This window comes from Microtus oregoni, unplaced genomic scaffold, assembly GCF_018167655.1.
Source record: "Microtus oregoni isolate MIOR12 unplaced genomic scaffold, Mior012 000042F_ref0000377, whole genome shotgun sequence".
Taxonomy (NCBI): Eukaryota; Metazoa; Chordata; class Mammalia; order Rodentia; family Cricetidae; genus Microtus; species Microtus oregoni.
In genome coordinates, this window is record NW_024543209.1 from 429,527 (window position 1) to 684,255 (window position 254,729).

The following is a 254,729-nucleotide window of genomic DNA, read 5'->3' on the forward strand; positions in this document are numbered from 1 at the left end:
CATGACCACGGCAACTCTTACTTAAAAAAAAAAAAGCATTTAATTGGAGTGGTGGCTTACAGTTCAGAGGTTCAGCCCCTTATCATCATGGTGCGGCATGGTGGTGTGCAGGCAGACATGGTGCTCAAGACGGAGCTGTGGGTCCTACATCTTGTAGGCAACAGGAAGTGGTCTGTGACACTGGGAGTAGCTCCCTTTGGTGGCCATTTTCGGATAATTTGGTGACTGATCCCACAGCCAGTCCTCCCATCTTTACTGAGACCCAGCAGCAGAGCAAGGGCAGACTCAAAGGAAAGCTGTCATCTATTGCTGTCAGAGGCTTACTCCCAACTCCCAGCAACCAGAAATTCACCACAAAACTCCAAATATCATCTATATTTCACACCAACACCCAAGCACTATTGAATCTGCCAGAGCTGGCAGCCCAAGTCTCCAAGTCACCTGCACAACAGCCTGGACCTATTGCAATGGAATCCAATTCCAGAGCACACTGAAGGCCTGCCACTTTTGGGTCACTCAGTCAGTAGGTAAGAGTTATGTCTCCTAGGTATGAAGAAGCCCACCAAGCCTCAGGCCTCTTTCTTGACTTTGTGAGTGGTCAGATGCAAGTTTATACTTCACCGTTTATGTGATGTTAGCTCTGATCGCCAACAAGTTTATACTTCACCTGTGTGATGTTAGCACTGATCACCAACAAGACAGGATGTAGAATCACCTGGGGACAAACCTCTGCATATGTCACACCTGTGAGGGGATTTTTAGATTATAATAATTAAGGTAAAAAGACCCACCTACTAACCGGGCGGTGGTGGCGCACGCCTTTAATCCCAGCACTCGGAAGGCAGTGGCAGGCGGATCTCTGTGAGTTTGAGGCCAGCCTGGTCTAGAAGAGCTAGTTCCAGGACAGGAACCAAAAAAAAGCTACGGAGAAACCCTGTCTCGAAAAATCAAAAAAAAAAAAAAAAAAAAAAAAAAAAAAAAAAAAAAAAAAGACCCACCTAAATGTGGGTAGTAATGTGAGCCACTGCCTCATGCTCTGGTCACCATGCGTTCCCCACAACGATGACTGTACCTTTAGAGTGTGAGCCAAGACATGCTGTTCCTTCCTGAAGTTGCTTTGCCAGGCCTTTTGTCACAGCAACAACATGTCCTATCTAGCAGACCCGGAGAAACTTTGCCAAGATGGAAATCCTTGGACTTCTAACACATGTCACATTTCCATTCTGTGGCATGTCCACGTCTCACCCGTCAGTCTAGACTTGGTGCCATCATCACAATACTGTCCATTCCATAGACCAACATGATGTCCTGTGTGTGGGAAAGCTGAGGAAGATTCCTGTGAGCTAGAGAGTTGAAATGCCTCTGAGCAAGGGCAGTGGGTAAGGGTGTACTGCTGGCCTCGTTGGTTAAAAGCAAGCCACTTCTGGTGGTGTCCATTGTGGAAAGTCCTTCTGTATATGTTGTTTTTATTGCTTAATGAATATAGAAGCTGCTTTGACGTGTGATAGGGTAGAATAGAGCTAGCCAGAAAAACTAAACTGAATGCTGGGAGAAAGTAGGTGGAGTCAGGAAGAAGCCACTGGAGACCTACGCACCATAGGAGGCAGACACACCAGTACCTTGCCGATAAGCCACGACCACATGGTCACACAGATTAATAGAAATGGGAATTTAAGATAAGAGCTAGCTAACAATATGCTTAAGCTATTGGCCAAACAGATTGCAAATAATATAGTTTCTGAGTGATTCTTTCAGGTCTAACCAGCCGGGAACGAACCAACAGTCTTCCCCCAATAGTCCGCGGACAGGGACATTGGAGAAGTATTTGTTGCACCTGTGTTACACATCAGGTCCCAGAGCATGAGTTCATGTATCCAAGTAATAAAACAGCATCTGGCATGGCTCCTGCATGTGGAGTCCCCGCTTGGCTGAGATTAGGTTAATCTACACACTTCTGATTATGTATCTCTTCTTGAATGCAGATAGATTTGAATGGCTGGAGGTTGAGCCACCACCCCTGCACTTACTCTGTGAGGAGGTTATATTCCCCACATCACGTTGTCTTTGTGTTAAAGGAAAAGCATCAAGAGAAAGGAATGGAAGCCTTCAAGTTACACTTGATAGGGGTTGAGGAGACAACCTGAATCCCATTGTATTTTCCTGGCTTCCCAAATAATTAGACTCAGTTGACTGCGTTAGCGGTGGAGGTGGCTTTTCATATCATCATGGAAAACAAATGTGGGATTCTACCAGGTCCAGATTCTTGAGGACTCCAGCGCATTCATAGGCTGAATACCTTGAGGTTCTCACTCCTATATGATTTATGATATTGGTTCGTATGTCTGTCAGTCAACTAACACGCCCGCATTCCCACTATAGCAGTAAGCCCAGAATGTCTGCCCAGTGGACACAGACCAACAACCTCCTCCTGCCTGACATTGTGCCCCCCACCATTGTTTTACATCCTGCCTATCTGCTCATTCTCACATGCATCCCCCCAAATTTCTGTCTGAACTGGAGCACAGGAAATGGGTGGTTTGGGGTTGAAGCAAATTTCCTTGTGGATCATGCATGCCTTGCCTTGAGTGGTGCTGGGTTTTACATCCAGTTTCAGCCAGTGGCTAGCTTTTTCTTCTCTCCTCTTTTCCCGACACCACAGATCAAACCCAGGGCCTCACATGTGCTAGGCAAGTGCTGTACCCCTGAGCTACACCCCCAGCTCCAAGGCTAGTTACAAACCTCAAACCAAAAACACACGATGGAGGAAAGTCATGTGGAGAGCAGACAGCACCCTGTGAAACAGCTGTCTGGGCTGGGGAGGGGCCTCTAGGCTCACAGCTAAAGATATGTTTTCCCAGGCAGGGAGAAAAATGGAGAAGCCTTTCAGACACGACAGGCAGAGGTCTACCTTCCCAGGCAGGCAAGGAGAACTGTTTCAATCATCCAGAAAATACAATGGAATTTCAAATGTGGTGTCCCTAGCTTCACTCAGGTTGGCTCCTCAATCCCTATCGACTGTAACTTGAAGGCTCCCATTCCTTTCTCTTGATGCTTTTCCTTTAACACAAAGACAACGTGATGTGGGGAATATAACCTCCTCACAGCATGGGCTACCATGAGCAGTGACCCAGCCATCCCCAGAACAGGCTTCTGGGCTTGCTTTGCAGAACTCTCAGTCCCGTGGCTGTCAGGGACAAGGACATTAGGGCAGGCAGAGACTCTTGTACCAGTGACGCAGAACTTGAGTAAGAACTGGATTCCTGAATCCCTGTTTTCTTGCAGTCCCCCATCAATTAGGAAAAACCACTCAGTACCATCTTTGTTCTTATTTTAGCACAAATGTTCTAATGCAGCAAATATTTGGCTACACAGACACTCTCTGTTTGATTATAAATGTCCAACAGGAATAATCTCAACATTTCACCACGTCTTCACCCAGACTAGCTGTTTCTTTCATTGTTGCTTGCAACGCTGGGGTTTGAACCCAGGGCCTTTTGCGTGCTAGGCAAATGTTCTATCACTGAGCAAGAAAAGTACATCCAGAGCCCTGGCACTGTCTTCCCTACCATGGAAAACAGGGCTATTTTTGAACCTTTAAATCTTTAATTAAGACTAGATAACCAGTTCCAGAAACCTCCAACCGATTAGGAGAATGTAACTATGTGATTCCACTTCTGTGGCACCAACATCTGTATCAGGCAAGGCTCACACGGGGGCGGAGCTCTGGCAGCACACGGACCGTGTCCCCGCGCTTGTGAATTGGGTCTGCAATGAAATGATTACCAGGCTCTGCCTGTTGATCTGGTGCCAGAAGAAGCCTCGCTAGAAATTCCGGCGTCAACGCAGATGGCGAGGAGACAAACGTGTTAACAGAGTGAGCTGCAGTGTGGCACATGGTGGCAGATTACAGCCTCTGTTTTAACACAGACCTAAGCCAGCTGCGGGGGCACACACCTGACACCCCAGAGCTCAGGAGGCTGAGGAAGGAGGATCACAATTCCAAGACCAGCCTGGGCTGCACTGGAAGTTCCAGAACTGGCTCCATAGTGAGACCCCGCCTCAAAGTAATTGATCAGCTAATTAATTTAAAATAGACACCTAATAGAAACTCCTCTAGGGCAAAGACTGCTGTTGACAATCGTCCTCTATCAGGAAGAGATTTTGTTATAAAATACAATATGCTATCATTTATAAACAACTGCTGCAGTTTTAAATTTTTCTAAATATTTGAATATTTATAATTTTTTCTATTTGGGTAAAATGTCATTTATGATTTTGGCCTTCTCGTCAAAATTCTCCAGATATTTTGTTATTTTTCTTCCTAAAGTTTTTGTGAGATTTTATTTATTTTTTGCTTTGTGTGTGAGTCTTTGCCTGAATGTTTATCTATGTACAGAGTGTGTGCAGTGCCCATAGAGGCCAGAAGAGAGCATCAGATCCCTGAGACTACAGTCACAGAAGGTTGTGAGCCGCTATGTGGGTGCTGGGACCTGAACCCTGGAAGAGCAGCCACTGCTCTTAACCACAGAGTCATCTCTCCAGTTCTTTATCATTTTTCAACTGAATATTTTATCATGATCATTACAAATTCATCCAAGCAGTTACAAAAATTTTCTCTAGACAGATTCTGTGGGCATTTTGCTTTCTTCTGTTTCCCCCGAAGTAACATTGTGTAAATTCACAGTACAACGTTATATGTGTATTGATACTGGGGTGGTAAACCAGACACGCTCTAATTTCCGCAGCGCCTGTGAGCCTGTGCGTCTATTTAGTGCTATGCAATGTCGAGTGTAGGTTCGTGGCTCTACCAACCTGGTGAAGATGGAGACCCTCCGTCAGCTCGGCCTTCCTGCTGAGCTCTTATAGCTCCCCTTATCTCCCTCCCCTCATCCGTCCCTTAAGCTGTGCTAACTACTGATTTGTCTTCCAGTTCTGTAATTGTACCATCTCTAGAACGTAATATGCAAACTTCAGGGACTGGTGTTTTTGCTCAATGGAATGTCCTAGAGATTCGTCCAGGTTGTTAGGGCTGTAATCGTTCATTTCCTTTTACTCTGTGGCACAATACACGTGCCAGCATGTTTAGCCACTTATTGAGGAACTAAATTTTTAAACATTTATTACTGATATTATGTGCATGTGTGCTGTAGGGCTTGTGTTTAGGAGGCCATTTCTCTCCTTCTACCATGTGGGTCCCACAAGGTCAGACTCAGGTTCTCGGGCTGGGGCAGCACCTCTATCAGCAGAGTCGTCTCCCCAGTCTCATTTTATAATTTTGAGACAAAATTAAATCTTACTAGTTTGCCTAGATTGGACTTGAACTCATGCTGTAGCCTAGGCAAGCCTCAAACTTTCAATTCCCCTGCCTCAGTCTCGCAGCCAGCCAGATGACAGGTCTGTTCCATCAGGTCATCTAACATGGCTGTCCTCTGGATGCTCCTGCCCAGAGAGCATGGCATGCAGCCTTGAGTCACACAAATCCCCAGTCTTGCTAGCAGAGGCACCAGATAGCTCAGAATAGAGACAAGTTGTCACCATAGTGTCTTGCCTGTCTCTGACTCCCAGAACCTATGAGGATGTCATTACTGCTATTTTGAGCAACAAAGATTGGAGGTCGTATGCTACGCAGGAAAAGATAATCAGAATCTAGGGCCGCGGTCCAAGATCCAGCATTACTGCAGGCCGGTTCAGTGGATCTGAGTTCAGCCTCCCACCCACAGGGCTTAAATGACAAATAGAGAGCCTGCTCATTTTCCGTCCTGGGCAGACATTACTAGTTGAGTACTATATTGTTTTTCACCCTCACTCTGGGTCCTCTAGGGACCAACCCCAGTCTGCTTAGGCATTGCCTGGACATGCTTTCAGTGACAAGGCTCCCACCTTCTAGAGTCTTCTAGTGATTGAGGACACCCACTCAAGGCCTGCTTGACACTGGTATCCAGTTGCAACCCACATGGCCACAGTGCCGTAGCTCTAGGCAGGAGAGAATCAGGAGAGGGTGCTTAGGAATGATGGACTGGGGGTTCCGAGCTCCTGTTTCCAGACAGAAAGACAGAAGCAAAATAAACAAACAACAGCTACCACAATCCACTTCATCAGAACTCTGAGAGGCAGGCAAGGACTTACAGCACCTCTGGAAATGCTCCAGAAGGAAATGGCACTTTGTTCCCTTTCGTCCCCTCCATTATCAATGGTGACCTTGATTGTGAAGTGGTGACTGTGGACCCAGACCAAGACTGGACCCTCAGATAAATCAGGGGCAATCTTGTTAGCAAACTGTTGTATGGATATGTTCTCTGAGCCCTTGGACAGAGCAGGGACAATCTCGTTGACAAACTGCTATGTGTATATGTTCTCACAGTCAAGCAGAGACCTGTAGGACTGGGCAGACACTGGCATTGCTCCCCTGACTTAGGCAGGAACGTGGTAGATACCACTTTGTAAAAGCTACACTGCAGACCCAAGACCCACAGGGGCCTGGGGTGAGAGGCCATGGGTCAAGACACAAAGAGAAGCTCAGGTGAGAGTGTTTTGAAAAAGTAATCATGGGACCAGTGGGTAAAAGCACTTACCACCAAGCCTGACATCGTGAGTTCAATCTCCAGGATCCATATAATAGAAGGAATAAAAAGAAAGAAACTTCCAATGAAGATAAATTCAAGGGAAAACATAAATGCCAGGTCATTTTTAAAATTCTGTTTTTTATTTGCTCTTTGATCAGAAAGACCAATGAATAAAACAGTGTGCCCCTACATCACTGAGCGCACAATGTAAAACGATGTGGCTTGTGACGTCAGTTCCCTCCAGGAGTGGACAGAACTGTGCAGACTATAGCATTGCACACTGTCAAAACCATTTCAGCGTCCATTTGAATTAGATTGCTATAACTCGGGGCTGGAGAGATGGTTCAGTGGTCAAGAGTACTTGCTGCTCTTGCAGGGGACCCAGGTTCCTGTTCTCAGCACCCACATGGCTGCTTGTCTTAGTTAGGGTTTCTTTTGCTGTGAAGAGACACCATGGCAACGGCTACTCTCATAAACAAACAGACAAACAGAAAAACATTTCATTGGGATGGCTCGCTTACAGTTCAGAGGTTCTGTCCATCATCATCATGGCAGTGAACATGGCAGCATGCGGGCAGACATGGTGTGGAGCCAAGAGAGCTACTGCATCTTGCGGGCAGCAGGAAGTCAACTATCAGTCACACTGAGGCAAGCTTAAGTAAAAGAGACCTCAAAGCCCGCCCCCACAGTGACACACTTCCTCCAACAAAACCACACCTCCTAATAGTGTCATTCCCTTTGGGGGCCATTTTTCTTTCAAACCACCACAGTCACTCAGGACTGCCTTTAATCCTAGCTCTGCGGGATTCAGTGCTTTCTTTTGACCTCTATGAGCACCTTCATTCGTGTGCACAATACACTATACAGAGACACAAAGCACATAATTAAAAATAATCAAAACAAATCTTTAGAAAGGAATAATGCCCACTTTCACCATTTCTGTTCCTCACATTAGAATTCCTAGCCTGACCTAGACATGGTGGCCCATAGTGTAATCCCAGCACTCAATAGCCTAAGGCAAGGAGATTACTGTGAGTCTGAAGCCAGCCTGGGCTACACAGCATATACCAGGCTAGCCAGGGCTATGTATCAAGACCCTGTCTCAAAAATAGAAAATTTAAAAGTTTAAACCAGAACAATTAAGCAGGAAAAAGAAATAAAAGACTTTCAAATTCAAAAGAAGTAAAATTATCTTTATTCAACAGCATGACCTTATAGAACATATAGTATACAATGTATAGGTGATATGCATAGAAATGTCATATATATGACATGCGTATATATACATATACATATGTATATGTGTGTATGTATGTATGTGTGTGTGTGTATGTATGTATGTATGTTTGTATGTATGTATGTATGTGTGTGTGTTTGTATGTATATAATAGACACTAGAGAAAGAGAAATGCCAGAAAATTATACCTGGGGGAAAAAGTGAAACAAAAAACTATCAAAACCAAGAAATGAATTATCAAAAGTTCGGGGCACAAAAACAACATGCTAGAATGTGTTGTGTTTCTAGAGACTAAAAACAAAAACGAAATCATGAAAATTACTTGATTAACATGAAAAAGTGTTGAAGTACTGATTCCCGTAGTGAAGGGCGCAGGTGACCTGCGCATGCGCTAAAGCACTGCGGGAAGGAAATCAGAGCCGGTAAGCAGACACCGCCTGGTTCCCTACTCCTGCCGGTGTTCCCTGCACCCCGTGAAAGGCTGCCCGCTGTCAGCATCACCAACAGCCTCAAATGCTTCCAAAGTCTCGACGGCATTTTTTATAGAAATGAAAACCCCACGCTTAAACTCATGTGGAACCTCAGAAGAATCCAGAGAAACAAAATAATCTCTAAAAAGGATAGACTGGGAGGACCCATGCTTGCAAACTTCAGAGCTTACCACGAAGCTATGGGCACCAGAAGCTGTGGTCTGGCAGGATGACAGACACACGGACTAGTGGGATGGAACCCAGAAGGAGAGACAGGCTTCCTATGCACGGGGAGGGATTCTCTATTTTGTTGCCAAGACCACTCACTGGGAAAAGCATCCTTCAACTAAAAATGTTGGGGGAAACTCGATATCCTCTTCACAAGAAAGACCAGCACTGGGCCCTTATCTCGAACCATTATACAAATTAACTCCAAATGAATCAAAAACCTAAACTTTAGAACCAACACTAAAAACACCCGGAAGGAAGCACAGGTGATGAAAAGACATCATGCAAATCAAACCACCGAGGCGCATACCAACGACACACGGGAAGATCTACTGCTAGGGGCTGGTGACATTGACCTCCGGGATTGACCTTTGGGACTCACCCGGTGGAAGGAGAGAAAAGACTTTTGCAAGTTGTCCTCTGACTTCAGCACGCGTGCTGTGGAACCCATGCATGTGTGCACTTTCACACACAATGCGCGCACACACATACATACAATAATACATGTCAAGAAAATGTTTAATCTACTACCATACAAGGAACAGAAATCACAACAGAATTCACAATGGGCAAAGGTCTGAACAGTCGTTTGGCCAAAGACGACATCGAAACAGTCAATGAACTCACGGAAAGGTTTTCAACATTGTTAATTACGGAGGAAACATGCTCAGAATGTAGGGAGAAGGCACTTCCTAACCCCTGGCACAGCTGCTGCTGTTAGAACTGAAAAGAACAAATGCTGGCCAGATGTAGAGGAACCGGCACCTCTGTGCTCGGCTGATGGGACTGGAGAGTGGCATGTTGCCCGGCAACAGCCTGGTGGTTCTTCAGGAAGTCAAATGATGAGTGAGCATGTGACTCAGCAATCCCACTTCATCAGGACTTGAAGAAAATACAGCCACATCCGTAACAATGCCATTCCAACAGTCTGGAGCCAAGGCAACACAAGTGTCCCCTGAGGGATCTATGGAGCAATAAAAGGTGACTTGGATATAGGATGGAATAGTCTCCAGCCATGAAAAGGATGGGGATGCTGACACACTGTGAAATAGATGAAGATGCTGCGCTAAGTGAAACAAGCCAGGCACTGAAAGATGCCCACGGCATGACTCTCCTGACATGACCTACATGGAGGAGATAAATTAAGAGACAACAATTGCACAGTGGTTGCCAGGGTCCAGGAGTAACTGCAAATGGGGTCAGAGGTCAACTGGGGATGCTGAGAAAGCTATGGAGAAGGATGGAGGGGATGGCAAACAATACTATAATATGGTCTTTTTTTCTTTGTGTGTACGTGTGTGTGTGTGTGATGTGTGCACGTGTGAAGCACCCATGCTGCAGTGTGCACGTAGGGATCAGAAGGCAGCACTGGATGTCTGTCCTCCCCTTGTATGTCCCAACAAGGTCTCTTTGTTGTTCTTAGCTGTGTATAGCAGGCTAACTGGCTCCTAAGCTCCTGGGGAGTCTCCTGTCTCCACCTCCTGTCTCCTAGTAGGAGCTCTGGAATGACACAGGCATGTTACTGCAAGTGGCTGTACATGGAGTCTTGGGATTTGAACTCAGGTCCTCATGCTTATGTGGCAAGGGCTTTTTGTTTGTTTTTGTTTTGGAGACAGGGTTTCTCTCTGTAACAGTTCTGGATATCCTGAAATTTGCCCTGTAGACCAGGCTGGCCTCAAACTCACACAGATCCACCTGCCTCTGCCTCCCGAGTGCTGGGATTAAAGGCATGTGCCACCACTGCCTGGAAGCCATTGTGATATTCTTAATCCTGCTCAATTATATAATTAAAAATGTAAAGACCAACTAATTTATGTTGTGCATAGTTTGTCACAATTGAAACACAAACAGGGGTAGGAAACAAAGGCAGCTGGACAGTGTCAGCTGTGTCGGGGTGTCAGATGGGTTCCGTGCCAAGCTAGTTTTCCCCTAGCCCCTCACAAGAGGAAACATCCATCTTTATGAACAGTGTGGCCTGTGAGTAAGCGGTCATCCAGTGCTGGGTGACTTAAGTCTCTGTAGGCTCAGCTACTACCAGGCCACGACCAGGTTGCTTGCCCACACCACCAGGCTGTGATCCTTCCTGATGTCCTGGGAAGCCTGCTCTGCCACTGTAATCAGTCCCTCTGATTGTCCCAGTCTTCCTCATCCCAGTCCGAACACTGCATCCAGAGAGGACCCACCGCTTCTGCCCTCCTAGTCTGTCACTGAGACGATTAAGTCCTCATCTGAGTACCCACTCTCAATTCTTCAGCTTAAACCTCAGCAGCAGACCGGCTGGGTCACATGTCAATTCTATGCTTAATCTCTTCAGGGAGATAAGAAAATATTAGGCCCACAGTCTTCTTAGTTATTCATATTTACTAGAGAAGTGGAAAACAATAAAAACAGGCTACACTTCCCTTCACCTGCTACCAGGTTTGCCCGGCCAAGTTGGTCATAGAAGCTTGTGACTGCAATGGGCGGTGGTTAACTGAAGGCTGTTAGGGGCTGAGAACAATGGGAATGCTAGCTGCAGAGGAAACATTGTAGCAATCACTTCCTCAGGGCTCAGGGAACATGGCGGAAGAGGGGCACCGAGAATGTCAGTGCTGGAAGATGGGGAGGATTGTACAATGATGTCTCCCAGGCACGTTGCACACATGATCTCACGGCAGCATTGGTTACTGCCTCAAGGTTTGCACAAGATCAACCAGTTACAAATTCTAGCATGGAGGGGGGAGGGGGACCCCAAGGTCCCACCCTTGGATGATGGCTGCTGAGGGAGGGAAAGTCATTTTTCCTTAAGAGTGTGAACTTGGGGGCTGGAGAGATGGCTCAGCGGTTAAGAGTATTGACAGCTCTTCCAGAGGACCTGGGTTCAATTCCCAGCACCCACATGGCTCACAACTATCTGTAATTTCAGTTCCAGGGAACCCCAGCACCATCACACAGACATACATGCACACAAAACACCAATGCACATAAAATAAAAATAAACAAAATTTAAAAAAAAAGTGTGTACACTGGTAGGTTCCCATGTCCCAATGAGTGACCTCGTGCCCATGAGTGTCTAGACAGCACAAATTGTACTCAGGAGGCTAAAATAGATGAATGAATGAATGAATGAATGAATGAATGAGGAAAGGAAGAGGAAGAAGAAGAAACACTTATGAAAGGAGCAAACAAAATGGGGGAATGTTTCGGGTGGAAATGATCAAATTACATTGTATACATGTATGAAATTTTCAACGAATACATAGTAATTTATATTTTTGTTGCTGTTTTTGCTTTTCAAGACAGGGCTTCTCTGTATAGCCTTGACTGTCCTGCAATTTGCTCTGTAGACCAGGCTGCCCTCGAACTCACAGAGATCCGCCTGCCTCTGCCTCCCAAGTGCTGGGATTAAAGGCGTGTGTCACATGCCCAGCTAAAAATTTGTATTTTTAAGAAGAAAGCATATAGAGGCTGGGAACATAGCTCAGGTCGCAGAATGCCTAATCTACACGAAGCTATGGGTTCCATCTCCAGCACCCAGTAAACCAGGCATGGTAGTGTGATGGAGGAAGGTCATTGGCTAATAAAGGAACTGCCTTGGCCCACTTTATTGGTTAGAAGATAGGTGGGAGGAGTAAACAGAACCGAACGCTGGGAGGAAGAGGAAGTGAGCTCAGACTCCACAGCTTTCCTCTCGGGAGCAGACGCCTGAGAGAGACACCATGCCCCGCTCCTGGGCAGACGCACGCGATGAAGCAAGCCGCCAGGTTAGACATACTGAACCTTTCCCAGTAAGACCTGTGCTCACAGATTATTAGAGATGGGTTGATCGGGATGTGAGAATTAGCCTGTAAGGGCTAGAGCTAAAGGGCCAAGCAGTGTTTAAATGAATACAGTTTGTGTGTTGTTATTTCAGAGCATAAGCTAGCCAGGCTGCCGGGGTGCAGGGGACGCAGCCCCGCCGCCGCTCCTATTACTACAGTAGTGCATGGTTGTAACCCCAGTGCTCAGCAGGTGGAGACAGGAGGATCAGAAGTTCAAAGTCATCTTCATCTACACAGAGTCCGAGAACAGCTTTAGCTACATAAGACCCTGCGAGGATGAGGAGGAGGAGGAAGAAGAGGCGGAGCAGGAGGAGGATAAGAAAGAAAAAATGCTGTCTTTTCCTCCTATCTCCCGGAAACAAACCCTGTTGCTGCAGAGGGCCCTTCTCGCGTTGTCCATTTTCCCTCCAGCTTCCCAGCTGCCCCTGTATTCGGACCCAGCCCCTCAGATGTCTGAGGTCTCTTCTTGGAGACAAAGTGCCCCCACGGGGTCTTCCCTGTGTATCACTGGGACCCCTGAGCCCCCACATGCCACCCCAGTTAGCCTTGCAGGTGCTGGGGCCCACTGCCTGTCCTGCAGTGGCTACAAAGAGCCAACTGCAGAATACATTTGAGCTGTGGTGGGGAGTTGAGTTTCTTTTGGCAGACTAGAGACTGACAAAAATATTCACGTCAAAACATTTCTACTGCAGAATTCATGAAAGCATTTAGATTTGGCCCGGGCATTTTCTCCTTCTCCCTCTCCCAGCCCCCTCCCTGTCCTGACTTAGGGGCAGGAACAGAGATAGAGTCCAGATGGTGCTAAGAATTACTCCTCGTTCAGCTCCCTCCCTGCCCCTCTCGCCAGAGACTAGGAATCAATGGCTGCTGTGTACCACAAGGCACAAAGGCCCTGGGCCTGCTCAGGTCTGGGTGAGCCCCGGGAAGTGTCCCCTGCCTGGAGTCTGCCCCCTAACCCCAGGGTCTGGTGTAATTGTCTACAGAGGCGGCCTGGGGCTGAGCTGGCCATAATGATTTAGGCAGGATCGATTTCACTTCAAGCCTTTTCTACTCCGAAGAGGCCTAATCGAAAGTAATCTGAAAATTAGGGAAAATAAAAACCATGCCCGCAGCTACATAAATACCCATTTCCTCACATAGGCTGCTCGAAATCACCTCATTCCAGTGCCACGTGATGTTTTCCTGATGGGCAAGGCCAGGCCCTGGGGTGCGGGGGCGTTTGATCAGCCGCCTGCTTTGCCTGACAGCCACCAGCACCCAGGCAGAGGTGGGATAGTGAGGGGGGATCCGAGGCTGGTCTTGGCACTGACCGGCCTGAACGAAGTCTCTGTGGAGGCCAGCGTTCCTGGCAGACCTCAGTATGTGGTCTGGGGTAGGAAGAAAGGGCACACACAGGCTGGGTTTTAAGGGGCCTCAGTGAGTCCCTCATTTACCCAGAACTCTCGGCCCCAGGGGACATGGCTACTCACACCTCTCTTGACTTCATTATTTTGACCCACAGATCCTTCCAGCTTGGTGACACCCCGCGGCCTTTGGCCCCCCGGGACCTTTCTGTGGGTTATCGCTATTTCAGTTTCCTGGAGGGTCCCTCCGTAGGTCTGAGCCCCTCTCCAGATGGTGTCCTTTCGAAGGACCCTTCCTCCCTTCAGCTCCCATCCCATCCTGCCTGCCTAGAGCTGGCGTGTTCCAGTTGGTTTCTTGTCTCTCAAACCACTGGGATCTCCGGGACACAGAAGCCTCGTCCAGCTTGGCCACTGGGAGTGGCACACGATGGACATCAGTGGACAGAATGAAGCTTTTCATGGGACTTTCATCTGCCATGGTTGCTGGAGCAGGGACAGACCCCAGGGCCAACCCTTGCGTGCACTGCATGACTGCTTCCTCAGAGGGTCCTCACCGATAGAAGCATCCACTCATAGGGTCTAGTGCACAAGCAGGGTCCAGGGGCACAGGCCAGGATGAAGTCCAGGTCCAACCCTAGGAAAGGCCATGTCATTCTTGCTCTTTGTTGATGGGACATTTGGCTGCAACTAGCTGCAGATTTTGACATGTCTTCCATTACAAAGTAGGGAAGTGGAGTTCACGTCCCTCCCCTGGAATGTGTCTGGGCTTGTGAAGTCTTTGACCAGCTAAGTGGGGGGCGCTGGCTCTGTGACAGCCTTTCTAGCTACAGATGCCACTAACCTTGCCTAGGCTCCCTGGAAGTTCTACAGAGCCCTGAGCCTCCTGAGAGCACCTACCTAAATAAAGAAAGGCCACCATGCCACCAGGAAGCCCAAGTATCACAGAGTCACCCCACCCCCAGCTCGATGTGTGAGCAAGGAAGCCTCTAGATGATGCAAAGGTAGCCAGTTGCCTGCATCTTTCAAGGCAATAGCTAACTACGGTATCCTCACTCACCATGGAGATATGGGGAGAGAGAGATTCTGAGGTGTCCATGGTTACCAAGAGAGTTGAAGAAGCAGAGTGCAGAATGGGAGGAGCACCCATCTAAGGTGCTGCTGTGGGTGCCAGAACATTCCCGTCAGCAAGATCTGGGCTTTGGTTCCCTAAGGTTGCTATAACAAAACGCCAGAGGCTGGGATATTGATAAAGAACAGAGATTGAGTTCTCATGATGAGGCTGGGGAGGGAGGGGTGAGGATTCCTGCGCCTATAAGAGTTGGTCTCTGTTCCCAAGATGGTGCCCAGTGCTTCATCCTCCTGAGGTGGGGGCTCCCTGGAGCCTCTAATGACAGGGCAGAAAGGCCAGTGAGCTGAAGACTGCCTGGAGCCCTTAAACAAAAAAAAAAAAAAAAAAAAACCTCAACCTCATCTGAAGAGGGAGCGGGCATTCTGGGACACCCATCTCTTCATCTCTCTGTCTCTCGGTATGTGTGGGTGGGGGTACAGTCTGAGAATGCGTATGTTCATGTATGTGGATGCATGTGTGAGCGCTTGTGGGGTTCAGAGGTTGTCATCAGGTGCCCTAAATCAATTACCCTCCACCTTACATATTAAGGCAGGGTCTCTCCCAGAGCTTCAGAATTTGGCTAGCCTAGCAAGTCAGGTTGCTGGAGGCCCCTCCCATCTCTTCCTCCTAAGTGCTAGCGCCGCAGGTGGGCGGCTACAGCCACTCAGCGTTTACGTGGGGGCTGAGGACCCAACTCCAGTCTGAACACCGCTGCTGGGCCAGCGCATCTCAGTCTCAGATCTGTATCTCCATCCAGCTCGGCCCTGAGGGATGGTCCAGCTGAGCTTGACAAGAGTCTGGAAGCTAGGAAGCAAGAATCCCGCCTTCAGATTTGATGTGAGGCACAACCCTGAAGGCCAGACCCACCGATAGTCCCCACGTCCACCAAAAGTCAGAGCCAGCAGGCGTCCTGTGAACTGAGGGCTGTGGGGTAGAACGGAGGAAGTGGACAGGGCAAAGGGGTCCAGAGACCAAAAAGCCTCTCTGCTCAAGCCAAGTCTCCCTGTCTTGGAAGGAAGGACTTGGTATTGGAGCCCAGAGCCGTAGACAGCTGCAGATCGCACCCAGCGGGGTGGCTGGTAGGAGGCAAAGGCCTAAGGCCAGGAAGCTACCAGCTCCTTCTAGCCAGGAGGAAGTCGTTCTAAAGCCCAGCCTCTGTCTGGGTGCAAGCTGGGCTGGCTCTTGTTAAACCTTGAAGCTTGGGGGCGGAGCCGCGGACTGCAGGCCACGGCAGTAGTCGGGAGGGGTGGCTCGCGGAGGCTGTAGGGCGGAGCCGGGTTCTGTTGCAATTACCCGTAAGCCTGGTGTTTACACGGGGTTTACAGGGTATTCAAAGCATATCTTCCTGTTGCTCTGGCAGCCGAGGCATATCAAGTGTGTTCAAAAGGGCCGAGCCGCGTTCGCCAAAATAAGAACCAAATGGCTGAGTAATTTCCACCAGAGAAGAACTTATTCTCGCAATTGCACGGTCTATTTAGCATGCTTTCATAAAACCTTTTAACGAATCAGCTCAGAACCCTCCCCAACTGCAGGGCCCGCCCCACCTGTCAAGGCTTGAATTTCCAAACACAGGTAGGCCTAGGAGATTGGATGCAGGCCTCCTGCCCAGCGCAGGCGGAGGAACCAAGTGAAGATCCTTGCCTCGAAGGAGATCCTAGCGGAGTGGGGAGCAGAGCGTGGCTTTCTAGGAAAAAAAAAATATCAAACAACACCAAACAATAGGTCATTCCCAAGACACCATGGGCTGGGAGAAACCCACAGGGAAACAGGCTCATCCTGGAGCATCCTGGAAGGCTTCCTGGAGGAGGCAATCTTGCCACGGACACCAGGGAGAAAAAAGGATCCAAGATGGAAGGGGAGGGCCTTGGAGATCAAGCCCCAGAAAGGTGCTGGGGGTGAGCCAGTGAGTAGGGTCCGCCTACAGGAACAAGAGGGGGCATGCTGTCATGTCGGAACATGCATGGTGTCATGTCAGATTTTGGCTGGCCCAGACCACGGTCCTTCCCTGTTGGAAGTGACTTTCAGGATGAGCTTCTTCAGACCTGATCAGAAAAGGGGACAAGGACACATGGGATGATGTTAAAATCAACTTTTTTGGGCTAAGAGAACTATGATTCAGGGATAGAACACTTTCCTAAGAAGGCACAGGCAACCGGGCAGTGGTGGCGCACACCTTTAATCCCAGCACTCAGGAGGCAGAGGCAGGCGGATCTCTGTGAGTTCTAGGCCAGCCTGGTCCACAGAGCTAGTGCCAGGACAGGCACCAAACCTCCAGAGAAACCCTGTCTCGAAAAGCAAAAACAACAACAAAAACAAACAAAGAAGATATGGGCAAAGTCTTGAATCCCATGTCTATCACTGACAAAAAACAAAAGAAGCCATTGAGGTGTGAATTTGGTTGCCTCAAAATTCACTCTGAAGAGTTGCAAAGGTGGGAACTCTTTGATCTCCCTAGAATGTTCCCTGAAGCCTGAGCTGCCCTGCTGGCCTCTCTGGTGTTGCTCTGAGGCCCTCTTACCCCTTCATAGCTCCAAACCCACACAGCTGAAATGCCTGACTTCTGTGACCCCGTGGGAAGCCATCAGCTGCTCATCTGTTCAGGACTGAGCAGACTCGCTGCTGAGAGACCAGTTTTCTCACCCACTCTTCTACCCCTGCATGCTTGGGCATCTCCATTCACAAACCCAACTACTCTGGGGAAAATGCCCGCCCCCAAAAATCTTGGATGATGCTGTTAAGTATTTAACTTAACAGGCAACCAGCACAACGTCTCACACAGTGGGCCTGCATCCTCCCCAGCCTGAACTGTCTCACACAGTGGGCCTGCGTCCTCTCCAGCCTGAGCTTCTCACACAGTGGGCCTGCATCTTCCCCCAGCCTGAGCATCTCACACAGTGGGCCTGCATCCTCCCCAGCCTGTCTCACACAGTGGGCCTGCATCTTCCCCAACCTGAGCATGAAGTAGTAAGGGCAGCGGGGCTGCGTTCCCAGCACCCCAGCCGCCTGCCCGGCTAGCTTATGCCCCAAAATAATTACACAGACACTGTATTCTTTTAATCACTGCTTGGCCCATTCTCTTCTAGGCTAATTCTCATATATTAATTTAACCCATTTCTAATCATCTGTGTATGGCACCCCAAGGTGCGCTTACCGGGGAGATTCTAGCCTAGTCCATCCTGGGTCGGAGCTTCATCCCGGGAGCGGAGCTGGGCATGGCGTCTCTCTCGGGCCTGCATCTTCCCCCAGCCTGAGCATCTCACACAGTGGGCCTGCATCCTCCCCAGCCTGTCTCACACAGTGGGCCTGCATCTTCCCCAGCCTGAGCATCTCACACAGTGGGCCTGCATCCTCCCCAGCCTGGACTGCCCAAGGGTCATTTCCATGTTGATCTCTCTAGTGCATGCCTAATGGGTGGAACCTTAGCATAGTTTTCATTTGCATATTCCTAAGGAATGATTTTAAGTACTTTTCCATATGCTAATTTTTATTTGCATACTTTCTTACCACGTCTTTCATCAATGTGACTGTGTTGTCTTGCTATTAATCCATAAGAGTTCTTTGTCAATTTTGGGGTCTATACATCCTAGTTAGATTATTTTTTCTTCTACAATGTGGTTTTTACATTTTCTTATTTGGATACTGATTGAGAGCAATTTTCAGAAAAGTGTACAGGAGAAATCCTACAGACACTTCCTTCCCTCAGTGAGAGTGGATCATAGCACAAGAGCAGAGTATTAAAATGAGGATGCTGGCATCAGCAAATGCTAAACGTGAGCGTGTGTTTGCATGTGCGCATGCTCTGGGCTCTGCCATTTTATCTCGCATAGGTTAAAGCGACTGTCCCTAGATTCAGCGCTTTCATCGATACTGTCTTATAAAGGCTGGCCCTTCACAGCCTCGCATAATCATCAACCCCTGACCCCCAGCGACCTCTAATCTGCCTCCATCTCTATAATTATGTTACTTAATGAATGTTCTAGAAAAAGAATCATGCCAGACATATCCTGTTGAAACTGGCTTTTATGGCTCAAAATAGTCCACCTGAGTCACATTTCTCAGACATCAATCAGTAGGAACTCCTGGCCTGACCTGGTAGTCCGGGCCCCCAATCCCAACAATTTAGAAAGCTGAGGCAGGAGGATTACAAATTCAAAACCTATTGGGCTGCAGAGCAAGGTAAAGACCACTTTGGTCAACTTAGTTAGACCTGTCTCAAAATATAAAAAGTACAAAGATTGAGTATCTAGCCCAGAGGCAGAGTGCTTGCCTAGGGCATGCAAGATCCTGCTCAAGGCTTTTCAGCTAGGCTGGCTGGCCAGAGAGCCCTCAGGATCTTGTCTCTATCTCCCAACGCTGGGGTTACAGGCATGCATAGTCAAGCTTGACTATTTACATGGGTGCTGAGGATTCGAACTCAAGACTCCATGCTTGCACACCAAGCACTCTTACCCATTGAGCCATCACTTAGCCCCATTGTCCAGACTATCCATGCTGGGCAGGGGTGGGGAGGAAGGTGGATGCACCACCGTGGATGTCAATGTTCATCCTTGAGGGTCATCTAGGCTGTTTTCAGACTTCATTGCAGAGAAAACTGATATAAATATTCCAGTGACAACAATGTTCATTTCTCCCATCGATGCCCCAGAATGTAAGCTGTGTGTTTCCTGACAACTCCACTCTTCTGCTTTAAAGAACTGGGGGAGCTTCCTGGAGTGACCCCACCATTTCCCATTCCTCCAGGAAGATCCTGAGAGGCACAGTTCCCCAGGTTCTTACAGCCTTGAGTGTGCTCCACTTTTCAGACCAGCTGCTGTGATAGGTGTGGAGGGATACACTTGGTGCTTTCCTCTGTGTTCCCTGATGGCTGCTGATGCCAGGCCATGCATTCCTTTAGCATTGCCATGTACTTAGCGGCTCTAAGAAAATGCCTCCTGGGGCTGAGAGGGTAGGGTACTTGCCTAGCTCCAAGGAATTTAGAGGCCTTGGCTTCCATCTCCAACAACAACAGAATCCCCTATTGCCCTGATCCAGGGTCCCAAAGGGATGGCTTGGTTTTACAATTCATTTTGAAAGACATTTCTGTGTTCCAGAGCTTGCCCTTGGGAGCTCTGCACCTGTGTACCTTCTCTTGGCCCTGCAGCCTTTGAACAGTGGCTTTTCTGGAGGAGTGGAGGCATTTTGTTTTCACCCATTTTCCTTTTGTGGATAGGTTTGGTGTTGAGTATAAAGACCCTTTGTCGAGTCTAAAAACCGTCAGTTTATTCTCTCCCCCCCGCCCCTTTCTGTCTTTCTCTCTTTTTTTCCCTAAAAGTCACATAGGAGTGTGTGTTTCATTTGAATTGGGAACCAAACCCAAGGCCTTGGGCTTGCTAGGTGTAAAAGCCGTTGGGTTTTATACTTTACATTTATTTACACTTGTGACCTGTTTTGAGTTCATTTGAGTGCATGCGTGTGCTTGCACATGTGGAGGTCAGAGAAGACTTGCAGAGAGGCGTCTAGTCTCTCCTCTTACCACATAGGTTCCAGGGACCGAAACCAGGTGGTCAGGCATGGCAGTGGATGTCTTTTTCCCCCTGACCCATCTTACCAATCTAGACTTAATTTTTAATAAGATGTGAGAGTTAGGTTCCTTGAGAGAGGCCTCAGCAGTTGAGAGCGCTTGCTGATCTTGCAGATGTCCTGAATTCAGTTCTCAGCACCTATGTCGTGTGGCAACTCCACCTGCAAGGGATCCAACACCCCGGTCTGGCCTCTCAGTCAACCAACTTCACATGTGTACATGCAGACACACATAAACACATACATGAATTTAAAAAGCAAATCTTTTTTTAAGGTGTGAGAATCATTTCGGCTCATTGTTTCGCCCGTGAGTACCAACACTGGTCGGAAATGCTACCCTTCCTCCCTGGAGATATTTTTGCATTTCTGTCAGAAGCCGTTCCGTATGCTTATGAGGGTTGTGCTCTGGACCTTCTCTTCTGTCTCGCCAGTCACATGTCTTGACCCCTGGAGCTGTGCAGAAATTCTGAAGTTGATCATAGGTAACTCCTCCCACTCTGTTCCCCTTGTCCTACACTGCTGTGGCCGACTGTCTTGTTTGCTGGCCCTGGCATAGCCCAGCACCACAACACAGGCGGCTTAAGAAACAGAAATGTTTCCACAACTCTAGAGGCTTAACGTTCAAATCGTGTTTCCTTCTAGAAGGGTTGGCTCCTTCTCACAGCAGAGGGAAGGATCGCTCCAGGCTTCTCCCCGTGACATGTGCAGATGGCCTTTTCTGTGCTCACCTGGCACTCTGTGTGTGTGCACGTGTGTGTGTCAGGACCTGTCCTAATAACCTCATTTGAATTTCCTTTCTCTGTAAAGCTGTCTCTAAATAAGATCACACCCTGAGGTCCTGAAAGTTAAGAAATCAGTGAGAGGCTTTAGGTAAGACAATCCCACACATAACAATGCTCGATGGCCTATGCTTTTGTGTCTAAATTTAAATGGATTGCCTTGAGATTTTAATGGAAATTCTGCTATGTCTATATATCAAGTTGCTATCATTGTCCCCAGGGTTCTGCACTCCATGGACGTGAGATGCCTCGCCGTTTGTTCAAAGTGTCTTTGATTTGTTCTCTCAGCTTTCTGTGACTACTGCCTTTTTGGAGTCCCAACCCATCTTACACTGGGACTCTAGAGTTCCTGCTTCCTTTTCTTTGGGTGTGAACAGAGCCATTGGTTCTTTTTCGATCACCAAGCACTCATCAACTTTTCTGGGTTGACTTTTTTTAGTCTCTAAGTTTGCTTTGAGATTTGTTTTTATTTGTTTCCTTAGATTTTCTATACATTCTCTGTATTCATCTGTAAACAAGGACAGTTTTTATTTCTTCCTTTGTAATTTGTGTGTGTGCAAGAGTCTAGTCTTTTACCATCAAGCACGCCATTAACTGTAGGCTCTCTCTATATAACCTGTAGCCAATTGATGGTGTTCTCTCTGCTCCTAATTTGTGAGTGTTTTCTTTCCCATGAATGGGAGCTGGATTTCTTCAAAAACCTTTTATCACCAGTTGATAAATTCATAGGACTTTTCTCTATTAACTGATCAAAAAATGAATTGTATTGATTGGCTTTTAAACAATTGTGCTAATTACTCATTGTTTGCCACATTTTTCCAGCGATAGTAGATTGGGATGGAAGGACAAACATTCTCTTCATCATGAGCTTGTAGAATTAATTTGCAAGTCTTTTCCCATTTCTTCTGTAGGACTTTCTGGCTGAAGATGTAATTCATGGTCCAGTGACTGCCTGGAATGTAAGAGGCTCTGTGTTTAAACTCTAGTGCTATAAAAAAGAGTCAATATAAATGTTCAATGATTTAAATTCCCTCAGCATGCGTTTAACTAAGTCTCAAATCTTTTAATATGCTTTTATTTTTTATTTATTTCCATTTATTATTGAATTTTCTTTTTCTTTCTTTCTTTTTTTCTTTTCTTTTTTTTTTTTTTTAAGATAGAGTCTCAGTGTGTAGTCCTGGCTGTCCTGGAACTCTCTGTGTAGACCAGATTGGCCTCGAACTCACAGAGATCTATCTGCTTCTGCCTCTGCCTCCTACGCACCAGGATCAATGGTGTGAATCACCATACCCAGCTATTATTGAATTTTTATGGTGAGTTGGTTTCTTTTTGCAGAAATGTCATTTTCCATACATTTGGAAATTTTCTTTTGACTTTGCTTTATAATTTCTAAATTGAATCAATTTAGTCAGAGAACACTTTCCGAGTGGTTTCTATTCTAATTTGTTAAGATGTGTTTTATGGCCCACAATATAGTCAATCTTGTTTAATGTTACATGGCTATTTAAGGGAAAAACTGTATTCTGTGATTATTTGACGGGCGGCCTGTGTTCCATCACTTGCTAGGGGTCTAGTGTCGAGGTCCCAAACACTTGTGAATCTGTCTGTTCTTCCTGCTTTATCAGAGTTTTCTCTGCGTGCTTTGAAGCTGTGCTGCTTAGCACTTAAAGTCTTAGGTTTGTTGAACCCTCCCAGTAGAGTGAGGCTTGTCGTAGTCAGTCTGCCAAGGGCATCTTCATCCTCTTTTCAGTCATAACATAGAGGTTCCCTGCACACAGTCCGTGCTTTTCTTGAAAGACGAGACATGGTTGGGCCACTTCTACCTGAATGCTCTGGTTTACTATGAGAAGTCTGCCCTCCCTTGAGAACTAATGCTTCCTTGCTAGTAACAGCCAATTGAAATCTGAGGGGTTTTGAGATCTTTATCTTAAGTTCTCCAAAGCTGCTTCTGGTGTTCCTTGTTGATGTCAATTTCTTCAGTTGTTCTGTAAGAGACTTCCCTGGTCTCCCTAGTCTTCAGGTTTATGCCCTTTGTGGATTTGCTTTGAGACTTTCTTGTTGGGATTTGGCAAAGGGGTTTTCTATTCATTTTGATGAAGCACAGTTTGCCAGTTTTTAATTTATGTTTTGTTTTTGTTTGGTGTGTATGTATGTAACTTAACATTTAACCCACACACGGAGATTTTCTACTGTCTCTTTGAGAAAATACATTATTTTAACATTTCACTTCGTTTTCTGGTATCATTGGCCTTAATTCTTGAAGGAAGCATGAGTTAAGATCAAAGTTAGGGGCTGGAGAGATAGCTCAGCAGTTAAGAGCACTGGCTGCTCTTGCAGAGAACCCAGGTTTGGTTCCCAGCACCTATGTGGAAGCTCACAACCATCTCTAACTCCAGTTCTAGGGGTTCTAGAACCCTCTTCTGTTGGGCAACAAACACACAGATGGTGCACATACATACAGACATACCGGAAAAACAGACACTTAGATGAGTCTTGATTTTTTTTTTTAAGAATCAAAGTTAATTCTCCTCCCCACCCCCAGTCAAATATCTTATTTGTAAAAAGCCTCTCGTTTTTCATATCACATTCCCAGGGTCCTCTTTGGAAAAATCCGTGCAGATTGATTTCTAGATGTCCTCTTCAGTCTGTCTGTCGGCAGCTACTGCTTGGTTCTGTTCACTTAGTTTACATCACATCCAGTCTTGAAAATCAACCACTGCACAGTGCTTCTATTTTGTTTAAAAAAAAAAACTCTTTTGAATGTTCTAGATCCTTTGTATTTCCCACACCAATGAATCATAACAAATGTATGAGATTGGTTTGGGGGAAATAGACATCTTAAAAGCGTTGGCTCTTCCGATCAGTGCATGTGTTTTATCTCTTGGCATGCTTAAATTCTTTGCAATCTCCTCTCATTGCTTATGATAGTTTTACCTTATAGGTTTGCAAATATTCTTGATGAATTGATTCATAAGCATGTTTTGTATTCCTAATAATATTTGTGGAAATATATGTATCATTTTAGTGTCCAGACACCTGCTGCTCCCATGGAGAAATATGGTCAATCGATTGGTACTGATATTACATCCTGCAACCTCAACATGCTGGTCTTTGCCGTATCTTCCATCTTAGCAAACACTTGCACGAGAGCACAAGCATGCACTTGCACACACACGTGCACACACACAGCCAATTTATGCTCTGTATTTTTTGCTCAGAGTTGTTCCAGAAGATCTTTTGTAGAATTAAGAAGAAAAGTCTTTGAACATGATGACGCCATCTGTGGATGTCATGACTTCTGTATGCCTTTGATTTATTTTTCTTGTCTTATTGCACTGGCAAAATACAACACTGAATAAAAATGTTGAGAGTGGAATCCTTACCTCAATTCTGTTCTTAGGGGAAAAGATTTATTTCCTTGTCATGAAACAGCATGCATAGATGGCCTCAATCAAGACAAACACATCCCCTTCTATTTTTATGCTTGAGAAACCACTGAGCTGCATGGCTATATACTTTATCAAGCAGTTTCGATCATATGTTTTTCTTCTTTGTTCTTCCAATATGGAGAAATGAATTGATTTGATGGTTATATCAGCGTTGCCTTCTAGAGATTAGCTCTTTTGAAATATAACATACTGACGTTTACACATGGTTGGATTTTATTTTCTATTATTTTATGAGAGTCTGTATACACAAAGAATGGTTTTCATTGTTTTAATTAAATTTATTTTTTTGAGGGGAGAGGTACATGTGCCCTGACACATGTGTGGAGCTCAGAGGACAACCTAACTTGTAGATGGAAGTTTCTTTCTGTCCTGCCCAGTTCCGCAGCAGTTCAGTCCCAAATAAACACATAGAGGCTTATATTAATTATAAACTGTTTGACCTATTAGCTCAGGCTTATTATTAACTAGCTTTTACAAGTTAAATTCACCCAGAATTCTTGTCTATGTTTAGCTTGGAACCTTTTTTCAGTAAGGCATTCTCATCTTGCTTCCTCCGTATCTGGCTGGTGACTGCATCTCTCTCTGCCTTTTCTCTTCCCAGAATTCTCCTAGTCTGGTTGCCCCACCTATACTTTCCTGCCTGGCTTTTATTTAACCAATGTTTTATTAAACCAAGGCAAGTAACAAATCTTTACAGTGCACCAGTGCATTCTCCCATAGCACTAACTCTTTCTACTTGTGGGTCCCTGGAATTAAACTCAGGTGGTCAAGCTTGCAGCAAACTCCCTGATAAGACATCTCCTCAGTCTAATTCTACCTCTGAGACCAGAATAACCCCAGCCATGTAGAACACAGTGAGAAGCATTGCTCCACCTCTATTTTCAGAAAAAGATTTAGAATATATCCTCATAAAATGTTCACCGCACTTCACCAATGATGCCATCTGAGGCTAGACTTCTTTGTTAGATAGCTTTTTTTAACTATGAGTGCAAATTTCTTATATGCAGAGACATGACTGAATTTTCTGGTTTTTTGGTTTGGTTTTTTAAAATTTTTTTTCATCATTTTCATTTTTTTAAGGAGTTTCCCAAGTCATCTAAGTTGACAAGTGGTCAAATTCAGTTTATCATAATGTTTCACTGTTGCTATTTTTAGTTCTTTAATTTTTTACTTTATTCACGTGTCTGTGAGCATATGTTAGTATACAGGCACATGTGCAGGCCCATCCACCCATTGTGCGTGGAGACGAGAGGAAGGCATCGTGTATCCTGTTCTATCACTATTCTCTTGAGACAGAACCTCTCTCTAAACCTAGAGCTAAGCTAGAAGTCAGCAAGTTCCAGCGGTCCTCCTGCCTCCACTTCCCACAGCCTTGGAGTTGAAGGTGTGGGTGGCTACACCCAGATTTGTAGTGGGTGCTGGGGATGAACTTAGGTCCTCACGTTTGCACAGCAAGTGCTCTTACCAGCTAAACCATCCCAAGCCCTGCATTTGTTGCTATTTTCATTTTTAAAGTACTTTGTTCATTTTTTTGTGTGTGTATGCATGTGTGCCTCGTGTGTGTGTGTGTGTGTGTGTGTGTGTGTGTGTGTGTGTGTGTGAATAGGTGGCCATGAAGGCCAGAAAAGAGCATCAGATCCCCCACAGAGCTTGAGTAACAGGGGGTTGTGAGCCACCTGACATGGGAGCTGGGGACTGACCTGAGGTCCTCCGCAAGAAGGGCTCTTAACCACTGAGCCGTCCTTCCGATCCTGTTGCTATTTCCAGCCTCATTAAACCTGCTGAGTCAACAACCCCTACAGCCAAGCTTCAGTCTGAGGCATTTGTCATGTGCATCCTCTCTGGGTTTTTTGTTTTGTCTTGTTTGTGTTGTCTTTGTTTGTTTGTTTTGTCTTTTCTAGGGAGTGGTATACTGATGTTATTGATCTTAAAATATCAATTTTTGGTTTCACGGATTTTTTTCCCCTATTGTTTTTCTATCTTCTATTTCACTGAATCTTATTCTGCCGTTTAAATTTAAAGCAAAGTAATTAAAATTAAGTAAAAATTTTCAACTTCTACATTCAGTCCCGTTAGCTACATCTTTGGTACCAACTGCACTGGTTTGAGCATCTCCACCCTTGGGCCTGGAGTGATGACCTTGCAGAAAGGTGGGGTTCACTTTCCAAGCACCCACTTCTCTAGCTCAGCATCTTTCCTAAGTTCTCAGAGGTTTCTAGGAGGACTCCTCAAATCTATCCTGTCCTCTCCATGGCCCGACCTTGGACACAACTTTGGACCTGTGGCCACCTCCCTCCTCCCTGATCTTTGGAGCTTTCTCTCCATCCTAGTTTCTACTTCTAGAGGCACGCACTCCTCAGAGAGCCACATGTTTCAGTCTCCCAGGACCTGAGCTCCATGGGCTCTTCTTATCCAGAAGAGACATTACGCTCCCACAGGCCCCAGACATGATTGCTGTTAGGATGGATGGGAAGGGCCGTGAACAGATTCATGTCACTTTTGACCCCTGTATGACCAGTGGGGTAGGAACTAGGGACAGAAGCTGACAGAACATCCCACCCTGGGAAAAGACGACTCCATCTCACTGAGCCCAGCCAAGTTCAGGGTGAGGCAGACTATTCAGGAGGTAATGGGTGACACCTTGGGCCGAGTGTGGAACGACAGAGTACTGGTGAGACATAGGTGCTCTGGCCACGCCAGACTTTGGCCTCTCCCTTCTGGGCTTCTGGGAGGCCCTGGTTTGCTTAACAAAGGTGCAAGCAACTTGACCTGCCTTCCGACCAGACCCCTGACCACCTGTCCGGTGCTCAATGCCCATGAATCACCCGGCCCTCACAGGAGGAAGCAGTGATAACCCCAGACCCCAGCAGGGCCACCCGGATGCTGTCTGTCTTAATCTGGCTGGTTGGGCTCAGCACAGCCTACTCTTCCCTGCCCCAGAACCTATTCAGGCTCCCAGTGTCACTAATGCTGGCTTACATACCCGCCCATTGTCCCTCCACGTTCCCACTTCTCCCCTGTCTGTATACCATAGTCTCTTGCTTGCAATTGCTTTCCTTCCCAAAGCAGGCCACCATCTCTCTTTGTAACACCCACTCAGAGAGTCCTCTTCTGAAAACCACTACTATTTCACTCGTTCTCCTCCAGGGGCCTGATCACTCAGACCTCCATAAACTAATTGTCCCCAGCATGGCTCCCAACCATCAGATAGAGGTCAAGTATTCAGACTGTCTTCTGAGACAAATGGGCCATGGGGAGGCTTGCTTGACTGTAGCAGGCTTTCCTGGACCACCAGCCCTCAAATGACACAAAGACTTATTGTTAATTATGGATGCTTGGCTTTATCTTAGGCTTGTTTCTAGCCAGCTCCTTTTTAACTTAAATTAACCCATTTCTGTTAATCCATGTGCTGCCCTGAGGCTCGTTTACCTCATCTCTACACTATCCATTCTGCTTTCCTGCCTGCTTCCCCCATGGCTGGCTGGCTGTGGCTTCCTTTTCCTCTCTGCCCATCAGCCCCACCTGTCTCTCCTCTGCCTAGCTGTTGGCTGTTCAGCTTTTTTAGTAGATCAATCACGCAACGTGAAACAGCAATGCATCTTTATATAGTTAAACAATTATTCTGTAACACAAACAAATGCAACCCATCTTTTCATAGTTAAACAAATATTCTATTCCATAACGCTTGATCACCCCAAGGTTGTCATTCCCTGCTTGGCTGTGGGAGTTGAGAAGGTCGGGGAGCAAAACATTAGGACCCTGTTAATAGGTTGAGCTGAAGGTGGCCAGAAGAGACTGTGTTTTGAAGCTGAACATAGGGATGACGAGGTAGTGCGACCCAGACAGAAGAGGATCCTTGCTGGGGGTGCGGTCTCTGCACAGGGCCCCTTCTCTCTGAATCAGGAGGACACGGCCTGAAGTCCTGGACAGCTTTCAGAATTATCTCACAGTCTGCCCATCCAAGGAAAGGGCAAAGGATTTCATCACGCGGAGCCATGGAGACAACTAAATGATACAGAGTTTACTACAAAAATAAACAAACAAACCCAGAGGGAAAATACAAAAGAATAAAGCCCAGAAATGTCACCTGCCTATGCACCCCAGCCCTAGCTGCTCCCTCTGAACAGGAGCTAGCCACCTGCCCTGGCAGGTTGCTATCACAGACAACCCTAACCCCCTAGACAGTTATGATGACAATTCCATGGCAGGAGCCGCTCGCCCATTGGGCTACCAGGCCCCCTGTGATACTGGTATGACACACAACATAGATCCCAAATGTGGATGGGGCATGCCAACACTCAGCCGTGAACTGCACTGTGTCCAGAAGGTAGATCCGGGCAGCTTAGAGCAAGGAAGCAAAGTTTGTCTCCCCAACTTTTGGGTGAAATGGATGGCTGCTGACCAGCGTAAGGACCCAGGCCGCTCCGTACGACCTTTCCAGGAGCTGGCATAGAGAAGACGCAGTTTATCGCTGTAATCCGGGTGGTGTCCCGGGGAAACATGACTGTTCCCAGGTCACAGTCAGTAGGAACTCCTCCCAAGTGGTCAGAGATCCTGAGGGGCTCTAGAAAAAAAGGGGGCATGCTGTTCTCCTCAACTGACAAAGGAGGAAGGAAACTCTGACGCTCCCCAAGCCAGGGCCAGCTGCACCCTGGAACCAATCCCACTGCCCAGGGGACTCTAAATGTTTGCATAAGAGTCCCCGGGTGTGCATGAGGCTCAGCGGGGAGGGTGCTTGCCCATCATACACAGCACCCCGGGTACCACATTAAAGCAGTGTGGTGGCACATGCCTGTAAACCCAGCACGCAGGAGATGGGTACAGGAAAATCAAGGCTAGCCTCAGTTACATAGAGAGTTTGAAGCCAGCCTGGGCTATCAGAGACTCTGTCTCATAAGAAAAGACACGCATAAAAGAGAAAATATTGGTCTATTACTACTGGACACTGCACAGAAAGAACTGTCTCTCTGTGACAAAAAGAAAAATAAAATAAAGACAGTTGGAACCGTATCTAGGTGGCCTGTATGCTTATTAAATCAACCAACATGGAAGAAAGTGCCTCTGGTCTCCTGTGTGACACAGCCTGTCTTCTCCCACTCAAGGCTAGGTAGCCCCAGAATTTGGCCGTGGAGGGCACTAACACTCAGACCCTATTGCGCTTGGCTCAAATTCAGTCACGTTGGGAGAATGGCACAATTGCCCCATTTTTACAAAGAGAAAACTAAGGTCCCCAGTCACTGGGTTAGGGAAGGCAAAGAAGGACCCCACCCTGACATCAGTACCAGAAGTGGGACTCACCCCCTCTTTCTGCTCCTTCCTGCCACCCCCAGTACATCCGCTGTTTGGTAAACACCACGCACAGGGGCAGGGCCGGATTCTGATTTGGAAACTACTCAGGCTGCATCAAGGGGCCTAGTGTGGCCCGGCCAACGGAGGACAATTAATTACTGGGATCATGTAGAGGCCGGGCTAGGGCCCAGCGCCGGGTGTTTACACCGCACTCGTCTGTTTGGGGCCGGCAAATCCGTGTCAGATGTTAATGGAACTGCATCATTTTTCTGCCGAGGTGGCATCCTGGGTTGGGGCGGGGGGTTGGATGAGGAGGAGGCCGACTGGACCCAGACTGGGCGGTGGGCGGCTCAGGAGAGAGGCTACCATCTGTTAGGCTGCAGACAGACTGGCCTACTCTCCTCCCATGGCCTTCCCTCCCTCCACAGTGGACAACACTGCCCAGCATGTCCAACCTCGCAATAGAGCCTGTGGCGGGGGCGGGGAGGGCGGTTCTGGGCACAGAAAGAGTGTGAATTGCAAAATGTGACAAAGTCTATATTATAAGGATGCCAAGACCGGGGAACACTAAGTGTTAAGCATCGAGTCAAGAGAACATTCCAGGAGGCTCTGGTCACAGGGGTTCAAGGTTGCCTGACATTGCCAGGCAGCCTCCACCTGCCCTTCCGTCTCAGGACCAGCAAGCAAGGCTTGCGAGGTAGGCCTAGCCACAGGAAGGAAGGAGCACATTGCTTCCTTCTCTTGCAACTGGCAATGCCCTTCCATCAGGAAAGCAATGCAAGAATCAGCCAGGAGAGGGAAATGGCCCTGCCCAGAGTTCCCCAGGAAGCCAGGTCCTCTGGGCAGAATTACTTCCTCCAGGAGTTTGGAGGGGAGAAGTTAGCCTAGAGTTCCTCTGAGGGATGCGAGAGTCACTCTCCCCACTCTGCAGATGACAGAGCTGAGCCTCCATAGCCAGAGTGGGTGAGGGCTTGCCAAGGGCTGGGAAAGATGGCACTTCCCTCTGTCTGTCATCCTTACCTCCCAGCTCCTCTTCAACCAACTTGATCCTCCCCCAGGACCTGTGGGTAGTCTGTCCCCTTAGACCAGCAGTCTCTCCCTGGGATCTCAGTGCTCTGTGTGCTCAAGCCACCTCCTCAGGAAGACCTTCAAGTCCAGACAGCCTGGCACGTTCCCAGCTGCCCCTTCCATGGGCCTAGGCTTAAGAGCCAAGTAAGTCACAAGAAAGTATGGGGGCCCTGTCTAGTACACAGCAGACACATGGGAAACATGACCACACCAGCTACCGGGCCGCTTTGGAAAGGTATGGCCTTCAGTCCCGATACCCTGTGACTTACTCCAAGTTCCTGTGCCACCTTCTCAGAGGGTTATAGTAACCCTTGACAGTGGGCCTCTCAACTCTCCTATGGAACCAGTGTCCAGTGCCATGAACCCTTAATGGCCATCTATCCCAGTCCTGCCCTGCCTTAGTGTCCCCATCTGTGAAGTGGAACCATTGTTTAGGGCACAGCAGTCTAGGGTGGATGCAGACCCAGGTCAGCCTGGGGACAGAAAAGGACCCAGAGGGGAGGGAGTAGTGGAGGGTGGTGGCCGAGACCCTTGCAGGGGCCTAGGCCTCAGGGAAACTTTGAGAGCTGCCCCCCTGGGCACCATCTGCAGCAGAGTAGAAGCCCAAGAGTCGCGAAACTGATTAGGCTTCACTTTTAACGTCTGTGCTAGCAGCTGTGAGACACTGTGCCTCAGTTTCCCCTTTTTTCAGAGTGGTTGTGTCGTGTGTATAAGAGATGGTCTTGACACTTGTGCTTAAGACAGCTACTAATCGAATCGATGTCATTTTTCTTGTCCCCTTCCCCAGCTCGGGTAACTTTGTTTTATGCCCTAGGGGAGAAGTAACTGCCAGTCACTGGCCTGTTCCCAGCCCTGCCCTGCCCCCTGGTGTTTATTCTGAGCATTACCCCCACGGGCTCCCAATTAGATCTATTTCTGCCAACAGGTTCAGGACAAAGGACCTAGGTATCAAAATAAGCAGGGCACACAGGGGTAAACCGGGTCACCGTCTTGCTGATCTCCCGGCCATGCATAGAGAAGATGAGAACACGCCAGGGGCAGGGCTGAGAAAGCGGCTCTCCTATGCTCCCTCTGCTTACTTGGGGCCAACTCCAAAATCCTCAATGTGGGCTCCCTGGGGCCTGCTCAGAACTAGCTATGGTCCCTCATTTTGGTCCATGGTTCTGTCTGAGCAGCCTGAGGTCTGGTTGACAGGGAAGTGTCATCTCCAACGGAGCTGCACTGGGACTCTTCCTGGCAACTCACAAAAGCCAGTGATTCAGAGTGAAGGAGCTGGGCCTCGTGGGTCCTTCCCGTGTTCTTTGGCCACAGACATACAGCCTGCCTGGCACACAGCAAAAGCCAGCTGGCTGGAAGGGGGCATGGATTGCAGCCAGGCCCTGGGAAACACTGGATGGCATTGGGAAGTTCTTCCCAGACCCAGGATCCTCAGCTCCCTGACAGCCCTCACGGCCACCTGCTGCGGGAATCCTGGGCTCCAAGCTTGTCAACTTGAGGGTGGTGTGAGGCCCAAATGTTGGCCATGGGGTGTGGCTGCACGGAGACACCAGGGCTGAGTGCTGACTCCTATCTTCAGGGATGAGGTGGGGGCAATCTCTGGGGTGAAGGGTCATCAGACCACCCCACGGCTCACTGGGGTTGAGGGCATGAGAGGTGCCTGAAGCTTGTAGCTCAGCACGAGCCCGAGGTGCCACCTAGTGGCAACACTGAGACCCACCCCCATGGAAAGGGTTGCGTAGCACCCTACCCCACCCAGGGACAAAAAGGTTGTGTGGCCCCTCCCACCCCACCCGGGACTGACGCAGCCACAGCTCAGGTTGGAGCCTCTCTTCTGAGCATCCAGCAGGCACCAGAGAACACAAGGATTAAAGAAAAGGGGCCCACCCAAGGTCACATGATATGTTACATGTCAATAGGCACAAGGAATCCCAGCCACCAGTCCACATCCATCCCCTGGGCAAGTGTTTCCAGGCTGGCTTAGGGCACTGATAAGAGTCTCGCGCTATCTCCTTGTATCTGGATGACTTTGGCTACACACTGGCCTCCAGTTCCTTATGAAGAAAATAGAAACCCAGGAGCACATGGGGTTGGTAGGGCACAGGGTCTTGCTCAGAGGGCAGAGTCACTTCCTGTCACTGGACCTTCTTTCTCACACAGTTGAGGTGTGGTCTGAGAGACTCACACCTGTTCTTGTTCACCTGCTGCCATCAGTGTCCTCCCCAAACAGAACGAGCCTCATCTCTCAGTCACCTGGCCTCCACGATGGCCACTCTGTGATGACATTGCAGAGAATGGGAAAGGCAGCTACTGTTGGCTGGCTGCAAATAACATCAATGGGGGCCAAAAGATGCACCCCAGGGATGCACCTAGCCAGAGCCCACGGGAGTCGAGGCGCCTCACATACTGGGAGGATTGGAGGCCTTCGCACTGGGCCCTGGCTGAGCTATAGGACTAGGGCCTCAGGCTGCCACCCTTGGGACCCCAGGAGCTCTTCTGAATGGATACTCCTGCTTGACATTTGAGTGGCATGGTGGCTTTGGAGTCCAGCCTGAGGCTCTCCCTGGGGAGTGCTGCACCCACAGCACAGGCAGGGGAGCTGGCTCCATCCCCACAAGTCCCACGGGTGACAGAAGGGTATGGGAAGGAAGCAAGTATGACAAAGACATGGTTCTGTACAAAACCTGAAATATTTTTACTTTTTTAAAACTTTGGTCTAAGTTGACTTAGACCTCATGGACTCGATACAAGAGTAATATGAACTGGGAAATAGAACACTTTAATAGCCACGATAAACTTTGTTAGAAATGTACATGTCGCCAAAATAATAATAAAATTAAAAAGAGAAGGGGAGAGAACAGCTTGATGCCCGGGTTAAGATTATAGAAATGTTCACAAGGACGGAGTCAAGGAAACTTTAAAAACACCAGTTCTGAGTAAGCCTGGGGCCCGCGAGATGCCCCTCTCCCAGCCCCGGGCCCTGGGGACAGCGTCCCTCCAAACAGGTCAAGTGGGAGTGGATAAGGCCTCCGCCAAGCTGCATCTCCTCATGGACAACACATCCAGGTAACGGGTGTAGAAACAAACCTCTTAAGAAATGTACAAATATAAAAAGCTACAAACATTAATAAATTACAGCATCACGAAACACAAATACTTCACAAGGTGCTAGTAAAAGAACTGCATCCCCGACCCCCATCACACACGAAGGAGAGCGAAGAGCTGGTGTAAGACTGGAGACGCGGCTGCAGGGCGTGTGGGAAGGGATCTGTACTATCCGCTCTGAGAGACAGAGTGTAAGGCTGGGCAGGCGCCGTTGTTTTTCAGGCAATACCTTAGTTCCTAAGAGGAAAACAAGAAGAGTAACAAAAGGAAAGAAAGAAAGAAAAGGGGGTGGAGTCAGAACCCAGCCGTCCATCAAAGCCGGGGTGGGGGAGCAAAAACTCGTATAAAGGTTAATGAAGGACTCTATAGAAAGAAATTCCTAGAGATACTTTTGCTCTTATAAAAAAGAAGTCATTTAAAAAGCTATTTACACGCTACATTCTATGAAAAATATGCTTCCGGAAATACATCTAAAATGAAAATACAGGATTGCCTGAGAAACAAACCCAGCCCCTCTGTGTCGATGGGTGGACACGCCACCTGGGATGGCCCATGCTCATGATGCCACCCAGGGGTTCAGACAAGCGCTGCCATGCTGGCTCCAGCCCTGTGGCCCTGCCCACCTGTCTGCCCACTTAGGGCAGGGTGCCTCGGCCTAGAAGTGCTGTTCCAGAGTGAGGCCCCTCCACGTGGCTTAGCCTGGGTCCCCTGGACCCTAAGACGTGGCTGAGCTGTCACCCTTCCCCTGTGACCCCACAGTGGCTCCTCCACCCACTAACACACCAACCTAACTGTGGGTCCTGACAACCCCACATGTCTGCAGGCATCTGGGGTGCGATACCCGCTATCTAGCCTGCTACCTGCCAGCCAGAGAGCTGAGGTCTCTCCTCACTGGCCAAGTGCTGTAAGACTCACTCAGGAAGAGGAGGGAGGAAACATTCGCTACCCCACAGCTCTTCTCTTTCTCTGTGTCCTTTGCCTTGTTTTATGCCTTTGGAGGCTGCCAGCCTGGGGCCAGCTCGGACTCGGGCTGGTGAGCGTGGCTCACTGCACCTTCCTTGAAGGCCTCATGCTCCCAAGCAGAACCATAGAGGTCACCAGTCTCTGGTGGGGTGCCTGGAGGCTGTCCTGAAACCGGAATGGTCCTTAAGTTGGCAGGGCCACCTTCAGGAACTGGTCACTCTAAGCAACTTGAGAAAGGATGTCCGTGTTCACAACAAGGGACGGCCATGCTCCGCTCGCTCCACCTGCTCAAGGGACAGATGCTCGTGTTGGGGAGAGGTGGCTGGGAGGAGGCAAGGCCCTCCCTGGGCCAGGCAGCACAGCCACCCTCCTGGGAGGGGCTGATGTAGCGGGGCTCCGGGGGTCCTGAGCAGAGCAGAAGGATCCTGGCTTTCCAAGCCTTAGAGGAGTAGTTTCCCATTCCGATGGATCTTCAAGATCTTTCCAAGCCTTTGCTTGGCGGTGGCCATGCCCTTTTTTGTACGTTTTCCTACAGAGGTGAGGAGAGATTTTTTTTTTTTTTGAAAGAAGAGTGACAGGTAGAGCAGGATGGGCTCCCACAGGCCCCCTAAGCCCCACCCACCTCTATAAAATCAGTCAGCTAGGCTGAGCCCTGGGCTCAGAAGTCCCTCATGGAGCCAAACACTAGGAGGTACAGACAGCACCCTAGACTTGGTTCAGGATGGCATGATTAGGACGTGAGGCCGCCCTGGCCCCACCCTCGGCAACAGGGCCATCTCAAGAGCCACCAAACTGTGGCCACTAGACCCAGGCTGGAGTGTGAGTAAGCAGGATGAGGGAGACTACAGGGTGCCACAAGGCCTGGCTGTATGACACTAAGCCATAGAGGGGCTCAACCCACCAGCCTGGCTTATATCGCACCCAGCTTCACCTGTGGCAAACGCTGATCACATGCCTGTCAGAGCCCTGAGCTGAGGTCGACTCCTGAAGTTTGCAATCAATAAGCCCTGTTCAGGCCTTATCTCCTGACTTCAGACTATCTGTGTCACATGACTGAGCAGCAAACAATCGTGTGAAGGGCGGGGGCCATGCAGATGCATGGACACAACTGTCTCAGATGCCCAGGACCTGCCGCCTGGAGGGCAGAATCCCCCTTGCAGTGTGCTTCCTAAGGGCAGGGGCAGACAGGGCAAAAGGGGTACCTTTGGCAGCAGTGTTGTTAGGGGATGATGCAGAAGGCCGCCTCTGTGTGAGAAAGACTCCAGGGGCCATGGGCTGGGAGGCACGGCCAGCCTGGGCCCCTGCGAATGTGCCGGCTGCTGTGTATTCGTGATCAGCCAGGCTACTGCTGTGTGATTCAGGTAGGGGCTCAGGTGAGCTGCCCTCCTGTGAGGCCTGGCTGCTGGCTGTGCTGGTGGAGGCCGGGGTGGTGGAGGCTGGGGTGGTCGAGGCCGGAGTGGTGGAGGCTGGGGTGGTGGAGGCCGAGGTGGTACCCGTGGAGGCGGAGGCGGAGGTGGAGATGGAGGGGGAGGCAGTGTTAGGAGTCGGCTTCCTTTTGCTGTTCTTCTTCTTCCTGTTTTTCTGCTCCTCCTAAGAATAAAGTGTGGAGGTGTGCTACCCATCATCTGCCCCAGACACATCACGATGGGGCACAGTCAGCTCAGCTTCCACCCAGATGCAGGCTTCAAGGGGCTCAGAGCTCCGCCAGGCAGGGAGCACAGAAGAGTGGCTAGGGGGGCTCTCCCACCGAGCCTACGGCAGAAAGACTGGCCCATGTGAACCCACTGTGAGTTCTGCCAACAGATGACCCATCAGAGTAGATGAGAGGAGCAGGTGGAGGTGCCCCAGCTCCTGCCTGTGTGCACCACTTAAGTGCCAGGACCCTTGAGATGGGAAGAGTCCCCAGAGGTACTCAGTGAGGGCATCCTGGGCACCGAGAGTAATCATGCTGTTAATGAGAAGTGCCTGTCTGGGGTAAGGAGCACGGGGCTGTTTTCCTGGCTCCCCTGTACCTCCTTGGAATCTGGAGCCACTCTCCTGCCTGCCAGTCCCTAGCCCTGGCAGTCTGCACAAGCGGGCAGTGGTTGAGGTGTCTGGAGGTAGGCCTAACTTCACACAATGGAGACTTACTCTTGTAGGGAAAGTCAGTCTCCTCACCTGCTGGGACAGCTTGGCTGCAGCAGCTGCTAGTCCAGTCTCTATAGAGGCCACTCTGGTCCCCTCACGCACAGGCCTGTCCTGTCTTGGCACTGATGGGCCGACTCTGGCTGTGGAAGACATGGAAAATGCAAACCAGTTAGTCAGGTGCTGGAAGTGGTGGTCATTCACCCCAGACCATCTCTGAGTCTGGGGGACCACAAATATCTAATTGTCTGCATGGGAAGCCAGATCTCATCTGCTCTCCCCAGGTTGGGCCATGCTGAGGAAATCTATGAGGCAGTATGGAAGGCCCAGCAAACCGGGCAGGGGAAGCTAGGTAGGCAGGGAACCTTGAAAGGTGGAGATGCCTGATCCCACCCACCACCCCAGCATGTGTCTGGTGCCCCTCCTAGATCTTCTAACCCAGCACTCTGGAAAGGAGGGGACCAAGTGAGAAGGATCTAAAGTAAGGTCTATGCTCAGAGGTCCCAATACACAAAGCAGAGCCCCAGTTGGGGCCCTATGGGGAGCTGATCCATCTCCTCTGGGCATGTCTAGAGCCACACCTACGTCCACATATCAGGCCCCAGCCCAGCTCTACCTGTGGGGCTGTAGGGGGCATCGTCTGAACCTTTCCTCTTCTTTGACCGGGACTTGAAGACAGGATTATCTTCGTCAGACTCCAGTGACGGGTAAACTGAAGGAGGCAATGGGAAAGCAGGCCCCTGAGTGGTTGGGTACAGCCAGGGCTGGGGGGGGGGGGGGGGGATGCTGCAGTGGCTCAGGGACCTTCCTGAGTGGTTGGGTACAGCCAGGGCTGGGGGGGGGGGTGCTGCAGTGGCTCAGGGACCTTCCTGAGTGGTGGCCCCAGATCTGTCCTTAGGTTCTCAGACTTGCTGTACAATTGGAACTGCACAGCAAGGGCACCTACACTTGGCAGGAGTGTGTGTGTACAGGCTGCCAGCCACACCCACCCCAGGCTGGCCTGGTGCCTGAAAGCCTCAGTCACTTGGATCACTCTCCTCAGCTCCCTCAGGAGCCCGAGACACGCAGTCCTTCTGGAGGCTGCTACAGTGGGGAGTGAGAAACGGAGGCAACTGGGCTAATTCCACTGTCTGAAGCCCTGAGACCCTCCTAGCAAACTGGAAGAAGGTGTCTGCCTAGTAGCGTACATGGTCATTGGAGCATCCCTGGCTCAGGGACCTCCCCCCCCCCCCAATAGTGACCCCTGCACTGTGGGTCCACCAGAATGACACTGGACTAAACCCATGTTAGCCCTGTAGATGAGGAGCCTGGACCAGCAACACTGATGGAATGTTCCCTGAGGTGGGGTGAAGAAGAAATCAGGTGCCTAAGTCAGGCAGATTATGCTGGTAGGCAGCCTGGTGACTGTCCACGGCAGAAGGCCAGAGCCTTGCTGGTTTCTGCAGGGTCATCCTTGGGCCTAAGTTTTTCCATCTTACAGGCAGGGTGGGTACAATGACCCCAAAGCTCTGTCACTGCAAAATGTTCAGTTGAATGGACACTTGTCAGCCGAGACCTCAGAGAGCTAAATACACAGTGACCTATGACCCAACAGGGCCCTCTCAAAAACACGGCAAAGGAACCGAGGAACCTGTACATGTTCCCAGCAGCCAAAAGAAGAGGCAAAGGGCCCAGGGATGAATGCATGCAAGGACTTACGGTACGATTCATACACACAGGAAAGAATATTACTATGCCTGAAAAAGGAAGGAAATTCTGGCACATGCCACAGTATGGACAGACCCACAAAAGGTCACATGTTATATGACTCATTTAGATAATGTATCTTGAACAAATCCTCAAAGACCTGAAGAACACGACAAGCGGTCAGGGCTGGGGGAGGGGTGAACTGTGAATGGGGACAGAGTTTCCTCATGGGAAGACATTCTGAAATGGGCCATGGCTTTAGTTACCCAGGCCACCAAAGGATCGTGTTTTGTTTTGAGACAGGGTCTTACTGTGTAGCCTTGGTTAGCCTTGGAATTCACTTTATAGACCAGGGTGGCCCAGAACACAGAGATCCTCCTTGTCTGTGTCTCCAGAGTGCTAGTATTAAAGGCATGCACCACCACACTCCAGTCCAAGATGAATTTTACAGTCTGGACTATATGTACCATGAACCTCCTTGATCTGTTCCTGGCCAGTGCTGCTCCCTACAGGCAGAGGCCCCGTCCTGCAGCCACACTCACCATAGTCTGAGTCCTTGAAGCAGGCATCCAGGTGGTCCTGCTCCTCGTAGTCCTCCAGATCCACACTGTTCTTGGCAGTCCTCTTCAGCAGGCGCTTGCTTGTGCCTTTGCTGCCACCACCATTCTTCCGGGCACCATGGGCTGCCAGTGAACCACCCTTGGCCTGGCCAGTGCCCCATGTGGTCTGCAGGCAGGAGTCAGAGGCCTGCAGGTTGGCCATGGACAGCATTCCCTGAATGGCTTCCTGTGTGCTGGGGGAGGCAGGGGGCTGGCTGGGGACACAGAGAGACAACAGGCACTCAGCCATGGCCCTTGGCCCACAGCCCAGGACATTTGGATCATAGACTAGAGCTCATAGCCCACAATCCACAATTTGTAGTTCAAGGTGCTGTAACTGCAGCCCAAAGCCCAGGGCTGCACACACACCTGGCCTGGACAACCAACAGATGACAGAGAGCGGTGTACACGGATTGGTGACTTAGCAGTGGGAAGGCCTGGCCGGCCCTTCTGTACTCTCAGCCACACTCTGGGAAAGGAATAGACGTGGGTCACAAGAAAACGCATAGAGTGCAGATGGATTGGATCAGATCTCACACCGTCACCCAATGGTTCTTACAACTTGAGTTGGCCAGAGGCTCAGCTGCCTATGTCTTTTCATCTACACCTGTACCCTCATCTACACCTGCATACACATCCCTCTAAACCTACACCTACACCTCCATCTACACCTGCACACACCCATCTACACCTGCACCCTCATCTACACCTGCACACACATCCATCTACACCTGCAACACCCATCTACACCTGCACCCTCATCTACACCTGCACACAACCCTCTACACCTGCACCCTCATCTACACCTGCACACACAACCATCTACACCTGCACCCTCATCTATACCTGCACACACATCCATCTACACCTGCACACACCCATCTACACCTGCACCCTCATCTACACCTGCACACAACCATCTACACCTGCACCCTCATCTACACCTGCACACACCCATCTACACCTGCACCCTCATCTACACCTGCACACACCCATCTACACCTGCACACACATCTACACCTGCACACAACCATCTACACCTGCAGTTTCATCTACACCTGCACCCTCATCTACACCTGCACACAACCATCTACACCTGCACCCTCATCTACACCTGCACAAAACCCTCTACACCTGCACACATCCATCTACACCTGCACCCTCATCTACACCTGCACAAAACCCTCTACACCTGCACCCTCATCTACACCTGCACACAACCATCTACACCTGCACCCTCATCTACACCTGCACACACATCCATCTACACCTGCACACACCCATCTACACCTGCACACACATCTACACCTGCACACAACCATCTACACCTGCACCCTCATCTACACCTGCACACACAACCATCTACACCTGCACACACATCTACACCTGCACCCTCATCTACACCTGCACACACATCCATCTACACCTGCACACACCCATCTACACCCACACCTATACCTCCATCTACACCTGCACACAATCATCTACACCTGCACCCTCATCTACACCTACACACACATCCATCTACACCTGCACCCTCATCTACACCTGCACACAACCATCTACACCTGCACCCTCATCTACACCTGCACACACATCCATCTACACCTGCACACAATCATCTACACCTGCACCCTCATCTACACCTGCACACACATCCATCTACACCTGCACCCTCATCTACACCTGCACCCTCATCTACACCTGCACCCTCATCTACACCTGCACACAACCATCTACACCTGCACCCTCATCTACACCTGCACACACATCCATCTACACCTGCACCCTCATCTACACCTGCACACAACCATCTACACCTGCACCCTCATCTACACCTGCACACATCCATCTACACCTGCACCCTCATCTACACCTGCACCCTCATCTACACCTGCACCTACACCTCCATCAACACCTGCATGTATACTCTCATCTACACCTGTACTCAGCCCCGCACTCCCGCCATGCACACCTATATGCATACCATATCTCTATCTGTAACAACGCGTCTCTTGTTAGGCACAGCCATGCCTCGACTCAGCCAGGCTCCCCTCTCTGGGTCCCTCCATACTGCAAGCTTTCTCTTGACCCCCAGACTTCCTCTCTTCCACCTCCATGCAGACTGCCCACAGGGTTCCATCCACACTCTTCTGCAGTCCTTGTTGCTATGCCCTTTTTGTGCTCTTCTAGCAATGCCCTTATCTACTGTCCCATGCCCTCATCTCTGCTTGGCTGCACTGGTACCTTGCCTTCCAGAAAGAGCATCCCAAACTAGGTTCAGGGAGTAATGCTCACCACTATCCCTGGACCTGAGGCCTGGCCGCTGCTGGACTGCAGAGACCCTTAGGGCTAGGTTTTGGGTAGTCTTCAGTCTCCACCAGACCCTCCAACAGGATCTAGCTCCTGCCTCCTTAGCACCCTGTGCTGGCCCAGCCTGCTCACCTCCTCCAGTATAGACTTCCCACCTGTCTAAGCTATAGCCTCCTGGACAGCTTTAAGAATGCCCACACCTAGGCCCCCCCCAGGAGATTCCGAGTCATGGTCTAGCAGAGGATCCAAATGTCCATGTGATGCACAGGCAGAGAGAGCACATGGCTCCATGATAAACTGGCCCAGTGAGAGCTCTCTCTGGGGACTTTAGACACTTACTCTAGCTCAGCAGCCCTGTAGCTAAGCCCAGCCTAGAAAAGAATGGCTTACTCTAGCTGGTGAAGAAAAGCTCTAGCAGCACAGGGTACAGCTCCAGCAGGGTCCGGACTGGAGGCCCATAGGCTCCCACTGTCCCCACCCTGCACTCTTTGGTCCCTTTTCTTCTGAGACTCTTGCATCAAAGCCCTCTTGTCTCCAGCTTATACCTTGCTATATCCTGAATATCTGAGAATGACATCCCAGTATTTGGACACCTTAAGAAAGACTTTTGCAGGAAAAGGCAGCCCAGGCTCTGAGAAGAGGGTGTGTGAGACAATTTCATGGCAACCCCAGGCCCAGAATGGTGATGAATGGCGGTGAGAGCACACAGCACTGTGCAGACCAGGTGTCCCCTCCATGCTTCCCTCTACTGCTCAAGATGGCACATCGCCTTGTGTACAGGCTGAGGGACCCAGGCAGAGCTCCAACAGGGACCTGGAAAAGCTGCTGCACAAGGATTCTAGAGACAAAGGTCCTGGGGGGGGGGTGTCAAAGAGATGGAACAGCCCCGCTGGGGCTGGATAGGTAAGATTGGACAAAAGCTATCTCCTAGGCCAATGCCCCATGGACCAAGGGACATTTCCTGAGCCTGAGGAGAGGGAAGCAACTGTCCCGACCGCCCTCTGTATAAGCTGCCTCCTGGGCTGAAGTCATAATGGAAGGCCAAGTCACACAGCCCTGAGTTCTGCAGAAAGCAATGCTGAAGCCACCCTCATAATGCCTGCTCTGCCCCATGCACAATGCCTGGACTATGTTTTGCAGGCCAGCAGCTGCCCTGGCACTGTCGAGCTATGCCAGTCTCATGGACTTCTCAGAGCAGGGGCAGATCACTGTCAAGAACAAATAGCTCACTTATACTCTCTAGGTACAAAGCTCTAGTACAAAGCAGATCACAGGGAAATCGGCCATGAGGATCCTAAACACTGATGACAGGACCCCCAAGAGAGCCCACTTGAGCATGAGCTCTGCCCACCCATGCCATCTGGGTGACCCCAGACCCAGCTGGCCCATCTATCTACAAGGTTGCTGGAGAATCAATGAGCAGAGTTTAACCAGTCAGCATGGAAAATAATACTTTAATCCTCCAATTACCATACCCAAATCCCCTTCTTCTCCCACAGCGGTAAACACCAAGCAAACCAGCCTCAAGAAATTAACATATTTTCCTCCCTTTTCTTCAGCTATTTTTTTTCCAAACAGTCAGTACTTAAAACAGAGCAAATGGACCATCAAAAAATGACCTATGCTCCAAATGGGAGACTTTGGGAGAGGAACTGCCTGCGGCAGGCTGAGGGGCTGGCTGGTCTCCGAGACTCCGGCAGGCACAGCAGGCACGTGTGTGAGGATGGAGGCAGTGTCTGCAGAGCGCTCTCCCCAGACTTGGGGCACAAGGCCATGGCAGCTCTGGTTTCTCGTTAGCAGACAGCCCCCTCCTGGCCTCACAGATAAGGGCTCAAATGGCCCCATCTGTGTTCCATCTCCACGCCACCCAGAGTTCCCTCTCCACAGCACCCATAACAAGGTACCTGATGGCTAAGACCAAGGTCCCTTCTGCCCTCATCCCCTCATCCTGGGTGGTGCCAGGTTCACCCCATGTTCCAACTTCCCATGCCTTTCCATTGAGGTCACGGGGAATCCAGGGTGTTGGGGGAGAGGGTCTCTCAGACCCCGAGATCAGTCATCAAAGTGTTAGCTAACACATACTTCCTCCCAAAAGCCAGGCATTGCCACCACCATAGACTGTGTAGAGTCCTGCACAGGTCCACAGTCTGGAATGTGGAGGGGCTCACTTCCAATGGGGAAGAGGCCACAGCCAGGCTTCGCCATGTGGCCACCAAGACTTTCACTGCATCATGTCAGGCTGAGCCAGGATCCTGTGCCCAAAGCCATGCACACCCCTCCCATCATGCTTCACTCCCACCAGGAAAGTGCCTGAGGCTGGCTGACTGTGAACACGATATTGCGCTCAAAACAGCAATCTATGAAATAAAATATGGCCAACTAATTTAGGAAAAGCTTGCTTCAATCAAGTCCTTAATCCACCTTACCGGAATCTTCATATCATCTACCAGCAGACCTGACCCAGGCCTCCACCTGCTGGAGCAGCCTTGGGAGAGTTGGTGTGAGCTGTTGCCCAAGGCAGTCATCTGCATCCAAGAGAGGCCTATGAGACTTGCCTTCCTGAATATGAGGGATCATGAGGGACTGGCACTCACAAGTAAACATAGCTCAGTACCCAACAACTCCTTAGCAGCCCTGAGCCCAAGTTGGGCTCCTGAGTCAGGTCAATCCAGTGTTGTGGAATATTAGTTTACGATGTGTTACATTTGTTTACACTCTGGAGTATTTGTTTAATGATGCAAAGGTGTGTTACAATCTTTTATGTTACATTTGCTTAACCCAAAGAGTAAAAAAATACCAACTACAATCCAGAGCCTGGGCCTGCCTCTGCTACCTCCAAGTTGTGGGGCCGCGAGAAGGCTAAGTTCCCTGAACCTCAGTTTCCTCACCTATACAGCTGGAGTCCTAAGATATCACAAAACTAGAGAGTTGGGAGGGAACTACTGTCCCCGATGTGTTAGGAAGTGTAGGCTGTGCCCCTCAGTCAGCTGTCAGTGCACACCTGGAAATGCCACTAAAGTTTCGATGAGAAATAAACAATGGAAGTGCTTAAAACCCGAGCCAGCAATGTGTGAATCGAAGGATGAAAGGAGGCCTATCCTGGCTGCTCCCCAAGCCCAGCTCTCTGCAATCAGAGGCTGGTCCCTGTCTGCATCACTGTGTGACCAGTCCCGGGCTATCCTGAGCTCTAAGCGCTGCAGATGCAGTCAGAGCCCACCTGTTGGGGTTGTACTCGAGTGCCCCGACCTCCTCGCTGGCCTGCAGCAGGTCCAGGATGCCTGCGGCTGAGCTCCCACTCTCCTTCTTGACTTTGGCATTGCGGCCTGGCTTGGTGTCCGTGTCAATGTGCAGAGAGCCCTCATCAGAGGAGTCGTCACTCTGAGGAGCCAGATAGAGAGAGCAGCTGGTCAGGGTAGGACACTGGGGGAAGGGGGAGGGGGAGTCCTTCAAGAGGAAATGAGCTTTAAGGAGGTCTGGCCTAATGAATGCTACAGGATAGACTCAGGCTCATGCAATGGGCGAGGCTCTTATGAGACAGATATGGGTGCCAAGTCTTTCCTAGGGCTCTTGAAACCACAAAGGTTAAAGTGGTCTTTATACCCTCTGCCTCTTTTCTAAGAGGAAGCCCCAAATTCCATCAGGACGCTGTGACTTAAAACCTCTGGTCTAGATAAGCTTATCCCAGCAGGTGGTTCATGTTCTTCCTGGGCTCCCCAGAAAACATGGAACCTCAGCAATGACCCTTTTCCCCAAGAGAGTCAGTCAAGGAGGTCATCTTAGTGTAAGAATCTGATGGCAGGGAACCACTCCGTCACTCCTCTACCTGGGGACAAGCTTTGCTGCATTTATCTCCCATGGAGCAGGCCCAGAGGAACAACTAATCCCCGTGCCAAGGACTGAGCAAGACTTTGTCCTTCCTACACGGAGCCCAGTCCATGGCAGGTGAGGGTGGATGTCCCTGCACATCCAGCAGAAGCATGCTGCAGAGGCCGAGGGCAGAGCTGGGTGGCTCACCTTGTATACTGCAGAGTCCAGCTTCGGTTTCGGGGTGGGCATGAGGAGCGCCTCCTTCTTGTCCAACAAGACTGAAAGCACAACAGACAGGAGTCAAGTGGAGGCCTCCGGGGTGTTGGCCAAGACCACCTGGAACCTCCTGCCCACGCCCACCACACTCACAGGACAAGTCCCTTTTGGGGGCGTTCTTCTTCCTCCTGATGGGAAACTCGTCTATCTTCAGCTCCCCATCATCGGAAACATACTCATACTCATCGCGCACGGGCTTGGCCTTGTCCTCTTTGAAGCTCTGCAAGGTCCCGAACACACCAGGGCTGCTCGGAGGCCTGAGGGCCTTGGAGCTAGAGTAGAAGGGATAGGTCAGTGGGTGACCCCAGGGCCCTGAGGCTAGCAGACAACAGAACCTTACGGGGACCTGGAAGAAAACATCCACCTGGAAGGCAAGCAGCTGGCCAGGGACTATGCAACCCTTAGTTTCAACTGGGGGAGTCTGCTCATGGGAAGGGACATGGCCCAATCCTATAGCTCCCTCCTTCCCTCCATGTCACCTGGTATGAGGCCCAGTCAAGCACTGTGGAGAAAAACCTAAACAACCTAAGTTCTGGAATGATCTACCCACTTTGGTTCTGACAAGCACAGCCTCCACCCTCCTTGCCAGCCTGCCAGAGTTTAAATCAAATCCAACTTTCATGTCTTTTGATGCATACTTATTTTTACAAAACAAACAAACAAAAACCAATAACACCTCAGGGCTGAGCCACAGGGCACCTCCACTGGGCTATAAAATATTGTGTGTCTCTCTTCTTGCTATGGCAAGGCAGGGATGCTGTTTTCCCCATGAGTAGATCAGGCTTAGGCCTCTCTGGACCTTCAGGACAGACTTTCTCAATAGGAAGGACAACAAGCTGAACAGAATGTTGGCCACATTGACAGAGAGCACACCAGGCCATAGTAGCCTCCAGCATCCTCGGAAAAGGCTGTGGTCCTGCTGTCTTGTTAAAGCACAGACCACCACACCCGTGCACATGCGTGTGCGTAAGGCTCGAGAGGCTCATCTATTTTGTCTGCATATTCTGAACACATGGCCCTGTCATAGAACTGATGTCTCTGGAAAGCTTCTTTGAGACCCATAAATGACACTTCTAATGAAATGGCAGAAGCAGACTCATCCAATCAGGGTAGCAAGGCCAGGCCCGTGTGGGTTCCACTCCACCAAGTAACCACAAGTGCATCCACTTGGCCCCAGCCCTGTTCTCCATCTCACAGGACACATCTGTCACCCCACACCACGTGGGGATTATGGATGTGGCACAGGTGCCTGTGTGGTATCTTCCTGCCCACAACTGAAACCGAGGCCGCAGTGGCCATGCTGAGACTAACCTAGGTCTGAAGCTGGCACCTCCCCTTTCAGTTCAGCATCCCCGAGGCCCTCCACACCCAAATCTGCACCCTTCCCCATGGCATCCATCACAGCCATAAGTTTATGTGGACTCTTGCATTTACTGAGATTGTATCGTCCTGCCCTACTGGCCACTGGGCTCAGAGACCTGTACCCTAATCCCTATTTGATCCTCAGCATTAGTTCACGCCAGCTACTCTGCCTCACTGGCCCTCACTATAGCTGTATTCCTCATGTACCCTGCAGACTGTTCTGGAAGCAGAAACAAAGGTGTTCCATGCAACAGAGTGGCAGTGAGCAAGTCAGTGACTCTGGAAAGAGCCACTGAAGGGTGTCAACCAAATGTACTGTGTGTGTGTGTGTGTGTGTGTGTGTGTGTGTGCGCGCGCGCGCGCGCGCACACGCGCACGCGCACACACACATGCAATGAGGGTATATAAATGTCTGTATATGTATGGTATGTGAGGTGTATGTCTGGTATGGACAGTGTTGGTAGAGGTTATGATGAAATGTATGTTTGTGTGTATGATGTCATACATACATGAAGTACAATTTGGACTATCTACTGGTGTGTGCATGTGACAGATATGTCTGTGAGTACAGTATGATGCACAGTATTTGTTACGTGTAGTGTAGATTGCATGAACATTATGGGAACATGTATGTGATATGGGACATCTATAGGTCCACCCTCACCCCTGCCCAGGCTCTCACATACCCCAGAAGTTTTCTGTTGGAGAAAGAAAAGGAGAACTTGTCCTTGTTCCCAGTCAGGGGTGACTTCTCCAACCTCTGCTCCTCCTCCATTTTCAGTAAAGAGTCAGGTTTGCTGTTCTGAAAGCAAGACCAAGGTTGTCCCTGAGCCCACTGGAATGAGGGGCTAGTATTCCAATCCATGTTAGTGGGTATAACTGGGGACTAGAACATGCCCAGGAAAGCTGGTCATAGATGCTAATGCTGGTCTAGTCATCAGCATGCAGGACCCACCCTGGAGTGCTGCGCAGCCTCAGGGAATGGGAACCCAGACCATGAAGAAGGTGAAAGGACGGAGGAAGACAGGAGAAGATGACACATTCGGGTTTGTTCCCACACTCTCCACAGAGAGTGGCTTATGGGAGGTAACGTGCACTCCAGATTCACACAGACTTTCCTAAGGCCCCACCTCCTGGGGACAGAACATACGCAACCACAGGTCTACACCCCACGCTCACCTTGTACTTCCACTTGGCCTCTGATTTGCTCTTCGTTTGCTCTCGGATTTCCAGCCTCTCCACGTCATTCTGTGTGTGGACTGTGTCCTTATTGGGAACACTCAGGACACTCTTTGGGGTCTGCAAACAGAACAGTCATGACCCAAAGGTGGACAGAGAAGGTAAATAGGCTGGGGTTACAATGGCACAGAAGCCCAGTGGCTCACTCCTGTTGGTCCACACATCTATCCATTCATCCACTTGTTCATTCATCTATCCGTTCCTTCATCTGCCCATTTATCTATCTGTTCATTTAGCCTTCATTTCTCATTCAACCATCCACCACCTATCTGTTCTTCATCCACCTGTTTATCCATTTACCCACCTATCCGCCTGTCCATCTATCCATCCGTTGTCCTTCAACTGACCAACCCACCCATCCACCTAACCTACTCATACATATATACATCCTTCTCTCCCTCCCTCCTTGCCCCAGAAAAACAGCACCAATGTAATATTACAAGGCATGGGCATGGCCCCCAAGATGTAGGAGAGAAGTGTACTCATCCTGGAAGGAGTTCACAACCAATAGTCCTTAATCTCATGGTTCAGTATGACCCTCAGTGAGCCCATCTCTCTCTGTCCACCAGGGCTCAGGCCCTCATAACAACCCCTTCTCCTAACCCTCTGCCTTCCCCCAGTGTCCTCCTCAAACTGATGCCTTGTATATCTTCAGGGCCTTAGTCCAAAGGTGGGTTCTAGTACTTAAGAAAACTAAGCAGGGTGGCCTCTGCCTAAACACCACCACCCTGCACCAATCCAGTGGACCTCCTGGGTGCTACCCCGCACACATAAACATGCTGTGCTAGCTCTCTCCAGGGGCCTCACTGCTCTGCGGATCTGTCTGGGGTCTTGGCCTGATGTGCAGGCCTAGTGGCTGGCAGACAGGGAAGTATTTTGTTCAGATTTATCAATAGGCACACCCTGGACCCCTGTACTCTCTGGAGACAATACTCCACAGCTGGTCTCCCCTCCCCACCCAGTAACAAAGGAAAGCAAAAACATGTCAGTCCTTGCTGTTCCCTCTGGTGTGACCTCAGCACATTAGGGGGAGAAGCTCAAGGGCCCCACCTTTCCTTTCTTGGGTGGCTCCATCTTGGTCAGTGCCTCCTTTGTGTGGGCCTCAAGCAGATCCAGGTTGGGGATGGTGGGTGAGGCTGACTCCTTGCACTTCTTCCCTTTCTTCTTGCTGCCATCCTTGAGCTTCAGGGTTTTGGGGGGTTTGGGGGGCTTGGATGGCTTGGGGATTTTGGATGGCTTGGGCATCTTCACAGTCTTGGGTGTCTTTTTTTTGGACACTTTCTCCAGAAGGGATCGAGGTGGGGTAGCCTCAATAGGAGATGGCGGTTCCTCCTTCTCCCGGTCCCCATCACAGACCTCATCTGAGGAGGCGACAGCATTTACTTCAGGTCGGACAGTTTTGGAGGTGTTCTGGTGTGGGAAAAGGAGAGGATCATTTGTGTTCCCTCTAGACCATGACAGGACTCGGGGGACCCTTATAGTCAGAAAGGAGCACACAGCCCACACCATATGACATCCATATTTGCTCCACATTGTCAAGGGGCATGCTGCATGCTCACACGCTATCCAATAACACAAGACATGTCCACAGAACCCTAGAGCCCCATGTGTGACACAGGCTCAGGTCCTCCAGACTCAGGAGAACAGGGACTCAGACTGGACTCAGGGTTCCCCACTCTTCTCTCCCTTTGCCTTTATCCCCAAGCACTCTCCACACACTGGGCACAACACTAACGCAGAGAAAGTTCCCTGGCAGGCTCGTCCCAGGGGTCTGTCACCCCGGCACGGCTTACCTCGCTGAGCCTGATCTCTTTGGCCAGGTCCTTGATGAGCTGCGAGGGCCGGAAGTGCTCGGGGAGCTCGTCCTCGTGCTCTGCCAAAGCCTGTGGAACAGTGGGGTCAGTGCCAACCTGGCCACCGCAGTACCTCAGTCATTCCCATGGGGTGAGAGGCTGCCATGGAGCCCTTAAGGCCTGGTGCCCAAGATCCTGGGCCCTGTCTCTGTGAGCTGCTTCTGTTAGTGGAAAAGACTGGGTCTTGCCTGATGCCACCACCAGCTAGCTGACTATGGAGTGAATGTGGCCAGCTTTCTCTTCCTGACTATGTAGTTAAGGTGAGGTGGGAGGGACCCCTGGACTGTCCCAGCTCTGGGTCTCAAGAAGATGGCAGCCATTGAATGGTCCCAGGAGAACACTGGCAGCCCTCTCCACCAGGCCCACACATGGGTAGAAACAGGCCATGGACATGGTTCCCTACCTGGCCTCTGCTAAGGCTCTCTGAGACCTCCCACTTTTCTCTGTGACCTAGAAGTGGCCCCTTGTCCCTCAAGTAGCAGGTGAACAGGCACTCTGAATAGCAAGAGCCCCTAGCAGGAGACAATATCACAAGGTTACCCTAGGCTAGGCCAGACTAATTTCTCCTTCTGTAGAAACAATCCAGGCAAGAGGAGAAAGTCAGTGGAACACTTTCATCCCCGTGACCTCTGAGAAACAGTTCCCAGGGGCTGGAGGAAACCAGTGCACAGGGGAGGATAAGGAGGAGATAAAGGTACCCCCAGGTCACAAAGCAAGTTAGCTGGGAGGCTACATCCACAGACTGTGTGGATGCTGAGTAACAGGAGCCACGAGTGCATCCCTAGCACTTCCTGTCCAGATCCAGATGTGTGGTCAATGCACCAGCCCTTCCTGGGGCCCTTCCTGCCCTCTCCAGGTTATCAGAAACTTGTCCTAGCCAAAACTCCTGAGGGAATCTAGCCCTGGGGCCAATAACCCCAGGCTGGCCCAGACGACCTACATCTGTCCAACACACCCCTCAGGGGATCATGGTTAGTGTCAGCAGGCCAGCTTAGGCCAGCCTGGGGAAGACAGTGCCTACACTTGCTCTGTAGGACACAGGCTTGCTCTCTTCCCCACCCACTCCCTGTTCCCTCAGACAAGAACACAAGTGAGCGCTCCCTACCTGCTTCTTCGTCCATGACCTAAAAGCACCATTGAGAATTTTAGCTCCTTGGACTAAATGTGGGGGCAGCTGTTTCCCAGACTTGTGAGAACCTGGGAAGGACACGACAGGTTAGTGTGGTGGCTGCTTAGCCTGCCCCAGCAAGAGGCCTTCCAGAGGCCACTGCTCCAGGGCACCAGTCCAACTGCCAACGGTTCTCCTTGGAATCTGGGGGACCCGACCACCTGGCACCTGCCCTGCAGGGAAATGACTGACCTTCCATCTCTTCCCATCCCACATGAAGCTTACCAAACAGGGCCTTGGACAGGCCTTGTCTATTTCCCCTCTCTGCCCAGGATCCCCAGCCCTGTCTAGGTGGGTCAGAGCTTACACCAAGACCCCAGGGACCCTCTTATCCTGTGTCCTAAGGAGGCATGACCAGGGCTCACAAAGGGCCAAGATGTCCCTTAGACCAGGACTGCAGGCTCAAGTCACCCAACCTGGAGTGACAGGTACCTTTGAATGCTTCCAATAGGTGCTTCCCCATGTACCAGCAGGCAGTTTCAAAGTTGGGAAACTGAGTCAGGCTGCCTAGTTTTAACCTTCTTTCCACCTCATACGCCCTGGAAGCCACAGAAAAGAAAGAATCAGTGCAGGGAGCATCAAGTAGGCCACACCAAAGGGAGCCAGCTCAGCCTCCCCTGGACCTGAAGAGATCCAAAGTGATGGTCACTCTGAGTTGAAGCAGTGGGTTATGGTTACTAGAGAGGTTGGCCATAGTCCAAGAAAGATGACAGCAGCCTTCCTGATCCCAAACCACCACTAGGCTTGCCCTAGCCCAGACCATGGAACTCATTCCTCCTTCCCTCAACACAGAGATGTCAGCATAGCAACCCATAGCTGAGTCCAGCCAGGAGTCTGGCTATGGTGCCCGTTGGGCAGCCTGGTCCAAGGGGAGACAGCACTGCAGGAGTTCCTACCTCATCTGCATCTCCACACTAAGGCTGTGGAGGAAATGTCCAGCGAAGGCCAGGCAGTCCACGGGCGTGAGTGTGGCATATATCCAGCCTGAGGGAGACATACAGAGCTGTGGCTAGCTTCTACCTTCTTCCCATAACTGCTTTCACCTTCCCCACTCACCATGGACTACAGCTCCTACCATCCCAGGCCTTGCCTCATTGTTCCTCCCTGCTTGGGCCAGGTAGGAACCTCTGAGAAAGACGGAGAGTGGAGTGTGTCTGAGGTAACACCCCAGTACCAGACAAATAGAGAAACTGAGGCTTCGGAGCCAACCAGACATAGTCAGGACACCCCCGGGCAGCCCAGCATCAGGAGAGGGAGCCCAATCTCAGACCTGCCCACACAGGGGTGAGAAGAGGCAGGGCTGGAATTGTCACTCTTCCTAGAGGCTGAGATTTGTCTCTAAGTTATTCCAGGGGGATGAGGCTTGGGCCAGAATCCAGAGAACTAAAAGGCCTTCCAAAGTAAGTGTGAGGATGGCTTCAGGGAAGGAAGATCCTAGAGCCAGAGGCAGAGGCTGAGTTCAGTCAGGTTCTGGGGCCTCATTTGGATACTGATTTTAAACAAAAAGCCATATACATAATCATAAGGAAAGGTCCCAGCTCCTGCATGGGACAGTGGGGCCTGCGCCCCACTCTCAAGATGTGGTCAAATTACTTTAGAGGGAAGGAGTCTTTCAGAGTGGACTCTTCAGCTCTGGGATTCACCCTCCCAGGAGAACGTGGCAACCTCAGCTGCTCAGGGCATACTTTATTATATTAGTTTAAGCGTTCCTTAGAAACACTTCTAATACCTACCCTCCTCATCCAGAGCTACTGACTGAGCCAGGTCTCCCACGCCAAAACCAGCTGCCACACAGTCCTGAGGAAACCTGGTGCTGGCTACGGCAGGTCCACCACCCAGGCCTCCTGCTGTGAAAGGCCCACTGCTGGTCCTTCCATAAGGGCTGGGCCAGTCAGGGACAGCAAGGCACTCCAGCATGAAGAATAGGCAGTGAGTATGACAGCCATCAGCCTGGGTCCTGCATACTCACCTGAGGGGATGAAGAGGGTCTGTCCCTGCTTGACAGTGCACTTATAGCACTTGTCCACCTGGTCGGCAAAGAACATCTCACTGTGGTTGGAGGCTGACCGCCAGCGCTCATACAGGGAGATGTTGGCTGAAGCTGGCCGGATGAGATAGAAGATCTTCTCCCCCTGCAAAAAGAGCTCACTGGTAGAGCCGCAAGACCAGGGATGTGGGGCAGAGGCCACCTGGTGCTGGGCTGCTGAGGTGGAAGCTAATCTGCTGGGTGTTAAGGATGTTGGGTGGGGGCAGAGCCCATCGGGTGCTGAGGATGCTGGGGTGGGGGCAGAGTACACTGGGTGCTGAGAATGCTGAGTGGGGCAGAAGTCATAGGGAGTTGGGGAACACTGGGATAGATGGAGACCCCCAGGGTTCTGGTAACATTACAAATGGGGTAGAGTCTATAGGTGCTAGAGACTTTTTCCCAGGGAATATAGCCTACTAGAAGCTGGGCACAGAGGCAGGCAGCAGGGTCCACCAGTGCTAGGGACAATGGGTGCCCTTCTCAGCCTGCCGGGGTCAGGTGATGGGTTCTGATCTGAAAAGCATCCTTACAGGCTCGCCACTCCCACCTGCAATACTGTTTTAATTTTGGAAGTCTGCCTGTTAGGGAGGTTCTAGGTGTGTGAGCCTGATATGGTCAGGAGCAGTACACACATTATTCCATGGCACCACAAATCCCATGTGTGCCCAGGGGTAATAAAAAACGCAAACTGCTGGGGGCTGGAGAGATGGCTCAGCAGTTAAGAACACTGCCTGCTCTTCCAAAGGTCCTGAGTTCAATTCCCAGCAACCACATGGTGGCTCACAACCATCTGTAATGAAATCTGGTGCCCTCTTCTGGCCTGTAGACAGAATACTGAGAATACTGTATACATAATAAATAAATAAATCTTAAAAAAAAAAAAAAAAACGCAACTGCCACGCAGCAAGTCTTTAACAGCTCTGCTCTCGAGAGCTTCAGGGCTTCCAGACTGGACTAATGATAGACATCATTTCCGGGGTGGTCATGTGCGAGCCCGGCCAGGCTCTGCACCCAGAGCAGAAAGAGCCTCATCCTCATGCTCTGGGAATAGACACCATGATGACTTCTTAGAGTCTCACAGAGCCAGAAAGGGTGTGAGTCCAGCACCCTGGGTCCAGCACAGCTAGTCTGCAGATGTATAGTTTCTGCCGGCAGAGCCCAAGCTCAGGGTTTCTGTTGTTCTATACATCTTGTTCTCTTAAGTCCTCCTTTGCCTCCATGATAAGCCCCTCAACCCTCCCTACTGGCTCAGGTACCCACCATCTTGCCTGCAGATGTCAGTGTAGTTGCTGAGAGGTCTTCCCAGCACCTCTGCACTCTACTTGGGGCATTAGGTGACCCAGTGGCCTCCCATAATTGTTAATGAGCCCTAAGGACATTAGAAAAGGGAAATACATATATGTCACTAGTACCTCTACCCATACACATCTAGTGGGTTTCCTGCCCCAGAACCGGCCATCCCAGTATTCCCCCTACACTGGAAATGGGTAACTTCCTGGCCACTGACAGGGCTTGGAGGGGCTGTAATCTTGAGGACAGAGAATAGGAGGCAAAGGGTGAGCTATGTTTTGAGAGATGTGGCTCACCTTGAGGACATGGTACCAGGCCGAGGCACCCCCAGAGTCTATGTGGAAGTCGGTGTAGCTGTCCTTCACACAGATCAGGCAATACTTGGTCACCTTGGGCTTGGCCAGCAAGGCGTCATCAGGCCAGTAGTTTTCCACCCACGACAGTTTCTTCACAATGTCAGGTGGCTCCACAAAGCTAGACATTCTGGGGCCATAAAAGGAAGCAGTCAAGGAATGGGGCCCAGAGCTTCCATTTTTAATGCATTCTAAGGTAGGAACAGTACAAGGCTCCTTCCACATGCTACCTCGTAAATCTGCAGGCCCTGGGCAGCCATCTCACTTTATAGGGGAGTAAACCAAGAGCTCCAGAGGGTGGAAGGAGTCCAGTCACTGTGTGGGGCTGCGGAGGCCACAGAGGATATTGTCTCTACCCCAGGAAGAGGGGTGAGCCTTTAAAGTGGCCCACTGGAGTTGGTATCACAAGATTCTCTGAAGAAATGTTTCTCACATGGCCCAGTGCCTCCTGTACCATTTGAAGAAAAGTCACCTCTCTCTGGGGCAAACATAGGCGGACCAGAGACTCCCTGTCACATTTAGTTGTTGTCAAATCAGCTATGTCACTTTCAGAGAAGGTAGGAAAAGGCAGAGGTGACCTAGTGTGTTTGTTAGTTTCTTTCAACTTTACACAAGCCAGAGTCATCTGACAAGAGGGAACCTCATTTGAGAAAATGCCTTCATCAGACTGGCCTATAGGCAAGCCCCACAGCGTTCTTCCATGGCCTCTGCTGCAGTCCCTGTCGCCAGGCTCCCTCTCTGACGTCCCTGCATGATGGACCATAGCTATAAAATGAAATAAACCCTTTCCTCCCCAACTTACTTTTGGTCATGGTGTCTTTCACAGCAATAGAAGATAATCTAATACACCTGGGGTTTATTGAAATGTCAGCCCCCATGTGCAGTGACAGAGAAGCAGATTTGAATGTTCTTGCTGCCTCAGGCCACACAGGGTCTGTCATGCCTCTACACCTAGCCCACAAATCTCTACTTTGCCTCTGCTGAAGTCTACGTACACCCTAACCAGGCTGTCTGGAGTAGTTCCGTATAACCTGATCCTCTATGTCCATCTTACATATGAGACAGCCTTTCCCATACCTAGGTAGGACTCCAGCACCCCTGACAACCCCTAGTCCCTAACCTCCTTCCACACTCTTAATATGACCCATGCAAGTTCTGCAGTTGGGGACTACCTCTCTGTGGGACAGGCACTGTATGTGTCCAACTCTGCTGACCCCCACACTCAGTGTGCATGAACAATCCCTCCCAGGGACCCCAGGGAACTCATGCCTCCTTCTGTAGCAGATCAATAAAAACCCTCATTCGGATGAAGCCTAGGACCCATAAAGGCCATCAGCCCCCAGGCTCCTCTCCCTGTCTGTGCTCTCTGATCTTCATGTGTGTGACCTCTAGGCTTGCTATGTCTCTCCTGGCTAGTGTACGGGAGCTCCCCACCTCCATGAAAATGCCACCAAGAATCCAGCCTGGTCCTGCTGCCCCAGCCTCAAGCAAGGGCAGAGACTATACATAACTGACCCACAGACACCCCATCCCACAGGGATCATGCTAATAATAACACCCAGGACTCTTGGGACACCTGTGAGTGGCCTCATAAGTCGAGGCAAGTAGTAGGCCTAGGGGAGAAACAGAGCAGCCACCATGTAGGTGTGCACACAAAGGTTTTGGTACATGTGGCGAGGTGTATATGATGCAAGTGTTGAGTGTGGTGCCAGTGAGAGTCACAGTGTGTTGAGAGTTTCAGTCAGGAGGGAGCTGTGTGTTCATATAATGAATATGTTGCAGATATCCTGACCATGTCAGTGCTGTGTCTCAGAGTGTTCATGAGTGTGAATGTCTAAGTATGTCTGTCTTGAGTGTGCCTATATCTTGTTCTATGAGTATGTCATGATAATAGGTGTGTCAGTGTGACATGAGAGTATGTCCTTGTGCTGTGCCTTAGTGTGTCCCTAGGCATGCATGAGTGTATTACGATGTGAACAGGTGTGTGCAGTGTTATGAGTGTATGTCACAGATTGTGCTTCTGTGTGTGCGTGTCATCTCAGCACACCATCGCTGTGTGTGAGGAGCATGTGCCTCTGGAAGGGCCTCATTCATACTGCCGCAGAGGCTTTCTCTGGGAGGGGGGTGGTTTCCTTTTTGCTTCTATTTCATCTGAGTTGTTGCAGTGCGCTTTAAGAGAAAGGAGAACCAAGCCTTCATGGTGATTTCTGGGCAACTCACAGGACAGCAGTAGGCCACTCAGAGTAGGACACCAAGTCAGGCCTTGCAGCCTCTACCCAGGGCAGAACCCCAAGCAAGGCCTCACAGTCCCCACACCAGGGTAGAACATTGAACCAGGTTTCACAACCCCAGAACCCCATGCAAGACCTAGAGTCAGCCCTTAGAGTCCTGACAGCATCCTGAGAACTGGAGACTGGGGACACTGACCCTGAGCCAGCCCACCAAAGCCCACCCCAGAGCAGCCTGTCACCTGGTGTCTGAGAATTCGAGGTTGGTCACATTGAGGACACGCTTGCGGTTGGTGCTATAGTAATAGTCCACAAATTCTTTCAACTTCATTTTGCAGTCTTTCTGCTTTGTGACGTCTGTCACATCCACGCTTCTCTCTGGCCCTGGGGAGGAAGTGGGAAGACATGAGCATGCCAGGAAAGTACTATGGCCTCCCTAGAGGATGTGATGAGGGTGGACACTTACATGTCCTCGGTTGCCCTTGTACACTCTCCTGTGGGCAGTGCCCCCACAGAATAGATAAGGGCTGACCTTATCTCCTCTACCTACAATTGCTGTGGATCCAAGTAACCGATGCTCCTTTCTTAGACCTAGTAACATAACACTGTGAAGTAGTGAATCTCTTCTCAGTTAGAAAGACCATGTCAGCAAATAAATATACCGGTGCATAGTCAACATAAGTTGAAGATAACAACAGACATTTTGAAGATAACATCCAGAATAATATTAAAATCCAGGAGCCCTGCATTTCAAAGGCATTTGTTTGGTATGGCTACACAAAGGCGTGGTCCCACCCTGTGCTGCTATTTGGAGGTAGAGAAACATTTAGGAAGTAGGGAGGATGCTAGATCACAGGGAAATTCTGTGGAATGATCCTCTTGGACACTGTAAAGATTTATCACTCAAATTGGTTCAATAAAACACTGACTGGTCAGTAGCCAAGCAGGAAGTATAGGCCTGATGACCAGACTATGATGGGAAGGGGAAGGTCAGAATCAGAGGAGTCACCAGCAGATGCAGAGGGAGCAGGAGATACATGGCAGAGCATAAATAAGAAACAAGGGTTAACCTAAAATGTAAGAGCTAGCTAGTAACAAGCCTGAGCTATTGACCAAGCATTTACAATTAATATAAGCCTCTGTGTAGTAATTTGGAAAGCAGCTGCTAGGTATTTGGGAACAGGTAGATGGGAGAGAAACGCCCAATTACAGGGAAGTCCCTGGAGAGAATTGTAGGACCCTTGTTCCTTCTTCCTTTGCTTTCTCATCTCATGGGTATAATATATGATCAGTTTGCACCATCACACACAATCTTATTAGGGATGCAAAACTTTGGGACCCATGATTATGGACTTGTAGCTATAGAACCGTAAGTTCAAATAACCTTTCCCCCTTTGTAAAATGTTTGTCTCAAATATTTCATTACAGTGGTAGAATTCTAATACAGAACTAATATAGGCACCAACTTGCTGTTCTGATTAATCGATAACTAGAGGAGAGAACACTTATTTTGCCCTTTCTGTAGCTGATGAGGAAAAGCCGAAGCTCTTCAAACAACCAAGGATAGAAAAGTCATGAGAGAGAGAGGAAGAAACAATACAGAATGGACAGGCAAATATGCCCTTTGTACAGGTCAACAGTGGCTGCTCAAACACAAGGTGGAAGCTTCTGGGACATCTGTGGACAAGAAGCCTGGACACCAGGCCCCATTGACCATGGCAGCATCATTACAGGTGTGTGTTTGGCACTGTAGGTGTCCTCAAAGATGGAGGAGCACCCACTGGGAAGGGAGAGACACAAATCCTTGAGTGAGAATGCAAGGCCTGTAAGCCAGAGCTCATGGGAAAACACCCAGGACACAGAGAGCTGCTGGATGCCACAGCAGGGGCTCTGACAACCAATGACATCCTGAAGATGAGAAATTCTGTAGGGCCCACAAAATTGACAAAATGGCAGGGGTGTGAGTCTGTCACAAAAGAATATGTAAGGGACATGAAAACTCATGGGTCCTGTTTAATTCTGAGTCAAATGACCCAACGTAAAGAGTCTTTTGTATTTCTGGAGATAAAACCCAGAACTTTGCACATGTAAATGGGTGCATTGTGCATATCATGTATGTGAATACAGGTGTGCATGTGGAGGTCAAAAGACAACTCTCGGGAGTTGGTCTCCACTCCTACTCTTTGATCTTTGTTGCTACATACTCTAGACTAGCTGGCTGTGAGCTTCTGGGTAAGTCCTGTCCCAGGCTTCCATCTCACAGGAGGGGTGCTGGGATTATAGATGCACACTACCACATTAGCTTGTCACGTAGGTTCTAGGAATGTGAAACTCAGGTCATTATTACATGGCAAGCCTTCTCAGCAACTCTAAACAGGAATTCTCTGAGGAAACTGGGGAGAATTAGGTCAAAGTATAAGCGTATCCAACCTGCAGCCCACAGTCACATGTATCCCAGGATAGCCAAGAATGTGACCCAACACATTTGTAGATGATAACATCATGTCACAGTGTTAGAAGATACCCCTGTGACTCCATCATGGAATTATCAATGTGGAGCAGTGACTGAATTGCAAGTATATTTAAAACCATATTCAATTAGCATTGGAGTTCATGTGCAAAACGATATAGTCAAACGTAGGTCTTCAAACACTTTAAGGGAAAAAAGTTAGGGGACGAGAAAATCAACCCACAACTGGTGGGAGGGTGTGGCCAACAGCCAGGTGCACACGCTTGCTGTTTGTCTCTTTCTTTTGTGTATTTAAAGTATTCCACGTGCCAGGTGTGGTAGCAGAGACAGGCAGAGCTCTGTGAGTTCAAGGCCAGTTTGGTCTACATAAAGAGTTCCAGACCATCTAGAGCTACACAGTGAAGCCCTGTCTCAAACAAACAAACAAATCTTCATGAAAGTCTTGGAGATGGGTCATTGGGTAAAGCAAAGTATTTACATCATCTGAGCTCAGATTCTTAGCACTCATTTATAGTGGAGAGTGTGGCCTGTGATGCTGCACTGGGAAAGAGAAGCGGGGACAGCCACAGAAGGATCACTGGGGCTCCAGGCTCAGTGGTAGATCCTGGCTCAGGAGCCTTAAGCCTTACCTACTCTCATCAGACAAGGAGAAGGCCAGGGTGCTTATACACAGCACAGTTCCTCATTCCAACACCTTCCTACCCCAGGCTCCTATAAGATACACAAAGGACAGTACTCACCCACATAGTTCTCCACGTCACTCACATAGAATGTCGGCGCAGGAACAGATAGGCCCAGTCCATCTTTCTTGGGGACAAGGATGGGCTCGGTGAAGCCATGCTCCTCCATGTAGCTCACAGTGAGCTGGCTGCCTGGTACACGGGACACCACATCTTCAGCACTGTGGAGAAAGGGTGGGTCCGGCACCTCAGGATACCTGGCTATGTGCCGCCCATGCTCCAGGAGGTTGGCCTGCCACAGCACCCTGAAAACTACTAAGATAGCTGTAGGCAAGTTTGTGGTGCTGATTCCAGCCACCCACCACTGAGAGCAAGGCACACAGGTCCACTGGTAACTGTGATGGAACATGGAAGGCAGGTACCACAATGATGAGAGACAGAAAAACTCTACTATGTTCCTGTATGCTGGCCACCCTTTCCACAGAGAGACACCATCACCTAGATGAATCAATCTCTCTCTCTCTCTCTCTCTCTCTCTCTCTCTCTCTCTCTCTCTCTCCTTTCTCTCTCTTGCACCCCTACATGGCAAAAAGAAAGCAAAACAAATCCTTCTACTTCATCTTGTAGAATCTGTCAAAACTCACAAGCTGATCTAAAAGTCCATGGACCTCATGAGGGATCCAGAATAACAAACACAATCTTGAAAACATAGAGCAAAGGTTCAGGACCCACAGCTCTTTACTCCACAACTTACTACAGGAGTCAAGTGTGCTCCTGGCACAAGAACAAACATGGACAGTACCTCGAATTTTGTTCAGACATAAATGAGGACACTTACGAGCAAATGATTTCAACAAAGATGGCAAGACCGTCTAATAGCAAAAGGTAGTCTTTCCAACAAGTGATATTGGGGGGAGGGGGAAGAAAGTTAGATTTTACTCCATTCTATATGCAAAAATTAACTCAACATGTATCAAAATACATACTAAATGCTAGAACTACAAACCCTTTAGGAGAAGACAGGAAGATAAATCTTCATGATCTTGGATTTTGCGAAGGCTTTAGATCGCAACAAGAGCACAAGAAACAATTGGAAGATTAGATAAAACCAACAACATCAAAAGTACTTTCTGCTTCAAAGGCCACCATCAAGAAAGCAAAAAGACAAACTATGGGGCAGGAAGTCTCTGCCAGTCATGCGCAAGGAGTATGCATCGAGAATATGGAAAGAGGAGCTGGAGAGAGAATACTGCCAGGTGGTAACTCCAGCTCCTGGGGATCCAATGCCCTCTTCTAGACTCTACAAGCTCCTCTACTTATGAATATACAGACACAAATACATACACAGAATTCTTAAAAGGCATTACAATGTGCAAAGAACCTTTACAGGTCAACGACACAAATATTATTTTAAAAGGTGTGAGGGGGTGGTGCTGGAGAGATAGCTCAGTGGTTAAAAGCACTCATTGCTCTTGCTGACGACCCGTGTTTGGTTCCTAGTACCTACATGACAGCTCAAACCCACTCATAATTCCGGGTTCAGGAGATTTGCTGCCTTCTTCTGACCTCCATGGGCACTGAAAATGCACGTGGTGCGCGCGCGCACGCACACACACGCACACACACACACACACACACACACACAGAGGCAAAACACTCATAAAGTAAATTTTAAAAACTTTGAATATGAGGCAAGATCAGTGAGATGGCTCAGCAGATAAAAGTCCAGGCCTGTTCATGCACATGAATGCATTTACACACATATGCAAATAAATATATAAATATAATAAACAATTTTAAAGTGTGAGGCAAAGGGCTGGGGGGATTCCATAGAGAGAGAGAGAGAGAGAGAGAGAGAGAGAGAGAGAGAGAGAGAGAATGAGAATGAATGAATCATGCCAGTCAAACAACACCTAAGATTATACTCTGGCCTCCAAACGCAGGTGCACACGTGTGTGTACACACACAGTGTATGAGGCAAAGGATCTCAGTAGACTCCCTAAGAAGAGAAAAGCCCACATGTAAATTAAAAATTGTTCAACATCTCTAGTCATAAAAGGCATGCAAGTCAAAATATAAGAGACCACTTCACACACACAGGACGGCTGGCTAGATCCAAAAGCTAGACAGGAAGGGGAGCTGGAGAACTCCCTCCTGTAGGCTGGCGGGAATGTCACATGATGCCACCGCCTTGCAAAGCATCCTGGTGGTTCTCAGACTATTACACACAGACCATCTGACCCAGTGGCTGCACGCTAACAAATGGAAACATGACCACACAAAACGTGGATCTAAATATTTAGACCACAATTATTCACAGTAGTCAGAAAGCAAAAATATGAAAACAAAAACAGAAACAGCCCAAATGGCCATCAGCTGAATGATATAAACAGCAAGTGGTCCAGCCAGCCAGACAATGGGATATTATTCAACCAAAAAGAGAATGAAGTCCTGACAAATGCTACAATGTGGATGAGCCTTGAAAATAATCAGATTAAAAGAAGGCACCCAAATACTGGGTGATTCTATTTCTAGAAAATGTCTCAGATTTACACATGAGAAAATGGGCTCAGAAGGTAAAGGTGCTTGTGGATTCTCAAGGCCATAGGGAACGAGAAGTTGGCAGGATTTTTTTGTGGAGATGAAAGGCTCTGAAGTTGACTAATAAAGATGCACACACCTGTGAGGATGCAGACACCTGTGAGGATGCGCACACCTGTGAGGATGCGCACACCTGTGAGGATGCACACACCTGTGAGAATGTACACATCTGTGAGGATACAGACACCAGTGAGAATACGCACACCTGTATGGATGCACACACCTGTGAGGAGGCACACGCATGTCAAGAGCTCCTGACTTTAAATGAATGTGTTATAGTTAGTGAACTACATCTCAGTGAAGGTTGGGGAGCTGGGGGAGTAGCACTCAGCTCAGAGGAGCCAGGGTAAACCATAGATCAGTTAATCATGTGACATCACATAATAAGCATCAAAAGAAACCCAGCAATTGAAAACTCTCTATGCAATGATACTAGTAAGAGAGAAATAAAGATTTCTATCAGACAAACAGTACCAGCCTCACAACTGTGGGTGACCCAGAACAGCTTCCTGAGACTGCTCTTTGCCTACTTTTTGCCAGAACTCAGACAGAACAAGTGTATAGGCAGTAGAAGGAAGGAAAGGCCTCTACCATGTGGCAAGGGCAGAGGCAGGTGGCCAGAAAACAGGATGGAGAGTGGTACTTCCCACCCAGAGCAGCGCCAATGTATGCCCTCAAGAGGTACACACACAAGAGAGAAGCGACCTGTCTATGGAAGGCCTGACGCTCCTGCCTCCCCTAGAAGGGGAATCCCCAATAACAGTAATGTGTACTGAGAGGGACAGTACACACAGCCTTGTGTGCAGTGATCAGAAGATGGGGAAGGAGGTAGGGTTTCAGTGGATGGGTCCACCCCGTAGATAGCACTGCCTGGACCCCACCACCTATGGAAGATCTGCCCAGCTGAGAAAAGCCAATCATCCGTAGAAAACACTTCACCTGGAAAGGCCCAACCACCCAATGAAGGACCACCACCTGGGTAAGAATGGCTGGTCCACCCGCCTGAGAAAGATCACCTACCTGGGGAACGTTCGACTCCGCAGCTCCTTGATGAAGAGCTGGCTGCCATTCTGCACTGGTTTCATGTCTGGCATCTGCCCAGGGCCATGTTTGTGCCAGGTCCGCTTTTTCTTGACTGTAGAGGAGACACAAGATGGGTCTGTTCCAAACACAGCTGCCACCCAACTTTGGAGGCCCCTACACTATAAGAAGACATCCCCCTGGGCACCGCAGGGGGCAAAAAGGTAGCTAGGGAGCTTACCAACACAGCAAACTCAAAACCTCTCCCACAGACCCTGCCAGCCCACATTCACACCTCCTTATCTTCATCCCTGTTCTCATAATGGAGGTCAGGCTTCCACGCTAGCCCTGACCTTCCTCACTCAGGCGACTCTTAGAAGGTGCTCGCCATCCCACAATGGGGGACACATTCTGCTTGTCCTCCACAAAGAGCTGTCACCTTTCTGCCAGGGCCTTTCCTTTCCAATACCTCTTTCCCCACCTTACAGCCAGTGTGCCATGAAGATGGCCCGAGGCACAGGGATGTCATGCAGGCCCTGGTACTGAAGTTGTCATGCAGTCCTTTGAGCAACAGAGGGCAGTGCTGGGAACACCCGGGCTCCCACCGACATCACGGGGCCGTGACGCCTGAGTTAGGATGGGGACTGGGTCCCATCACCCAGCTGAGTATGTTCTGCCACAGCGCTGTGGTGGCAGAGCAGCATTGTTCCTTTGGCCTCTGTCACATCAGGCACCTTGCCAGGCTCATGTCCAGGAGCCTGAGACTCCTGTACTAGATTTTTCTTGGTCAAATAAACTTGTCTGATGCCTTAACCAAGACCCACTGGCCAAAATCACCTCAGAGAACACACAGACTATGTGGGGTTGAACCTTAAAACCCACACCCCTGTTGCTTAATGAAGAAAAAGCAGCATGGGAGGCCCTGGCTCCTGCTCTTCACGGTACCCACCATTGCAGGCCCTGCCTCAAGCCAGGGTAGAAGGAACAAGAAGCAGGAGGAAGGTTTTCAAGTCAGCTCCTAGTACCAGCTCCAGGCTGGAGCTCTCCAGAAGCATGGGAGGCCTTTTGTCACCGAGGCTTCGGAGATGGAAGTGTGACTAAAATCAGCGTCACAGACAGCACTACTCACAGTGTTCATAGGCACTCAGCTCAAAACCAAGACTAGTAGAGACTCACAGAGAAAGGACTAGGACTTTGGACCGTGGTGTTTGAAGGAGTACAAGCCTCTCAATAATAGCAGGAGTCTAACCCCAGTGTTTACACAGCCGCCTCTGAGCACACACAAATGGACATATGTGCACACACATCTCAGCACACTCTGACTGGTCTGTGCCCCAGAGCCTTATGTTGAAATCTTTAGTCCTCAAGGTGATTAGGAAGTGGGGCACCTGAGAGGAGACTGAGTCATGGAATTGACATCCAGGTGATGGAGACAGAAAGCACAGGAGGCTCCCTCACCCGCTACCCTGTGAGAAGATGCTAGAGGGGCTAGCACCTTGATTTTGGTCTTTTCTGTCACCAGAATGGCACAAAATGAATCTCCTGCTATTTAAGCAACCCAGCCTGTGGCAAAAAGTGACAAACAAACATGCAGGTAGGCATGCAGGTAAAACTGCAGACACCTTATGTGCATGTCACTCCTGGGAGCTGGTGGTAGGGATGGGAACTGGAGCTGGTACCTGGGCCATGGTTGACTGTGGAGCCTCTGCTCAAACTCCAGTCAAGCCCAGGGACTGAGTCTTGGTGAGGCGGTGCACATGCCTTTCTCAGTGGGTAGGTGGTTGACACCATGAGGATGCCTGACAGCACTAAAAGAATCAAGCTGTTCGTCACTGATGCAACACTCATCAACACTCAGTCCTACACCACACCTACGTTCTACCCTGAGCAGACTCAGCAAGAGCCCCCATGTCAGGACCCCTTCAAACATTCATGACTGCTGAAAGAGGCTCAACCCCATTTTCCAACTTCTTCCTCTCCACAATCTAGAGTCTCTTAGAAATGACTCCCCGAGACACCATGAACCATTCAGGGAGACCCTAACATCTTCCAGATCACCTTCACTAGGGACTCTGGGATGAGCGCACACAGCCTTACCCCACCCCTCCTTAAGAACATGCCTGCTAGTATCTTTTGATCCAACCCTGCTCTGCAGTGACCCCACCTCCCAGGCCCCACAGGACAGCTCTGGGTCCCAGTGGAAGCTCTCCATATCTGTCTCATTTCTTATATAAAGGTAAATAAGACCCTGAGTTTAACAAGGTGCCAGGAGAGTGAGAACACTCCTTCCTGTCCTTATTGTCAGTGACTTAGAGACACTCGGAGCACAAGTGTGTCTGGGGAGGTCTGGAAGGTGCCTTAGGAGTCCTGAACTGGCAGATGCTGAGTACAACCAGAAACCAGAGCAGCCCCATTATCCAGCAATGTGCACTCTAGAGCCAGGCCCTAGAAGAGCCAAGAGACAGCAGACAGAGCCCAGGAACAGGGAGATCCCACCCACCTAGCACCAGCCTCACCAGGAGTTAGGCCAGGCTCCAATGTTCCCAGAGTCTCAGATAGGCCTTGGCTCACTGAACAGGAGTGTGAACCCTCCATTTCCCCGTCCCCATTGCCTGTATTCCACGGTTAGCTGAGTACTCTGGTACTGGAGTCCCTTCCCACTTCCTGAGTTGCCTGTGTCTTTCCCATTGACTGTATCCCCACCTCACTGCCCCTACCCCACTGTCTGCATCTCTCTCTTCATCTCTCTGTGTTTACAGCACTTATCTCACAGAGGCAGGGATATGGTCTCTCGGCTTGCACTGAGTACCTGGGTGAGGGTCTCCTGAAAAGGGAGCGATGCAGTGACTATGAAGGGAGTTGGACACAGTCCCCTGTGACCCATTCTAATTCCCCAACTCAACCAATCCAGCCTTGGGCATGGCATGTGAGCAGTGAAACAGCCAGAGTGTCTACCTGCAGTGTATGTGAGTATTTCTAACACCAACATAGGCAGAAGCCCTGAGGACAGAGGTAAGGTAGATACTCACTACACACACACACACACACACACACACACACACACACACAGACACTCGTCAGTCCCTGTGTTTCTACAGGCCACAGGTCCACTCCCTACTTATAACTAGGGCTCAGCCTTGGAGTTCAAAGCCTACTTGGATGAAATTGCACAATATGAGCTGAGCCTACATCTTGGGTATTCCCTTAGCACCTGCTGCACAGCAGGGCTCAGAGAACAAGGGTAGAAAGGAGAAACATCGGATACACAGCAACAGGCACTGTGGGATGCTGGGTGGGGTAAGCTGAGCTCTTAGAGGATGGATAGCAGAGCCATTCACAAACATACACATGTGTCTGGCTTGGCGAGGCTGGGCGCCCTGAATACGTCTTTTATCACCTGAGCCTCAAGCCCACACTTAACATGGGGTAGTCTATAGGTGCTAGGTGTGGCCCTTGCAAGGCCTTGGTGATGGTGGAGTCTGTGTGGCTGCCTCTGAGAGCAAGAATCAATCAGAAAGCAGTCAGCTAAGCTGGAGGGGTCCCCAGCACCAGAGCCACTGGGCTGTGACCTTGATAGGCTGAGGTACTTACGTGTGGACTTGCCATGGGTTTTCTCGCAGTTCGGACAATGATAAATGTCGATATCTGGTGCCTCCTCCTCTTCCACCCCAACACAGCTGAAACAGGAGGAGACAGATCATTATTCCTCTCACGGTCAGTCTCCCTCAGCCTTCCATCCATAAGCTCAGGGGTAGCCCCTGCTCACTGCTGGGGACTGAGGTCAGTGGAGCTTTGTGCAACAGTTGTCCTTAGATGGGGAGGGGCGGAAGGGCTGCAGAGCAGCCCTCCTCAAACACGAATCTGCTGTGGGATCCACACGCAGCTGCAGGTGCTCACTATGAGGACCCAGCACTATGCCTCAGTGAGGACCACCTCCATCATCACCCTGGGAAGGCGAGGGGATGTTAGGAACCAGTGGCACAGCCCCTTATGGAAGCTAGGAAACAGAACACATCTGGGAAGACAGGAGAACCTTGAGCTACACCTCAACAATTTGCCCCACTCAGCTTCAGGAGGTCAGGGCAAGGTTGAGGGACAGTGACCAGTGTGTCCCTTCTTCTTCCCTCCCAGTTCTTCCAGGGCCTGAAACCTGCTCAGGAGGCAGCTACTGGCACTGATCAGTTGGCGCCCAAAAGCCCCTTAGAATGAGGACAGAATCAGAGGATGCAAACCACAAGGCCAACAGGCTTCTACCATCACAAGCAGCAAAATGAAAACATGCTGCTCTGTTCTGACACCTTCTACTCTTTGGTTACAGGTAAAGAGAGGCCAGTAGAAGACAGTGAGAATCCAGTTGTGTGGCCAGACTGTTGGGACAGATGAATCCCCCAAATGGAAAAGTCACTGAGTTGGAAAACACACCAACACACCCTTCCTGCGAGCAGACGCACAAACAGAGCCACCTGATGTATTTTAAAGAAGCATTTCCTGAGGGCAGCCACGGAGTCTCCACCCAGGAAGGGCTAAGGAAATGGACTATCTGGAAGTCACCAGGGTACTCTAGGAAGATGTTTTTACATGGGGCAAACTCCACAGGTCATCAAAAGTCCAATACAGTTGCAGCTGTATTCAGTATGACTTTTAATTAAAATATGCTCTTTTGTCTTTTTTTTAAAGTATTGCCTCATGATGTCTTGACTCATAGGGAACCACTGTAAATTTTATACCTATTAAAAATATGTAAGGTGAGCTGAGGAGATGGCTTAGTCAGGAAAGGGTTTGGCTGTGCAAGCACCAAGTTCTGAGTTCAGATTCCCAGAACTGATGCAAGAAAAGTGGGATGTGGTGGCATATGCTTACAATCCCGCATCACAGAGATGCAGATGGGCATCTCCAGGGGACTCACTGGCTAGATAACCCACCCTAATCAGTGAGCTCCAGTCCCAATTAGGGACCCTATTTCCAAAAACAAGGCGAACAGCTTCTGGGAAATGATAACAAGGTTGACCTTCGTCAATCCTTTTCCTGACTTTTTGTGTCCCTCCAACACCACCGAGGGGCAGCATATCTCTGAATCTGAGCTTGTTTTCCCAAATGAGAACCTTTGTTGTTGTTGTTGTTTTTCCAAGACGGCTTCTCTGTGTGGCCCTAGCTGTCCTAGACTCGCTCTACAGACCAGGCTGGCCTGGAACTCAGAGATTTGCTTGTCTTTGCCTCTAGTACTGGGATTAAAGGCATACGCCACCACACCCGGCATTAAATATGGACTTGGGGAGGGAGTAACAGCAGAAAGAGTCAATCAGACCAAAGTTTACAAGCTTTCACCTAGACTGACCAGACAAAATGAAGAAAGGTTACTGAAACCAGACTTATTTATAGAGCAACAATTAGGTAGCCGAGGTGAAGTGGACAAATTCCTAGGAACACATAAACTACAAACAAGCAATTCAAAAACAGCAGAGTGAGTTGTAACTCAGCAGCAGAGCACATGATGAGCACATCTGAAGCTGGGATTGATTCCCGCCACCCAACAACACATATGTACACACAGTGATGAAACAGAGAAAATGAACAGATCTGAATAAGACATTGTGTCATTCCTGAAAAACTTCCCTCAGAAAACTCCAGAGACCAGCACGATGGCTCCGGGGGTAAAGGTGCTCACCACTAAGCCTGATAACATTATTTCAATTCCCTGGACCCAAAGGGTGGAAGGAGGAAACAGACACCTGCCAGTTGTCCCCCAACCTTCACATGTGTGCCTGATACACACCTGTGTACAAGCATGGGCATACACAGACACACACACACACAGACACACACACACACACAGACACAAACACACACAGACACACACACACAAAATGAATAAAGTAATAAAAAGGAAAAGCCCAGAAGCACCGCTAGTGAATTCTATAAAAAATAATAGCAATCCTTCTCAGAAACAAATTGAAAAGAAATATTTCTGACCCACCCCCTCTTTTCATGCTAGGAATGAATATAGGGCCTCAAATATGTTAGACAAGGATTCTGTCATTTATCCCCAGCCCTCCTGATTCCTTTTATGAGAACAATAATATCTTGATTCCAAAGCCAGACAAAGGCATAAAAAAAAACCAGACCAACATCTCTTATTAATAGCAGTATAAAAACCCTCCATCAACTACATTGTAAAGTCCAGCAGCCCATTAAGAGGCTGTATATAGTTCACAGTCAGGCAAGACTTATCACGGGAGTGTAAAGATAGTTCAACACATGAAATAAAGGAACACTTCAATTGCTGGAACATCACATCTGACTACAAAAAAAGGGTGTGCCCTGAGGCCCCACCCTGGAGGTTACACAGCAGCAGGGATTGTGCAAGTCTCAGCCACAGTTCACATGGCCCTTTCTCTCTCACATTCCTATTCTGGTCTTTCCCAGTCCTTCCCCAACCCCCATCTTCCCTAATGTGTTCTCACCTCTTATGACACAAGGAAGAACTATGTGAGTACCTCAACTGATGCAGAAAAAGATAGACCTATTCATAATTTCATTTATTTTTATTTGGGGGAGGGAGACAGTTTCTCTGCATAGCCCTGGCTGTCCTGACTGTCCTAGAACTGGCTTTGTAGGCTAGGCTAGCCGTGAACTCAGAGATCTGCCTGCCTCTGCCTCTTAAGTAGTAGGATTAAAGACATGTGCCACAACACCCGGCTCTTCGTGTGTGTGTGTGTGTGTGTGTGTGTGTGTGTGTGTGTGTGTGTAGAAGGAGAGAGAGAGAGAGAGAGAGAGAGAGAGAGACTAAGAATAGAAAGGAACTTCCTCTTCCTCGGCAAGATAAAGATATAATATAAAAAACTCACAGCTAATATTACACAGAATGATGAAAAACCAAAAGCCTTTCCCTAGAAGACCTGAAATGAGGCAGGTGTCTGTAGCTGCCACTTCTACTCAACGCAATGTTAGAAGTGCTGCTAGTCAAAATAATTAGGGGATAAAATTAAATAAAAAGCCTTCTAACTAACTAAAAGAAGTAAAATGATCTTTATTTGCAAATGACATGCTTAAATATACAGAAAATCACATGGAAACCCTCTATATAAGACATGCTAGCACTAATAAATAAAAGGGAAAGTTGTAGGGTGCAAGATTAACACACAGCACAGTGTTTCTGGACACTGGCAATAGATAATCAAAAAGAAAATGTAGAAATCAATTATATGAGCATCAAGAAGGATAAACCATTTGGGGGAAATGTCCCTCAAACACAGGCACGATTTGTACACTGATGAAACAAGGGTAAAAGCTGACTTTATACTCATATGGTATTGCAAAGGATCCCAAATAACCAAAGCAATCTTTAAAAACAAAAATGAAATTTCAGTCCTGTGCTCCAATGTGGGTCTCTGTCTCTGGAACTCACCAAGACCAGCTGGCCTGGGTCTGGAAAAGCCTGGGATAAAACCGGACTCTCTGAACATAGCGGACAATGTGGACTACTGAGAACTCAAGAACAATGGCAATGGGTTTTTGATCCTACTGCACGCACTGGCTTTGTGGGAGCCTAGGCAATTTGGATGCTCAACTTACTAGACCTGGATGGAGGTGGGGGTTCCTTGGACTTCCCACAGGACAGGGAACCCTGATTGCTTTTCAGGCTGAGTGGGGGGGACTTAATTGGGGGAGGGGGAGGGAAATGGGAGGCAGTGGCGGGGAAGAGACAGAAATCTTTAATAAATAAATAAATTAATTTAAAAAAAATGAAGAGAACATACAGTTCACAACTTCAAAACTCACAACAAAGCCATAGTAACCAAATAATATGCCACTGTCATCTAGCTAGAAACAGAGGAGCAGAATAGAATTAGACCCAGAAATAAACCCACATATCAGAGGTCAATTTATTTTTGACAAGGGTTGTAAGATATAAGGAAAGTCTATTCTCTCTCTCTCTCTCTCTCTCTCTCTCTCTCTCTCTCTCTGTGTGTGTGTGTGTGTGTGTATGCGTCGTGCATGCGTGCGTGTATAGTGGGTATTCATTTTGCCCATGACCTTGGACTATCTGGTCCAATAGAGGCAGTGCTTCTTGTCTGCCTATATGACCTCTTATAAGGAAGAAGAGAGGGTGGTAAAGACCAGGTTAGGTCGTGTGAAACAGCATGTGAATGGTCCCCAGCTTTCTAAGGACTCTGCACCTGGATTTACCATATCCTGTTCATGAGTACATGTTCCCTCTTTCAAATCTTAATAATTCTAGATACCCCTTAAACAGACACACATGGATTCTCTTAGTGTGTGTGTGTGTGTGTGTGTGTGTGTTGTACTGCGTGCACATGGGTTTGCAGATGCACCCATATGAGCTCATGCATGGAGAGGCCAGAGCAAGGACACTGGATGTCTTCTTCCATTACCCTCTGCTTTACTGTCTCCACTGAACCTGAAGCTCACCATTTTTATCTAGACTGGCTGGCCAGTGAGTTCTCAGGGTCTGCCTGTCTCGACCCCTTAATGCCCACCTGACACTCTACACAAAAACTAACTGAAAACAAATTGATCGACCAAATATAAGGTCTAAAATGATAAAATTATTAGAAGAAAACATGAATGAAATCTTCATACCTTTGGATCCAGCAATGGATGACTAGAAATAACAGCAAAGGGGTAAGTGGCAGCAGCAACTACAAATGATAAACTGGGCTTTATCAAAACTAAAAACTTCTGTGCATCTAAGACTGGGCCAGGCAACATTTCATCATGGGGGAGGTGCTCATGAAGTCCTGCCCCTTCCTGAGGGATTCACTGACTGCTAATGGTTACTAGGTAGGGAAGGGAGGACCATTTTCTTCAGTACTGTACCTTTGGTAAGTTGTCTGTGCCCCTGTAAAGAACCCCTTCACCTATGCTTGTGTAAGAAATTCCAGTTAAACTCAGTGAGCCAAAAAAGGAGGAAGAGGAGAGGGCTTGAAACTGGCAAGGACTTGTTGGAAATGAGAAGAGCTTAGATGGGAGAGGGAAAGGAAATGGAATATAAGAGGGCGTGTGTGAAAAAGATCAAAGTTCATTATATGCATGTATGAGGCTGTCAAAGAATTTTTTTCAATTCAATTATAAAACACTTTTGTACATTAAAATACACTGTTGAGAAAGAAAAGGCCACTTACAGGATGAGAGAAAATATTTTAAAATTACATATCAGGTAAGGGTCTAGCATCCAAATCCATAAAGAACTCTTATAGCTCAATAATAAAATAATCTAATTTTAAAATGAGCCAATGACTCAAACAGGCATTTCCCCAGAGACGATGAATACACAGCCATAGGCACACGAAACGACACTGATCGTTCAAGTCATTAGCAAAGTGCAAATCAAAACTCCAGTGAGATGCAACTTCACATCGTGGGCTGTGGAGAGATTGTGACCCCTCCATAATTTCCTCACTTAAGAAAAACGTAAAACAGTGCAGACACAGAAAAAAAACATTGATTCCTCATAAAATAAAGTGACACATGAGCCTGCAGTTCTACTCAGCTACATATCTAAGATCTAAGAACTGGCATTCCATCAATGCCCTATTCACAAAAAATAGCGGCATGTAGGTAACCAAAGTGGGTAAGGCATCCAAAATCCAAGGACAGGTAGATGGATCAACAACATGTGATCACACACAAAACACATTATTCGACTAAAGTTTACATATTCAGTAACACATATGGATAGAAAAAACTAGATTACTGGCGGGGGGGAAGCCCAATACATAGTGTTAATACTTAATAGCAACCCCCAACTAGAATGTCTATAACAGGTAAGTCAAGAGAGACACATGGCAAGTGAGATGCCAGAGGATGGGAAAGAAGGGATTTGGAGGTACAACTTGATGGGAAGTGATTTATGACCAAGGAACATTGGCATGGTGCCATAGAATATTCAAACCTACTGTGGAGCATCCCCACTGGCTACAGAGTATTCACACCAACTGCAGAATAGTCACACTGGCTATAGAGTATTCACACCAACTGCAGAATAGTCACACTGGCCAGAGTGTTCACACTAGCCATGGAGAATTCACACCAGCTATGGAACATTTTACACTGTCCAGAAAATTCATACCAGTCATGGAACATTCACACCAGCCATGAAAAATTCACATCAGCTATGGAGCATTTTACACTGGCTATGAAGAATTCACACCAGCCATAGAACAATCATACCAGTCATGGAGCACTCACCAGCCACAGAGCATCATACTGGTCATGAGCATTCACACCAGCCACGGAGCATTCAGATTGACCAGGAAGTCTTCATACTACCACAGGGCCTGTGCAAAGGGTCTGTCTCTGCCTTGCTTATCAGGGAATTCTATTCTGTAGGCCTATTTGTAGAATGAATTTGCTTAAAGAAAACCCAAGCATGACAGGGAGAAACCATACTGCCCTAAGAATGAGGTGGATCACTTATCGTTACTCAGCACTAAAGCCATGTGTTTTGCTGGGTACATCTCAAACATCCCTGATGACAATGCTCTGTGACCTTCCTAGGGAACTCAAGGTTGGCTGTGTTTTTTCCAGAGGTAGCTGTACCGCTGTGAGAGGAAGGGAGAAGCCTTGGGTCCCTCCAATTTCATTGCCACCATCACTTCACTTACAGGACACAGCAGAGATGTCACCAGGCTTTGAAGCAAACTGGAGCTGGGAGAATGAGTGGACGTGGTGCTAAGCCAGGATGCCCATGAAACTGAACTGACAGGCATTTCAAGGGCTGTGTCTGGGAAATCTGACTTCTGACCCATTTAAAAGTATAAAGTCACATTTACAGGTTTATTTAAAACAGCATTTGTTGGAGAGAAGTCAGCAAGGCCCACACTTGGTATTCTAATTAAAGCCAGGTCGAGAGCTGGGTGTGGTGTACACCTGCCAGCCTGGCACTCTGAAGGCAGAAGCAAGGGAATCACCATAAGTTCAAGGCCAGCCTAGTTTATAGAGTGGGTTTTGGGAAAACCCAGAGCTACCTGGTTAGACCCTACCTCAAAACAGAATGATAAGGCCAGGTGAGGGCTGGCTGCACGTGTTCCTGAAAGTGCACCGGCCACTCCCACCCACACAGACACAGAGATGACATGCCTCCCAAAGCCCAATGGGGTCACCGCATCCCTCTTGGGCACAGTAATAAAGACAATTCAGGATAATAGAACAGCTTCCTATTGCACCGAAAAACATCAGGAACCAAAATAAATGATCACTAGCAGATGAGTCACAAGCCTCTGGCCTAGTGCGGAACTGTGTGTTGAGGGTGTAGCTGCGAAAAGACCATTTTCTGTATGAAAATCAGGTGAGGAAATGGTATCCGGCTGACTAGTGACTAAGCTGTCATTTACACAGTGATAGAAAAGGACACACTGCAGTAAGAAACGCCCACTGGAACTTGCAGTGAAAAGGGTGTCGCTGACTGTGTTCCTCAGCTGTCTGCCACTGTGACGAACACCTGAGAGCATCAACTGTAAAGGCAGAAGATTTGTTCAGGCTCCGAGTTTGAGTGGCCTTGGTCCAGAGTCACTCGCCCACCTCTTTGGGCCTGTGGTACAGAGCATTACAGTGGGAACGGGTCACAGGAGAAACCTGAGAGAGTTGTGGGGAAGAATGGGTATGCCCGTCCAGTACAGTACCCCAGAGACCTTTCTTCCTTCCACTGGTTTTCACTTCCTCAAGATTCTGTCACCTCCCAACCGCACAACAGGCTGGGACCAAGCACCCAACACACAAGCCTTTGGGGAGTGTAAGTATCCAAATGTTAACACTGATGGTGAAAAACAAGCACCCACATCTGTCTTAGCAGGAGCCCCTGCCAGCATGAGTTCATGGGTGAGACAGTTGGCATTTTATTTGTTTGTGTATGCACGAGGAATATATGTATGCACATGTTCAAGTGTATGCAAGCATATGTGGGTGTGAATGCATGTGTGTAAGTAAGCATGATTGCTCTCCACCTTCCTTTCTGAGATAGGGTCACTCACTGACTTGGTAGGCTGGCATGCCAGCCCACTCCAGAGAACCACCTATCACTCCACCCCAAGGTGGGGTTTCAGGTAGACACCTAGCTTTTAAGTGGATGCTGAAGACTCAACTTGAGACCCGCATGCTCACACAGCACACACTTTACCAACTGAGCCACCTCCCTATCCCCCAAGGTTAGTATTTGTTAGCATCTGCACCGTGAAATGGAAAACCTTAGCGTTTATGGAGCTAGGGCTTGAACCAGGACCTCACACGCTCTCAGCAGGTACTTTATTACTGAGTTATACCCGTAGCCCTTGTAAGATTTGTAATCATGAAAATCTGATTTTGTTTCAATCAAAGCTATCTGAATTTATAAGCATATATATCTATTTTAAAATATATTCTCTGTTTGAGTGTGGTGACACACACCTTTAATTCCAGCACTAGCGAGGCAGAGGCAGGGGATCTCTGAGTTTGAGGCCCCTGTCTTAAAAATATACTGACACTCACAAATGAATCTTTACAGAATGCAAGCCAAAGCAACTGCTGGTACGTACAGACCTTTCAAAGAAGGTGGCTCAAGGCAGCAAGGACAGGATGCTCTTGAGCAGCAGAAGGAAGTGACTGTCACTCATCCAGCCCAAACCTCTGGCTGGTGACTCAAGTTCATAAAACCTAAGCAAGAGACTTGGTTGGCCAGGACACTTTGACTCCTTTGACCAGCCACCATCGGCACCACGTGAGGGGACAAGTGTGAAGAAAGGTACTTCCCAAGGTACAACTCTGAAGAAATACAGCGTCAGTAACAGAGACCATGGAGCTCCAGGTGGAACACACTGAACCACGTGAGCTCAGCTTCCAGAAGAGACAGAGAAGAGGCATCGCAGGTATGTATGAAACACCAACCCTTCTGTGTGGCAGGGTGTAAGTAAACAGAATGCTTATTTTCAAAACTATATTTGCAAGAGAAAATATAAAGCACACCAAAAGCAAACACAGACATAAGCAAAATCCCAGACAGCAGAGGGCAAGGCTGCTCAGCGGATAGGGCACTTGCTGCTGAGCCTGATGACCTCAGCTCAATACCTAAGATCCACAAGGTAGAAAGGGAGAGCCTACTTCCAAAAGCTGTCCCCTAACCTCTACATGTGTGAGCATGTATGCACATGTGCATATTCATACACGTGTGCATGCATGCACACTCAAACACAACGAGAAGACCTTGAGAAAAACCCATGGGCAGGAGGAAAGCTCCTTACCTACAAGAAACAAGATTTACATCCAATTTCTCAAAAACCATGGGACAACAAGAGTATGTGGCAAACTATTTAAAGGGCTTGAAGAATTGGGGAACATATGAGAATTTGGAGTCTAGCAATCTTTAAAATTTTCATGTGCATATGGTGGTCAGAGAGAGGCTTGCAGGAGTAGTTCTTTCCTTCCTCTGTGGGTTCTGAGAATGAACAAAGATCACTAATGAGGCCTGTGTGCAATGTCTCCTACTGGCTTAGCCAGCTCACCAGCTCCCTTGTCAATTGTAGTGGCATTTCAATTATATTTTAATAAATAAAGACTGCCTGAAGATCTGAAAATAAAGCAGTCCCACTGGTCAGCCTTACAGACCAGATTATGGTAACACACACAGTAGCCACAGTGACACACACCTTTAATCTCAGTAGCCACACTAGTTTGCCATAGAAAGTGGATGGTGAATACCTTTAATGACAGTGGTGCAAGCCTTTAATCCCAGCCCTAGAGAGGGATATAAGACGGGGGAAGACAGCTCTCAGACAGTCTCCTGAGATTCCTGGAGGTAGGATCGCCATTTTCAGACTAAGGTCAAGGTAAGACCCAGTGGTTGGCTGTTTTGGTTTTAGGATCTTCAGGTTGAACACCAATTTCTAACTCTGAGTTTTCATTATCACGCATCAGTCAATTTAATTAATTAGTTTTTCTTTTTGAGATAGGAACTTAAACAGCCCATGTTGGCCTCAGTATATATCCAAGTATGACCTTGAACTTTTGATTTTTCTGCCTTCAACTTTCAAGGGCTGGGTTCGAGGTATATAGCACCATGTCCAGCAAAACTACCCTTCAAAGATGAAGGAAAATAATCTCTATTTTATACAAAATTTGTGAGGACTAGTCACCAGTGTACCATATTTCCAAGAAACGGTTTTTTTTCTTTTTCTTTTTCCAAGAAATGTTAAAGTCCTTTAGAAAAAAGAAAGATTATAAAGATTGAAAACTCAAATTATATAATGAAAGGATGCCATTAAAGTAACAAGTCAAAAGTTTTAATTCTCATATTATTTAAATACTCATAACATTTATTTAGTGTGTGTGTATGTTGGCAAGATGCACATGCATGTGTTGCCATGGCACCTATGTGGCTCCCACCGGAGGAAGGAAGGGAGGAAGGAGAGAGAGAGGCAAGCATATCTGTCCCTGCTGCTTTCCAGTTATCCCATGTGAAAGCCCTGACTGGTGCAATAAGACAAGAAGACGAACATCATCTGGGAAGAGGAAAGCGATGGTCACTCCTCACAAGTGGCACGATGGTCTTCTGGGGCTAAAGCATGTGACAGAGATACAAGACAGGAAGGCTGATACACAAAATCAATTTCCCTTTGGATGCCAGCAAAGAACACTGAAAATTAAGAAATGGAACATCATTTATACAGTCTTACCATCAAAATGAAATGAGAAAAGTGTAAATTTCCACAGAAAGTCAATATAAGGGAAACTATAAAACCCTAATGAAAGAAATCCCAGAACTAAAAACATGGAAAGATAATCCATGTTCATGGACAGGAAGGCTGTCAGATGCCAGCTACTCCTAACTTGATCTCTAGGATCTAGATGATACTGGAGAAATATCAACACATCATTCTATGGAAATTAACACACTGATTCCAAGGTTTATATGGAGAGACAACAGGCCCAGAGCACACCACAACAGAACAAAGGACAGGCACCAGCTAGCTCTAGTTCTGCTGTAAGGTAGCCATGATGGAAAACATGTGGCTATAAGGGTTCAGGCCCATGGAATGAAATACTGGGCCAGAGGCAGATCCTATGGATACAGTTATCCAGCCTGTGACACAGAAGAGAGTATTGGTAAACAACTGGATATTCACGTGCAAAAGAGTAAAAAAGAATCAGGCAGAGATATAATATACTTCCTAGAAAAAGGAATCATGGATTACATATAAAATGTAAAACTATGAAATTCCTATAACACATGAGAGAATCGAGATGAGCCTGGATTTAGAGATGACTTTAAAATTTAGTATTATTAATATGTACAAGAGGAGAGGTGTGCATGCATATGAGAGCAAATGTATACCACTGCGCACATACGGAGGGTAGAGGACCAGCTTTGCACACTCAGTCTCTCCTTCTGCCTTCTCATGGCCTCCCTGGACCAGCCCCAGGAAGCCAGACTTTGCAGTGAACACCTTCACCTGCTGAACCATTTCTCCAGCCCTGTTGATGACTTAGATGCAAACCCAAAGCCATGATATATGAAAGAGTGGATAAGTGGGGTTTTATTAAAATCTAAAATTTCTGCTCTGAAAAGAATGCTGTTGTGCGGTTAAAAGAGATGATCCACAGAGACATATTTGCAAAACATATCTGTTAAAAGACTGGTATCTGGGCTGGAGAGATGGCTCAGGGGTTAAGAGCATTGCCTGCTCTTCCAAAGGTCCTGAGTTCAATTCCCAGCAACCACATGGTGGCTCACAACCATCTGTAAAGAGATCTGGTGCCCTCTTCTGGCCTCCAGGCATACACACAGACAGAATATTGTATACATAACAAATAAATAAATATTTAAAAAAACAATAAAAAAAGACTGGTATCAGCCGGGCGATGGTGGCACACGCCTTTAATTCCAGCACTCGGGAGGCAGAGGCAGGCGGATCTCTGTGAGTTCGAGACCAGCCTGGTCTACAGAGCTAGTTCCAGGACAGGCTCCAAAGCCACAGCAAAACCCTGTCTCAAAAAACCAAAAAAAAAAAAAAAAAAAAAAAGGACTGGTATCCAAAATTTGCAAGAATTCTTAAAACTCAACAAGAAAAATGCCCCATTTTAAAGTGGGCCCTAGACCTCGACAAGCTCCTCACCAGGAAGATCTCTAGATGGCCACTGCAAGAGCACATGGCAGGCTGTCAACATCATGTCACCAGGAGATGCAAATTAAAGCAAGGTCCCACAGCATGTCCACGAGGATGACCGAAGTCCAGGACACTGACAACAGCAAACATTGGTGGGGAAAGGCAGCGACTGGACACTCACCTATCAACATGTCACAGCCAGAGTGTTGCAGCTTTGCCATTTCTTGGAAGATTAACTCACTCTTATCATGTGATTCCGCAGTTGCTCTCCCTGGTACCTACCTGAAGGAGCTGAAAACTTGTGTTGCCATTAAAACCTGTGCACAGTCATAAACACTAAAATGTAGAAACAATCCCCAGTCCCAGGGGATTCAACATTCTTTTCTGGCCTCTGCAAGTTCCAGGAACACATGTGGTGCACAGACATACATGCAGGTGAAACATCCATACACATGAAATAATGTTAAACAAAGAATGCCTTGCTTCTAAAACAACTGTCACAAATACACCACATAAATGTAAAAGATTCTGATAAGGAAATAGGGTGTTGTGTAGGGTAGGGGAGGTATACAGGGACTTTGTTCTTCTTGCTTGGTCATTCTACAAATTTAAAATCAGTCTAAAACTTGTCTATTAAAAATCAGGCTGGGTCTGGCAGCACAGACCTCTAACCTCAGCTGCATAAGAGGCTGAAGCAAGAGGGTGGCAGATTTAGGTTCAAGATCCACCTGCATAACTCTTGAGGTTTTTGTCTCAAAAGTACAACTGTGCAAAGAGTGCTGGGTACAGCTCAATACAAAAGCCCTACCTAGTGTGTGCAGGGCCCATCACTCCACTCCCAGAAAAGTAATGAAGGAAGGGAACAGAGTGAAGGGAAGGGAAGAAAGAATTTCTGTGTGTGCCCACCTGCAGAGCTCTCGGCTGGGATGTGGGAGATGCAGGGCAAAGCTACTCGGAGGGAAAACTTTCCTGAAAGAGAAGCAAGTCCATGATGGGGCAGGAAGGGGGTCAGGAGAAGGGAGGCTGGACCCTGAGTCCTGGGTGCCGTCATGAGCAGACTTTGTTGGAAACCAAGGCTTACCACCGGGTGCCCTGAAAAGCTGCACCGAATCACACAGAACTGAGTAGCAGGTAGCAGCACTAGGATGGCTTCCCAAGCCCAGAGGCACTCTAAATGCAGTGTGCAGAGAGACATGGGCAGGTAGCAAACACCCCACATAAACACCCTGTTCTCAGAAAGTATGGGAAGTCCCCAGGAAGAAACAAGGGGGTGGAAATGTAAGCAACAGGCAGGAAATCTGGGTTCAGTGGCAAGGAGGCAGGAGAGTCTGGCTAGTCTCAAGGGCCAAAGCCCGGAGTCCTTTAGTGCGTGCTTGTTACACTTACTTATTTAGGGTATATGCCTATGTTTGAAGAAAGTAATTCATTTTTCTTTGCCTCGCTGGCCTGTCAGCTTCCACAAAAGGAGCCCTGTCACTGCTCTGAGGACCACACCTCTTCAGAAGCACAACCAGGGCACACAGCTGCAAGTTAGCTGCTCTTCGAAGGTACTGGATAAATGCCTAGAGCAGAGGCTCAGCTTTCCATGGAGCTTGCAAAGGGTTCTGAGAATGTTCACTCTTTGGGCCCAGCTGCCTGGACCATCAGATAGAACTAAGCCCTGTCCTTGCGGCTCAAAAGGGTGCTAGGATGTGAACCCAGAATGTCTGCTGCTTGCCTGATTCTAAAAACATGCAAACCTTTGATATACAAGACCTCATGCAGGGTGTCACATTCATCTTGGGGGTGGAGGGGCATCCTCTCAGACCCCAGCTGAGGTGGCTGAGCAGGGCAGCCCACACTATAGGAAAGGGCTATGTAGGGCTCCGCAAGATCAGCTGCAGGTGGCCACAGTAGAGCTGTCACAGGTGAAAATCACAGAAGTGCTCTCTAGAAAGCTCTGTCCACCCCTCAAATCCTGTAACTTTCTTCTCAAAGGAAATGCCTGGTGCCAAGACCTACAGATGACAGCCACCTCCTCAGAATCTCAGAGAACCAGACAAGGCTGGTAAGGTCCTACCACATCCATCACCTGGCCACTGCAAGACATAGACACATACACACCATATGTATAATACACACCAAGCAAATATACACTCCAAACATATCACACACAAACATCACACACACACACATATAAATACCACACTTCTACGTAAAAACATACTACACAAAATATGCTCATACACCAACCAAATACCTTCTACATACTGCATACACCACACTCACACAAACATATCACATACTATTAGCAGAATAGAACACATATGATATATACAACATATACATAAACACTATATGCACAGACATCACATGCACACATAACCAGGCCAAGTGTGGGGAATCCACAGGACTGACCCCCTATGGAGCAGAACAAGGTGCTGAGTTTCTGGCTTCGAGGTCATCCCTAACCATGATAAAGAGGTGGCCTGTACCTGGTGACCAGAGTTAGCAGCTGAATTTCTGTGTCAGATAAGCAGGGGAGCATGGGAACTGGGTGACCCAGTGACATGCAGCACCTGAACTGAAATCAGCGTCTAGTATACAACCAATCTCCAAACCTGACCATTGGAGAGCAAGTACCTGACACTAAAGGTCAGGCATGGCAGAGACTGGGGACAGTGGGCAAGCAATGGCTGCTGTGGACATGAGAATTCAAGTGAGAGTAGCTATTAAATCTGAACTACCATGATATCTTCTGCACTGTAGACAGGCACAGACAGATATTGGTACAAGGCTATAACCGAGTCTGCCCTGATGGAGTACAGAAACTGGATTTACACTAGGATGCTGGCTATTTTGCTTCATGAGCTCCACCTCAAAAGACCCAGATCCAGTATTCTTTAAGCACTTTAAGTACTAGGCTTCTGTAGCTACATGAGCCTGCAGCTGAACGCCAGACACACACACACACACACACACACACACACACACCTGTAAAGAACACACACAGAGTGGACACATGCCAGCTGCATTCAACCTGTTCACAAAGGATGTGCCTCTGGAGATATGGCCCAGTAGGTGAAGTGCCTGTCATGTAAGCATGACAGCCTGAGTTTGGATCCCCAGTACAAACATAAAAGCCAGGCATGGAAGTGGTGCATCTGTGACTTCAGTATTGGGAAGCAAAGAAATCCTAGGTTCGCTGGTCAGCCAGGCTAGCACAATGGTGTGTTCCATATCAGTGAGAGACAGTCTCAAACACTAAGATGACAAGTGAAGATACCTCCTCCTCCTCTCTCTCTCTCTCTCTCTCTCTCTCTCTCTCTCACACACACACACACACACACACACACACACACACACAGAATGGGCCCCTCCTGCATGGCACTGTATGCCTGACACACTCAGAAAGGCCCATATTTGGGTGTTATGTTAACTTAATGCACGTGGACAGAAAATATTCCCTTTGGCTCAAAATCCTCAATTTCACAAAGCTCATAAAAATTCAGAAGTTCTCACTGGGTGGCAGTGGCACACACTTTTAATCCCAATACTCAGGAGGAAGAGGCAGGCGGATCTCTGAGTTCAAGCTAGCCTGGTCTACAGAGTGATTTCCAGGGCAGTCAGAACTACACAGAGAAACCCTATCTCAAAAAACAAAGCAAACAAATCAGAAGTTCTATATGGCAATTTCTGGAGGAGAATGATCCTACTGACATGGCTCCTCATATTTCAGCCTTGGGCCACCTTGCTTCCAGGCAGAGCAGCTGCCCAAAACATTTTGGCATGTGCGAGCAATGACTTAGCCTCATTAAGAATTCAAATACCTGTTCATAATTGTTTAGAGCCACCGAGACCTGAATACCTAGAAGTTTGCACTGTTCAGTGTCTGCAAGCAGCCAAATGCCAGGGAGTAACTGGGTGGTACTTGCAAGAGCCAATATCTGTGAGCAGTCATTGACATCTGTCAGTATTCAGGAACTTGCTTGCCAGCGACCATTTAGTGTCTCTAAGTACCCTAGCATCTCTAAGGAATCATGTCATTTTGACCAAGTGTGGATTCCCTACTGGAAGTCATCCTAGCACCTAGAGTCCTACAGAAGCTTAAGCTTTTCTTCAGAGCCACACAGAGCCATCACTGGGTAAAGAAGGGGTACTTAGCATGTCCAGAACTGACCCATACACTACCCTCAGCTTGTGATAAAGCTGAACACTGGGGTCAAGGATTACACCTGGTGACAGGATGGCCCCACTGTTCTACACAATGGTCTCTGCTCTTAGGAGGATCTATTGGACCCAGGAGTGTGAGAAAGGAGCCCCACTCACCCCACTCCCTGCCCCGCCAAGGCTGGGCTGAGCCTTTAGCTCCCAGGCCCTCCAGGGGCTGAGGACAAGGCAGGCAGTAGGCTAAAGTACTGTAGGGGTGAGGTCACAGTGGAAAAGGGGCAGGGTGTACCAAAAGAGTAGGGCTATCCCCCCTCAGTCTTCAGTATCAAGAGGCCTGTGGGACAATGAGACTCCCTCCCACACCGGTGTCTAAAAACTTCTCTAGAAGAAGCCAGACAGTGCACACCCACAGCTGATTTCCTTGCCTACTTTGCTTCTCTTTGTGTGTGTGTGTGTGTTTGTTTGTTTTGTTTTTAATTTTGTGAGACAGAGTCTCATTGTGTAGTCCAGGGTTACCACAAATTTATGTCAATCTTCCTGTCTCTGCCTCTTGAGCAGGTGTGCACTACCACACCGAGCTTACTTCATTTCTAACTATAAAAGTGTTAGGTCTCATACTCGGGACAAATAGCTGACTGAGGTGACACTGGCAGTTTCAGCCTCTCCCAGCATCCCCATGAACAGTTACAGAGACATCCTGGCAGGCATATGCCACCCCCTACCCTAAACTCACCAGCCCAGGGCCAGGCCCTCCTTCCTCCAGCTTCTCTGATTCCTAATAACTCAGCCATTTTGGCTATGCCAGTCTCTTTGTCTCTTGGCCTCTGGGTCTCTGGGTTCCCAGGTATTCTTTCTTCTCTTCCTCTCTAGCTCCCCCACCCTCTTCTTAGGGCCTGGTACAATCTAGACCCTTCCAGATGCCTCCGGCTGTGGTCTCCCTCATATCTACAACAAACCTTCTCCTCATCATGTCCTGAATTCATTTTTTTTTCACTGAAAAAGTAACACGACTGATCTGGAAAACCCACTGGAAAGTATAAACGTGCTTGAGAGAAAGTATCATAACCTTTTAAACCCTTCATTTTCAAAAATAAAACTTTAGTGCTAAAATATTAAATTTAAATATTTTAAAACTGGAGCTTGTTTTAACTAATTAATAGCAGCTGTCACCCTACTAATAAATACAGCAAGTCATTTAATGTTACATTATAAACATTTCCCCCAATCATTAAAGCCGCTGTAAACACATTGTTGGCAACTGGATAATTTCCCACTGTGTGTGCACACAGCCATTTATTTAATCACCCCTCAGTTCTATCATTCCTCAGCCTAGGAGTCTTGATTTATTAAATGAATATTCACATGTCTTTGCATGTACTATATAACTACTCTGGGTTTTTAGATCGTCCAGATACAGGGCAGGGTCTCTTTAAAAATCTGAAGCAGGCTCCAGAGCATCTATTCCAGTGGTTTCTAAGGAAACCAATTGTATGCAGATGTAGAGCAAATATCTCTTCCCAGAAGCCTTGGGAATTAAAGCCTTCTCCCTGGATAAAACCGTCAGAGACAGCAAACAACCCTGACTGGAGAGCAAATGCAGTCCAAGGTCCTATGAGCAGAGATAAGGACTCTAGACCAAAGGAGGTGAGCTTACTCTACTGAGCCCTGGAGACAGCTGTGTCTTGTGGCTCTCGCAGTCAGAAGACCTCTGACAGCCCCAGGAGATCCCTGCTGCTAGAGGGTGAGCTCTATGACTCATCTTGCTGGAATTTTCTACCACTTATTCTTTGACCCTTTTCAAAGCCATGAATGATAAGAAACACAAAGATTCTTAGAGACCTGGCTCATGAGACCCCTCTCCAGATGGGCTTTGCCCCTGACTACAAGAGGTACAGCTTCCAGACTGGAGCAAGTGGTACTGGGGGAGGGCAGTGCCTCCTGGTGGCACATTCCGTGAGAAGGTGATTGGTCAGGAGTCTAGAACTGGCAGGACTGGGGTGGGCTCTCTGGGATAATAGCCAGGAAACAGAGAGCTATGGCACACAGGATGGGCCAGAGCTCTGCAACCTTCTGACACCGTAAAAGATCTCACCATTTACAGTCTTCACAACTGTGGCATGGTGGGGACATGGCTCACTCATAGGGCCAGGAGCAGGTGGCTGACAGCAGGTGAGACACCTAGCCACATCTCAGGTAATTAACACCAAGGGACATATGATGAGCAGACACAGACACACACACATAGCAGATGGTTCCTGAGTCCTGGCCATCAGAGGGGTATTCAGGGACTAAGGGGTACTGTGTGAGGGGTCAAGCAGTGGACAGTGTTTCCAGATGGGCTCATGATGACACTGAATCCCAAGTGTGAACAGACCACTCGGGCTGGTCAGTCACTGCCACCATCACAAACCTCCCCCAGGAATGAGAAAAGCAAAGCCATGAAATCCCGGAATCCTGAGGCCAAGAGCAGAGCAGCTGGGACTGGAGAAATGACTTGGTGGTTAAGAGCAGAGAACCTTGGTTAGATTTCCAGCACCCACAAAGCAGTTCACAATCATAACTCCTTTTACAGGGGATCTGACATCTTCTTCTGACCTCTGTGAATACCAGACATACATGTGCATAAGCACACAGACAGGCAAACATTCACACATAGAAAATAATAAATAAATTTAAATTTAAAGAAGAAAATCAGAGGAGCTGCTCCAAGTGGGAAAGCAACCTGAGGTATCCACAGAGCCCCCTCCTGTCACCCATTCCAAGGTGACAGGACTGGGGATTTCCCAGAACAAGAACACTCTGAGGTGATCCTGATGAGGAACGAAGACAAGGTTTTGACACACAGACTTCTGGGTAAAGAACCAAATGTTCCAAAGTAGAGATGCCAGGGCCATTTGGAGGTAGGGGGGATCCAGAACAGACTAAGGAGTTCCAGTGGTTCCTGGGTCCCCACGCCCAGAACCCCAACATCACTGCAGACAAGGAACAAACCTGGGACCCAGGTTACTTGCAAGGTCCCCAGGGAGGAGCCGGACTGAAGGCAGGAGGCACACCACAATCTAATGGCTGTAGCTTAGCAGACTGTGGCAGCCAACCAACACTGCCTGTCTTATGTCTGGGGTGTTCTCAGATGGAAGGTGACTTCTATTACAGTGATCTCCTTCAGAAAAGCATCTCAAGGGAAAGAATATTGGGCCACAAGAGGTGGCAAAGCTCCCGGTCCTCACAGCCACTGCCTACCGCACAGTGCCGGTTTCCCACTTGTTAAAAGTGGAGCTTGAGCCAAATGCTCCCAAGATGGCTGCTTTATGACATGGTAAACCAGCACCCAACAGAGAGAGGTAAACCTATACCCAATGGAGAGTCACAGCCAAATCAAGCTGTCTCAGAGTCCTGCTTTTACCAGATGAGACTCCACAGACTCACAGAGTCAATTCTCTCCTTCCTAGAAGGTGAGATGCAGAAGAAACTGTGAAGAGGAAATGCACCAGGCTCACAAATTGTTGTCTGGCCACTGTCAGGACCAGATGGTCACAGAATGGGTTCATGACCCATATCTCAGCAGACCAAAGGTGTGTGTTGATGTCACCATGATACCTGCCAAGTGACACTGGATCCTTCCCCTGACTGGCCCTGAGAGCTGTCAAGGTGTCACACGGGTGTGTTGACATACCTAGGGAGAAGCAGCCCCTCAAAGGCAAAGGGATCCTCAGATCCAGCCTATGCTGCTGTCTCACCTTTCACAGTCACAGGACAGAGTCAGGGAGGTCACCATGACAGCTGGAGGGGCAGAGAGTACAAGCGCAATTACGCCTCCAGGGTGGTGTTAGCAGAGGGCCTGTGAAGAGGGCTGCAGAGTCAGTCAGCCCAGGCCATGGGCAGCAATGATGGATGCTGGTTTCTATTCTAACAGTGAAGAATGTGAACACTCAGGGAAACTGAGTGCCATGTATACACCTTTCTGCAAACCAACCTTAAACGTGTACAGAAGGGCTGGGCTGCAGCTCAGCTGGTTGAGCACTTGTTTAGCAAGCACAAGTCATGGCTTCCATCCTTAGTATCATTTACACAGGGCTTGATGGCTCATGCCTGTAATCTCAGCTCTTGGGAGTTAGAGGCAGAAGCACCAGGAAAAACATTTCAGGTCATCTTCAGCTATACAGCAAGTTCAAGGCCAGCCTGGGCTGATTTGAGACCTAGGCTTAGAGGGAAAGGTGGAAAGTGGATAGAATTTGAAAAAACAAAAGTGAGTTTAGACCTTGGGGCAGACATGGCTCAAATAAAGAAGAAACAAACAGGTGGGAAGCAGCCAGCCCAGACACCTCACGTTGAACCTGTTAGCTCTGTTGCCAATGGAAAACATCAGGACTGTGGGTAGAAGAACTTAAATGTGAATGAATGGCAGCACTAGGTAATTACAAAATAAAACTATAGCAACAGACATCAAAAGTTCAGCTCCTAGGGTGTAGCAAAATCAGTATGACCTGTGGTCATCTGACACCCTTTGATTCTACACCCTTAGTTCTTGCTATTTACGTGGCAGACACAGCTACTAACATGCACTGAAGTGGACAAACCCAGGTCTCTACTTGGCAGCACTGCAGGCGCTCAAGATGAGAAAAAATATTTTGGGGTGGGGCCTGTCCTGTCCCTGGGTGCCACTGTGTCTGCCTCAGAGCAAGTGGTAAAGGCTGAAGATACTTTATCACAACTTGGGGTGCTCCCAGCACCTGCATGAGACCAGAACTATAGACACTACAGGACATAGCTCAGGCCCTACTCCAGATCATCCTCTAGTCCAGAATGTCAACAGCACAAAACTGAGCATCCCTGGTCTACCATGGACCTCATTTCCCCAGATGGTATCCCCTGGGGCACAGTTTCAATGATTAGAAAGTTTCTCCACTTGAACACAAATTCTCCTGTTTAAAGCTGCTATCTCCACACCTGAACCTGTTCTCAGAGCCTTCCCAGTTCTGCAGATGAGATGCCTCTGTGTGGGAGGAACTGAAAGAAGATCCAAGAGACATGGGTACAAAGCAGGAGTCACAGCCCTGGCGTCCAGGGCTCCTGGAAGAAGCTTCACTCACTACCCTAGAAGATCCACAAGTTGCCAGGGATAGCCCTGCACATAAATCCCATTAGGCCACTCCCAGAACTGCCTTCAGGGCCTCATTAAGCATTAAAGTTCAAGAGGTAAGAGGGGGGGCTGGAGAGATGGCTCAGTGGTTAAGAGCATTGCCTGCTCTTCCAAAGGTCCTGAGTTCAATTCCCAGCAACCACATAGTGGCTCACAACCATCTGTAAAGAGGTCTGGCGCCCTCTTCTGGCCTTCAGGCATACAGACAAAATATTGTATACATAATAAATAAATAAATTTAAAAAAAATAAAGAGGTAAGAGGGGAAAGACATCAGCCAAGCTCGTTCTGTTCTCACAACACTCTGAGTTATTCTCAAATCTGCCTGCATCCGGCCCAGGCAGTCCACATACCCTCACTTCTGCCCACCCTTCCTCCTTGCTCTTCCTTTCTTTCTAGATTCTTATTTTATTTTTTAAATGACATGTATATGTGTCTGGGTCTGTGGATGAGAATGGACATGTGGTACAGATTTTCCCACGGAGCCTAGGAGATGATGTTGGATCCCCAGGACTGGGGTTATGGGGAGCTGTGAATCAGCCACATGGGTGCTGGGTGGTGATCCTGGAGTCATCTGCCAGCGCATCCAAGTACCAGAGCTGACACCAGGCACATCCAGAGCTGACTCCAGGCACATCCAGAGCTGACCACTTCTAGCCTGCAGCTCTAGAGTGTTTCAGAGCCCTGAAGCTCTGACTCTGGGACCCACCCCAGCTGTGACTCAGAAGTGGAAGAGACAAGGCTCAAATACAAGATTGCTACCCAGGCCATGAGGAGCCACCCAGGAGACTGCTCAGCAGCTGGATTTCCTCCAATCCACACAGCACAATTCCAAGGCCTGATCAAGATCCCCAGCAGGCAGGGAACAGACCAGGGAGGCCAGCAGGCATGTCATAGAAGAGCGCTGGGAGACTAAGGGTCAGCTAAACACAGACTGGGGTAAGTGGGTCACATGGTAACACTGTACCATGAGAACCTCAATGCCAAAGGCAGCTACTGTCTCCACTCTCCAAATAACAGTAGTGGGCTCGAAGCCAGAACAGAGCCTGGCAGATCTTCCCAGAGGCAAGCAGGATGGCCGGAGGAGACACCTTCTTAGTTAATCTTTCTACTACAGAGGAGCTCAGGGTGAGCTCCTCCGCCATTCATCCTTCACCCTGGGAGTTCTTCATCTCTCACCCCAGGAAAAGCAGCTATCTAGATGGACAGACTCCAAGCATGGCCAATTCAGGATGTCAGTGCCCAGCTGAGATTCAGGGACCACCGTGCATAAATGTGTAGTCACCAGGCATTGCCAAGGGTGACTGACAGGTCTCACAGACTGCCCTCCAGTCCTGGCTTTTGCCAGCGCAAGTAGTGAGGCCATGATTCAGGGGACCTGGTTGGCTGGTTTCTTCTGAACAACCTCATACCCAAGGCCCACTGGGAGTTGCCACAAGGTTAGGGTGGCATCAGAGGTGCCCAGAGCCATATGCAAAGCATGGGCAGGAAAAGCTGCTCCCAGGGGGCAGTCCTACAACACCTGTCACAGGCAGCTGGGCAGAGGGTGGCAGAATTCTGTCTCCGTTTAGGCAGAGACACCACAGGCGCTCATGGTGACAAGCCCTCACACTAAAGGGGAAGGGTCTTGGTGGGGACCCTTGTGCTACTTGACCTGTAGCTTGTGAGAACACAGGGTCATCTCCACTCACCAAGCTTACCACATCCCTTCCTCGGTGTTCATCTACAAGACTGCCTGGCTTAAAACACAAATTCTGGATAGTTTCTGGATCTCAGGGGTCTCAGAGTTCCAGTTCACAGTCTTTCCCATAGGGAAATGGGGCCTAAATGGGAGAGGCGACATCATAGAGTCACAGAGACCTTCAGCCTGAATGTTTGTCTGCTCCCAAGGTCACCACCACACTTCTGGAGTATTGGGCCAGGGTCTCTGCTACAGTCTGGCAACCCAGGTAGGGCACATCAGTCCTCACTAAAACACTGACAGTTGCCCAAATGTTGGCTTGTGCCCAGCCCCATGTGATGTATAAGAATAAATGGTGCACACTGAATACCACACACTAATAGTGGGAGACTTGAACACTCCACTCTCACCACTGGACAGGTCTGTCAGACAAAAAATTAGCAGAGAAATAGGGGAACTAACAAATGTTATGACTTAAATGGACTTAACAGACATCTATAGAACATTCCATCCAAACATAACAGAATATATCTTCTTCTCAGCACCTCATGGAACATTCTCAAAAATTGACCATATACTAGGTAACAAAGCAAAGCTCAACAGGTACAAAAAAATTTGAGTAACTCCATGTATCTTATCAGATCACCATGGCTTAAAATTAGAATTCAACAGCAACACTAATTCCAGAAAGCCCACAAACACATGGAAATTAAACAATGCTCACCTGAAGCATCAGTGGGTCAAGGAAGAAATAAAGGGAGAAACTAAAGAACCAAATTTATGGGACACAATGAAAGCAGTGTTAAAATGAAAGTTCATAGCACTAAATGCCTACATAAAGAAGTTGGAAAAATTCCACACTAGTGAATTAACAGAACATTTGAAAACTTTAGAACAAAAATAAACAAACTCAGCCAGGAGAACAAGACGACAGGAAATAATCAAATTGAGAGCTGAAATCAACAAAACAGAAACAAAGAAAACAATACAAAAAAAATCAATGAGATAAAAAGTTGGTTCTTCAAGAAAATCAACAAAAGGCAGAGAGGGAATATCCAAATTAACAAAATCAGAAATGAAAAGGGGAACATAATGGACAGGAGGAAATACAGAGAATCATTAGGTCATATTTCGAAAACCTGCACTTCACAAAATTGGAAAACATAAAGGAAATGGACAACTTTCTGGATAAAAAAATCACTTACTAAAATTAAATCAAGACCAGATAAGCAAATTAAATAGACCTATAACTACTAAAGAAAATAGAAACAGTCATCAAAAGTCTCCCAACCAAAAAAGCCCAGGATCAGATGGTTTCAGCTCAGAATTCTACAAGATTTCCAAAGAACTAATACTAATACTCCTCAAATTGTTCTACACAATGGAAACAGAAGGAACATTGCCAAACTCTTTTTATGAGGCTACAACTACCCTGATACTAAAACTACATAAAGACCTAACTAAGAAAGAGAATTACAGACCAATCTCACTCATGAACATTAACTCAAAATACTCAATACTGGCAAATCGAATCCAAGAACACATCAGAAACATCATCCACCATGATCAAGTTGGCTTCATCCCAGAGATGCAGGGATGGTTCAACATACAAAAATCTGTCAACGTAATCCACCATACACACACACACACACACACACAGACACACACAAACTGAAAAATAAAAACCCACAAAAAGCTTTCGATAAAATACAACATTCCTTCATGGTAAAAGTCTTGGAGAGAGCAGGGATACAAAGAACATACCTAAACATAATTAAGGCAATATACAGCAAGCCAACATCAAACTAAATGGAGAAAAACTCACAGAGATAGCACTGAAATCAGAAACAAGACAAGGTTGCCCACCCTCTCCATATTTATTCAATATAGTTCTTGAGGCCCCAGCTAGAACAATAAGACAACTAAAGGAGATCAAGGGATTACAAATCAAAAAAGAAGTCAAACTCTCACTATTTGCTGACGATATGATAGTTTACATAAGCAACCCCAAAAATTCTACCAAGGAACTTCTACAACTCATAAACACTTTCAGTAATGTAGCAGGTTACAGAATTAACTAAAAAAAAATCAAGTAGCCCTCCTTTACACAGACGATAAAAGGACTAGGGAAAAAATCAGAGAATCAACGCCTTTCACAATAGCCACAAATAGCATAAACTGTCTCAGAGTAACTCTAACCAAACAAGTGGAAGACTTGTATGACAAGAACTTTAAATCTTTGAAGAAAGAAATTGAAGAAGACACCAGAAAGCGGAAAGCTCTCCTGTGCTCTTAGATATGTAGAACTAACAAAGTAAAAATGGCAATCTTACCAAAAACAATCTACAGATTAAATGCAATGCCCATCAAAATCTCAGCAAAATTTTTATAAACCTTGAAAGAACAGTACTCAACTTCATATGGAAATGCAAAAATCCCAGGATAGCCAAAACAATCCTGTACAATAAAGGAACTTCTGGAGGTATCACAATCCCTCACTTCAAACTCTACTATAGAGCTACAATACTGAGAACAGCCTGGTATTGGCATTAAAATCAGACAGGAGGACCAATGGAACTGAACCAAAGACCCAGATATAAATCCACAAACCTACTAACATCTGATTCTTTTTTTTTTAAGATTTATTTATTTATTACATATACATTGTTCTGTCTGTCTGTATGCTTGCTGGCCAGAAGAGGACACTAGATCTCACTACAGATGGCTGTGAGCCACCATGTGGTTGCCGGGAATTGAACTCAGGACCTCTGGAAGAGCAGTCAGTGCTCCCAACCTCTGAGCCATCTCTCCAGCCCTAACACCTGATTCTTGACAAAGAAGCAAACAATAGAAAATGGAAAAAAGAAAGTATATTTAACAAATAGTTCTGGCATAACTGGATATCAACATATAGAAGAATGAAAATAGATCCATATCTATCACCATGCACATAACTCAAGTCTAAATGGATCAAAGACCTCAACATAGAGCCAGCCACACTGAACCTTATAGAAGAGAAAGTGGGAAGTACACTTGAATGCACTGGCATAGAAGACTACTTCCTAAATATAACCCCAGTAGTACAGACACTGAGTGAAACAATTAATAAATGGGACCTCCTGAAACTGAAAAGCTTCTGTAAAGCAAAGGACATGGTCAACAAGACAAAATGGCAGTCTACAGAATGGGAAAAGATCTTCACCACCCCACATCAGACGGAGGTTTGATCTCCAAAATATATAAACTCAAGAAATTGGTCATCAAAAGAACAAATAATTCAATAAAAAAAATTGAGTACAGATCTAAACAGAGAACTCTCAACACTTAAGGAAATTCTCAACATCCTAAGGCATCAGAGAAATGCAAATCAAAACAACTCCGAGATTCCATCTTACACCTTAAGAATAGCCAAGATAAAAAACACTGATGACAACTTATGCTGGAGAGAATGAGGTGTAAAGGAAGCACTCCTGCATTGCTGGTGGGAGTGCAAGCTGGTACAACCCCTTTGGATGTCAGTGTGGTGATTTCTCAGAAAATTAGGAAACAACCTTCCTCAAGACCCAGTAATACCACTTTTGGGTATATATCCAAAAGATGCTCAATCGTACCATAAGGACATGTGCTCATCTATGTTCACAGCAGCATTGTTTGTCATAGCCAGAACCTGGAAACAACCTAAATGCCCCTCGACTGAAGAATGGATAAGGAAAATGTGGTACATTTACACAATGGAGTACTACACAGAAGAGAAAAATAATGAAATCTTGAAATTTGCAGACAAATGGATGAAGCTAGAAAACATATTGAGTGAGGTAACCCAGACTCAGAAAGACAATTATCACATGTACTCAGTCATAAGTGGTTTTTAGACTTAAAGCAAAAAAAAAAAAAAACAACCCAGCCTACAAATCATAATCCCAGAGAACCTAGACAACAATGAGGACCCTAAGAGAGACATACATGGATCTAATCTACATGGGAAGTAGAAAAAGACAAGATCTCCTGAGTAAATTGGGAGCATGGGGACCCTGGGAGAGGATTGAAGGGAGGGGAGGGAAGAGGAAAGGAAGGGATCAGAGAAAAATGTGTAGCTCAATAAAATCAATTAAAAAAATAACCAAGTGGGGGGAGAAAAAAATAAGTGGTGGCCTTATATTCTCTCTAGGGGCTACCCATCCTGCATACCACATGGGCCACTTGTGGGACCAGCTCCACACGCACACAGCCAGAGAACATGTCCCAGGGCTCCTAAGGACACAGCCCTACCCAGCACACAAGCCAGCCACTGTCTTTCTTCAGGCTGCTCTTGTGAGGGCAGGGAGACCTGTACCTCAGACAGACAGACAACAGACGGCAGTTTTTCCTTGTCCTGCCCCAGCCACCACAGTAGCACCTGCACTTTGTCTCTCTAGCTCTCCGTCCCCAGGCCGGGGACCTGGGCACTATGCAGCTGGACTGTTCCTCCTGCCCTGTTCCTCACAGGGTCATGGAGGAACATCAGAAGAGATGAGAAAGAATAGAGACTCACTCTAGCCCAGGGCTTGGAATGGCTTCACTTTCCTAGACTCCCTGAAAGGTCTTTGGGTTCCTGAACTGCTCCCTACTTCCAACCACCCCCAATCATGTCTAGGCCTGCCCCTGTAGAAACTCTACAGCCTATCTGGCCTATACACTCAGTGGGTCTGCCTCATTCTGACTCCACACATTTCCCCCTAAAACATTCCTAGTGTGCTATTCTTTGCCTGATAGGATCCTGCACTCAACCTGGGGTTTCCTGTCACTGTGGAGGGGAACTATTGCAGAGACCTGGGACAGACATTCCAGCTGTATATGGTACTCTGCTGTATTGAACAGGGCAATCTTAACCCGCTAAACTTTAGTTGGCTTGTCCACCTGGCGAGAGTAACCCACCAAGCTCTCAGGGCAGCCTGCATACTGGTAAGGTCACACGCTGCCTGGATGGGGCATCTGTCACAGCTCAAAAACACCACCAGCCGGGGGCTGGAGAGATGGCTCAGAGGTTAAGAGCACTGCCTGCTCTTCCAAAGGTCCTGAGTTCAATTCCCAGCAACCACATGGTGGCTCACAACCATCTGTAATGAGGTCTGGTGCCCTCTTCTGGGCTGCAGGAATACATACAGACAGAATATTGTATAAATAATAAGTAAATAAATAAATATTTAAAAAAAAAAAACACCACCAGCCTAAGTCTTGGGAGTCCCCAATACTGCTTCAACCATATAGACCATATAGGCACGGTGTAAGGGAAGGAGAAGGAGACTTGCACAAGAGGACCATATGCATGATACAAAAGGAGTCCCACACATTCAAAAATGCCTAGACTCCACATCTGGCACAGAGGCCCAGCAAAGCTTATGGTTACAAAAGAAGATGGTAACCCTATTTCAAAAGTATGAATTAGGGCATGCATTGTGCACCCAGGATCTGGGTGTGCCATGCCAGCATGGGCATAAAACTCAAAATGGGTTGGGGCACACATGTGATTCTGAAAACCCAGTTAGATGTTACAAGGGAACTATGAAAACAAGTGAAAGGGCCGAAATGGTGCTGGGTATATCTCAGTGGTAGAGTATTTGTCTAGTATACACAGGCCCCTAGACTCCATGTCCAACACTAAAGAAAAACAAAAACCAAAAACCAAAAGGCACCTAGGGGCAAGAGGGATGGCTCAGCAGTTAAGAGCACTGCCAGCTCTTCCAAAGATCCTGAGTTCAATTCCCAGCAACCACATGGTGGCTTACAACCATCTGTAGTGAGACCCGATGTACATGCAGGCAGAACACTCTATGTATAATTAATAAACAAATTAAAATAAGAAAAAGAAAAAAAGTCAGGCACCATCAGTAAATGGTTGTGAGATATTTTGTACACTATGTAAAAACATATTGCTGTGGTTGGTGTAATAAAAAGCTAAATTCCAATAGCTAGGCAGGAAGTATAGGTGGGACTTCCGGGCAGAGAAAGAGAACTCTGGAAAGAAGGGGCAGAGTAGCCAGACTGGCAGGGAGGAAACAGAAGGTGCGAGATGGAAGAGAGGTAACTCCAAGGGAATGAACGTAGATTAATATAAATGGTTTAATTTAAGTTATATGAACTAGTTAGGAATAAGTTTAAGTTATAGGTCAAGTTTTCATAATTAATAAGAAATCTCTATGTCATTATTTGGGAGCTGGCTGGCGGGACAGAGAAAGACTTGTAAGACTGAATGACTTACAGAAGCACTGCTCTCAAAATATCTAGGAACAAGGCAAGGAAGTCAGAGACAAGGATATCACAAAGCACTGGTGGAAATGACAGAAGCAGATAGAGATGCTGTGCTCAGGATTTTAAGTCCAGACAGCCTTAAGTCTGTGAAGAGAGCAATGTGCAAACCTATAAACACCACAATCCTTGTCAAAACCCAGCTGCCTTTCTTTTCTTTATTTTTATTTCTGCAGAAACATAGCACTCAAATTAACATGAAATTGCAAGGGGCTAAATACTGGATCCAAACAACAAAATAATTCTGTGGGTGGATAGGAATAAAGCATAACGCTCACACTTCTTATTTCAAAACACATTACAAACCCACAGTACTCAGAACCACGAGGCACTAGCCTAAGGATAGACAGAAATAGTTAGGGGATAGAATTGAGAGATCAGAAATAAACTCCATTTATACACATGGTTTTCAACAATGGAGGACAATAGAGCAAAAGTTATTTTCAAGAAACACTATGGGAAGCTGAGTGATGACGCACACCTATAATCCCAGCACTTCAGAAGATGAGTCAGAAGGACCATGAGTTTGAGAGAGACTGGGCTACACAGGAAAACTGTCTCAAAAAAACAAGGATCTGGGGCTGAGGAGATGGTGCGTTCATCAAAGTGCTTGCCACAGGGACCTAAGTTCTAATCCCCAGGGCCCATGTTAAAACAACAAACAAACAAACAGACCCCATGATGCGGTATTTCACCCTGTGCTTGGTAAGAAGGGAATGGGAGCATCCTTGGGGCTTGCTAGCCAGACCGTCTTGCTAAATGAGGGAGTTCCAGGCCATGAGGGAGGGAGAAAGGGAGGGAGGGAGGGAGGGAGGGAGGGAGGGAGGGAGGAAGGGAGGGAGAGAGGGAGGGAGGGAGGGAGGAAGGGAGGGAAAGAATGAATAATAAGGTAGAGAGTGACAGAAGTGGCTCAACATTGATCTCTGACCTCCATATTCACATTTGCACACGTGTGTGCACACACATAAACATGTAGAAAACATGAATCTTACAAGCCTAAAGCAATGTGACCAAGTAACTATGTCACCAAACTCGAAAACCAGGAACTAAAAACTTTTCTTCCTTTAGGCATCAACCTTAAAAACATCACGAGCAGTGAAGACAGCCTGTAAATAAGGCCTAACCCAAGATCTACGTCACACAATGGATCAAATGCCTAAAGGGGCTGGCCGCCACAGCTGGCGATCTGAGTTCCACACGGTGAAGAAGAGAACTGACTCCTGCAAACTGTACTCTCACCTACACACACACACACACACACACACACACACACACACTGTGCCATGTGCCCCCTGCCACAAAAATAAATAAATGAAAATTTTAAAACACTTAGAAGCCAAGTCTGTGGTACATGCCTTTGATTCCAGTACTCAGGAGGCAGAGACAGGTGGATCTCTGTGATTCAAAGCCAGCCTTGTCTACAGGGCAAATTCCAGGCCAGTCGGGGCCACACAGTGAGACCCTGTCTCTAAAACAAACAAAAAGTAACAACAAATAAAAGATTTTTTAAAACCTAAGTCTAAGAGTTGAGGGCCAGGCAGATTGCTTGCTGCCAAGTTTGAAAACTGAGTTAGATTCCTGGAATCCACATGATAGGAAAAATAGCACCAATTCTCACAAGTTTTCCTCTGACTTTCACATGTAGGTGATGGTGCGCATGCACATGTGCGCACACATGACATACATGGTGGTGTGAATGTACTCATGTGCATATGCACACACAAAATAACTATTTTTTTAAATAAAGAGTTGAGAGTATGAAACTTAAAAAAATCACTAGAGCAAACCTTACAACAATTGATTTGATAAGAGATTTTAGGACACTAAAACCATGAAGAAGAAATATAAATAAATAAGCAAGCTGGATTTCATTAAAGCTAAAAACTTTTGTAAATCAATGGATGGTATCAAAAACATGAAAAGTAGCCTGGGCACTGGTGGCACATGCCCTTAATTCTAGCACTTGGGAGTTAGTTCAATGACAGCCAGGGCAGGGCTACTCAGAGAAAGAGCATCTCAAAAAAACCCAAAAAGGAGGGAGGAAAGAACATGAAAAGTTAACTCAGAGAAATAGAAAAATAAACAAAAAGCCACTTGCAAATCATGTACCTGATAAAGGTGCAATTGCTAGAATGCTAGAATACATAAAGCAGCTCTAAAGCTCAGAAATGAAGACAAACAATCCAATTTTAAAAACAAAGAAAGAAAGAAGAGAGAGAAAGGAAGGAAGGAAGGAAGGAAAGAAAGAGAAAGAAAGAAAGAAAGAAAGAAAGAAAGAAAGGGAGAGAGAGGCAGACAAGATGGCTTGCCAGGTAAAAGTGCTTGCTGCCAAGCCTGGCAACTTCAGGCTGATGCCCAAGATCCAATCAATAGAAGGAGGAAACTAACTCCTGCAAGCTGTCCTCTGCCCACACACATGCTACGGTGGCAAACAAACATGCACACAGAGCCCAGCACACATAATAAATAATAAAATAAAGTGTGCAATGGGGCTGGTGAGTGAGTGTGGCTCAGTGGTGGAACACTTGCCTACCAAGTGCAAAGCTCTAGATTCCATCTCCAGCATACGGGGACAGGGGTCTTAGGTAGATGTCTCTCAAAGCCAAAGACCAAAACACCAGGCAGCAGAGGCAAGATGCCCAACACCATCAGTTATCAGGGACAAGCCAAAGCCACCACCGAACACTACTTGACACCCACACCGTGAGGATGATTATAATACAAAGACTGGGAAACAGCAATCGCTGGCGAGAATGGGGGCACGGGGCAGGCCCTGTGGCAAATGCCCTGCTGGTTACTCACAAAGTTAAATATAGGGCTGGGGGTGCAGTTCAGCAGTAACATGTGCGGTTAGTATACCCAGAAAAACTGGAAACAGGTGTTCAACCAAACGTTGGTGCACAAATGTGCACAGCAACACTATTTACAACAGCCACATGAGGAGATAACCCAAGCCCAACCCAACTGACAAGGGAGAGCTGTGGTCTAGACACCCAGGCAGTAGAATATTATTCAGCCATAAAAAGAAAGAAAGAGAGAGAGAAAGGAAGGGAGGGAGGGAGGGAGGGAGAGAGGGAGGGAAGGAGAGAGAAAGAAGACAACTCAGAGCTGAGCGTAATGATGCACGCCTTTAATCCCAGCAGTCAGGAGGCAGAGGCAGGCAGATCTCTGTGAGTTACAGGTAAACCTGTTCTAAAAAGCTAGTTCTAGGACAACACAGAAGAACCCTGTCTCAAAAGACAGCAACAAAAAATAATAAAATAATAACACCAACACATGAACCTCAAATATATTAGCCTCAGAAATAGAAACAGATGTCAGATTCATAATGTTTAATATTGTGTGATTCTGTTTACATAAAATATTCTGAATAGGTAAATCCATGGTCCTGAAGATGCCCCGTCAGTAGGGGATGGGGACAGGCAGAGAAAGAGGCATGGCTGTTTGATGGACAGAGGGAGGGTCATACAGCACATATCCACTGAATGTCTCTGAACTCTTCCTGGTGTGGTGCCGAGGTAAACTGTCTACTTTAAAATGGCCAACTTCACACTAACTGCATTTCGCCCCTATCTTTTCAGAAAGGCAAGAGACTGGTTGCTCTGCTTGCCTGAAAAAAGACCTCCAGGTCTCAGGGCTTGAGATGACAGCCAAGCAAGTTGGAGTTCCAGATACATTATTCTGTATTTTAAACTCAAGGCTTTGATATGAGCAGGGTATGACTAGAGAAGTCCAGTGCCACCAAACCACAAAACTAAGAGTAGAAAGTGGCCAGAAAAATGGGAACTAAAGATGATCAGCAGGGAAGGAAGGAAACAAAGACGGGAATCCTGAGAGGTGGGGATACACTGAGACCCAGCAGGGACTATTCAGGTAGCTGCTTAGTCAGGGACCACTCCACACCCAGCACTGCCTGTGGACCTCCCGATGAGCTCACGCCACACCATACAGCCACATCCATGAACTCATCCGTGGCTATCAGCACCCAGTGTCTGTTCAAACCTTGAACAAGAAAAGCACAAGCAAGGCACCTCCTTCTTGCCATACCATCTTAGAGGTGAACATATCTACCTGCTGGGGTCAGGAAAACCATAAATGACAGACTTGGCTACTTCCGGGTCAGCGCTGAGAAGGAAGTTGACATTGTGATCTACTAGACTAGACTTCCACTCACAGTTTATACGAAGACCAGAAAGGACGAGGCTTGCATAGTCCCACAGACATTCAGCATGGCCTAAATATGGTAAGCACCTGCAGCCCTACTGTCACCATCATGGTCTCAGGACCCAGCCAGTAGACTTGTTTTACCCACAATGGAGCTTGAGAACTTGAGAAGTTGGTGGGCTCTTGCAGGGCACTCCACGCAGCATTAGATGGTGGCCCAGTTCCAACAGTAATTTCTTTATTCTTTCTAAATAAAAGCCTGGCAAGTGTGAGGTACTATGAGGAAGTTGTAGGAAAAAAGGTGGCCTGGGATAGAGGAGTTGGCACTGGACATCCCAGATCTTGGGCCATCTGTAGTTATGCCTGGTGCCCAAATGGCCCCAAACAAATATGGGCTGCAATCCTGTGCTTGTACTGTGCCTGTTGTCAGCCAAATTATTTCCAGTAGGGGAAAAAAAAAAAAAAGCATACATCATGGAGATTAGGACGAGGCTCACACCAAGCTACTTCCTTCCAGACATCTGCATCCCTCTCTAGAAACACCGTCAGGATTCCTAGTCTCCTCTGATACTGAATGGACATTCTTCCCACTTTTTCCAGAACTTTGCAAACTCACATAAGGAGAATTCCTTCTCTTAAAATGATGGGTTAGGGGTTGGAGAGATGGCTCAGAGGTTAAGAACACATGTGGCTCTTGCAGAGAACTAGGTTTCAAATCCCAATACCTACATGGCAGTTCATAATCACCCATACTTCCAGTTCTAGGGAATATGAGATCCTATTCTGACCTCCATAGGTATCAGACATGTACATGGTACATATACATAATATATACATGCAAAAATTTCATACATACAAAATAAATATAGTTTATTTATTTAAAATGATGGATTGTTATTCCTAAATACATCTCTAGGCTGTCTCAGTGGAGGGCCTCTTCCCCATATGCAGTATCAGAGTCTATGATAGCTCAGACACCTCTTGGCCATGTCTCCTTCCTGTGAGACATGAACTCTGCTGGCCAGCAGCAGAGCTGGCATGCTGAGCACTGCCACAAGTCCCCATGTCCCCAGGTACCCCAGATGCGGTTCTGCTCCAAGGACCTTAAGGCTAAGTTGATATAATGAAAGCCCACACAGGCCACCTCAGTCTAAGGGAGTTGGACATAGCAATAGAACCCCAGGAAGAGGGTAGGTAGAGCCCAGGGGGACAGACAGACACGATGTCCCAAGGAGCCCTACTTTTGCACTTACATGGTGGCCCCCCATCCCTGCCTTCCATCTGTCCTAAGAACAAGCCACTGGGTAGCCACTGTTCAAAACAGGTAGGGTGGTACAAGTCTTTTTTTAATGGCAGTGCCCAGGAGATTGAGGCAGGAGGATAAAGACTTAAAAGCTGGCCTAGGGTTAGTGAGACCCTGACTCAAAAAGAAAAAAAATGTAGGAGGAAAGAAAGGAGGAGGGGGAGAGAGAGGAGAAGAGGGTAAAGAAAGACAGAAAAAAAAGACAAAGCAACAAAAACAACCCTGAGAGCCTGCTCTTGCCACACTTGGCCCAGATCCCCGTCCCATCCCACAGTGTACTTTCTGCCTATACCTAAGTCCCCTCTCCCTTGACCTCCTTGCCTTCCTTCCTATTTCTCTGCTCCCACAGATCTCACTTGTCACTCTGAGACCAGACACCCCCACCTCCCAGAGCGAAAAAGAAGTCCATCTGTTAAGTCTAAACCATACACAAGAAGAACCCAGTAACAGACAGGCAAGAGGTCTACCTGCCATCTCTGAGCTCCTCCTAGAACACACAGCAAATATTTACTGAGAAATGAGTGAAACTTTTGTCGGTAAGTCACCTGCACATCTTTTAAGCTTTCTGAAGTCGATTTTATTGGCAACCCCTCCAAGGAACCTTCTGATGGAATGAGCATCCATAAGAGGGTCAGAGGGTCAGGCTTAAAGATGTTGGATGAATTAATGCAGTCATTCCTGCCTCCCAGTGGTCAAAATTCTTTCAAGCAAGTCAGTGACAAGTGAGAGGCCAGGTCTTCCAAAGCTGGAGGCAGGCAGGAGTGCTGCTCATGTGGGCTCTGCTCCCATCCACCCAATGGATGAAACAGGCGCAAGGAAAGACTAAGGTTTCTGACCCAAGAGATTCTGTACAAGAGTAAGATTCCAAAGAGGCCTGTAGGGCTCCAGGTCCCTACCTAGTGAACCATGTGTGACACTTTCAGGAGCAACTGGCCTCCAGCTGCTTTCTACAAAGTCCTGCCTTTGAATCATTCCCTTCTATATCCAAGTCCCAACTCTAAGGCACCACAGGGATCCCAGAAAAGCAAGGGAGTATCGGTCACGACCAAGCAGGATTGAGTGAAGAATCTTGCAGGGGCCTAAGGAGAGGACGCCAAAAAACCTATTCATGCCATGGACTTAACAGTGAGGCTCCTTCCCCATGCTCCCCACACCCCACCATCCTCTCCAAGAAATACATATAAACAATCTTCAGTGTGCCACACACCTCATCCCATTGCACCAGGGCTGTCCCCAAAGAGATCACCTGCCAGGGTGCTGTGATTTCAAATCCCAATACCTACATGGCAGTTCATAATCACCCATACTTCCAGTTCTAGGGAATATGAGATCCTATTCTGACCTCCATAGGTCACTAAGCATGACTCAAGCTGGGCTTTAGAAAGTGGCCATCCCAAGCAAGTTCTAGGTCACAGAAGCAGGCAAGAACCAACAACCCATCGCTGTAAGCATAGGTGACTTAAGAGATCCTCATTCCAATCGCCACCAAAGCCTTGCTGGAAATGTGTAATGTGACCCCAGGTAGGACAAACTGAGGCTTTCTGGTTACTGTGGGGTTTTTTGTTTTGCTTTGTTTTGTTTTTGTTTTCAAGACAGGAGTTCTCTGTATAGTCCTGGCTGTCCTGGAATTGGCTCTGTAGATCAGGCTGGCCTCCAACTCAGAGATCCACCTGCCTCTGCCTCCCAAGTGCTGGTATTAAAGGCATGTGAGACCATCGCCTGGCTACTGTGTTTATTTTTACGGTTACTGTGTATGAAGTTACAATAATGCTCCATTTTAGAGAATGATACAAAGTTTCCTTTTAAGAGACATTTGCCAGGGTAAAGAATCCAACTCTGTGTGGGATCTGGAAACAGGAAAAGTACTTAAAGGAGGGAAACCTGGCTAAAGAAGTTGGAATAAAGTGTGGCGTTCAGTCCCTAGCATTGAGCCAAAGTTCTCGCCTTAATTTCAAAGCTGGCATAGTCCACTAAGTCACTTAGAAGAAGTGAATTGGAGGCTATGTGTAGCAAAATTCCTTCTGTTGTTATTGGTGTTTGGGTGCATTTGTTACTACTGTTCAAGTTTATTTTGGACGGGAGTTCATGTCATGGGTCAGATGTGGAGATCAGAGGACAGCCTGCATCTCCCATGTGGGTCCTGGGACTAGAACTGGGGTCAATGGCCTTGTCAGCAAGAGCCTTTCTCTGCTGAGACATCCCATTAGCCCTTGCTGCTACTTTCCAGACAGCATCTCATACACCTGAGGCTGGCCTCAAACAGGATGTATAACACCAAGGATAGCCTTGAACTCTTGATGTTCCTGCCTCCTCCACCTTGTTGGTGCTGGGATTATAGGTATGCTCTACCACTCCTGGGGAAACCATGCTAACAATTTCTTCGGTAAGTCTTGTTTCCTCAAGATCAAAAGTGTAAAGGAATACAGGCTGTTCAAAGGGGAGGTAAAATGTAAACTGAGGGTATTAACAACCCAGGTGCGGCTACCCAGGTCTGAAGAGAGCCATCTGGGGTCTTAGTTCAAGACTCTCTGGAGGGAGAGACAACACACGAAGCTGAGCACATGCCTTCCACTCCCACTCTTGAATAAGAGAGACTTGAGAGGGGCTCAGGGATCTGTCCCAGGCTACCGGAGCAGGAAGAGGCCCAGGCCTTTCCCACCTTGCCTCACTTAGGCCCCAACCCTTGACCCTACACAGAGCTAGTCAGAGGTCTAAACCCACAAACAGGCACCACTCAGGGTGCACTTGAGCATAAGAAAACACCTGCCATGACTGAGCCCTGTTACAACCCAGAGCCCTGAACAGGTGCAAACGCATCTGGGCTAATCAACTGCCTGTCTCAGATCAAACTGAAATCCTCGGAGAAGTAGTAAGGTGACTAGGCCTCCAGAAACAAAACAAAAACAGATAACAAATGTCGTCTAGTATCAAGACTGCTCACTGAGCTCATCTCCCCTTTCTCTGCTTGGGCAAAAGCTCAGCTGACAAGTACCCAGGGGTGCTGCAGGCCCTGGATTAAGACAGGAAGAGGGGGTTCCACCACTCTTAGAGCTACTGAGGACCAGATTTCCAGCGTTTCTGGATTGGGGGAGGCCTCCACCGTGATCTGGCCACAGACCCCTTGGAGATGGATACCAGTTAGTTAACTGTTTACAGTGGCACTATTTGGAGCAGAGTCCAGGGGTCACACAGCTCTGAGGGCTCTCTATAGCCCTAGATATTTGGGGGAGGCAGCACAGGATATTCCAGAGTTTTTAGAGAGCCATAAAAGACCACTCTTCCTAAGGCTAGTCAGGTTACCCCACGAGAGTCGGATAAGCCTCTGTCCTAGGGCCTACAGATGTGAGCCAGCCCATCACATCCCTGCTCCTTAGCTCCCCAGCTCTTTAAGATTCCTAAAGATTCTGGATGTGAGCAAACAGGAGGGTCTTCTCTTTGGAAGGAAGGTCAGGGACCATCCAGAACTACACACCCTGCTACTACCTACTAAAAACTCACACCCAGGGGGACAGACAGATCCGTCCAGCTTTGGGTCAGCCTTCTTGAGGCCCAAGCACACCCCACAGGCAAAGTCAGACACAAGAGAACCTGTTGGAGCAGTTTAAGCAGGATGATCACCTCTTTCTCCTCCTCTTCTGAGTAGGAAGGGACTTAGGCTCTCGAAAAGTAGGCACAAGGCCAGGTCATGGCCACCGTCAAGGGCCAAGAGGGCGGGTTTAGGATCTCCGGGCTTACCTCCTTCCCCCTCCCCATCTTCCTTAAAGAGCATAAGGTCACGTCAAAACTGGGGTGTCTCTGCCTGGGGCAGGGAGGAGGGAAATGGGGAACCGAACAGGCCAGGAAGGAGGTGGCCAAGCCACAACACCCCCACCCCAACACAAGACAGACACTCACATCGGTCTGTCACTGCACTCCCGCCTAGGCCCGCAGGCCGGCCCGGGCCATAGGCGCGCAGGGTCCCCAGAGGGTTCCGGCCCGCCAGGACAAGGTCCTGGGGAGGTTTCCCGGTTCCGGCAAGGGCTGGGGGCACCGGCCACCACCTCGCTACCGTCCTCGGGTCTGCCCTAGCCTTGCCAGGTCCGGAGCCCACCAGTCGCGCCTCTCGGGGGAACCGCGCCGGGCCGCGCGCCCGCCTCTCCCGGCCCGGCCGCCCCGAGCCCGCGCGGGGAAAGTTCCTGCAACTTCGCAGGGGGCTGGCGGCGGGGGCCCCAGGCCTGGGCCTCGTCCGGCTCCGGGCCTCCGCGGCCACTGCGGCCCCGCTGTCAGACGGCCGGGTCCCAGCCCCATAGCGGCCGGAGCCCCAACTTCCCCGCGCCCCTCGCCCGCCCCCGGCCGAGGGCCTCGCTTTGTGCGCCGCGGCCGTACGCCCCCGCCCTGGGCACAAAAGGGCGCGCGGCCCGGCGGCCGAACGCGGCTGCGGTGCCCAGCGGGGCCCGGGGCGCGCGGCCCGGGCGCGGGGCTCGGTGGGCCGGGCGGGCCGCGGCGCGCTCACCTGCCGTGGAACCAGTCCTTGCAGGCGTCGCACTCGATCATGAAGCGGGTAACGTCGTAGGGCAGCCGGCAGACGCAGTACACGGGCACCGTCGCCATGTTGCCGCGCCGCCGCTCGCCCCGCCGCTGCGCTGCCCGGGTCGGGCCGGGCCGGGCCGGGGGCCGCGCGGCGAGGGCGGCGGGGGCGGCGGGCGCGGGCGCCGCGGCCGGAGCGGACGGGGCCGGGGGCGCTCGGCAGGGCCCGCGCGCGCGCTCGCGGCCGGGCGCGTCCACACAATGCCGGCGCGGGCTGCTGGGGCCGCGCCGGGAGCCGCCCGCCGGGCCGCGGGGCGCAAGGCTGAGAGTGCGCGGGGGTCCCGGCCGCGCGCGGGACACAAAGCGAATGGACGCGCGGGGGGCGGCGGGCGGGGAGCCGCGGCCCCACCGAAGGGACCCCCGGCCGCCGAGCGGCCGCTACGTCAGCGCCCCGGGTGGCGCCGCCTCCGCCCGCCGGCCTGGGCCCCGCTCCCGCCGCCGGGAAGGCGGGCCGCGGTAGAAGGTGGGCCGCGGGCCCGGGGGAGCCAGCAGCCAGTCCGGGAAGACCCGGCGAGGAGAGGGTGGCCCCGGGACGACAGGGGAGGCGAGTCGCGGAGCCCCCTGTCTCCGACTGCGTGAGCACAGTCCGCCCAGCCCTGCCTCAGCCAGAAGCAACTCCTTGGCCTTAACTTTCTTCTGACCCCGAAGTGGGATGGACAGGGGGATTTTCCTCTTCCTGGGCCCGGCAGCTTCCCTCCCATCCCGAACTGCGTATGAGTTTACTGACTCTTGAACAACCTCCCCTTCCCCTTCTTCCTAACTGGGGACTGCCTGGCTCCTTCGCGCGATCCGGTGAACTTTCCTGATGCTCCGGCTCCCAGAGGTGGAGGACAAAAGTCAGGGGACCCGAGAGCGAGCTACTATGAGACACAGCTCACCTGGCAGTGGGCCGTCCAGGAGCCCGCATTACAACCCTAGACCCCCAGACCTTAGGGGCGGAGGACAGTCCAGGACTCGCATCTGAGCCACAGGATTGGGAAGAAGAAAAGGGGTTGTGTTGTCGCTCTCGCCCCTGCAGCCTTGCCCTGAACTGGCTCCCTAGTCTCACCTGTCCTGCTTAGAACTTATTTGTTCATTTGCTGGTGGGATACGAGTGAGGGGTCCTCTATCCCCTACCCAGGTCGCTTCTGCGGAGCAGGGACACATGCCCAGTAAGAAACCTGTCTGCTAGATTTGCCTTCTCTCTGCTTGTCCCCACATAACACGTGGAGATGCTAGTCTCTGCAGGTGAGCTCGAGTCTCAGGCCTCTCTTACCTTGTCAAGGCAGAGTCCTCAACATCCCTGCCCAGACTGCTGCTGCCAATCAACCATTTGCTCCCATTGCAGGTGACTCACGGAGATCCTCTCATTGAGCTAGAATCTGCCCTCAGCCACCCCCTTCCCGCCCCAAATTTGTGAACCCAGGAACACAACTCAGAATCTGGCCCAGGGCAAACAGTGCTTTAGCTAAGAGCACACATGTGGAAGGGGAGGTAGGAAAAATAACGTGGGAAATTGGGAGCAGGTAAAGTACCCTCCAAACTGTACAGGACGAGCTCAGTTCAAGTCACCTGCCTGGATTCCGGCTGTCACCTTTGGTCTGCTTTGTCCTGGTGCTTCTTCTCATGAGAAGTCAACGAATAACTGTTAAGGCACGGTCCCTAGATAGCATCAGCACCAGGTGTGAACTCCTGCAACTAAAGGGTGGAGCCTATGGGAGACCCAGAGTGAGTCCTGTAGGGGGCAAACTTTATCTCCATTACCTAAAGGACCCTCCATTTCCCCAAGAGGTGGTGCTGATGCCATTTAGCAGAAGTGAAAACCGAAGCTGGGAGCAGTGAAATGCAGAAGAGGAGTGGCCTGCCAAGGGTTGGGGCAGAGGGAGCAAGGGAAGAGCACTCCCTACACACATTAGTCCTGAACCTGTGCCTATCCCCTCACCCTTCTCCCTGAAAGTCTGTCCTCCTTCTGGTGGGGTACTAACCACTGGGTGCCTCCATCTACTCTCCACCTTCTGATGTTCTCTCTGGCAGGCGGCTGTGCCCACCACAAGCTGTCCCTGTGCGTGGGAACCAGATACTTTCCTGATTCTCAGAGCTCTCCTGGGGTTGCTGCACTGTGCCCGGCTCTAACTTCTGTTCTTTTCCCCCACCTTCTATCTTTAGTTGTTTATTGAGCACCTACTGTATGCTGACAGCCGTGCACCATAGCTCAGAAGAGTCTCCGCTTTCCTATTCACCCTGAAGTAGAGAGCCAGGGATGGACTAAGATTTGAGTAGAGGAAAACAGGGAAAGGCTGAACAGGTGAGCCATGCTCTGAGAACATGACCCAGGAGAGGGGACAAGGAGGTGATAGTGAGATGTTCCTGTTGGCCATAAGAGGTGCTCCAGAGCAGGGCAGTGTGGTCTGGTGGCCCCCTCTACTGGCGCTTCTGCCCCCTCCGCTGCTTAGGGCTCAGCTTCAGTTCTGCACACCACCATTCATCCCCACTGCCTGGCCTGTGGCCCTCTAAGGGGAACTGGCTCACAGCTATATGATCTCCACACCAGCCTTATCTCTGGGCACTGCAGTGGCACCATGACCTTGGTACTGCACAGCAACTCAATTTCTAGGCATTAACAAGGTTCCCTACACTGTGGTACACTGAGCAACTCCATTGGCTTCCTGGTAAATACCAGGGTTTCCCAGAACCACTCCTGAAGAAATGGACCTTTTCTCCTGGAGGCAGGGTTTTCCCCCAACCCCATTTATTTATTCAGTGTATTGTGTGACCACGCATGTGCCACAGTGCGTGTGTGGAGGTCAGAGAACAACTAACTATGCAGTAGTCAGTTCTCTCTCCCATGTGGGCCCCAGGGACTAAACTCAAGTTGTCAGGCTGGGTGGTGAGCACTTTACTGGCTGAGCCGTCTTGCCGGCCCCTCCCTTATTGTGAATTCTGACATAGGTGGGTTGTTTCTGGGCTCTTTGTTGAATCCAGGTTGTCAATGTATCTTTTTATGCTGAGGTTACACAGTCTCGATGACTCTACTTCGTAGTAAGCTTTGTCATCAGGAAGTGTGAGTCTTCTAATTCTTTTTTTTTTTTTATAAGACTTCTAAGGCTATTTGGGCAGTGGTGGTGAACACCTTTAATCCCAGCATTTGAGAGACAGATGCAGGTGGATCTCTATGAGTTCAAGGTCAGACTGGTCTACAGAGCGAGGTCCAGGACAGTCAGAGCTACACAGAAAAAACCCAGTCTCAAAAATCAAAAACAAACAAAACCCCCCCAAAAAATTTAAACAAAATGAATTTTAGCATTTTTTTCTTCTTAAATTGTTCTTGGGGCCAGGTAGAGGTATTTGTCATGCAAACCTGGCAACCTGAGTTTAATAGGTTCTCCAGAACCTGCATTAAGGCCAATGAGAAAACTAACTCCACAACATTACCTTCTGACCACCACATGGGTGCCATGCCATGTACACGCACACACACACACACTCAGAATTTGTAAAGATTTATTTTTCAAAAAGATGACATTTTCTATGGATTTTAGGAAAATCTATAGGTTTTAATTTTTTATTACTATATATTTATTTATTTATTTGCTTCGGAGAGGATCAAACTCAGGTTGTCAGGCTTAGCAGCAAGTGCCTTTACCTGCTGAGGCATCTCGTCAGCCCTATACAGTGCTGTTAAGTGGTTACGTATAAAGTTTTCTAATCTGTGAACACAGTCTGTCTTTCCATTTAATTACTCTGAGCAAAATCTGGTCATTTGCCTCGCTCCCTTGGTTTATTCTTTTTGTTGTTTGATTTATTTTGTTTTGCTTTTCGAGACAGGGTTTCTCTGTGTTGCTTTGGAGCCTGTCCTGGAATTAGCTCTTGTAGACCAGGCTGGCCTCAAACTCACAGAGATCTGCTGGGATTAAGGGTGTGTGCTACCACTGCCCACTTATTTATTCTTGAGTAGTTTTTTTTTTGTTAACTATTTCTTTATTTCTAACATTTATTTAATGTGTGTTTGTAAATATTTGTATGTGTATATGGGGGTACAGAGGACAACTTGGAGGAGTCTTTCTCACCGACTATGTGGATCCCAGTGTTCAAATTCAATCAAGCTTCAGAGGCGGGCATCTTTATCTACTGAGTCATTACACTGGTTCGTTGACTGTAATATAAAACATTCCTCTTTAGTCTATTTTTTTTTTACTTTTTATTCTGTGTGTATGGGTGTTTTGCCTACATGTATGTCTGTACATCTGCTGTGTGCCTGGTGCCCATGGAGGCCAGAAGAGGGTATCAGATCTCCTTAGACTGGAGTTACAGGCTATTGTTATCTACCAAGTGGGTGCTGGGACCTCTGGAAGAGTAGCCAATGCTTTTAACCACTGAACCATCTCGTTGGCAACCCACCCCTTTAAATACAGTCTGTTGTGATGTAGGCTAACCACTAGCTTTGGTAGCTGAACATGACCTTGAATCCTGTATCCTCCCATCTCTTCAGTGTATAGTTTATAGTCATGAACCAACCTTTCGGGGTGCTGGAACTGGAATCCAGAACTTCATGCAGCTAGGAAACACTTCACCAATGAACTACATCTTTAGCATTAGAATTCTCATGTATTTGTTTATTTTAGGCTATTCATTCTTAGAGTTTGGAAACAAAACTGACTTTCCATGTTGATCTTGTATATTGCTCTTTACCAAAGCCATGTATTTTAACAAAAGGTGTCGTGTGAGGGTGCACACACATGCATGTATACTGTTCAGAGCTATCCTGGATGCATGTGCCCTGCCTCATCCTACCTGTCCTCCAAGTCATCCCCTAGTACGGCTTCCCTGGTACCTGGGAAGTTTTCACTCACTCTGCTGTTTTTCCTGGAAGCTTCCACCCCTTCTAGCTCATGTTTTTACATGGATTCCTTTTAAATTGTGTGTTTATATAACTGTGCTGCTCTCCCCACTCAGGTGGTGTCTCACAGCCCCAGAGAACTGTGCCTTCTGCAGCAGGCTCAGTGCCAGTCCCTGTAACTCTCCTGGAGTGAGCAGACAGGGCATCAAAGACTGGATGGGCCTCCCTCTACCCAGGGAAAATCAGGTCTTTTGATCCAGATGCATGGGTTTTGGGGTACTTTGTGCAAGACTCACTGTGGTACTTGGTTCAGACCTTCAGTCTGAAATCCCATCTACAAAAGCGTGACCCACTTCGGTTCTGGCTCCTTAGTTGTATTTGTTGTCCATGGAACCACAACCATTCACATTCTACCCTGGGCCATTTCCAATTCCAGAAGCCAGGGACAGGGGAGTAAGTTTAGGCCCTGGATGAGTAGAAGTGACCCTGCTATGGGCTCAGAAACTTCTACTTACCAGGCATGAAAATCCCGGACTAGAGACTGGGTGCCCTGGAGAGCAGACATTTACCATCTCTCTGGTTCTGGAACCCAAAGGTCCCCAATCAAGGGTCTGCAGGGCTGCAGTCCTTTAGAGGTACCGGAAAAGGATCTATGTCTGGCCTCTGTCCATCTTCTCATAGCTTCCTGGCCTAGGACATTGTCATTCCTGTCTTCCCATGGCCTTGGCCCTGTGTTCCTGTGCCCAAGTTCCCTTTTTATAAGAACACCAGTCATACGGGATAAGGGCCCATCCTACTCCAACATGACTTTGTCCCAACTCCTCAGCTAACTACATCTACTGAGGCCTTATTTCCAAATAAGATCACATTCTGAGATCCTAGGAGTCATGCCTTTGTCCAATGAGTTGGGAGAGGGGGGCATGGTTCAGCCCCTAATAAAGGGTGCTACGTCTTTACAAAAAGCTTCCACATGGCTTCACCTGAGGGCCTCCAGGTCACCTCAGTCTGAGCCATATCCATAACTTTCTGGAAGAGCTCATAAGGTGATGACAAGGGCCTGAGCACCCTAATGTGGTTCAGGAGATGGCAGAGCATCACTCAGGGAGCCATGTGTGGAGGATATAGGCAGGGTTGGCAGACCCACTAGGGACAGGCCCATGACAAAAAGACCTCTTCCCTTTCTACTCCACCACATGAAGGGCTAAATAGCAGAAAACATGTTTCTAAGATATCATGGGGAAAGGTAGGCAGAGAGGGAACAATAAATTATCACATTCTCAGAGCTGGTCACTAGGGCTTGCAAGGAGAGTTGGGATAGCCAGGCTTTGTTTTTTGGTTTTTGTTTTTTTGGTTTTTAAAATCTGTTTCTTTTCCTTTTCTGAGACAGGGTTTTCTGTGTAGCCCTGGCTGTCCTGGAACTCACTCTGTAGACTAGGCTGGCCTTGAACTGAGTGATCCAGGGACAGGCTGACTTTTGTCCATCTAAGTAATGTGTGGCTGAAGATATAGACAGGAATTATCCAACATTCTCTATCACAAGAATGAGGCTACATTAACCATAACCATCAAGATGTTTACCCTCCTGAGGATCAAGGTCATATAAATGAAGGCCGATTTTTGCTTGTCAAAATTGGCAAGTTGCCATCAGACTGGCGTTGCTAGGCAGCTAAGCCTGTTCATACAAACAGCTCTAAGAAACAACAAGGACTCACCTACCGAGTTGCATATCCACCCCTCACTCCATCTCCTGTCCTCGTAGTTGGCTTATTAAATGTGAACACTTGTGTTGCTCCCCCATTTTAGTGGAAATGCTTCAAGGTGCAGGCCTTCTGCCTTGTCCCTTGTAGGGGGGAGCAAAGCCTGGTAAAGGTGCCACACAAGAACCTTAAACTCATAAGCAGAATGTCCCCTCTGTGCTGAAGAGAAAAAGAAAATACATATGACAACAAAAAAGAAGACCCAGTGTTCACAATAGTTGTTTCAAGATGACAGAGTTACAGCAAAAATCATGAAAGTTTCTTTCTAAAAGATGCTACCAAGAGCATCAGGTCAAGCACAATCTGCCATCCGACCAGGAACAACACCAGACTGAGTTCATGTTTGGTGTGTACAGCCTCAGATTTGTTCCTGAGTTCTGGCCAGCGCCACATATGAATAAAGTCCCCTGAAATTCCGGTGGTGTGTGAGGAACAGTGAGTATGTCTCCAGCAAAGCGAGGGTCCAGTACCATATCCAGAACACTCTCCCTCATGCTCAAGCCTAAACTTCTAGTCGTTAAGGTGGAAGCCTACCCTGGAGCCAAGAATGGTATCTTAGGCTCTAAACACATGCAATCCAAATAATATGAAAGCAGGGGAAAGGATGCCACAGAGGGGAAATCCCTGAGATCCTGTCGTTGGGACTTTATGGTGCACAAATCTATCCACCCCTCAGTTTAAGCCAGGCCATTCTGGTCAGTTAGCTCTCCCCATGCCAGGAGGATCCAGAAGAGAGAGGTTTGTGACTAAGACTGCGAGGGTGCATATTCAGAGTTAGCAATCTTCCCCTACTTGTGCTGCTGGGCTGTTCTATTGGAATCCAGAGTGGAGTGGACTTGCTTCCCACTGGCCACGGAGACCTTGAATTTTGTATAGGCCCGGCTACCAAACACAGCCAAAGGATATGGGCAACAGGTACCGAGGTTCACTGTCCCCGAAACCCTGGAGACCAAATTAATAGAATCGGACAGAAGTATTCTCCCCCGTGATTTGGAGGCCACGGTAAAAGACGCCGACTGGTCGGGATCCCAGCGGCTGTGTCTCGGGTCCTTCCTGAGGCCTACGGACGCCGCGAATAGCGGTACCCAGAGGGTGTAAGGCCGTAGACGCGGCTCTTTAAGTATCAGGGCCCGACCAACCGAGCAGGCGCAGTCTCAGGCCTCGTCACGCGATTCCGCCCTGGTGCAGCAGCGTGAGGGGCCAGGGCCTTGGGCACGGCTCGGCCCCGCCCCTAGATGCGCGCGCATCTGCTGCGCAAGGCCCGCTCCACCCACCAAGCCAGAGGCTGGGCTGGGAGCGCGCGCTGCAGGCAGTTCCTGGCCACTAAACCAGGCACACCTAAATCAGGCTGGGGGAGATTGAGGTAAAAAGACTCACAAAAAGCAGCCACACTTGTAACTCCAACTTTAAGAAAGATTTAGTCCAGATCTTACCCTCTTAGGCCTTTATAAAACTCACTTTTGACTTAGCCTTATTGGTCGGAGATTGTCTTTAATAGCGCTCAAAACATTGTGCTCAGAATAATCTTCGTATTAATCCCTTCTTATGTCCCTCTAGAATTACTCTGACAGGGCATGGTATTTCTGAACTTTTTGTTATCTGACCGAGCTCTTCATGAGCTACTGCAATTTGAATTAAACCTCTGTTAAATTTATGCTTTCGCCAGTGAATTTAAAAGCCACACCATACTTTATACTAAAAGAATAAAGATTTTTATTAAGCATTGTAAGTTGCATTCAATAGCCTCCGGATACACCACACCACAATCCATCGACAGTCAATCAGACCCAACAGCAGTTCATTCTTCACAATCCATGAGTTAGGGCGGAACTCCCTTCAACTTACAGTAAGATCCTACTTAGCTCTTGCGGGCAGGGGCTGGGGAGTTACACCTCATTTCTGATCACTAATGTGATGAAGAGCATCGGAAGTATATGAAACGTAAGAAGTGATTCTGATTCAAAGTACATTGTTTGGAAACAGTAACAAAACATCAAAATGATAGAAGTATACCTGCTTCTACTAAATTCCTGATGGGAAACTTCTCAAGAACAAGCAATCTGTTTCCTGCTACAGAAGGGGAGGGGTGTTTTGTTTTTTAAGATCAAAGGGGGTTTTTCTTCACAGAATTTCATATTTGCTAATATGAAGGCATAAAACAGCAACAGAGAACAGTAATGCGCACAGCAGTGAGTACACCAGGGTAATGTCGATATTCCAAACAGCTAGATAATTTGGGGGGTTTAGAATAAATGCAACAGAGGTCAATAATCACAAAATTTTAAGGTTAGAGCAAGATCAGTCAATGACTAAACAGAGTTAACATCTTTTATAGGACTATTACTGATTATTAGCGTTTTTGTTTTGCAAATGGGCACATACTGGTAAGAATGGAAGAAAGGACAATAACATGCATAATAGTAACTACACACTTTAAAAATTATGGACCATGCAGAAGTTTAGCTCAAGTAGTAGCACTAATGGTCTACATCCGATCAAAACCACATAGCTCATTGATCACAGATGCATGGTGTATTAGTCACGAAGTTTCAGAACATATTGTGTTGATTTTGAAAGGTCATTTGCATCTTCTATGATTTCAACTTCATCTCCATTGAACTTGCTTGTAAAGTACGTATGATGTATTGTGTATTCAAAATCAGCACAACAGCAGTTTACTCTGTAATTTTTTTAGTTTTGATAGTTGCACTTTTTTTTAACACAAAAGAACCACATCAACAGTGATGAAATTTAAGTAAGAAAGAAAAACTGTGGTTGTGCCTTATTTCTTTCATAATCATAAAAATCAAAGCCTTAAAACAAAGCTTCATTGTGAAACAGTAATGCAAAAATCAAATATAATGGCATACATATGGTGCCAAATGCTAAAAATTATATTTTAAGCTATATATACTTAAAGACTGCCAAAATTTGTTTTCTTTATAGTTCAAGAAACACAACTCTAGGCTTTTGTCATAACCAGTTAAAACTTTGTGTACTTCATTTTAAGTGCGGGAGTCAAATGCTCTTCATTTTCTTTCTCCTTTTTTGTTTTATTGTAGCATTTTGACTACAACTGGTTAAAACTAAAAAAATGTGTTGTTTTAAATCTCTGATATCAAAGAGGGATCTGAATTTCCAAAGTCCTCATTTTTCTCTTACGGAAAGGACAAAATGTACATAACTGCAGGCTCTCTTTCTCTCCAGGTATTCCTAAATCCTTACCCTTCCAGCATCCTTCACCCTCTATAAAAAATAAGTTTACTCTTCTTTATTTAAGACAGCTGCCTCCAGAGCAGCCTCCCTGCGGCAGGCGCTGTCTGTACTTAGTGCATTTAAGTGAGGATTTGTATTGCACGTTTTAGAGTCATTGTTCAAGGCACTTTCAGAGTGGCTGGGGGCCCTGGTGTCGCCTGTGCTCCCATTAAGTTGGGGCACTGGCTTCTCCTCGGCCATCACTCCGTTTTCAGCCAGGGATCCTTCTGAGGACACAGCAGAGGACTTGGATTCCCCAGATTTCGACTTCAGTTCTTTGGCCACTTCTTCTGCTGAAGCAGCATAAGGAGGCCGGCCCTGTTGAGAAGGAGAGGTGATAAGAGCTTTAGGTATGGAAGAGGCAGGGCTAGACTGGGGACAACATGGACGGGCAGGGACATGGCTTGGCCATAATGCCTCAGCCAGAGAATTCAAAAAGGAAAATATGAGAGGCTAGGCCCTCTGCCTCTGTTCTGCTCGGCCTTCAACCATCTTGGCTAATTCCTTCTGTAGCCCCTTGCTTGCCTCAACATCTCTGCTGGTAATGTTTGTTTTAAAATGATAAAGTCCCACTTGGAGTGCTCTAACAATTTTACATAGTACCTAATTATTTAAAGTTATAAGCACCTTTTAGTGAGTCTTCTTTGAAATGGAGGCTGTCCTCATACTTTCCAAAATGCATAGGTCTCAGAATGCACATGCCCCATCTTTACAGAGTAAACAAGAACACTGCCAGGCACCCTCAACACGAAGCAAGGCTATATGAACAACAGCACAAGGATTGGGAATGACCTCTTCTGGAGTGCGCCTCCTTCTCTAAGCAGGTTGACAAATAATTTCCCTTGAAAACAATGGACCTTGAGTCTGACACATTTCCCAACATAAGGCTCTCTGAGATGGTGATGCCTTCACCCTGATTGTGACAGAGACTGTGGCCTGGCAGTTTTCTGCTGTGAGCCTTCTTTCTCCCCTTAGAAATCAAGTTTCTAAGTCAACAAGTTATGACAATCAGGATTATAAACGTCCCTTAACACAAATGAGACTGAATGGCAAATGGAAGCTGAAGGAAAGGTCACAGGGTGGGGAGTGACTGTCAATACGGTTCTTTGGGAGCAAGAAGGATGATGGGGCTGAATGCTCAAGCTGCCTCAAAAATAAATAAATAAATAAATAAAAAATTAATGCCACAAAGTTGAGCTTTTACTGCTACGTGACCATTGTGATTCATGAATGCATAAAACATACATTATACACACACAAGAATGAATGAACGAATGAATGAATACATAAGGTGTGGCATAGTGTTCCATATGGCACAATGATCCATAACTTTAATCCTAGTACCCAGGAGACAGTAGCAGGGAATCTCTATGAATTTGAGATCAACCCGGCCTACATAGCAAGTTCCAGATCATCCAGGGCTATGGTAGAGAGAGTGTCTCAGAAGAGTAACAACCAAACAAGGAAAACAAAAAAAACCCATAAAGGTAAATTGTAACCTGAGTTATAAACCAAAAAAGAAGAGAGGAGACAAGCAATGAAGAGCCTCCAAAAATCAAAGGTAGGCATAGAAGAGCCAGCAAGAAGGCCACTGGAACACTGAAGACGAAAACAACAAAGACAGGCTGGAAAGATGGCTCAGAGGTTAAGAGCATTGGCTGCTCTTCCAGAGGTCCTGAGTTCAATTCCCAGCAACCAGATGGTAGTTCACAGCCATCTGTAATGAGACTGATGCCCTCTTCTGCCCTGTAGGCATACATGTGGACAGAACACTGTGCACATAATAAATAAATAAATAAATAAATCTTTTAAAAAAGAAAGAAGCGGCAAAGAAAAGGAACTGAGCCAGAGCCAAGCAGCACTGCCAGCCCACTGGAGACAAGCTCCTGAAGAGCAAGGTCTAAGCTCACTGTTCTGAGTGTGTGGTCAGTTAGTGCCAGGGGCTTTAGGAAAGGCAGCAAGGCTTCATGGGAAACCAAAACCAATAGGGGAACATAGGTCTAGCACACAGGTAAGTTCAATATGAATAACATTGGGTGAGCTGAAGAAAATAAAGGAATCAAGAAAATGGTGGAAAGTCTGCAAGCCAGTGTCCTGATTAGGAAAACACCTTCACATCGAACAGTTTCCTTCAGCCCTTCCTGAGGGGCAATTCTTTAAGAACCCACCAAGGAAAGGGCCTCAGAGACCAGAACAGACCTGGAGCCTAAAGGGGACATGGGACAAAAAGGTATTTATAGAATCAAGACAAATGAGGCAAAATCATGGCTCCCCGGGGGCCAGGGAAACAGGTACTTTTAAAAGAGGTGGTGTAAGAACGCAGGGGCACACAGACATGCCCTCCGCCCCCAGCTGTGCCGTGAATGTGTGACAAAGCACTGACTAACTATGGGATGAATTATTTAATCACCTCCTCCTGAAGCAAGATTCTCCAAGATGGGTAAGAGTACATTTAGACACTAGAAATAGAGTATTAGTAAATACTTGGTGTTTGAACTCAATAAGTATTTTACTGGAACAGGAAGTAAAAGCACACTGTCTCTACATGGCATGCACAAGGTACAGGTATCCATAAGAAGGCTACAGGAAACCCTGTCTCAAGAAAAAAAAAAAGAAAGGATACAGGAAGTTCAATCAGGGAAAAGGATATGTGAGACAGAGATCAAAAAAAGCATAGCTACAACAGGTATACATGAGAATCTTACCTTAAAAATTAAAAAAAAAAAAAAAAGTGGGGCAGAACGTTAAAAGCAGTGGTTTTAAGAGTTTTAAGAGGACCTGGGCTGGGTTCCCAGCACCTGCATGGAATTTCTCTAACTCTAATCCCAGGGACTCCAACATCTTATTCTGAGGCTCATGGTGCCCAGACATACATGAAGGCAAAACATCCACACACACACAAAATAAAATAAGCAAGTCTTTTTGTTTGTTTGTTAGTTTTGAGACAAGGTTCTAGAACTTGTTTTGTGGACCACACTAGCCTCATACTTGAGATCTGTTTGTATCTGTGCTGGGATTAAAGGCATGCACCATCATGACCCCACTGAAAAATAAGCAAGTCTTAATACACACACATAAACCATCATCCCATATATCATATGTACATGTTTAACCTGTAGACTGAATAACTTGGTATCAGGTCTATAGTCTCAAATCTCATTTCAATTGGATAGTGGTGCATGCCTTTAATTGCAGCAATACTCAGAAGTCAGAGGCAGGTAGATCTCTGAGTTTGAGGCCAGCCTGGTCTACACAACAAGTTCCAGGTCAGCCAGGGTTACACAGTGAGACCCTGACTTTTTTTTTTTTTAATTCATTTTCCATTTAAGAAGTTGCAAACTAAGAAGATAGATAGCCAGGGGAGCGCCTGGGTCCTCATTTGGTCTAAACAAGAGGTCCAACACCAAAGGTATTACACAGATGAAGTTCCTGGATGAAAGGAAATGACTTGGGCTCACAGGAAGTTTTATGTAAACATGGAAAGCACCTATGGGCCAGGTATCAAGTCAGAGGACTAAAAACTGCCCGACAGTCACAACACAGCAGGAGAAACTCAGCCTAGGGAGACATGCAGGAGTGACAGGAACCCTGTGCTGAATTACCTGAATTGCTCCCTGGCTTTTGTAGCCTCTGCCATAGTACCTTCCACCTCTTCCAAATGTTCTAATCACTGGAGTGGAAATAACTCCCCTTGGACGCCTGTGTCAATATAAAAAGACAAGACCAAACAGACTTAAATCTATCAAAGATTATGCTGAAAATACTCTCAAATAGATCTTACACTGAGTGAGACAGCGAGTATTGGGTATTAAGTATTAAGCATGGTCACATCAAACTCAAGGAATCATTTTTCTGGTTCACATTCAAGACTAAAACTTTAAGTACTTTTAAAAAGACAGTTCATTAATTGAATAATGCATGGTTAATTATTTGATAATAGTCAATTAAACAATTATAGAATGTTATATAACAGGGTTCCATGTAACACTAAGACCTTTGCTAGGTGGTGGTGGCACACACCTTTGATCCCAGAACTTGGGAGGCAGAGGTCAGCCTGGTCTACAGAGTGAGTTCTAAGACAACCAAGGCTACCCAGAGAAACTGTCTCAAAAAAAAAGAAAAAAAGCCAGGGTGGGGGGGAAGGGTAGGAGTAGGGAATAGGGGGTGGAGTGAGATGGAACAACTCCTGCTCAGGAGGAGGAACCAGTCAAAGACTGTTTTTACCATCCAGGTCCAGAGCTTACCCTCTCGGTCCTCCTACAGACACCACCTGCAGAGGGAAGGGCCCTCGGCCCCCACGACCCCGTCTGCTTCCAGCCCAGTGGCCGACCACGGTACCAGCTATTTCTAGCTTCCCTCCCTGAGAAGGAATAGGTTGAACTCCTGCACAAAAAATAAATACACGAGAAGACAAGATCTTTACAATTGCATCATTAGGACCAACAAAGAGAAAGCAAGAAAAGCAACTCTTGGTTGTTGCCAACTTAGTAAGAAGCTATTTACCTTGCTTTGTGAAGATTATATTACAGAAGACCCTCTGTACACACCATGCAATTTTTTTTATTATTGTTGTTATTATTATTTTGTCTCTCTATGTACACTGTCTGTCTTGGAACTCTCCAGATTAGAACTCAGGCTGGTATCAAACTCACCTGCCTCTGCCTTCTGAGTGTTGAGATTATAGACATGCCCAGCCCTGCACCATGTGATTTCAAGCTATAGTTAAGAACCCACAACAGAGCTAGGTATGGTAGTGTAAGCATTTGTGATTAAAACACTTGAGAAACTGAGGCAGGAGGATTGTGGATTTGAGGCCCAACTGGAATACAGATGGAGACCCTGTATAAATTGGGGGGAGGGCCTGGTGTGATGGCTCATCCACCCAATAATGGTGCTTGCCACCAAGTCTGATAGATGATCTATCATTGAGATCCATGTTTAAAAGAGAGAACCAACTCCTGCAAGCTGCCCTCTGACCTCCATAATTACCCTGTAGCATGTTCATACACACAAAATAGATGTTTAAAATATAAAACAAACAAATGGATTTGCAACTGAGCTGGATTCCAACTGCCAATGTGAAACTCCTATTTAGGGAAATTCACAGTGAAATATAGCTGCATGCAGCTGGCCTGCCTTCACCACCAGATGGGCTTGTGCAACCTCAGTACACTTTCCTCTAGGTAAACACTCCCATTTCTACAGCATTATCTAAACATTAGAGAAATTAGTAAGTCTAGAAACAGCCCTTCCTCTCTCACTCTTAAAGTACAAGGAATTGAACCCAAGGCCATGCAGGGCTAGGCAAGCACGCTACATCTGGACTATATAAGACCTCACGAAACAGGGTCTCGATTGTGCAATCCAGGCCTGCCATGACCTCTTAGCCCTCTAGCTCTGTATGTCGGGTGGAATCACAGGTGGACTACACACATTTCATATTACTGACAATGTGAATATTCTAGCTTTCTAACCTAAGACATTTCTTAAACTATTAAGTACAGGAAAACTGTTCAAACAAATGAGCGTGAACACCTTACTTCTAAGCATATGTTCCCTGCCATCCTGGTGTCAAAACGTGCCTATGACTGACCTACACAGTTGAAGAAGTACTGGAAACAAGTCTGCCTACCCAGTTTCACCCTCTTAGGAGAGGCCTCTGTTTCCTGTAGCCACATGAGAAAAGTATAAAGGAACAGACAAGACAGTTCTTGTTTTCTTGACACAGGGTCTTAGCTGGCCTTGGGCTTGCTCTGTAGACCAGGCTGGGTTCAAATCTGCCTCTGCTTCCAGATTGCTAAGATTAAAGGAGTGTGCCACCACACCCAGCCAGATAATATGTTTTAATAATAGCTTATTTTACGTCAAAAATATTATTTTACCAGGTAATTAAGATAAATAACTTTTCTAAGACACAATCTCATCATATAGTATTAGCTGATCTAAGACTTTCCATGAACACCAGCCTAGCATTGAACTTGTGGAAATTTTCCTGCCCCATCTTCTTTTTACTTTATTTTTTTCCTTTTATTAAAAATAGATTTTTTTTTCCTCACATAATATATCCTGATTAATTTCTCCTCCCTCTACTCCTCCCAGTTCCTCCCCACTTCCCCTCCTATCTGGATCTACTTCTTTTCTGTCTCTTAGAAAACAACAGGCTTCTAAGGGACAATAATAAAATACAATAAAACAAAAACTGACACATTGGAATTAAACAAAACAAACAAAAGGAGAAGAGCTAAAGAGAAGACACAAGAAACAGAGATCCACTTATTCACACATTCAGGAATCCCATAAAAACAATTAAACAGAAGTCATAATATATACTCAAAGGGGTACAGACCTGTACAGACCCTGTACATGCTGCCTCAGTCTCTGAGTTCCTATGAGCTTTGATCATGCTGATTTAGAGGGCCTTGTGTTCTTGGTGTTCTCCATCCCCTCTGGATCTTACACTCTTTCTGCCTCCTTTTCCTCAGGGTGCCCTGAGCCCTGAGGGGAGGGATTTGATGGAGATGTCCCATTTAGGGACTGCCCCTGTCTTCTAAGGGCTGGGATCACCACAACCCTACCAAGATTGAAAATTTACTGAGCCAGTTTACATCTACTTTCTGTCTTGAACACCTTGCATGTACTTGTACTCCAGGCGTGCACAAGTGTGAACAGCAGGACAGCTAGGAAGCAAGGTAAGCTTCTTGTACTTTCTCTTCCCCACACTGTCCCAGACAGCACCCCTCTCCCCTCGTTGTCCCCACCCACAGGACAGACAGCATCAGAGTCCAGCTCCAGAGGGAGCTGGAACACCTCAGGGTCAAGAATTACAGGAGCAGCCACAAGGCACAGAAGTCCTTGAGAGGCTGAGGAACAGGAATGTCAGGGCCCACTGGGGCTGCAGACAACCAATCCTTAGCCACATCTTCCCATATACTATGCCTCTTGTTGGCCACTCTAAGTGCTGGAGCGACTGTGCTGGCAAACACTACCATCCCGAAAGGAATGCCTATCCTTAAAGTAATTAGTTATGTATCAGATGGATCCTGCAACATCGTGGCTTCAAGTGACAGCAGAATTACAATAAACTATTTCCAAAACTCTTTCCTTTTATAATACAAACACAAATGAAGAGAGATGTAAGCAAAATTTACAATAAATAACTTTATATTAAAATTTTCTTTAAAAACATTTCTATAAAACAAACTAACAGAAGCTTTTGTGTACTAGGAATTCTGCACCCGCTGGCGTCTTCTACACAAGTACAAGCACCTTTACCAAAGAATGGCTGCATGAGATATACCACTATGCAAAGCTGGCAGCCCAGCCCATGAGCACAAGGTGTTGGCCAGGTCATACTGGTACACAGACAAGTTCTCTTCTAGGTGGACACTTAGTGGCCTACCCTGGAAGGAGAGAAAGGACAGCTACAACAGGGCCACTGCACAGACAAACGGTCAGTCAGGGACCCAGGAGAAAAGGCACTACATTAGAGATGGCTTCCAAGGACAGCCAAGGAAGAACGGTGCCAAATGCTGGAGCAGAAGAAATGCTGGCAGGTGGAAGTCTGGGAGGGGTGTGGGTAATAATTACCGCCCTGGGACTTGCTAGTCCTGCTGCTGTCACTGCCTGAGAAGGCTCCACAGTGTCCCGATGCTGCTGCCACCCGGAAGGCACGGTAAGGGCCTGTTGCTACTGTTTCCCCATAGTGGCCTCCAAAGCCACAGACTCCTGTGGGACCCGGAGTAGAAACAGGAAAAGCATGAGAGAAGGAATTCAAAAGGACCTCCCATTCATAAAAGTAGGCAGGAGAATCCATATCTCTTTCTACTTCTGGGAGGGGGTCTCCCAGGCCCTCTTGCTATTTCAGTATTCCACTCTATCACAGCCAGAGGCCAGCACTACAGGCCAGCCTCCCTCAGTAGTCATTTAATAGGGTACTGGCTGTGGGCTCCTAAAGACCCTGGAGGTGTAATTCCAGAAGAGAGTTCCCTCTGACCCAGAGGGATGTACTTTCCCTGTACATATGAAAGATAACTAAAATCAAGGTGACTCCCTTTTTCTTTCTCCCCATCTCCGTCAGGATCTTACTCTCTCATTCATACTCGGAAGAATTACTACCATAATGCTGACTCCTTAAAACCTATTTTTACAGGGTCTCCATACGGCAAGCTACAATGCCACGAGAAGGACCACACACTCTGCCCCCACCTAACAGATTCCCAAAATATGACTCACCTGCAAAGCCCCTGCCCCTGCCCTGTGAGGGTGGGACTGGCCCAAAGTGCCGAGGGTACATAGATGCTGGATAGAAGGGCAGAGCAGGAGGTGGTGGGAAGGGGAGTGGGTGGTTCTGCCGGGAGAAGTTGAGCCCCTCTAGAATGCTCTGGCGCATCTTTTCCACCTTGGCCGCCTGCTCAGTCTGAAAGTTAAGGGGTAGGCAGGTAAAAACACCATCCTCATTTTAATACATCTGAGCAGTCACTAACAAAACAGAACTACTATGGTACCAAGTCCATACCTGCACATTCTCCTAATTATTTTTTATTTTTAATATTTATTTAACTGTCTCCATGTGGGCACATGCTTATGTGTGAAGTGCCTGTGGAGTGGTAGTCTGAGCCTCCCTCCCTGGTGCTAGTGGTTGTGAGTTGCCTTATGAGGGTGCTGGGAGCTGAACTTGGGTTCTCTGCAAAAACAATATATACTCTTAACTGCTGAACCATTTCTCCAGCTTCTCACCTACTCCTGATGCTTACTTCTTCTTAACAAATCAACAGTCAGGTGTGTCTCTGGTCACTCTAAGACCTAGAGATACAAGATGTAGGACACGACAAACTGATCCTAACTGAGCACCAATGGGACAACACTGCTACTTAGTGCAGCTCATACTGAAAATGGGGCTTTCTGCTGGCCTAGTGTTGTTGCATTTTTGCCCCTTTTGATGGTTGCACTGGTTGAGATAGTCCCACAGTGCTGAAGCGTTCTGTAGGGCTTAGAAAAGCATACCAGGCTCTGATGTCCCACAAGCATGTCCCATTGGCCATAGGATAATAATAATCACAATCAAAAAAACATATATTAAGTGAAATACCTATGAAGAGAAGCCACAGAGTACAGGCTATGCAAATGAAAATGTGAACAGTACCTCATGGGAACCTAGCCCTTACTTCCAGCTGCAGCAGTTCACACTTGCTGACTCGGTGTGCAAGGAGCTTTCTAGGACCTAACTCTCTTAAGCAATGAGAATCAAAGATCTATTAAGGATACTCAGTTAAGAAGATGGCAGGTGTACTGAATAGTTCTATGTCAACATGACACAGGCTAAAGCTATCTGAGAGGAGGAAGCCTCAAGTAAGAAAATGCCTCCATGAGACCGGGTTGCAGGCAAGCCTCTAAGGCATTTTTCTTAATTAGCAACTGATGGGGGAGAGGGCCCAGTCTATTGTGGGTGGGGCCATCCCTGCACTGGTGGTTCTGGGTTTTATAAGAAAGTAGACTAAGCAAGCCAGCGGGAGGAAGCCAGTAAGCAGCACTTCTCCACGGCCTCTGCATCAGCTCCTGCCTCCAGGTTCCTACCTACCCTGTTTAAGTTCCTGTCCTGACTTCCGTCAATAACAAATGGTAACATGAAAGTGGAAGTCTGAAAAACCCTTTCACCCCAAGTTGCTTTGGTCATGGTGTTTCATTACAGCAATAGTAACCCTGGCTAAGATAGTAGATTTAGCTTATACACTGCATTCCACTATAGTCCAACATGGCCACCCTGTCCCCAACATACCTGACCATCACAGAGGTCGATGAGTGGGGTCTTTTCCCGGCTGGCTTTGAGAAGTTTGGACTGGAAGAGCTTCCCATCAAAATACATCCAAGGACAACAGTGTTCCCAGGGGATGGGCTGCCCACATGCGTCATTGGCAAACAATGCCATGTCTACTCCGCTCATGAAGAGAGCTGACAGCTGAATTCCTCGAGGGTCTAGGTTTTCAATCTTTAAATCGAAAGAGTAATTTTTATGGAGGAGGAGGAGTACAGTATCACCCTTGCACTAAAACTTCCCAAAGTTAACAGAGCACAATCCTCACAAGAGTACCAGCAGACCCGTTCTTACTCAAAGAAAACATTTTTTGTTACTAGAATAGTAGGGAGCATGTTTTTATGAATACACTGTGTTTGCGTCTGTAGATTATCACACAGCATGGATAAAATGGTGCTAAGAGTCGACATGATAAAGGGACTGATGAGGTTCAGTCTCCTTCATGGCTCAGAGCCTACATCTGAACACCGGCCATGGTCTAATAGAGGGTGTCCAAAAGAAACATTTTAAGATCCTACATTTTTCAAGCACCTGAATTAAGAAATTACTTGGCATAATTTCATTTTTAAGTAAATTTGCACTATATGTTTGTTGCTTTATATGTTGTTTCAAAGACACTTAATTGAACTGTCAGCACATTTTAGTCCATAAACAAAAGAATGCAAAATGAGAAACAGCGCACTTGAACTGTGCTTTACTGGTATTTCCAAAAGTTGTGTCTTCCTAGGCTGAGCACTGGCACCTGCCTGGCAAGAACTCTCCTCTCATAGACAACAGGCAGGGTAAGACACCTGACAGTCCAATTGACTCTTGATCATCTGTGTGCAAAGGGCCTAGTTTGTGGATTATCTAGGACACAGGTTTAATTCTGTTCTGGTTTCTATCTTCTCACCTCAATGGTTTTTCAAGAATGGAGTCTTTAGGGGGTATGAGTCCAGGTAAGGCTGCACTGTGGCAGGGAAAATGACTTTTGGAAAATTGCATTGTATGAAACATTAAAAAAAGAACATTTCAGTGCCAAATGCTAAAATGAATTTAGGATTATGTTATTTATTTCCCACTGTAACAATATATCACATCATCAACTAACATTCTTGCCCATCTTTTCTAAAGTTTGTAAGTCTATGCAATTAAACTTGCAAGGCCTAGAGGAGTCAGGTCATAAATTTACAAATACTGTCTCTACAGCTCTAGATCCTAGTGTGCATCACTAGTCATATACTTGTGAGAAACATGAGGGACTAGGGTGATAGAATTAAATGCATTTTCATATTTGTGTGCAATAAAGAGAAAGAGGGTCAGTCTGAAACAAATGAATGCATATGCTTTATTGAGATCCCATCTGTGAGCTTCAGAAAGAAGAAGAATCCTCACCATAGAGTGAGCTGAACTGCTGGAGAGCAGCCAGGCAAAAGTGGTGGGCTGTAAACAGGCAGAGCCAGCCCTGCACAAAGGTCAATCCCCATCCCTCCCACCCCCAAATTGGGATAGTGGCTATGAATCCCTCATCTGGATCTGGACCACTGCTTCCAGCTCATGTCCTCTGTGCCCTATATCAGAGAATAGAAAATCAGGATCACAGCTTAGGGAGAGATATAGTGGCACTTTAAAGGTTTCTACCTGTATGAAAATGTCTTCCTGAAATACCATACCGCCTGTCTGTGGACACAACTGTGGCAACTCTTGAGGTTATGGGTTACTACTGGTCATGCCCAGATACAAAGTCCCACTGATTAAAATCCTGGCCATAACACAATAAGTGAAGTTTAACAGAGTATAACAGAGATTTACAAGACAGAATCACCCTTGTTAGAATTACTTATTTCTGAGTTTGTTGGGAGGAATGGAGCAAGACCCCGTGTGCATTCATGCATCTATGAGTTTCACTGGCCACTGAGGGACTGCAGCTGTGGATTTCAAACATGATGTTAGGTCTGAGGATATAGATCAATGGTATAGAACTTGCTTAGTTTAGATGCATGAAGTCCTGAGTTCAATCCTTAGCAATGAAGATAAAAAGTATACTTTCAAGATAATTTTCAATTTTAGTAATGACAACTACTGTTAATTTAAAAGGCAAATTTTCTTGAAATAAAAGCTACATAAGTATGTGAACAAGATTTCTATTACTGTGTATACTTGACTTCCTTCAAAATGTTTTTTATTGTTTTAGAGATAACAGCTTAGTATATACCCCAGATGGCTTTAAACTCTTGCTTCTCCTGTCTCTGGCTCCTAAGCATGTACCAAAATGTCTGCCCAAAAGCTCCCTAAAATTCACACTGTAGTGTTTTTATATCCTTAAATGTTAATTTTAAAAAAGTTATTTATGTGTATGTACACTATGTAAATGCCCAGTGTCCACAGAGGCCAGAAGAGGGTGTTGGATTCCCAGGAACAGGAGTTATAGTTATAAGCCGCCATGTGGGTATTAGAAACTAAATCCATGTCCTCTGGAAGAGAAGCAAGTGCTCTTGACTGCTAAGCCATCTCTCCAGTCTCTTTAAATGCTAATTAGAACCCTGAACTGTACAGATATCTGTACTGACTGTCTTATGCCAATGGAGATAAAATATTCAACATTATCCAAAGTTCCTCAAGTAGAGAAACAGACAGAAAAATTCTGGCTTCACAAGAAATACAGCTGCAGAATTTATTATCTGCCCAATCAGTTCAAGAACCAATTTGAGTGAGGTGACTTTATTTGACTCTACTTATGGGGCTACAGACTCTTACTTTATGTCATATTTACCTATATGCAAAACAATTCTTACAGGTATCACAGACATGTTGCACGCCCCTAATACTGTCTTTAAAGCTCTTCATTTTCCATCTTTTATATTCTGCACTTGGCATGTGAAACTGTTAAAAGAATTATAGGGATGTCAAGAACAAGGGAGAAGAAACTAGACAAATATCACAATGGTAAAAGTTCCTTCTCCTCGTCCTTCACCCACCCACTTTGAATCCCAGGCTCAGTGCTAATTTTACCTTAACAATTACACTCATGCTCAAAACCTAGAAGAATAGCTCAGAAAATATAACAGGGAAGAAAATGAGGGTCATCAGTCACTGTCACAGGTACTCAGGGAACCACACAGAACATGCTCAATTATTCATGGACATGGTGGACAGAGAAAGCATGGATGAGATGAATTCTTAAAAACTCATTTTAGCTCATGGTGCAGTGTCTTTTCCCACTAACCCTCCCTTCAGAAAAGCTAGTAGCAAGAGTCCAAACTGGCAGAAGTAGGACCTGCCTTTCTATTTTCCTCCTCTGACGGCAAAGCGTGTACTAGACACTGACAGGGAGAAGAGTGACAGGTCCAGGCAATCCACAAACTGTGATAGCCCCAGCACAGCAACAGTGACAGTCAAGAGGCATCTTACAGAAAAGCACCGTCGTTGCTTTTGACATGTCAAAAACCTTAATGATTAAATGAAAAGCAATTTTAAAAATTTTCTACCACTGAATTCTGGAACCCTGAACTCTAATGGGAATTTTGGGTAGCCTGAAATAAGAATATTTCTATTAATTCTCAATTCAATAACTGAGACGATGCTTAATCTTGAAAAAAAAATCAAAAACAAAACAAAACAAACAAACAAAAAAAAAATACCAAGCTGCCTTCCCCTCAATCACATGCTCTTTTTCCTCACAGCTCTTTTGAAATGTGCACTAATCTGGACAATGAATAGTGTGAACTGTGCTCGTGAAACAGGACCACCAGCTTCGACACAAGAAGACCCGGGCTGCAACGAGTCAGACAGAAGGCCCCTGTTCGTGGAATGTATCTCACTGATACATCTTTAGAAATGTCTCTCCTTAGATGAAGAACCAGGAGAAAACCATGAAAGCACTAAGGCCTCAAAAGAACCAAAATGAAAGTATTCAAAAGGTACATCCTGCATGTGGATCCGAAAATGAAAAGGATATGGGAGAGAAGATGGACTTTGGTTAAAGTAACTTGATGGTGAATAAGGCTTGGTGGGCATACCTGGTCCCTGGCGGTCTGATTTTCAGAACTGGGATGTCAATACTGAAGGAATAATCTACACAAGAGAAACAGGAGGAGAGGTAGAGGGTGGCACCACACTCTAGGGCAGTGATTCCACCCCCTGAAGCACAGCCTGCGGCGAGGACGGTGGTGACGGGCACCCAGGGAACACGCGGGAGGACCTGACTGGGTCCGCCACACTGCCTGACACCGAAAACAAAAGTGTTAAAGACAGTAACAATTTCTGCCTAACAAACAGAAAAGCTTGATCCACAAAGTAAAGAACACAGTTTGAGGGGGATTCTGCTGAGGTTTGGTTTTGTATACAGCTTGCTTCAAAGTCATCAGAAGCCTCAAGGGAGTTCTAGTTAACACCAAAATATGCAATTTAACACCATAATTTAGGGAAAACCCAGAAATTTATTGAGAACCACCTGTCAAATACTAAAAAAAAAATAGTTAAAAACAAATACAGAGCTAAACTGTTTGCCATAAGATGCGTTCATAAAGAACAGCAAAAAGATCTAAAAGCGAAGGCAATTTTATCAAAAGAGATTAGCTGATTTTAAATCAAATGGTAAAAAATTAAATAACTGAAGGCAAAGAAAAACAAAACCCTAACCTTGAAAAGAAAAGGCAGAGCTGTGAGTTCAGCTAAACTGGAGGTCTTGAACTTTGTAACATTTAATACAGAAATCAGAAAGCAATTATAAACATGAACATAGCAACTAATGAGTGCAGTGAAAAGGAGGTCACTACAAACCAGGGCCAACTTAGGAGAAATAAACACTGCCAACACAAAGAACAAAGGAGTGCTAGAAGGCAAAATCAAAAGGAACACGAAAAGGGGTATTGGGATGATGTCTAACACCGTTCTTCAAGTGGTTCTTTTAAAAGGGACTGTGCAACACTAGAAGGGCAAAGATTATGCTTTAGAGAAAACTAAAGTTGCAGCTAGGAACAATGGAATGAAATAAGAAAAAGAATCCTGGCTAGATGTTAGAAAATTCCTAAGATTGAGCCCACCCAGGGCTTGGAATCCCCTGGTAAAATAAAAAAGAGAAGTTTATTTCCTGATGTGAAAAACAAGACTAAACATCCATTGATAAACAGGTAAAATCTGATAAATATGGAATCGACTGTTTTCTTGCTTACAAACCCTGATGGCACAGCCATACCTAGACAGGATATCCCCTCTGCCTTGAAGGCTTTGACACCTATGACATTAGTATCATTAGTTTGGTGCCCAAACAACTGTCTGGTGAGGGTTAGCAAAGTTATACCAAAATCCAAAGCAAGATTTCCCAGGAAAGGGAAACAAGGCTGATTGGTACCTTGAGTTCCTGCAGCTGGTCCGGCTCATAGAGTTTGGGGGACAATGCCTGAGCCAGGAAGGCATCCAGCTCCTGACGCCGCAGAATGCGAGCTCCGGGCCACTGCACCATATACCTGGTGAGGAATAAAATGAGAGTGGAATGACTGAAGCTGTCAGGCAGTGCTTGGAAAAACTGAGTTCTCAGTAAATCCAAAATGGTAAATTCAGGAAGCTGCCTTTGTACTCTCTCTCAGCCACTGTTTCCACGAGAGAACATCAGCTGAAAAGTGCACCCGATCAACATTTAGCATGCTAGAATGCTGTATTGTGTATAGCCACTAAAAATAAGGTGCTTTACCAGACCTGCCTGGTGGCACATGCTTTATTCTCACTAATTATGAGGCAGAGGCAGGTGGTTCTCCATGAGCTCAAGACCAGCCTTGTTTGCACAGAGAGTTCCAGGCCACCCAGGGCCAGAGTGAGATCTGTCTCATTTGATTGAGGGCTCCTCAGCAGCAGATGAACATGGGAATGGTGCAAGAAGTGTCCATGAGGAGGAGCATGTAACTCAATGCACTGAGGGCACCTTCACATTTGGAACATCCTGGTATGGATGGTTGAAGAGAATCAAATTGCACTAGGATAGATCTGACAAGCAATCAACAGCTTGCATCACTACACAGAGTACAACCCCCAGTAGCTTACATGTATGGGAATGGGAATGGCTAACTGCAATAGCCATAAACCCTCAAGTCCATTAGTACTGATTCTTTATACTCAACAAACCTTACAGAGGACTAGATCAGGTTTCTAGCTACCATTTAAAAAACAAAACAAAACCCTCCTGAAGACAGACTGCTTTGTCAGCGCTGGAGAACAACTCAAAGGAGTACAGGGAGTCATGACATGCAAAACAATACTTATTCTACTTTTGCCTGCTGAATAGGCTTCACCAGGCTTAAAACCAGGACCAGAGCTAGCATTCACCCATGGGGATGTACACTAAGAAAAGGCACGGGTAGATTCTAAGGAGATCAATAAGCAAAGTGGAATTTCATATGCTCACTAAGAGGCAGACAGTGGTCTACATATTTTAAAGACAGGATCTTATCTAGCAATTCTGAAGCAAGAGTAAGTATCCTGTATCAAAGATGAGGAAACCAAGAATGAGACATACACTTTACAGTACAATTATGTAGCATAAGTAGATGGACAATCAAATATCCTTGGGAATGAATATGAAATATTTCTACTGCACTTAAAATAAACGTAAATTAAACTATCAATATTTGCACTGACAAGAATTATATCCTTTGGCTGGGAATGGTGGTGCACGCCTTTAATCCCAACACTGAGGCAGAGGCAGGTAGATCTCTGTGAGTTGAGGCTAGCCTGGTCTACATGAGGAGTTCCAGTTCAGTCAAGGCTACATGGTAAGATTCTGTCTCAAATAAATAAGCAGATTAGTGCATATTTTGCAACTAAGTGCCAGAAGTCATACACAGTGGTCCCACTGAGGTACAATCAGCTTGGTAGAAAAAACAAGTGACAGCAGCCCCAAATATTGACTGAAAAATTATCATTGTGGAGATTATGATCAATATACAATGTTCTTTTCCTTAAATAACCATGGTTTATATTCCTCCTTTTATTCATGTTATTATTTATAAATATTTATATTCTTTTATTAGTAACTATATATTTATTTGTAGCATACATATACTTACAGCAAAGACTTCCCTATACTAAGTGTCCATTTGTGAAGCTGCTGGCTCCAGTGGCATTGATCCACTCCCACTGTCCTACAGCCTAACTCCCCTACTGGACTCCTTTCATCTCTTACATGGAAACTATGACCCATGAGCACCAACTTTTCAGGTTCTACACTGTCTGTCTCTAGGTTCCCTTTAATTGTGGATCAGAAAAAGATCATAGCCATAATTCTAAATTTGTTTCTGTTTTTCTGGAAGGAGACTCAGAACTCAATACAGCTGCAGGAATTCATAACCCTGCTGGTCAACGTCTGCATTTCCTGCCCTTACCCTTCTATTTAGTTACCTTTTCTCAGATAGAGAAAGATGAAGAAAACATGTTCGTGAAGACAAGGATCAGAGCTCACAGATAATGGAAACAGCAACTCACTATCTCATTTATTCAGTAAGTCTTCTCTGCACATTTAGAATGCTTTCAGATACTATTTGCATTACCAATTCACCTAAGAAATTTTTTGAAGATTTTTTTTCTGGTTAAGTGTTCTTTTCCATGCAATTAACTGAGCAGAGAATGAAAGTAATACTTGAGCCAGGCAGTAGTGATGCAGAGCTTTAATTCCAGCACTTGGGAGGCATAGGTAGGCAAATCTCTGTGAGGTTGAGGCCAGTCTGGTCTACAGAGTGAGTTCCAGAACAGCCAAGGCTACACAGACAAACCCTGTCTCAAAAAACAAAAACAAACAAACAAAAAGTACTACTCTAAAGCTGGACATGGAAGCCTATGCTTTTATTCCCAGCACTCAAAAGGTAGAGGCTTGAGATCTCTATGTCCATGAGTTCCAGGACTACACAGCAAGTTACAGGCCAGACAGAGTTATATACTAAGATTCTGTCTCAAAAAACAAATAACAAACAAAAATATACTTGGTGTATTTGCAGCAACAGACTTGGAAGAGCTGTTTACATCCCCCTCTGTTCTACCACAGAGGCTAAGAGGTAGTCTAAACTGTTCTAGCGCCCTCAGAGGCTTGTCTGCCCTTTACTAACATGGAAATTGGGGAAAAGGTAGTTTTGACAACATCCTGAGAACATTCCTGGCACAGCCCAAAGTATCTCTAAACACAGACAGCTGGAGCCTTGAGATGGGACCTTGGCCCCTTTCTCCTTGAAAAATATTCCTGTATATGTGATTGATTGTTTGGATTTTTCAAATAAGATCTTACTTTATAGACCACCTTGGTCTTGAACTGTTCACCCTCCTCCTCTAGGCTCTCCTAGTGCTGGGACAGAGGTGGGCACCAACCCATGCAGCCTCCTTCCTGATATTTCATATTGACTTAAGCCCAAGTCATACTCATTTGCTTGAGGTCTTGTCTCTTCACTTTCAAAGAAGAGAGTCTGTATGACATGACAATAAACCTTCTGGTCTTCTCACACCTCAGAACATCAACTTCTGCTCACACTCCTTCTCATCTCTGTGGCCCTGGATTCCAGAGAATGGACCAATAATGCTCCCTATTCATTCTACCTACCTGTCCTTTTATGACATTCATAACATGGCAATGCCCAATGTGACCTTCCCCAAAGACAGAAACTGAGTACACTGGCAAAAGCTGTCTCTGGAGAATGGGAGAATGCCACACCCTCTGTGGTTCTCTGCCTAAGTAGATGAAGGTGTCAGGGATAAATGAAGATCTACATGGAGAGGCAGAGGCCAGAGAGATACTTGTGTTCCTCCACCTCACCATGTCCTAGGTACTGGCAAAGAATAAGTCTCTCGTTCTTCTTTGAGGGGCCAAGAGAATAAACAGACAAGATATAAGACTATCATCAGTCCAGAAAGCATGAAGTTGTCCATAAAGCAGACAAAAATGTGAATGTCACCCCTCATCCATAACCAATAAATGTGTCTGTGTGCTGTCCAGAAGTGATCACAAATTATATATCATATGTGGTCCAGTGTGCCACCTAATACAAGTGTTGACAGTGGACAAGTCAAATGTTATACATCATTTTACACGTGAAACAAAGACTATACATTGACTGTACTTGACACAAACCTAGACATACCTGGGAGAGAGAATCTCAACTGAGGAACAGTACCCATCAGACTGGCCTGTGAAGATGTGTGTGTATTGGGAGTGAGAGGGTTGACTGCTAATTAACTTAAGTCCTAGGACACTATGGGTTGTACCATTTCTGAAGAAGTGAGCATAGGCTGTTTAAGAAATGTAGCTGAGCAAGCCAGTAAGCCGAGCCCCTCCAATAATCTCTGCTTTAGTTCCTGCCTCAAGTTCTTGCTGTAGTTGCCTTTGATGGACTATAATCTACAAACCAGAAAACCTTCCTACCCCAAATTGCTGCTCTAAGTATTGGTGTTTATCATAGCAACAAAGAAATGACCAAAACAATAGCCAAATTTACTTTTGCTCATGATCACCAAGTGTACAGATTTTACTTCCTGTGTATGTGTACGCAACAGAGAGGTTGTGTATGTACACACACATTCACATAATCACATATTTACAAGCTATGTGTTTTTTTCAAATATATCTATTCTATTAGATGCACTCTGTAGTATAATTAGTTGCTGCATTTATGTGACCTACATCCCTATATTATACATACACAGATCTAAGACAAATCTCAACAGAAAGCACAATTCCTACACAGTAAGCTTGTTATTCTAGAAGACTTTGAACATGGTGACTGCCCTGCCCTCCATCACTCCTAATCCCATGAGTGGTCACGCACCGTAAGACGCAGCAGAGCACCATGAGGTGAGTGGGCACATTGGCGGGGTTGAGCATGGCTGGGGTATCAGACCTCATGCAGGCCAGGAAGGCCCTCATCCGGCGGTTCTTGTCTTCCACCGCCTTGCCCAGCCAAAGCCTCTTCAGGTTGGGGCAGGTCCACTCCCGGAAGGCCAGAGCTTCCACTAGTTCCGGGGTCTGAGGAGACTTCCCCTTGTAAGCTGCCCATTCCTTAATGATCACTGGTGAGACTGTAGAGAAAAAACACAAAGAGGCTCATTACAGCTTGCTCATTGGCCCTCCAGCCTGCACAAAAACAACCTGCTCTAGCACCGGGCCTCCCTCACAGAGAATGAGGCATTCTTTCCTTAGCAAGCTTCTAAGCATAGGGCCTGTATCTGTCTGACCCTCTATTATGTGATTAACAGCTCACTTAAGATCTTCAGTCAGGCCACACATAAACTTCCCAGACAGATCAAGACTTGATTTCTTCACTTGCTGAATGTATATATCACAGATGTTAGACTTGTTGCTACTTTAAATCTATTAAGAATTTTAATGCTATCAATGGGTATAATATACAGAAATATGGGATTCTCTGTTATGTCAACATTTTAACCCAAATTATACACTCTCTTTTTCTCTAGAAATACTTCCACAAGTCAGACTAGAGAAGCCATTTACATTTTGTAACAGCTTTACTTAAGGATTTCCTATTTGAACAGGTAGTAAGCACTACAAGGTAGCCAGTATGACCATGTAGAAGTAACATTCCAACTTCCAAATCCCAGACGGTAGCAGAATATAGCAATTATCTTCAGCAGGGCTTAGGACTGTACAAAATTCTCCAAACTTTCATTTTGAAAGAGGCAAATTGTTCTACATACACGTAACAGATTATAACCTCACATCCAGGGTTTCATCCCTGCTGGAGTCCATTCTTACACACACAGAAACATGGCATAGTCCACAGTCTTCAAAGACATCAAGGGAAAGCTACAAGAGTGGCAAAAGAAAGACAATCCAACCTGCAGTTGGAAGCTGTAAATCCTCAGCTCCACTGAGATAACAATCTGATGATGAGATCTGGGTGTGTGTTTCACAAGCAATAAGCAGCGAAAAACAGAAACAGAGCAGGCCTGTACGCAAGACTCCATCTGGCATGAAAACCAGGATGGGGCTAAGAATAGCCTATCCAAATGACCTTTACCAAGATTCATTTTCCCTAATGAAATACCTAAGCTGTGGAGATTCACAAGACTCCAAAATGGTGGGAGAATCACTCAAGTAACTGGCTGAACTCCAGTTCCACTCTAAATATAGTTGGGTGATATAATAATCTCTTCAAATATAATGAAAACTGCCAAGGATTAGGTACTGGGAGACACAATATATCAGTAACAGAAAAAAAAATATGCTTTAACACATTTCAATGACAACACATAACAGTGTCACATACAGGGAATGTCAGAGGCACACTTTTAGTGAGAGTTCCAGGCATCCCCCCCACCCCCCCACCCCGCGGTATGCAGGCCAGCGGGTCAAGCAGGAATACAAGTGCAGACAGTCATTGAAAATTTCCCTTTTACAACAAGTACTGCTGTCATGAGGCAAATTCCTTCATTCACATTTCTTGGATTCTTAGATGGAAATATAAGTATTAACACATTTAAGAATATCTAATACTGAATAGTGTGAGGACAGCTGAGACAACTTAAAATAACAGTTTAACAACTCAGAACGGACACTCGTGTATATATCAACATATACTTTTTGTTTTTATTGAGTATTTTAGGAGTCAAGAGAACCAGTAAAACTGCCATCAGCAAGTAGGACCTGTCCGTGGACGCACAATCTAAGGCAGCACCATATCCCACCTGGTTCCCACTGAGCTCCAGCACAGCTTGGCTTCCAGAAGCTTCCCCAGCTGTGCCAGTACCAGAACATGTACCTCCACCCCCACAAACAGCCATCCTAGAAGTCCACTCCTCTCCCTGTCTCCTCCCCCGTGTCCACCACAAAGGATACCCAGTACTGAGAGGAAAAGACAGGCAAGGGCCTTTCAAACTGAGCTTCTGGCCTAATTCCTGTGACCATGTTCATTTGTTCATTCGTGTGCACTCTCTTCTCCCACTCAGCCCCCCATCCATACACACACCACACAAAATCCACAAACACACCCTGCTCACAGTATGCATTCCAGTGCATCATAAAAGACAGATCTCCTGTGTTTAGTCTTTCGGGGTTTTCACAAGAGAGGCATTCTAATTCACCTATCTTTGCCATATTCTCTCCCTTTCCCTCAGCTGTTTTTAGACCATCTTTAATCGTTTTTTAGCACACACTGTGTTTTATTTGTTTTGGGGACCAGATCTCAGTAGGTACATGTCTTAGTAACAAGCAATTTATTCGACGGGGTTGTCTATGCATTCTAGGCACTGCCTGCTTGGTGCCCAAAGAAACAGTTCCTCCAACCTCAGAACCAACGGCTTTCTGCCCTAGTGCTTGGAGGGCAAGGAGTGTCCTGAATTTGCCTCATCTAATGCTTTATTATGGACCCTATACTTTGGGGATCCCATGGGTACAGCTGCAGAAAGGATGGGTGAGGCTTATGCACCCCCATAGCACTAAGTATTTGGTCGTCCACCTGTAATGCTAATGATAAGCACAGTTCAAACTTAACAGGTGTAATAAACATACAAAAGGCCGCAGTGCTCAGCATTTCTTTTATTTTCCCCAGATGCTCAGCTGTTTTTAAACGATTTAGTATTTGGAGACCTTTTGAGTACATCACAACTCAATAGCTGTGCAATTGCTGGCCAATCACTAAACACATCTAGTAGGTACTGAATATGGGAGGCAGAGGTGGGACAAAAGACAGTTGTGGCAACAAGTGCAGTTGCGTATGCCTTTGCTTTTCAGTCCTGGCCTGATTCCAGGGCTAAGAAAAAGGGCTGAAACCCTGCTATGCAACAATTTTTAACATAAAATACACCTAGGATTCTCATCATGAAGGGAAAACTGTATATCATAGCTTATAATATTTGTTCAATTTATGATTATACTTACATTAATTGATTAGAATTAAATTTGTAAATTTTAACATAACCTTTTATTATTCTTTTGAGAATTACATACAACGTATTTTTAGGAAATTTACCCACTACTACTCCTACATCTACCTCTCTTCATAAATTCACTTAAAATAGCAGATTAAAGAGAGTGACAGGAGCAGGGTCGCCAAGGTGGCACTGTCTGGCCTGGAGTGTGGCTTAGAGGTAGGAGCAGGGTCGCCAGGGTGGCACTGTCTGGCCTGGAGTGTGGCTTAGAGGCAGGAGCAGGGTCGCCAGGGTGGCACTGTCTGGCCTGGAGTGTGGCTTAGAGGCAGGAGCAGGGCTGCCAGGGTGGCACTGTCTGGCCTGGATGTGGCTTAGAGGTAGGAGCAGGGTCGCCAGGGTGGCACTGTCTGGCCTGGATGTGGATTAGAGGTAGGAGCAGGGTCGCCAGGGTGGCACTGTCTGGCCTGGAGTGTGGATTAGAGGCAGGAGCAGGGTCGCCAGGGTGGCACTGTCTGGCCTGGATGTGGCTTAGAGGCAGGAGCAGGGTCGCCAGGGTGGCACTGTCTGGCCTGGAGTGTGGATTAGAGGTAGGAGCAGGGTCGCCAGGGTGGCACTGTCTGGCCTGGATGTGGCTTAGAGGTAGGAGCAGGGTCGCCAGGGTGGCACTGTCTGGCCTGGAGTGTGGATTAGAGGTAGGAGCAGGGTCGCCAGGGTGGCACTGTCTGGCCTGGATGTGGATTAGAGGTAGGAGCAGGGCTGCCAGGGTGGCACTGTCTGGCCTGGAGTGTGGATTAGAGGCAGGAGCAGGGTCGCCAGGGTGGCACTGTCTGGCCTGGAGTGTGGCTTAGAGGCAGGAGCAGGGTCGCCAGGGTGGCACTGTCTGGCCTGGAGTGTGGCTTAGAGGTAGGAGCAGGGTCGCCAGGGTGGCACTGTCTGGCCTGGATGTGGCTTAGAGGTAGGAGCAGGGTCGCCAGGGTGGCACTGTCTGGCCTGGAGTGTGGATTAGAGGCAGGAGCAGGGTCGCCAGGGTGGCACTGTCTGGCCTGGAGTGTGGATTAGAGGCAGGAGCAGGGTCGCCAGGGTGGCACTGTCTGGCCTGGATGTGGCTTAGAGGTAGGAGCAGGGTCGCCAGGGTGGCACTGTCTGGCCTGGAGTGTGGCTTAGAGGTAGGAGCAGGGTCGCCAGGGTGGCACTGTCTGGCCTGGAGTGTGGCTTAGAGGTAGGAGCAGGGTCGCCAGGGTGGCACTGTCTGGCCTGGAGTGTGGCTTAGAGGTAGGAGCAGGGTCGCCAGGGTGGCACTGTCTGGCCTGGAGTGTGGCTTAGAGGCAGGAGCAGGGTCGCCAGGGTGGCACTGTCTGGCCTGGAGTGTGGCTTAGAGGCAGGAGCAGGGCCGCCAGGGTGGCACTGTCTGGCCTGGAGTGTGGCTTAGAGGCAGGACCGTGCAGGAAATCATGCTCATGCTGTTCTTTCATGACAGAGGGACAGTACCCAAGAGACCACGCAGCTGAAGAACTATCATCTGTCATCTCAACAGACATTAATGTCATCTTTCCTACTCTAAACCCATGCTTTACCTTAGCACAAACCAGTTCTAGGACACCAAGTGTTTATGGGATTAGAAGCTCAATTATAATACACTTACCTTACAGAAAGCATACCCTCAAATACAATTTGGGGCCATAAAACACTGCCCTACTCAAGCTGTCAATAAAAATCCAGTGTTTGCCATCAGACATTAATCATGTCCTTATATCATGCCGACTATGCAACACCTAAAGACTTTGGGCATCTACCACCAAGCCAAGAACAGTAAGCACGGTTCATTTCATACAGGAGTTTCTACTGGCTGGTAATGTCACAGAAGTACCATTTCAGGGGCAGGGGCAGCATGCCACACCACCTTTACAAGGGAGAGAAAGAAGCAACAAAAGGAGCAGTTTCCTAAACTTGTGACCTGTGCATATGCGCATGTGCCCTGGGGAGAAGCTGCCCAGGGGACTTGATGTAAACAACTTCAGCTCAGGACAGAAAGAAAAACTGGACACTATGACATCTGTTCTTTCCTCCTCATGGATGCTGCCCAGGACCAGTGAGTGGAAGGCAGAGAGGAGCAGGGCACTCTAGCTCCTTCCTCTGAGCACCGCCACAATCCTCACGGGGGTAGAAACTAAGAGACTTTTCTTCAAACTGATTTCTGGAGCTGGCACTACCCACAGAGAGAAGATGCTCAGTGGGCTACAGCACACCGGCAGGCACACTAGCAAAGACAAGTAGACGAGTGCTGCCCATTTCTTCTCCTTGGGTATGCAGCACCTGGCATTTTAGAAACTCAAAAAGTCAAGGACTAGGAAATAAGAATCAATTCAAAAGAGTCATACCACAGACTGGTGGTGGTGCTGGTCATGTGCTGGTTAATCTAAATCTGTGGGCTAGCACTAGAAAGCAGTACGGAATAAAGAGACTCAGAGGGATCTGTAAACAGCCTTCACAGAAGCCACGGGAATGACTGGGTGATGGGGCACGCAGGCCTATAATCTCATACTTGGGGCTGAGGCAGGAAAATGATTAAGTTCAAGGCCAGCTTGGGCTACACAGCAGGATTCTTTCTCAGTAAAAACAAAACAAATAAAACTAGATGGACACAAAAACTATCTCTAATTCTGAAATGTATCAAAATATTTTCATGTTTTCCGGCCCCAGCATTTAACCTCCTGGATACTAGGATTACAGGTATGCACTTAATGTCCCCACATCCTCCTCCAGAATCTTTCTTTTTTTCCTTTCTGCTTGGTAGTTCTGGGGCTGAAACCTGGGTTTGGGCACATTGGGCAAGTGTTCTATCACTACTGCTAAGCTACACTGTCCCTGCCTCCACATTTATCCTTTAATAAGCCTAGTTCCTTTATGTCATTTGGAGATATTAGGGAAGATTTCATATTTCAGGAAACATGAAGAAGAAATCAATGGTCAATTGTATAAAATGGAATGTGGTTTCTGCTCTGTCTTATTTGAGTCAAGGTCTCATTATATAGCCCAGGCTGGCCAGGAATTTACTAAGGAAGCCCCACTTTATGACTCAGTTCCTGCTGCTACTTAGGCAACAGAAACAGGCTCCACAGGGGCACTGTGTCTATCCTCAGTGCGGAGGACACACACACACACACACACACACACACGGGTTACTGTCTACATAAAAGAACACTTTCTTTAACTTCTTCCACCAACAGGGAACAGAAGCTCATTGAAAAACTTGCAATCAGCAAAGGTTCTTAAGTTTGTTAAAGAATGAACTAAGTCACCCCAAACTCGATGAATGCACCACTTTTGGGTTACAACCCCAGACCTCCCTGGAGAATTTCTCTTTTTGTTTTTAAATTTTAAAAAGTGTGTTGTGTGTGTCCCCATCCAAACAAGTAATGGTCAGAGAGCAAACCTTCAGGAGACAATTGTGTGTGTGTGTGTCCCCGTCCGTCCCCATCTATCTGTCCATCCCATTCATCCAAACACGTAATGGTCAGAGAACAACTCTCAGGCATCAATTCTCTCCTTCCACTGTGTGGACTCCAGGAATCAGACTTCAAGCTTCCTTACCTGTGAACATTTCACTGGCTTGCTTTCTGGTCAATTTCTTAAAAGCTACATTACAGAGTTGAGGCATAAATGGAAACAAACAGGAAGAAACTAACAGGACAAAGCAATGACTTTTAAAAGGCTGGTGTGATTTTTTTCTTCTTTCATCTTCATTTTTTGCAGTGCTAGGATTAAACTCAGGGCCTCACACATGCTAGGCAAGTGTTCTTCCACTCAGTCACACTCAAGTCAAGGCTGAGATGTATAAAGTGACTGATTATCCCAGTTTAAGTTAATTTTAGGTAAGTGAACCTTAAGCAAAACACTCAAAGACTAAGAATAAATTATGAACATGTCTGCATGCCTTAATCACGGGACTATATTTATAAATAGGTATATGGGTATAGTTCTAAATCTAATGAGAACGTTTTAAATAAGGCATAGGATTTATTTATATACTTTGGATAGTTCTCTCTGCTACTAAGGCCATTTGCAAATTTTTATTGTCATGGTGACCACTGACAGGAATTTATCCCTGTACATTCCTGAGGGTACATTGCACCAGCTGGAGTCCACCCACAAGGGTCGTACCATGGAAAGAACCATGCTACAAGGACTTGCTCTTATGGGACACTTTCTGTGATATGGCTCTCCTTCCACTTATCAGTAATATCATGTACCCCACAGGTCATTCATGAGTGGAAACAAGTTAGAGTGTCATGCCAACAAGACTGAAACGCAGTCATGGTTTCACTACATAAGCAAATAAGCACTCCTGAGTAGCCTTGCTAGGTGCTTCCTGACAGCACAATGCCTTACTGTCCTGGCTCCTTCAGAGCCCTGGGAAGTGGCAGCAGTCACCAGACACTAAAATATACAGCCAGCAATTAGCTATTACAGATAATGAAGTCCCAGCTGATGCTCAGGGCAGAGTCGGTACTCAGTTGAGTGAAACTTAACAGACAGGCTGTAAAAGAGACACTTCCAAGCACAGTGGGAGACTGTGCCAGCCAGGCACACACTAAGTTCTCATGCAGTTTGAACAAGAAGATTCAGACTCAAAGTGTTCAGGTGATAAGGACAAAAATGTCTCTGTTGAGGCCTGGGAATCCAATTAGACTACTCTTTGGTGGGAAGGAATTGCTGCCATAGACAGTGTTTTCTTTTACTTTGGGTTTTAGAGAAAGGGCTTCACTATATACTACTAGTTGGTCTAAAACTTAGATAGGCCAGGTTGGCTGCATACTTGAGGACTCTTCCTACTTCTGCCCAAGTGCTAGGATTATAGATAGGTGTCACCACACTGGGCCTATAAAAATATTTTTTTAAAGACTTGTTTTTTAAAAAAAAAATGCAATTAGAGCTTTTGGGGAGAGGCTGGAGAGATGGCTCAGCAGTTAGGAGCACTGGCTGCTCTTCCAGAGAGAATCCTGGTTCAATTCCCAGCAACCACATGGCAGCTTATGGCTGTCTATAACTCCAATTCCAGGAGAGCTGGCCTCCTCACACAGCCATATATCGTAGGCAAAGCACCAATGAACATAAAAATAAATAAATCTTTAAAAATAAGATTTGTCCACCTACCCTCTTCCCCTCTCTTCTCCTGTGAATTAACTGACAGATGAAAATATGAAATCTTTTCCATTTTATGAGTTCCCCATAGAAGTCTAGATTCCAAACTGGTGGCTCATAAAAAACTCACCTCATATTTATAATACTAAAAAAATCCTTCAATATTAAACCCTAAAGATCAAAGTAACTATCATTTCCACTCAGAAAGTCTATTTATGTTTGCACAGAAATAATACATTTCTCCAAACATCTGAAATTCTAGAGGTTTCATTAGCTAATTGCAGAGACCCTTTCTTTACCATACGCAGGCCTCATCTGACTTGGTAGGATACACACAGCTATCCCACATCATAACTTTCTACACAGCAGCAGCACTGACCCCAAACCTTGAAGGACCGACCCTCTTACTCCTACACAAAGGTTAAAAACAAAGAGCACAAACATGAGGAGGGGGTGCCCCACTACTGAGCCTTCAAAGAACCTCAGTAATTATACGCTCTCTTACCCAGGGATTTTAATTTCCTAATAGACTAAAAGACTCGTATATTCACCTCAATAAATCTTAACCATGCATTGGTATCATTCATTCATTCTCTCTTTTTTTTTTTAAGACGAGGTTTCTCTGTGTAGCCCTGTGTACCTCTGCCTTTGCTGGAATTAAAGACACACGCACCACTACCACACGGCAATCATTCACCTGTCAGACACTTCTGCAGAAGTCACACACTCAGCAGCAATGAAACATGCTTATGCAACTGATCTCAAACACCTGCCACCTAAGGACAGGGGCACAGCTGACAAGAGGCTGTCTCACTGCTGTGTGAGAAAGGCCCTTCGCTCCAAGGCCTACCTGGCTGGGCCTACTCTTTGGCAAACTGGTTCTTGGTTCCTTTTCCCAAACCAAGCCCAGACACCTTGCCATTCCCAGCTCCTCCTATCCGTTCCATGAACACTGGCTCCACATTTACACTTCCGTCTCTACTCTCTAGAGATCCTTCCTAGTAGGGAAAAACGTCAAAGTATTTAATTTTCCATCTTCGTAAAGGAAGAAGGGAAAAGGCAGCCTCAGTCATGTCCTAAGTCAGGGCCTTTCTGCCATCTTAGTTGTGTCTGAAGAGAAGATATTAGGAATAGTTTGCCACCTCCATCCGTGTACATTCTCCCATGTTCCTTTCTCTCTCAAATAGGCCAGCAGCCTGCACATCTGAGGTACCTGCATGAGTCACTTCATATTTTCTTACCCAATCTTTTTTTCCTTGATGGCTCATGCCATGGGGTTTCCAAGACTGCTTGGAGCAAGGTTAGAGGCAGATAGATAGGCATCTCTAAGGAAAAGGCTTGTGTGGCACTAACACCCCCATTCTCATGTACTTTGCACATCAGCTCTGCAAAAACTTGTCCTTGCTGCCTGCAGACATGCAGCAGGGCATAAGAGGTCAACATTTCTCCCTGAGTGCCTCTGGCATGGCAGCACACATGACAGTAAGGGGAAGAAGTCAGTTACACCAGTTTTCTGGGATGGCATAATGATTACTGGAAACTCTTCAAAGAGTAGCCTTGTTTTTAAAAACATAAGCAAATAAACAAAAGAACATCTACTGAGAAAGCAATCCAGACCTTTGGAGCTGATGACAAAGGGCTGCACACAGACCCTAGCCTTTTGGCACATAAGGGTAGAGAGTAGAAGGGCTGGCATCACATCCGCCAGCTACAAGAAAGGTTTAAGAAAGCACTTTAAAAATATTACTGATCATAACTTTGGCACAAGAACAACAAAAGAAAAATTTAAGAATCTACTGAATTTAAATCAGGTGTTTTGGTGCATAACCTATCATCCCAGACCTCAGGAGGCTGAGGCAGGAGGGCAGCCTGTGAACTTAGGCCAGATTCTGTAGATTGAGCTTAAAGTTCCCATGCTCAGAACTAGTTAGTCAGGAAGTGACAGCTATACATCACCACCTAGTGAGGCTAACATTTGCTCACCACAGTCAGAGTTACAACCAAAGATCCTTGCTTGAGAGAATAGTCCAGGAATTTATGAATTCACAACATTCTGATTTTAGACTTCATGTTTTAAAGATCATTCTGTACTTCCTAGCACATAGTGAATCTTGTTTTACTGTTTTTTGTTTTTGTTTTCCCAAAACAGGGTTTCTCGGTGTAGCCCTGGCTATCCTGGAACCCACTTTGTAGACCAGGATGTCCTTGAACTTAGAGATCCGCCTGTCTCTGTCCCCCAAGTGCTGGGATTAAAGGAGTGCGCTACCTCTACCCAGCCCATACAGTGGGTTTTGCATTCTTAAATTAGCAAATAAAAATGTTGGAAAGAAAAGGTGGCTTTCCCCAAAACATGAGCCAGGCCTCACAAAGGACAAAGCTTTGGACTTGGACTTTGACCAGCATTCCTAACAGTCCTTTCCAGTGCCCCTCTCCTCATTTAAGTTGATGAGCTCAAGCAGTCATACCCAGGTAAACCGTGGTAGTCCTGAGAAGTCCACTACAGTGGTAGAGCCTTATGAGACCTGCTTTCCATAATTCTGAAGGGCTGGAGAGCACGGATCTGTGCCTCAAGAGCACAGACCAGACACATATGCATCTTGGGTATAAAACACGCTAATTACAGAGATTGATGGCCATTCAAGATGTTTTCAGAGAAATTTCAAGTTTAACACGGAAACCTGCTGTTTTATTCTTTTACCAAATAAACATAATCACTAAAACAGTACCAAGTATGGCTTCTCCTACTGTTCTGAGGGTTCTACCCTGGCCTACCGCCCCAAGAACAGCCCACCTCCTACACAAGGAGGGTGTCAGGCAACTCAGCCATGATTCTTCTAAGGCTTTAGAAAATGCACAAGAGATTACGAGGTACCGAGGGAAACAAACAATGGATTGTTACAGTACATACATTCTGGTGGAAGTCTGTTCTTTCTAAAAGCAAGTCTCTCAGTTTTCTTTCTGCTTTCTGCCAAACTAAACAGGACTCCGTAAACATACTGACGAACTGGCCTATAGAGCAGGGCGGCCGGAGGCAGGTCTTTGTTGGCTTCATCTTCAATAGAAACAGCAATTTTGATTTCACCCTTTGCATGGAAGAAAGCAGAATAATATTGCACATTTTTCATGTTGAATTTACAAGAAACTCACAGCAATATACTGCATCATCTCCATTAATGACATAGCTATTCTATTCCAAGTCAATGGCTTTACAACTTGCCTACAGTGAGATGTTTAGGAGAATTCACTGGCAGTCTGTGGTCCAAATGTATGTCCAGAGACTCTAAATTAATCCTATATTACTTTATCTTTAACCCAAAAACCAAGAACAAACCAAAACCACATAGATGAGCCAAAGTCTTTTAAACATTCTACACAGACAACGCCAGACAACAAATACAGAAGAAAGCATGAAGAATCTACAACTTTTATTCATGGATCAAGATGGTCAGATGTAATAAAATTTGTAATTTTCAATGACCTGAACACAATCCAAGGAATGCAGTATTCTGAAATGAAAGTCATATTTTACCAAGCTTTTCCATAAAATGTTACCACATGTTAAAAATGATCTCCCTAAGAGAACTCTTTTTTAAACATGTCCTCGGTTCCTTCCCAGTGCAGTAAGTGCTTACCAATTGCTTCACCATGGTCGAGGCCACAGACAGCTGATAGGACAGAAAATGAAAGCATTCCATCCCCAGCTCAGGTCCCAACATGGCAAGACCTACATCTGACTCAAGAACATGCCACCAAGAGACAAACAACTGTCGTGTGCAGCAGCTAAGGCTGTTACCAAACTTCTATTGCATGGCATCCCAATACATCAAAATATTCAAGGGATTTTATTTATGTTTATTTGTAACAAAACACACACATGACCTTCAATGCCTATTAAACATGACTTGTAAGTTCTCTTAATAACGATCTTGTATATCTACTCTTTCACACAAATTTAATTTCAAAATCACTTTTGCCCTTATCCTCAGCACTTCCTCTTTGCTACCCAGGGGTTAAACATACTCTACTATATTCATTTAAGGAAGGTTCCTCTTGTAGCGATTATCAACATTACTACGAAGCATCACATGACTGCAAATGTCTCAGCCTTGACAATTGCATACCATGGCTATTCAGCTCACAAGAAATAGTATGCATTTTAGTCTAAACTGTCCCCTATATTGAAATATCCAAAGTAGCATTTTTAAATTAAGAAAAGACAGTTGAGTTTACTGTTCCCAACCCTGGACACTCTGTCAATCTTCCCCAGAAGTTTGTAAGAACAGAAAAAAGCTATAAGTACCATCTGCACTCTTCCATGGACCTACCCAACTGCCCAAGCATCAAGGCTGGCAGCACAGATGCAGACGGTGGCCCGGTGCCTCTTACATCTCAAACAGTCTCACAAGGAAAGAGCGTCATCTCTATACATATTCCTTTGAAAGACGTCTTTTAAAATTTTGGACACTTAACTATACCATAACAAAACTTGCATTTTCATAATTTTGGGTGGTTCTCTAAAATGTTTGTCTTAAGAGCACAATCTGACCACTGCTATTCATGCACGCATATTAAACAGTAAGACGAGACTTGGAGGCAGTGACAACTAAAAAGTAAATGAATTAAGAGTTAATAGCATTAGCTAAATGTTCTCTGTGTTTGGATGAGTTAGGTGGTCAACAGTCCACCTCATGCGAACTGTGAAATAAGAAGGAGTCTTTTGCATTTACGGACTCCATTTTAAAACAAGCCACAAACGGACTGCAGAAAATAGAGGAAGGGGGTGGGGGTGAGGGGGCAGGGCCCATGTAATGAAGAAAACATGTTGATAATGTGATAATAATAAACCAATTCTTTATGACAAATTTGTCACTGAAGTGACTTTTGCCAACACGAAGACCATAAATCACTGAGAAAATTTAGGTACACAGAGATACACTGAGACATAAGATTAAAAAACAATGCAAACTATATGCATATATTTTGCTACACATTTGGTAAGGCACTAATAAGGTAAATTATGACACTATAAAAATGATTTCTAAATATGTACATTTTAACAAAATCCTGTATTGCATTTGGGTGCTATCATTAAAACTGCAGTCAGTGAAGGAGAAGAACAAAGTCAAATGCATTAATTACAATAAGCCATTCAAAAGGAGAGCTGTTATTGCCTAAGGACAAATAATAAAGAAGTGAGATATCACTTATGACATTATGATTAACGTGATATTACAACATAAATATGGTGTAAAAAATTCTTTACTTTTACTAAGAAAAAAAATTATGAGCCACAAAACAACATAATGTTTCATTATTTCACTAGTTTCAAAAAAAACTTGTATTAAATTGAAGAGGAAAGTAACTTGCTTTTAAATTGCATTTAGAGGTACAAATTTTCATCTTTTAGAAAATTTAGAAACAGAAACTACTTTAGAAAAACAATAAAAAGGTTTACAAAAGTTAAAAAGGTTATGCAATACTTGAAGCTACTCCAAGGCCCATGGATAATACCTTCGTCAGGACATGGAAGATGTAGGGGTACATCAGTCCCTTCTTGTGCCTGTGCTCAGCCACTCTCAGCACCTCAGGTGCAACGGGGGGCAAAGGAGGTGTGGTAATGTCCATGTGGTTCCGGGTGGGCATCGACAGGAGGCACGGGATTGGCTGGACAGTGCCCATATGGCTCCCTTTGACTTCAGCTAGCTGGCTTCCCGAAGAGGCAGTGGATGAACCTTCTGCCTACAGAGCAAAGGGCAGAAGTAGAGGAAAGAGTTCATGTCCCGTTCTCATTACCTCAAATATACAAGGCCCTTGTCCACCTAAAATCCACAGAGAGCACAGAGATGACCCCTGCCTGGAGTGGTCAGAGCCAGTGCCAACTGAAAGGCAGGTTGGCCAGGAAACACACTCATCTTTCTCTCTTCAGACTGCCTTATGCAGAAAAATGCCACCAACACACACTGTGCCAAGGAGGCCAGCACACATTGCCTCCTGTAGTGTGGGGACTGGAATACTCATCTCAGCAAGCAGCCACAGCTCTCCCGACCCTGGCTCCCTGCACGGAGTTTCCAGCTCTCTGATCATCACTATGTGTTTCTGGCTCTCTGTGCTTCTGTTGTCCTTAAGATCTTGCTAATATTTTACTCACTAGGCAACCAGCACTCAGAGAGACTATGCATTTGACCACTGTTCTATAATCAGTAACTCAAAAAACTGAATTCATACCAGGTCTGACAAGGCAAAATTTCCATCTAAAATTTTCTCTAGTCATGAAAAAAGCTCCTATGTAATTATATGGAGGCAAAAGTAAAATAGAATATTAACAGCAACAACGCAGGACACCACAAATCCTCTCTCTAAACCAATGTAATCCCAAAAAAAAAAAAAAAAAAAAAAAAAAACAATGACTCAGACCTATAAAGGCCACAAATGATAATGTAGTCCTAGGTGGAAAGTGCTCATTCTGTTAACAACGTTTACACACTGCGGGCACGGGCCGTAAAGCCGAACCACGATGGGTTAACTTAGGATGGTACCAGTGCCAGGCAGGGTGCCAGGGAGAAGAGAGACAGAGGCAGGTACCCTGGCATACTCTGAATTGTCTGAAAAACTGCCCAAGAGTAATTATTATTTGTACAATAAACTTTTTTTTTTCCTTGAACAGAATGCTGGAAATAAGAACTGCTTATTGCTTGATTTGGTGTCACCTTAAAACATGTATGGGGCTGGAGAGATGGCTCAGTGGTTAAGAGCATTGCCTGCTCTTCCAAAGGTCCTGAGTTCAATTCCCAGCAACCACATGGTGGCTCACAACCATCTGTAAAGAGGTCTGGCACCCTCTTCTGGCTTTCAGGCATACAGACAGAATATTGTATACATAATAAATAAATAAATATTTTTAAAAAATGTATGTTTTTCTGTTTTGTAATAAATGTCTTAATTACAAGGATATGTAATTGAGTGCTAATTTTACCCTTTAATACATAAGTGCCAGATTTGGTCTCAGAAGAACCAGTAAAAATCCATATGGGCTTTCTATGCTTTCCCTCTTCTGTAGGAATACATGATACAGAGTATTTTGCTAGACTCTTTCATGAACAATACCTCCTCATGAAGTATTTCTGCTCCTTATTTCTAACTAATTCACCATTATTAGTTGACTCAGCGTTTTAAAGGAATTTCTGGTACCCAGATAATCTTGCCTAACCCTTTTGAAGCAGGAGTTTTGCTCTTCCTCAGGAACCACAGGTGGCAGACATAATCTTGCAAATCAAAAAGTATTCCCAGAGGTCACTACTAGCAAACAAAAGTAGGTATGGGAAAAATAGAATTCAGTTTACTCCTACTTTTTTGAGACAATGTTTCACTGTCTAACCCTGGCTGGCCTGGAACTCACAGATCCACCTACCTCTGCCTCCCCAGGGCTGGGATTAAAGACAGCTCCACCACACCCAGCTACTTCTCTACTTTTAACAAACACACTCCAGGTGCTTTCTCAGTCTTCACACAGTCCCTTAAAAAGAGACACAGGAAGGCTCAGGTACCATGTCCTGGAGAGGAAGGGGTGGTCTAGGTGCCATGCTTCCCAAGCAAGCAGACTGGGGCAGTTTAAACAATTCCTTCCCTTCCTGAGCCCTCTGGAAAACATGTGGCTCACCACACACTTCAAAAAGGATTTTCCTTTAACTTGGGGACCAGTGCACATGTGCAATCAGAAACTAAGCAACAGAAGGTGTGGGCTCTATACCTTCACTTGGTCTCCTGGGTCTCCTCGTGTCAGTGGCTCGGCATGGCTTCCTGTCTTCTCCCAGGTAATCTTGTTCCCGCCGATGTGGCTAAACAGAAAAGAACAGAATCAGTGAATACTATGGTCTATACCACCTCACAATGAAAAGAAGGGTTTGATCTAAGTCTGTTGACTCAATAGCGATAGCAATAACTTTTCAGGCCTTATATTTTCCCCATAGTTCTATTTCAAGATTATTTCCTCCTGCTTCAAGGGGAAAAGAGGATATCAGGCACTAAGCCATGAGCAAGAAGTTCAAAGGTGTGCTCACAAGAAGAGTGCTGAGACACAGGCAGGTTGTGGCCCCAAGGCACCTTGACAGTCATCAGGAGAGGAAATCAAGCATCCCACACTTCCAGCAACACCTCTTAGGCAGGAAGAAGTTCAATGGTCTCTGGAATAATTTCTAAGTGTAAGGTAAGAACACTCTTATCCCACCTTTGTGAGGCAGGGAAGGAAAGCGGGGTGTAGGCAGAGGAGATAGTTGAACTCAAGTTCAGAGAACAAGGACAGATTCCCATTTGGAAAACAGCTTGGCAAAGCAGAAAAACAGGGTATGGAAAAGAAAAGGACCTATTTCAAGCAGCACTTGATAAACTGCAGGTGACTCATGAGCTGTCTGCAGCCTCCGAAAACACTTTACTGAGTTTAGACAGTATCTTTAAAATCTGAAATGCAGCAGATGAGATGAGTGGTCTGGGTAAATAAGCATTACTTCATGAATCCTTTGTTCACTTGGGCTGCTCTGGATGCATGGTCCAACATCCATCCTTCATTGGCAGCCCTCTATGCCTGATTACCTCTTTAATGACTACAGTACATGCCATTTCAGGATACTTGCTCGCCTTTCCAACTGATCCATATGGCAAATGGAGAGACTAAATTCATTAATTCTTCTACCCACTAATCAATATAATTTTAGTTTTTTCCAAAAGAGGTAAGGAAAGTGTTCTAAAGACTGTCCCATCCATCATACATCAAGAGTGTTGTTCCACATGGTGACACCCCAGAGTTTCCTTGATCCCACTCACTACATGGCAGGTTCTTCTAGCCAGACTGTAGTCAACAAAAAAAAAAAAAAAAAAAAAAGGAAAGGACTTCCATTATATCTAGGTTCCCAGGGTCAGAAAAACCATTGTTTTGTACAATATCACCACTGTGTATAAAAACTCAGTCACGACTAAACACACAGTGATGACCAAAAGGCGAAATGAACACAACCACCTCTAGGAAGTGAAGGGCACATCACTGAAAACCATGGAGAAACAGAGGAGGGTTCTGTCACAGGTCCTCGCCAGTTACTTGTTGAGTGCATATTGTCCAGCTAGGCATCAGTAAATGAGCCGCTGAGAATGCAGAGATGTGACACAGGTGGCATAGGAGGCACAGGGAATGATATATCAATCACTCAGTATACAGTCAATGAACAGACCTTATTTCTTATGTGACAAAAAACAGCAAGTTCTGAATCTGCTCTTAGGCAGAATTACCTGGAATGCTCAATGAACCCACAAGTGTGTATGCAGTGTTCCTGGGGTGCCTGAGGTTACCCCAAAACTGAGTGGCAACAGTAGGAAGGAAAGCTGAAGGGGACTCACTTCTCTGACGGCTCTGCAGTTGAGGTAGAGTTCTATACTACCTAACATCCCAGAGAACCTACATGTGCCTGTCTGGTCATACACATACCATCAAGTTGAAAATACAGTAACACCAAATCCACATCAAGAGGCTATCCATTACTTTACAATGTAAGAAAACAAGGTATATGGCCAGAATAAGAATAAACACTTTGCTTTGAAGAACAGATGTAGTTCAGCATTCTGTAACTCATTTGACACACCTGGTAACACCTTAAACTTATTTTTAGAACCAGATGTCTCACCAACCAGTATTAGCTATCACTGAATCTCATCTATACTCCCATGGAATAAATCTTTGATGATCAAATTCAGGCTCAGAGAAGGAAATCTTCCCTCAGCCCCCAAGAAAAAGGCACTGGACTCAGACCCAGACCTATTATTCCAGACTGCGTCACATACTGTGACAGGACAGTCATCTGCAGATGCAGCTCAATATACATGCAAACCACAGCAAGCAAGCAGTCACTTCCACCTGACTCTGTGGAGACAGTTGCAGAGGGAAAGGCCAGTAAGGCAGGGTAAGCTTTGTAGGCTAGCAGAGAGCTGGTAGGCAGCACAGTACTGGGATACTTAGATCACAAGCGCCTGGTGAAGGTAGCAGTGTATTCTAGACATACACAATCCTATTCCACACAAGGTCTTCCTTCAGAAAATAAGCAGTGTGATGGTAGGACATGGCTCACATTTCCAAGACACCAGTGTCTGTGAGCTCTCTATTGTGATTAGATTAATATGAAACAGTTAGCAGACAGCTAGAACATAGATTCTCTTGTTGTAGAAATAAAGATTAAAGTTATTTTCCCAAAACATAAAATTCTGAATTGCTTCAATGGAAAGACCTCAGAAATGTGTTAAAAGAATCAAAATATAAATGCAAATTCTGGCACATTAGCCCAACCATTGGAAGAAAGCTTATCAGGTGCACACAGCAAGCCATTCTCTCAACCCTGTCCACAATGTCCTTGAACCCCAGAGTAGGGAAACATGAATTCTCTTTGTTAGCCACCAAAAGATGGATGGGTGGGTGGGTGGACGGACGGACAGACGGATGGATGAATAATAAATTTAAGGTATCTACTTCCTCAAATACTATATCAAGAAGGTAAACAAAACCTTTTAGTAATTCATTAAAAACTAAATTATTGTTTTAGTTTTATATTACTCCAAAAGTTAATTTTTGAACAATGTGACAGTTGCCATTTATTCCAGACATCTTAGTTTATATAATTCATAAACAACTCAGCAACACACACCTCATCCACATTTGAGTGTGCTGGCGTTTGGCAAGAAGAAAACTACATAACCATAGCTAAAAATGCCAAACCAGATTCTGCAAGGGCAAAAAGCAGCCCTGCAGGCCTTTGGACATTGGCACTCATCTTCTTGAGCTCATTTTTCACAGGTTAGATGTGATCCTCTGGGAATTGGGTGCTATTAGAATGTATCCTCTGGGAATTGGGTGCTATTAGAATGGGTAGAGGAGAGCTTATGCAAGAAATACTACCATATTACTAGGATACTGTAACTCAAAATCAACAATACATATTGCACATCCTATTACACTGGACTCTTCTCTCCATGGAAGACATACAACCATGTTCATGAAAACAAAACAAGTCTGTACAAAGTCACAAAACTGAAATGTTCATCTTCTCTGAATAAGAAATTTCATATGCACACTTAAAAACATCAGTAAAAAGTTAGCAATACTTATCAAGTGCACATTATTTATTAAATATAAAGTATTCATACATTATACTTACATGCACAAATATGCTTAAATAATAATATCAAGAAAAGGATAGGAAAAGTATAAAGAAAAGAAAAAAGACAAGCTGTCCCTCATTATTATAAAATACAGTATATGGTAAATGCAGAGAAATAAGGTGTTATGCATTCATAAGCTTTGGCTGGTTACCATCCAGATTGGGAATTGTGCAGGATTCTTTGTATTTTCTAAACTTTTAACTCTACATAATTCTGTCTACTAAAGGTGATAATTAGAAAAATGCATAATGAATAATTTAAAACATCCAAGTTATTTGTCTCCTTTGATTTAAATCTTACAAGCCCAAATAAACCTCTGAAAGCAATAAAAAATAAACACCTCCAATACAGACCCAACTGTAATTCTTAGTCCAAAACTAACTACAAAGGTTCAACAGAAGCCAGGAAAGGAAGAAAAACAGTATCAACCTAAAAAAAATTGCAAATTAAACAAAAAAAGAGAGCACAAAGTATGCTCTGTTGCTATTCTGATGGTGGGGGAATAACTTAGTTAGAAAGTAGAACATTTCTTTTAGGTTTTTTTTTTTTTTCAACTACCTGTCCTGGGCCTAGGCAACTGGCTGGTTCAGTTGCTGCCCTAGGCATAGACAGGCCTGTTCTCCTCCACAAACAATGCATGAGAAAAGAACAAGTCTGTGCAGAAATCACCAATTAAAACTTCTCATCGGCATGCCCATGCAGCCCACCTCTCCTGGTGGCTGAGCTGGGTGGGAAGTGGCCACACACATCACAGAAGACTCCAAGGAGAAGTGAGGCAGCGCCACCTTACCATTCAGTCAACTGGAGAAACCAAAACGCTAGGCAAGCCTTAAACAAATAAAAGCCAAAGAAGGAGTGAAGCATGGGGACTGCTCAGTTCAGGCAGTCAACAAACCTGGCAGCACGGCCTGCCTATCTACCCAGAAGTCAGCTAGAATGATCTGCACCCCGTGGCCTCATGGGTAATGCAGTTCTTTAGGACATCTCTGCAGCACAGTCCCCGCTGACAGTAGTCCACACTTGGCTTCATGCACATAACCAAGCAGCTCTTGTCAGAGTATGGGCAAAAACAAGGGCAAAGATCTGCCAGGAGTGGTCCCACCTGTATTCTACTCTTTTGATTTATCTTTAAAAACAAATATTTGATAGTTTAAAGGTTGTAAGCTACATTTTCACCCCCTCGGGGAAAAGAACCTTCCTTTTACACATTTCCTGATATTAGTGTTACTGCCAATTCATAAGTGTCTTATCTTTTGCCATTTAAGACATTTTACTATTGTGTGTGTGTGTCTACTGTGTGTACACCACAAGTGTGTGGATACCCATGGAGGCCAGAAGAAAGCGTCGGATCCCCTGGCTCTAGAGTTAGAGGTGGTTGTGAAACACCTGATATGAGTGCTGGGAACCCCAGTCCTCTAGAAGCTCACCTATAGAGTGGCACTTGATCTGTCCTCTGCTCTCTAGATTTCCTCACATGGTCATCCTGTGGGACCCTACTTGCCATTTGCAGACTGTCCTTCAGCACAGAATACCATCAGAGCATACTTCCTCAACCATTTCCAAGAAGTGCTCAAGCATTTCCTGGGCAAACGAACAGATAACTTCCTTTCCCTCAAGACTCTCCTAAAAGCATAGTGTTGGTCAAGCCCAAATGAAAGGTAAAATCCTGACTTATTTATTATTGCTACTAATAATTTTGTTTCTGTTTTGCTTGAGCTTTTGGAAATAGGATCTCACTCTATATAGCCCAGATTGGCTTGAATCACTATGTAATCCAGGCTGGCCTCAAACCCATAGCAATCTCCAGCCTCAGATTTCCAAGTGCTGGAATTATAGGTGTAAAATACTGCACCTGGTATTGCTTTTATGTTTGGGTACAAAGTCTCATTATGCTACACAGGCTGCCTGAGCACTTAGGCTCACAAGACCATATTGCTTCAGTCTCCTAAATAGTTGGGACAATGACATTACTGACCAGGGTGCCAAGCAACTAAGAGCGCAAGGCTCTGTTTTCATTTGCAGACTTGAGCTGCACATAGCACACTTTACATGCAACTTACTCAACAGTCTACAATCCTCCCTGAGGACTGTGACCCCCACCACCACATTCATAAACCTGCACTGTATCACAGCATCTTCCACAAAGCAGGGCGTGGAGTCCAGGGCTTCAGGAACAGGCAGGCATCCTCCGTCCTCTGCCACTGTCCTCACATTTCTAACACAGTTTCATATTTAGTGTCTTCAATGAGGCAAACCAACTCAAGGAATTAAATTCCTGAGTCACACAACTCAGGTCCAACCTTGACATGAGTCTGTGTATGTAACAAACTTCCTAAAGGACACTTTCTCTACAACAATGGCAGAACAAGAACTGCCGGAATGAGCAGTTCACATCCCTCTGCAAGAACAAGATGCCCAGGAAATAGTAATTTCTGGGGAAAGATGACAGGAACTTCATGAGAGAGTTCTAAGAACCCGGGAGCAGCCAGCCAGAGTCTTCACAACAGCAAAGAGCTGAAGACAGTCTCCTCCCAACCGGACAGCAGCACTCTTCTCAGTGCCCGTCCTCCACATCCGCTAGTCATCATCTACCCTGTCCAAGTGACTACCTGGACTTGGTTTCTGTAACTCTGCCATTGCGAGGCTCAGAGTCAAAAGCTTTCTTCTTTTGCCTTCTGTGTTTCGCAATCGACAACAAATGATGCCTGTACAGATGCCTTGCTCTTACTGACCCAGTGAAATGTTCCAGAATTCTAGACAAAATTTCTAAGAGCACCTGCCAGCTGCCTTCAGGTTTGATAAGAATTACAGCATACTTGTTTGAAATGCAGATTTCTGGGGTGGCAACCCAAAAATTCTGGTTCAAAAGATCTTATGATCTATCATCCTGGTAAACAATTCAGTTAAAAGTACAAATACTTAAAAAATTCTTAACTTTATTTGGACTTGACACATCCTGTCAATGAATATCAATTTAAAATTTACAAACAAAGTGTGTAAATTCAGTAAACACTGATTCAGGTCAGCAGACATCTGCTTCCATTTTGCAAGTAGACACACCCATGAAAACTTGCATTAATGCTGGAAACTGTACCTCTCAAATGATCCATGCAGTAGTAGCCTGCCCTGGTTGTTTACCTCATGAAGTGGTGCTCACAGTAAGGAGATGGCCTCGCAGGAAAGACACTTAGTCCTATCCTCCCTTCCAACAAAATACTTTAGGGGACAAAGAGGATACAGTGATGACTTCTGCCATCCGACGTTAACCAACTATGCATTTATGAATTGATTAGAACCAGACAGCAGTCCACACTTTTGGCAAATGGCGCTATTTCAAGAATGGTGCCTTAAGCTGCATAGTTTAAAGGAGTAATTCGGGGCACCCTTCTCCAGGGAGCCCAGGGGAGTTGCTGTCAGGGGAGTTGGTGCACATGATGGGCCCATGGTACCTTAGAGCAACTCCCCATATTTAAGAGGTGACATACATGAGTTACTGTTAAACTCTCCCAGGTTCCTAGGGCTAAACAGCAAGATTTGGCACTAGGCAGACCTCCTCTAGGCACAAAAGCACCTACCTGTGGGAGACCACTTTTGGCACAGACCCCAGGTAGCTACGGAGTTAAGGAAGCCCTCACCTCAGGTCACACACCAGAGTATCTGTGACTGTGCATACTCACTTGGCTGCCCCGCCACTGCCCTCATCATTGTCTGATGATGATGATGTAGAAGAGCCAGGAAAGTAGGCCGAATCCACGTGATTGGGGCTGCCACTCTGGGCTGGGTTGATGGGCGAGGAGCGCTCATATAGCGGTGTGTGCTTCCCCTCATGAGGAATGTTGGTGTAGCTGTTCTGCTCTGTCAGGTTCTTCCCGCTAGTATCCAGGGCAAGGGCAGGCTCAGGGAGGCTGTATGGGTATGGACCCTGGCCTGGGCCGCCCCCTGGGCTGGGCACCTGTGGGACCTGAGGTGCAGAACACAAGTCAGTGCAAAGGGCTAGAAGGACCTGAGGCAAGCCTGAATTGGTTGTGTCCTCTTCAGTCATTTTTTAATTTGACAAATAGGCATCTATTTTATATATCAACCTAAGAATTTAAGGACGTTCGTATCCAAGGCCCATAGCTCTACTTGACTCAGGGGTACCTTACCGCGGGCTTTGCTTGCAGAGGAGTCTGTGGAATGTTGAGCATCTGAGGGGGAACATATGGTGGCACCATCCCAGGCATTCCAAATGGATTTGGTCTGGCTGTTTTGTCAAATGGGAAGAAAATAATAAGACAACTGATAAGATAATGACATATCTCCAAGACATCCCTGGGGTCAGCCCAGAGCCCATGTGCCCTGCCCGCTTTAAATGCCCCGCTTCCTAGAAACTTGTAAAACTCAGATTTATCATGTGGCTTCACAAGCCATGACTTCCTCATCTTGCTTTAAAAGTGGAAACAAACCAAGTTCAGAGTTCCCAAAATCAGTTTTCTCTTAAGATCAGAGGGCTTCCTAGCCTCTGCTCTGAACATCACTGGGCAGGGGGAGCACACGTGACCACCACCTCTTACCCAGTTTCCAAACAAGAAACCTACCCCACTCCCAGAGTTCCTCATTCTCCCTGCCTAAAAGCAAAGCTCCAATACTAAACTGTAGGGGTAATTCAGGGTCAGACTAGGACTACAAATGCAATACTAGCTTTACTGCTCCCATCTTGCAGGCACAGGGTCTCCTGAGAGTCATGGTGCAGCTCACAAACACTACAAGAAAAGCAGAGACCTCTGTATACTTTCTCTTGTTCCATGAGGATCCAGAACCCTCACAAGCTGCCATCTATCTCTCTAGCATTCTCTCTCCAAGAGCCTGCAACTCTCAGCTCTGAATTGCCACAACAGGTCTTTGATCTTACTAACTAGAAATCCTGGCACAGCTTCCCCCTTTGTACTGAACAAAGAGAATGCACTACAAACAGCTAAGAAGAGTCAGTCAGCATGTGTGCTTAAAGGGCACATTTACACATGCAGACACACCAAACGTGCATGCACCTGCATATAAGCAACAAGTCTACCAGTTCTTCTCCAAGTGTCAGGTAAAAATCACCACACCTGTTAAAGATGTTCTATGGTAATTCAGAATCACAGCTAAAAGTAGGAACAATAAAATGCTACCAAGTCGAGCAATGCTGAAACACTGTCACTGGAATCACTGTAGAAAGCCTGTTTAATTTCTGGTAGCTGACCTTTTCTATTTAACTTTTCATTTTTATTGGGGGGGGGGGGTGTTTGGAGACAGGGATTCTCTGTGTAGCTTTGGCTGTCTTAGAATTAGCTCTGTAGACCAGGTTGGCCCCAAACTCACAGAGATCCACCTGCCTTTGCCTCCCAAGTGCTGGAATTAAAGACATGCACCAACATTGCCCCCGGCTACCTAACTTCTGACTTCCAGCCTACAGTCACCACCTTTAGGTGGAGATGAGCACTGTGCTGTGCTCCTTTTATCTGGAACAACTAACACCTCCTCAAAAAGCACAAACAAATAAAACAATATAACATAAAACCAAAGATTCTCCTTAAATTGCATTTCTATTATTTTTATTTGTGTGTACACAATGTGTTTCCGTCATATGAGCGCAGGAACCTGTGGAGGCCAGAAGAAGATCATCACTGGATCCCCTGAAACTGCCTCACACAGGTGCTGGGAATCTAACTCAAGTCCTCTGCTGAGACATCTCTCAGCGCCACCAAACCAAACATTGTAGACAATGGCTTCAAACATACCCCGCGTCTTCACAGAGCAAGCTACTGCTCTCTCATATGTCAGGTTCTGTGGTGACTGAATGAATTCGTCTGCATTTTCCTAAAATATCTGATCACTCAGGACCTGTCTCAGGGGCCCACGGCTTCCCTCTAAATTGGTTCTTCTTTTCCACGCCAGTGCAGCAGCTGAAGAAAACCATGGTCCCCTTCTCGACGACAAGAGTGTCTCAGAAGGACATAGGGCCCAGTGTAGAGGCAATCCTGCGCCTTCCTATTTCCTTCTGTCCACCACATACTAGAGGCAGGCTTTTGTTAGCAAAGTATGCACAACAAAGGAGAAAAAGAATGCAGGAAGAATGTTTACTGAATGTAGAGTATTTTTATAACTTAAAACAGTGTTAAGTATGACAGACTTCTTCAGGAATGCACAGGAAGCAGCACACACACCCTCTGAGGTGTGTTCACTGACTTTTCTCCCAGAGACCCCAAACACAGGACCATGACCCACCCCCAGTGACTCACAATGCCCACAGAGCTGCCTAGCTTTTGCTCTATATTAAACTGAGATACTTGCTTAAAGGAATGGTGTTAAACTAAGACCACTTCCAGATAATGGCAGACATTACAGTCCAGTCCCTACTCCCAGCCCAACTTAAAAGAGGCTAGTCTGTTAACTCAGAGAAGCTACATTAAACAAAATACAAAATAGTAGCAGTAAACTTTTAAATGTTCTGGAACTAGGAGACGGCTCAGTGGATAAGAGTGCTTACTCTGCAAACAATAAGACCTGGATTCAAATCCCCAGCACCCACATGCCTGTAACCTCAAGATCAGGCAGCACAGGTCGGCTAGACAGCCTAATGGAAAAGGCAAGCTTCCAGTTCAATGAGAAGTCTTGTCCCCAGGCAATAAGGTAGAGAGCAAAAGAGGAAGACAACCTATATATCTTACTTTTTTAGGGATGTTAAAAATGGAGCTTTGGAATTTTTTATTCAAAGAACAAAACAATATAACTCCTGTTGTTGACATTAGCTTTCAATGATTATTTTATAATTACTGAACACTCTTTTCAATGGGAACATTTACTGGGTCCTGAAAGTGCTTTAGACTTTATCTGGTCATTGCTCCCTTGTCACAACCCCAAGACCACTGATCTTTTTCATTGTCTGCACATTCTGTCTTTTCCTATGGAAATATGGGAGTATAATCCACACAGTTGGAATCACACGGTATGGAACCTTTAGTGTCACTTCTTTCACTCAGCAATGTGCACCTAAGTTTCCTCTGTGATTGTGCGTGGCTGAATAGTGCTACACTATACTAGTGCTATAGTTATCCACATCACTCTCCTAAGAACATTCTGGTTGCTTTCAAATTTGGACAGGTACAAATTAAGTAGGTATAAGCATGCATGGCAGGTTTCTGTGTGGGCAATATCCACAAATATGACTGCTGGATCATACTGTCAGAATATGTTTTGCTTTATGAAAAGCTGCCAAATTGTCTGATAAAGTGTCCATCCCATTTTACATTCTCACCAGTAACAAAGTTTTTATTATTATTATTATTATCATATCTTCATTAATTTTGTGTGAGTGCATGTGTGTGGACACCAGGCACACACATGACACAGCATGTGCATGGAGGTCAGAGGACAGTCTGTGAGAGTCATCTCTCCCTCATTCATACGGGCCACAAGAATTGGATTCAGATGGTCAGGAGTGGCAGGAAGTGCCTTTAACTGCTGAATCATCTCAAGAGCAGCAATAGACATCTTGTTACTTCGCATCCTCAACAGTGTTTGATAGTTTTAACCTTCTGGACAAGAGTGTACTAAGAGCTCATTTATTTTTCCTAACTGGTGGCTTGAATGAGAATGGCCTCCATAGGCTCATAGATTTGAATACATAGTCTCCAGTTGGTAGAACTATTTGAGAAGGATTAGGTATGACCTTGTTGGAGGTATATCACTGGGGCCAAGCTTTGAGGTTTCAAAGGCCTGTGCCATTCCCCAGTAGCGCCATTCCCCAGTAGTGCTCTCTGCTGTGGCTCTGGGGTTAACTCTCAGCCCAGTCTGTGTGTTGCCATACTCCCCGCCATGATGGTCATGACCTTACCCTCTGAAACTGTAAGCCCCAATGAACTTTTTCTTTTCTAAGTTGCCTTGGCCCTGGTGGCTAAGATAGTAAGGAGGGATCGGTGTCACCGTGCCGACACTAGTCTGCGCTCACGTCACTAGCAGGACTTTAGTACTTGTGTCATCTGCCACTTTAAACCACAAATTCTGAAAACTCAGTTTAAATCTTTTTCATGCTTGTGTTCAGAGTGGTGATTCATGACAAGCTGTAGCTATCAGTGTGCTGGGACACAAATCACATCATCCCTAGTATGTGTATGCTGACACACAGCACAGTACATGTGTGGAGGTTGGCAGACAACTTGCAACAGGGGAATCATACTCAAGAGGACAGGCATGTCAGCAGGTGCCTTACTGAGCCATCTCAATATCCCCTGTACTTACTTTTAAAAATCTAAGAGAAGGCATAAAGACATTATCTGAACACATACTTTTTTTAATCCTTCAACAATACCCCATGAATCTAGCTCACTGGTAGAATGTTTGGATACTGATGTCTCTCTAGGCCCCCAGCATAGGAGTATTGAAACTCTAGTGACCTTTATCAGGTCAGGTCTAGAGAAAGGTCCTTCATAAGGTGAGTGTGCTGTCCTTTGAGTGGATTGATACAGAAAATGAAACGGAATTCTGAGTCAATTCTATCCGTAAAACACTTAAGTATCATTTGAAATATGATATTTCAATAAGAAAATATGAATGCACTTCACAGACATTATAACTTAATTTAAAATTCACCTTGTTTACATAAAATGCCTTCAACATGGTTACCAGTCTTGATCAATGCAATGTCATATGTACAATCAGTCACCCCTCGGTATCCCCAAAGTATTCCAAGGGTATTCTGGTAACTCCATTATCCCAGTGGATACCAAAATCCATGGGTGTCCAAGTACCTTCTATGTATGGTATATTTGCAAAGAACCTGTACACAGACAATCCATACACAGAACCTGTGTGTACCCTCATATGTACTTCACATAAAAAGACTTAAGAACAACAATGACTAACTGCAAGGTAAATGCTCTGTTGCTATATTGCATTATTTGGGGGAGAAATGATAGGGGAAGATCAGTATGTTTCACACAGTTTCCTTTCCTTTACAAACATTCTAGGAACTTAGATATGGAAGGCTCACACTACCTTTCTCCTTTCTTCCTGTCCTTAATACACTAAGGCACCGTGCTGCTCACATAATCTCAGGTAACTGCATAGACAGTAGCTGCTGCTTACTATCCCATGGGCTACGGTCAGGAAAGCTGTTTCTAAAAGGTTCCTGTGATAGACAGTTGGTCCTTAGTTTGGTGGTACTGAGGGTGATGGATGGAACCCTCAAGAGCTGGAGCACAGCGGGAACTCCTAAAGACCCTTGGATGGGCTTTGTGGAGCCCAGTCTGTCTCTCACTTCCAGTCTCACAGTATGCTCTCTTGTTACAGTAGAGTTACCATTGTGGCTCATCAGAGCTGAGCTGATTCCAGTGCCATGGCCCAAGTTTCCAGAAGTCTCAACTAAATAAACATTTTAAACATTATTTTATTTGCTTATTTTCTGTACACATGTGATACAATATGCATGTGGAGGTCTAAGAACAAGTTATGGGTATTGATTCTTTCCTTCTATCATGTGAGATGTGGGGATGGAATTCAGGTTTGGCAACAGGGATACCCTTTACCTGTGATCCACCCTGCCAGCCCAGTCTCAGATATTTGGTTATAGGAGTAAAAACCAAAGTAATAGAGAGAGGAGCCAAATGTTGGTACTCGATGCCTATCCTCCTCCCTTAGCAGTCAGGCTTCCTGACCATTCATTCCAGCACTCCATCACTGAGTCAATCATTTGGTGTCCTTAAGGCCATTCTGCCTATAACAAACACTTCACATACACTTTCTCTTTCGTGTTCATGCAGTGAAGCCACTACAACACAACACAAAGCCCAAAGCCAGCAAGTGGCTGTATTAGATGGACCCAGACACACAGGCTAGTCTTGATTTCATGCTCTCTATCACCCCAATTACAAAACATCTCCTGTGTGCAAAGTATACAGCAGATATACCCTAACTGACAGAACAATGTATACCGTCTCATTCTATAAACTGTGCTCCTTTTCCAAGAATAAAGCCAAAAGACAATACATTACTTCATTCCCTTGACTGAAAATCTTAGTGGCTTAATTCACTCAGTCAAGTGTTTATCCACAGAGGATGCAGAATAGGCCCTGATTCCCCTGGTTCCTGCTCTCTGCAGGTGGAAGAAGATGTGAGGCAGGGCCCAGCAAGCACTGAAGACAGTGTGTGAGGACTGTAGCAACTGACAGAAAATGCTGAGTGCCCCCAGAGAACAGACACTCACATTTGAGTCTCATACACCAGTTGTCCCAAATCCAAGGCAGTCAGGGAGAGGAACACCAGACCTAGTAGTTGGTGCAAAGGCCACCACCAGAAGCTGGCTTCGTCCACGCGAGACAGAAAAGTTATTGTGCCATGGGCCTGAGGGGCAAGCTGTCAGCAGGCGGGGTTACTGTGTCATAGGCCTGGGAGCAGGCTGTGCAGGGTCAGGTGTAAGCAGAGCAAAGAGATGGGAGTCAGGCCAGGTGTGATGGGAAGCCAGTGCAGGGGTTTAAGAGTAGTATCGTTCATGTTCTGAAACATTACTCTGACTGCTCTGAGAAAAATGAACTGTACAGTATAGAACTGAGTGAACAGAATACCAAGAGAGAGGTGGGGTGAACAGATGGCCAGGCACCCCTAGTCCTTCAACCCCACCTCCCATTTGTCATGCCAAGGCCAGCATCTCTGGTCCAGGTTTCCAATGCCTGACAAACACTCTGACAGAGCACCATGCATGAATCCACAAACAGTTCTTAGGTTCTGGGTAACGGTGCTTTCCACACAAACCAGATAACTTAAGTTAGTGCCCCAGAGCTCTCTCAGTAAGAGAATTGTCTCTTGAACTGTGGCCCACCCCCATACATGCACAACAAACAAACATAAAAACTTTTTAAAAGTATAATTCCCACATATATCTAATGAACATTCCTATTTTGCTAACGGTTGGCATAAAAAACAACATCAACAGGCTGGGGTGCCACTTCTTAAGACTCTTCTTATCTCTGCTGAACCTACCCTGCTGCAAGGGGAGAAAATGGCTATGGGGCGGGGGAGGGGGAGAAGAAAGAAGAGAAGAAAGCAGAAGAGGAGCTACTGTCAATCTACTGCACTATCTGTGTCCTCAGGAGACTTCCCTGCGGTGACCTGCAGCTGTCTCCATAGCCCCGAATTTTCTCTTAGGAGCTGATACAGTCCCTCTTAGGAACTACTAACAAAGTGGGCCACACCTGTGTAAGGGAAGAAAGTAGTACTTTCAAAGAACAAAGTTGCTATACGTGGTGGTGTGTATCTTTAATTGAGCACATAGGGGCTGAGGCAGGTGGATTTCTCTGTGTTCAAGGCCAGCTTGGTCTTCATACAGAGACCTTGTCTCAAAAAAATAAATAAGTAAACATATGAAATTTGCTGGGGAATAATTAAATCTCAGAATTTCTACAGTTAATGGCAATCACACGGGGGCTTTGTTTACTTACCTAAGTAATGTGGAGGGTGAAATGGCATAGGCTTGCTAGTTGCTGAGTAATATCCAACTGCTCTCTTAAATCGAATGACTTTGTCGTCTGTTCTAGACTAAAATAGATGTAGGAAAGCCTTAGTTATACCACTGGTCATAATTTTATCATAATTCAGCACATAAACAATTTATAACCTTTCAGGTTAGATAAGAACAGAGAATGACATGAAAACCTTAGATCAAACACAATAAATTATTACCAAAAAATTAATGTAAATTTAAAGCAATGTGGTCAGAAAATAGATTTCTCAGCTGGCATCAGGGATGGGCACTGGTTTCTCTGACCAGCTCTGTTTGGTCTCTGACCTTCCAAGGGTTTTTGACCTTCTCTCCACCCCCCAGGACCTCCTAGTTCACAGCAGGTGGGATGGGCGGCTTAGACAGGGAGGCTAACAAGAGCCTGGCTTAGGCTCTTCAGGAAGAGCCTGGGTATCTCAACCCTCATCTGCTCTACTGAGCAAACTTGTCTACATTCTTTACTTCCCAAACAGAAAGTCTAACCTGCAATCTATAACACCATATGACCAACATGCACTTTATCTTTTGAAAACTTTGGCATGAGCCAGGCATGGTGATGCATGACTTCAGTCCCAGCGCTCAGGAGGCTGAAGTAATAAGGGCGGCAGGGCTGCATTCCCAGCACCCCAGCCGCCTGCTCGGCTAGCTTATGCCCGAAATAATTACACGGAAACTGTATTCATTTAATCACTGCTTGGCCCATTCTCTTCTAGGCTAATTCTCACATATTAATTTAGCCCATTTCTAATCATCTGTGTGTAGCACCCCAAGGTGCGCTTACCGGGGAGATTCTAGCCTAGTCCATCCTGGGTAAGAGCTTCATCCTGGGAGCGGGGCATGGCGTCTCTCTCAGGCGTCTGCTCCCGAGAGGAGAGCTGTGTAGTCTCTGACCTCACTTCCTGTTCCTCCCAGCGTTCTGTTCTGTTTACTCCTCCCACCTATCTTCTAACCAATAAAATGGGCCAGGGCAGTTCCTTTATTAGCCAATGACCTTCCTCCATCAGGAGGCAGAGGCAGGTAGAGAGGGGGAGAGGGAGAAGGAGGGGGAGAGGGAAAGGGAGAGGGAGAGAGAAAAACGAAAAGGGAAAAGAAAAAAATAAACCAACAAAAAAAACCCTTTGGCACATGCGTCTTATGAACACAGAGTACCACAGACTCTGGCATTACCTACACTAACTCCCCACCTGTTCACCTAACAAGCAAGGTGAAGTGGCTCAAATCACCCAGCTGATGGAAGACATACTGGCTAACCTAATCCTCCAGTCCTACAGCTTCATATCCCAAGCACATGCTTCCAGCCTACAATCCTGGGTACAACCCATGCAAAGCCCAAACCTTTTCCAGTTCGTGTTGTTACCTGAGAATGCTGGAAAACATCTTTAGCTATGGCATCCAGGTCAGAGGTGTCGTGAATGTTGCGGACATAGTCGGCTACAGCTTTGATCACTACATCACAAGGTGGCAAGACCAGCTGATGGGCTCGGACCTGGGAGGACAAATGCACATGTTAGCAGTAGGCACGAGCCTCAGAAATGGGTAAGTCTGCATGTAGGGCCCAGACATTCCAAAAGTATGCCTACTGGGCCTACTAGGACCTGCCTACCTCCCACCCGTGAGACCCTGGCCTGGACTTCTATCTCTAAGAATGGATAGCTCTACAGCCAGCTCTTTCTTTCAGATGAAAAAACACAATTCACCTGCTCAAACCCTGTGATGCTGAAAGAGCATGGCTGGGCTTTCATCATTCAGTGTTCTGAGAACAGGACCTACATCTCACAAACTGAGCAGGGTCATTAGAAGCCGTTAGCTTCCTTTCTGTATCAACAGGTTAGGCAGCGTGGTGTGATCTTTGAACCTGTACTCAAGGCTCCCCGAAACTTGAAGGATAAACTCAGTTACCAAGTGCCTACACCCACCAAGTTTATCTATGAGCTTGACAAGAATACCACCTCCCACTGAAGGGCACATTTGAAAAGAGAGAAATAGAAGCCGTGTGGTGGTGGCACTCGGGAGGCAGAGGTAGGCAGATCTTTGTGAGTTCAAGGCCAGCCTGGTTTACAAGAGCTAGTTCCAGGACAGACTCCAAAGCTACAGAGAAACCCTGTCTCAAAAAAAAAAAAAAAAAAAAGGAGAAGAAGAAGAAAAGAGAAAAAAAGGAAAATATAGTCTAATATCCAATAATGAGAGTGGGGCACTCTCATTATCCAAGAACAGCTGCTACCAGAAGGCAAATTAGTAAATTAGAAGAAAAGCAAAACCACCCAAGAAGAACAATGACTCTCACTACTGTCACCAGCCCGCTATCCAGAACCCGCACATACACTGTTGTGTCAAAAAAAGGTTGCCAACTGGCTCACCTTAAAAGAAAAAAAAAATACTGTCTTGGATTGTGGATGGGCAAGGAGTAATGATAGGGTCCTATATGCAAGAGAACAGTGTCTATGAGGCGGCGTGAGAAAGACAGGACCTGCCATTGCTGGTTTTGATGACAGAGAAGGGAGCCAAAAGCCAAGGAATGTGAGCAGTTGCTGAAGTTAGAAAAGTTCAGAGAGAATTCTCTCTGGAGACTGCAGATAAACACAGGCCTGTTATACCTTGATTTCAGCCTAGCAAAATCCATTTGGACTTCTAGTCTCTCTAACACTGAGATAATGTTTGTGTTTTTTAAAATTAGATGTATGTATGGGGAGGGGGATTATTTAAGAAAACTTTAACCTTAATAAATAAAATGGAAATACATCCATTTACACTTTAAGATTACTACGCAAATTTCCAGATGACCAAAGCTACATTAAATTTCCCTTTAAAAAAAAAAAAGGTAAAAGGTATTGTGTTTTTCCCCCTAGACCAAGTGGAATTTTCCATGTGGATCACTGTTTACACCCTAAGAGCAGCACTCTCCGTTCAGTTCGTAGACCCTGGTTCAGGGAAAATAATAGTCATTGAGGGGGTTACTGATGCTGACCATCAGCACACTCCTAGAAGCCTAACAGCCCTCAGTGCATGGCAAAAGACTACTGCCACTCATGCTCCCAGTAAACAAGCAAAAGAGCAAAAGTGCTTTGAACCACTCTAGATGGAAGGAGCATGCTCTGTGTCACATGGGTGCTTCAACAACCCCAGGACAAGGCAAGTGAGATCACCAGAGCAGCCAAGGAGGTGAGGCCAAGACAGAAATCCTGGGCTAACCCACACCACTTTACTCCCAAGTTCCTGCTAACAAACACTTAAGGCACCTTGCTCACAGTGAGTGCCCCGCCAGCAAGGGCACCATGTGGGTTGGGGGATTGGGGAGAATATCCTCATGTTCTGGCTTCAAATTATAATCCAAAGGTTCAACCCTACAGGTGTTTGTGACTAGCTGGCCACTCAAATACCAGACACAGCACTAATCTCCCCATGCTCACACAGTATCTGAAACACTGGTTATTTCAGGTGGCTTTATACACTGAAGTACAATAACTCAAGATGGCAAGAACAGAAGTCACTGGATATAAAACGGCTTCCTGATTGCCTCTTTCAAGAGCAAAGGCTGACCTCAAATTCACAGAAATCTACCTGCCTCTGCCTCCAAAGTGCTGGTTGGGATTAAAGGTGTGCAACACCACCACCTGGCTACTTTCCCCTAATGCATATGGATATGCATTGGTTGTAAAGATGACCCTCACTTCACTTCTGATGAAAATACCTGGCCATACATATGTGCTATTTCTGAATTGTTTCCTTCCATTGATTTTTATGGTCATCCTGACTGACAGTGGTAGCTTTAGTCTTAAAATTTGACAGGGTTAAGTCATCCTACTTTGTTCTTCATATTGAAAATTGTATTTGGGGCTGGGGAAATAGCTCAGTGGTACAGGACTTGTCTACATGCTCGAGGTCCTGGACTTAGATTCCAACACAATAGAAAAAAGGGTGAGGAGAACGGTTGCTATTTTCAGTCCTTTAAAGTTCCATATGCATTCTTAAATCAATGTGTACTAAAATTCTTGCTGCAATCGTGATTAAAAAGGACATTCTGACAATGGGCTCACAGACCCTTTCTTTAATTTAGACCATGTCTCCAAAATGACATCCACCTGTTCTCTGAGAGCAGCACCATTATACCCTCCAGAGATAGAGCATGGGAGGAAGGTAAGATGGATGACGTGGGAGTAGTGGGTGCATCATGCTTCACCAGGAGCTCCCTGGGTGTTCTTGTTTCAGTACTGGAGGTAAAAGTGACAGTAGTAGAAATAATTATTTAGAATTAAGTCATTAAGTGGAAACTTCTAGAAGACAAAATCTGGCTCCTGGCTCTAGAGACAGGAGGTTGCAGTAGAATACAAGAGGACCAAGGGTGTAACCTAGATGTCTGCACTAAACTAAGGTACACTGAGGACCAAGGGCTGTAGGGGGTGGGAATAGGGCAAATGACAAAATGTAACCAAGTTAGTGATGTGCAAATTAACAGGACACCACTGGGAAGGAGAAAAAGGCAGCAATAGACTGTAATCCCAGCTTTCGAGAGGAAGGAATAGAGGCTAGAAGATGGAAAATTGGAAGCTAACTTGGCTCATTCTGTTTCAAAAATCAAAAACAAAAAATACTTGCAAATCATATATACAGCAGAAGAATTACATCTGATTATATTAAAATCTGTTTTAACTTGATGAAGATAAATAACTCAATTTAAAAATAGGCAAAGGATCCAAGCAGACTTCAACCAAAGGAGACAGGGAAATGGCCAATGAGCCCAGGAAAAGATGCGCACCACCATTAGTCATTAGAGAAAATCAACTTGAAAGTAAAATGAAGACCTCATTAACCACCGTGATGACTAAGTACAAGAACAGGCAGTAACCTGGGCGTTAAGGACATGCAGAAATCTAACCCTCCACAAGTTGCTGGGAGAACAGAAAGTGTACAGCCACTGCACAGCATGAAATGGTGTGATGAACTCTCAAAGCACCAAGCACAGAATGAGCACATAGCCTAAACACTAAGGAAAAATGAAATGTATAAAAAAGTGTGCCAATGTCTTCATAATAGAATTTATTTAATTTTTTTAATCTTTTGTTTTTGGTTTTTTGTTGTTTTTAATTTTTGAGACAGGGTTTCTCTGTGTAGCTCTGGCTGTCCTAGAACTCACTCTGTAGACTAGGCTGGCCTCAAACTCACAGAGATCTGCCTGCGTCTGCCCCCCAAGTGTTAGGATTAAAGGTGTGTGCCACCAATGGCTTACAACAGAATTCACCAGAAAACATAAACAACCTAAAAGTCAATAGTCTGACAAGCAAACAAAAGGTGGCATAATCATACATGGGGTGTCATCCAGCCCCAGGACAGAATGTGGTGCTGAGACATGCCACAGTTGCAGCAGACCTGAAAGCATTATGTCAAGAGAAAGGAAACCAAACAGAAAAATGGTCTACAGAGCAAGTTCCAGAACAGGCTCCAAAGCTACATAGAGAAACCCTGTCTCAAACAAACAAATAACAACAACAAAAAAAAGCAGAGACTACATTTCATGCTAAATCTAGGTTCTCAGAGTTCATATTAACCACTGAGAACATACAGTTAGGCCAGCAGCGGTGGCTGATGCCTGTAATCACAGCACCTAGATAGAGGGCAGAGACAGAAGGATTGTGATGAGTTCCAGGCCAGTCAGGACTATACAGCAAGACCCAGTCTAACTTTTCTCTACTATTTAAAGTCTGGAGAGTAAAAATGGAAAAAGAAATAGGAAAACCATAAAGATCAACCAATAAGAGCAGAATGTCCAGCCAAAACACCTCAAGTTAGGTGCCTCCATTTTTTTCTTCTATAATCAGGCAATGTTTTGCTTTTGTTGGTTTTTTAAGAAGGCAGAATATTTAGTTTACTTACTTTCAGTCCCTATCATTTTCTCCACAGTCCAGAAGGTGCTCACATTTCAGGTATTCTTTCTTTGCTCTTATTGAGCTAGAGACTGACTTAACATAAAGGATGCATTGTGCTAACTTCAGCTTGACACTAACATAAAGGCAGTAAATTCCTTCCCTAGAAGATACATGGAGACAAAACTGTCCCCTTATGCTAGGACAAAGAGTGAAATGCGTAAATTAAGTCTACTTTTCTATTTAGTGAATTTATTCCCAACTGAATTTTAGAGAACATTCCAGAATAATAAAGCCACTAGTCCACCAACCTAGCTCCAGTGCTCATCTGACACAAAAGCAGCCTCCAAGCACTGAAATTTTGCAGCTCCTCCGGTAAGGAGGCTGGGTCCACACAGCTACTGGCTTACTGGTCTCCTGCTGCCACCTTTCCAAGGACAAGGTATAGCATGGCAGACACGGTTAGTGACACCAACACCAGATCGTTAGCACCCATCTTCAGAGTGACACTCAAAATGCTACAGAGCAAAATCACACACACACACACCAGGAGTGGGAGGGGTAATGAACCATTCCGGGATCTCAAGATTCCGGAAAAATCAGCAACAAGAAGAAATTATATATTTTTTAATTAAAGCTAGCAACATTAATAAGACTTTCTAAAAATTAAAATAAAATATCCAGCTGGGAAGCAGTCACACACCTTAAATCCCAGCACTCAGGAGACAGAGGCAGGCAGATCTCTGTGAGTTCGAAGCCAGCCTGGTCTACAAGAGCTAGTTCCAGCACAGCTAGGTCCATTACATAGAGAAATCCTGTCTCGAAAAAAAAAAAAAACCAAATACCCACTCAAAATTTAAAATTCCTTTAACTGGTAAGGACACAAAAATCATAGAATAATATAAAACCCACAAAACACATTTGGAAAAATCAGTTTTAGTGTGTGCCTGTGGCCAGGGTCCCATGTCAGGCTAATGGCTGCAGCCTCACACACCTCTGCAGAACACTTGCAGGGCTGGGTTGTCCTAACTATCCCTACAGTACAGGGGAAGCAGGATGAGGGTCTCTGCTCCAGAGTAATAGTAGCTCACTCACTTGAAAGCCTGAGGCTAACTTAAGAGAAGACTCTGCCCCACTAAGACCAACCAGTGGGCACAGCCGGATGACCAGCAGAAGCCTCTTTGGCAGGCCAAGGCACAGTGATCTGATGTTATTACTATAAGTACAAAAAAGGTTCTTAACAATTACATAACTAAGACTAAAATATTATATACTAAGAGAATATTCTTCAAGCAGAAGGTTACAGTGAGGATTTCCCTGCTCTTAAAAATAGTGTATTCCAAGTATATCCAGCAACTCCAAGTAAATAACATACTCTGTTGTTTTATTATTATTTATTATTACATATCAATCACAGTGTCCCCTCGCTGGCATACTCTGTTTTTACAGCCAATGAACTTACAGTCTCAGGGTTGAAGTCTGATCAACCCCTCCAGTCACCTACCCCTGCCCCAGGTTACTTTGTTTCCGAATCAGGATCCCCAATAACAGGGCCAACCCAGCAAATAGGTCTCTAAGACCGAAGCTAAGGACCTCAAAGCCAAAACCTTATAGTAAATGACTTGCAATGCCACTGAGAAAGTGTACAACCCAGCAACTGGGAGGTAGAGGTAGGTGTGGATAATTTTAAGATCAAGGTCATTTTTTTTAAAGATTTTATTTATTTATTATGTATACCACATTCCTTCCCTGCATGCCAAAAGAGCATCAGATCTCATTATAGATGGCCATGAGCCACCATGTGGTTGCTGGGAATTGAACTCAGGACCTTTGGAAGAGCAGCCAGTGCTCTTAACCTCTGAGCCATCTCTCCTGCCTGATCAAGGTCATCTTGATCTAAACAGCAAATTCCAGGTCAACCTTGGTTAGATGCATGGTGAAACCCTGTCTTAAAAAAAAAAACAAAAAAAACCTACAGTTTTGTACTAAAATATCTACAGGACCCTTTATAAAAATTTTCAGTACTTGTAAGTTAAGCCTTTGTGTAAAAAAAAAAATTCAGTACTTTATAAGCATATTCTAAAAATTATTCATTATACTAAGAAGCAGTTAAAATAGGCATGGCTGTGGCACTATACTAACTGGGACTTTGAAGAGCATTCTGAAGGAATGCATAAGTCTGCCTATCACACAGATGTTGAGAATAAGGAGGAAGCAGGACGGAGTCACAAACAAGACACTTCTACCCACACAGCTTGTCCCCTTCTTCAGTAAAGTACATAGTGCATTGTATTATATGTACAAAATCACAGTGGCCAGTCAAATGCTGGAAAACCAAGTGACATTTGTACCTTCAGTGAGGCGAGTGGATGCTCTGGACCAAGTAAACTCCAGTGAAAGGAAGCCAGATCCTCATCAGGTAGTATGTGGTTTCCTAGAATATAAATGTGGACAGTGTAAGAGCCATGGATCAGTGACACTGGAGACTCCTACACCACTGTGTGCTAGCTAATGCGTACTCCACTTTCAAGAGAAATCAAGCATTTCTTCACATTGTTCTATGAAGCAACACACAGCAGGCAGTCCTGACAGTTGACTCAAGCACCAGGGGAATTTTCAGATAGTTTGGATACCATTCATACTAAGGATTTCACAGAGCTACACACCGAATCAACTTCCCAGCAGTATGCAAAACTTCAGTCTAAGGATTCCAGGAAGTCACATAGGGACGAGACCTAAGTTTTCATGTGTTCCTGAAACACCTGTGGTTCAAAATTACTTGACAATGACATAGCCAGATGTGGACTCATGGTTATTAAATCTTCCCTAGGAAGATGAAATAACAACAACTGTGTTACAGCATGACTCACCACCCACCAGTATCTGTGACAGAGCACAGACTATAATATCTGAGCTGTCTGTCCGACTGCTAGGGCTATGCCCGTCTATAAGCAGGAACTATATTCTTGAAGGGCGTTCTTTCATAGCAGGGTTCTAGGGCCCCAAACACATCTCTAGGGTGCTGCTACTCGCTGCAATTTTAAAGTAGTGATTTCCTAAGCAACTCTGTGATGTTTGTTTCCTGGCTAAATCACTTCGACATTAAAACATCAGACCCACCAACTACCTACTAACAGGCAATAACACAGGCAGCACTGCTACAGCCTATTATCCCAACACACAGTGTGAACCCCAGGACACCCAGACCAACACAAATAAGCCCCAGCTGTGCACACATCTGGGCTCTGTGCTGCTTGCTGCTGTGAGTGTTCTGCCCAGAATTTTGTTGTGAAATACAAAGTCTCAGAGTTATTCTAAAGATTCAATTTAAGAAAATAAAAAGTTGCTGGGCGGTGGTGGCGCATGTCTTTAATCCCAGCACTTGATAGGCAGATGGCAGATATCTGTGAATTCAAGGCCAGTTTCACAGAGAAATCCTGCCTTGAAACCTTCCCCCCCCCCCCCCCGCGAAAGAAAGAAAGAGAGAGAGAGAAGAAAATATGAAGTTAATTTCAGTATCAGAAATGGACTTTGTAAAAACTCAACTCAAACATTTTTAAATGAATATTCCACTCAACTTCCCAAACATTTTAAATAACTGCACTTTCTATTACAGAGAAGGAAATAGTTTTATTTGAAGACAACAATTTTTTTTTACAAAATCTACAATAAATAAACTTACTCATAATTTATCTAAACTTCTTGAACAGACTAGACTCTATACCTCAAATTAACTGGATGACATTTAAACTTCTGGGAATTGAACATAGGGCGGACATCATTCTACCACTGAGCTGCAGCCCCATTTTACTTTTTTGTCTTGTGACAGGGCCTTACTAAGTTGCCCAAAAGGACTTAAATTTTTGATCTTGTTGCATCATTCTCCTGAGTAACAACATACAGACCTAGCTAAAGTATTACTTGGATTTTTCCTTCACTTATTTCAAATTTTTCTAATATAATTATCTAGAAAAGTATGAGTTGATATTACCTCAAAGAAATATATTCAGCATTTCTTAAACAGAAAATCAAGTATTCATCCATATGTCAAATTCTAGGCAAAAGACATTTTGCTTAGCACTTAGGTAAACACTGATCATCTATGTAATGTGCCACTTCCCTACCGACTTTTGTAATAAAATAGGTTTTTGGTTTGTTGGGGTTTTTTTCTTAAGAACCCCGACTGTCTTGAAACTAGCTCTGTATGAACTCACAGAGAGATCTGCCTGTCTCTGCCCCCTTCCAAATGTTAGGATCAAAGGCATGTACCACCACTGCCCAGCTATAAAATAGGTTCTTGATATGCTATACAACTTTGCTGGTCTGGAACTAACATGTCAATGTCACCCAGGCTGGCCTCAAATTCCCAATCTTCCTGTATCAGCATTCCAGTGCTGAGTATGTATGAGCAGATGAACACATGCTTCAGACATCAAAAAAAGTATCCTTTTACATTATAACTTATAAAAATATATTTCATTTATTTTAATCTTCCAAATCTAAAGACACAAAAATTCCATAAGAAACGATATTTACAACTAGATCCAAATAAACAACCTGTAAAATTAATATTTTGTTCTTATATAACAAAACATAAAAGTGTTTTGTACTATTTATACAAATCTGGAGCTAGAAATAGCTCAGTTGGCAAATGCTCACCTTGCAAGCATGAAGACCCAAGTTGTAACCCACATAAAAAGACATGTATAATGGCACATCCCTTACAACCCAACATGAGGTGCGTGCGGGTATGTGTGCCAAACACAAATGGATCCTCCTTAGGGCTCACTAGCCAGTTAGCCTACACTTACCCAGTGAGAGAGCCTGTGTCAAAACAAAAGAAATCAAGAACAAAAGTAAACAGCTGGGCCGGGCGTTGGTGGCGCACGCCTTTAATCCCAGCACTTGGGAGGCAGAGGCAGGCGGATCTCTGTGAGTTAGAGGCCAGCCTGGTCTACAAGAGCTAGTTCCAGGACAGGCTCCAAAGCCACAGAGAAACCCTGTCTCGAAAAACCAAAAAAAAAAAAAAAAAAAGTAAACAGCTGTCCAGAGGAACGTCATTCGAGAGTGACCTCTGACCTATATACACCTACCTTTCTGGTAACTAGGAATTTCTAAAAATGATCCACAGTCTAACTAATTCCCCAGAATGGGCTAACTCCACAGAAAGCCCAGTATCTAACTTCACTAGAGATCATGCAGCTTCCCAAAGAGCCCTAGTATCTAAAGCAGAGAACCAAGGAGTTCAGTCACAGGAAAACCTCACTCAAAAAACCATGCATTTCTACTCGGATACAATTATGAAAAAAAAAAAAGTTAGAGAGTTGAATTTTAAAGTAGCTTGACACGTACAAAGACACAGAAAGGGTACGCTAACAGGAAAGGAATGACACAAAGTAAAAGGCATACACATGCAGCTGGGCGGTGGCGGTGCACACCTTTAATTCTAGCGCTCGGGAGGCAGAGGCAGAGGCAGGCAGATCTCAATAGGTTCGAGGCCAGCCTGATCTCCAAATCAAGTTTAAGGAGAGTCAAGGCTACAGAGAGAAACTCTGTCTCAAAAAACAAAAAAAGCAAACAAACAAATGTGCACATGTACATGTTACCTCTTGAAACTTATTTAAGAAATATAAATTAATATACAAAATATATCCTTTCTGAGAATATAGCAAAAATAATTGTTTCATGAGATTTTTTTTTTTTTAATTTACTTACAATGGTGTTTTTCTTTTAAAGTAGTTGTTTTTCTGCTGGGAATGGTGTCATGCACCTATAATCCAGCAAGGACAGGAGGCCCTAAAGTCCAAGCTCATCCTTGAAAAAGGTCATTAGAAACCTATATAAAACTCTAGTTCAAAACAAAATAAAACAAAAAGGCAACTGTTTTCTTTTATAATAATGGCTACCATTCAAAGGGAAAGAAATCATAGCAATGCTTTAGTCCTGTGGCAAATATTCTTTGTGATTAGATTTTATGTGTGTAGTTTTCTTTTCCATTTAGTTTTCTGAGACACGGTTTCTCTGTGTAACAGCCCTGGCTGTCCTGGAACTCACTCTGTAGACCAGGTTGACCTCAAACTCAGATATCCACCCGCCTCTGCCTCCCCAAGTACTGGGACTGAAGGTGTGCACCACTAGTGCCCAGCAATTATTTTTTCTAATTTTAAACTTATTTATTTTATTGGATGCGTCCAAGTGTTTTGCCTGTATGTATGTATGTATGTATGTTTGTATGTCATACATGTGTGCCTGATGCCTACAGGTAAGAAGAGGCTATTGGCTCTCTAGGAACTAGAGTTATGGGTGGTTGTGAGCTACTACATGTGTGTTAAGAATCAAACTAGGGGTAGGGGTGGGGTCCTCTGCAAGAACAGCAAGTGCTCTTAATCTCTGAACCATCATCTCTCTAATCAAAGTTTTATTTTGAATTGTGTATGTACATTTTATTTCATGTGTATTGGTGTTCTGCCTACCTATGTTTCTGTGTGAGAGTGTCAGGTTCCCTGGAACTAGAGTTACAGACAGTTGTGTACTATCATGTGGCTGCTGGGAATTGAAACTTGGGTCCTTTGGAAGAGCAGCAAATGCTTTTAACCGCTGAACCATCTCTCCAGCCTGTGTATGTTTCTGTGTGCAAGTACTTATAGAGACAAGCCACCCACTATGGGTGCTGGGAACTGAACTCAATCCTTGACAACTGCAGTACAATCTTTTTTTTGCATAATTTATTTATTTTTACTTTATTTGCATTGGTGTTTTGCCTGCATGTATCTCTGTGTGAGGGTATCATATCTTGGGCTTGCAGACAGCTGTTAGCTGCTATGTGGGTGCTGGGAATTGGACCCAGGTCCTCTGGAAGAGCAGTCAGTGCTCTTAATCATTGAGCCATCTTCCCAGCCCTCTGAGCAGTATACTCTCAAGATCACTGTTTTGTTTTTTTTTTTTTTTTTTTTTTTTTTGGAGACAGGGTCTCACTGTGTAGTTCAGAATGGTTTTGAACTTGCTTTGTGGTGATCCTACTGCCTCAGCTTCCTGCATGCTGGTATTATAGGCTTGTGCCACAATGCCAATCACATATTTTCTTCTTTTATAAACACAATTTACACTACCAGTTTGATGGTCACTACCACTTTCATCTTTCATACTTGGCACGTGTTAGCACATGTGATTCAGAAATGTTATTTTTCTAAAACTTGGAGTTTATCACAGAGTTAAGTTTATCAGCCTGGATAGAACAACATATAAACAAAAATTTAGAAACAAAAACCATACGTTACTAGCAAAAAAGGAGAAAATATACAAAAGAATACAATTAAGAACCCATTTTTTCATTCTTAAATGTAAATATCAGATATAAAACCAAAGCATTTGGGCAGAAAATCTTCAAAGGATACATCAGTATGCTTACTGTACCACTCCCTTAGAAAACAGTTTTTACACTACTCCACCTACCTAACAGAGCAGCAAATATAGGAAAACGATTTGGGTTCAGGTCCAGTTGCTTGGCAACTTCGTGCATCAGATATTGGCTTGTGGTGAGACTCTTCCCATTGCGGCTCAGTTTCAGGGCATGGGCACTGAAGTAGTAGGGGATGTTGCACAGTGCATAATCAGAGTCATACGCCACCAAACCATGGAAACCATTCTCTCTGCAGAAGCCAATCACTTCTTGATGGTGATCCTCAATGCTCTGTGCAACCTACGCACAAAAAAAGAAGAAAATACCATCAGATACATGTTCTAACTGCAGCAGCAGGCTCAACAGGCAGATGTACTCTACAGCATTAAAAAGCTACTGACATAAACATTATTCAAATGATCCAAAAGTGCCAGGACCAAGTGGGTAGCACAGTGCTCCAACAGGAGGACTCTCTTGGGAAACTGAACTCAAATCACCTGTCAATAATCTACCATCCCATCTAGACTGCAAATTAATCCCCACTCATGACAATTCAAAACTCACCCTGCCTAAAAACAGGCAAATCTGACTGATCCCTGTGACAGTATTTAGAAGAAAAACGGAGAGGGTGGGGGAAGATGAAAAGGGGAAATAAAAGCAGAAAGACAAAAGAGACACCCACATTTGCATAGCCAACACAACCTCTTCAAAGTACATCAAAAGTGTAGGAAAGCAGAATTACACTTTCTCCTTTAAAAAAAAAACAAAAACAAAAACCTATATCTAGCTATGTCCCAGTCTATGTTCCTAAGGCATTCATCACAGGGATTCTCGGGATACACATGAACACCCTAAAGTTCCTGGGCAAGCCACATCAGAACTACCACTTAGACTCACTACATGCTAACTGCCACGTCGGTGAAGAGAAGGAGCCCAAGCACTTTCACTTTGCACCCCTACCAGGAACTACTGGAACTGCGCACTGTAATCTAGCCTGGAGGCTCACTGACAAGCAGGCAGGGAGGCTGCGGTCCTATGCCCACAAGCACTGAAAACTGCTCTGAAATGTTAAAACCAAAGTCCAAATCATTTTTTTAAAATTAAACAAGGTGTAATACTTCAAATCCCAAACTATTGATTTCCCTCGCTTGCCAATTCTCAAACTCTGTCCAACCAAAATTCTAGGAAGCTATTTATTTCTTCAACAAGTGAAGGTATTTTAGAGATTAGAATTTATATTAGGAAACAACCTTCCTCACGACTCAGCAATACCACTTTTAGGTATATATTCAAAGGATGTGCAATCGTGCCACAGGACATGTGTTCAACTATGTTCATAGCAGCATTGTTTGTCATAGCCAGAACCTAGAAGCAACCTAAATGCCCCTCGATTGAAGAATGGACAAGGAAAATGTGGTACATTTACACAATGGAGTACTACACAGCAGAGAAAAATAATGACATCTTAAAATTTGCAGGCAAATGGATGGAGCTAGAAAACATCATATTGAGTGAGGTAACCCAGACCCAAAAAGACAATTATCATATGTACTCACTCGTAACTGATTTTTAAACATAAAGCAAAGAAAACCAGCCTACAATTCACAATCCCAGAGAAACTAGACAACAATGAGGACCCTAAGAGAAACATACATGGATCTAATCTACATGGGAAGTAGAAAAAGACAAGATCTCCTGAGTAAATTGGGAGCATGGGGACCATGGGAAAGGGTTGAAGGGGAAGCGAGAGGCAGGAAGGAGAGCAGAGAAAAATGTATAGCTCAATAAAACCAATTAAAAATATTTATAATGAGTCAGGGAACTCAGTTAAATCTCCAGAGACTAAAAAGAGATGCATGTCCTCTTTAACCTGAAATTTCTAGAACTACAACCTAATGTATGGATTAATGAGTGAAATTTTAAATTAAATTTAAAATTAAGTTCCAGCGGCCAACTGTCAGGGGAGCAGCAACTATCTTCCTGCACCTAAGTGACACAGAACATTTGTGTCTCCTCAGCGGTGGCCATCATTAAGCTCATCTTGCTGGCTTTCACAATGAAAGTGGTTTCCAGGTCTGGCTGAAATTCGTGTAATGAAATCTCACCAAGAGGCAAAGCAAACTGTTAATGATACTAGCTAAAGGAAAAATAAATTTTTGAATTCTCCTGGGGAGAAAATTTAATAAAACATTATTATGGTATAAGAAAAAGCAAAACTACAATTACTCAGGTAGCAGTCTTCCATAGATGAAGAGAAACTTACCTCATCCTTAATCTAGAAACACATCAGTTAACATAGAAAAGTAACTTAAAAATGCTCAAAAATTAATTCTATCTTGAAATGGTAATCTTAGTCTAGTCCAAGTTCTTTATTCAAATAATTTTCTTCCATAGACACCTCAAAGGTGAAAAAAAGAAGGAAGAAATTTTAAAGTACTGCTAAATGAACAGAAATTACTGGTTGTTTCCCAAACATCCCCTCTGAAGAGGTTCTTCAATAAAAGGGAAGAGACTCCTATGACGACAGGAGACCACTCATCTTAGAGGATTCACAGCTTATAGGAGACAGCGCAGTGAGTCTGCATGGTCCACATTTCTATCTGTGGGCAGTTAGTTCTATAGCATCCTTGTTCCAGAAAACCGAGAGCAGATCCATATCCAAGGCTAGGAACTCCTGACTTCATCGCTCTCTGAGCTCCCTGACTATGGGCTTCACTCAAGACAGGAAGGAAGGGCTTCTTCTAAGGAAGACTTTTCAAACAAAAGCTGAAAAAGGCGGCTCTGGAAGGGTTCCCAAGGCCATGCCCACACAGATCTGAGGTAAAATCAAAGATCGGGAAGTAAAGCTTCACCTGGGTGGGATCAGAAGCCAGAGAGTGGAAGGTGAAGACTGAGTCAGCGGTCAGGTTAACTTGTCAGCTTTCAAACAATGCTGTGAGTGTTGTAAAACAATCGGCAATATATTTTAAAAGCTGTAAAACCTTCATGTTCTTTGCCCAGTAACCCTACTCCAGGAAATAGCCTAAAAGCTAATCTACCAAATAAAAATCATTAGATTTTTAGCCATGAAAAGAATCATAATAACTCCTACAGGAGAAAACCAAACTGAAGCCGGGCAGTGGTGGCGCACACCTTTAATCCCAGCACTCGGGAGGCAGAGGCAGGCGGATCTCTGGGAGTTCGAGGCCAGCCTGGTCTACAAGAGCTAGTTCCGGGACAGGCACCAAAGCTACAGAGAAACCCTGTCTCGGAAAAAAAAAAAAAAAAGAAAAAAAAACAAAGAAAACCAAACTGAAATTATGAAACAGTCACTACAATGTTTTTTGGAAAAACTTAAGGAAAGTTTCATTAAAACATTAATCATATTAGAACACAATATAATGATAATTATAGATAGCAAAACTGGGTCTGGAAACAGATTGAAAAGGGAAAGACCCAATGGGGTTGTATCAGGGTAGTGGAATTATGTGTGCACAACTTTCTGAGGGGGAGAGGGAGAGGGAGGGAGAGGGAGGGAGGAAGAGGGAGGGAGAGGGAGGGAGGGAGGGAGGGAGGGGAAGGGAGGGAGGGAGGGAGAAGGAGAGAGGGAGACAGAAGAGAGAGGGAGGGAGAAAGACAGAGGAGAGGGAGGGAGAGAGGAAGGGCGAGAACAAAAACAGCCTGGTTAAGGCCTGGGAAGGCTGGTGGCTGGATGAAGGTAACTTATACACGCCCTCAATTCCATCCCAGTACTACCACAACAAGAAAAAAAAGAACAGTCCCACTAGAAAGCAGCCCACTTCAAAAGACAAGGACCTCCACGTTCATACTGCATCCACTGCAGCCAATCATACGTCTGCTGCAGCTGGCTATTTGTTTAGTGCTCTATCTGCCTTTGTGGAAGAATTACAATATTGTTAATCATTTGCAAATTAGAGTTGGGGTGGATTACTAAAGTTCGTGCACTTTTTAATACACTAGATTTTGTTGTTCCTTTGAGGCAGGATCTCACTGTGGTTTTTTTAGGATAACCTCAAACTTGCAATCCTCCTGCCTCAGCCTACCAAATGCTGGTATTGCAGGCCTACATAATCATACCCAGCTGCACTTTGCTTTTAAATGCTAATCTAAAGACCAGTGTTAAGAACAAACAAAGAATTCTGCTGGTGTGGAGAAAGATGCTAATGGGGAACTACTGCCAATCACTCCTGCCACTGCTTCAGGTGCTGCTGCTGCTGCTGCTGCTGGAGAGGCCACCCTGCTAATCTGCAACTTAAGAATCCCTGGGAACTCACAAGATATGGCATTTCTCGGTCTCAGTGCTTCCCGTGTGTCAGGCAACAAGCCTTCTCTAATACAAAATGTGTGTGAGAGCAGAGGTCCTTGTTTTTTGTAGAGACAGACCCATAAAATTTAGGAATCTGCACAAAGTTGACAGCAGAGAGTGGACTAAAGGGTATGCTTCTTTCTAATAGGACTATTCCTTTTCCTTTTTTTTTTTAAATTATTTTGTAGTAGTGCTAGGATAGAATCCAGGGCCTTGCATATGTTAGGCCCTTACCCCACTACCTGCGTCCAGCCTTTAACCAGGACTGACTGACTGACGAATGAATGGATAACTATGTTCACAGTGGACAAATACACAATTCTTCAAGCTTTAAGGTAATGGTGGTTGATAAAAGACCTGGCAGAAGATGTAATTAGAGTGAAAACAGCACAGACAGGAGGTCTGAGCGGGAGTAAGAAAGAGTGCCGCCAGGTAGTCATTCATCCAAACATAACAAGGGGGGCGCTGGAGAGATGGCTCAGAGGTTAAGAGCACTGCCTGCTCTTCCAAAGGTCCTGAGTTCAATTCCCAGCAACCATATGGTGGCTCACAACCATCTGTAATGGGGTCTGGTGCCCTCTAATGGCCTGCAGGCATACACACAGACAGAATATTGTATACATAATAAATAAATAAATATTTTTAAAAAAAGAAGAAACAGCATGGTGGCATCTGCCTGTGACCCCAGCACTTGGGAAGTGGTAACAGGACAACCAAGAGATCAAGGACAGCCTCAGCTGTCTCTAAATAAATTGGATTATATTTTTGTAAAATTTTAAATTAAGGTCTGGGAAGGTGGCTCGGTGATGTGCATGCTAAACATGCACAAAAACCGGAGCTGGGATCTCCAGAACTCATGTAAAAGAACTTCTGTAGTCCCAACACTAAGGAGAAAGGAAGAGGCAGGAGGATGCCTGGGAGCTCACCAGCCATATTGATGAACTCTAACTTCAGTGAGACCCTGTCTCAAAAGCAAAAGGAACACACTGAACATAGACCACTGGCCTCCACATACACACGCATACATGTGCACACACATACTCACACATATGTACATACAAATATAAACTAAGTCCTAGAGCTTCAGTGCTCTGAAGCCAGAGTAGGACAAACAGGAGCATCCGCCTCTGGTGATCAGGACTCCATTACTTTTTCCTTTTCTCCTGCTTTTACTCTTCCCAGGATGAGCCTGGAAGCAATACAATAAAATTTGTATATTTATAGCTCCATAAATTTGTTAATTTCATTTTTAGGAGCGAATAAACATTGTGAAGCTTGAGGCCAGAAATGACTCAGTGGTGAAGAGTGCTTGCTCTGTAATAGTGAGGACCAGAGTTGAACCCAAGCACCCAAATGAGAAGCCAGCATTCCCACAAATGCCTGCAGCCCTAACTCCACCCACCCCCCACCCTGGGCAGAGTGGGACAGAGACAGGAAAACCGTTGGCCTTTGCTGGTTTCTAGCCTGGCCAAGGACACCCGGGTGTAAGGAGAAACCCTGCCCGGAAGGGAACAGGCAGAGTGCTTAGAGGAAGCACCAACATGCTTTTCTGGTTTATACACCTGCGCACATACACAGATACTCAAATCCCAACATGGGGAAACTTATGTGGCCAAGTTTGTGGCAGATGTCTATAATTTCATCATTCAGTGTGCCAAGGCATGGAAAGTTCAAGGACAGTCTAGGTTACATAGCAGGGCCCTTTCTTAAAAAATAATAAATAAGCCGGGCGGTGGTGGTGCACGCCTTTAATCCCAGCACTCGGGAGGCAGAGGCAGGCGGATCTCTGTGAGTTCGAGGCCAGCCTGGTCTACAAGAGCTAGTGCCAGGACAGGCTCCAAAAAGCTACAGAGAAACCCTGTCTCGAAAAACTTAAAAAAAAAAATAATAATAATAATAAATAGCTGGGCAGTGGTGGTGTCCCCTTTTAAACCTAGCACTTGGGAAGCAGAGGCAGGTGGATCTCTGAGTTCTACTAAGTGAGTTCCAGGATATCCAGAGCTATACAGAGAAATCCTGACTCAAAAAACCACACACACACACACACACACACACACACACAGAGTAATAAATGAGAATCCAGGTGGTGGTGGTGGCGCACTCAGGAGGCAGTGGCACGTGAATCTCAGAGTTTGAGGCCAGCCTGGTCTACAGAGTGAGTTACACAGAAAAACCCTGTCTCTAAAAAAAAAAAAAAAAAAAAAAAAAAAAAAAAAACAATAAACGAACAAAGAAGTCTATGAGATGCAACGTTGAAAATATTGTTACCGTTAACCCCAGAAAGCATAAAACAAAAGAACTAAGCCTTCAGAGCTCCTCAGAGAGAACCCATCTCTAAGGTTTAGACTTGGATTTGAGCTGCTTCATCATTAAAAATCCCATGCCAGAAGCCACTGAGACCACCTGCTGTGTTAGAAGTGGGGCAAGCTTCCCACCAAGGAAGTGAAACTCCAATTCAAAACTCCTGCACACACTCAAAGAAACAATATTCTTCAGCACCAGCTGATTGCAAGGCCAGTGACCCACACACGATGCCTGCCTGAGCCAGCAGGTGAGAGCTACAAACCCTCCCAAGAAGCAGGGCAGGCAAGGCTAATGATGAAAGGTTTAAGCGGCAGCAAATGTACTGGTTTCGCTGTCAAGAAAGTACCTTCTTAGCTTAGGATGGTTATTTTTATTCTACTATCAATCTACTACAGAATTTTGGGTTAATTTCGCACTAGACAAACTAAAAAATAAATAAGCTGAAGAGATGGCTCAGATATTGAGACCACTGGCTGCTCTTTCAGAGAACCAGAATTTGGTTCCCAGTACATACAATGGTCTATAACTAAGGTACCAGAGGATCCAATGCCCTCTTCTGGCTTCCATGGGCACCAAGCACACAAGTGACACACAGACACATTAAAACAAGAGGGACAAATAAGTCAAAGTTGATTTTATAAAGAACAATGACTTCCAAGATTAGCTAGCAAGTATTATTACTATAAATTGTGAAAAGCAGACACAGAGACAGCCCTGGGGGCAGGGCTGTCACTAGCTCCTAAACTATAGGGAAAACACAGTCTTAGGCCCCTGCTAAGCAGGTGGTAAACTGCCCACTTAATACTGGTGTACCTCCGTATTCATCACAGGGAAGCTGGGATGATTAGACACATTGCATGTGAACCCCACAGAATTGTTTCAGGTAACAAACACTTGAAATGTTTCAGGCACTTCTTAAGTAAACCAGGACATGTCATAGAGAAAAACACACTGTGTATGACAGCTCACGGAATAATTAACCCATCCTCCAGCCAACAGAGAAGATACAAGTTAGTCTGGTCATAGAGGATGTTTATGAACCTGAATTCTTCTGCTTATAAGATAAAGCAACAAGCTTTGACATAGGCCCACAGAAGTCCAGCCTGTAAGTATTAGGTGGTGAAACTCACTCCTGGCTTCTGTTCCTGCCCTTGTCCAACTCACAAATCGAATCCAATTGTCAATTCCAGTCTGGTGAGGTGGTTTATTGTTTCTGACTTTAAAGGGGAGATATAACTGTAATAGCATTCATTCCAATCTCTCCCTCTAGGGAAACTGCAATCACAACTGACCAAGCAGATCTTACAGACCTCATTTATTCCACAAGAATAGAAGGCAATGGTCCTAAAAGCAATGAGAAGTATTTGTTTGAGTTAGGCCAGAATTCCAAAAGGAGTGACATCAAAAAGATGCACAACTTTGGCAAGTTATTAGGGAAATGCAAACTACACCCAAGTAACCATACTAAGCAGGATGGCTGCTGTTCAAAAACAGACAAGAAGCACAGGCAAGCATGCGTAAGAACATAAAGTGGTACAGCAAGTGTGAACAACAGCATAGTAGTTCCCCAAAAGGACACAACACCAGGGCTGGGGGTTGGCTCACCAGGTAAAGCACCTGCCTGGCAATTGCCCATCTCCCACACCCACGTAACTGTGAGCGTACACGGTGGCTCATGTGTTACTGCACTACTATAGTAACTGGCAAAATGACAAGAGCATGGTGGATCCATTCTTTCCCCCCCCCCCCCCAAAAAACAGTGATCAGAAGGTGGAGCTGAGATTGCTGGAGCAAGCTGGCTAGCTAGACTAGTGGAGTCCTCAAGTGGGAGACAGCCTGCACCTCAACACAGAAGGTGAAGATCAGTAAAAGATGATTGATACTCAACATCACCTGGTGTTCACATGTACACATACACGTGCTCACACAAGAATGTACACTACACACATGTATATGCAGAAAAAAATAGTTAAGGTGGCAAATTATGTGTACCATACTATAATTGTAAAAAGACAACCAAAGGGTATGATTTCCCCCTTTCAATCCCTTTAGCAGGTTGTTTGTTACACAACTACAGTTTGACTCAGTGCTTATGTGGTAATAAATTTGCTTCCTTTCCCTTCTTAAAAAAAAAGGGGGGGAGTAGATATAAAAGAAATGAAAGTTAAATTTTTTATTTTTAAAAAATTAAAAAACCTGGCAAGAGACATCATAGTATTTTCACAAGGATTCTATTTAAAATAGCCGATTATAAAAACCTCCAAATAGCTCAGCTAAAACTTAATAAAATTATTTTGTTAAACTAACTCTAAGCTGGGCACAGTGACATGCACCTAAAGACTCAGTTAACATCTTGTATCTAGATAAACAAATAAATGACAAGATTTTAAATTCATCCCAAAATTTGAAATACCAAAACTTAATTTTAAGAGTTCCAAAAAAAGAACTTTAAATTGACACAATTTACCACAGTAATGTTTGCAAAGTCATACACTCTGGGCAGGATCTAGAGAAGCCCCAGCTGTCTCAGTGGACCTGTCACGGCTCTTTGTGGATGGGCTCTAGTTCCAAAGACAGAAGCACACTGGACCTCAGGGATCAGCCCTCTGGCTGGAACCTCCTGTTACTGCACTACTATAGTAACTGGCAAAATGACAAGAGCATGGTGGATCCATTCTTTCCCCCCCAAAAAAACAGTTTGTTTGGTTTTTTGTTGTTGTTGTTGCTGTTTTTGTTTTTTTCTGAGACAACAGCAAAATAAATACCAAATGGCTAGGGCACAAATGGAGCTGTCTCTCAATGGCAGCTCAGCCCACACTTCCCCCATAATGCCTCAAATCAGGAGCAACAAGAAAGAAAGCAGCAGAAGCAGCCCGTTTACCTACACAGTCCTCTTTTATGCCTTCTCAACAGTGTACATCTTGAGTTAAGAAGCATAAAAGGATTATTGTAAGATAAAACCCAGGCACCAGGTGGCTGGGATGAGGTCAGTCAGTCACCTTTGGAATTAACTGACTCTGGGCTGAAAAAAAATTCTTCTTCCTCCTATCACACAGCCTGCAGGAGGAAGCTGCAGTGTTGGGTGTGCCACACTTAGCAGGTAGTCTGTAAACAACTACAATAAGCCAGGGATTGTTCTAGGAGCTTGATGACAGCCAAGGTCCTCATAAACTTACTTTCCATAGGGGAGGGGGAAAAGCAAAATAAATGATAAGCTACACAGCCATCTGGAGAATTTTAAAACACTGTATGTTAACTCTGGTTCGTTTATTTTTAAAGATATTTTTGTGGGGCTGGAGAGATGGCTCAGAGGTTAAGAGCACGGACTGCTCTTCCGGAGGTCCTGAGTTCAATTCCCAGCAACCACATGGTGGCTCACAACCTTCTGTACTGAGATCTGGTGCCCTCTTCTGGCTTGCAGGCATACATGGAGGCTGAACACTGTGTACATAATAAATAAATCTTAAAAAAAAAAAAGATATTTTTGTTATTTATTTATGTATACATGTATATACCTGCATGAGTGAGAAGGACAGACGGATGTTAGATGCCCTGAAGCTGGAGTTACAGGCAGTTGAGAGCTGCTAGATGTAGGTGCTATTAGAACTCAGGTCCTCTGTGAGAAAGAACAGTATGTGCTCCTTAACCACTGGGCCATGGCTCCAGACCCAAACTCTGGTTCATTTCTATGTCTAATTGATTTGGGGGCTTTTTGTTGGTTTGCTTTGCTTGTTTCTTGTTTTGAAATTCTGTCTACAAATCCAAGAAAATAGCCTAATCATTCTAAAATACCTTTCCTTATATACGGTCTTTTGACATTTACTCCTATAGTTAACTGCTTACTGCAGTCAGAATGTGTACTGTGTATTAATTAGCTTCTTTCCATAAATTTCAGTAAATTAAAATGAAGGGTAATATAGGTCTAAAATATCTTAAATACAGGGCGTATATATAAATGCATATTTTAGATTAGAAACTTGAGTTGTACTTTCAAGTTCTCTTCCTGGCGTACAAAGGCCTCAAAAGCCCTACAACTTAGATTCGCTGGATTTGGTTGCATCGGGGTTTCCTTGACTTAGCACTGGTATTTGAGAATAGATAACTCTCTGCTGCAGAGAGTTGTACTGGACACTGCAGAATGTTAGCAGCATCCCTGGCCTCTACCCAGTTAACACCCTTTGCCCTGGGGGCTCTGATGACACTGCCAACTAACTAATTGTCAACCCTAGCTAAGAACTACTCCCAAGCCTTCACAAATATGTCATTTCATGGCACGAAAAAAAGTTCTAAATGTTAACATGAAAGACTTACCTCAACACTCTAACCCAGTACAAGCTTTCCAAAGGCTTCCCTAATTCTCAATTCCCTTCACTGTCTATGACAAGTAGTAACAGGCACTCAGTTGGCTGCTAAAATTAAGTCCTTTTCAGGGCTGGAGGGATGGGTCAGTCATTAAGTACACTGGCTGCTCTTCCAAAGGATCAGGAGTTAGATTCCCAGTACCCACAAGACAGTTCACTACCATCTGTAACTTCAGACCTGGGGGAATCTGATGCCTTCTACTAGCTTCTGCGGGCACCAGACACGCACACATCCATACACACACACACACACACACACGCACACGCACACGCACACGCACACGCACGCGCACGCACACGCACACGCACACACACACACACACACACAATGCAGGCAAGAGATCCATACACATAAAATAAGTAAACATTAAATAAAATTAAGCCCTTGGAAACAGAAAAGAACATGTAAGAAAACACATTTTAATAAATGGATATTGAGGGGCTGGAGAGATGGCTCAGTGGTTAAGAGCATTGCCTGCTCTTCCAAAGGTCCTGAGTTCAATTCCCAGCAACCACATGGTGGCTCACAACCATCTGTAATGAGGTCTGGTGCCCTCTTCTGGCATGCGGGCATACACACAGACAGAACATCGTATACATAATAAATAAATAAATAAATATATTAAAAAAAATAAATGGATATTAATCCAAATATTGAAAGAAAATAAAATTTGTCTGGCTATATAAAAGAACATAGTAAATATTTTAATTTTAAAGGATGAATGTTGGCGTAGTGGTACAAACTTTAAACCCAGCACTTGTGAGGCCAACATCAGCCTAGTCTGCATAGCAAGTTCTGGACCAGACAATTCTACATAGAAAAAAATAAAGCCTGGCATAGTGGTACATGCCTTTAATTCCAACACGCCAGAGACAGACATAGGCAAATTTCTGGGAGTTCCAGGCCAACCAGGGCTACACAGTGAGAACCTGGTTTTGTTTGTTTGTTTGTTTGTTTGTTTAGGTTAATGTTGGGACTGTGAAAATGGCCCAGTGGGTAAGAATGCTTGTTCTGCAAGCAAAGGACCTGAGGTCAAATCCCCAGGACTCACAGTTGCACACATCTGTAACCCAGTTTTGAAGGGCAAAGATGAGCCAACCTAGCCTAACCAAAACAACAAGCTGCCAGCTCACTGAGAGACCCAGTCTCTAAGCAGTTAAGTGGTCACTAATACAGGAAGATACCCCAGTCCTGCTCGGGCCTCCAAATGCACACACATGGGTACACACACATACCCCAAGAAGCAAGGTGGTATTGAGACAGGCTTTGAAGAGAGTATAAGTTTGACAAACTTAAGTGAGACAGAAATCAGGAAAGATGGGTAATAGAATCAAAAGTAAACAGATAAATAAGGTAGGGATGGTACAAACCATGAAGCAGGAGATATAATGGCCAGGGCTGCAGAAGGGTCTACAAGTCTGAACAGAGCTGGACTCTTAATGGCTTTAGTCAAGTCTGAACGCGACAAGAGGCCTCCCTGAAGATGTGGTAGGCTGCTCTACAGGGTGTGAACGATGAATGACCTGAGGTAACTGTGGAAGCTCGAGGTCACGCTGACCTACCAACAGGAAATGCTACTGGTTCCTAGTGTGTCTCACACTTCTAGATTCTGGTTGTATTTGAGTCTATATCACTTCTTAAATGCCAATAAATAGCCAAAAATTTGGTTTCAGAACCTGCCAACGGGTTTGCAGAGCAGCTGTGTGGTTGCCTTCTGTGTCAGGGATGCTGGGAATGAGGAAGAGGTGAGAAAGACTGTGGCCGCTACACGTGTCATTAGTGTAGGGCTTGTGGGGGAAGGGAGGGGATGGAACGGTCAGGTGACTCTGAAGCGGTGCAGACTGATGGGAGTGATCTTGAGGCTCAAACCTGTATGGGTGAAATTAAAACTGCAGACTTGGGAAAAGGAAAGGTAGAAGGCAAGGGGAAGACATCCAGAAAGAAATACAGAACACAGGCTTTGAAGGGGTTGGCACTGCTTATCGGGTCTGTGCTCTGGTAGTGCAACAATGAAATCAGAAATTCAAAGTGAGAAACCAAGAGACAAGTTAAAGACATAGCTGGTGGTGTGTGGAGTGTGGAGAACAAATCTGGCTGGTGGAAGGGGGGAGGGGACCACTGGTCTGTAGGTCAGGGATGTTATGGTTTTGGTCCCTTTAAGAGACAAGCCACACCCATTCCCCTCCCCATCCGCTGAGGCAGGCTGATCTTCAGCTTCCGGCCTGAGCTCGGTCTCTTTTCCATCTTCCTCTCGGAGAGGCAGCTTCGCTTCTGCCTCTCTCCCCACTTCTCTGCTTCCCCCTTCTCTGTCTCTTTCTCCTCTTCTCTCTCTCTCTCTCTCTCTCTCTCTCCCTCTCTCTCTGTCCCCCCCCCCCTTCACCCTTCCTCCTCCATAACTCCCTGAATAAACATTCAACCTCACCCTGCATGTCGTGTCTATCCATGTTTCTGTCTTCTGCCCGCCCGCCATGTGTCTCCCTGCCTGGAACCAGCCATTGCTCGGGGACCAGCACCCGTCTCTGCCTGGGGCCCACTGCCTGCTGCCACATGGCCCATGGCCCGCCACCACTACCGCTTGGGCCATCGCTCTGGGACTGGCAGCCATTTCTGCCTGGGACTGGCTGCTCCCAGAACCCGCTTCCTGCCACCACATGGCCCACTGCCACCATTTGGGACCTACAGCATTTCTGCTGCCTACTGCCGCGGGGATCTTGCAGCATTTTTTAAGAAAAAGAATAACAAGGGAGACAAGACATGCTGTGAGAGATTGGCCTGTGTCAGACATTATGAGCACGCGGATGGGATACCCCTCACATGACAGTGGACACCAGGAAAAAGAACATGTAACAAGGAAACCCCACGGCCTTTAGCCTTTAGGGAAAGTCTCTGAATTGTTTTGACCAATGAAGAGAGTTCAAGGTGGGAGAGACAGTGGGACTCTGAAAAAGAGACTTGGATGAGGACAACAGATAACAATCAGAGCTCAGACACACCGGTGCTCAAGAGCTGAATCTAGCCTAGAGTACTGTTTTGCTTGGCTTGACGGTTCTTAAGTAGAATAACTTCGAATAGAATGTGGATTTCTGGTTTACTTGAAAAATCTGGCTATCTGGAAATGTGGATGCACAGCTCTGCAGGACTTTCATGCCGCTGGACGTAGTGGCTCATGTCTATAATCCCAGGAGCTGAAGCAGAAAGGCTGCCACTAGTTTGAGGCCAGCCTAGTCTACACAGTTAGCTCCAGGCCAGTCTGAGCTATACAGTGATATCCTATCTGGAGGAGAGAAAGGCAAGACAAGACAAGAGAGGAGACAGGAAGTTAAGTGAGGAGGGAGAGAGAAGAGGAAAAGGGGAGGGCAGTTATAGCAACTGCGAAGGCTAGGCAAACTACGAACCACTACTTTAAAAAGACAACCACAGGCGGGGGCCTGGTGGTACAAGCAAAGGCAGAGGCAGGAGGATCTCTGAGTTCTAGACCAACCTGGTCTACATAGTGAGTTTCATGACATCCAGAACTAAATAGAGAGATCTTGTCTCAATTAATTAATTAAAAAATATATAGACAAAAAGATTTTTTACACATTAAAAAATGCTGATAATGTGTAGTATAACATGTGACAGAAAACATAACTTCTGTAGCCACTGTGGTAACAATAAAACAATTTTGAAATAATTAAATATATGACTGGATGTAGCTTAGTGATAAAGTACTTGCTTAGCAAGCATGAAGTCCTGACTACCCAATACCACTAACATGTCCATTGGCATTCCACATTCATAGAAACATTACTAATTTTTTTCATAACAGTCAAAAAGCAGGAGAAATTCAGACATCTAGTTATGGATATGTATCACACACAAATGAAATAAATACTGTTTAGCTTACAAAATTACCAACCCGTGCAGTGGTAAGCTGCAGCCATGTGCCCTGGAACATTTCAGTGTTAGCATATACTATCTCTAGCTTTCTACTGTACCTTTCCAGTTTTGAGCTGTAAGTACCATTATGCTAAACTGCCTCCAGTGTTCATTACAGTCACACACTGTACAGGTTTCCATATAAACAGCCCGTAGGCTACACCAGTTAGGTTTAAGAATATTTCAAGAAATTACCTGTCGTTAAGTAGCACAGGGCTAGTTACAAAACTGACATACTAGAGAAGAATATTTATCTTTAATGGATGACCAGTTTGAGTGAATTCTGTACTGTATTTCCTGTTTACTTAAAGGTCCCTGAGCATTGCTCTTAGTTCCCTGGATCTAATGATGCATGATTTTCTTCTACATAGAAACCCTGCTGCTCCTATTGTAACTGCAAAAAACCTGCTCCCAGGGCGTGAGCACTAGGCACACCCCTAAAGTACTCATACAATGGAACTGGACTTTTGACTTTAGCCTGCACTTCCCTCTGCAGGGTGCCCAGTCCCCATTTGTAACTAAGCCAGTAGATGCTGCTTCTCGCCATGTAAAATGGCCAGTAAGATACTGAGTACTAAACAACGAATGGAGTGAATGTGAACAAGGACCAGTAAACATCCAGGCTGACACTAGTTACTCCTCGCCGCAAGATCATCGGCCCTAAAGACAAGGGTGTTTTCTTGGCTTGGCTGAAAAACAGGAACACTATTTTGTGTAAGCTCTGCATAAACAGACCAGAGCACTGAATTACCAAAGCTCCACTGGAAGGAACTCAGGATGAGGTCTAAGGAACCTCAGGATAAACTTTCACACCTACACCTCCAGTCTGGTAGGAGAGGTGTTTAGACAATACCAGTGAATTAATGTCACCAAGATTTTCAAATAAACACAAGTCACTCCCTGAGGCTTCAAAGGTTACCATGACTCAAGGCACACAAAGGCTACTCTCCCAGTGACCAGCAAATGCCAAGTTCAAGAAATGCTGTGTAAGGTCCACAAGAAAATTATCTCAAGTATAAGCCAACTTCTAATGGTCACAGAGAACCACTAACTGCAAAACATGCACCTAGGACCAGCGAGGAGGCCCAGCAAACAAAGGCACCTGCAGTCAAGTCTATCCTGGGACCCACATGGAGAGAAACAAATTGTCCTCTGACTTCCACATGTGCCCCCAACACACACAACCCACCACCACAAAATAAATAAATTTATTACTCTATCAAAGAAGCATTCTCTAAATCAAAAAGGATTTCTCTAAATAAATATGATAGGAAATTATAGCTCCCCACAAATTTATAAAACACTAGTAAAGGCAGAGGAGTGGAAAGAGGGAGGTGAAGATGGAGATGACAAAAAAAGTGACTCACAAATATGAAACTGTCAAAGAATAAATAAAAGATATCCTATTTAAAAAACACTAAAGTGAAAAAGATGGTTTTTGTATTTTTGCAATAGGAATGTTTTTACACACATAATATATGCATAGGTATTCGTGTCAATTTCTTTACCAACATTTATCTAACGTTAAAAAGTAGTAATTATCATACAGCAAAATTAATTTTTATTTAGCTTTGGTGTACAGTTTGATTTTTAAATGTTATCATCACCAGAACAGAACACACGACTTCACTCTCTCCTCTCTTGAGCTCGACTCTCACAGCCACTTCCTTCCTAGGCTCCTATCCCTATGGCTTTCTCTTTCAGAGAAGGTCATATAAAGAGAATCACACTTTGTGAGCCTAGCTTCGTGTGTATGTGTGTGTGCATGCATATGCGTGCAACTACATGCATATGATGTGTGGAAGCCAGAGGTTAATGCCTTCCTCAAGTACTTTCTACCTCTGAGAAAAAGGGTTTCTCACTGAACAGTGAACTTCTGGCCAGCAACCTAGGGATCTTCCTATGCCCACTCTGCCAGCACTGGAGTTGGAGTTATGGCTGCACAGGGCCAGCTCAGCTTCTCCTATGGGTGCTGTGGTCCTACTTCAGAGCCTCTTGTTTTTGCAGCAGGCATTACTAACTAAGCCACTTCCCCAACTGCTATTTGTTTTGTTTTGTTTTCCAAGACAGGATCTCACAGAGCCTAGGCTGGCCCTAAGTGTTCCGCAGCCAAGGTTAACCCTGAACATCTGAACCTCCTGCTTTTACCTCCCAAGTACTGAGACTAGAGGTGTGTGCCACTATGTCCAGTTTATACAATGCTGGGCATAGACCCCTGGGCTTCACACAAATGAGGTAATGCTCTAGTAACTGGTTACACCCCTAGGCCAAATACTAGTGTTTATGTGAATAAAGTCTCATTAAGAAAATACCCATTAATGGGATTTGCTAGAACATGTATGCTTAGTAAGAAACTACCACTAGAGAAAAGGCTCAGTAGTGAACACTGGCTGCTCTTCCAGAGAACCAGGGTTCAATTTCCAGTACCCACATAGTGGTTCACAACCATCTGTAACTCCAATTCCAGGAAATCCAATGTCCTATTCTGACCTCTGCAGGAACCAGGTACAAAAGTGGTGCACAGACACCAGCCATACGCGTAATAAACTAAACTGCCAGCCCATTTCCAGATGCTCAGAACCTGCTAGCACCTGGTACTGATAGCCTTTCTTATTCACCCACTCTATCAGCTATGTAGTGATAGCTCACACTGTTACAAATTTTTATGAGCATTCAAAAATAAAAATCTAACACACACACACCCTTAAACAGAGAACACTAAAGGTAATTTTATGACTCAAAACCATCCTTTTTAAAACATGTATATTATTACTTTAAAAAATTTTTTTAGATTTATGTGTGTCAATGTTATGCCTGCTTGTATCTATGCACACCACATTCGCACCTGGTGCCTGCGGAAGTCAGAAATGGGCGTCCGATCCCCTGGATCCCTGGAGTTATAGATAGTTGGAAACCACTATGAGGATACTGGGAATCAAATCCAGGTGGGTCCCTGCAATCTCCAGCCCCTCAAAATCATCCTCACAGAATAAATGCTGCAATGCTCCCAGGGATACCCAACTACACAGGGTTGTTTTCTTGTTTAAAAATAGCACACAATTCTGTCTGCTTTCTGCAGTTTCACATCTCTCTGCTGTCACTTTTTGCTATTAATGGTGCTCCTGCCTCCAGCAGACTTTCTTCTTCACCTGCTCTCTCCTCAAGCAGAGCTGAGAAAATGGACAACCGGGGTTGCTGGAATTACATCGGCAAAGGCTAGAGCAGGCTGAGAGAGAGCATAAAGGATCCTTCGGGCAGAAAAGACAACACTATTCTCCTGTCATTCTACACAATGTCCTAGATACCCCGCTTGGCAGCTAAGAAATTTTGAAAAGCTAAACTTCTTAGGCATTTCTCAAAACGGTGAGGTTGCTAGGAAGACCACAGGTTCTCACCCTGAAGCCCATGCCAGCCTCAAACTCAGGATCCTCCTACCTCAACTTTCCAAGCTTCCAAACACCGACTACATTGGTCAAAATCCTGAGTACCTACTTGGAACGAGAGGCATTCACAAGGGCCCAAAGATGTTACAGTTGGCCAGTTATGACAGTGTAACCTTTAAATCTCAGCCTCAGGAGCAGAGGCGGGACATAAGGACCTCTGTGAGTTTGAAATCATCCTGGTCTACATAGATAGTTCCAGGCCAACTAGGACTATATAATGAGATCCTGATTTTTTTTTGTTTTGTTTTAAATAAAAGTTACAACTTAGAAGAATTCAACATTTCTTGCGAAAAGGTAAAAGCACACAAGAACGCACACACACAGAGATTCTAATGAATATTCTAATATGAATATTCAATGTTTTTTTGAATGTTAGAAAGCCCTGTGTTATTAGCAAAAACAGGTAAGAAAGCTCACTGTCTTAAATGCTACTTCCCAGCAATAAACTTTAAACCAGGACCTTTTTCAAGCCAGAGGGAGGGCTCCACTTTCCCCTTCCCAGAGCCCCAGGCTACGGGAGAAAAAGTGAGAGGCACACATTACCTCTCACACGAACTAGCTGAGAAATGACATGCTGTGTATCTGCCACGCTCCTGGGCCAATCACCACTCTTCCAGCCGCCTCCACCCACAGACTTAAACACAACTTCACCAATTGCAACAGGATCCTGGGTGGGACTTCCGCAATCATTTTAGGCTTAACTACCACCATCTCATCACTGCCAGCAGGGATGATCAGGAAGAGGAGACAGTCTAAAACTTTCAACTCGAGCTCAATTTCCAAAGAAAGGAACAAGTTGGAAGACATAGGCAACTGTTAAAACTCAAACAGCCTCATCCTCCCCACCCCCCAAATAAGAGTTTTAAAGAAAACATGAAAATGCAAGCTATCCAGACTTTTGAAGACCAGCTAGGTGCTCAGTTTTTTCAGTCAGCTGCTGGGCCCTTAAATTCTCCTCTGGCCCAATTTTGGCTGCAGAGCTTTCTGACAACGTGCAGCTCTCCTTACCCACCCACTGGGGCCCACTGAAGGTCACTGAATGCTTCCTATACAGCAGAAAAAAATGGCTTTCAAAATCTTGTGCCTTTGCCAAACGACCCCCAAATTCTTCTTCCTGGTTCAGAACCACCACCTTCACATCAGACAGACAGAACTGACAAGATCCCATCTCATCAAATTTTACAGTACCTCGAAATCTAATACCAAAATTCTACCATAGACAATTTCTCCAAATATCTTTTTCAGAGGTAGAGGAGCAGGGGGGTCCGCCTTCAGAATTGGAGACCAGCACGGGCCTAGACACAAGGTTCCCCTCTCACAGCTTTGGAGGCAATCACTATTTTCATCTACCTGTCCCTAAGGCCCTGGCGATCCACTGTCACGATTTATTCTATACGCTTCCAAGATAAACCTGTTGCTGGGAAAGAGCCGGTTAATTTCGACAGATGCGTACACAATTAAGTCTAAAACCAGCGGGTGGCCTGCCAGCCTTCAAAAAGGAAGAGACTGAGGTGGTTGGAGATGACACCACCAGTCCCACTTGGGGTGGGGTCTGTCCACCAGCCTAAGTGTCTGTCTTATACACAAGTCTATGGGCCCACAGCAGACCAGAGAGAAAGTGGAGAGGAATGGCTGTGGGCGGACTTCAACCACGCCGGGCCTAAAAGGCCCGACATCCATCCTGCTCCAGGCGGTGACACGCAAGTGTCCCGAGAGAGCCCCCTGAGAGCCCCTGAGACCTGCTCTCTGGCCTTCCACAGGCAGGGGCACCCAAGACTCAGCTTGGACCAGGCTGGGCTTCCCGGAACTAGTCCAGCCCTGACACTGGCCCAAGAAAGTCCCACAGGCCCAACCCAAACCCAAGCTTGAAGGGACCCTAGGCCAAGCCTTGAACCCTGCCCCAAGGGACTCCGGGCCCAATTCTGACCCTGGCCCAAGGGACTTCAGGCTCAACTCCAATCCCTACCCAATCAACTCCAGGCCCAGCCCAAACACAAGCACGAAGAGGCCCGGAGCTCAACTCTGACCCCTGCCCAAGTGACCCCAGACCCTAGTCCTGACCCAAGCCCGCAGGGATCCCAGTCCAAAGGGCACCAGGCCCGATTCTGACTCGGGTCCAAAGAGACCCCAGACCCACCCCTGAGAGACCCCGGCCCGCCGGCCCTAGGCGCACCTTGACGTGGAAGCGGATGAGCGCCAGGCGGATGCAGTGGGCCATGCAGACCGGTGGCAAGAACCAGACCTTGGGCGGTGGCGTGCCCTTGTTCTGGACATGGCTGACGATCTGCTGCGCCGTTTGGCGCTCGTTGCCCTGCCGCTTGACCCACTCGTGCAGCCGGGCCTTCTCGAGCGCGCCGTTGAAGAAGACGAAGAGCTCGATGTTGCCGCCGAAGCAGGCCTTGGCCAGAGCCGCCAGGTAGCCGAGCATGTGGTTCCACTGGCCGCCGCTCACCCAGTCGGTGTAGAAGCCACCGTAGAGGCGGTGCAGGCAGTTGTCGGCATCCACCAGCAGGCGCAGCGGGGTCTGCGGGGGCCGCTGCCGCCCGCCGCCCACCAGACTGCCCCGGGCCAGCTTCTGCAGCTCCACCGGCACCACGGCGCTCGGACAGTGCTTCTCGATGTAGTCCTGGAAGCCCTGCACGCCCATGGCGGCGGCGGGACGGGCGCGCGCGGGCGGCGGCGGGGCCGGCGGCGGCGGGGCGGGGGGCGGCGGGGCCGTGGCGCGGCCGGCGGGCGCGGGCAGCCTCAGGGCGGGCTGGGGCTGGCCGGGGGCGCGCTCACGGCCGCCTCGGCCGCCATGTGCTGCCACCTCCCAGGGCCATGTCTGGGGAGGGACCTGCGCCGCCGCCGCGCTGCGAGGCCGAGGCCGCTGCTGGGCCGGGCGGGGCGGCGCTGACGTCGGGCCCGCCCGCGCGGACGCGGAAGGCGGAAGAGGCGGCGCCGGGACGCGGCCGGGTTCCCCGGGGCGGCGGCGGGGCGGAGAATGAGGAGCGCGGTTAGGGCTGTCGGGCCCTTAGGGGGCCGCGGCCGGGCGGGCTCGGGGAGGCGCCTGGGCCCGTGCAGGCCGCGCCCCGAGGCCACGGGCCTCCGAGGCCGGCCCCGCCCCGCGTGCGGCTGCGGGTTCGGGAGGCGTGGCTGGCAGCTCGCGCTCCTCCTCCGCCGCGTGTGTCGCGCGCCGGGGCGAGCGAGCCAGGAACCTGGGAGTGCGAGTCGCTGTGGAGGACAGGGGCGACAAGATGGCGTCGCTCCCGGGACCGGGCCGTGACTTGACGGCCTCGCGTCAGAGCCCGGCTAAGGAGACTCCCCAAGAGCCGCAAGCCTCCCCGCGTTGCGCCGCCCTCCGGAGACGGCCGGACGTGCGCTGCCTCGGGGGTGCCTGAGAAGGCCGCTAGGATCCCGCTAAACCCGGGCGGCGACGGTACGTATGCAGTGCCGGGACCAAACGTTCTGAAAACGAAGTCCCTGCCAGTGCGCCTGGGCATCTGGAAGGAGCTGGGGATGTGGCTCGGCTGGCACAGTGCTTGTCTGGCAGGCACAAGCGCAGGGGTCGAGCCCTGCGCGTTGCGTAGCCTTCTGGAAGTGGAGGCGCAGAAGTTCAAGGTCATCTCCGTCCTATTGGAAGCCAGTCTGGGCTACGGGAGACCCGTCTCCCAAAAAAAGAAAGAAAAAGAAAGAAAAGAAAACAGTTTAAAGGAGCGTTTTTGCTTACCTCCAGCTCCTCCTCTGTTCTTTTTCTGAGCAAGTCGGTGCTGGAGCGGGGTGCACCAGACACAGGAGTGACCCATCACGCACAACTGCTGAGCACCAAGTCCATGCAGACCTAAAGCCCTCGTCAGCATCCGAGAAGAGGCAAACGGAATTCTGTAGGGTTTTTTCCCCCCTTTTAAAGAATATTTTTTATTCGTTGACCGTTGCGTACATGTGTACAATGTAACGTGATCATAACACCTCATTCTTAGTCTCAAGCACGGGGCCCCTGTGACGTAAATAAAACGCTGTTGGAGCCTTGATTGATGTTTAAGGCCCGATAAATTATGCCGCTTACGGATGAAATTAGTGATGAGGGCAGGGTTCCATGTTATGTAGAAAGTGGGGTTGCACTTAGAGCCTCGCTAAATAATAACACCCCCGAAATAGCCAAATGTTTTGGAATTCATGGTTAGTGTACAAGATTGGGCATGAGTCTCCGTCACTTGTATTTTCATTAACAAGATTACAGTCCACATATTTTCATCCAGTTGTTTAGGTTTGGGTTTATTCTTGTTTGCTGGTCTGTTTGGGCAGAGCTGGTGGACAACCCAGGGCCTTGCACGTGCTTCGTCAGCCTTTGCCACAGCTGACTTGTTTTTATTTCTTTTAAAATTTTTGCTTTTATTATTTAAAAAAAAAAAGGAAAAAACCGTTTGTGCTAGTATTCATTGTTCTGGAAATAAATGTACTTTTCATCTTAAGACAGGAACGCCAAGGTTCTGGAGGTGGACCATCAAATCTGTGTCACCTTCTCTGGTCCTGGGAGAACCCTGGCTTTCTTTGACCTCCCAGGTTGTTCTACAGATGCTAATAATACTGAATTTGTCCTCACTTCCTCCTCCTGTGATTAGTGATGGGGGGAATGTTTGGCTAACAACAATGTAAATAAAACTTAAATACTGAGGTAAAAGCAAGCCCTATTTATAAATTCTACAACTTCTTATATGCTTGAGAATACAATGTGATTGGGTCATGATTAAAGGACTTTTTTCTTCATTTGGTCTTTAGGCTGTATTAGAGAAACTTTTCATGGAGAGATTAACAAGCTATTGAGAAAAACAACTGAAAAATAAAAATGTTAAAAACTGCATAAACATAGGCTTCACACTAATTACCAAATAAAAGTAATATTACTGGCCTTGCTAGGGTGCGTACACCTTTAATCTCAGCATTCGGGTTGCAGAAGCAGGTGAAGATCTGTGGGTTCAAGGCCGGTCTGGTGTACATAATGAGTTCCAGGACAGCCACTGCTACATAGAGAAACCCTGTCTCCAAAAAAAACAAAAGGAAGAAAAAAACATGTATAATTAGTAGATTAATAGAGAAAGAAAGCCAACCACAGCGTGGAAAATTTTCCAAGCCAGTGAGAGAAATGCTTGCTTTTAACTCTTTTCCATTTTAACTTGTTTCTGATTGGTTAATTCATTACAACTTAAAGCAGGACAATATTGCCATTTTGGGTTTGGGAGTTTTGGATTGGGTTTGGGGGATTTTCTTTAGACAGGATTTCACTCATAGCCCGAGATAACCTGGAATTCACTATGAAATCCAGCCAGCCTCAATTTCCAGCAATCCTGACTTAGTCTCTAGAGTTCTGGGATTTCAGATGTAAGACACAATGCCTAATGAAAATATTGACAATAACTGTGGTGGAGACCTCTTTCTTACCCATGTAGTCGATAACCAAGATTAGAGAAACCCCAGACCACAGCTAAGTCTGGACCCTGTGGCTATGAAGAGGTACAGTAGTCCCTGCTTGGGATTTGAACCTGCAGTGTTGCCTAGACCTGACCTGTTGATTGGTTATTACTTCAGAGTCCCCACAGAGCACAGGCTTTTTCTGCAGTCTTAAGGCTTTTCCTGTTTGGGGGCTTCTGCTACTCTGAGATTAGGAGGCCTTTTCTTCTCAGTTAGGTGGGTTAAAAATGCTGTTCTCATCACAGCTATGAATTCATCTTCCCTTTCAGCTATTTTAAAAATACATTTTAAAAGTTTTAAGTTATAAGCCAGTAGGAAAGTAAAATTAGGTTGTATAAAATCTAACTTGAGCAATTGTCTTAGTTAGGCTTTCTCTTGCTGTGTTAAAACACCGTAACCATGGGCCCCTTGGCCCAGAAAGAGTTCATTTTGCTTGCACTCCAGTTTCTCAGTCCTTCATGAAGGGAGCAAGTACTCAAACAGCGGGAACCTGGAGGCAGGAGCTCATGCAGTGGCTATGGAGGAGAGCTGCTTACCGGCTTGCTCACCATGGCTTGCTCAACCTGCTTGCTTATACATCCCAGCACCACCAGCCTGGGGATGGCACCACCCACTACTGCCTGCGCCCTCCCCACTAATTAAGAAAATGCTTTACAGGCTTGCCTGCAGCCCGATCTTGTGGAGGGGGTGTCTCAATTGAGGATCCCGCCTCTTAAATGGCTTTAGCTTTTACTAACAGCACAGCACAGATAAAGAACAGACTCCTGAAATGATTATCATATGATGTGTTATTTACCAACTCAGCCGAAGGTCCCCGCACTTCCCTGGTTGCTGGTGTTCCGTACCCGCCTGTCCATACTAGTGGAGGCTGTTTGGTGTCCTTTTCGTGTGTCCACTGTCCCACTTCTTGCCATCTTAAACCAACCTCTCCAACATCCCTCTTTACCTGGGCATCATACCTTGTGGACTCCCACCCAGTGCTCCTGAACTTCGATTTCTATAGGCCAGGATATAAAGGAGAGAACAGAAGTGTCTGACTGTACTGTAACCAGGATTGTAGTGAGGTTTTCTGAATCAACAGGCCTCTGCCTTTTCCTGTAGAATAATAAATGGGATTTAGGGGTGTGTTGCTGTCCTTCGAGACCCATGTTCTTATTTTCCTCCCACGTCCCATATTGTGAGTACAAAGAGAGGAGAGTGACTCCTAGCCCTAGATTATTAAATTGTTTACAAACTTTGGAACTGTATAGGAAGTGGAAGGTCTGTAATTGGTCCCCTGCGCCTTTCCAGCATGCTCACGGTTCTGTTTGGCTGGTCCTCCAGCCCTGTGATAGCTAGCATGAATGGAGACAGCTGATGAACATGCTACAAACAACTGACATGTCAATTACCTTTTCTTTCTTTCAGATTTCCAGAGGCTGTTGTGTTAATTGCAAAGTATCTCCAGGACCAAACAAAAATAACCTACTCAGCAACACCAAGGCTTATTTCCAAAGCCACAAATATTGCAAGACATATATCAGTGACCAGATCCATAGGTCCTATCCAACAGGTCAGCTGCAGCTGCTGACTCTGCTGAGGAAGCACTAGTGTCACCACTAAACAGGGACACCGTTTTCTCAGGCTGAGAAAGATAGGTCCCCCCCACATGGGTGAAAGCAGCTGGCACTGCTGAGGACTTTGAAATGAGGGGTATATGTTCCCTAGGCAACTTGCAAGAGTTGACCCAGGCAGTAGTGGAAGCTGTTGTGCTGTAATCCTGTTTAGAGAAAGAACTTTCTAGTCATTCCATAAATGCTGCCTGGTAGAATGTAGGGCGAAATCTCTAGGTTTTTGGAGAAAGGCACTCACTCTAATGCCCAGGCTGGCCTCCCACTGCTGATCCTCCAGCCTCCGCCTTTTGTGTACTGAGGTTTCAGAAGTGCATTACCACCCTCAGCTACTGAACGATTGAGTGAATGAAATTTTATTTTCAAGTGTGATGGAAATCCAATGGAGGCTTTTGTTTTTTGTGTTTTTTTTTTAAGTTTTGAGACAGGGTTTCTCTGTGTAACTACCGTGGATATCCTAGAACTTACTTTGTAGACCAGGCTGGCCTCACACTCAAGAGAAATCTGCCTGCCTCTGCCTTTCAAGAACTGGAATTAAAGGCATGGGCCACCATTGCCTAGTCCAATTGAAGTTTTTAAGAAATTCATGCAAGTACAAAGTGATTTTAAGGTTTGACCATTTCTAGATTAGTTATTTAGTAATCCGTTGCACTTGTGCAAAACAATACAGAAAAATCACCACCTTTACACCAGAGTCTGAGAAGCTGTCCAGGCTGGAAACCTGAGCCTGCTTCTCTCTGGAAATCACAGTCATTCTGAGAATGGTGGAGACTCCCTGCTTAGGTCTGGGACTACAGCCAAAGAGATTTGGGTTGCTTGAGCTACAAGAACAAAGTGCATGTAGAAAACAGTAAGTTCTGCCTCAAATTCTGAAAGCAACGGGGATAGATGTACTGACAGCATGGCAAAGCCCCACCCTAAGACACTGAGGCTGAGAACTGCCCTTCCCCTGCTCACCATTACTGCCCCCTAAAAGTCCCCAGAATGTAGAGTAGGGAGAGCTGGTCTTGGGAAGTGGGGCCTGGGGCATCATCTGCCACATAAGGCCCTCCACACCCAGAGTTTCATCACAGTTACATGACACCTAGCCCTTTGTATAAGAGCCAGCCTTAAGCTGAGCATGGTGGCACACACCTTTAGTCTCAGTACCGGGAGGCAGACAGATGGATCTCTGAGATTTGAGGCCAGCCTGGTCTGCAGAGTTCCAGGACAACCAATCTCTGTTACACAAAGAAACTGTCTTGAAAAACCAAACCCTCGTCTTAGGGTTTCTTTGCTGTAAAGAGATACCACGGCCACGGCAACACTTATAAAGGAAAGCATTCAATTGGGACTGGCTTTACAGTTTAGAAGTTTGGTCTATTATCAGCATGGCAGCAGCTTCTATATCTGGATCCGTGGCATCAGGAAGAGACCGTGAGCTACTAGGCCTGGCTTGAGCACTACAGTGCTGACAAAGAAGGCCACTCAGTTTAACTGCAGCAACTGTGTTGTTGATATAGTCTATCCCATTTCAGTCTGTACACAGCCTCAAATTATGGCACGTCAGGTTTTAGTTTTTGGTTCTTCGAGAAAGAGTTTCTCTGAGTAGCATTGACTGGCCTGGAACTAGTTCTGTAGACCAGGCTGGCCTAGAACTCAGAGAAACACCTGCCACCACCTCCCAGGTGTTGGAATTAAAGGTATGCACCATTACCATCTGACTTTTTTTTTTTCTTAAAATAAGTAATTGGGGCTGGAGAGATGGCTCAGTGGTTAAGAGAACTGGCTGCTCTTCTAGAGGACCTGGGTTCAAATCCCAGAAGCCACATGGCAGCTCACAACTATCTGTAACTCCAGTTCCATGGGATCCAACACCCTCACACGGAAAAATATGCACATAAAAATAAATAAAATAAGCCAAGCGGCAGTGGCTCACCCTTTAATCTGAGCACTCGAGAGGCAGATGCAGGCAGATCTCTTATAGACAAGACCAGCCTAGTCTATATAGTGAGTTCCAGGATAGCCAGAGCTGTTTAACAGAGAAACCCTGTTTTTTTAAAACATAAATGAATGAATGAATAAATAATCTTGATGCTTACTTAAATTTACTGCAGGCTTATAGTGCAGTCTGCTCTTTTTTCTTCTTTTTTTTGTTTTTTTTTGTTGTTGTTGTTGGTTTTTTGTTTTTGTTTTTTTGAGACAGGGTTTCCCTATAGTTTTAGAGTCTGTCCTGGAACTAGCTCTTGTAGACCAGGCTTGGTCTCAAACTCACAGAAATCTGCCTGCTTCTGCCTCCCGAGTGCTGGGATTAAAGGCATATGCCATCACTGCCCGGCTGCGGTCTGCTCTTTTAAACAGAGTGCTGTGTGTGTTTTTGTGCTGGGAAATTGGAGCCCCCCCCCCCACTTGAGCAATCCACACTGGTACACAATACAAATGGCTCTTGGGGTAAGAGTTCTTCGACACATTGCTACAGAACCCCCTTTTCTTCATCCATGCCTTTACTGGTCTCTCTGTCATTTTCTGAACAAGTTAGCATCATTGACAGCTTGGGCTGTTTCTTTTACAGCTGATCAAGGAGCTGTTTCCATGGCTCAGTCTCACCAGTGTTGATAGATATAAATAACTTCTCTCGGGTGTCAAACCTGTTGGGATAGCTAGTTTCAGCAATAAGCAATTAAGGTTATTCAAACCAGTTTTTATAATTTCATTAAGCTTTAGATTTCTGCTATTCCTGCCTCTGCTGAGACCTGCATCAGCACACCTGGCCTAGCGATAATTCCTTAAATTCTGTTTATGTGAATGAGTGTTTTGTCTACATGCATCCGTGCACTGTGTATACTGTGCCCTCGGGGGGGGAGGGGTCAGAAGAGAGCTCTGGATCCTCTAGGAACTGGACTTACAAACTGTTGTGAGCCTCCAGGTGGGTGCTGGGTACCAAACCCAGGTCCTCTGGAAGGAGCAGAATTGTTCTTAACTGCTGCACCATCTCTCAGCCTCCACAAGTTTTTACTGTGTTGTTTTACTGGTTGAGCTGTCGACTTCCACTCTGTATTTTATTGAGTACTATTAAGTGGTTTCCTGAAGTAATAAGGGCAGCGGGGCTGCATCCCCAGCACCCCGGCTGCCTGCTTGGCGGCTAGCTTATGCCCCGAAATAATTACACGGACACTGTATTCATTTAATCACTGCTTGGCCCTTCTGCCCTAGCCCTTACTGGCTAATTCTGATATCCCGATCAACCCATCTCTAATAATCGGTGAGCACCGGTCTTACCGGGAAGATTCTAGCCTAGTCCATCCTGGGTCGAGCTTCATGGCGTGTGTCTGCCTGGGAGCTGGGAGTATGGCGTCTCCCTGAGGCGTCTGCTCCCGAGAGCAGAGCGGTGGAGTCTCTGAGCTCACTTCCTTTTCCTCCCAGCATTTTGTTCTGTTTACTCCTCCCACCTATCCTCTAACCAATAAAATGGGCCAGGGCAGTGCCTTTATTAGCCAATGACCTTCCTCCATCAGTTTCCAGCCATTTTCACACTTTTCCAACAAAGTGCAGAATCTCTCCATCCAACTATTGATTGACAAATTTCCTGAGGATGTGTCTCCACGCTGTCTTCAAGTCTTCATCCAAGTTCCCACAAAGCTCTTGTCATTTCACTAAGGAAGAAACTATGTTTTCTTAGGGTTCATGTAGATTGTTATACGACACGCTATGAAAACTTAAAAAACAAACAAACAAAAACTTCCTATCTTCTCCTGTCTTCAGCCATCGTCAACGAAACCCTGAAACTGCTGCAGTTGTCTGTTGGGCTTCACTCTGGACGCCACACCAGGGGGTGAGACAGCCTTCAGGGAGCCGGGACAGTCAGTCACAATCCGTTAACCCATTTCTGCACAACAGCGGGCTTACTTTGTGTAGCTATTGATTGCTCTTCTCCCAGCACGTGAGAAATCTGAGACATACTAGCTGCCACATTTTCTTGCCGGTGACATCATGAAGTTTCCCCCACGTTCTTTCCAATGCTAAAGAGACCTATTCCTCTCTAATAAGTTGTCAGTTTATTTCTTTCTTGTGAATGTTTCTGAGTGGCTTCAAGTCCACCTGCCTTATTTGCAGCTCAGATTTCCACAGGTGAAGTTCACTTTTGTCATCCATAGATAACTCTGTAACCCTACTGAGCCCTCCTCAAGGAGACTGATTCTTTTTTCAACCAGTTCAACAATTTATTTTCTGAACAGTTAATTTTCCGTTCATGGTTCTCTTTCAGAGATGCACGCTCCATGTCCCTCATGGGCTGTAGCGAGACCTTGCATCACACACTCCACAGCCTCTGTTAGTCCTCATGGGTTCTGTGGCAGGTTTCTGACCCGCTCCAGGCTTACCCAGTATGCTCTTTGCTCTGAGCACATTCCCTCTGAGCTGCAGGGAAAGCTGTTACAGAGATGTTCTCTACCATCCCCCAAGAGAACTCCGCAGGATTCTAGTTAGTTGGGATTCTCGATAAGGAATATGAGGTATTTCCACAAGAGCAGTAGTAATTCTTCCTAAAGTCAACAGGGACTGATTGATACTTATAGCATCCTGAATGCTTTTCTCAGCAGCTCCAGGATGGCCAAGTTTTCATTTCCTGCAAGATTAGCCCAATGCAGCTTTCCAATTTTAATGAGTTGTTCTCCGCCAGCTGTAGTACCTTTCCATGTGTATTCTAACAGAGCAGCTAGAGGAAGCTTTCTTCAAGGTCGCCCCGGTTGTCCTCTTCGCTGTTCCCTTCTCCAATATTTGGTAGAATTCACCTTTGTTGTACACTGCAATTCCCTCTAAACCTTTGATTAGCACTCCCTCTTATTACAGGATCATCAAGCGAAGCAGTCTCTTAGAAGAAGATGGACTAAGGATATCAAAAGTCTTCATTATAGAGATCCAAAAGAGACACTGGCTGCAGATTCAGTACCATTATCAGGAAGGTTCTTAAAAATTAGATGAATTTGTGAAATATCCCAGCCAAGAGGTCATTTTCCTCCCAGGTGACCTTTCATTTTCTGTTGTAAAAGTTTTTCCAGTGCCAGTCTGTAAAATGCTCCAATTATAGCCCATAATAACTTCATCTAGAATGGACAAACATCACTTTGGTAGACGTCAATTTGCTCAGTAGATATTCCAAACATCATACCAAAAGTCAATGTTTTCCTGGAGTTCCTGTGAGTCCTACAGTTGGTACACTAAGTTCTTTCTGTGTGTGATCACATCCTACTCCTGATGGTAGTTAGCTTTCCTCCCTTCCAGATCATATGATCCGTGTCTCACCAACACCTGGATGTTCTTGCCCTACTCATCTTTCTTCCTCAGGAGAGTTCTTCCTGGGGTGTTGTTTTAGGCTTATTGCTAATGATGGAACACCACGATCAAAAGCAAACTGGGGAGGTATAACACGAATTCTAATTGGTCTTAATAATAAAACCCTAGAGTCAGATATTAGGGGGTAAAAAAGAGATCAGAGAAGCAGTGAAGTCAGCCACTAGAGAGACCTTTTACCTCTACCAAATCCTCAGACTGAAAGGGCGATCCTGTCTCTACAAATCCTCAGACTGCATCTCAGGCTGCATTCGGGCTCCCGTCTCCTCCTGCCTTATAGTTCTCTCTGCCCAGCCATATCACCCCTGTCTCCATTTCCCTAGTGTTGGGATTAAAGGCATGTGATCCCAAGTGTGTGAGCTCTGTTTCTCTTTTAGACTGATTCAATCTTGTGTAGCCCAGGGTGGCTGAACTAACAGAGATCAATCTGCCTCTATCTCCTGAGTGCTGGGACTAAAGGTGTGAGCCACCACCGCCTGGCCTCTAGTGGTTTAGCTCTGCACTCTGATCTTCAGGCAAGCTTTATTTGTTAGATTACGAACAAAATATCACTACATGGAGGAAAGGGTTTACCTGGCATATACCTCCACGTCATAGCCTTTCGTTGAAAGAAGTCAGGACAGGAAATCAAGCAGGTCTGGAACCTGGAAGGGTGCTGCTTACTGGATTGCCCATCGTGGTTTCTTACAGCACCCAGGCCCACCTGCCCATGGGTGTCCCTACCCACCATGGGCCGAGCCCTCCAACATCAGTCAATCATCAAGCATTTTCTCAACTGAGGCTCCTTCCTCTCATCTTATGTTAAATTGACATAAAAGTATCCAGTACAGACATACTGACAGTCCTCCCCAATTTGCTGGCCTGGAGATGATTCTCACACTGGGGGCAGGGGCTTGGCACCTCGTCTTTCTCCCAACTAAAGGCTTGCAACTCAGCACCCACTCCTCCCCCCCCCCATTCACACAGGCCTCTGACTATGGCCACCAACCTGCACCAACTGGAGAAACTGAACCTCCAGACTCATTTCTGCCCAGAAACCAATAATAGAGCATTCAGATTTTTAAACACTGCACTGTAACTTACATTCTTTCATACTCTCCAGTCCACTAAAGGGAGAATAGGCCCATATAAAACTTGCATTAATTGGTACAATAATTCATCTATTTAGTAGATGCTCTAAAGTGTTTGGAAAGGAATTAGTTCCTACCTTAGGAAGCATATGAAATAGATTTTTTAAAGATTTTATTTCAACAAATTAATTTTAAATTGAATCTTTTCACTCCCAGCCATGATAAGGCACTGAATCTCCCACCCACCTGATGCACTTAAAATAACAGACAAGAGTTGAGGAAATGACAGCGGTAAAACCCTTGCAGTAAGCATGAGGACCAGAATTCAGATCCCTCCTGCACCCCAAAAACACCAGGCAGGTGTGGTAGCCTACCTATAAAAAGGAAGGCAAACAAAATCCCCAGGGCAAGCTGGTAAGCTAGACTAGCCAAATAGGTCAGCCCTTCCACAATATATAATATGGAGGGTAATAGAAAAAGACATCTGACACCGACCTCTGACCTCTGCATGTATGCATATATACACACTCACATTCATTCACATACATGTGTGCCTATGCACATGCACACACACTTCCCAAAATATAAATATGAAGAAACAAAATAGCATACAAAATATATTAGACATTCAAGTATCAGGCATGAAGAATGCGTGGAAAAGCCAGTCACACATTAATGTGTACAAACACATGTAAAATGTGCATGCACACATGTGCATGCCAAACACATGAAAATGAAACAAAAGCACAAATTAATGTAGTTTTTAGACAGGATTTCATGTATGCCAGGCTGCCTTTGAACTCAACGTGCAGCTTGAACTTGAACTTTGTTGGTTTTGGTTTTGTTTGTTTGTTTGTTTGTTTTTCGGGGCAGGGTTTCTCTGTGTAATAGCCCTAGCTGTCCTGAAACAAGCTTTGTAAAACAGGCTGGCCTCGAACTCACAGAGATCCGCCTGCCTCTGCCTCTGGAGTACTGGGATTAAAGGCAAGTCCCATCACCTTGACCAGGCTGACCTTGAACTTCTGATTTTCCTGCCTCCACTTCCTTTCTTTTTTTTTTTCACTTTATGCACATGGATCTTTGGTTTACATGTGTGTCTGTGTCTATTAGCACTTACATGCCCAGTGCCTGCAGGGGCCCGTAGTGAAGTTAAAGACAGGTGTAAGCCTCCATGTGAATCAGACCCAGGTCCTCTGGAAGAGCAGACAGTGCTTTGACCAGCAGAGTCATCTCTAGAGGTCTGAGTAAGAATGACCCCCATCGGCTCACATCAGGGAGTGGCACTATTTGGGGAAGGATTAAGAGGTGTTGCCTTGTTGGAGGAAGGGTGCCACTGGGGATGGCCTTTGAGCTTTCAAAAACCCATGCCAATTCCAGAGTCTCTCCTGACTCATCAGGGTGTAGCGCTCAGCTACTTCTCTGGTATGCTTGCCTGTCCCTCTGTTCCCCACCATGCTGATAATGGACTAAACCTCTGAAACAGTAAGCCAGCCCCGGTGAAATGCTTTCCTTTGTAAGAGCTGCCTTGGTCACGGTGTCCCTTCACAGCAGTGTGACAGTGCCTAAGACACCATCTTTCTAACCCCTGACTCCTGTTTTGAAGTTCTGGAATTTATAGTTGTAAACACCAGTTTAAGCGGTGCTGAGGATTAAACCCAAGGCTTTATAGATGCTAGGAAAGCACTGAAGCCAGAAGTTGCCTTAGTTACTGTTCCATTGCTATGAAGAGACACTTAACTCGATGGTTGCACACTGAAAAGCCACCAAGGTCAGGTAGTAGCGGCCCACACTTGGGAGGCAGAGTCAGGCAGGTCTGTTCGAGGCCAGCCTGGTCTACTGAGCGAGTTTCAGAAGAACACCCAGGGCTGCACATAGAAACCCTGTCTCAGGGTGTGTGTGGCAGGGGTGGGAAAGGACTACCTGAAGGACGAACAACTATGTAACCATGGTTCCGAGAAGAGGGAGGCTTCATGAAATATACACAGTGGACTAGCATTTTCCTGAATTAACAAGAGGATTCAGGGCTTGCTTGAGGATCAAAGGTGTGAGCAGCGCCACCACCCCAGCAATAACAGATTTTAAAAGTTTACCTCCAAAAGTAAACATTGTAACAGGTGCCCACGCCCCTGTTCCCCACATGAACAGAGTAGCACAGGAATGACAGTCCATTGCCATCAGAGACAGCACCACCTACTTCCTGAGAACCAAGAACTATTTACCCAGCAAAGTCTTGTTTCAAGGGCCAAGAAGATGACGCGGTGGGTAAATGTGCCTGTTATGCAAACTGAACAACCTAAGTTAGAGCCCAGGGTCACCCAATGGAAAGGGACAATGGAGTCCTGAAAGTTGTTTTCTGCCTGCACAGGTCGGGGCGTGTGCACATGTGCCACATACAAACACAAAATAATGACCTTTACATGGATCTTTCAAGAACAGAGGAAATATAAGGACCCTTTCAAGCATAAAATAGCAAAAGACTGGCCCCATAACAAACGCTAGATGAGAGCCAGGCGATGGTGGCGCACGCCTTTAATCCCAGCACTCGGGAGGCAGAGGCAGGCGGATCTCTGTGAGTTCGAGACCAGCCTGGTCTACAGAGCTAGTTACAGGACAGGCTCCAATGCCACAGAGAAACCCTGTCTCGAAAAACCAAAAAAAAAAAAAAAAAAAAAAAAAAAAAGCTAGATGAGCCAGTCATGGTGGCTCACACCTGTAACTCCACTGCTTGGAGGCTGGGACAGCACATACTAAGACCCTGTCACAAATAGAAGTTAAATGATATCCTTTTGGCCTGAGGAAAATCATACCAGATGGAAGGTCGTGCCTACACAAACAAAGAGAACAGAAACAATACTGCATAGCTAGATGAAGCCAGCCCTTCTTTCCACTCTCCTAACTTCCTTCTTTTCCCCTAAATTTGTTTTGCTATGTACAGTCTTGTCATGTAGCCCCAGGCTAGCCTGAAACTCACCATGGTAGCCCAGGCTGGCCTCTAACTCATGATCTTTCCTACCCCAGCCTTCCTGAATGCTGAGCTTACAGGGCACACCTCCATATATAGCTAAAATTCTTATTGTTGTGTGTGGTGACACAAACAGGCAATCTCAACCCTCAGAAGGTTGGGGTGGGAGGATCATAAGTTCAAGGTCAGCCTGAACAACGTAGTTGGACACTGTCAACAAACAAGTCTCTTCAGGAGATCACTTATAAACTATTTGTGGTGGTTTGGATGTAATTGACCCCCATATTCTCATAGAAAGTAAATATTAGGAGGTGTGGCTTTGTGTGTCACCACTGTGGGGTGGGCTCTGAGGTCTCATGTATGCTCAAGCCACGCCCCGTGTCTCAGACCACCTCTTGTTGCCTGCACAAGATGTAGAACTCTCAGCGACCTCTCCAGCAGCATGTCTGCCTGCACACTGTCAAGTCGCACCGTGACATAAATGACTGAACCTCTGAACTGTAAGTCAGCCAATTAAATGTTTTCCCTTCTAAGAGTTGTTATGGTCATGGTGTCTCTAAAGAGCAATAGAAACCCTAAGACATTATTTATCAAACATTTAAACCCAAATAGTAATCATTTATATTAGTTTAGGATGCTTTAACAAGCAACTATTGACTGGGTGACTTAGACAATGAACATTTATTTTATCGCAGTTGTAAAGCTAAAAGTGGGAACTCAGGGAGCCAGCAGATCAGGTTCTGGTGAGGGCTGTTTGCCTGGCTTGCTGATGGCTAGTTTGACACTGAGTCCTCACCTAGGGAAAGAAAACTTACCTTACAGGCTCTAATCCAAACAGTCACATTTAGGCCAGAGCACAGTCCAGTCCATCAAACTACAGTTGTAGCATTTGCAGAAGTGAACTTCCCACATACACATGACCAGAGCACAACAGATACTTCACGAGAGGTGTGGAAACACTCTGCCACAGCTTCTCCTGTGTGTGAAGTCTCCAGGAACTCTTGAAAGAAAGTTGTTGGACATGACAACCTTCCAATTCCGCTGATGTGAGCAGCAATAAATACAAGTCATAGAAACCCCCGAGGACAATGGCCAGATCACACAAATACCACCGTGATCCAAGCAAATGTGGAGAAGAAAGGGAAAGTCAAGGACACAAGCAATAAATCAAACATAAAGGACAGCTGCAGGAAGTGAAGGCACACTCATACACACTCAGAACCTGCTTCCAGAGCGATGGGGTCAAGGAAGCTTTTCCTGTTCTGCTAAGAAGACTAAAAAGACTGCCTATAAAGCAAACATAAGAAGTAACTGGACATAAAAGCAGGGAGAACTTGGACTGAAAGGGACTCCAGGACTGAGGCACAGCAGAGGGCGGAGCTCTGCAGGCCTGGCCTTGCTGTGTTGGGTGCTCAGGCCATACTGCAGAATCTGGCAACAGGAAACACCAGGGAATGTAGACATACGAGGGAAAAAACTAACAGACTTCAGCAGAAAGAACCAGGAAAGGGCACAGTGAATTAAAAGTGCCTTTAGACAAGAACTCTTTTCCAAGCAAAAACTGCAGAAGAAACTTCAGCCTGACTCACTTATGTTCACAAGCGTGTGCATGCATGCACACGCAAGTGCATGCGCGCGTGAACACACACAGAGACGCACATAAGAGCAAATTTTTAAAAGAAATTAACAAATATATAAAAAGAGCAAAAGGAAAAATATAGGGCAAAGTGGGGGGGGGGGACCTCACACACAACGTCTTAGAGTAGTCTCTTCCTGAGTTCTCCAAAATATTCTGTGGTCAGGTGGAAGATGATGCCACCTGAAGCTGAGGCTCTTCTGTTTCATGTCATGCAAATGGGGTGATGCAGTCAGTTGCTGAACAGGGCCACAGTCATTTTAGGCACCTTTACTCTCCCTCCTGAGACTGCTCAGTTTGTATAGCTTGGGGCTGCTAATGGTTAATGTCCAGAAGTGTGGAGCTTTCAGGGAGCTTGCTGGAGCACTGAGATTTTTACTGGTCTCTGTGATTTCTGCTCAAAATTACACATCCCGAGGATGGAGGAGGTTGCAGAGAGCATCCGCTGACCTGAGAATCAGACTGCTCAGTCCTGCCAATGGAAAAACACACGACAGAGAGGAAGAATGGAGTTGGAGAAGCCTATTGACCTCTGGCTCCTGATTGCCAATCCCCTCAGTGATCTTGGCTGCAGCCAAAGAAGGTGGAGCTGCTGTCCTCCGAGCCTGCCAGCACAGAAGCCTCTTGCTATCTAGGCTTCTCAGTGTATCTGTATCCTGCACACCAGAGAGGCCCACCAGACAAAGGTGTCGAGCAAGGCATCCCCTCTCAAGATGTACCTGGGCATAGTCCTCCAAAGTATGCAGAGTACACACATGGACTTCCCCAGTGCTAAACTATCCCATAGGAATCACCACCACGCCAAATCCAACAACTGGATTTAAGGCTTATGAAAACTCTGGACTTGTCCTGTGGCTAAGATTAGCAACCATTCTCCAGACCGATACTCCTGGCCTATGTGGTGGGAGAGCCTGTGGTTACCCCCCATCCTCCACTCCCCACCCCCACCCCCCGCTGGAGGGCTGGAGTCAGCTTCACTCTTTCTGCTTAGCCGTTCTAATTTTCCAGGCTGTACTGCCTAGGTGGTTTGAATAAAAATGGCCCCATAGGCACATAGGGAGTGGCACTATTGAGAGGTGTGGCCTTTTTGGAGGAAGTGTGTCTCTGAGAATGGGTTTTGAGGCTTCAAACGCTCAAACCAGGCCCAATGTCACTCTCTCTTCTTGCTGCCTGAGGATCCAGACGTGGAACTCTAAGCTCCTTCCCCAGCACCATGTCTGCCTGTGTGCTGCCGCGCTTCCCACCATGATGATAATGGACTAAACCTCTGAATTGTAAGTCGGTCCCAGTTAAATGCTTTCCTTTATAAGAGCTGCTGTGGTCATGGTGTCTCTTCACAGCAATAAAAGACCTAAGACTTGGCTTCTGACAGGCTTCCTCTCTTCAGACATTACCCTTGACTTCCCTGGGTATCCTCAGCTGCCGTCCTGTGGAGGCTACTTCACTCTTCCCAGACTTCCAGAGCGTTCTCGTTCCTTAGAATCTTCTTCTGATTTATTCATTTTACTTTGTGTGTGTGCCTGCGTATATTGTGTGCACTACATGCGTGTCTGTGAAGGTCAGAAGAGGGTGTTGGATCTCCTGAAACTGATAAGTTACAGATTGTTGTGAACCCCTCTGCTAGAGCAGCAAGTCCTCCAAACTGCTGAGTCGCTTATTGCTTTTATTGCCATTTACTTTAACTAGCAGTTTACCAGAAAAAAAAGGAAAGGAAGGAAGGAAGGAAAAAACTCCTAAAGTAAGAGAGGAACATGCTAAACATGCTAAATCAGACCATGTAAAGGAGAACCCAGAATAGGAAAACTATTGAAATTCTTCCACAAAAAGACAGACAAAGAGAAGAAATAAATAAAGGTGGAAAGCCAATCCTCAACAATTTTGAGAGAATTCAAAATGTAAAATGTGTTCATGTGTGTGTGTGTCTGTATGTGTTCACATGGGTGTGTGTGTATGTATCACTATGATACCCAAACCAAAGACATATTAAAAATAAGAAACTATAAACCTAGTGGTGGTGGTGCATGCCTTTAATCCTAGCACTCAGGAGGCAGAGGCAGGTGGATCTCTGTGAGTTCAAGGCTATCCTGGTCTACAAGAATTAGCTCTAGGAAAGCCAGAACTGTTACACAGAGAAACTCTGTCTTTTTTTTTTTTAATATTTATTTATTTATTATGTATACAATATTCTGTCTGTGTGCATGTCTGCAGGCCAGAAGAGGGCACCAGACCTCTTTACAGATGGTTGTGAGCCACCATGTGGTTGCTGGGAATTGAACTCAGGACCTTTGGAAGAGCAGGCAATGCTCTTAACCACCGAGCCATCTCTCCAGCCCCGAGAAACTCTGTCTTGAACAAACAAACAAAAAACAAAACTATAGACCAATATTCTTTATTAATACAAGCATAAAAATACCTTAAAACATATTAATATTAAAGTATTATATGCATCAGTATTACTATGCCCCTACTAGACTGGCTAAAGTTTACTGCTCATTATCAGTATTTTTATTTTTATTTATTTTTATCAATTAATTTTTTTGTTAATTATATACCTGTGTGGGTATGTTCACATACATCCAAGTGCCCCTGAGTCCAGAAGAGGACCCCAGATCTCGTGGAGATGTGAGATACCCAACATGGATGCTGGGAACTGAACTCAGGTCTCTGCAGGAGCAGTAACACTCGCCTGCTCAGACATGTCTCCCACCCTCGTCGTCAACCTTAAAAAATATCATCAAATAGAGGCCAGATACATAGAAAAAAATTATAAACCGTGATGAAGTGAGGTTTCTTCTAAGAATGCAGGCCTAGTTCGATACTGGGAAGTAAAACACAGACTGAAAGGGGATATATATCTGTCCACAGAGGGCAGAAAAATATCTGACAAAAAATAAGTCCCCATTCATGAGAAAAAGTCTCCAAAGAGCAGAAATAGGAAGGAAATGCCTTTGCCTTGATAAAGATCATCTACAAAAACAAAACATCCCATTCCTGCAGTTAGCGCTAGGAGAGACTGGCCACCTGGAACCAGAGCAGTCACCCTCACTACAGCCTTCACAGAACACGGAATGGTCCAGCCAGCTTCTTAGGAAGGAGACAGTATTAGGTGAAAGAGGGTAGGCCAAGACCTTAACAAAACTTCAACTCTAAAACTAGAACATTCTGGCCGGGCGGTGGTGGCGCACGCCTTTAATCCTAGCACTCGGGAGGCAGAGGCAGGCGGATCTCTGTGAGTTCGAGACCAGCCTGGTCTACAAGAGCTAGTGCCAGGACAGGCTCCAAAACCACAGAGAAACCCTGTCTCAAAAAACCAAAAAATAAATAAATAAATAAAACTATAACATTCTTGGGGATAAAAATAGATGAAAATCCCTGGCTCTGCCTTAGCAAATGATTTATTTACTTTCTAAAAAAGATTTCATGTATGTATAAATGTGTATGTGTGTGCATGAGCCCCTAGTGAGTGCCCCTTGTGAGTGCTGGCAACCTAACTCAGGTCCTCAGGGAAAGCTCTACACACTTTTAGCCCTCTGAGCCAATTCTCCAGCCTGGTAATAATTGTGTAAGTATAACACAAAAGCATAGGCTAGAATAAGAATAAATAATTAAATTCAAGGAGGCAGAGTGCAATCAGAGTTTCAAGAGGTTGGGAATGAAAAAAATGGAATATTATTGCATAATTGTATAGCTTCTTTTAAAATGTATTCTCATTATTGTTATTTAGATAGATGATGATGAAAATAGATGATAGATAGATAGATAGATAGATAGATAGATGCCTCTGTGTCTGTGTGTGTGTGTGTGCGCGCGCGTGTGCAGGCACCATGGAAGTCAGAGACATTGGTTCCCTTTGGAGCTAGAGTTACAAGTAGTTTTGAATTGCTTAACATGGGTGCCGGGAACCAAACTCAGGTCCTCTGTAAGAACAGTATATGCTCTTAATCACTGAGCCACACCTCCAGCCCTGAATTGTACAGATTCTATGAAAATCAGAGACGTATACATTGAGAGAACCCCAACCCCAGAAAGTTGTCCTCAGATCTGCACGCAAGCATTGCGGCATGCACAAGTGTCCACACTCATATACACACATCAGGCACACACAATAATGATAAATGCATGATTTTTAAAAATTGATATTGTAATAGAGCAAAAGCCATTAAACTGCACACATAAGAGTTGTGTGTAAATTATGTCTCAATATTTCGTCTGGGTGTTTGCCTGCATGTCAGTCTGTGCACTATGTCATGCCTGGTGCCTTCAGAGGTCAGAGCAGGCTGTACTAATTGGACTCACTGGGTTACAAAAAAAAAAAAAGCGAACAAAGAAGAGGCCATGAACATGAAAGAGTAATGATGGGGAAGTAAAGAAGGATGCTCGTGCTCAAGATACATGGCATGTATGTAAGAAGCTGTCAAAGAAGAATGGCTATTCCTTTTAGAAATGCTGGGTGGGATACCGCAAAGATAGTTCACCAGTTTTGGGGGAGTTCTGTTCCCAGTACCCTCCCTGGGTGGCCCCATAACTTAGCTTCAGCTGGTCGAACACCTTGTTCTGGTCTCCAAGGGTACCTGTAGGCACATGTCTGAGCGCACGCACAGAGAGAGATTAATTGAAGGGGGTGTCAAGATGGTTCAGTGTGCAAAGGACTTGCTGCCTAACCTGCTGACAACTTGAGTTCAATCCCTAGGACCCACATGATGAAAAGGACAGGACTGACTCCTGCAAACTGTCCCCTGATCTCCACAAGTGCTCTGTGGTAGGTAGGCACCTCTCTCTCTCTCTCTCTCTCTCCCCTACCCCTCCCTCTCATCTCTAAATAAACTAATGTAAAATATGTTTTTAAAAAAGTTGTTGTCTGACCTCTGCATGGAACATGAGCCCTCCTCACACCAAGCACACACACATATATGCCTACACACAAATAACAATAAACTTATAAAAAAAATTTTAAAAAGTCAAGTCAAACAAGTATGTAACTTGCAATAAATGTTTGATTTCAAGTACACATTCTTATCCCTGCTGTAGCTAAAGGCAGACGAAATTCTACCGCTCATCCATAAGCCTGCACAAGAGACCACTTGTCTATTTGCTGGACAAATAAGAGCTGGAGGTTCTGCTCAGCTCTTTTGTCATGGGCCACAGAGAGGAAGAACTTGTTAACCTGTTGCTAAGCAACAGGACTTCCTGGACCAGGACTTCTGCACAGCAAAGCGCACTGCGAATTGTCCAGACCTACAAAGGAAAGAGCGGGTGCAGGGCACGCATGAATAGAGAGACAGGAAACCACCTCTGGAAACCAAGCGGAGGACTGAAGTGCGCATCTGAGAAACAAGCCCCAGGCCCATTCTCAAGTCCCCCCAGCCCAAACTCCCACCCACTGGAGGACTACCCCTGCCACCACTCCATGAAATCAAAGTGAAAAGCAGCAATGTGAATTTTATGAGCATGTTTATTTACAAGACTTCGAGAGACTGCCGTCTCCAAGGGCTCAGAGAATAACGGTGCTTGCCACCACGCCTGGAGACCTGGGTTTGACGCCTAGGACCCATTCTCACAAGTTGTCCTCTGACCTCCACATGAGCATTGTCGTATATGAGTCTCTCTCTCTCTCTCTCCTCCCCCCTCCCCTCTCTCACATACACCACACACACACACACACACACACACACTAAATGTCACTTTAAAAAAAAAACCTAGCAGGGCAGTGGTGGCGCACGCCTTTAATCCCAGCACTTGGGAGGCAGAGGCAGGCGGATCTTTGTGAGTTCGAGACCAGCCTGGTCTACAAGAGCTAGTTCCAGGACAGGCTCCAAAACCACAGAGAAACCCTGTCTCGAAAAACTAAAAAAAATAAATAAAAATAAAAAAATAAAAAAAAATAAAAATAAAAAAAAAACCTACCATCTTCATAGTGGTAAGAGAAAACCACTAAAATTTTACTGGGAGCTGGGCGATGGTGGCGCACGCCTTTAATCCCAGCACTCGGGAGGCAGAGGCAGGCGGATCTCTGTGAGTTCGAGACCAGCCTGGTCTACAGAGCTAGTCCCAGGACAGGCTCCAAAGCCACAGAGAAACCCTGTCTCGAAAAACCAAAAAAAAAAAAAAAATTTTACTGGGAGTTCACTAAATTCTGAGCCCGAAGCACAAAGCAGCAGCTAACGTAGGTGGTAAGGCTAGCTTCATTAAGATGTGAGACTTAGCTGGGCAGTGGTGGCGCATTCTGTGAATCCCAGCACTCAGGAGGCAGAGGCAGCAGATCTCTGGGAGTTCGAGGCTAACCTGGTCTACAGAGTGAGTTCCAGGATAGCCAGGGCTGTTACAGACAGAAACCATAACTTGGAAAAAGAAAACTGAGATTTAGATTTTCCTTTACATTTTAGTTAGAACATTAATTCTATAAAGAAAGTACTTACTTTAGTGTTAATCCTTCTTTTTAAAGACAGGGTCTCTCATTGAAGCCAGAGCTTGCCAATGTGGCTAGGCTAGCTGGGCAGCAGGCTCGAGGAATCTATCTGGTCTTGTACACCTCTTCCCAGTGCTGGGGTAACAGACATACTGCCTGGCTTTCTTGTAGGTGCTTAGAATATAAACCAGGCCCCCACACTTCCTCGGCAAGCATTTTACTCATGGAGCTATCGCTGAAGCCCTGCTGTCTTAATGACACGTCATCAGCCGAAGACCAGGTTCGGAAGACGTGAGCTTCTAAAGGCCACGCTCAGTCCTAGCCAGACCACGGCACAGCTGCCGTGAGAAGTGGGGACAAACTCATCAGTATTGCCAATTACAACGTGACACAAGGCATTATCTCCTGCTGCTGGGAGAAAAACACTCTGACCAGAGCACCTTAGAGGAGAAAAGAATTCTAACTCACAGGTGTGGGTTATAGGTCCCTTGCTGCAGGGAAGTTAAGGAAGCAAGAACGTCACGTAGCTAGTCACGTTGCCTGCACTGTTAAGAAGCAGACAGCATTGCAAGCATGCTTAGCTTGTAAGACTTTAAGACAATCCTGAAGCCATTTTTGACAATTCTGAATCCTCTCAGCCTCTGTGCCATAGTGCTTCCCCTCCTCCCCTGGGAACCAAGAACCTAACAGCTACACTTGCACGTACTCAGTTCCTGAACAATTACCCATATACATATGCTTTGATTCAGTCCCCTGGGAAACGAGGTCAAAATGACCTCTTACCTCATCTGATCTGGCAACAGCTCTCCAGTCAATTATTGGTAATAGCCCTTTCAAATAAGCCAATCAGAATAGTCAAAGAACACCCCCCCCCTTGCTTCTGTGGCCCCTTTAAAAGTAGACTGTACCAGCTATTCGAGGTCCCTCGGCTTCCCAAATGCTGGGGGACCTTGTCATGACAGAATTAATAAAATCCTCATGCTTTTGCATCGGCTGTGGTGTGTGAGATGGTCTCTGGGGGCAACTCCTTCTCGGTGTTTGGACGCTAGAGTCCAACAAGCTCACTCTCTCCGCTCTAAAACAGCCCAGGATCTCCTGCCTAGGAATGGTGTCACCTAAGCTGGGCGGGCCTTCCTACATCAATTATTGTAATTAAGATAGATATGCCCACGGGCAACTTTTCTAGACAATCCCTCACTGAGACTCTCCCCAGGTGATTCTCAGTTGCATCAAGTTGACAATTAGAACCAACCACCTTGTGCTGTTGCCGTGGGAAACCACTTTGGAGCTCTGCAGAAAGTTAAACTTAGACCTGTCATATGGCGCACTTCCCCCAAATAACTGGAAGCAGATACTAAAACAGACACTTTGTGCTAACGTTCACTGAAGCTTTATTCCCGGTAGCCAAAGAAGGGAAGACCACAAACGCCTGTCCATGAACAGGTGAGTAAAAACAAGAGCATTACAGATATGTGTGATGGGTAGCTTAACAAGAAGAGGAGTGGGATTTCGACACAAAGGCTATGTAAATCGCGCTGGCTTTCTATCATGGGAACAAAGAAAATTAGGAAAAAAATTTACGAGATGAAAGATTCATTTATTTATTTATATAACTTCTCCAGCGATGCACTTGCCTGGCACACAGGAAGCCCTACATTCTGCCCTTTGCCCTGAACACAGATTTCCCCATCTGCGGAGGAAAGGCGCTCCCTGCCTTCAACCACAGCTGCGTGCCCAAGTGCATGAGACCAGTGAGGGAGATGGCACCGCCTATGCAGACCCCGCCTTGAGTAGCAGAATGTCTCTACCCACAATTCCCCCTCACGGCCTACCTCCTCAAGGCCGTATTCCCAAGAAAGAAGCCCTGGCTTGTCTGCTACATAAGCCAGTGAGCCAGGAGTGGCTTCTGTCTGTTGGGTCTCTAGCGTTTTTATTTCCTCAAAGTGAGATGAGCTGAGCTGTCCAAATGCCTACCAACACCAGGTTCAGATTTGCCCACACCCATCTGTTGTAAACATCCTTCAGATAAACAGAGTAAGGCCCTTGGAACCTGTCTGTTTGCATACTGGGAAAACCTCTGCCCAGCATCTGCTAACGTGAGATTAACTCCCAAACTGTGATGACCCTAAGTCGTTCCACTGCCTCTGGGATTCTGAGACCTAGGGTGTCCCCCTCCAGGCTGCTGAGTCATATCGCCCAGCCCTGCCAGCACTCAGCACTCCCTCAGTACTAAAGGTCTCTCCTTCAGTGTGCTCCCCAACCTCTGGCAGTCTCCAGTCCAAGGGACCTCCTTATACTCGTCTCAAGTTTTTGAGTTCTACCGCCACCTTGTGGCGCATTTTCTTCTTGAACATCAACCACAGCCCTGATTGAGATCTCTGAGTAGGACTTCATGGGGAGCAGCCAGCAGGTAGGGGCAACTGGACAGTGGTCATCCTGCAGGCAGTTGGCTGTGAGTCTAGACCTGGACTCAAGCTACCTGAATCCTCATCTCTAAGAAAGGGCTAACGGAAGTACCTGTCGTGAGGTGCAGGGTGAGGATAGAATAGGTTGTCTACAGAAAGAGTCTGACCCAGAATAAGCACCCAAGAGGTGGAGCTGTGGTCTTCTGTGTGAATAAAAGAGTATTCGGGTTCTTCCAAGCTCATCGGGGCAGAGTTTCTTTAATACAGCCTCTGGATGCGTTTCCGTTCACTGGGCGCCGTTTCACAGGCACACACGGATGGACACGATGTGGTGACAATCTTGCAATCTGTCCAACGTAATAGCATGTCGAAAGAAAAGTTCATGCCAAACATCATTGGTTCAGATCACAACATTTACAACCCTAGACGCTCCCAAAACAATACAGGCCATTGTCATTGCTTGGTTGAAGACAGCAGACACTTTGGTGGCAGGACGTAGAAAAATGGAGCTGGAAGCAGGCCAGAACCATCTTCTCCACTGGGTAGCTTTCCTAGTGCTGCAATTACTCCGGGGCCTCTAGGGAAGGGACATCATCAGTCGTCTTTCCTAGCAGCGTGTCCTCCAGGCAACAATGCCAACTGTACCCAGGATGCGCCAACGGGCCAGGAGGAGGCAGTGCACATCTTTAGCCCCAGCACTCGGGAGGCAGAAGCAGGCGAATCCCTGAGATTGGGGGCAGCCTGGTCTATAGATCAAGTTCCAAAACAGCCCCGAGAAATCCTGTCTTGAAAAAAACAAAACAAAGAAACCAAACAGCGACAAAGAGATGTGCCAACTGCACATTAGTGGCATGACTGTTAGTGGGGTAACCCACTGCTTTCTGATTGGATTTGATGGCCACTCCACGGGAGGGGATCCATGCCTGGTACTAGCCAAAAGCCCATAGCTGGGGAGGGCATAGGCTATAGTGGGAAACCTATCAACTTTGTTCTGCTAAATGGACATCGTTCTTGTCAAATGTAAATATGCCTTCTACAGATTTATGTTTGTGCCCATAGATGTGTGCTACTCTCAAGCTTAATTATAGAAACTTACTTTCGCGGTGGGGAGTGGCTAATGCCAAGACATGCAACTAGTCACATGACCAAGACTAGGTCATCATTGAATGTCCAGCCCTGAACAGGATGTCTTCATCCACCCGCCCTTCAAGGCTCTGAGGGGTCATGGGAGAGTGGCTGGGAGGAACGTAAGAGCTGGAAGGCAAGGAGGAGCTCTGTGAAATGATGTCCCCTGGACACAGCATGACGACATGGCTAACGCCCTCAGGAACTCACAGCGGCTGTGCTTACCTACACAAGACCTGCACAGACAGAGCCCGTCAACACGTCATTCTTGGAAGAAGGGCTTGTAAGGCGCCCCCTTAGCTAAAGAGCTGTCCAGTTAGTGCTGCTGGGGGAGGGGGAGTCAGTCTTCTTTGGGGTGTAGTCACTGGTAATTTGCCCATGGTCCAATAAATAACCCCAAACCCAAAATCAAAGAAATCATAAACTATTAAAAGTAAAATAATAATAATAATAATAATAATAATAACAGCAACAATTAAGATCTGGGGAAATGACTCAGTTGGTGAAATACTTTGCCTAGAAAACATGAGGACCAGAGCCCATGCACAGAGAACTGGCCATGGTAAGTCAGTGTGAACACACAACTCTCGCCTCCAAGGGGAGAAGTTACTGCTTATTCTCAACCTAAATATGAGTCACCATGGCCTAGAACACAGGTTCGGGTTACCCAGAGTTCCATATTCCAATATGGTAACCATTCCATGAAGTTTTTTTTTTCTTATTAATACAGTATTTTGTTTTCTCCCTGTCAAACCCAGAGCCAAGCATTTTCCCCAGACTTCCTGGGGAGGTACAGGAAAAGGAACATACAGGGCAGACGGGACACAAAAGAACTATGGGAGACAGCTGCTTCATGTGGCCAAGAGGATGAGAAAGGCCACCATTAGGTAAAAGAGCCCCACGGCCTCTGTGAGGGAAAAGCCCAGAATCGCATAGAAGAGACAAGTTCCTGGCATAACCAACGAGAACCAACGATGAGGCTCCCCCAAAACAGTCCCAATCCCAGCCCCAGAGCTAACCATCCCAACTGTAACCAATGAACTTGGTGACTGTGTCGATGTCCCTGGTAATGACACTGGTTTGGAAACGGTGGCTAGGGATGAGTGAGGTCAGAGGACGAGGGACTGCCAAGCTGCTGAGGACCTCATCTGTCCACATCTGTAATCAGTTCAGCTCCACTGCAGACAGCAGATACTCAGCACCTGGGAGGCACTCCTGATCGAGGAACTGGTGGAGATGAACTTGGAGCAGGCAAACATTTTCACAGGTGAGGGACCAAGGCAGGAGAACTGCTCCCAGGATAGAAAAGACAGAGGGGGCCCGGTCCGGGAAGTGTTTATAGTAACAAACAGGACGAAGACGTTCCATCAAGACATTCACACGTACATTGGTGGAGACATTACAGGAGAACAGCGACATCTCGGCTGGAGGCTCCAGATGCTATCTGATGACAGTCCTAACCTTCTGACCAGCAGAAACTGGTTTTGTCAGTTAATACATTCCAGAAGGTTTCACCTGGTAGTCACAGGAGGCTAGGTCAGACTCAGAACAGCAAGGAAAGGCTATTGGGGGGGAAGGGGGAGGCGGTTAGAGACGGCTCAAGAGAAACTGTATTTGGCTGTGGACCTGTAACATCCCAACCTCTCCATGGGCACTGGGCTTAACTCATCCATGGATGGAACAGTTTCTGTTTGGTGCCTTTTATCAGCAGACATCCCTAGGGCTCAGCGCGTAGCAAACCAATGAGCCGCTCTGTCATGATGGTGCCTGAGGGAATGACAGCCCTCTGGCCTCCTCAAATGCCTGCAATCTGCACCCTCCCCTCACACAAATTCTTTCTCTTTGTTGTTGTTGTTGTTTGGAGACAAAATTTCACTATGTAGCCCAGACTCGCCCCAAACTTCCAATCTTCCAGCCTCTACCTCCCAAGTTGGAGGAATGGATGTACTAGCAAGGCGGGGCAAGCAGGCAAAGAGCAAGAGTTTCTTCTCCCATATCCTATATGTGCTATAACAAATAAAACTTGCCTGAGTGTTGAGCGAGCCACTAGTTATCCATAGAGGCCAGGCAGTGGTGGCACACCCCTTTAATCCCAGTACTTGGAAGGCAGAGGCAGACGGACCTCTGTAAATTTAATGCCACCCTGGGATACACAAAATTGATCCAGTCTCTCAAGGAGAAACATTGAGGTGGTGGTGGCTCACACTTTTAACCCCAGTACTTGGGAGTCACATGCTTTTAATCCCAGCACTAGGGAGGAGTGTACAGGAAGGGATATGCCTGGGCAGAGAGAGGAATATAAGGTGGGAGGAGACAGGCGCTCAGGGCATTCAGTCTGAGGACTTGTAGCGATAGGACACCCCGTTCCATCTGAGGATTTCATGGAGGTAAGAACTAGCGGCTGGCTGCTCTGCTTCTCTGATCTTTCGGTTTTCATCCCTAACATCTGACTCTGAGATTTTATTATTAAGACCAATTAGAATTTGTGCAACAATATCCTTATATAGCCTCCCAACAGTGTGTGGCCCAGATTAAAGGTGTGTCCTCCTGTTTCAAGATCAGGATTAAAGGAGTGTATCTCCCTACCTCAAGATCCAGATCAAAAGCCTGTGCCTTCTTGCCTCGAGATCCAGATCAGAGGTGTGTCTTCCAGTCTCAAAGGTTTGGACTAGAAGAGGATTCGCCCACTTCAAACCAAGAAGAAATTATCTCACAGGTGTGCCCTCTCCACCTGGATCGGAGCTCATTCCAGGTGTAGCGAACTTGACAACAAAGAATAGCCGTCACCACGTACAAAGCTGAACACCTGAGCTCAGATGCCTAAAGGAAGGAGTTGGAGGAGGCTGCTGGTGACAGGAATCCAAAGGCCAGCTAGCCTGGCTCACACAGTGGCCAAGAGATCCTGTCTCAAACAAGGCAGAGGCATGAAGACCTGAGGGTTGTTTGTCCTTGGACCTTCACCAGTGTTTCATGACACAGGCATGCCTACTCCCCTACACCCTCCCCACATGAAGCAATCTTTATAGATTTTAATTTATCCAACTAAAAGTCTCCTTGTAGTGGCAAAAATACGGACACACTAACACCCCGTACATGCTAGAGATTCAGGGAAAGAGGCAATGAGATGGTTCATGGCTCAGCAGGTAAGGGTGAGCCCCAGAGTCCATGGTAGGAGAGAACTGATTCTAAAAGTTGTCCTCTGATGTCCCCGCATACCACCATCTCACACACACACACACACACACACACACACACACACACACACACACGAGAAGGGGTGGGGATACAACCCTAGTAATGGTTAAGTCTCCAGTTGAGTTCCAGTCAGTGCACATACATGGGGAAGGTGAAGAAGCACAAGGCACCATCTTTGGTGCTTGCACGGGGATACGGATAGTTTCTGTTCCCCTCATCCAGGGAGTGGGCAGCAGGAAGGAGCTGTCTGAGCGGATAAGAAAAATGAGCTCAACATTTCGGTTTCTGAACCTCAGCCTCGGGGTCATTCTGGTCTCATGGCTGGGTAGCTCCTCACTGTGGTGGTTGTCCTTCCACAGTCATGGTAACAGCATTTCGGGCTACCACCCACTGGGTACCTTAGCAATAGCCCTCAACTGATGGATGAAATAATCATAGACATTAAAATAAGTCCTCTTGAACAGTGATTCTCAACCTATGGGTCGGATGACACGTTCAAAGGGCTTGCATATCAGATATTTATATTATGGTTCATAACAGTAGCGAAATTACAGTTATGAAGTAGCAACAAAAGTAATTTGACGGTTGGGGGTCACCACAACACAAGGAACTGTATTAAAGGGTCACAGCATTAGGAAGGTCGAGAACCACTGTCTTAGGGGCAAACAGTCTATGTTGAACTCTGAACAATATTAACCACTATTTTCCTGCTGAGTAAAATCTTTAAAAAGTTTCAAAAGAGTGGTGGCTGGAGAGATGGCTCAGAGGAATAGAGCACTGGCTGCTCTTCCAGAGGTCCTGAGTTCAATTCCCAGCAACCACATGGTGCCTCACAACCATCTGTAATAAGGTCTGGTGCCCTCTTCTGGCCTGCAGGATACATGAAGGAAGAAACCTATATACATAATAAATAAAAATCTTTATAAAAAAAGTTTCAAAAGAGTCAACCTGGCTTAAGTAAGTCAACTGCACCCTCAAGCAACGTGCAATGTTTACCGGAACACAAAAATAGTGGGCACCTCAAAAGGTAACAATTCATAATGGGCACCCCAAAAGTAGAAGTTTATAGTAGCTGGCATTCAACCAAAAGTTGTCAGGCATGGAAAGAGGCAGGAAAATTTGTAAACCAATAAAAACAGATTCAGAAATAAGACATGACAGAATTAACAGATAATGACATTAAATATATATTTAGGGGCTGGAGTGATGGTTTGGTGGTTAAGAGCACCTGTTGCTCTTTGAGAAGACCCAGGCTCAGTTCCCAGCACCCGTACAGTGGCTCACAACCATCCATAACTAACTCTAGTCCCAGGGGCTCTAATACCCCCAGGTACTGCATGTATATGGTGCATATGTGTGCATGCAGGTGAAACCCTCACACATAAAATATATAAACTAAAAACTTCTTAAAGATATACTTATACTTGATGATATCTATTTATCTATCTATTTATCCATCTATCTATGTAGATATATACTGTAATACACTCAACATGTTCCAGAAGACAGGAAAGATTCAGTATCTTAAAGGAAGACATGGAAGCATAAGAAAAGGCATTTGAGAAACATTCCAAATGAAAGCCTGAGATAAAATCCCAAGAAAACAGGACAAGCGCCAGTTATACAGTGCAGAGGAAATGAACGTGGCTTGAAGTTAAAAAATAGACACTGTCAGAATGGAGCTGAGAAAAGCTGGAGAGTGTGGCACAGAGCTGTGAAACCTGAGTTCTCGTGCACATTTAAACTGGAATCTTCAAAGGAAGGGAGGATGCAGCCATTTTGAAGAAATAACTTAAAAATAAAAACCCTCCCAACTTTGGTGAAAATCTAAATCCTTAGCCCCTGTAAGTTCAACAAACCCCAAAGACAAGAAGATATAAGAAAATGAAGCCAAGGACATGACGGCCAAATTGCTTAAAAGGGGCCGTCACAAGGACACACTAATGCAGCCCGAGTAAAGAGAGGCACTGTAAATTCAAAGAAACAGAGAGAACATAGGAGCAGAAGGAAAAGGCAGACCTATCAACCGAGAACTCTGTAACTAACAAAATATGTTTTTCCAGTGAAGGCATAGTACAGACGTCTCAGGGCACACTGAGCAGGATGGCTTCATGAGCAGCAGATGTGTCCTGCAAGAATGTGGCTTCCTGCCTTCCACACGGAAGAGAATCAGTACCAGGAAACGGTCCCCATGCCTGGAAACTGGGGAAGAGAAGTGGGAAGTGGGATGCTAAATGACATACAAATTTCCACATTGTTTAAAGTTCTCCAAAGCAGAAGTGGATGTTTAAAGCAAAAATAAAAGTATAGTATCATGTTTATGACATATGTATAATAAAGTTGTACAACATTAGCCAAAAGGCCAGGAGACAGGAAATGAATGCCCGGTTTTATGGAACTATTTTACCAAACACCAAGTGGCATAAACACTATTTTAAGTCAGGCTATTATAGACTACAATGCATATTGCAAACCTTGAGGCATCCACTAAAAAAAAAATCCAGACTCAAAACTAATAAGGGTAGAATTATGAGAAAACTGGATCATAAAACCATAAATGCTCAGTTGATCTAAGAGGAGACAGAAGGCAGGAAACGGTTCACAAAAAAGAGACGAGATACACAGAACACAAACAGCAAGGAAGTGAATTCAAAGCTGGACGTGCCAACCGCCAGGGTAAGGTGGCAGATTAGAGTCTGGCTCTGTGCAGCTCTGTGAGTGAGATCCGAGGGCAGAAGGTCCATTTGGAATGCAGAGCAAACGCCCTAGGAGTCATTAGGCCATAGGTGGGGCTGAGGAGATGTCTCAGTGGGTATGGAGCCTGTTGTGCACGGATGAGGACCCAGGTTCAGAAGCTAAACAGCCAAGCAGGATGGTGTGCGCCTATTATCCTTGCGCTAAGGAGGCAGGGACAGATGGGATGCCTGGAGCTTGCGGCTGCCCACACAGTCTAGCTAATAACTGAGCTCCAGGTTCAGTGAGACATCTTCCATTAAAAAAAAAAAAAGGTGCAGTGCTATCTGAGTTTGTGTCTGTTGCTGGGACAAAATGTCTTGACAGCAGCAGATTCAGGGAGAAGGGGTTTATTGTGGCTTATAGTTCCAGAGAGGACACAAGCCATTGTGGCAGGGAAGGGGCACAGCAGCAGAAGCCTGAATGCCACACCGCACTGAGGAGCAGAATCATTCTATTCTTTGCTTTTATCAGTTTATACTTCATATTCCATAGATAAGTAAGACAGTATTAGACTTGTCCTTCTGTGCTTGCCTTATTTTACCTAATGTGACTTGTCCCTCGGATACATCCACATTGTCACAAACAACAGAATTCTCTCCTTGGGGGAGCAGGAAATTGAGACAGAATCTTACTATGTAGCTCTGGCTGTCCTGGAACTATGTAGACAAGGCTGGCCTTGGATTCATAGAGATGCGCCTGTCTCTGCCACCCAAGTGCTGTTGCTTCTCTCTGTGTTAGCAGACATGGGTGCAGTGAGTCTCCAGAGGGATGGAAAGCAGGTGGATTTTTTTCCTAAGGTGGATTTTTATTATACGTGTATGGCTGTTTTGCTTGCATGTGTATCTGTGCAGTACATGTGTGCAGTGCCGCAGGAAGCTCCCCCTCTTGAGAAACCATCTCACCAACCCTGGCCTACCATGGGGAAGGGGCGTTCCCAGATCTGGCCCCCTCTCTCTACTCTGTCTTACCCGAGGTGCCAAGTACAAGCTGAGCAGTAACTGTGATGCTTGCAGGGCAGAAACTCAGGCTCCCCGGCTTCATCCCTCAGCAGCATCCCTAGGGTCCACTTACTGAAGGGCTTTTTGCCCAGACTTCTCCAGCAGCTGACAATCCAAATACATGCCTGAACAGCCTGTCTCTCAGATGTACTCAATTAAAGAACCCGTCCCTGGATATTTGTATTAAAACATCCTAAAACAAAAGTCAAAACATTGTATTAGTTACCAGGAACTTGTTCTAATATATGAAACACAAGGAAACAGAATGAATGCCTTGTTTCTAAATTAAACCACAGGAATTTGATTTCATACTTCTTTGTATAAAGGATTTCTTTTGATCCATGACAATCAGTAATTGGAGTGAAGACAGTTTCCATGAGTGGCCTCTCTTCTCAGAGAAGCACCCTCTGGTTTGGAGAGTGGCTCCTGAGCAGAGCACGTTAAGAGCAGAGCCGCTGCCATGTTTTTTTTTTTTTCCCGTGGTTCTCTTTATCTTCCCTGCCTGAAGTGAGAGAGGATTTTGCTCTGAGATTTACATGAGACCTGGTGGTGCCCCAGCAGGGAAATCACATGTAGGTGTGGGGTGTGCCGTGACTGTGTCCACAGTGCTACCGTTCCCAATTCACCCACAGTGATGCGGTCCCGGAAATCAGTTCCTTTTTCCTTCCAGGTGGCACTTCCCGTGGGATTTTTCTGACGATGATGGGCTTTAGCTCCTGTACGCTGTGATGCTCAGTGTCTGCCCTCCACTCCACCCGTTTGCCTCGAAATCTCAATTGGAGCAGATAAAAAAGAAACATTTCTTTCTGCTTGTTAGGAAAGAGTGCTGACTGTGAAAGTCTAGACCGGAAACAGGAAGTCCTACCTTCATTGTTTTGCTATTCTGTTTCTTTCTTGCTGTGAGGATACAGTTTCGGGCTAGGCAAATGTTCTGCCCCTGAGCTACAACCAGTTTAGGCCTTGGTTTCTCGAGAAGGAGACTCGCTATGTATCCCAGAAGGGCTGGAGCCCCTGGTCTCTTGTGTCTGATGGGATTACACACCTGTGCCACCAAGGCAGGCTCACACTTTAGTTTCTGAAAGATACTTTCACCTGGTTTTGACTCCTCCCATTGCTCCAAGGTGCTGTTGCCGTCTCTGTTTACATAGTTTTTTTTTTGTTATTCCTGCTGGCATGAACGCCCGTTCAGAGGCAAGCTTCACATTTGCTAATTTTGGCAAACCTGATTATGTTGTGTATTGATACAGTTTTCTGTCTTTTTCTTGATTTTAGGGTGTGTTGGATGTTTACATTTTGTGGGTTTACAATTTTTATCAAAAATTAAAAATATTCATTTCAGTTTTGATTTTTTTCAAAGTATTTCTTACATTCCCCTAACTTTTTGGGAACACTGTGCTTTCTGTTGCTGTGGCAATATACTTGATATAAACAACTTAAAGAAAAAAAATAACTTGGGGTGTGTTTTTCGGAATTCAATCATAGTCCACTGACTTTGCTGTCTAGGGCTGTGTGAAGGCTGAACACCATGGCAATGAGGGATTAGGAGTTACATTCGATTAGGAGTTAGATAGACAGGAAGACAGACCATGACTAGATAGTAAAGATACTGACCTTCCAAGATGGCTAACTTCTTCACCCTCCTGACCTGAGACAAAAGCCTGGCAACTTCAAACAAAGGCCCTGTGCCCATAGACTGTGGACTGGTCCAACAAAGTGTAAGGCCAGACCAGATATGTTTTTTCCAAACTTGCGGACCTATGAGTCTCCCTGTCTTTGCTCAACCTGACCAACCCTAAAATTTGAGGAGAAAGACCCATAAAACTTTATCCCTTACAGAGACCAGGCCTCAGCTACCCAAGAGCGCCATCCTACCCCTACCCCCGTTTGCAGATTGTCTTTTTCTCTGTGTACCTCAGTTGTGTGTTTCTTCACCCCCAATAAAAAGCCTGTCTTCACCAGCAGATTCCTATACTGCTTTCTGCTGCCCCTGAGATCCCTTCCTGCACCCCCGCACCTTTTGATTCCCTAACTGATAGAGAAAATGAACATGATCGAGACCCCTAGATAGTAATGGTAGGAGAGGTCTGTTCACCTCCTGGCGGCTGAGGATAGAGTGGAGCGTGCAGGAGTGTCCCGATATTCTCTTCGAGGGCCCCCCCAACTAATCTTCCTCCCACTAAAGCCCTCCACCTGCAGGCTCCATAGCCTGGGAAGGAGCCAGTTTTCCTCAGAGCAGCTGGGAATTACATGCAAATTATTCTACCGGAAATTTTCACACTGCTTATTCATGTGCTACTCATTTAAAAAATTCTTTTGTGAAAAAAAAATTCTTTTGTGTCTGTACATGTTCCTGAGTTCGTGTGTGTGTGTGTTGTACACACACACACACGTTCATATATGTGTGTTACAGACAATTGTGAGCATATGGATGTGGGTGCTAGGACCAAACCCAGATCTTCTGCCAGAGCAGCAAGCTTTTTTTTTTTTTTTTTTTTTTTTTTTTTTTTTTTTGGTTTTTCGAGACAGGGTTTCTCTGTAGCTTTGGTGCCTATCCCGGAACTAGCTCTTGTAGACCAGGCTGGACTCGAACTCCCAGAGATCCGCCTGCCTCTGCCTCCTGAGTGCTGGGATTAAAGGCGTGCGCCACCACCGCCCAGCTGCTGCAAGCATTCTTAACTGATGAACCCAGCCCAGACATTTGCTTTTTTGCAGATTAGGCCCAAACCCAGATCTTCTGCCAGAGCAGCAAGCATTCTTAACTGATGATCTCCAGCCTAGACATTTGCTTTTTTGCAGATTAGGCCCCTACAGCCCAAGTCTTTAACTGGAAACTCCTAGTGAGGCGGCTTTTCTACTGTTGGCCTCGGAGACCTTCAGTGTGAAACACACGGCGCCGCGTGGCTCACTGGTGGCAGAATCCTGCTTTGCCACGCACGGTGCTTCCTCTCCTTAGAGCTCACAGTACTGGTGGGAGGAGGAAGGGATTTTGTTGCACTAGGGCGCAGCTTTTGCTGGCACAGCACACGCTAGAAATTGATCTCAGCTTTGAAGCGGAAGGACCGAAAGCACTCTGCCTCTGTCAGTGAAAGGGGAAAGTGTCTTTCCGTCGAGTGCAAGTTCTTAATGCCCGGCCTCCAGCAGCCCCTGGGCAGCCCTGATACAGGAGGAGAGGGAGTTTGGGAGAAAATAAAACACGAAGACATGGCAGTCTGCGTGCTGTGCGACATTAATTCTCTCTTGGCACGTGTGATGGGGCAGCTAGGCAGCTACGAGAAAATGAATACAGTGTTCCTAGTGCCAGGCTGTCTTGTGCATAAAGAGCCTTTAGTCCGGGAGACGCTCGGTGTGACGCGCGCTTTCCATCTGGTGGGCCAGTTTCCAGGCCAGCTCAGCTTCGGTGCCCGCCCCGCCCCCGCTCCTGGGGCGGCGCCAGCCGCAGCATTAGTGATGCCCACGTCCTCCACCAATGAGTGCTCTGCCTGCTCATCACCCTCGAGGGCCAGGCAGTCAGCAGGTTCAGAGCCTGAGGCAGACAGACCTGGCTTTCCTGTGTCTGGGATGTACATGGCTTACAGCTTGTATCTGTCATGCCTGGGTCGCTCAGCAGGCTTGGCTTATTTTTACAAGTGCACCAACTGTGAAGTCACGTGTCAGCTCACAGCTTGCATTTGGGACAACAAATAAGAGTTAAATACTTGGAAGGAGTGCGGGGCTAACTCATAAATCCTCTTGTATATATTAAAACGAATAAATAAGCATTTAGTTTAACTCTAAAAACCTACCGTCTAAATTTTTTTTTTTTTTTGAGACAGAGTCTCACTGTGTAGCCCTGGTTAGCCTTGAAATCACAGAGAACCTACCTCAGCCTCCTGAGAGCTGGGATTAGCATGCGCACTTTCCGCTAAATACTATTTTAAGTATATAATTATTTTTTTCTCCCACCAGAAAAAAATGTTTTGGGATCCATAATTGGCCTGAAAACTTAATGTCAATAAAAAGATTGCTTTTTAATATGATCTTGGGTCTGTCACTGGGGAAGGATACTTTCTTCCTGTGATGGTTTGAATGAGAATGACCCCCATAGGTTCACGTATTTGAATATTTGGTTCCCATTTAGTGGGTATGTTTGGGAAGGATTAGGGAGTGTGGTCTTATTGAAGAGGTGAGTCACTTGCAGGTGGGCTTTGGTGTTTCAAAGCTCACACCAGGCCCAGTCTGACTCACTCTCTGCCTGCTGCCTATGGATCTGGATGTAAGCACCCAGTTACTGTTCCAGCACCATCTCTGCCTGTCTGCTGCCATGCTCTCTGCCACAAAGATCACAGACTAGCCCTCTGAAACTATAAGCAAACCCCTAATTAAATGCTTCATTTTTATAAGTTGTCTTGGTCATGGTGTCTCTTCACCAAAGCTCTGGATTTGATGCCCAGCATTCATACAAGCATGTATGCACATCTATGCACAGGGGCGTGCATGCATCTGACACACTCATACATGCACACACCATGCACATATGTAAATTAGCCGGATATTTGTTGATTGTGAAAATTTAGGAGAATTATGGAGAGATGGGTAAGAGCACGGACAGCTCTTCCAGAGGATATGGGTTCAATTCCCAGCAACCACATGGTGGCTCGTAACTGACTGTAACTCCAGATCCAGGGATTCTGACACTCTCTTCTGGCCTCTATGGGTACCAGGAACACTCACAGAGTACAGATACACATGCAGGTGAAACAACCATATACACAAAAAATTAAATATTTTTTTTAAAGATTTATTTATTAAGTATACAATGTACTGCTGGCAAGGAAGGCACCAGGTCGCATTACAGATGGTTGTAAGCCACCATGTGGTTGCTGGGAATTGAACTCGGGACCTCTGGAAGAGCAGCCAGTGCTCTTACCCTCTGAGCCATCTCTCCAGCCCCCAAATATTTTTTAAAATATGAAAAAAAAGAAAAAGAAAATTTAGGAAATGCCAATAACCAAGAAAAAAAAAGAGCACCCATAATCTCAGGATTCAGAAGCAATAACTGTAAGGTTAGCCAGAAGAAGAGACATGAGCAAGGGCTGAACTACTGGAACTTGGGGTTTATTCAGGGAAAGACCGTGCAGGCACACTCTCTAGTCCAAGAACCACAGAACCTGCTGTCTACTTATAGCCTGGGGTGGTTATAGAGCAGAAAAGGGGAAGGGGAAATGGGAATGAGATGGTTTCTGACCTGTGGTTGGCTGTTAGGGATACTTAAGGAAATAAAGTGAGTAGCAGATAAAAAAAAAATGTCAGGGGATCTTCAGTATCTCTCCTGTAGCCGTTAATGGGGTAGAGAGAGTAAGGAGGGCAGGGGTTAGACAAACAAGTTACTCTAGCTGTAGGAATAGTTAGTCTGTTGTGGAATGTTGTGTTACGTTTGTTTATGCTGCAGACTATTGCTTTAACTATGTAATGGTGTCTTTTGTTTATGCTGCATTTGTTTAGTTTGTTTAATGATGTAAAGATGCGTTGCTTTGCCTGCCTAAGGCACCTGATTGATCTAACAAAAAGCTGACTGCCAATAGCTAGACAGTAGAGGTAAGGCAGGGCTGGCGGGCAGAAAGAATAAGTAGATGAAAGAGGGAGACACCTGGGGCTAGTCGCCATGCAGCTTCCGGACAGACAGACACGAAGTAAGACGGAACGAAAGGTGAAAGGTCTCAAGGCAAAGCGTAGATGAAGAAGAACAGGTTAATTTAAGTTATAAGAGTTAGTGGGACAAGTATAAGGTAAAGCCAAACATTCTTTTTTTTTTAAGATTTATTTATTAATTATGTATACAATATTCTGTCTGCATGTCTGCTGCCGGCCAGAAGAGGGCACCAGACCTTATTACAGATGGTTGCTGGGAATTGAACTCAAAACCTTTGGAAGAGCAGGCAATGCTCTTAACCACTGAGCCATCTCTCCAGCCCCAAAGCCTAGCATTCTTAACTAATAAGAAGTCTCCATGTCCTGATGTGGGAGCTGGTTGGTGGCCCAAAACAAAGCTATATACTGTTCAACCAAAACTGAGGAGCTTTACAAAATGATGTCTCCCTGGCTAACATGAACCATTGACATGCCTACAGATTTCTTCATAAGTTATTTTGTTGTGGAATATTATTTTAAGATGCATTACATTTGTTTATGCTGTGGAACATTTGTTTAATGATGCAAGGATGGGTTGCATTCTTTTATGCTGCATTTGTTTATATGCTGTGATACTGTGCCTGACTAAAACACCTGATTGGACTAATAAAGAGCTGAATGGCCAAAAGCAAGGAAGGAGAAAGGAGAGGCAGGGCTGGCAGGCAGAGAGAATAAATAGAAAGAGAAATCTGGGTGGAGGAAATCAGGACAGGAGAAGGAGAGAGGAAACCAGGGGCTAGCCATGGAGTAAAAGGTAAAGAAAGGTATATAGAGTAGAGAAAGATAAAAGCCCAGAGGCAAAAGGAAGACTGGATAATTTAAGAAAAGCAGACAAGAAACAAGCCAAGTTAAGATTAGGCAAACATAAGTAAGAATAACACTCTGCGTGATTTATTTGGGAGCCAGGAAAGCCCGTGAGTAAAGAGTAAAAACAGCCAACTATGTTTTTCCTTTCCTTGAACACACATGTGGTGGTTTGAATGTGGGCTGCCCTTCACAGGTCCAAGTGCTTGAACACTTGGTCCCCAGCTGATGGCTCCGTTCTGGAAGATTGTAGAATCTTCAGGAGATGAAGCCCCGAAAGGAAGCAGCCACTGGGGATGGGCCTTAAAGTCTCAATATTCAGTCCCATTTCCTGTCTGCTCTCTGTTTCCTGCTTCAAGATGTGAGGCCTCGGTTTTATTCTCTTGCCACCATGGTGCCCCCACGTGCAGTGCCTTCCCCTCCAGGATGGACTCTAACTCCTCAAACTGTGAACACAAAAAAGGAAAGGAAGGGAGGGAGGGAGGAAGGGAGGAAGAAAAGAGGAAGGAGAAAAGAAAGAAAGAAATAAAGAAAGGAAGGAAGGAAGAAAGAGAAAGGAAGGAAGGAAAAGAAAAACCTTTCTCCTCTAATTTGTCAAGTATTTGGTCACAGCAATGAAAAAAGCAACTAATACGGAAAGGAAACTTTAGGAGAGAGGTTTTGCAGCTTGAGTACTCATTGTTGGTGCTGCAGCATCTTTGCACCAATATTCTTGCACATTGTTGTCTTAATAATATAATACAACCAAGTTTGAATATATGCATTTACATATATGGCCTGTATAGAGTCATTTATTTTTTATTTTGAAAGAATTATGAATTTGCAGAATAGACAGAAGCAGATTTTTAAAAAGCTTGCCCCAAAGCCGGGTGGTGGTGGTGCCCGCCTTTAATCCCAGCACTCGGGAGGCAGAGACAGGCGGATCTCTGTGAGTTCGAGGCCAGCCTGGTCTACAAGAGCTAGTTCCGGACAGCCTCCAAAGCTACAGAGAAACCCTGTCTCAAAAAATAATAAATAAATAAGGCTTGTCCTGAATCACTTGAAAATAACCTGTCATATGACACTCCTCCCTGACCCTGAATATTTAATACCTCTTTCCCCCACACAAGGACAGTTTCTTCTACTATTTAAAACAGCCGAGATTCACAGTGCTAAGTCACAACACCTAGTTCTCAGAACCCATTCACATTTTGCCATTTGTCTATTCATGTCCTTGGCAGCCAGTAGCTCTGTATCAGGTCTCAGCAATGACTCTGCAAGTTCCAAACACAGCAGAGGTGGCCTATGGCAAGCTGGCCAGGGGGCATCTTGAGGGGCAGGAGTGCGCTAATCCCCAGAGACATATGGCTGTCCTATCTCCACTGCTGAACAAGGCAGCTGCTGGGGACAGCTGGGACTTGGTTGCCTAAGCCCCACAATCTGCAGCTGCCCAGAAGCTTGTGACCTGGAGATTATTCTGAGTGACAGCTGCCACTCCAAACTTTCTGATATGTTTCCAAACTGCCAGTCTGCCACCCCACCTACACTCTTACTCAAGAGGCCTTCCCTCAGGGTTACTTAAAAACACAGATTAGAGCTCTTGAGGGAGGGTCTAAGAAGTTTTTGTTTGTTTTACCATAGCCTTTATTAAATATATTTTATATTCTGACTGAATTCACACAAATAAACATCAAAGCCATTGAAAGCAAAGTCCAGGGAAAGAAGATTCAGTTAATCCTTCTTACTGTCTATTCTTTCTTACTGTTTTACTGTTAGACTTTTCTCTTATGTGCATGAATGCTCCTCCTGCATGTATGTATGTGTGCCTTATGCATGCCTAGTGTCCTTGGAGGTCAGAAGAGGGCATCAGATCGCTTGGAACTGGAGTTACAGACAGTTGTGAGCAAGCATGTTGGCTCCGGGGATTGAACCCAGGTTCTCTGCAAGTGCAATAAGTGTCTTAAACTACTGAGCCATCTCTCCAGCCCCTATTTTATCTGTTTATCGTTTCTTAATTTCTCGAGACAGGGTATCTCTGTGTGACCACTGTGCCTATCCTGGAACTCGCTTGTAGACCAGGCTGGCCTCGAACTCATGGCAATTTTTTTTCCTTTTTGAGTGCTAGGAACCACATTGGACAAGTCCCGCACTACTCAGCTAAATCTCCAGGGCAAATATTTTTTCAAGCATGACAAGGAAGACTCCTTTTTATTACATTGACTTTACTGATTTTGGTGGAATCAGAGTTGGTGTGGTGTGTGGATACCAGGTCATGAATGTAAAGGTCATAGAACATTGTTTTTTGAAGATTTATTTATTTATTATGTATAGTGTTTTGCCTGCATGCGTGCCTACACACCAGAAGAGGGCACCAGATCTCATTATAGATGGTTGTGAGCCACCATGCACTTGCTGGGAGTTGAACTCAGGACTCTGGAAAAGCAGTCAGTGCTCTTAACCTTTGAGCCATCTCTCCAGCACCATCAGATTTGCGGCACTGAACACCTTTGGCCACTGAGCTGGCGGAATGGGTGGCGGGTGGTTCTGTGCCTACTGTTTCCAGGAGAGAGAGCAGGAGCTAGGGCTCTTCTGAGTTGGTTTTCTGACATGAGCACCCCCTGTACCTTTCCTGTTGACAGCTACTGACCATCTGTGACCAGCCAGCTGTGTTCCCCAAGAGGTTGTCACCCACATGGCTGTTGTTTGTCTCTGGGAATTATAAGATAAGGAGGTCGTTGGACCGGCTTCTGTTGAACAGCTGCATCAACAACCTTGGTCTCAAACAGCCATGCTCCTGTCTCTAGACAGAGTTCTTTTCTAGGCATCTCTCTCTGACTCAGTCTACTCTCTCTCCTTCAAGGGTTTTCATATCACTCAGAGCCCTCCCTCTTTCACGCTGCCTCTAGATTGGTCTTTGCTAATAGCCTCCCATGTGTCCAGGTTTCCATGGTTTCTGTTACCTGTGGTCAACTCTGGTCAGAAAATGGAAAATTTTCATGGTAAATTGCGGAAGCTAACCATTTCTGGGTTTGAAATTGTCCACCATTCTGAGCGGTATGATGAAGTTTCACACTTGTCCCATTTAGGTAGAGTCATTCTTTTGTCTAGTGTGCCCGTGCTGTGTGCAGTACCCGTCAGTCATGTCAGAACCATGCGTACAATTAGATTGTTGTGGCAACACATCCTTATGTCCAAGTTATCCATATTTAATAATGACCATAAAGTGCAACTTTTATTACATACTTTTTCCTTTGAGACACGGTCTCCTATAGACGGGCCCAGCCTCAAACCTAATATGTAGCCAAATATGACCGTGAACGCTTTTCATTTTTATTTACTATTATTGTGTATGGACATGATATGTGTGTAGAGGTCACCATTATGGGGGACAACTTGTAGAATTGATCCTCTCCTTGCAGAAGCCTTCCTCTCTTCCTTTAAGGGACCAAACTCAGGTTGTCAGACTTGTGGGACAAGCATTTTACCCATTGAATCAACTCACAGGCCCAGTTCCTTGAACGCTTGATCCTCCTGTAGTTGAACTGTGCACCCTTGGGATAAAGGCTATGGCTGTGTTTACTTCTTACCTTTCGTTTTGGATCAGATACTGAGTGAGGTGTATGCTACGTGCACCATGTTTTTTCTCTTGGGAGTGCTAGGGATGGGAGCTGAACCTTGTACATTAGCTGAGCATTTGCTACCACGCTACACCCCAGTCACGGGTCTAACCCGCTTGAAGTAGTGTAATGAACGAAGTTCATATTATTCACAGAAACAGTTGAATGAGGCATTCTCTTGTTGCCTTGTTAGTCTCTGGGGGCGGGGGTGAAGGCAAGGGAAATCGGAATTATGTGGGGGCTGGTGTTTGGCGGCCTGAGAATGCCACATGCAAGCCTCCCTCACGAGCCACTCTGCCCTGCTGAACTTATGAGCTCTCACTTCTGATGCAGGGACTGGATGCCTGGGCTCTGGCTGTACCAGAGTTGCCGTGACCTCACTCCTAGCATCACATGGCCATTTTGGCGCCTCTCCTACGGGGGTTATCCACTCAGTGACTTTCCCTTTGAAGGCAACAGTTTATCAGGAGTCTGTGTGGGAGCTGAGAAGCTGACACCTGCAGAGTCACCGCAGAGTGACTGCCCCAGCCACAGTGTGCTGGCCCACGTGCTGGACCCATTGCCAGAAGCCAGAGAGCAGCCGCTCTGCTGCCTAAGTCCCTCTCTATAGATTGCGCTTATCCTCCTGGACCACACAGCGGTTGGCAGCCGCTTAATTCATGTTTCTGAATTACTCTGAGAATCCATAATGAAAAGCTCTACAGACATTTAAAAGAAAACATTCTCAGGGCAACATAATACAACAGAAAAGCAAGACCAGCTTTTCCTTTTTAAACAAAAATTTAACCTCTTCAATCATCTTTTAATATGCTAAAAGCAATTACTTGGATATGCAGAGGTACTGCAAGAAATGAGTTGTTCTGTGATCTAAGCAGCAGTCCCCAGGGACCCAGCTCGGCATTAGGCTGTTATGAGTCACTCTCTTCGACCTTCTCCTTCAGTCCTGCAGTGAGTGGGGGGGCATAGGTATGGGGGTGATGGGGGTGGGGTGGAGGGTGGGGGTAGGAAGGGTGAGGGGTAGGGTGAGGGGTAGGAAGGGGGTGGAATTGGGTGGGGCTGAGGGTTGGTGGGGTAGTGGGATGGGGGTAGGGGTATGGGGATGGGGAATGGGGGGAGAGTGGGGAGGAGATGGACGCAGCTGACCCTGCTGGAGTTGTCAGCTGATCCCAGCCAGGCTCAGGCTGGAGCATTTGCCAGCTGGCAGGTGCTTTTGATGCCTTCAAGTGGGATGACTTGAAGGTAGAGGAAACCTGCCTGTCGGCCCAGGTCACAGGAAGTGCTTTCCTCTGCCCTTTCTAGGAGACAGTTCTGTCTCAGTGATCTATTCCTGAGGCAGTGAATAGTAAACAAGGCTCACAAATACATGGACGATGAGAGTCCTCCAGGTATGAACAAGGGTCCCTAATACATGGACAATGAGAGTCCTCCAGGTGTGGACAAGGGTCCCGGACACATGGACGGTGAGAGTGCTCCAGGTGTAATCATGAAGGAAGGCGTCTGAATCCCCAGATGAAGCCAAACGCAGGAACACACATCTGTTAATCCCAGCATGCCTAAGGCGAAGCAGGAGGTGGAGACTGGAGGGTCCCCACAACTCTGTGGGCCAACTAACCATGAACAACAGAGCCTCAAGATGGAAAGTAAGCCCCTGCACCCAAAGGTTGACCTCTGACCTCCACACATGAACTACAGCACACATACATACAAACATGTATGCACATACACTACACATACATATATCATATATACACACATAACACACATACATGTCCACAGGAAATTGCCCAGTGTCAGGTATTTTCTCACAGCAGCACAGAGAACGAGAAGATCTTGCTTTGGCCCTACCTCACATGACCTGTAGCAGGTCCACCTGATGAGCTGCCTGTGCTGGCCCCGAATGCTCATGGGACTTTCTCTGTCGCAGTACACAGCTTTGGCATGGCCTGCATGTGACAGGGACAGCCAGGTGCTGGAGATGCCCAGCAAGGGGGTCCGTCTCAGAGACTCTTTGTCCATATATATACTTGAGAACTTTCTGGAGCCTGGGTTCAGAAGCCACAATGAGATCTTGCTGGAGGCCAGAGCTTCTCGTGGGGGTGTCCACAAAGCCATAGGCATTGGAATCCCAGCAGCTAGTCTGCCTTTTTCTTCCTGAGCGCCACAGCCAGCCAGTTCCCTAGAGACAGCTCCTGTCCCCTTTAAAAGTTCAACACAAACTAAAACGATCAGGAAGGCCTGTGGCCTGCTCAGGGTGCAGACTGGAGGTCTCTGACTGGCAGAGGATCCAGCCCATGGGTTCCCTGGAAGCTTCGGTGTTTGAAATCAGGGCAATTAACAGCCCAACTCGCACCTCTGACAAGAAACAGAATCCAATTACTGTTTTACTTGATTAGCATCAACTCTTCCTGGTGGGGGAGGGGCTGCTTTTGCTAATGGCTCCAAGGCACCGAGCACAAACACATCATTTTCTCCTGCTGATTGCTGACCACATAATTGCACAAAAAAGAGCAACAGCTTGTAAGGACAAGATAATTACAGGCCCATTCCCGCACTTTCGAGAAGTTTTCAAAATATACTCTACAATTATTTTTAGTCCTTTCCAAACACCTCTGGAAAGAAATGGCATCAGTCCCCGAGGGATGTTTTGTCAAGGGCCCTGAGCAGCATCTCCTCCATGGGATTCCTGAGGATAACTGTGGGTGCCCTTAGGCACATCCACACTCCGGTTATGACAGTTTGGAATGTGCATCACACAGAGAGCAAAGGAATTTCTGTATAGGAATGAGAGGTGTCTCTCTGGGCAAAGAAAGCATGTGACGAAACCTCATGAAGTCTTTGATGGTTCAGCCAGAGTTGCAGGCCGGGCTGGCTTCCATGGGGAATGCAGTGCCCCTCTGCCGGGGCCACACGCAGAGGCCTTGTGTACCAGCTTCGATCTGTAAACAGTGTCATGCCTACTCGGGGGAAACGTTCAAATAGATACAATCTAGAGAAAGAATATCACGGAATGATGAATCCCGAGAACGCAAGGACAAGTTCTGGCAATGGCCAGCTAATGGCCTGTTATAGTTTGACTCTAGAATATTCCCCGAAGGTATTTATGTTTAAGATGTGCTCCTTGTTAGAACGGCTGGAATGTGGAATGGCCCCCACAGCCTGAGCGGGTGAACATTTGATTCTCAGCTGGTGGTGCAGGCTGCTTAGGACATTGTGGAACCGTTGGGTGTTGGGAGCGTTTATCACAAGCTATAGTGGACCATGATGCAATTATAGCAATTGATAACTCAGTTGTCAACCCACCTGAAAAATTATTCAAAGCCAGCAGGGCGCAGACTCTGAAAACTGTTGCTTTTATCTGTAATTTCGTTTGTGCAGTAGCAGCTATGATATCTCCCCATTACCATGCATTTTCATGTCATGATTATATCTCAGTCTTATGGGCACACATATTTGTGGATGGTCAGAAAGATGGTTTCTCTCTACACTAAGTTCTCCACATTACAGTGAGAAACTTAGAAGCCTGTTCTCTATCATTAGCCTTACTGAAGGAGCAAGCTGGCCAGACATGCGTCCTTCTGGTCAAATCACAAAAGGAACTTTGACTTGGGCTGGAGAGATGGCTCAGAGGTTAAGAGCATTGCCTGCTCTTCCAAAGGTCCTGAGTTCAATTCCCAGCAACCACATGGTGGCTCACAACCATCTGTAATGAGGTCTTGTGCCCTCTTCTGGCCTTTGGGCATACAGACAGAATATTGTATACATAATAAATAAATAAATATTTAAAAAAAAAGGAACTTTGACTTATGAAATTGCAGGCGTCTGGCCTTGTAAGACGTAAGCTTTCAGAGGACTTATGATAAATTAGGGCGGTATTGCAGATGTCTGTCCTTGTTCTGTCTTAGTCCTTCAAGAGACCAATAGTACCTACCTGACTAACCATGTCCAGACATTAGAAATGTAAAATAATGCACGTCCTCTTTGCCTTTTCCTTAGCTCTCTCAATGGGTTAGTTTTATCCTTTGTAACCTATAGCGGCCCCTTTAAAAGATGACCAGGATCTCCTCACAGCTGTAGCTGTGGTTAGCTACAAACTAGCTGATAAGTTTTGCTACATATCTTCCAAGAATGCCTGTGTCCCTGAGAATTTTCCTTGCAGGTTTTTTTTAAAGGTATTTATTATGTATACAGTGTTCTGCTTGCATGACAGAAGAGGGCACCAGATCTCATTCTAGATGGTTATGAGCCACCGTGTGGTTGCTGGGAATTGAACTCAGGACCTCTGGAAGAGCAGCAGGTGCTCTTAACCTCTTAGCCGTTTCTCCAGCCCCTCCTTGTAGCTTTTTATATTACAAGTTGCTAATGGATATATATTTGAAAATTTGTTACGGCAGAAGAAATAGATTGAGAAGAAGTAAGATGGAGGAGAAGGAGGAGAAGAAGAAGGGATGTAGAGTAATTAGAACAAGAATGAATTGGAACAGAGTATTATAACAGAAAAGTTGGAATTAGAATTGAGGCAGAGAATTTGAGCAAAGAAATTATAAATAATTAGGAGAAAGAATGTGAGAGGAGATTCTTTTCCTACAGCCATCAGACTTTAGTTCCTATGCTTATTGTGCCTTCTCTTTTTGAACCCTGAGTGAAAGCCTTTAAAGCAGGTCCTGTAAGGTTTTCAATAATTGGGACTATGGTGTCACTTGGGGACGAGTATCACTAGAGGTGGCCTTGGAGGTGATGTCTACTTCTGATTCCAGCCCAACCTCTCTGTGTCTTGTCTGCCATGGCATGAGCGAGCCATCCTGATGAATTGCTCATGGACACAGATTAAGCAGCCTTAGCCACCACGCTCTTACTGCCGTGAAAGTCATTAAAAATAACAACATCCTCCCTTAAGTAGCTTCAGTCTAGGGTTCGAGCACCACGACAAATTAACTGCTACACTTAAGACACTGTTGGGAGATGATGGAGCCTTTAGGAGGCAGGGCCTAGCAGAAGAATGTGTGTGTGTGCATGTGTGTCTGTGTGCTGTGTGTATGTGTGTATCAGAGGTCAATTTGGGGTGTCTTTTTCAGTTGCTTTGCACCTTCCTTTTTGAGAGAGGGTCTCTCACTGATCCTGGAACTCCTCAATTCTGCTAGACTGGCTGGCCAGTGACCCAAAGGCTCCTCTTGTCTGCCTTCCCAGTGCTGGAACCACGGGTGCATGCCACACCAAGCTTTTTTTTTTTTTTTTTTTTTTTTTTAAACATGGGTGCTGGCAATCAAATTCAGGTCCTCATGCTTGAATGGTAAGCAGGTTGCCCACTGAGTCAACTCCCCATGCCAATGGGAATTTGTAGGTCAATGGGGTACCACTGTAGGAGACTTTGGATGCTTCCTCTCAGCTGTTCAGAGATAAGACATTTTGTTTCTCAATATGCCCTCCATCTGCCTTGCTTCAGGTCCCAAAGCCTGGAACCCCTGTCATAAATGCAACATCTAGAACTGAGAGCCAAAATAAGCCCTCTCCCCATCTAAGCTGATGTCCCCAGGTCTTTGGCCATTATTACTTGCTTTCTCTATCACCTGCAATGACCTGATTCGTGTTTTTCAATCCACACACTGGAGTCCCAGACTCCCTTCCCCCGTCCCTCAGAATGTGAAGTATTTGGACAAGCCAAGTGAATTCAGGGAGATGTAGCCATAGACAAAAATGTGACGTATTTGGAGACAGGCTTTGAAGAACTAAGCCAAAATGAGGCCACGACAGTAAGCCCTATCTCATCTGGCTGGCATTTTTATAGGAAGAGATTGAGCCAGACATGCATACAGACCAACCAAGTGAAGAAACAGGGAGAAAGAAAGCTCTGGACTCAACCCTGAAGGTGTGTGTGGGATGCTGAAGGGTGACCGTTTTATTGAGGCATAACACATACAAGCTATAACACCCAACATGTACCATTCGGTAAAGCTTGACATGTGCACGCACGGGAGAAAGCTCACTGTGTCCAAGTTCAACTTTTCCCCTTCTCTTCCAAATGCGTCCTCATGCCCTGTCTCCCCCGCCCCAAGCCCTCCCAGACAATTTCGGATCAGCTCTCATCAGTACAATCAGTTTGTATTTTCTCTTACTGGACATACAGGGGTTTGAGGCACGGGACCCTTTTGAGTGGGGCCTCCTTCATTTGGATGATTCCCTCGAGATTGGCAGTGTCGTCTGTCGCACAGGTGAGAAGCTCGTTTCTCCCCATTGCTGCACAGCATAGGCATGTAAGGCTGGCCCGCCATGTGCTCATGGCTTTGTCTGCCAACCTTTGGCATAGTTAAATTGTTTCCAGTTCTTGGTCATCACAGTTCATGAGAACATTCGTTCAGTGGGGAATGAAGATCCCTGCTTTGTAATGGTGAGCACTAGAAGCTCAGAGCAGCAAAAGCAAGGCAGCTTATTTTAGGATCTTGCAAGGTGGGCACCGATGCAGACAAGTGACTGGCCAAGGAATGAGCACAGGGAGCATTTATAGCCCTGAACACAGGTCTCTCCCTCCTGTCCTCATTGACTGAGTACTCCGGGTACAATCTTCCATGTCAACTGCCATTAACAGCTGTCTACTTCTCAACAAAGATCTCTTGTGGGTTTATCTCTGCATGCCTATGGAGATCCAAGGAGAATTTTAAGAGTTGGTCCTCTCCTTCCACCATAGGTTTGAACTCAGGTTGTCAGACTCAAGCAGCAATAAGTCATCCTGCCAGCACTTTCTACTGTAAACCTTGTAATTATGGATGTGTACGGTATGTGTGACTTCATTTTAGTGGGCAACAATTCAACAGTCTTTTAGAAACGTCTATGGGGCCAGGCACTTTACCTACCGAGTCATTGCTCTGACCCTAGATTTAATTTCTTTGTATAGCTTCTTAAGGTAGAAAATGAAACCATTGCTTTAATCTTTCTTTCTTTTCCCATATACATTCTTTAAAAATATTTTTAATTAGAATCTGGAGAGATGGTTCAGAAGTTAAGAGCACTGGCTACTCTTGCAGAAGACACGGGTTCAATTCCCAGCACCCACAAGGTCATTCACAACCATCGGTAACTCCAGTCCCAGGGGAGTTGATGCCCTTACCTGACCTCTGTGGACACCAGAGAAACATGCAAGCAGAACACTCATTCACATGAAATAAAATAAACACATCTAAAACATAATTATGCTTGTGTATGTGTATGCATGCGTGTGTGTGTGTGTGTGTGTGTGTGTGCTTGCATGCCATGGTGCATGTGTGGAGGCCAAAATACAACTTGGGGTAATTAGGTTTTTTCCTTCTACCCTGAGGGTACTGGAATTAAACTCAGGCCACCAGGCTCAGCAAATATCTTTGACCACTGGGCTCTCACTGGTTCTTGTTTACATCCTCAATGCTGGAAACCCTTCTCTAGGGCAGCCTTTGAACTGGGCTTTGTTCCTTCTTTACATATTTCCTTCTTTTCTCCTCCTTCCCTTTTCTTTCTGCAACACTGGGGGTTAAATCCAGGACTTTGTAAGTTTCGCAAGTGCTCCACCACTGAGCTAAAAACCTAGACCTTTTTTTTTCTCTTAATTATGAGATCAAGTCTTACTAAGAGGCCTAGGCAGGCCTTGACCTTGAGATCCCTCTGCCTTAACCCTAGAGTCTGTTGGGATTCTAGGCCTTTACAAGTAGTAGAGTTCATTTTCATTTTAATGAATTTTTTTTGTTTCTATTTTCACTCCTGCTTTCTTCAGTTTATAGGCCATTTGGAAGTGCATTATTTCATTTCCAAATATCTGTGTATTTTATAGTGAATCATTGTTTTCAAACTTCATTCTCTATTGGTCAGGGAACATTTGTTCATGCGACTTGACTTCTTTAAAATGTGTTATCAGAAATATTTAATGTGCCACTCCCTTGTGTGCCCCACAATATGATCTATCTTCATACACAGGTCATGTGAACATAAGAGACACTGTGTTCAGCTGGGAGGACACCTGTGACTGAGCACTGGCCACTGGGTGAGGCTCTGGGTTCAGTCTCAACAACCAAAGGAAAAGTAGGGAAGAGTAGAGGGAAAAGGGGAAGGAAAGGAAGGAAGGAGGGGAAGTGGGAGTGTGTCTGCGATAAAACATCCCAGAAATATCAATAGGGCTTTTATGTGTAAGGTCAGAAGTTGTGTTCAAGTCTTCTATATTCTCAGAGGCAGCCGTGGTCACTCCCCAGACACAGGATGGCTTTCCACCCAAATGCTGTCTAGATATTGAGTGCGGTGACCACATGTATACACACACATACACCAAGAAGACACAAAGAGGTTTGTTAACCCACAAAATGAGGCTTTCTAGAACAGGATGCCTTCTTAGTAGGTCCCAAGTTGACAGGACAAGGAGAAAATACTGGCTATGGGCTTTCGCAAGTGCTCAGGTCAGGGAAAGCTGAGGACATGTAGGAGGGGGCCATATTTGATGGGATCCTTTACTGCTACCAACGGAGAAACAGTCATGCTGTCCTCTCAGCCTTCCCAGATAGGTGGCAGAAGGAAAGAAGGAAGAGGTGAGGCATTAGACACTGGGCCAGACTCTTGGTCTGGTGTGACTTCTTCTTGTCCTGTTCATTATTAAACTTGAAACCAAAATGATTATCATGGATTTCTCTTTTGCAGTTTGTCAGTTTTGCTCACATAGTTCGAAGCACTGTCATTAGGCACACGGACATTTGGAACTTAGTGAGTTGACCCTTTTGTTATTGTGAAATGGTTCTTTTAACTGGCAATAAGAGTTACTGTCAAAACTGCATTGATGAGACCCACTCATACCTCCTCCGTTTGGTTAGTGTTAGGATGGTATGGCCATGATTGCCTTTTACTTTCGTGTGTCCATCTACCAGAGCCACTTCCACCTCCCCTCGTTGGGATGGTGAACCCGTGTTCACTTTTACCTTATCCTTTGTCTTTATATTTGAGGCATTTAAAAAAACTATAGGCAACATGTCTGAGTCATGCTGTTAATTTCTTAGTTTTCCAGACAGGGTTTCTCTGTGTAGCCCTGGCTATCCTAAAACTTGCTCTGTAGACCAGGCTGGCCTCAAACTCACAAAGAACCACCTGTCTCTGCCTCCCGAGTGCTGGTATTAAAGGTGTGCGCTGCCACCACCACCAGGCTGAATCCTGCTGTTTATTTAAATCTAATATTTCTTACAACAGTATATGTGTGTGTGTATGTGTGTGTGTGTGTGTGTGTGTATGTAATTCCAAATTTGGTCATTACTAACCTATCACCTTGCTATTTGATTTTGATCTTGTCTACTCTTTGGTCCCCTTTTCCTGTGGCCCTGTGACCTTAAATTCTAAATCAACTTCTGTAGCCCTTGGTGCCTGTCTGGCCAACTGACCCATGTGCTGAGCGGGTGACCACTGCCCATGGTCCTGTGTAGTCCATGATTCTGCAGGAAGAAGCTGCATGGGCTCCACCTCATGTTCCTATGTGGGGGCTCAGACAAGTTGTTCCTTGCTCCGAGTTTACTATCACTGGATTTCTTCCTTCCTCCCGTTCTCTTTGTAGAATTGGTTGGTATTCACTTGTTAGCTTTAAGGTACAAGTAGAGACAAGCAAGTACAGATTGTCTCCACCTTACAAAGGACCAGTAAGCCATATTCTATATACTGAAAACTATATTCTTCTAAACTCCTACATTGAGGACCCAATCACCTTGTAACTGTATGGGGAGATGGGGACTTTATGAAGAGCAAATGCAATCCTAAGAGTGGGGTCCTTGAACTACTTTTACATGGTACTAGTAAAGAGTGATCACATGAGGCTGCTATTATGTCGCTACATTTTTAATAAAATGAAAACCTCCAAATCTTAAAAAAAAAAAAGTGGGGCCCTCATCTGCTAAGACTAAAATCCTATGAAGAGCACAAATGCAATCTTTCTATGCAGAGAGAGAGGTCATGGGGGCGCAGAGTGTGATGGGCACTATGTACAAACCACGAGAGCAGCTCTACAATCTAGCTACTACGTAGACACTTGGTCTCGGACGTCCAGCCTCTGGAACGGTGAGCAAGCTAACCAGTCTATGGTATTTTATATGGCAACCCTGAATGACCAAGTCACCATTTGCTTTTTGTTTCCTAGAAGTCAAGGCTGGGCTCCCAGTCCAGGGCAATAAGTTGCTGGCGTACATGACACAGATGTACAGTCTTATGACCTTGACTGCTGGGGATGTTGGCAGAATGTGAAGCTCTGTATGCCGAGGTTTCCTGGGTCTTAGAGAATCAGCTAGACCTCCAACAAGGCATACTTTAAATCTCAGGGGCGGAGCACTTGGTCATGATGGATATAAGTGACACCTAGAGATGCCAGAAACCTCCTTAATGTCATAGCAGTCTGCGGTCCCCAGTGGTGACATGT

The 254,729-nt window shown here is 46.1% G+C and overlaps 2 protein-coding genes and 2 pseudogenes across 2 annotated transcripts; all 4 read right to left on the bottom strand.

Annotated features, from left to right (window-relative positions):
* Nucleotides 1-33,561: 33,561 nt before the first annotated feature.
* LOC121434033 (lysine-specific demethylase PHF2) lies at nt 33,562-107,717 on the bottom strand. The gene is made up of 22 exons (XM_041632788.1): nt 107,361-107,717; nt 67,645-67,730; nt 64,054-64,168; nt 60,493-60,653; nt 57,525-57,666; nt 54,998-55,184; nt 53,355-53,517; nt 52,282-52,369; nt 51,818-51,924; nt 51,323-51,414; nt 50,158-50,247; nt 49,415-49,774; nt 48,305-48,424; nt 47,812-47,927; nt 45,857-46,035; nt 45,695-45,765; nt 44,898-45,058; nt 39,311-39,582; nt 37,699-37,794; nt 37,116-37,225; nt 36,161-36,548; nt 33,562-35,487 (listed from the first exon to the last, which is right to left on the bottom strand). Exons 1-22 carry the CDS (start codon nt 107,456-107,458, stop codon nt 35,399-35,401), a joined length of 3,291 nt encoding a protein of 1,096 aa, XP_041488722.1. The 5' UTR covers nt 107,459-107,717; the 3' UTR covers nt 33,562-35,398.
* Nucleotides 107,718-115,696: 7,979 nt separating this feature from the next.
* Nucleotides 115,697-202,210, bottom strand: LOC121433917 (constitutive coactivator of PPAR-gamma-like protein 1). The gene is made up of 18 exons (XM_041632590.1): nt 201,521-202,210; nt 181,068-181,314; nt 175,967-176,049; nt 169,115-169,243; nt 167,699-167,795; nt 160,391-160,488; nt 159,923-160,206; nt 152,800-152,887; nt 150,564-150,791; nt 147,961-148,135; nt 136,853-137,102; nt 132,406-132,520; nt 127,038-127,247; nt 125,495-125,678; nt 124,850-124,987; nt 121,507-121,645; nt 120,865-120,961; nt 115,697-117,580 (listed from the first exon to the last, which is right to left on the bottom strand). The coding sequence occupies exons 1-18, from the start codon at nt 201,992-201,994 to the stop codon at nt 117,269-117,271; spliced, it is 3,348 nt and encodes a 1,115-aa protein (XP_041488524.1). The 5' UTR covers nt 201,995-202,210; the 3' UTR covers nt 115,697-117,268.
* Nucleotides 202,211-210,815: 8,605 nt separating this feature from the next.
* LOC121433941 lies at nt 210,816-212,328 on the bottom strand (annotated as a pseudogene).
* A 15,860-nt stretch (nt 212,329-228,188) lies between these two features.
* Nucleotides 228,189-228,485, bottom strand: LOC121433942 (annotated as a pseudogene).
* Nucleotides 228,486-254,729: the final 26,244 nt, after the last annotated feature.

Excerpts from the sequence above, each read along its gene's own strand:
- LOC121434033 (XM_041632788.1), bottom strand. The coding sequence starts at position 107,458 with ATGGCGACGGTGCCCGTGTACTGCGTCTGCCGGCTGCCCTACGACGTT. Across the intron at positions 57,667-60,492 it reads TGACGTGGAGAACTATGTGG|GGCCAGAGAGAAGCGTGGAT; the intron begins GTGAGTACTGTC and ends CTTCCTCCCCAG. Across the intron at positions 37,795-39,310 it reads CTTCAAGGACTCAGACTATG|TTTACCCGTCACTGGAGTCT; the intron begins GTGAGTGTGGCT and ends TGCCTCCTTCAG.
- LOC121433917 (XM_041632590.1), bottom strand. The coding sequence starts at position 201,994 with ATGGGCGTGCAGGGCTTCCAGGACTACATCGAGAAGCACTGTCCGAGC. Across the intron at positions 176,050-181,067 it reads TATATTTGCTGCTCTGTTAG|GAAACCACATACTACCTGAT; the intron begins GTAGGTGGAGTA and ends TTTATATTCTAG. Across the intron at positions 160,489-167,698 it reads TCACCCTCCACATTACTTAG|CCAGACCAAATCCATTTGGA; the intron begins GTAAGTAAACAA and ends TTGACAAAACAG.